General features: G+C 52.1%; 2 protein-coding genes across 4 annotated transcripts; one reads left to right on the top strand and one right to left on the bottom strand.

The window, feature by feature from the left end:
• The first annotated feature begins 6,587 nt into the window (after positions 1–6,587).
• TSPAN18 (tetraspanin 18) lies at positions 6,588–188,812 on the top strand. Its single transcript, XM_082843937.1, has 10 exons — positions 6,588–6,652; positions 40,251–40,332; positions 125,620–125,761; positions 168,346–168,418; positions 170,769–170,963; positions 176,672–176,746; positions 177,893–177,991; positions 178,528–178,710; positions 186,263–186,346; positions 188,327–188,812. Exons 4-10 carry the CDS (start codon positions 168,356–168,358, stop codon positions 188,372–188,374), a joined length of 747 nt encoding a protein of 248 aa, XP_082700063.1. The 5' UTR covers positions 6,588–6,652; positions 40,251–40,332; positions 125,620–125,761; positions 168,346–168,355; the 3' UTR covers positions 188,375–188,812.
• A 4,482-nt stretch (positions 188,813–193,294) lies between these two features.
• Positions 193,295–196,689, bottom strand: TP53I11 (tumor protein p53 inducible protein 11). Of its 3 annotated transcripts, XM_082845783.1 has the most exons (6): positions 196,538–196,689; positions 195,774–195,832; positions 195,530–195,578; positions 195,193–195,289; positions 194,088–194,189; positions 193,295–193,642 (listed from the first exon to the last, which is right to left on the bottom strand). In XM_082845783.1, exons 1-6 carry the CDS (start codon positions 196,664–196,666, stop codon positions 193,509–193,511), a joined length of 570 nt encoding a protein of 189 aa, XP_082701909.1. In that variant the 5' UTR covers positions 196,667–196,689; the 3' UTR covers positions 193,295–193,508. The 3 variants fall into 3 exon arrangements, with proteins under 3 accessions (XP_082701909.1, XP_082701910.1, XP_082701911.1); XM_082845784.1 differs by lacking the exon at positions 195,774–195,832 and having other exon boundaries at positions 196,538–196,671; XM_082845785.1 differs by lacking the exons at positions 195,193–195,289; positions 195,774–195,832.
• Between the last annotated feature and the right edge of the window lie 88,013 nt (positions 196,690–284,702).

Below are 284,702 nucleotides of genomic sequence, written 5' to 3' on the forward strand. Positions count from 1 at the left end.
GCTAGGGCATCGAGGACAGGCAACATAACCTCTCTGAGCCTCAGTTTTCGAAGTCTCTGTAAAAGGGGGCCAATCATAGACTCTTCCTCATCGGATTTTTGAGAGGAATGAATGGAGGTACAGTGTTTAGTGAGGTGCCTGGGGTTTAGTAAGAGCTCGATAACGTTCTTGGCTGTGGCCTTTGCAGCTTAGCCTCCCTCTAAGCACACAGTAGGCTCGCAATGCTTCGTGCATCAGTGAGACTTGGTCTGCAAGGAAAATAGGTAGAACAGTCTTGAATACTTAGCCTGTGCCTGCTGGAAGCACTTTACGTGTGCTATTTCAATCAACCTTCCGAAACCCCAAGAGGTACTTACTATCTTCATTTTGCAGAGGAGGAAACTGATCTTCAGGGAAGTTAAGTCACAGCCCAGGTCTACCCTGGCCTGGAGTCCAAGAGCTGCAACATGCTGACACTGCAAGAAAACTGATCGTAACCCCCATGACTTCCCTGCTGGCTTAAATGTCCCAGATGAGGTGTCCACTGCCCATGCGCGGAAGAGCCCTTGGCCAAAGACCCAGGTCTAGGGCAATTCCTGGATGTTGCCTGAGGCCCCCGATTGACCAGTCAAGTGCGTTGCCAAGTCCTTCTTCGGGAGTTGCTTGCATCAGAGTAGAAAGGGTGGACATAGGCTCTTAGTTTAGGGAGCAAAGGTGTGGGGACTAATAGTTCATAGAGGGGAGACAGTACCCACTCCGTCTGAGAGCAGAAAATGAGGCAGGTGGTTTGTTCAAAAGAATACCCAGGGCTTCCCTGGCGGCACAGTGGTTGAGAGTCCGCCAGCCAATGCAGGGGACACGGGTTCGTGCCCTGGTCCGGGAAGATCCCACATGCTGTGGAGCGGCTGGGGCCTGTGCTCCGCAATGGGAGGGGCCACAACAGTGAGAGGCCCGTGTAATGAAAAAAAAAAAAAAAAAAAAAGAATACCCATTTGGAAGCAGGACCCAAATTCCCCTAAACCCTGAAGTCAACTTGCTGGCAGATCTTAGATAAGTGGCCCCTGCCCACCCTGGACTTAACGTCAGTGTTTTCATCTGTAAACTGAGAGGGCTATTGCACAAGATGAGTCTTAAATTTAAAAATTTTCTGATTGTGTTGATTGTTCAGTCATCAAGGGAAGGTAGGGACCATACACATTCTCTGTTACTACTCAGGTTTGGATGTCCAGGTATGGAGCCAGTTCCTGATCCACAGTTGCACCTTCACGAATATTTATTGGATGACTGAATTGTACCAGGTGGGACCCTGAGTTCTAAACATGGATGATAAAGATGATTTAAAAACCCAGAACTTAGATTTGTTACTTGCTTTCTGGTTTTCAAAGCCCCTTTGCAGATATCACCTCCTTCAATGTTTACAACTGCTCTGTGGGGTAGATGCTATCATCTCCCTTTACAAAAGAAGAGGGAGGTTGAGAGAAGTTAGGCCACTTGGCCAAGGTCACACAGCCAGAAAGTTCAATGCCAGGATGGTCTCAGGTCTTCTCCTGACCTCTTTCCTGCCTAGCACTCTCTCCCTGTCTTATGAGCATAGGGTTCCAAAGGTAATGAAAAGGGAAAGGTTTGAATCCCTGTTCTTTTTTTGCTGGACAACTTATGGGAGGTCTCTGAGTTTCCCTCTCTGTAAAACAGGCTTCCTAGCCATCCCTACCTAATGGAGTTGTTTGGAGGCTTAGAGAGCTGGTGCTTTAACAGCATTATCACAATGCCTGGCATATAGTACACATTCCTCCTGTTAAAGATTAGGAGTCTAAAGCACAGAGAGGGAAAGTAACTTGCCCAAAGCCACACAGCTGGTAAACAAAAGAGCCAGGCTTTGAACCTGGGTTTATCCAACCTTATAACCTGAGCTTCTAACCAAGTGAGCACTCCATGAATGGTAGTTACTAGTATTGCATTACTTACTATCAGTTAATAAAGAAAATGAAGGTGATGATGAAGGTTCAGAAGTATCCTTATCTGGCAGGATCTATTCCAGGGAGCTGCTTTCTGGAAAGCTGGGCTACAAAGCACCCAGAGGAAGCTTGACCCTGGGCCCCTCCCAGTGCAACCATCCAGAATCCACCTCTTTTCCTGCAGAGGGCTGGGGGGAGGGAGCACATGGGCCTTCCCTTTCTTCCAGCTCCCAGCCAGCAGCATTCCTGGGGATGGAGGAGGACCTTGGCAGACAGGCCCTCGGGTCTGGTGCTGAAAACCTCAGAGGCGCTGGCCAGTGTCTGTAGGTAGCTTGCTGGAGGGAGAAAAAGAGAGAAAGAGGGGACTCTGTAACTGGTCCAGGTCTGGGAGGGTCAAAACTATATTCATCAAAGCTCCAAAGGATGTTCCTGGGATTTGCAAATTTATTTCTATGACAATCATGGCAAAGATAAACAAATTCAATCACACTCAGTTGTACGTTTAATGAACTGTCATTTTGGGAGAAATGATTGCAAATTACATATAAAAAGAGACAATTCATAAAAAAATCAGGGAGGCAGTGATTAAATATTTAAAACGCAGGCTGCCTTGCAAAAGCTAGGTTGGAAGGTCAAGATGCCTCCTGGGGAAAGGATCCCGCCCGGCCAACATTCATCCAGCCATCCGTTCACACATTAGGCTCACCTTGACTGAACATTTATTATATGCCAGGGGCTTTCCATGAGACTCTCACAGCCACCCCATGCCAGAGGTGCGTTTACAATTCCCATCTAGAAATGCATCAATTCTCTGAGGCTCAGAGAGTTTTTAAGTGGACAGTTCAAGGTGGCACAGTTAGGAAGTGGCACCCAACATCCCCTGAGCGCTGGCTCTGCCAGGTGCAAAGGCCCTGGAGATGGACAAGGCAGGGCCCCAGTACTTGAGAGGCTTACAGTCTGATTAGCCATAAATTTATAAATGTTAGAAGCAAATCTAGTGATTTTGAATTATTTTTAAGTGAAGGACACTTTCTCCTTGAAATCTTATGTGAGACACCAGCGTACAAAACAGATGAAAAGGGAACCTCCTTCTGGCTAAAGCTGGGAGGGAAGTTTCCCTCCCTCTTCCACGATCGTTAGGTACCTAGGAGTGGGAACTGCCAGCCTGACTTGAAACCCACTGATCCCGCCCAAACATCTCACTCATTTTACCGATGGGAACACTGAGGCCTGGAGAGGGAAGAGAATTGTCAAGATGGCCAGGACTGGAACTTCGGTCTGCGGACTCGTGGTTTGGAGCTCTTTGCTCTGCATTGGTGCCCCCAAGGTACCAATGTGTGGCCGCTCACCCCAGGTGTCCTGTGCCAGTGGCTGGAGCACAATACCTGGGTTGCCCACCTGGCCACACTCAGGTGAGTTTGGGGCTTTCACGCCAATTCAACATTTTTTTTTTTCCCAGATGATGGAGAAAAATGAAGTCTAAGAGCCCCCTTGGAGAAGAGGTGAATATTTTCAGAAGAACTATTTCTACTAGACCCCCAAACACAGGGGAGTAGAAAGGGCCCTGGCCTCGGAGTCAGGAGGCCTGGTTCAATGCCCAGCTCTCTGACCACGAGTAGGAGACGATAGTCTGTGGTTCTCCCTCAATTTCCCCATCTGTAAGATGAAGTGGTTGGATTACAGTGAATTCTCCACAAGATTCCTTCCAGGGTGGGCAAATGGGGAATCTAGAACCTTCTGGGCCAGGCCACTTCTGGGTTCATGACCACCTAGACTCCAATTGGTCAGCAGTGGTCTTAACACCACCTTCACTCCCTCCTGGGGACTGCTGACCCTCAGCCCTCCCCACTCCCAACATTTTCTCCCTTTTCCGGCCTCTCTCCTCAGTAAAGCCTTCTCCCTCTCTGTTTCCCAACAAGCCACAAATTTAGTTCCTTTTTTGCTTTTATCAAAGGATACCAAAAAGGATTCTAGAAGCCATTTGCCCTGGGCCCTTGTGGTGCAGGTGGCCACACTGAGGCCAGACAAGGCAGGACTTCCCCAAGGCCATCCTGTGAGCAGGAGGAAGGCCGGCTCTCTGTAACCCAAATCACCTTCTCTCATGCAGGACTAAACTCTTAGGGTTCCTGACTTTGGCCAGAAAGTACTTCTTAGCTAATATATTCAGAATTGTGTTTCCTGATTGTGGGGCAGTAGAGGTAGTGAAGGAGATATAAGGGGTCTTCAGTACCCTGACAGACCTCCTGGGAAGGAGGTTTATTGGTTTATTGTTGCTGTGTCCTTAACACCTTTCTATCCTTGTTAATCTCCCTTTTCCAGAGACAGTGGGGCCTCTGGCTTCACACCTTCCCTAAGCAGCAGTATTGTGTTGGAGTTTTTTTTTTTTTTTTTTACTGTGGTTAAATATATATTGCTAGAATTTAATAACACCATTTTATTTGCATTGTATTCATTTTTATGGTTACCTTCTATTTATAGTAACGTGATGCCCATTTTCCATTTATGGTAATGCTGTAACATTTCTTTGTAAAACACGCACATTTACTTAAAAAAAAAAATAAAACAAGCAAATAAAAAACCCAAGAGTTGATTTAAAGGAAGCGATTAAGCAAATGGTTCTACCTGGTGTGCAGATAGGGCCGGATTCTCAACGGAGGCAGAGAACTGCTGAGGTCTGGGAAACTCTGACTTGGAACTAGAGCTCTCCTCCCAGCTGGGTGTCTGACTGTCCAAATGGCCTGCCCTGTCCTCACCTCCCTGTGCTCCTTTCTCCCACTTCCTCCCGCCTGCTTCTGCCAATCCTGTGGATCCCCAGAAACTCCATCCATCCCTCCTGCTGCCCCTGGCCTCCACCTCCCGGGCCCCAGCACCCTCATGGTAGGTTCACGCTTTTTTCTTCTTTAAATTTGTGTGGTGTCTTGCACCCAAGGAGGCGCACACAGACGGCCTCTTCCAACAGCATTCCAGAAACGAAGAGCCTGTGAGGTTTCTCAGGGCAAATGGTCAGCCTCTCCCCCAACACTGTTTTGGCAGCTGAAGGGGTGAATGTGGAGCCTGAAGCCCTTTCAAGTTTTCCTTGTCCTTGTTTTACAGAAATTGCATTAGATTTTTCTTCCCTTGGGTTAAGGATTGCTCACTCTGGGTCCAGTTGAAAACTGTGGATCCAGGTTTTTTTCTTCCAGCCACACCTCTACTGTATTAGGCCCTCCTCAATTTACTCAGTGAAATAGTTGAAAGGACCTGACATCTTCCAAGTCCTTAGAAGGATGTATCCTTTTCCTGGAATGTGGGCAAGGAAAGGCAGAGACTTCCTGCCCCTGCAAATGCTGCCCTGTGGCCTGACATCACCAACATTCCTATCCAAGACTGGAGTAGGTTCAACTCCTATCAGTCACTCACCCCTTAGTGCAAATTAGTTGACAAAGGGGCCTCCTGCAGAACTTGTGTGTGTTTGAATGTCCTGGCAGGCAGGCACTGGGTGTGGAATCTTCAGAGCTGGGACTCAAAAAATTGTTGCCCAGGGACAAGGAGTGGGCAATCTGAGCCCCTCTCCTCTGGGGGGTTAGAGAGCACTTTCACTTGGGCTGTCTGCTTTGATCTGCTTGCTTGCCCATTTTGTCTGGGGCAGGCGGTGGGTAGCTACTTCACAGAAGAGGTTCAGAGGTTAAATGTCTTGGTGAAGTCATGTGTCAGTGGCTGGGGAGGGGGCCTGTGGCTCAGGCAGTGGTACAAAGATGAAAAGATAAGCCCTGAGATGGAGACACAGGTCTGGCCTCTTGCAATCAAGTCGTTTGCATCTGGTCTGGGGTGGGCACCCCCGCGTCCCCAACCTCTTGCTGCAACCCCTCCAGTCTCCTCTATTAACAGCATCGGTCCAAAGCAGCCCAGGGAGGGTGAATCACCCTGGCTTTCAACAGGTCCTTCTAGGGCAGCGGGAAGATGAGGAGCGAGGTGCGGATGGGGGATCATCCCACCCCGCAGCCCTGCGGTCCGGCCACGGAGGTCGGGGTGCAGCGTGGAAGTTTCCCTGGAATAAATACTCCGGTCTAGCGCGCCCAGCTCCCCACTCCCCCTACGGATCTCCTGAATTCAGACGAAGCGAGGGCCTGTGAGCAGAGTGGGGAGGAGGGCAGGGGTGACAGAAGGGGAGAAGGGCAGAGGGTGGCCCCAGGGGCCCCCGGAGCGAGGCCTGGATGCTGGACCAAGCCCGGGAGTGAGCAAGTGGGGCAGCTCGTCGGAGGAGACGTGCCTTCACGTCGGCCGCCGAGGCAGCGGCAGCGGCGGCGGCGGCGGCGGCGGCGGCGGCGACTGGAGACTGAAGGGGAGGAGGTTTGGGGAGGGGAGGGAGCTCGGGGGAGAGGGAGGGAGGGACGGAGCGGTGGCGGGGAGGTGGGGCCGGCGGGCGGGCGGCTGCAGCTGCCGCCGGCGTCTCGGGGGCTCCAGGCTGCGGGGCGGACGCAGCGCCTAGTGATCCACCGCGGAGCCGCGCGAGGCCGCCCGAGCCCGAGCCCGAGCCCGAGCCCCAGCCCCGAGCCCCGAGCCCCGAGCGAGCGCCGCCGCCGCCTCTCGCCAGCCGGTCCCCGGACGCGCCGCCGCCGCCACCGCCGGGAAGGCAGCCGGTGCCTAGCAAGTTGCGAGCGCGCTTCTCCGCCCGGGGAAAGTTTCCCCCGCGGCCGCCGACTGGAGTTGGCGCGGGATCCGGCCACTGCCGCTGGAAGGTAGGGGTTCCGCACCTCAGTGCCCTCCGTGCGCCCGCCGCCACGCCCCGGGGGCCTTGGGGGCCCAAGCGCGCTTCCCGCCTCCCCCCGGGCGACTGTTGGGCACGGTGGGGGTGGGGGTGGAATGGGGGGATCCCAGGATGTTCAAGTTCTACTTCGGCTAGGCTGGGGAAGGGGCGGGGGGAGACGTACTCGCCCCCATCCCTGCCCCGAGTCCGCCGAGTGCCAGAGGCTTCCCCCGGGACAGGTGCAGCGCTGCTTGGCGCTCTGGGCGGGTGATTGGGGGTGGGTGGGGGGGCAGCAGAATGGCGGGGGTGGCAGGTGTGGTTACAAGTCGGGGTCTTGGCGAGGGCTGCGTCCTGAGGGAGGCGTTGCGCGCCATGCCACTCTGTAGGGGGGCAGGTAGGGACTAAGGATTAGGAGCGAGGATCCGGGCCGTGAGGATTGCCGGGCCCAGCAGGGCCACTGAGGGCGGTCGCCTTCGGAGTCCCTGGAAGCGGGGCGGGGCGGGGGCGCCACGCTTTCCTTCGGGGCCCCCTTTATTCCGTACTCGGTGTGTGCGGTTTGGGGAAGCAGAGACTCCGTTGGGTGCTCGTTGGATCCGAGGCTCGAGCACGTCCAGATTTAGGGGGCGCAGCGGGAGTCCTCTTGGAGGGTTGGAGGGCACGGGTGGGTTCGCGCCGGCTTTGAGTCCCGGCTGGATTGAGGTGAGTTCGCTCCCGCGAGGGGGCGCCCTTCCCTGGCCGTTTCACCCACAGGAAGGCGAGTTCTGGTTCCTGCGAGACAAATGCACCGAAATCCAGGACCGACAACCGCAGACCAACCCCCAACACACGAGGGGCCAGCCCTGAGGAGCACCCCACCGCAGCCTGAATGGGGCAGAGGGTCGGAGTGTGAGGCTGGGATGCCCCCAGTTATAACTGCGCTGTGTACTGGAAAGCTTGGCTCTCAGGAGCTGGTTTTTCTTGGGGGAGCTGGCAGGATGTATGGGTGAACAAAAAATTCACCCCCAGAAAAACAAAAAGGAGGGGAACTTTACATTAACAGCGAATTGGTGTGGAGTAAGTGTATGGGAGCATCAACTTTCTGAGGTTTCTTTGGGGTCTGAAACCCAAACCGCTGAATGCACCCTTTTGGTAAAAGTTGTACCTTTGTTCCCTGGATCTGGCCAGATCCCTTTCTGGCGTGGGTGGGTTGAGGGTCTTGGGGTGAATCCCCTCTCTGGGCACAAATAAACTGGGAGGCACAGGGTGGGGTTGATGGGGGCCCTTAAAGCTTTAGCAGTCCAGTTTCAAGTGGTAAATTTCATTTCCTCTTGGGGTCTGGAGTCTACAGGCCACATTCATGTGGTCATTTCACAATTATTGGTGGAACCCTGCCACGTGTCCCCTTGTGGGACCTCAGGGCCCCTGTGTGTTGAGTCTGTGGGTCTGTGCCAAGGCCTCAGGGAGCCAGATGGCTGCTGGCATCTATGAAGAGCATCATCTTTGTCACGTGTGGGCTGTTCGACATTGGAGGGACCCTGAAGCACTGTGGCCTCATCTTTCTCTCTGATTCCCTCCCTCTTCCCTGCACCCCCAGTGAGTACAAATGAGCAAATCTAAGAACTGCATTGGTCTCATAGTGGCCGGCGGAAGTTTTCATCTTTCTCGTGGATGCCAGTGTGGGCTCATTGGGCAGCCCCCTCCCCCATCTCATGTTCCCAGAGTCCCCTGCAAAGGTGATGGAAAAGGGTGGTCCCTGAAAGAGAGTTGAGGTTCTTGCTTTCAGTGTAGCAAATGTTTTTGTTGGATGCTCTCAAATTGCTGGAGGACAAAGTTGCTGTAAAGAAAGATCAGCATGGTTTTTATTTTGAATAGAAGAGGACAGACGAGTAGGGAGGAGACAGAGGAAAGGGTGGAGAAGCCCGCTGTCTCTGGATTTGTCTTCAAGACATTCCATGGGGCCAGAAAACAAAAGGAGTTGTTTTGTTTTATTGTTTTGTTTTGTTTTTAATGACTCTAGTTTTTCTGTGGAGCGAAGCCTGCCTGGAACAGCCCTGCCCGTGGACACTGGGAGTGAGCAAGGGGCCCCCAGAGGGCTGGCGGCTCTGCGTTCTACCCCTGCTCCCTGCACCTCACTCACACCCAACCTGCCCCGAAGATGGGAGGGAACTGAGACCCCTGGGACTGCTGACGTCCCTGTTTAGATGTGGAGTATCATGTGTGGACTCAGACTGCTTCCAGGCAAACTCCAAGGTCTCTGATTCAGCAAAATTTCAGGTCTTGGGCACTGTGTCTCCTGGTCGTCTGGTCCCCAGATCCATTCAAATGGCAGACCCTTGGCGTATCTTTACCCAGCCTGAGGCTGAAATGGAGGTGTATCAGTGAAAGTTCCAGGCCACTTTCTAGAAGCATCAGTTCATCTGGAGTTGGAGTTAGGACACCTTGGGCTAATCCAGGAAGTACCCTCTCCTCCTTTAAAAACTGCCTTGTCAGCCTGGAAACAGCTCCCTGAATTAGTGACTTTTTAATGGTCTGGGGCCGGGGTGGCGGTTGAGGAGGCGGGGGCTTGAAACTTAAAGTTTTAGGGCGCTAGGCAGCCCTGCTCTGCCTTCTGTCCAGTGGGGGGCACCGCTCCTGGCCGCCTTGCCCCGCTCCGTCCTGACAGGGCAAAATGAACCAGGTGCCTGTCCTCCATCACACTGCGGTTTGGGGATGGAGAGGGTGATGTTGGTGATCAGCTCCTGCTGGGATCCCCATTTCTGTCCGCAAGCTTGCATGTTACCTTTCTCTGGAGGCCTGTGCAGTTTTTACTCCCTCCTCTTTCCTGCTACGAGCAAAGAGTGATGGCTGGACTGCCCCTCTTAGGGACCCCTCTTTCCAGAGGGCGGCTCTTCTGGTCTATTTCATCAGCCATTGAGAAGGAAAATCAGGAACATTTGTTCAAGCTCAGCTGGGACACAGCAAAGGGAGGGGGCCTTGGAAACCAGCACTTTAGTCCCCCAGAGCAGATGATCGCTTGATGGGGTATTTTTGCAATCTGATGCTGCTAAGTAACCCGCCAGCCTGGGCTCCTCCTGCCGCACGGGCTGCCACCTTGGACCCGCATCAGTGCTCTGACTGGGGGGTGGGGTTGTGTGCGGATAATGTAACACTCATTAAAAAGAGAGGGAGGGCTTCCCTGGTGGCGCAGTGGTTGAGAGTCCGCCTGCCGATGCAGGGGACACGGGTTCGTGCCCCGGTCCGGGAAGATCCCACATGCCGCGGAGCGGCTGGGCCCGTGAGCCATGGCCGCTGAGCCTGCGCGTCCGGAGCCTGTGCTCCGCAGCAGGAGAGGCCACAACAGTGAGAGGCCCGCGTACCACTAAAAAAAAAAAAAAAAAGAGAGGGAGAGGGAGAGGGAGATGGGTCCCAGTGTTTGCAGCTGGCAAAGCAGTTCTTTCATCTCAGCACCTGTTATCTTAAGGTCTAGCCCTTGCCCCTTGTTTGTACCCAAGACTGCTAGTTTAATTAGTAACTGAACAACTTGGAGCTGAGCAACAGCATGTTCACTAGTCCTATGCGTGTGTGTACATACTGATTGGCAACAGGATGGAGTGGAAAGGTCACTGGACCAGCTGGACCAGGAGTAAGGAGACTTGTGTTCTAGCCCCAATTCTGTTATACATGGAGCTGTGGGACCTCGAGTGACTCACCGCCCCTCTCTGAGCCTCAGTTTCCCTATTTCTCTAGACACAGCGTTGTGAGGCGGTTAGGCTGCCTGGGTTTGAATGTCGGCTTTCTTCTACTTAATAGCTGTGTGACCTTAGGCCATTCAACCTCTGGTGCCTCAGTTTCCTCACCTGTGAAATGGGACTAATTATACTGTATCAGAGTGTTGTGAAATGTCAACGAGATAAAACATGTGAAACACTTAGCACAGTGCACAGCAGGTAGTAAATGCTCAACAAATACTAACAGCCATCATTGTCATTATTATTATTATTACTAATACTCTTATTGTGAAGTGGGAGGGAGGGATCAACGTTGATCCTTTCCAGCTCTGATATTTTTGGGCACAGTGTGTGTGTGCATGTGTGTGTGTGTGTGTGTGTGTCTGCTTTTGAGGTGGAAGACAAGGGTGAATAAAACAAATTGCTTTTCTTTTTTTTTTTCTTCCTTTCCCTGCCTCACTGAGGGACTCCAGAGTTAAAATCTTGTGAGTATTCTCATGATAGCCCCATCCTTGTGGCAGGAAGCCCAATGTGATGTCACTGAACATATCCTGGTTACTGGCAGTTGAGGGATGATATTTCATCAGCTAGTATATGCCCATCCTTTCCCTTCCATCCTTTGTTTCCCACCCTTAACTATAGTACAAAGACCATATGTACCGATAATGAGTTTAAGCTGATAACTCCGAGATTCACCCAAATAAAAGGCCACATCCTCCTAGAAGACACTTTCGACTCTAAAATAAATAATCTGGCTCCTCTGCTGCGTCGCACTGTGTCTGGCTGGCCCCGCTCCGCTCTCTGTGTTCTGCCCCTCGGTCTCTTGCAGGGATGCGAGCTGGGCCAGGTCTGCTGTCTGGGCTGCGTCAGCCATCCTGGCGGGGCAGCCTCTGGCTGCACCTCGGCCTCAGCTCCCTCCAGCAAAGGCTGTTCTCTGAGCCGTCCCAGTGACGATCTTTACTGCGGCAGACATTTGGGGAGTGCTCACCATCGGCTGGGAGCTAGACAATGCTTCGTCTCACCTCCACCCTCAAAGTCGGTTCAGATATTGTCCCCATCTTACAGATTAGGACGTAGGGCTCAGAGAAATCAAGGGAGCAAGTGGTAGGACTGGAATTTGATCCTAGGTTGGTCTGATTCTCCCTTCTGTGCTCGAAACCACTCTGTGATGTTCCCTCTCCTATCGAACCCTCCTGTGAGCTCCAAAGCCCCAGAAAAGATTTCCCTGAGATGCGATCGGGCCCCCTCCTCCCTGCTTTTGCTCATTTTCCAGGCCCACAGTGCTTTCTGAGATTCTCTTTTCTCATCCTGCATTGACTCCTCAGCCATCCTGGGGACACGGAGGGGTAGGAGCTTTTGGGGACAAGGTTGCTTACAGGAAGGGGATGATCTTATTCAGCAACAAAAGGTTGTAATTGAAAGAGGATGTGTGTTGGAGTCACAGATGTGAACTTGCATCTTGTTTCTGGCTATGTGGCCTTGGTTTCCGTATTTGTGAAAAGCAGAATAACAACAACAATAAGAGTGTGAAGCTACGTAATACCAGCAGCCACAGCAGATGACCCCAGACTCTCAGTGGCTTAACCTTGTGGCTTTAATTCTCACTTACGTTACTTGTCTAACATGGATCTCTGCTGTACACAGTTACTCAGGGACGCAGGCGGATGGTGACTCCACCATCTTCATAGCTGCGCTTCCAGGACGATGTGGCATCCGTGGTTACCGCAGAAGGCGAAGAGAGCAATGCAAAAGGAAAAGGCACACTAACGCTCCACTGTGTCCCCTGGAGGTGACACACATCACTTCAGCTCCAGTCCATTGGTCAGAACTGTCACCTGGCCCGATGCCAGCTGCAAGGGAGGCTGGGTATTTACTGAGCACTTGTCACCTGGCCTGAAACCCACTGCAAGGGAGGCTGGGTGTTTACTGAGCACTAACTCCCTGCATTTATATTTCCTGGATAGAGTACTTCGAGGATTAATTGAGATGATGCATTTAAAGCTTCTAGTATAGACCTGGCACATAGTCCTTAAAACACGGATGCTTCCTTTCCTTAATGATCCCTGATGTGCATTGCTCTTTAGAGATTACAGACCATGTCCATGGAAATGATCTCTGGACAGATCATATATTGCCCATAATACACTGGAGGTGGGGGTGGCTCGGAGGGGCCAAGGGGCTGGCCAGTGAACACACAGCAAGGGCACTAAGCCAGACCCTTGACCTTCACCCCAGAGCTTCCATGGCCTCCTTTGCCTTATTGAAGTTTACTGCTCTTAGAACTTCTTCCAGGACCCTCCAGCACCTACTTCTGCTCCTGTCTCCTCCTCCCATGCCCTAATGGGGAAGAGCTTCTGTATTCATCTTCTGTGTGTGCATGGGGCAGGGGGAGAAGGGCCAGGGGCAGAGAAGGCGGGGGGTGGGGAGGCTGCAGGAACTATCTGGAAGCTGACGGAGTAGTGTAGGGGCATGAGAAGCCTTAGTTTTAAATATTCATCGTGAAAGCCGTAGGAATTTCGGCTCCATATACACTACTTTGGGAACTGCTGTGCATTCAAGCTTTGGGGTGTCCCCCAAATGACACAGAAGGCTACCTGTGCTTCCTGTCTCATCTGTGCGGCCTCCTGCTGGCCCCTTTCACTCCTTGTGGAGTTGGGCAGGTAAAGAGAGGGGGCCTGATGAGGGTTTCTAGCCCTGTTTTCCTGAGAACAGCAAGGTGGTCAGACCTAGCTTCAAATCCTGACTCCTCTACTTTAACCCTTGTTTCTCTCTCTGAGCCTCAGTTTTTTCCTCTGCAAAATGGGAAGAATGTAGAAAGCTATAAATCTGATCAAGTGCCTGGCACCTAGTAGGTGTCAATAGGTTTACACATTGCTCCTCGCCCAGTTGAGTAAGAAAGGAGAGATGCCTTTGGCAAGGGGCCAGCACCCGAGGAGAGGCTCCAAGCGCCGCCCCCCCCCCCCCCGCCCCTGCGCACACGCCTGTCACTCCCATCTCTTGGATGGAGAGGCTCTGGGCTCCCATCCTGGGTGGCCTGGGGATAGGCTCTCTAGTTCATAATAGTTGAACTACTATGGCTTCCACTGGAAATGGGAGAAGAATTTGGAGCCCCGGTCCTTGGATTTAGGCCCGTCTTTTCACGGCTAATTACCAATGTGGGCGCGGGGCCTGAGGGTGCTCCGTCTCCGGCTGGGACAGATTGCAGCACTCTTGCTAGCCAAGTGCGCCTCAGCCTCCTGGGGGGCAGCCCGCCACCACCTGCTGCCTGACATTTAGGGCTCTCTCCAGCAGGGCCAGCTCAGGGTACTCATCTTGTCTGAGTTTTTAGCCCCCAGGGGAATGAGGTGCTTCTCCAGCCAAAATACAAGCACGCCTTGAATAATGGGGATTTACTGTCCCCTGCAAAAGGCCTCACAGGGATAACTGGCGAGCTGGACACCAGGGTGGAGGGGTCTTTGAGAGAGTATGGCTCCCCAAGACGGGATTCGGACGTGGCTCGTGGCCCCCTGGCATAGTGGATGCTTGTTCCTGGGGGCACTGAGAGAGGGGCCTCCCACTGTAGCTGCACCAGGATGCTCCTGGCTTCTTTGAAAAGTGCTGGTGGGAGGCAGGCCGGTTAGGCAGTGAGTCAGGCACGTGGGGTCCCTGAAACACATCTCTTTCACTCTGCCCCCAGACCTCAGCTTCTGCAGTCCCTCACCCCGAAACACTGGGGCAGAGCTGTGGACCAGCTCAAGAGTGCGGTGAGGTGATGCGTTGGTTTCCTAGGGCTGCAGTAACAAGTGCCGTAAACTGAGGGCTTCTAACCACAGACATTCATCCTCACACAGTTCTGGAGGCTAAAAGTCCAAAATCAGGTGTCAGCAGGGCTCTAGAGGAGGGTTCTACTTCCTTGCTTCTGGTGGCTATTGGCAGTCCTTGGTGTTCTTGACTTGTGGGCACATCACTCCAGCCTCTTCCTCTGTCATCACACGGTGTTCTCCCTGTAGCTGCACCAGGTCAGCTTTCCTCTTCTTATGAGGACACCCGTCACATTGGATTAGAGCCTAATGACCTCATCTGAACTTGATGACATCTGCAAAGACCCTGTTTTCAAATAAGGTCACATTCATACATACCGGGGGTTAGGATACGTGGGGCACACCATTCAATCCACAACAGGTGGGTACTGTTATCGCTCCATTTAACAGCCAAGAAAACCAACCCAAGAGGCTAAGTGTTGTCATTTGCCCAAGGTCACACAGCTCTACAACTAGTAAGTAACAAGAAAATTAATCTCTGTACATTTCAGTTTTCTTATCAATAAAGTGGGGATTTATACCCACCTCGTGGCCTAGTTCTAAGCATCAAAAGAGTAAATGTCTGCATCAGACATACTTTGTCCACTGCTAACATTTGTCAGATGCTGTTTTCCATATTTTTTCCCTCCCAACAGGTCTGGAAGGGTGCTGGGTGTTAGTGTGGGCTTAAGAAACATGGGTGCATGTGAATTATAACCAATTGCAGATAGGATGTTTTCTAGAAGTAATAATATGAAAGGACTTCGTGAAAGGCACCATTTACGTTTTTCTCAACTCGTCTTTCTGGAGTTGCCTGCCATCTCCATCTCCTCTCGGGCTGAAAATATCTGGTCCAGATGAATTGTTCTCGCTCTTTACCCTGGGTTCACCTTGAGCACCGGAAGTCACTGTGATGTCGGCAAGTTGGGTTCCTCTTCCCTGGCAGGTCGTCTGGACTTCTCTGCAAGAGAAGGGGGCCTAGGAGGAAAGAGCCAAGGCTCCCAGCTCTGGCGCCCATCTCACAGGGGCCCAGGAGGGTTTGGAGGCTCAGCTGTGGAGGCCGAGGGTTCAGATACACCACCTCATCCCCATGCATTGAAAGCGTGAGAGGCAACACACCATCGGGGTTAGGAGTTCTGAACATAAGGGCCCGGGTTCAAGTCCCAGTTCAGCCACAGTCCATGACCTCTGTTTGGCCTTTGACAAGATACTTAACTTCTCTGTACCACCGTTTTATTTATTTATTTTAAAAAAATATTTCTTTATTTATTTGGCTGTGTCGCATCTTTGTTGCAGCACGCGGGATCTTCGTTGTGGCCTGCAGGGTCTTTTTGTTGCAGCACACGGGCTTAGCTGCCCTGCGGCATGCGGGATTTTAGTTCCCCGACCAGGGATTGAACCTGTGTCTGCTGCACTGGAAGGTGGATTCTTAACCACTGGACCAGCAGGGAAGTCCCTGTACCACCATTTCATGTCATAGGTTTTTTTTTTTAATTGAGGTGTAATTGACATAAAACATTATATTAGTTTCACGTGTACAACATAATTATCCAATATTTGTATATTTTGCGAAATGATCACCCTCATAAGGTTTTATGAAGATAAAATAAGATCAAAATGCATAAATGTATCTTTTAGGATTCAAGGTGGCACTTTAAAAGTATTCAGTGAATGTTGGAATTATTCTAATTATTTTATTTCTGATCTGTTTCCCTCAACGGAATGAGGGCAGAGACCTGTCTGTCTGTCTCCACGGAGGCTGCAGTGTGTAGCTCAGTGCCTGGGACTGAATAGATGTTCGTAGACGTTCATACACGCAGAATGAATGAGTGAGGGAATGAATGATGAATTCTTAGTCATAGCTTCTTAGGGATCGCATCCTTCCTTGCTATGCACTGTAACGCCCCTTAGGTGGGGGCACTGCGGACAGCATGGGGACAAATCCAGTGGGGAGCCAGGGGTGCCAGTGGGGAGTCATGAAAGGCACTTACATCTGGGGGCGGGGGCAGCGAAGGCCTCCCCGTGGAAGTAAGCACAAGTTAAAGCTTGGAGGATGAGGGGGAGATGGGGAAGGGCGGCCTGGAAAGTCGTGGTCACCAGGAAACAGGCTGTGAGGTGGCTCCACGGGGAAAGCCACGTTTGCAGTGTCAGGCGCCCCTGCGACTTGTGGGGGAACAGACAGCCTCGACCAGCAGAGATGCCCGCCCACACTCTGACACATGGAAGGCCAGTCCTCCTCCGGTATTACTACCTAACAGGTGTACCTCACTCGAGGCGGCCGGATCTGTGAAAATGCCAGCTGGATCAGAGGATCCTCATCCAATTTACAGACAGATTAACGCTCAGATTCCCATTCCTCCCTACTGCCTTAAAAATAAAATTCAGTTTACTGAAGTTCGACTTACACACTTTGTTAGGGAAAACATCTGTTGTGTAATGTGATCGTGCTAGCCGCCTCGCGCCCTCTCGGAGGCGCTTCAATAGATTCTCACCTGTGTTCAGAAGGCTTTCTTGCAGCCTCTGCCCCTCCCCCACCCAGGCCTGCCTCCCTCTGCTCCAGCCCACCAGCCACCTTGCCCCAACCCAAACAGGTCTGCTCTGCATGCTCTTCCCTCATCCCTGCAATGCTTTCCCTCCCTCTTTAACTACCCAACTCCTCTTCATCCTTTGGATCCCATCACCTCCTCCAAGAAGCCCTCCTGGACTCCCAAGTGGGCCAAATTTCCCACCTATTGGCTCTGATTGCTCCACCATCCCCTCCCTAACAGGAGTTAGTCACGATTGCGCAATTGTTGACTTGTCTGTGTGATTATTTAACTTCCATCTCCCCATCTCTAGCATAACCGCTGGAGGGCAGGGACCCTGTCTGTCTTTGCTCATCTATCCCAGGCACCTGGCAGGTGCTCACAAAATGCCTCCCTCCATTTTTCCCTTTGTAGACCAGTCTTTTTCAGGCTGTCTTTGGTAATGAGCGCAGCTGACATATTGATCACTTTCAGTGTGCCAGGCACTTAACGAGTCTAATCTCATCCAATAGAATGGTTTACGGTCCCAGCTCTACCACTCAACAGCTCCGTAGCCTTGGGCAAGTTACTCAACCTCTCTGTTCATCATTTTCTTGTCCATAAAATGGGACTAAAAATAATACCTAATTTATTGGGTTGTTGTGAGGACTAAATAAGTTAATTCTTATCAATTTTATTTTCTCACAGTTTTGGAGGCTAGAAGCTCATGATCAAGGTGTTGGCAGACTTGGTTTCTTCTGAGGTCTCTTCCTGGCTTGCAGAAGGCTGCCTTCTCACTGTTCTCACAGGGTCTTTCCTCTGTGCACGTGAACCTCTGGTGTCCCCTGGGGGTCCAAATCTCTTCTTATAAGGGCATTAGTCAGATTGCCCTAAAAGCCTCATTTTAATTTAATCATCTCTTTAAAGACTCAGGAGGTCTGAACCCCAAGCCTGCTCTCCAGCATTACATGGTCTGTTCCCTGGCTCTGCTCCTCTGTGGGACACCAGGGTCTTCCCTGTTGGAGCCAGTCCATGTCTTAACAGCCAGAGTGGGAGAAAATCAGAATCTGGGGTCTCGGAGGCCTCTCACCTGGCCCTTTGCTCCCCTCCAGTCCTTAATCCCCTGTTCAATGGCAGCTGTCAAACCCCTAAGGGGACTGGGACCTATTGTCCTGCATGTGGGCTGAGAGGGAGGCTGGGGGCGGGGAGGGGGTACGAGGAGGTGAGAAGGAAGTGGGAGGGTTCTAGGAAGTGAGGAGGATTATCGATTCTGGGATTTTCTCCCTCTCCGTAGTTCATTTATTTGATTTTCCAGGAGTTACCACAAGCTCTTTGAAATGAATCACTTTTTACTCGTGAAAGACCTAAGGAAAAAATAATCAGAGTAAACATAGTAAGAGAATACGGAAATAGATCAAAAGCGTATTCAATGGAAACTGAGTCTTAAGCCAGTCTCCTCACTGGGAGACCACCAGTGTGAGCAGCCCGGTCTCTGCTGGGTTGTTCTCCCAGTAAATGAGCACAGCTGTGTACATGGTGCCTGCCATTCCTATATACCCTGCGGTGTTCCATCCCTTCAACTCTGCATCTTTTCAATTGTTCCGTCTTAGCACGTACACCTCTGCCTTGGTTTAGTTGGGGGTCTCCAAAAACAGACCCTGAGCATGGATCTGGGTACGCAGAGTTTATATATGATGAGGTTGGTTCCAGAGAGGTGAGTGAGCAGGGAGGGGAGGGGAGCCAACGAAAGATGCCCTATTGAGCAGCCTCCCTCTCTGGGCACCTGGGGTCCTGTCCCACTGGGGACCCTCCCAGGGACTGTGTGAAGCACACCTCAGAATCGACCCAGCGAGTGGTCACTGACTTCCGTCTCTCATTGGTTGAGGGTTGCTCCTGGGAACATCAACTTCTGGAAGCTTCCAGGCTGCCTTCAAGCCAAGAGACTGAAGGAGGTGCTTGTGTAGGGGCTACCAGATTGAGCGGAACTGTCCCCTGAAGCTGTAGGGGGTCTCCAGGGTGGACCACGGTGTAGGGGAGAGGCACAGCTCACGTGTCATTTACTTACCACGTCCTCTTGTGATGGATGACTAGCATATCCCTGCGTGGACAGCCATGATGTTTTTGCCTGATTCCCTACGGGCGAACTGAATTGCTTTTGTGGAACACACCTCTTTCTTGCTGCTCCACCCAGCAGGCAATCTGTGGAGACCACCTACTGTGGAGTGGCCAGCTGGGTCAACGGCCATCTTCTCTCTCCCATAGTTGCTTGGTCCTCTCTGACCTCTTCCTGCCCCCTGCCCATCCCCACTTGGTCCCCACAGATGTCGTTTTGACCCTTTCATCTCATGGGGTCCAGGAGCCTGGGCTAGGTGGGGTCTCTGAAAGACCCTGGGGGCCTTTGGAGAACACTTGTGAGAGGGAGGCCAGCAAGTCACTACAGAGGGTAGTTTCCACCTTCCTACAGGGTTGGATGGGGATGTCCGTTGGCAGATCAAAAGGCTTTTTGTTGTTGTTTTATTTTCCTTTCTAGCGGCTTCTTGCTGGGGAAGCAGGCTGTGGAGCCAAGGCAAACAGAGCGACCTCTGAGGGCACTGCCTGCAGGTTCTGTGAGGCTGAGGAGATGAAGTTTTGGCACTGCAGAGGGGATAGCGCTGGGGCCACAGGTGGCGGCTGTCCCTGGGGACCCTTCCCTCCTCTGAGCCCAGAGACCAAATGGGGACAACGGGGGCCGAGCTCAGAGCCTAATGGGCTCAAGGAGGCCTGGGATTTGGGGGAGCAGGGAGGGGTCACCAAGAGGGCTGGACCACAGACTAGGCTCAACCCCTGAGTTGCCGTCCTTAGCGTCCCCAGCTGAAGAGATGGGGAGAGCCCTGGACTGGGAGTCCAGAGAGTCAGAAACTGGAGCCGAACCCCGTTTGGGCTCCAACTAGTGCTCGTGTCTGCGGAGGACCGCTGACATCGCGCCCACACGCTGGGAGTGGGGCTGCTTGTCCCATGACTCTAGAACCTCCCTTTAGAGTCTGCAGTGGGGACTGCAACCGGAAAGCCTCGAACCCTCTGGAGACAAGCGCTCAGGAAGCCGAGGCGTGGTTGTTCATGGAAGCGGGGGTATTAAGTAAATTAAAAGTGCGAGAGGAAAATCCATCAGCATTATTCTCAGTAGCTGGGATGATATGCATAACATTTCTTCCCTTTCACTTGATCATCTTCTCTTCCCAAAAGAGTTTGAAGAAAGAAAATGTCTGATGATTCACCGCACACTAAGCTCAAATAAATATGCTCTTAAAAAAGTGGTTGCTATGTAATTGAACTGATATAATGGGCAAATTTTGTTTCTAAGTAGCCCTACCGCTCACAAAGATCTATTCAAACCTGCTGGAGAGGTACGTGTGTGTGTTTGTGTGCAAAGAGAAAAAGATCTCACCGATAAGGAATCTTTTTGGCCAAACAATGATAATGATAATATATTTAAATAAAGTTGTGTGCATGTCTGCTGGGGAGGAATGTACGGATTAAAGTTAAATGTTCTTCGAGAAGCAGTTCCGAAGGCAGCTGTAGAGTCCAGGTGGCATTCGAGTAGGGCCGTAAGCAAGTGGGAATTCCGACTTCTGAATCCCACGGTTCAAATCCTGGCTCTGCCCCTCACAAGCTGCATGACCTTGGCAAGTTTTTTATCCTAATCGAACCTCAGTTTCCTCATCTGGAAGAAAAAGGGACAGCACAAGCGGCATCCACTGGGTCCTGGGCTTGGAGTGACCTGCCACGTCGGCTCTCTTTCATTCCCTTTCCTCTCCAGAAGCACAGCAGAATTGTTCCACATACCCAGCAGACCCATATATATGATCTCATTTGATGCCCCACAGTCTGATTGTGATGAGATTTTTAATCCCTGTTTTATGGAAGGGAGACCTGAGGTGCTGAGATTATGGAATTCCATAGATCACCCAGTTGGTTGGAGGGATGTGGGAAACTGGGAGGGTTTTTCTGAAACGTTGCAAGGCCCCACCTTTTCCACTGTAAGGGGACCTTTGCCTGGGAGGCCTGTTGAATGCAGCAAAGGAGCTCCTGGTGTTGCTTGGTGTAGGCGTTCGTTCATTCTTTCTTTCTTCCATCGTGTGTCCGGACAGCCCTCAGCATCCGCAGATTTTGCATTGGTGGATTCAACCACTTGCGGATTGAAAATATTCAAAAATAAAAATTTCAGAGAGTTCCAAAAAAGCAAAACTTGAATTTGCCACACTCCAGCAACTATTTCCATAGCATTTACATTGTAGTAGGTATTATAAGTAATCTAGAGATGCCAAGGATACGGGAGGATGGGTGTAAGTTATGTGCAAATACTACACCATTTTTTAAAAATAAATTTATTTATTTTTTGTCTATTTTTGGCTGCGTTGGGTCTTCACTGCGGCGCGCGGGCTTTCTCTAGTTGCGGTGAGCGGGGGCTACTCTTCGTTGCGGTGCGTGGGCTTCTCATCGCGGTGGCTTCTCTTGTTGCAGAGCACGGGCTCTAGGCACGCAGGCTCAGTAGTTGTGGCTCACGGGCTTAGTTGCTCCGTGGCATGTGAGATCTTCCAGGACCAGGGCTCGAACCTGTGTCCCCTGCATTGGCAGGCGGATGCTTAACCACTGCGCCACCGGGGAAGCCCCGGGGAAGCCCCTACTATACCATTTTTATATGAGGGACTTGAGCATCAGTGGATTTTGCTAGCCATGGAGGCCCTGTAACTAGTCTCGAGGGACGACTGTACTAGACTTTTACTGAAGACTTGAGGTGGAGGATGGTACATCCAGAGGGTGTGTAACCACCCAGTCCAGTACTGCACAGCAGTCTTTTCTGGTCTTGAAGCCCCTGAGCCATACCCACCAGGAGGAGTTCTCTCCTGGGTCCCTGACTCAGGCTGGGCCCTCTCGCTTACTCTTCTCACCTCCCAAGCTTCTCCCACGTCTCAGGCCCCCTCGGCCCCTCCCTCTGAGGACGCAGAGCTTCTGCTCTCTTGGTCTCACCTGGAGGATCCCCTGCCCCTTATGTGGGTGACTCAGGCTTGGTACTGCTGCCACACAGAGACTGATGGGGACACAGCCTCTCCAGTACCCACCTTGTCCCCCTTCCCTGCCATACAAAGTTGCCCTTTGCCAGAGATGCTTTCTTGCCGGGTCCTGGCGGGGCTCCCGGCCCTCACACTCCTGATGCCGCCTGATTCTCTGAGACTGTCTTTGCCTCGGTACCTAGAGGTTCTTGAGAGAACCTTGTCCTTAAGAGCCCCGCCATGGGGAGTGGCGGGCCATCTTCCTAGCTCACATCTGTAGTCTTGTCTTTCCTGCCAGTTAACAGGAGGCTGTGAACAGAAGCAGCACTTCTTCCCCCCAACAAGGAATTCAGGAGTTGATGTCGCACGTGCGCGTACACATGTGTGCACTTGGTTGGGTTTTGCTGGGCCCTGAACCTGGGCCTTGAGGTGTCACCCAGAGCCTTGTTGGAAATAAGTGTGTTGTTGAAGGCAGCAGATGACTGTATCTTTGGAAGGAGGAGGGACGGGATTAGGGCAAAGTGCATGCTGGTCAGTTCAGTAGGTAATGGGAAGAGAGCCTCGTGGGGCAGTGGTTAGAGCCCGGGCCTGGGGTCAGGCCGTCACGGGTGGGTTCTGGCCCTGCCACTTTCTGGCGTGTGTGACCTTGGGCTGGTAAAGCCTTGATACTTCTTTCCGTTCCACGTGAAACTAGGTAACAGCAGTGCAGGTTGGTGGGAGGCTGAGTCACCGAGTCGGACCCCCGCCATGCACACGAGTCCCCAGGAGTTTGGAGAGAAGTGTGTGCAGGAATAGGAACTCCTCACATTTCGAGCTGCCCTTGGGTCCTTTTTCCCGTCGCGTTAGTCCTGCGCCCTCTGGGAGTCGCCAGAAATCTCCCAAACGCTGCAGCCGTTTCTGGTCTTGCCTTCACTTCCTGATGTGGATGTGGACATGGACGTGGATGTGGACGGGCAGGCTGGGTGCCTTCCTCTGCAGCCCCCGGAAGCCCCAAATCCCCATCGAAGGCAAAGACTTGGAGGTGCAGATACAGCTGTTCCCGAGGGAGGAGATGCCGTTGTAACACAACCCGATGAACTCAGTTTCGGGCACCTTTGGCTAAAAATGACCTTGAAAGGCAGATTTGCAGATGTCAGGGAACTTTTAGTATTTTTGAGCTTAAGAAGAAAATTCTAGTGTGAGTGAGGAGAGAAGGGCAAGGAGGAGCCCTGTGGCCTGGTTGAGGGAAGAAAATGACATTGCTTGGTTTTCATTTGCCTCAAAACACACTGTGAGTTTTTCTGCAAATGTTAATAAAGACAGAAAGTGGTGGGACCACAGAGGCCCCCCCTGGGCTGCTGCTGGAAGCACCTCCGCGTTGGAGCCCCTCCCTGGGTTTGTGTGGATAATCGCTTTGGAAAAGGGCAATTTTTAGTGGTGTCGGATCACCAATCTCAACCTCATTAAGGAAAATCTCTTTCTTAGAGCCCAGGGATCAGCGCGAGAATGACTCCTCACCAGCTCTTGGCCGCAGCCTTGTCTCTGAGCTGAGATCCCAGCCTGCAGCCAGCCTGGGTGCTGTCTCCACTGTTTACTGCTTAGCAGGGAGAAGTGAACCAGATGTGATTGGTTTGAGATGAATGAGGTTCCCATCGTGTTTCTGGCTTTTCTAGTAGTTCCTAACTGGTTGTGAGAGGCCCCCGGAGTAGTGAAAGAGCCCTGAATTAGAAATGGGGAGATGGTTCAGGTTCCCCTGGGGCAAGGCACTAGCCCTCTCTGGGCTTGTTTGCCACCCATAAAACCTGTAGACAAAACCCCAAACCAACAAAAACACCCCAGGGCAGACATACATTATCGTCAAGGCAAGCGTCGTAGGGTTGGCGTGGGAATCAGAGTCAAATAAGCTAAAGAATGGGGCCAGGCTTGGGTCTGGTTCTTTCTCTGTTTCTTACCCATCCTGGGAATAAGAAGGCTGAGCCACTTGAGAAAATGGCAAGGGTTTCCGGGGGCCAACACTGAATAGCAGGTGTGGCAAATGCATGTCATCTCAAATGCCAACCCTGATCGATTGGTAGGGCCTGCTGAAGGGTAGATGAGGCTGGGTTATTCGGGCTCAGCAGGAAGGAGTGCCAAGATCAATTATTGATGTCTGTTACAGTTGCAGGAGGGTGGAGTGCTAGCCCACAGGGTAGATTTGGGGAACCCTGGCGTGCTAGGTAGAGCCTAGCCACTGGGAACCTGGGTGCTCTGCAGTCACTGGCTTTGTGCTCTATGACCTCAGGCCGTGGTTCTTAATTGGGCTACATTTCAAAATAATCATGCTTGGCTATCCACATCCTCAGGAAGTCTGATTGGTACTAGTGCAGTGCTGGGCATGTGTACTTTGAAGAGACTGCTCAAGTGATTTCAATGTAATTTCATCCTCGTAGAGCAGGGGTCCCCAACCCCCGGGCGGTGGACCAGTACCGGCCCGTAGCCTGTTAGGAATCGGGCCGCACGGCAGGAGGTGAGCGACGGGCGAGCGAGCGAAGCCGCACCTGCCGCTGCCCACCGCTCCCCGTCGCTCGCATTACTGCCTGAACCATCCCCCCCCACACTATCTGTGGAAAAAATTGTCTTCCACGAAACCGGTCCCTGGTGCCAAAAAGGTTGGGGACCGCTGTCATAGAGAAGCACTCACGGAAGGACAGCCATTGATAGCTTACTGAGGCCTCATTCACTCAGCGGTTTGGTGGAGGGGATTCTGAGAATTTTCCCCACTGTATCATATGAATTTGTGAGGCACCAAGCAAGGTGGTCTGGCCAGTGGCTAAAATGAAAGAAGCACACAGGCCAGAGGTGCAACGTGGTGGCCTGCAGGCCAGATCCAAGCTACACATGTATTTTGTTTAATGTGCGCAATGTTGAAAACGTGAAACTGACCGAACATTAAAATGTTGGGAAATGTAACTAAAACGTACACATACCGTATGACCCAACAATTCCACTCTTTCCAACAGAAAAGCGTACATGTGCTCCCCAAGAGGCATGTGTAAGAATGTCGGTAGCTTCATTCTCTGTGAGAGGCCTGGAAGCAACCCAAATGTCTATGCATGGCAGAATGGATACGGGAGTACTACATAGCAGAGAATGAATGAACTCCAGCTGCTGATGGCGATCTGGGGGGCATCTCAGAATCCTGATGTTCAGCAGAAGACAGCAGAGGTGAAGGCGAATGATTCTATTTATACAGAATTCTATCTACACGGAACGATTCTATTTATATAAAGTTCAGAGTCGGCGAAGTGAAGCTATGGTGTTAAAAGTCACGATAGTGATTCCGTTTGGGCAGAGGTTGGGGAGGGCCCGGAAGGAAGCATGAGGGGCTTCTGGGTGCTGGTCTCTGTCTTTTCTTATTCTGCTTGGTGGTTTCACAGGTGTGTCCAGTTTGTGACTATTCATGGAGTTGTACATTTCAGACCTATGTACTTTTGTGTATCTATATTTCAAAATTTTAAATTCTGTTAACAAAACAGAGGATTCTAACCAGTTGAAAAAGAGATGTAGCATAAAACTCTAGATTTCTTCCTTCCTTGACAAATAGGCCCCTACGTGGCAACAGCAGGCAGGGGGTGAGCAGGGGCTGCCCCCTTGGGAGGGTGCACACCTCTCTCCCCTTCTGTTTCAGGTTGTTTGTTGGGATTTGCCTTTGAAACTCGTAACGAAACGCTGCGCTCTGGGACTCCCAACCTCCGTCAGAGAGAAGGGCTTTGCGGGTGAGTGATGGATGAGGTAGAAGGGGCAAGGTCTCCTTGTCAGGCTGGGTTCAGTCCGGACCCTTGCAGTTTTGGAGACCTTGGGCGAGTGATTTAGTCTCTCTGAGCCTCGGTTTACTCATTTGTAAAGCGAGGAGGTAACAGCACGTCATAGGGTTGTTTGGGGGTTGGGACTAGTTTACGAGGAGAAAACGCACGGCGCGCCTGGTGGCCGTGGCTGCTTTGGCAGAGCTACATTTCCCTCCTCCCCACAGCAGGCCTGGTGCTTCCCCTCAGGCCCACTGGGAGCGGAGACTCGGCGCTTACTGAGACGTGGCCGCCTGGACCCAAGTTCCCTTTGCTGAGGTTGAGGTGGGAGATGGGAGACCTGTTTTCTGGGGCCCTGGAGGTGCCCTCCTCTCTGGCCCAGTCCTGTGCATCGGGCCCCAGCTTGCATGGAAGGGCAGGGCCTTCCTCTGGCTGGTCAGGGCCAGGCGTCCAGGTGAAGCGATGAGCACAGTTCCTTAGTAGCTAGTAGTGACCATCATGGCGCCAGGCACTCCTGCACAGACGGGCATCTGCTTTGCCCCGTGGGGCAGCTAGGAACATTCCGTCTTCACTCCCTGCTTGCTCCTCGGTGCCTTGCTTCTCCATCCTGCTTGCAGCAGCCACAGTGGCCCTGCCTCAAGGGGACAGTTCTCAGGAACATCTGGCGCCTCCAGGTGACACTTGCTGGTTGCATCTCCGCTGCGCGCCAGGCTTCCTGATTCCGGGAATCACCCGGGCAGGGAGGTGTAGGGACCACGTGACTTACCCTCTCCAAGCTTCAGTGGCCTGATCTGGAAAGTGGGCATTGATCACACCTGCTCATCATGGCCGCTCAAGAATCCTAACTATGACCGTGAACATTGCTGTCGCCGTTATTACTGGTTGTGAGAAAGCGTCACGTGGGCCACTGAGGGTCTATTGTGGAGTAAAGGATGTGGTTTGAAATGGCCTCTTTGTCTCAGAACAATCTGTTTTGACTTATTTGACTGTGGGAATTTGAAAACGGCCCAAATGTTTTTCCTCCTCTTGTTCTCTCTCCAGCACTCGGATTTCCTCTCACTCATTCACTCACTCCCCGCTCACAGCCCTCTTGCTTACACCTGTTCACACTGATCCGCTCGCAGCCCAAGGGCAGGTGGCACGTCAGATGCCCCACAGCTTTTTCCCTCTCCCTCAGAGGCTCATGCTCTCACAACTACTTACACTCAGAGTTATGAATAGTCATTTTCACACTCAAAGGCCCCTCCCGTCTCTTGCTCCCCCCCGGCCCCTCCAAGTGCCAGCAGAGCCATGAGGTCAGGAGATCTGGTTCTCACTCTGTCTCTTTTATCAAAAGCCTCTATGGCTGTGTGACATGGGCCAAATCACTCAACCTCTCTGGGCCTTGGTTCCTCCCTCACAACAGAGGCAGAGCTGCCAGTTTTACCTTTAAAGAGATCATCACTTTCTTCTGCAGTATCTCAGATGGTCTGAGACGAGGTTCTTCCCGCATCTTGATTTCCCCGACTCCGCAAATGAGTGGATCCGATCTCATCAGGCAGACCGTGTGCCAACCTGAAATTACTCTTTAGCCTTTTCTGATACTGAAGATACATCATTTTATTTGGAGCTAGAAATTAACATGGGGTCAGGAGAAACTAGAAAGTTCAAGAGGATAATTCGTTCTTGACTTTGGAGAGACACAATGTGATAGCGTCTCACTGGGTCCCATTCCTCTTCCTCTCTGTGTCCCCAGTAGAGGTGACCAGGGAAACAGGGGTGGTGGTCAGTTTGCTGCTGCTGATGGAGGAGGGGCTGTGGACACTAGGACCTTATGTTTCCTGCGCCAAGCCCATCAGAAGGATCCCCTTTATTCTGTGTGCCTGTCCCCGCCCCAGGTTCTGGCCCTAAGAGAGCTAGAACTTATTGAGAATACATGACATGTACTGTCCTGCTGAATCCTTGCGACAGCCGTACAGGTTATGTATGAAAATCATTCCTGTTTTAAGGATGGTGAGACAGGAGCCTGGGAGGCTGAGTGTCACACAGTCGATCAGTGGCACAGCTGGGTCTGTAACTGGGCAGTGACCTGCCCTTGCACTAAGCTTTGACCATCAAAGCATGCCGTCCTACGTGGCCCAGTGGTGCCAAGGTGGAGTGGAAAGACATAGGAGTTCAAGACGGGAGTCTGAGTTTTAATCCTGTTCTACTTACAAACTCATTACGAACCTTGGGTAAGTCCCTTACCCTCTCCGGGCCTCAGTCACTCATTGTAAAATGAAGGAGAGGACCAGCTGATCCCCAAGTCCCCTTCCGGCGTGATATCTTGTGGCTGTCTGGGGCAGTATACGCAGTGATTTCAGGCAGTGATTAAGAGACAGCGTGCTGGGATCAATCTGAAATGGACAATCTGATCACGTGGATAATCTGTGTAATGTAGATGCTGAGTGGCTCTTCTGCCTTTGCAATGGCAGGAGGCAAAGGTAATTATTTAGGATTTAGGTAATTATTTCCACTATTCAACCTCACCTTTCCTGGGACAGTGTGTAAGATGGTCACCTCCTCTTTAAAAAATAAATTCCAAATGTTAATAACTCTGATCTGTGTGACTAATCTAAAGATGTTTAAAAAGGAAATTCATTGACTGGTACTGTCAAGGGTCCTGATACAAGGTGATCGTTTCCCTATTCATAGCAGAGATTAACACCCTGAATTTTTTTTAACCCTGAGGTTTCTTTTTTAATACAACAACTTTATTGATATATATTTTAAATACCATACAGTTCACCCACTTTAAGTATAACATTCAATGGCTTTTAGTATACTTGCATAGTTGTGGAACCATCACCACCATAGATTTTAGAACGTTTTCATCATCCTGAAAAGTCACCCTCTATCTGGTAGCAGTTACTCCCCATTTGCCCCATTCCACCACCTGCCCCGGCCCCTGGCAACACTAATCTACTTTCTATCTCTATGGATTTGCTATTCTGGACATTTTTAATAAATGGAATCATAAAAGAAAAGAGACAGGGTGCTGGGGTTAAATCTGGGCTGAAGAGCTGTGCGTCCATAGGTAGGTTACTCAACTTCTCTGACGGGCAGGTTCTCCGTCTGCAAAATGGATCAAGGCCTGTTGCATAAAGTGGCCACGAGCGCTGAGAGGGATGAAGTATATGGGACAGTGTAAGTGTTCCCACGTGTGCCAGCTCTTACTGTGGTTTTATGATCTGTCTTGGCAGACTCTTTTGCTAGGGATGTGGGCTTGCTACCTGACATAGACAGCCCATCCCAGAGTCAGAGGCGTTCCATCCCCAAGTGATATTATGCATGGAGCACCATGATGCCTTTGAGTAAAAACCATTTGCCTATCAGAATGCCTGGGAGTTTCCTAACCAAGGTACATTCAAGATGCTAAAGTGAGAAGAAGCTGTGATGACTTAGCCCAGTGACATTCAACTTACTTGTAGTCACAGACCTCAAAGAAAGTTCACCATGGAGCCTCGGAGCCTCCGGAATAACTCAAAAGGGAGCTGCCCTGTTGAAGCAGGCATAGGGGGCTGGTCCCCCCTCCGCCCCTCCGCCTCCATTTGGGTGTCTCCTGAGGAACCCCTGGGAAACCCATTCTGAGAATCACAGGCCATTAGGTGATAGAGAATGAAACTGAGACCCCGAAAGGGGCAGTAACTCACCCAGGAATCACAAGCAGTCACGTCTGCTAGAATCATTTTTATTAGCAGTATCCTTTCCCGTCTTTATAAGAGGGCTGTCCTGTGTTTCTTTTGGCCACCGATCCTAGTTAATCACCTAGAGATGCGTCTTTCAACATGGACGCTCACCTCGTGGCTGACGGCTATTCTGTCTCCTACCTTCCTCACAGTCATAGGTAGAGGCTGGATGGATACTTATTGTTAAATCAAGGAAGATGAAGCTTTCTATTTGGAATCCTTTGAAACAGTGTTTACCCAAACAATCGTGCCTGCCTCTGCAAGCGGATATGACCCCCAAATAAAAATAAATACATTGCGACCAGAATGAACCCATAGATGGGGTGATGTGTGGGGGCTCTCAAGAGCCCTATTGAGATGAAGCATCTCTCTCTCCCCACTCCCCCTTTTGCAGCCCTCCACCCCAATTTGGTTTTCCAGATCACAAGGCATTCCTCCCTCAAAACCTATTTTCCGCACAGATTTAACCAGCAGTGACCTGCCATGTGAAGAGCTTTAGCGAGAATCAATAGGTGTGGGTCTGTGGTGCGGGCTCCACGCCTGCTGCATATAAAACACCCCGGCAGCGAAAGTGATGCTGGCAAAACGTCTGGGGCATCATAGCACAGTGGGTCCCCCTGCCCATTTTAAAGGTGAGGTGATGGCCCAGAGACGCTTGGTGACTTGCCCAAGGTCACACAGTGATTTAAAGGGAGGGCCCATGTCCTCCGGGTTCCTAGGTCGGGGTCCTTTCCAACACACCGAAACCCCTCTTTGCTGAAGCCAGGCTGCGCTTTGCTTTATGATCTAGGTAATAAACCGGTCTGTAGTGCCTGTGTGGGCAAAGAGAGAGATGGAGTGAACTATTCATTAGAGGCTGGCTTTTAGAGTCCCTGAACGGAGTATGCTATCAGAGCCGGGAGAGAGGTGCTCTGAGACATTTGCTGCGCATCCACTGGGGTCCAATCCCAGCCTGATGGGAGGTTCAAGAATGGAGAAGAGCAGGTCCCTGCCTGCAAGTGCGGGAGAGGAGAGACACATGTGAATTCAATTCAAGGCTGGCGAGGCTCGCGCTTGGCTTCCCGGCACACTGTACTCTGGGAGGGGGTGGGAACACGGCCTTCTCCAAGCCTGACCCTGGCAGCCCGGCAGATGTGTTTATTTCTTCCTTTTCCACTTGGGAGGCAGGCGTCTGGCAGGGTGGTTAAGCAGGCAGCCTGTAGGGCCAGGCTGCCTGGGGTTCAGATCGTAGCTCTTACTGTTGAGATCTGTGATCGGAGGCTAACTACGTGATACGATTTCCTCATCTGTAAAATGGGTAGAGTAACGGTGCCTTTCGCGTGGCGTGGTATGATGGCGAGGCCTTGACGAGGTGGCGTTCTTAAGTGCTTAGAGCCCCGCCCACTCTGACAGATGGATAAGCAAACAACTGGTATTAACTGTTAGTCTGGGGAACCTTACATGGGTGTGTGTTTCTTCATTTAAAAACTAATGTCTATCACTTTTTTTCTGATTATAAAAGTCACTTGTATACAAATGCCAGCTACCTAAAGATACCCATTGGTAACATTTTGCTGTAGTTTTTTCCATTTTTATCCCTGTGCAGTGTGTGTGTGTGTGTGTGTGTGTGTGTGTGTGTGTGTGTAATTGGGCATGTGCTGTCAAAGTATAAGTTTCAAAAAATTATAAATCCTATAGAATCACATGGACATCTAGAATGAACGTGGGTCAGAGACTGATTTGACTCGTGAATGAGGAAGCCAACAGGAGATGCTCATTGGCTAAGCTGGAGATGAGAGAAACAGCGGTTACGTAGGCATGGGAGGAAGAGAACCGGAAGATGGCTGGATTGTATACACACAGGTTAATCCTAATCGTTGGGTTATCTTTCCTACCGGGCCAAAACAAATCTACAAATTCACCTGTCACCTCCCATGAGTCAAAGTTACATTTCTCTAGAATCCCCTAGATAATAACCCCTTGGGTGAGTCTGCTAAACAGCGCTCCAGTATGATGTTGAAAGTTTGCTTATCATTTACCTTAGTGGTATCTATATATTCTTTCTGATCATACACTAGAAAACTACACACCTTGCCTTCTACACTTAATATTCCATCACATTCATTTTCAAAAGAAAGTTTTGAGGAAGGACCAGGATCCCCAAGGGTGTGACCAGCTCTTCAGCCCAGCTTGATTGAGGTGCCCCATCCCCTGCCATCTAGAGGTCCCAGGGCAACTGCGTTGATCTCAGTCGCCTGCTGCATTTTATTGTGTTCGTCCATTTCCCTCTCTCTCTCTCTCTCTCTCTCTCTCTCTCTCCCCATCTAGACTGAGTTTCTTTTTTCTTTTTTTAAATTTATTTATTTGTTTTTATTTTTTGGCTGCGTTGGGTCTTCGTTGCTGCGCACGGGCTTTCTCTAGTTGCGGCGAGCGGGGGCTACTCTTCATTGCTGTGCACTGGCTTCTCATTGTCGTGGCTTCTCTTGTTGCAGAGCACGGGCTCTAGGCACACAAGCTTCAGTAGTTGTGGCACGTGGGCCCAGTATTTGTGGCTTGCAGGCGCTAGAGCACAGGCTCAGTAGTTGTGGCGCACGGGCTCTGTTGCTCCGTGGCATGTGGGATCTTCCCGGACCTGGGCTCGAACCCGCGTCCCTTGCATTGGCAGGCTGATTCTTAACCACTGTGCCACCAGGGAAGCCCCTAGACTGAGTTTCTTGAGGTCAGGGATTTGTTGAGCTGAACTATCTTCCTGATCCTTCTCTCTCAAGCACCTAATAGTGGCACATGGTGATTCTTCCAAGATGCTTGTCGAGTGAGCGAACAGGGATGTTAAGAAGCCTGGCCTTTGTCAGTTACAAAAGGCGAACCTTGCTGTTGGAACAAGCAGGGCTCCTCTCCGGAACTGGCCGTGTTCTTCTGTTGAGTCAGAGAAGCTCCCAACCCCCGCACAGTGTCACGGCCTTCCACCTCCTCCATCCCTGATTCTGCCGTTTAATTGTGTTTGGAGGGCTCTATACACTTGGTCTAGAAAACCCAGCTGTCTCTTCTCTGTAGGACTCTGAAGACTGAGCTCTCTGAGTTCCTAACTTTCTATCCTAATCAAGGTCTGAAAGGGGTAAAAAGTTCTTGGCCACTTCCAGCTGTGGAGGGAGAGATGTGATGGAAGGATTAATCTCTGGGCTGTGAATTTTAAAGCTCTCTTGTTCCATGTGTTGGGAAAACCCATCAAAATGCTAATAGATCTGCCGTCTTCCCTCCCGCAGACGCTTTTCTGCATCGGAATATATTTACAGGGGCTTGAGCAGGGAAGAATTACAAGGAGTTGGGGTGCCCTTTGCCCAGATTCCACTGCAGCCCTGTGGGTTATAAAGTCTGAATTAATAGCCCCGCGTTGCGGAGGAGAGCTGTGGTTGGCTGTGGGGTTGGCCCTTTAGTGATGAGGTCTCAGCTTTTGGTTTCCTTGCTAGCGGCAGGGCAGCCAGTTTGGAAACATCTCTATTACTGTCGTGTGGCTTTTTAATACTGCTTCTCTCAGAGTCAGAATATCCTCTCACAGGCGTTCCCGTAGGTGTATGACTGACTGCACAGCGGATCCCCGTTGAGTTCAAGGTCTGCAGTGTGTTGAGACACATTTTGTGCCAAAGTCAGCTTCAGCACTGAGACAGACTTAGCTCTTCTTGAACCCTGTGCTAGAAGTGCTGGATTGTTCTCGAAGCCTTTGAAACACCAGGTATCTTTGTTTGAACAGCCCAATGGCCTGAGAACCTCTCAGATGCACTGTTGGAAGGACAGACACTATGGGGTTAGCCTAATGCAGGCTGACCTCAGGCAAAGTGACTCCAAGACTTTGGCTGCAGACAAAATGGTGGGTTCTGGTCCTCCCTCTGCCTGGTCCAGCTCCGTCACTGCAGACAAGATGCTTGACCTCTCTGAGCATCCCTTCCTTCCTTTGCTAGTAAAGAGGAGAATGCTGGCCACTTGGTACAAGAGTTGGGGGGCTCACATCTTTCATTTCTTTGTTCACACAGATGAACAAAGGCCAGGCAAGCCAGGCTACATCTTCAGAGATAAGTCCCTTAAACGATTAGGGCTGCCGGGTCCCTCTGGGACCAAATGCTGGGCACTTGCCTGACAGGTCTGCTGGAGCCCCATCTCCTTGTGAGAATGAGTGAGACTTCCTTAGCAGACACTGCTGTTGATTCTGTTTCCCTTTCCCCATGAACTGAACCGATGTTTAATTACATAAAAATGCTGTGGCTTAGGCTCACTTTCCTCATCTGTAAAATGGGAAGACGGGTAATATTGTTCTTGCAGTGTGGGAGGGAGAGGAGTGAAGATCAGAAGTAAAGTCAGCTCCAGCGTATGCATAGCCCTTGTCCTTACCCTCCTCGGGTACCAAAAACGTGCTTCCAGACAGGAAAGAGGGTGGGCAGATGCAGGGCAACGCCCACTGGTGACAGGGGGCCTCCCCAGTTCTCCTTCCTGCTCCGTAGAGCATCTTGGCGGTGGCGTCTGTTGTATGCATCCTACGGGGGAGGGCAATGGAGACCCTGGCTGGCATGTGCAGAAAAGCTCCAGACCTGCCGGCAGGTGCAGAGATGATCACTAATGACAGTTGCATTGAGAATAAACAGCTTCACATGTTAATTTATGGGGTTGGTACATCCCTCTTCTGGGCCCTTTCACCCTCCCCAAGCCACCAAGAGCCAATGGGCTCAGATTGGGAGTCCCTCGCCCATCGGGCAGACCCTCCGGGGCCCTTGCTAGCAGTGTCAGCACCCACTGCGCTGTGCCCAATGACAGGTAGGGAGTGGCCCTCCACTCCCAGAGCAAAAGTAAATCATACATCCCAGTCTTTCTGAGGCTGTCATGGCTCCCCCTTCAGCCCCATTGTGACCCTGGGGCACAGTTAACAGGCTCATTCAGGGACTCATTATGGGAACAGAGGGTGATGGGGCTGAGTGACAGGGCGGGCGGCACTGGGAAGCGCTCTGACTCCCCCAGCCAGACAAGTGCAGGTGGAGAGCCAAGGCAGAGGCACTACGCGCTCAGGCGGCTTCATTAAGGGCTGCCCAGGGGATCGCTGAGATGCAGGACGCAGCAGGAGCTCGTCCTGAATAAGCCTTGGCTCCTCTCCCTCTCCCCGCCACCACCCCCTGCTTTGCTAATTTAAAACAAAGCAAAACAAAGCCCCAGCTTTGCTTTGGAGCCATAAACTGCGAGCTTTTATCCGTCAACAAGCGATGCATCAGGCTGGCAGTGGCCCAGCCTGGATCCTGTGGCCTGGCATCAGTGTGGGGAGAGGGGCCCGAGGCTGAGCCGGCTTCTGGGACTCGCTGAGGACGCTGCTGCCGCTTCTTGTGGCACAAGACCAAGAGTCTTTGTGGTCACAGAACTCAGAAGGATGGCTGGTCCACTTTGGGTGGCTAGAGTGGAGGAGGGTTGGGGAGAGATTTCTAGCAGGAGCTAGCCAGGAAGAGGCTCATCATTGAGCTGATCACCTTCCTCCCTCTCTCCTTTCCTTGCTGCCTCTTCCAGGAAGCCTTCCCAGCTCTCCACCTCCTCTGAAATCCTACTGACTTGGGATTCTAGGATATCAAGAGGCTCTAAATCAGTCACCTTCAACATCATGTGGAAACTTCATATATAAACGATCAGAAAGACCAGCTGTTGTGAATTAAGTGGTAGGATGTATACATGGGGTGTAGACTCCATCTGTTCTGAACGTAGACCCCGAAGGGAGAGAGGGAAGGGTCCTGAGGAGTATGGACCCTATGGAACCAGTGATCATGGCCACTACCCTTTCTACAGAGAGTATCAGCAGGTTCTACTTTACATAACTCCTGTGGCCTCCAAGGGCCAATTCTGTGCTGAGCACCGTGGGAATCATTCATAATCCGTTAGCTCATCTAATCCGCAGCTCAGGCCAGTGAGGTAGGACTGTGATGGCCCATACTTCGCAGGTGAATAACCTGAGGTTTAGTGGGATAAGGAACTTTCCCAAGGCTCCACGGGCGGCAGCTGGCCTAGCCGAGACTCAAACCCAGGCCTGTGGAATAGGAAAGCCTGGTCTCTTGACCACAGCCGAGATTCAAACCCAGGCCTGTGGAATAGGCCACAGTGCTTCCCGCCATTTGACGCGGAGGGCTCCCACCTACCACCTACCCTGCTGCACATTGCAGAGAGGCAGCAGGCTCTAGTGGGGGAGTCGTCCCCACCAAAGCCCACTAACAGGTGACCATCCAAATGCTGCTACACTGTCTACCTACCCTGACCCTTCAGCCATTTTCGGGTTCTTCCAAATGGCATCTTTTCAGGGGAGCATGGAACTTCCATCAGCAGTTGGCCTGTCCCAGGCCTATTGCACACAGCTGGCAAACCAACTGCCCCTCAGACCGGGGCTTGACTCAGACACAGGGAAACTTTGGTCTCCTTGTGGCGCTGTGCTTCACCGCCTGCGTCAGCCAAGGACAAGGCAAGAGGTAACTCTGACCCCTCCTTCCTGAGGCCTCAACTTGTAGCTCCACAGCTAGAGCGAGTGTTGAAATGGGGTGGAGCTGGGGGCTGACAGTGTTTGACTGAGTGGTCTCTGCTGGGATCCATAAAGGACTAAAGCAAAGTACATTCATAGATGCAAGAGGCTCAGCTTCTCGGGGTCCAGAGAAAATTATACAAGTAGCTGAGAGTCATTCGTTCCCTCTCTTATCTCTATTAACCTGGTTTTGCCTTCCCACTCTTCATTTAACCCATTCTTTTACAGATATATTCACCTTCCAACTGTCCTGTTCATTTCTCCATTTCTCCATCCATCCATCCATCCATCCGTCCATCCATTTCTGCTTCCATGCCCCCATGCATGCTTGCATTCATTTATCCATCCATTTCTGCATGCGTCCATGCACGTATCCATTCATTCATCTTTCTATCCCTTCAATTATTCATCCATCCCTGAAACCAACTACAGCCTAGCTCCTCTTTTTCTCTCCTACCATTCCGTTCTTGTATAGATCCATTCTCTACCCATCCATCTATCTATCATAGCAACTATCCATTCATCCCACTATTATTATCTGAGTCAGGAATTGAGACATCATCGCCATCTTTCAGGAACTCATAGAGCCCAGAGAACAGTGATTAATCATGCCTGTGGAAGTCTGGGAAGGTTTCTCAGAGGAGATATCGAAGGAAGGTTTTACAGGATGGGTAGGAGTTTGCCAGGTGATTCGGGGAGTGTGTGGGGGGCTGCAGTTCAGGGTTAGGAAAGGAAGAACGGACTTGCAGGCAGAGTGAACAGCAGCGAGTTTGGGCTGAGTGTGTTGGTGGGGCGTGTGAGTCCAGGTGAGTTCAGCTTAACTGTTGGGTCTGTGCATACTGCGAGGACCTGAAGATGGGCCTGCAAAGGCAACTGCGGATCAGATGACAAAAGGCCCTGTGTATAGGCAAAGGGAGGCCAGGGAACCCACTGAAGCAGAAGAGAAAGACATTTATGGACTCAGTCTGACAGCAAAGGAGAGGGCAGGTTGGAAGGGACAGCTACAGGCTGGCGGTCCAGCAGGAGCTCGTTTGCAGCAAGCAGATAGGCAACGATCAGGCTGAGCCCAGGCGGGGCTGGCAGGGGCAGCGAGGATGGAGAGGCAGGGATGATTTGGGAGACATGGGATGGTAGAGAAACATTGACTGGGAGAAGAGTGAAGAGTCTTTGATCTGGGTGTCCCGTTACACAGGGTGCTCTGTTCTAGAGTAGGAATCATCAGGGTAGATATTTAAGTCTCTCATCCGGGTCCTATCCAGGATACTGAAGTGGCTATCAGAATTTTTCTTATACATTGAGGGCTGGTATCCCCACCCAGTGCAGATTTGCTTTGATTGGAAGAAAGAAGGGGAGGAAGACGGTCTAAGCTTTGAACTAGACCTTGCAAAATGGGCGCACCTGGCCAATATCACTAAGTACCACGGATTAAGCTCTTACTATATATTTCATGGATTGTAAGGCACACTTTTTGAAAATATATATATTTTAAGGTCTCTAAAACCAGGATGCATCATACAAAAAGTGACATGTCATAATTAGTTTAACAGGCAGTGTTTTCTTTTTCTTAGAAGTCCGTATAATAATGGTACGATTATAACCCACGGAGTCTTACATTCAAGAAATAGGGTATCGTGTGCCAGGCTCTCGGCTAAGTCCTGTGTATACATTCCTCACGTAATCCTCACAGCCTCTTAGGAGGCATCAGCTGTTGTTAACCCTGTTTCCCAGATGAGGAGTTGAGCACAGAATAGGAAGGTCATTTGCTCAAGGTCACAAAGCTAGTTAGAGTTGGACTCAGGATCCCAACCTGTGCCACTTCAAACCTGGGGGCGGCGGGGATCTTTGTACAAAAGCAAAAGCAGGTCTGGGGCCAGAACAATGGGGGCCTCTCCCTTCCACGGCACAAGACAGCCGGGTCAACGGCGACCACCATCACCCAGCCCACCACCTTTCAACGCTGCCTCTTGTCACCCAGCCCCAGTTCCCGTCTTGGCCCTAAACCTCGGGATTCTTTTCCCCCCTCCTGGGAGGGCTCCGGGCCTAACATCCGTAGTGACCTCCCTCCCCCACGGAGAGGAGGGGGCTGGAATGAGATCTCAGGGGAAAGGGGGAAGAAATTCCGAGAGCGCAGCTGGTTTTCCTCACACAACGCAGATCTGCTTAAATGGGAATTAGGATTAGTGCTGGATTTTGCCCCTCCTGGCAGGCTGGTAATAAGCCAATCTCCTCTCAGTCTGCAGGAAGGCAGAATTCCACTGAAGATGGGAGACGGCTTCAGGCTCGGGAGTGCGAAACCTGAAAAGTAATTTTGTTATTGGCGGGTCTTGCCCACACTGCCAGATGTGCAGCCTTCGGCTCCTTCCCCGGCGTGGCTGCAGCCTTTAATTTTGTTAATGGGTAACATTCTCCCAGGCTGCGTGGCTGACAGGCACACTTGACATTAATACGTGTTCTTCGCGGTCCCCAGAGCTCATAAAAGCTCATTATCAGTTCTGAGCCCGTACATGTAGTTCCCGGCTCAGGTGGGCCGGGAACTGGGAGATGCTCTGGGGGAAGTGGAGGGGTGGACCTCTGCGTGAGCCAAGAAATAAACTCCTCCCTCATCCAGGGGATGCGACCTCCCAGGCCACCGGGAGGGGAGCAGAAAAGCAACTCTGTAGGCTGAACCCTGGGTTCAAATTTGCATTCAAGCAAAGGGGCTCCTGCCCTGCTATTTGAGGGGAGTTGATCCAGTGTTTTGGGAAGGCAGTTTGCCAAATTGTGATGTGTGCAGAGCCTCTGGCCGGCGGTCCCACTTCGGGGCATCCGGGCTTTGGAACTGCATGAACTTTTCCACACATAAATGTGGGCACCGAGGGGACCGTTGCCGCCAAGTGGTAATGGCCAGAGATGGAAATATCCACGTATCCATGGTGGGAGAGGTGAGTGCATTGTGGTCCACACTGCCCATGGGATACTGTGCAGCTGTGAAAAAGACTCCAGAAGATGCATGTGTGCTCACCCGCAGAGGTAGACATGGTATCACTGATAACTGGGGTCGTAGAACATGCGAGGTAAGATCCCATTTGTGTAAAAAATTGCCACCGTCTGCTTGTGGGCCCCCATGGGCCCATGCTTATGCACACATGTACACACATGTGTGATTACATATAATGTAGCCTACAACGTCATATTACAAAGATTTTGCAGTGGGTTTATCCGTTAAATAGAATGAACGAGTATGGACAAACTTTCAATTTTATAGTTAAGAATGAAAATTATATTATATTATATTATATTATATCCATCCATATCCGTATGTATATGCGTGTGTGTGGATACGGATATGGCTCTATATGTATACGGATGTGTATATGCATCATGAATTCCTCTGACTAGCCTTAGTCTGGCCCATGACACTTGAGGTCCCTTGGGCTGACACTGCCTGGGTGGACGTCTGAGGCAGAGATAGCTAAATAAAACGAGATCACGTCCTCTGGCCAAGCCCTGTTCCCCATCAGTTAGCAGGGAGTTCTGAGAACTTCTCACGTGCCCAGGGGGCACTGCTGTTGGGATCTACAGGGTCGACCTTGAACTCATTGCTCTCCTGATTGCTCCTCTCCCACCATGGAGATGCACTTGCCAGGGACTTGGCTTCCCACGGACCTGAGTGTAGCCCTGGCCCTGCCCCTTTTCAGTGGTAAGACCTTGGGTGAGTTAATGCCTCTGAATTCACCATGGTCCTTTTCTCTAAAGTGGCCATACTTTCTCATGGGATTGTTGAGGGTGTCGGGATTAGTGTCATTGTCACTTGAGACAATATGAAAGTTGGTCAGGGCTTCTTCTGTGCCGCCGGGTTGTTGAGAAGGGGAGGACGGGGGTGCTCAGCCCTCCCCGCTCCCACTCCGCTGTGAAGTTTTGCCCTTTTGTCACTCAGCTGGGTTTGTGAACAAGCTGGTCCCCTGGGACCGGCCTAAGCCTTGGCTGACAGGTACGTGGCCTGGACATGGTGAATTTGATCCTTCTCCCGTGACCTGGGGACTCTTTGTCAAACTGACGGAGAGGAGGCAGGGGTCGAGGGAGAGGCTGGACTTCTCGCCCCTGCACTCTGGGACTGAGCTGCTTTTCTCACCACCAAAGATTTCTCCACTTATTACTTATCTCTTCACGGATACCAGATCTTGAAAATCTCTGTCTGCCCCAAAGCCTGCATTCATTAGGCAATGATTAATTCGCTTTTGCATTTTCAAAATGACTCGGAAAGCCTTTCTTCTGCCTGAGGAAAATGGAGTTCCCACACCAAGATGATACTATTCTAGCTAGAAGCAAAATGATACAATGTGTCGCTGTGGTTACGGCACGCTCCGTCTCATCACAGGGACGTTGTGCAGGCTTCCTGATTTTGGAAGACTGAAAATATGCCCCAGTCCCTAGGCTCTGGGGATGCCATCCTGGGACCCTCCGTGGGGCTGGGTGCTTGCTTCTGTCTTTCTGGCCACGGGGCCTGTGGCTTCTGCACCTTCAGAGATGGGAGGAGGGAGCGGGTGCACATCTGGACGAAGTGGCCCCCAGAAGCCACATGCCCCCCCACACTTGCTTTTTTAAAATGTATTTCTCCCTCTTTTCCTTCTAGAGTTTATCCTGAAGCTACCATCAGAAAGAGACTTCAAGAGAATCTTGACACCCCTGAAAGGAAAAGACACCAGTTGAAAGAGGTATGATTGGCGACATGGGAGTGTGGATCTTAACGTATTCGAATAAGAGGGTCTAATCTCCTCTCTGCTCCCTGCCCCTCCAGACTCTCCATTTCTGAGTGAGAAAGCTCTCAGCTCGTGCTGGAGGGCAGGGCAGGCAAAGGGCGACTTTTCTCTTGTCCTCACCCCCAGATGTTTGCTCGGGGCTGGGGAGCGAAGGTGAGGGGTGAGGAGACAGAGGCCGATGGGGTCTCACCAGACTGGGTGCCACCCCACTGACGGGGCCGAAGGTCATGCTGGGTCCTGAGTCGATCCAGGAAGTGAGGGTTGAAGGGCTGGAGGGAGTGAGCCCTCCAAGGGAAAGCAGAGCTCCTGGGGGGATCACGGAGGGTCCCGCCTCTGTCCAGGACCCCGCCACGCCTCCCCTTCCTCCGCACCCACCATGGTCTTGGGATTGTGGGAAGGAAATACCTTCCTGGGGTGATTTCCAGCCCTTCCCTCACCCCATCCCCTCCCCCATTCCAGGACTGTCTTTTTGGATAAAGTTCAAATCCACAAGGACTAGGACCAATCACCAAATTCCATGACGGAACTGGGAACGGAGAAGCCTTGGTCTGCTTCTTGGGCAGCCCACAATCCCAGGACTGGTGACGGGCTGGGTCGCCTCAGGGAAGGTTCCTGAATGAGGAGCCAGGATATCTGTCCTCTGGCCCAGTCTGTGGCACCATTGTGCCTCAAGAGCCCTTACAAGCCATTTCCCTCATTGGGGCTCATTTTCGCATCTGTGAAGTGGGGCAGCAGTGACTTGAATCTCTGTTCCAGCCCGCAGGTCCTCAGTTGCTGAGGTCCCAAGACCAGGGCTGAGCTGGGGGAAGGGCAGATTTGGGGGCGGCGGGGAGGCAGAGATGGAGGTGGGGCTTGGGCATGGCTGTGGAGAGGAGAGGGGATTTGAAAGCTCTGAGGAGATTCGATTGCCAGGCTCGAGCAAAGGATGACTCAGAGCCTCAGAGGAAAGACCACAGGGTCTGAGGTGCAGATGCGACTGTGTTTGAGTCGCAACTAATCAGAAGAGCCAGATTAACCAACACTGACTGAGGGCTTCTCCGTGCCAAGTGGAGGGCTATGTGCAATCCCTCTACCAGCAGCCCTGTTATCACCTCCATCTCAGGGAAGAGAAAACCAGGCCTCAGAGAAGTTAAGCGACTTGCTAAAGGTCACACAGCAGTAAGCAATGTGGCTTACTTGAAGCCCCTCCCTGAGCTACCCGAGCATTCTTGTGCATTTTGGTTACCAGCTCTATGACTTGAATCTTAAGGTTAAAAAATCCTTGAAGCCGAATCACCTCTCCGAAATTCATTTCCTGAAAAAGACACGGAAGTGAGTTCTCTCCTAGAATTTTTTTCTTAAACTTTGGGCTCTTCGTAAAATCTCTGTGAGTCTTGATTTTCTGATCTCTGAAATGGGAACATCGCACTTATTCATGGGGTTGTTTTGGGGAGAAGATGAGACGAGGGGGCTGAAGAAATCTCCCCATACCATCCCTCCCTACAGACCCCCTCCACCGGCCTTCCGCCTCCTGGGGCTGCTGTGAGGGTGGATGGCGTGTACCCACGTTAAAGTGCTGCGCCCAGCCGCCTGATGGTGTTTGCGATTTCAGCTGCCTCTGGTGCCCATGGTTGGGAAGCACCGGCCACCTTCTGACTCACTGATCTGATATTCACCTGGTCTCCAAGCTCATCCTCTTAACTTTGGATGTGCCCCCTGGCCGGCCGGGATTATTTTAGGCTGGAATCCAAGGCAGGGTGGCCAGGTCCTAGCAGCAGATGAAACAGGGCCACGTCAAGGCCCACCCAAGAGGTCAGTGGCAGAGGAGCAGCGAGGCCAGGGCCTGGGGGGCTTCTCTCACTCCCTCGACAGCGTCTGTGTCCCACAGCTCACCCTGCTCTGCCAGCCTCCTGGGCCATAATCTACATTGTAAGCCTCCTGGCAGCAGCCGCCCTGGTCCCTGCAGGAAGCTCTCACCTTATCACAGAGCCTGGATCCCACCAGGTTTTCTTAATCAGGAGAAGGCACTGAAGCGAGTCAGAAAAAGCTTAACTTCCTCGGGATGTTTCTCCATCTGGGGAAGCCGTGGGCCTCAGACGAGAGGAAAGAATCTCTTTAAGTACAGAAAAAAGCAGCAAGGGGGCCGTCGTTCTTGTTTTACCTTCAGCAGGGCTGCTGAGGGAGCAGAGTAATTTTGCCTGGCCCCTGTTGTTAGTCAGGAAACAGAAATTATAGAGTCACAGGGAGAATCCAAAGATGAGTGTCAGCGACGGGCAGACAGGCGTGAGCTGTTGTGGGAAATGTTTGCTGGGGGCTGGTGGAGGCTGAGTCGAAGCTCTGCCCTTCAGTAGTTGTTTGACTCCGGGTGAGTGCTTTGATTGCCCAGAGTCTCAGTTTTCTTATCTATAAAATGGGCAAACAGCTTGCACACCCCACCCCACCCCCAGGTGGTTATGAGGGCCAGGAAATCACCGGCTAGATGATCCTGTGTGCTTTGAACAAGGGCAGCCCCCTGGAATAATGTGGGGAGCCTCCCAAGGTGACCTCCTTGGAAAGGCTCAGGCTCTTGGGATGTGAAAGCTGGGTGTTTGTGACCACACAGTGGGGTTACCCTGGAGACACATACCTCACTCTGTGCGTGGTCTAAAAAAGGACTGAGATGAAGGGCCTGGGATGTGTCAGCTCTCTGTTCTGACACCGCTGGGGCATGGGGCCATCTCGGGTGTGAACAGCTCTCCCTGAGCCTTTATCCCATGGTTTACACTTCACTCCTGGTGATCTTTCCTGGGCCCTTTCTGTAGGTAATCCCTGATCCCCCCCACACCCCAAGAGGCAGGGATTAATAAGCTCTTTTTAAGTGAGGACAACTGGAGTTCAGAAAAGTGGTAAATTATTCCAGGGTTCACCTCTAAAAAGCAACAAGGTTAGGACCCAAACATGGGGCTCCTGCCCTAAGGATAGTGTGTTTACCATAGCCACCCATGGCACCCACAGTGCCCGCAAAGGCACCCCTCCACACCTACAGAGGTGCCCTGTGCGTGTCCATAGGGACTCCCCACAGCACTACAGTGGCTCCCCATGGTGCCCATAGAGCAACCTAAGTCACTCGTGAAGCACCCCCCAGGAACTCACAGCATCACCCCATGGCATTCATGGTGGTCCCCATGTGTCCCCAGAGCACCCCACATGCCTGCAGTGACAGCCCACAGCTCCCATGGTTGCACTGCTCCTGCGTTCTCCACCCAGCCTTGCCTGGAGTTTGGAGGTCGGGCAGAAAGGGGAATCCCTTGATGTTTTTGTCTCCCCAGCCAGCCCTCTATAGCAGGCTGAGCAAATGAGTGAAGGTAATTTTTAGGAGGCCTCTAGATGGTCCTCCTGCTGAGATCTGACAGTGGGAAGCAGGTGGCTGGTGGGGGTGGGTGGTGGTGAAGGAGGCCTGGCTGCCGCCACAGCAGAGCCTGTACCTACTTACCTGTTTTTCCTTTTGTTGCTTGTACTTTTGGTGGCATAGCTAAGAATGCATTGCCAAGTCCAAGGTCATAAAGGTTTACCTCTGTGTTTTCTTCTAAGAGTTTTAAGGCTTTAGCTCTTATATTTAGGTCATTGATTCATTTTGAGTTAATTTTTGTACATGGTGTGAGGTAGGGGTCCAACTTCATTCTTTGGCCCGTGGGTATCCAGTTACTCCAGGACCACCATTGAAGAGACTGTTTTTCCCCATTGAATAATCTTGGCACCCTTGTTGAAAATCCATTGGCCATAGATGTGTAGGTTTATTTCTGGATTCTCAGTTCTCTTCCACTGGTCCATATATCTATCCTTATGCCAGTACCATGCTGTTTTGATTACTGTTGCTTTATGTGTAACTTACGGAGAAGTATTAGTATATTTTAAAGCTCCCCAGGTGATTCCAATGTGCAACCAAAGTTTTTGCACTACTGGTGTTTAGAGGAAGATGAGGCACAGTTAGGGAGGCTGGTTGAGAGGCTGCTGGAATGATCCAGGGCAGTGCAGGGTGGAGAGGATGTGGCCCTGAACTAAAGCTTCAATCGTGGGGGTGAAGAGGCCATGATAGAGTTGAAAGAGGTTAGTGAGGGAGACATCCTGATTCTCCTTGATTCCGGGAAGGCTTTAGAGATGCCAAAGGTGAGAACGGAAGCCAGTGGTCCAGGGAGCTTGATTAACCTCTTACCCACCCCAGTGTGATTTGGAGGAAGACCTGAGTCCCAGTCCAGCTCTGCTCCACCGTGTGACCTTGGGCAAGTTGCTCAACCTCTCTGAGCACCTCCATTGCCTCTGTAAGGTGAATTGATATTCTCTGCCTGCTCATTCAGAGGGTTGGGTGTGGGTCAAGCGGGTCAGCTCTGCAAAGGCTGGAAGAGACTTAAAGGCCTTGGCAGATCCTTGGCAGAGAATGCGTGGCAGATCCTCCACCCCAAAGTTCCTGCCAGGTGGTTGTCAGTATCCGCCCAACCAGGGACTTGAGGCTCATAGCCTCCAATGCAGCCTATGCTGCCTTGGGCCGCCTTGGGCTGTCTCCGACAGGTCAACATGCCTCCTTGTGCTGCACTGAGATCTATTTCCTTGTGCCTTCCATCTTCTTGCCCCAAACCTGCTTTGTGGGGCTGAAGGGAGCAAGTGTCACCCCTTTCCCCCCCGGCCATTCTCCTGTGTCCCCACCCCACAGCTTCTCATCGTCTGCGTGCAGGGTCGTGGTTCCCTCTGCCTCCCTCTGAGGATGCAGGTCGAGGTGCTCTCTGCACTTCTTGCTCTCTTGACCCTCTTCTGGGTGGACTCTGGCCTGAACTTGGCACTATCATAGTTCAGCCCTCAGAGCTGAGGCCAGAGCTCCAGCTGTGTTCTGAGTCCAGCCAAGGTGGGTGAGACCATCATCTCCCTCAGTCCAGAACTTTGATGTCTGTTCATGGAGCTGACGTGGCGTTGGGATCCAGGGATTCCCGCATCCTGTTTGGACTCAAGCTCCCATCTTTTCGTTGACCAAGTAGAAAAGGGATTCACTCTTGCTGCTTACATCACATTTCCATGCATTATTTGTAAACCATAAGGCAGGTTAATCCAGGAGGGAGAGCACAGCTTTGGTATTAGATGAATTTCAGGGCTATTTCTCAGCTGGGGCAGATGAACTCAGTGTACTCTCCTGTTAGATGAAGATAGTCATTACAACTGCAGGCTTCATGGTCAAGATTAAATGAGGTGATGGATATCAAGTGTGTAGCCCACTGCCCAGGAAGGAGACAACATTCCAGGAAGTGGTGGATCTCATTACCTGTGTCGTCCCAGTACCACCCTTCCTTTTTGTCCAATTCTGACTGATGGGGCACAAGCCCTGAGTTTAAGGGCAGGAAGGGGTAGCAGCCCCAGGCCTCGTCTCCCTCCTGGCTTCCCCCTCGCTCTCTGGGACACGTGTGTGAGGGGACAGGGTGACAGGTTCTCACCACCCCAGTTTCCTGCTTACTCAGCTCAAAGTCTGCCAGAACTTGCTGGCCTGGGGCCAGCCCTGTGTCCATATGTGACTCATGACAGCAACCTGGTCCTTCTCTGCCTTCTAGGATATTGTCCATCCCAAACCTTTTCCTTCTTTTGTTTTGCAAGTTGTTTTAAATTTGCACAAGAAGGTTCATCCCAGGACCACACACCCATTGTCCCCGATGGGAAGCCCAGCCAGTGGAGCTTATTCCCTCCGAGCTGCCCCCTCTCCCTCACCTGGTCGGCTGTGAGAGCAAGGCCAGACCACCCCCTCACTCTGTGGGGTGACCACTACTTAACATCATGGAGCGATAAGAAGAAGTCTAAACTTCCTCTTCTAAAGAATGAGCAAATCATTGTTTTTCTGTTCATGCAGCAAAAATTAGCAAAACATGCCCTTAAATGGCTTTTTTTTTTTTTTAAGTAATGACCTATATCCACATTGTGAATCACAGCTGAAGAACTTTCAAACAGCCAGATGTGGCAAAGAGGGAGGGAAAAGAAACCCCATTTTCAGATGCATGTCAGCATCAGAGAGGGGAAGTGACTTGCCCGAGGTCACACAGCTATGGAGTGGTAGAGATGGGCTCAGTCTGTGAGTCTTCTGACCTGGACTGGTGATCATTCTGCTGCACCCAGCTGCGTCTTTTATTAGTTAAAAGTGTAAAATAATGTATTTTAATTTATAGCCTACAAATAAAGGAAGAAGTCCAAACTGGCTGACAGTGATGTTTGGTGGCTGTGGTAGTATATTATCTGAGAAGAAATGAATGGGGCCGTTCCCTGTGCTTTGGGGTTTGCCGAGCTGTCTTCCCTTTCTGGGCTATGGTCAGGGCTAAGTTATGAAAGAAAGGCACTGTGGGATGGAGGAAGGAGATCGGGCTGTGGATTCTGAAGCTGTTTTTTTTTTTTTTTTTTTAATAGACTTTATTTTCTAGAGCAGTTTTAGATTCACAGCAAAATTGAGGGGAAAGTGCAGGGAATTCTCACATTCTCTGTCTCTAGATACATCCCTACGCACACGTACAGCCTCCCGCACTACTGACATCCCGCACCCAGTGGCACATGCATTACAATTGATGAACCTGCATTGACACATCGTTATCACCCAAAGCCCATAGTTTATACTGTGGTTCTCTGTTGGTGTTGTACATTCATTCTATAGGTTTTGACAAAAGGATAATGACATGTATCCACCATTATAGTGGATACTACTATAGTGGAAACTACTCATACAGAGTATACTATATACTATATACATACTACTATGTACTACTGCACTACTGTACATAGTACTACATACTACTACTACTGTACTACTCATACAGAGTATACTATATACATACTACTACTATATATATACTACTATGTATATACTATATACAGATTACTATAGTGGAAACTACTCATACAGAGTAGTTTCACTGCTTCACCAATTCATCCTTCCCTCCCTACTAAGCCCTGGCAATCACTGATCTTTTTACTGTCTCCATCGTTTTGCCTTTTTCTTCATGTCATAGTGTTGGAATCATACAGCACAGAGCCTTTTTTCACTTAGTAATATACATTTAAGGTTCTTCCATGTCTTTCCATGTTTTGATAACTTCTTTTTTTCCCCTATTTTTTTTGTTTGTGGTAAAATACACATAACAGAATTTAATGTTTTAACCGTTTTAAGTGTACAGTTTGGTGGTATTAAGTGCATTCAGATTGTTGTGCAACCGTCACCACCATCCATCTCCAGAACTCTTTTCATCTTGTGAAACTGAAACTATACCCATCAAACAATAACTCCCTATTCCCTTCTCCCAGCCCCCGGCACCCCCCATTCTACTTTCTGTCCCTGTGATTTTAACTACTCTAAGTACCTACGTAAGTGGAATCGTACATTATTATTTTTTTTTACTGCTTACTTCACTTAGTGTAATATCCCCAAGGTTTATCCATGTTGTAGCGTATGTCAGAATTTTCTTCCTTTTTAAAGCGGAATAATATTTCTCAGTATGTGTAAACCACATTTTGCTCATTCATTCAGTTGTTGATGGACACTTGGATTGCATCCACATTTTAGCTATTGTGAATAATGCTAAGGTCATTTCTTTTTAGCACTGAATAGTATTCCATTGTCTGGTTGTACTACAGTTTATTTATGCATTACCTACTGAAGGACATCTTATTTGCTTTCAATTATGAATAAAGCTACTATAAAACTTCTGCAGGTTTTGGTGTGGACATAAGTTTTCAACTCATTTGAGTAAACACAGAGAAGCACAACTGCTGGATCGTACAGTAAAAGTATGTTTAAATTTGTGAGAAACTGCCAGACTGTCTTGCAAAGTGGCTATACTGTTTTGCATTCCCACTATAACAATGAATGAGAGTTCCTGTTGTTCCACATCTTCGCCAGCATTTGATGTTGTCAGAGTTTTGGATTTTGGCCATTTTTATAGGTGTATAGTGGTATCCAATGTATGCAATTCCCTGATCACATATGGTGTAAAGCATCTTTTTATATGCTATTTTCCATCTGTGTATCTTTGGTGAGTTGTCTGTTCAGGTCTTTTGTCATTTTTAAATTGGGTTATTTGCTTACTTATTGTTGAGTTTTACAATGCAAGCTTACAAATTTACAAGTTCTTTGCATATTTTGTATAATAGTCCTTTACATATATCTTTTCCAAACATTTACTCCCAGTCTGTGGCTTCTTATTCTCTTGACAATGTCTTTCACAGAGCAGAATTTAAAATTTTAATCAAGTCTAGCTTATCAATTATTTCTTTCATGGATTATGATGTTGTATCTAAAAAGTCATTGCCATACCCAAAGTCATCTAGATCTTTCTCCTGTGTTATCTTTTAGGAGTTTCATAGTTTTGTGTTTTACTTTCAGGTCTGTGATCCATTTGGAGTTAATTTTTTTGTTGGTTATAGTATCTGTGTCTAGATTAGTTTTTTTTGCATGTGAATGTCCAGTTGTTCCAGCACCATTTGTTGAAAAGACTACTTCTTCTACAGTGTATTACCTTTGCTCCTTTGTCAGAGATCAGTTGACTGTATCTATGTGGGTCTATTTCTGTGCTCTCTATTCTCTTCCGTTGATCTAGTTGTCTATTCTTTTGCCAATACCACACTGTCTTGATTACTATAGCTTTATAGTAAGTCTTTTTTTTTCTGTGGTAAGCGGGCCTCTCACTGTTGTGGCCTCTCCCGTTGCGGAGCACAGGCTCATATAGATCTCGTACATATTTTGTTAAATTTCTACCTTGTTTCATTTCTTTTGGTGCCAATGGAAATGTATTATTATTTTGTTAAATTTCAAATTCCACTTGTTCATTGCTTGTGTATAGGGGAGCAATGGACTCTTGTATACTAAACTTGTATCCTGCAACCTCACTTTGCTGTAAATACTTATTAGTTCCAAGAGGGTTTTTTTTGTCATTTCTTTTTTTTTGGTGGGGGGGGGTGGTTACGCAGGCCTCTCACTGTTGTGGCCTCTCCCGTTGCGGAGCACAGGCTCCGGACGCGCAGGCTCAGCGGCCATGGCTCACGGGCCCAGCCGCTCCGTGGCATGTGGGATCTTCCCGGACCGGGGCACAAACCCGTGTCCCCTGCATCAGCAGGCGGACTCTCAACCACTGCGCCACCAGGGAAGCCCCTTTTTTTGTCATTTCTTACAGATTTTATATGTAGACAATCATGTCATATGTGAACAAAGGCAGTTTTATTTCTTCCTTCCCAATCTGTAAAATTAAAACACCTGTAAAAATTTAAAAAGCTTCCTTCCCAATCTGTGAAAGTAAAAAAACCCTATGTCTTATTGCATTAACTAGGACTTCCAGTACAGAACTAAAAAGCAGTGGGGAGAGTTGTCGCATTGTTCCTTAATGCGAGAGTTTCTAGTTTCTCACCGTTAAGGATGATGTTAGCTGTAGGGTTTTTGTAGACATTCTTTATCAAGTTGAGGAAATTTCCCTCTACTTCTGGTTTTCTGAGAGTCTTATCATACACGAGTATTGGATTTTGTCACATGCCTTTTCTGTATCTATTAATGTGACCATGTGCTTTTTCTTCCTTAGCCTTTTGATATAATGGATTACATTAACTGATTTTTGAATGCTGAACCAGTCTTGCATACCTGGGATAAATCCCACTTGGCCGTAGGATATAATTCTTTTTATACTTTTTTCATTTCTGTTTGCTAATATTTTATATTTTGTTGATGATCTTTGCCTCTATGTTCATAAGAGGTATGGTCTGTAGTTTTTTTTTCTCAGAATGTCTTTTTTGGTTTTGGTATTAGGTTAATGCTGGCCTCATGGGATGAGTTAGGAAGTATTTTCTCTGCTAATATTTTCTGGAAGAGATTGTTGCAAATCGGTACACTTTCCTCCTTAAATGTTTGACAGAATTCACCAGTGAACCCATTTGGGCCTGATGTTTTCTCTTTTGAAAGGTCATTAATTAGTGATTCAGCTTGTTTAATAGATACAGGCCTATGATTGTTTATTTCTTCTTGTATGAGTTTTGGCCAGTTGTGTCAAGGAATTGGCCTATTTCATCTAGGTTATCAAATTTATGGGCATAGAATTATTCATAGTGTTCTTTTATTTCTCTTTTCATGTTTGTGGGAACTATAGTGATGTCCTCTCTTTCATTCCTGATATTAATAATTTGTATCTTCTTTTTTTCTTAGTCTGTTTAGAGGCTTTTTTATTTTTATCAATTTTCTCAAAGAACCAGCTTTTGATTTTATTGATTTTCTCTATTGAGTTCCTCTCCTTTGAAGCATATGTCTTAATCTGTCACTATCTGAGGGATCTTGAGGGTATACCCCTTCTATTCTCTCAGTTTCCACATCTGCAGAATGGGTATTGTGGCAACAATACTTAGCCCAGTGTTCTTTGAGGGCAGATATCAAATGTGAGTCCACATTCATTGATTCAATAAGTATTTGTTGAGCCCCTCCTATGTACCAGGTTTTGCTCTACATTCTAGGAATATCATAGTGAACAAAAGAGCGAAGTCCCTGCCCTCATGGAGCTTGGCTTCTAGTTGCAGGAGACAGAGGTCAAACAAGCTGAATGTCAGGCAGTATTAGAGGCAGGAAGGGACAGGGAGTGGCCAGGGCTGTGCTATTTTGCATAGCGGGTGCTTGGAAGGCCTTCCTGATCAGATGTCATTTGAGCAGAGACCTGCAGGCAGTGAGGAATGAGTCTTGACTTCATGTGGGGGAAGAGCCTTCCTGGCAGGCAGGCAGCTGGCATGTTGGAGGACCAGCAAGGAAGCCAGGGTGCTAGAGGGAAGGAGGTAAGGAAGGAGAGGTCAGGAGGGAGCTGCCAGCTAGGTGAGGACTTTGGATTTTGACTCTAAATGTGATGGGAAGCCAGTAAACAAGGAAGAGACAGGATCGAATTTACATTTTACCAAGATCACTCTGGCTGCAGGGTGGAGGACAGACCACAGGGGACAAGGAGACAGGGGTGGAGACTGATGTTAGAATCCAGGCAAGAGATGAGGTGATTTGGAAGAACAAAATGGTGGTGGAGGTGCTTTGAAGCCCAAACATTCACCGTCTGTTTTGAACGTAGTGCTGAAAGACTCACTTATGGGATGGAAGAGAAAGAGAGGTGTCAAGGGTGACCGTAGAGTTTTGTAAACAGAGGAACCCCGGGTGGCTAGGCTTTGGAGGAGTCTAAGGAGAAGTACTGAGTTCTCTTTTGAGGCATTTTAAGCTGAGACATTTATCCATCCAAATGGACGTGGCAAGAACATGGATGGAGATACAAACCTGGAGTTCAGGGGTGAGGTCCGGGCTGGAGAGACAAATTTGGGAGCCATCAGCTTATAGAGTATTTCAAGCCTTAGTGCTTAATGAGATCCCCTGGGGGTGAGTGTGGATGGAGAAGATGATTGGGGAGTGCACGGTCTTGGAGGACCTGTAGAAGGTGCCCACTGGCTGCTACCTGGAGCTGCCCTGAGGGTGGCCCATCCAGGACACCAGGGTGAACAGATATTTTTGCATTGTCCTGGGAACTGTTCCAGAAGAGAAGTCAGCTGCAAGAGCAAGCCCGGGCTTAGCCTGCCCTGAAGGCGGGCGTTGTTCAGCTGTCAGTGACCGACATAAAATAGAACAGGAGCAGCAGGACATACCTAGGATATTCAACACCTGGGGAAGATGGCTTTTAAACACCTGTCATCTCTATACAACAAAATTATTTTCAGTAACAGTGGTGAAATAAAACCAATTCTAATAATGGCCAGAAAAGAAACAGTGAACCTTTCCCTTTAGTGGACTTCATATATAGAACCAGGCCAGTCAACAAACAAACAGACATTACAGTGCAAAAAATGGGGGAAAAAGTAACGGGTTCATACTTGTTAATTACATTAATGTATATTTTGAAAAAAGAGAAAAATACACAAAGTTCCAAAAGAGTGAACCCCACAAGGTTGGGAGAATGAACAGAGGTGGCGGCCTTGGCGATAATCCGTTTCTGTTTCCTCATCCTTAAATCACTGCGCTGTCATTACCTGGTTAAAATCTGCTATTTAACTGTGAGAATATCTGGTGGCATAGGGACTGGAACTATGTTCAAAGAGGACTCCAGCATTCTGAATCCTTATTCTCACAATGAACGTGTGTAGCAGAATTGGCTTGTGTTGGGGAATAAGTGGGTGTTCTCTGAACTAATGTCCATGTAAACACAATGTTTATTAAAGGTCAAGTAATAAAAATGTGCTCATTTGAAGCTTCCACACGTATTATTAAAACTCAGCTGTGATTACAGCAATTGTTTAGAGCCTGGAGCAACAGGGTTTTTTTTAAGGCAGTATGTTTTATCATTGACATTGTTTAGAATTGTCAGCTTTCAGTCGGTTTTATGTTTGTTTTTAAATTCCCTACAGGCAATTCATCCCCTATGGACCCTGCGCAGACCGCTCCCACTACCCCGCCCTTGGGAGATGTTTCCACGAGGGTTGCTGGGCGATGGAGGGGAGGGGGCGGGGGACCCTGAGGGGGAGACCCTGTGGGCTGGTCCTGCAGTATGGCCAGCTAGTTTGCAGGTGGGCATAGGTGCAGAAAGGCCTTCCAGGTGTCCAGTACACACTGAAGAGGGAGGCAGGATGGAGCCTGGTGTCCTGGGGGACCCTGAGTAGGTTGGCATTAGGCTCTAGTTCCTAAAGGCCACCCTGGTTCTGAGTACCATCTGTGCACAGAGTTTAGTATTACAGAGGGTCGGGCACCGAAAGCTTCATCCGTGGGTGACAGTTTGCCCTGGTGGATGTGAGGCTACCTCCCTCCTGGGGACACATCCAGGCCTGCCCAGTGGGATCCCTACCCTCTCTCCCTCCCTTTCTCTCCTTCCCTTTCCCTTTCGGCAGAGCCGTCCATGAAGACAGCCGTTCTAATGAAAAATCTCATAAATACCAGGAGAAAAGCATCCAGGACTTTGGGTTTTTATCTCTTCCAAGGCTCCCTGGAGAGCCTTCTTGGTAGGAAACCTCCCTTCGGAGCTGAGATTTTCTCCCGGGCTTCAAAGACGGGGCTCGCTCCTTAGGAACACAACATCTGTTTAAACTGAACTTGAACCGAGAGGCAGGCGCATCCCACCGCAGGGGAACAGGGCAAAGCAGGAGGGTGCAGAATCTGCTGTCTGTCTCTGGGGGAAGCTCCGCAGGCCCGTTCCTCCTTCTGGTGGTGCATCACCCTGATGGGCAGTGGCTCTGGGTACATGCAGAGCACTGCGGGGCAGGGGGTCTCAGACCTGCGGCTGTGTACTGCCTGCGCTCCAAATAGCACCCAGGCCCATGATGGTGGACCTCCTCAGCCAGGAGAGGGAGCAAGGAGGCCCAGGGCGATAGAGTGGCTCCTCCAGCCTGGGAGGTCCCCTTGGGCCCCAGGAGCCCCTTTCCAAGTGCTGATTTCCCAGCTCTTGGCATTTGTGCCGACACATCCTCCCTCTCTCCCTCTCTTTCTTCCTTTCTTTTTCCCTCCATCATTCACTGAGCATCCACTGGGATACAGGGATTAAAAATTCCCAGTCCTCGACTTCAATGAGCTCAAAATCTGATGGAACAACCTGATTCCTCTCAAAGATAAGAAACGTCGAGCCCTTTGTGTGCTTGGGCGTGTGTGCCAGCGCACGCTGTTATTGTTAAGGCTGCAAAACAACATTGCAGAGAGCTCGGAAAGCGAAGGGAAGAGAAATCGCTCAGTGCCCCTCTCAGGACAAGAGGCCCATTCCTTTCCTGCTTTTGTTCCCACCCAGGAGCATGTTCGGCAGAGATGCCTCCAGAAAGTCCGCCGAGTTCGGCTTCCTGCTTTTCTTTGCGCACCAGCTCCCGCTGCAAAACAATCGCGTAGTACTCCTTCCTGGACAGCACTGGGTTAGGGGCCCCCTCTGTGGGCATGCAGCTCGCTTCCAACGTCCACCAATGTTAGATGCTAGATGCGTGCCTCCTGGAAACGGTCGCTAGGTTAGCAAATAAAACTACAGGACGCCCAGGTAAATTTGAACTTTGTATAGCCAGTGGATCATTTTTTAGTGCGAGTAGATCCCATCAGTATTAGTCCCATGGACGATTTGGAACATAAGCTAAAACGTTATTTAGTGTTTATCTGAAATTCAAGCTCTTCACTGAGCATCCTGGATTTTATCTGGCAGCTGTGTGCCTGGAGTGTCTTGTGGCGTGTGGGTATTCAATGCTGCTTTATTTAACGATACAGAAAACTAGCTGCTGCTGTGTTTTCTTTCCTATTTCATGGGGGGAACACTCTCCCTAACTTGAATCTATCCTTTTTTGCTCTTGGTCAATCGTGCCTCCCCGACAACTCTGATCACCACGGCTCTGTGGCTTAACACGCTTGGAGGTCAAGGAATCCAGCCCCTGTAGTCCCTCCGAGCACATCCTTTCCCCAGCCTTTTTCTGGAAGCTTCCAAGGACTGCAGATGTTTGGTTTGCTTTGTGAAGGGAGGAGGAGGGGCTGGTGGGAGGTGTGAATTAGCACTCCTCCTTGGGCCCGAGGAACTGCTTCCTCCAGAGCCCGCCAGCTCCTCTGGCAGCCACGGATATAGGCAGTGTACTCGCCTTTGCCCTGTTAGAGAGAGCAAAGGTTTGAGGATGTTGATACAGGGCTGCAGACCCATAGAGGTTTATGACATCTTTCTCTCCATCAATGAACTTATTTTTCATTCTGAGGCAGCTTCAGGGAATAAAAATATAAATCGAAGTGGCAGACAGTAAAGAAAAAAAATGATTGGAGAGTGGGAAGACAGAGTGATGCCTTGTGGTTAAATGGATTTTCTGTTTAACTGAGGGTTAAGTAGAAAACTCATTTTGATTCATCCTCTGCTCTTGCAAATCTTTCTGAAATGTATCAGGCTACTCCCTGGTTTTCCTAAGTGCACCATAATGACCATAATTGAATCTCTTTGCTGGCAGAGTATCCTGTGGGCGTCGGGGTGCGCTGTTGTAAATGTCAATCCTCTAGGTGTGGCCAGGACTTGGGCTTTAGAGCCTGCGGCGTAGGCTGTGTTCTGTGCAGTGGCCCTTCCTTCACTTTCGCTACTGTCTCACACTGTCTTCCCAGCCACCCTGGGCTGGGGCTCAGGAAAGGACCATTTTATAGATGTGGAAACTGAGGCCCACCAGGTGAAGGACTTGCTCCAAGTCACTCTGGCTGGTGGAGGAGCTGGGCCTGAAGCCAGTAGAGGTGGCAGTGGTGAGTTTGTCTGGATTCAAATACTGGCTCTCACTTCCTGGCTGGAAGAAGACCATTAAACTTCATGAGCCTTGGTTTCTCCATCTGTGAATTGGGCATAATAGCCTTTCCTTACAAAGCTACTGATGAGATTAAGTGAGGTAATCATGTGGGTGGGCTGCATACCTGGGCCTTTATATATTTAAAAGAAAAACAGCACACACACTCCCTTACCCCCAAAAGTCCCACAAACCCTGGTCCTGGGACCCTGCGTCCAGCTTCTTTCCACTTTGCTGTCCTTCCTCCTCTGTGCGCTAGTCATTTTGCGAGACTCCAGGGCCAGAATGTCTGGGTTTGGATCCTGACTCCATCTCCCACTCCCTGTGTGGCTGTATTTCTGGGCCTCAGTTTTACCATCTATAAAATGGGGATAATAGTAACCTGCCTCCTAGGGCTGCCATGAGGATTAAAAGCAAGAGAGCTTGTTCAGGCCAGTGCTGTGCAAGGATTTGCCATTGTCCTTCTAGGACTTGCTTAAGTAAGTCCAGGTTCACCAGTCTTTCAGGATTTGGTCCATATCCTGAACACGTTAACAGGAGTGGGCTTTGGGCCCAAGCTCCCTCTTGGTGCCCTGGGAGCTTGCACGGTCAGTCTGGGGAGAAGGAAAGAGCCCCACTTTCTTCCTGCCATTGTCTGGCTTACGTTTACCCCTCCCCAGGTGCTCAGAGATGGACACCAAGAGGGAGCCGTGGTAACTTATGAGGGGCCTGGTCACTGGATGGAAGACTTCTGCCCTGACAGGGCCCCCTAACCAGAGGTCATTGCCCTCCAATAGCCTGTCTGTCTGAGACCTTCGTGCTCCCTCTCTGTATGTCATGGATTTCTAGCATTTCAGGAAGGCATTTGTTTTTCTCCTTATCAAGGGATCCACTGGGAGCACAGAGGCCTGTGTGTGACCTCCGGACCCTCCCTGGGGTCAGGGTTGAGGGGTGGGGAGTACTCTTCTCCAAGCCAAACCCCGGCCAATGAGGCCACCTGTTCTGGCCTCTGGGCTGCTGGGTCCACAACTCCATGGGCCTTGTAGGCAAATCTGCTCCAGCCCCAGAGTCATCAGCGCTGACCCCTACCTCTGCTGAGCCCCCTCCCACTCTGGGACTCTTGCACGAGGGTTGTGGCTAACAAAATAGTCACTCTGGTATTTTAGGACAGGAACAGCAGCCTGGGTGCAAAGCCCTGGGGAGGCTGGTTTATTTATGCATTTATCTTTAACAGGAAGGCTGAGAGAAAGTGCGTGTTTTGTGAATATTTACAGGCAAATTACTACGGGGAGGAAATGAATTCATTCTCTCTCCTTTCCCACTGTTAACAGATCACACTGTTGTTCCCCACCGCCTGCCTCTTGAAGCCCTCCCTTTCCTTTCTTGCAATTCCTTGTAGGCGGCCGAGGAGATGTGTCAGTATAATTCCCCATGTACTTATCGAGCACCTACTGTATTCCAGCCCCAGTTCGGGTGCTGCGGGTACTGAGGCGAGCAGCTCACCCGCCGTCCCGGGCCTCTCTCTCAAGGGGGCACGTGAACAAAGAACAGCAGTGTCTGTTGGAGGAAACAGTTGCTTCGGGACCTGAGGGGGCAGGGGGATGGGCAAGATGGGCTCTGTCCGTATGACTCTGGGGAAAGCTGGGCAGAGGGGCTGCCTCTTGTCCTGGGCCTGGAAGGATTTGTTTTCTCAGCAGAAGGGGTAACTGGGGCAGCGGGAAGAGCACAGGGCCTTGGAGGTGTGAAGGACAGCACTTCCTGGGGGGCAGGGACATAGCACCTGTGGAAGGAAGCAGGAGGGGGAGCTGCCGAAATGCGGGTTCGGCCGGATTATTTCTGGTTTTGAGCTGGGGAAGGTACTGACAAGGGAAGAGGCAGCCCAGGGTTGCCCAGTTTCCAGAACTAGCTGGGCTGAGCCCGCCTCCCGCCTCCTGTGGTAAAGGACTAAGTTGGCAAATAAAGGCCTCTATTGAGAGATGGGAATTTTCGCCTCCCCTCCCCCCTCCCCTTGAGGCCAGGAGGAGCAAATATGAGGCAGATGTGCTGTCACTCCTCCCTCCCTTTCAGAGACATCACTGATTGATTGTGGCACTTTCGCTGGACACAGAATCCTCAGTAAAGCAAGGGAGGCGGGTACTTGTAACAAGTGTAAACCAGCCCTCCTGGAGGAAGGTGGAGGCCTTACAGTGGACGGCTGGACCTTAGGGTAGCCTTGGCAATGGATTGGTGATGAGAAAATTGCTTCTTTTCTCCAGGCCTCAGTCTTCTCACCTGTGAAATGGGGACAGGAATGGCCCACTTGATTTCTGAGGAACTTCCCAGTGGCTAGTCAATATTTGTTCATCCACTCATTCATTCATTCTCTCCACACTGTGCACGTACCATGTCTGGCACTGGGGAGGGGGTTCCTAGGAACATACTGGTGAGTCAGGCAGCCAAGACCTGGCTTCAGTCCTGGTCTGGGCTGACGGTCCTGTGGTCTGTGGTTTTCAGAATCTTAAGTGTGAGGTCAGCTGTGACCAAGGACAGGGCTGGGGGCCTTGATTGTTCCAGACAGATGGCAATCTATGTGGCCACGTGTCCAGTGGCCAGAGGGCATGGGGTTCTCTTGGGACATCGGGCTTGGTCCCTGGGCCCACACACCAGGCATCCCCACACCGGTTGGTCAGGTGCCCATCAGGTCTAACCTGTGCACTGAGAACCTCGGCCCAGGCTCCGGGCCCTGCTGAGCCGAGGGAGGAGCTAGTCTGGTCACTGTGGGCCTTGTGAGGGCTGCAGGCTGGGCCCAGCGTGTATTTCCTGGGAGCCTGCCCTGGGATTGACCCCTGGACTCTCCTCAGCAGGGAGAACCTTCTATCGTGCTCACTTTCCTTCCAGCTTTATGTGTTCCTCCTCAACACCCCTCCCCAGGTTCCCTGCTGGCTGCGTCCTTAGTTTATCCCAGGTCAGGTGAAGGAAGACCAGCCCTTTATCCTCAGTATTCTGAAATGGGGCCAGGGAGGGAGCAGAGATTTCAGAACTGTCTAGGACCTCCTCTGGCCTGGCGCCCTCAGATGCTAAGAAAAGCACCACGTGCGCCTTTTCGCTTTTTGCATTCAGGGAGGGCCTTCCTTGACCTGCCATAGGCAGGAGGGAGTGGGGCAGGCCAGCTGGGGCAGATCCCAGGGAGGGTTAGTGGGGGGCAGCAAACTTCCTAGGCTGGGAGCCTTTGGGATCAGGGCTGTGGTTGAAATGTGTTACCCCGGGAGCTGATGGAGCCCGCCACCGTGGTCTTGTTAAGACACAGATCCATTGCTTTCAACTGCTTCTCATGGGCACACACACCTGCCACACCCATGCCTTTGTGCTCACCGTCCCGCGCACAGGCTGACCACATACCTGTGCACCTACGACACGCCTGTGCCTACCTACGCACTCCTGCACGTGCCTCTCCTCCACACCCACCCCAGCTGCCACTTCCCACCCACGGCCTTCCTATGCACACTCTGTCCTTCCCACAGAGTTCCTGTCTCCAAACACAGGTCCTCCCTGCCCTGCCCCACTATTCACATGTGCATGTGTGTGTGTGTGCGCACACACACGCACACGCACGCGCACACACGCACGCACACGCACGCACGCTCATGCACGCACAGGCGGCAACCAGACTTTTGGATGATCTTGCTTGTCTCTCAGCTCTTGGCCTGCAGAAATCTGGGTTATCTGGGACCCTTTTACCCGGGCACTAAGCCCAGCAAGAGCTCCGGGGAGAGTGGGAAAGTTGAACTGGGGACTAACCCTGGGCCCAGCGTAAGTGCCCTGTGAGGCTGGTGCGTTTCTTGACTCCTGTTTCACACACCCATCCATCTATCTGTCTATCCATCCCTCCATCCATTCATTCTTTCACATTTTCATCCACCCAGTGATTCATTCCAGCACATATGATAGCAGTGAACCAGGCATTCACTTCCGGGTTCTCAGGTTTGTAAAGGAGAAAATGACATGGGGACTTGATACTTGTATTTTGACCCGGAAACTCTAGAGTCAAATTTCTGCCACTTGCTAGCTGTGTGGCCTTGGTCTTGTCCTGTCATCCCCGAGCCTCAGTTTCCCCACCTGGAAAATGGGGATCATGGTGCCTCATCCCAGGAAGAGCGCTGGGCCCTGTGGATGGCAGCCGTGAACACCAACTTGGGGACTTCTGTATCCATCATTAAAACCCTCCTTGAGGGCTTCCCTGGTGGCGCAGTGGTTGAGAGTCCGCCTGCCGATGCAGGGGACACGGGTTCGTGCCCCGGTCCGGGAAGATCCCACATGCCGCGGAGCGGCTGGGCCCGTGAGCCATGGCCGCTGAGCCTGTGCGTCTGGAGCCTGTGCTCCGCAACGGGAGAGGCCACAACAGTGAGAGGCCCGCGTACCGCAAAAAAAAAAAAAAAAAAAAAAAAAACACCTCCTTGAAAACTCTAATTTAGAAAGATACATGCACCCAATGTTTATAGCGGCACTATTTACAGTAGCCAAGACATGGAAACAACCTAAAAGTCCATCGATAGATGAATGGATAAAGAAGATGTGGTATATATACATACAATAGAACACTACTCAGTCAAAAACAAGAATGAAATAATGCCATTTGTAGCAACATGGATGGACCTAGAGGTTATCATACTAAGTGAAGTAAGTCAGAGAAAGACAAATATCATACGATATCACTTATAGGTGGAATCTAAAATACGACACGAACTTATTTACGAAATAGAAACAGACTCACAGACATAGAAAACAAACATGGTTACCAGAGGGGAAAGTGGGGGAGGGATAAATTAGGAGTTTGGGATTAGCAGATACAAACTACTATATATTAAATAGATAAACAACAAGGTCTTACTGTAGAGCACAGGGAACTATATTCCATATGCTGTCGTAAACCATAATGGAAAAGAATATGAAAAAGAATATGTATAACTGAACCATTTTGCTGTACACCAGAAACTAACACAGCATTGTAAACCAATTATGCAACAATTAAAAAAATAAATCAAAACCCTCCTTAAAACAGGGATGAAATGAGGTGAAATAAACTCCCTGCAACCTGCAAGCTTCCTGGGGCTGGAATGAGAAGTCCTGGCGTGTCTTTGGGCCTGCATGTGGAATGCCTACTTTTCAGCCATGGTTGGTCAGTTTCTATTTTTCTGTCTCCTTAAGAGAAAGCGATTGAGAAAGGACTGGCTTATCACACACATTAAGGAAATGTGAGGCTCTAGAGGTTTCTGCCAAGGGCTGGAGGACCAGCCAGAAACCGGTGGCTTCGTCCTCTTGCGGCTGCACCGGCAGGCCCCCAGCCAGTTGTGCTGTCTGTAGAGACGAGATAGTGAAGCCTTGTTGGCGGCTTGGAAAACCTTGCAGCTTGTTGGGCCTTGTTGAAGGGCCGCCCACAGTCACCAGATCCCACTGAGAGACCCGCCCCCTCCTCACCTGCCTCCCCCCTCCCTCCGCTACTCCGGGGCCTCCTTGATGAAGGTCCAGCTGTTGGAGCTGCCGAGGGGGGGATGAAGAGGTGGCTGAGTGGCTGGGTTTTTTTTTTTTTAATATTATTACACTTTTATTGGTTATTGGAAACTATGATGGCTAACTTCTTGAGAAGTGAGACACACACACTCACACACGCAGGAGGACTGTTAGCTCATTGATGGATGGGACGTCGCCTTATTGGCCTTAGTTGCTGCAGAGGCCATAATAGCACACAGTAGGGGTAGCAGATCTTTGTTGGTTGAGGAATGAATGGAATGTTCCAGCAGCTTGCCTGTGCTTGCCTCTGTCTTTTCTCCCTGTCCCTGGCATGTTTGGTGACAGTGCCAGACTGTGGAGCCTCTAAACCATGGGGGAACAGGAGAGGTGTCCTTTAAGGGTACAGTCTTGTAACTAGGAGACAAGTAAGTCCTGGAGAGCTAATGCACTGTCTAGTGAGTATGGACACTATTGTGTTAAAATCACTAACCTTGCTAAGAGACTAGATCTTAGTTATTCCCACCTCAAAAAAGAAATGACAATTATGCAACATGACAGAGGTGCTATCGCTATAATGGCCATCCTATTACAGTGTATATGTGTATCAAATCAACAAGTTGGGCACCTTGAATTTACACGATGTTATATGTCAAATATATTTAAATAAATAAATAAATACACTTGTTAAAAAAATAAATAAAATAGTTGAAGGACTTATGTATATTTTCATCCAGCAACTTTTTCCTTTTTCCCACAAAGAATTTGAAACTTTATTGAGGTACAATTTGTATACAGATCTAAAGTGTTCATTCCATTTTGACCTTGTTTACACCCATGTAATCCACATTCCCAGCAAGACAGGAAACTCTTCCGTCAGCACAGTTTCCTCATGCCCCTTCCCCGCTAACCATTGATCTGCTTTCTATCATTGTAGGTTAGCTTTGCCTGTTCCAGAACTTCCTGTAAATGGAATCCTACAGTTTGCCCTCCTGTGTCTGGCTTCCTCCCCTCAGCTTGATATTTCTGAGATTCATCCATGTTGTTGCCTGTATGGGGAGCTCATTACTTTCATTTCTGCACAGTATTCCATCTTCTGTATACACAAGCTTTATTTATCCATTCATCCTTTGATGGACATTTGGATGTTCCCAATTTGGGGCTACTATGTAATCAAGCTCCTATGAACATTTGAGTGCAAGTCTTTTTGTGGACACGTGCTTTCTTTTCTCTCATGTAACTACCTAGGAGTAGAATGATTGCATTATAGGGCAGGTGTGTGTTTAGCTTACAGGAAATTGCCAAGCTGGTTTCTAATGTGGTTGTACCATTTCACACTTCCACCAGCTGTGTCTGAGCATTCCAGTTCCTCCACAGCCTCATCAACATTTGGTATGGTCAACACAGCTTTTTGATTTTAGACGTTCTGTAGTTGTGTAACGCTATCTCATTGTGGTGTTAATGTACCCTGTTTGGCTAGTGAAGTTTAGCATCTTGTCATGCATGGGCTTATTGTCATCTGTATCTTCTTTTGTGGAACATCCATTCAATTCTTTTGGCCATTTTTTTTGCAGTGTGTGGGCCTCTCACTGTTGTGGCCTCTCCCGCTGCGGAGCACAGGCTCCAGACGCGCAGGCTCAGCGGCCATGGCTCACGGGCCCAGCCGCTCCATGGCATGTGGGATCTTCCCGGACCGGGGCACGAACCCGTGTCCCCTGCATGGGCAGGTGGACTTTCAACCACTGCACCACCAGGGAAGCCCCTGGCCATTTTTTAAAATTGGATTGTTTGTCTTTTTATTACTGAGTTAAAGGAATTCTTTAATTTCTGGAAGAAAACATGGGAGAATAGCTTCACGACCTAGTGGTGGGCAGAGGTTTTTTAGACGGGACAGTAAAAATAGGAACCTTTAAAGCAGAAACTGATGAATTGGACTTCACCAAAATTTAAAACTTCTGCTCACTTCTGTCAAGAAAATGAATCAGAAAGCCACGGAGTAGAAGAAAATCATAACACACGTGCCCAGGATGTACCACAACCATGTGTGAGGACTAGCTTATAGCCGGTACTTTCTGAAACCTATGAGGTCCTACAGATCCCACTCCCCCAGCAGCCAGGGTGCTCTTTGTTGAAACACTGGTCTGTTCGGGCTCGCCCCCTGTTGAACTTCCAGCACTCAAAGGGTAGATCCCAACATCCTCGACGTGGCCTCAAGGCTCTGCCCCATCCCTCTCACTATCTGTGCCACTGGCTTTCTCTCAGTCTCTCAAGGTTTTAAAACCTTTCCCTCGGGGAGCTGCCTTCACAAAGGCTGTTCTTCGAGAATACACTTTTCCTGGCTGTTCACACTACCTCTCCTCCCCCTTCAGAACTCACCTCCAGTGTGGCTTCCTGAGGGGAACTTCCCTGGACCCCAGAGGCAGAGCCTGGCTCATTTCCGGGGCTTGGAAGGGAGGGGCGGAGTCATGGTACAGCCTGCGTTGCTGGCTTGCGCGGAGAGATTGAGGTACGATTTAGAACCCCATCCTTTGACTCAGGGGCAAAATGCCAGCTATTTAATGACAGGTGGGTACTGGCACTGACCAGCCAAGGTAGACACACTGGTCATAGTGCTGGGTCCCAGAGGTCTCTAGGGCAGGGGCAGACGTCCCCTCCTTTAGCTGCGGGGGAGGGGCTGGGGAAGCTGTGGGGAGGCTGGGGAAGCTGTGGGGAGACTTCGGAGCCCAGAGCAACAGCTAATTACCAAGCAGCGCCAGCATACGGCAGGACTGTGCTCTTGGGCTCTTGGCACTGCCGAGTCGGCCTTCTGTCCCTGGCCCGTGGTCTTGCCTTTACCCTGATTTCTCTAAAGCCTTTTTATTCATATCAACCCATTACCTTTCCAACAAGCCTTCAGATTATGAGAATGTGTTCAGGCATTAATGCCCCCACTGCTGCCCCTCAGACCTGTTGAACCCTTTGCCAAAGGCTCTCTGGGGACCCTGCGCTATCACTTCTCATATCTCTCTCGTTGTAACTAGGTATTATTATAATATCCTTTGTCCACTGTCTCCATTCCTGGACTGCAGCCTCTGAGAAGTCTTCTGCTGCATCCCCTGCCCTGTCCCCAGCACTCAGGGCTGAGCTCAGCACACAGGGATTGCTCAGTGAATATGTTACCAATTAGTGAAGGTTAACCCACAACCACCCGACAAGACAGACAACTAAGTACATCCTCCCATTTTCCCGATTGGGAAACCGAGGCTCCAGGAGGTTCAGTGGCTTGTTCAAGGTCTCACCGCTGACGAGAGGTAGTCACAAGTGAAAGGCAGATCTGGGTTCTAGCAGTTCTGTCCTACGACGGCTGCGTTCCTTCCTTCTAAGTTTAAACCCAATAAGGCAAGTGGTGAATGCTGTAAAAATGTGGAGTGTTATATATAAATAAAAGGTATCATTAAAAATGTCTTTGGTGGGGCTTCCCTGGTGGCGCAGTGGTTGAGAGTCCGCCTGCCGATGCAGGGGACACGGGTTCGTGCCCCGGTCCGGGAAGATCCCACATGCCGCGGAGCGGCTGGGCCCGTGAGCCATGGCCGCTGGGCCCGCGCGTCCAGAGCCTGTGCTCCGCAACGGGAGAGGCCATAGCAGTGAGAGGCCCGCGTACCGCCAAAAAAAAAAAAAAAAAATGTCTTTGGTGATTTTAATCATCCCTAACCACGATAAAGACAAAACATGATTCTAAATACGGGCAGGGTTAGTGCTAAGATCCAGATGTTTCTTAGGGGTTTGATATGTCTCATGTGTGAATGCTTCTGTTGAACGTTGATCAGGTGCGAAAGAATATTTATCAAATAAGTGTAGGAAATCAATTATAACAATACACTGAACACGTGAGTACCCGCCGCCCCGACCTAGAAACACCAAAGACCTCACCCAGCCTGAGCCAGCGTCTTCCCATCCTGGAGTTTGCATTTATCCCCCCCCCTTGCTTTTTTATTTTTATTTTTTTATGGCTTTTCCACATCCGTTACTTTAATATTTTCTCTTCATTGAAATATTTATCCAGCAAATGCCTGTAGGGGTCTACTCTCATGGGAAGTGTTACAGAATCTCCTGGTCCCACCCCTGCAGTTGTTAAAAGGGAAGAAAGATAGGTGATTGTTTTTCCACTGACAAAAACAAATTCTCCCGGTGGTATGTGTGCCCCACGGCCCACCACACCCCGAAGCCAGCTTTTCCCCTCAAATGCCTCATTTTCATTTTGGCCCACGCTGCAGCCCACCGTGAGTGTTTTCCGCAAAATATCTGTGGCTTTGGCACGGTGGCTTATACCATTAATAGTGTTCCCCTTGTCCAGAGGTTCCCCCCTCTCTGTTCTACTCTGTGTGCATCGGGTCATTGACTGGACCTGGCAAAGCAGAACTTCGCTCCCAGGCCCTTTAATTCTATTTACGTTTTATTGATTGAAATTTAATAGCCACATGGGGCTAGCAGCTGCCGTAGTGGAGAGTGCAGGTTGGAGGAGGGATTTCCTGCAAAGGGACGTGTTTGACAAGAACTGGTGGCGCCTCGCTTTTAGCTTTGCTTCTCCTGTGCCCGGAGAAGCTGGCCAGGACTGAGAAGGCCACGTGCCAGAGGTGATTTTACACTAATTCCCTCCCCACTACTCCAAGGAGAGGAGAGAGCAAGAGAAAGGAAGAACCCAGGCGTGTGGCCGCCCTTGCCTTTCTGCAGACGAGACTGTGCAGGGTGCCTGGGCATGCAGAGAGGAACGGGAACGGCAAAGGAAGAGAAACGGGCAGCAGCCTTGAAATACCACCCTCGTGTCAGTGGCTGGATTTCCTTCACCCAGGGAGAAGGGAGTGTTGGATGAATTCATCAATGAATTCTTTTCACAGCTTAAGAATGTTTACGCAAGGCAGGGCTGGGATGGTCAGAAAAGCTGAGGTTCTCACTTCCCAACAAAAATAAGTCATGGGCCGGGGAATGAAACAATCACCCAGTGGTAGATCCTATAGGGTTTTTCCCATCTTTAGCCGACGCCGGGATGAAATTGTCCAACTTGGAACCTTGGAAAGGAAAATAGCTCTATTGGCTTTCATATCTGCTAAGAAAAACAGCTTTCCATGATCTGACTGTTCCTTTGTGAACTTGCTGTATGCCTAAGATAAGTTACTTCACCTCTCCGAACCTCAGTCTCCGGTGGGCAATGATATCTTGCAGGGGGAGGAATTTGCCGAGACAGAAAGCAGGGCTGTGATATGGCGGAGAGAGAGGTGTGTTCACAAGGAGACTTCAAGATTAGTGACGGTGATTCAGGAGCAAGCCAGGGGTGGGTTGTGTGCCAGAAACCCAGAATTATGGTATTTGTGGAATGAAAAGAAAAAATATCCCACATCAGTGGGAAATGAGTCTTTATTTTCATAGTCTGTCAGCAGGACACCGCAAGCATCAGAAAAGGAAAAACAATAATTGTCCATGTTCAAAAGGCAGCCCTGGCCCCCTCCTCCCAATCTTTATCTGTGGGACTGTGTAGGGTACACGGACCAGAAGGACCCCTTCTGGAGCCCTCGCCCCATGCCAGAGCCCCTTTTGAGTGCTTTGGGGGCCTGGGGGATGCCGGCTGGTATTCCAGGGAGCAGGGTCTCTTGGGATATCATGGGCTGTGAGAAGGACACCCATCATGAGAATGTCCTCATCCTGTCCCTGTCTCGAAGACCTCAGGCATCATGGACTCACCGCCCTTGGTTAGTTACCTGGGCAGCAACTTCACTGCTGGGCTATCAGGGGCCGGGAAGGTGCCTGGCTGCTGTGTGTGTGCATATGTGTGTGTGCACGTGAGTGTATGTGTGTGTGCCTGTATGCATGCTTGCTCTGGGCTCTCGGAGAACAGAAAAGAAGATGGGATGGCGGATGTCTAAGAACCCCTGGAACCTGGTCAGGCAGAGTGAGGTACCTCAAACGGGGACACCACGAGGTTTAGAATCCCGCATTTCCCCTAGGAGCCTCAGCTTCCTCATCTGTAAAGTGGGACTGTGGAAAGCTAATTCACAGGTGTAGAGAACAGGTGGGTGCAGGGCCAGGTGCACAGTGGTAGCCAGAACAGGCTGCTCTGGTGACAGTGGCTTCTTCCTGTGGACCCCTTTAGGAAAGGGCATTTTTGTGTCAGAGGTGGGAATTTCCTAGCGCATCTAGGGCAGGGTCTCTCCTGAGAGCCTTCTCCAGGCCCTCAGAAAATGAAGGCTACACTGGACCCTTCATTTTCAGCCCTCTGCAGCTCCAGCCAAGCCCAAGTGTGAGTGGCAGCCTTCTGGAGGGTTCCATTCCCTGTGAGCTTTTGGAAACTGGACCTAGGGGGCCTATCCCATCCCCCGTCTCCTCTCTCACTGCTGAAACATACAGCAGGGATGGAAGGCAAGGTCAGCGGGGATGCCCCTGGCAACTCTCTGCCATTGATTGACTCCAGCCCGGGCCTCCAGGCCTAGTGAGTGAGCAAAAGGACCCATGTCATTGGGCCCCTGCTCCTCCTGCTTTGGGGGGGGGGGAGATAGAGGTATGCCTGAAACACATCCATAATAATATGCAAACTTTTGAGCTAATGGGCTCATATGTTCAATTAATAATGGACATATTGGGTCCCGTGAAGAGGCTGGAGAGCTTTCATCTGGACCCCCAATGTGGGGAGGCTGAAAGACTTGGCAGTGGTTAAGGAGCTGGTGGGGACATCTTTCCGTTCTGAAGAATAACTACCCCTGCCTCCACCAGCCCCACATCCTCCTGGGCACCGAGAGATGCTCAGAGGCAGCCCAGTCACCTCTTCTGTGGACCGTCTCCTCCTCCAGGTCGCCACTGTGTCCCCTGCCATGGAGGAGCCGTCACCAAGATCTGGGCATATGCTCTGGAAAGAGGGGACAGGCTCCAGGGCAGCACGCTGGGTGTGGTGTTGCTGGTGAGGGTTCATGGTCAAGTCTGGTGGTCAAACCCCAGGACTGTGGAGCCAGGACGTCCTTGGTCTCTGTAGCCTTGGGCAAGTCATTCCACCCAGTGAGCTTCAGTGTATAATAGCGCGTACATCAAAGGACTGTTTCTCACCAGTCGATTAGGGGCTTGGACTCCATTCATTCATTCAAAAATATTTATTGAGCATTTATAATGTGCTGCAGCCACTATTCTGGGTACTGGGGTTACAGCAGTGAACAAAGGTCCCTCCTTTCTGGACCTTGTACTCTAGTGGGAGAGACAGACAACTAAGTATATGGTCAGCATGAATTGATCTATGTTATATAAATATTATATATTTAATTGTATGCCTATCATTAAATATATATTTATTGTAGGCTCTTATATATAAACAAATATATATTGAAGGTAGTGAGAAAGTCAGTGAGCGATGATGGGGAAAGCTGTTTGCAATAGAGGGGTCAGGGAGAGCCCTCTGAGGGGGACATTAAGTGAAGACCAGAGGAAGTGAGGGAACAAGCCCAGGGCTTCTGTGGCACAGAAGACTGCAGACAGAGGAACCGCAGGCATAAAAGACTTAGGGTGTGATGGGCTGCCGTGTCCCAGGACTGGTGTGGTGAGTGGGGGGACGAGTGCAAGGAGGTGGGGGGCAGCCGGGGCCATCATATAGGGCCTTGCAGATGTGGTGAAAACCGTGGGGCTTGTCTTAGCCACCACTCAGCACAGACTAGGTACTACCTAAGTGCGCTTTCGTTCCCTCATTCGGTGTTTGTTAGCACTTCCTCAGTGATGTACCCTGAGAGGGGCCGTGAGGATGCGGAGACGAAGGCACACCCTGCCCTGGGGGCTCAAAGCTGTCTCCGGGACACCAAGTACATCTTCTTCAAGATGGGGCTTTGGTGGAAGTGTTGTAGAAACAAGGAGGTCCCGTGCCCCTCTGAGCCCCTTCAGCGGTGGCTGAGGTCCAGGGAAGGCCTCCCGGGCAAGGGGATGCCTCAGCCAGCCCTTGCAGGGCACGTGGACCTCAGCCCCAGGAAGCAGCCTGAGAAGGAGGCGCCGCACAGAGTGCACAGGCCAATGGCACGTGCCAAGGCCCTGAGGTTCGGGAGAGCGCGGCTGTGGGGAAAGGCAGTCTTTCAGTGTGGCTGGAAGTCCAGGGTGTGCGGGGGATGGGGAAGTGCTGCAGGCCAAGGTCTGGGTACAGGACCAGCTCCAGCATGACCTACTGTGTGACCGAGGTCAGGCTGTCCCAGGAGCAGAGCCCGAGAAGAGGGTTCTGTGCAAGTGATTTGTTAAGGATCTGCTCGCAGGGGAATTGCCAAGGGAGGGGAGGGGAGGACATCAAGTCAGGGGATCCCAGGCAATGTCCCCCCAAGAGGGTGGCTTCCACTGGACCCCACAGGGGATCTCAGAGCTTGTCCTCGCCAAGACCAGAGAACTGGGCTTTCCTGTCGGCCGTCGGCTCAGGGCCCCCCAGCATGGAGGTGGGTGGCTTAGAGCACTTCTGACTCTGCCTGGGGGCAGAGCAGCTCCAGGGCCCAAGGGCCATGTGAAGAAGAGTCACGGGTGTAGGTGTTAGAAACAAATACACAGGAGGTGGACCCACCATCCATTTGCCAGGGACCAAGGGGTTTCCTGGGATGCGGGACTTCGAGTACTAAAACCAGGATGGTCAGTCACCCAGAGCACCACCACAGCAGCCACTACCATGACCTCACCTCCTAGAGCCTCAGTTTCCTCTTCTGTAAAACGGGGATCGTAATACTACTGCCAGCTTCATGAGGGTGCTGGTGAGATTCATCACGAATAACCCAAGCAGAGCCCGTTGCTCAGACTAGAATCCGCTTGAAGAATGTCTGTTCCCTGAACCCTCCCCTCCACTTGCCGGGCACCAGGTGACCCCAAGCCTCAGAAGGATGAGAGCCGACATTTCCAAAACCAGGGGTCCTCCTAATTCTTGGCTTCGCACTACACTCGCCTCCTACCCGCTCCCCAACCACTTGACAACTGCCCGTGGACTGAGGCCCCGAAGAGCAGGAGGCTGTGTCTTTAAGCGTTCCGAACAGCACTGAAATGTTATGACAGTGAAGCTCACAAGGGATGCAGTTTCCACGGCAACCCCACACTAAGATAAGCAAGCCGCCTGTATTTTTTTCTGAAAGGTTCAGGAACAGGGAGGGAATTAGGCGATCTGTCAGCGGGTGGGACTTGAAAGCAAGAGCCACGTCCATTAATCCTTGAGCTCTGATTGCGTTATCCAGAAATGAACGTGAGCCATTAGAGGAGGGAGAAGCGGGGCCCCTTCCCCTGGCGCCCCATCTCACGGGCCAGAGCAGGAGCTGCCTCTGAACGCACAGCAAGAGGAAGAAAGAGAAAGAGCCATGGTCAAGTTTTGTTTGAGAAATTGTAGCCCTCCGGATTCTACTGGCTCCACCCCCACCAAGTGTTTCCTAGCGCCCAGAGAGTTAAACCCCAAAGTGTGTGTGTGTGTGCGTGTGTGTGTGTGTAGAGCTCAGGGGGGTTAGTTTGTTGGTTGGTTTTTTTTTTTTTTTTTTGGCTGTGCAGTGCAGCTGGCAGGATCTTAGTTCTCCAACCAGCAGGGATTGAACCCGGACCCTCGACAGTGAGAGCTTGGAGTCCTAAACACTGGACTGCCAGGGAATTCCCGGGGGGTTAGTATTAAGGACAAAGACATAGTTTCAAGTTCTGGCTCTGCCAGTGGCTGGGGTACTGGACAAGTTCCTTAACCAGTGGAGCCTCAGTTTCTTCATCTGTAAAATGAGATAATAACAAAAATAACCTGTGTATTATTGTAAAGTAAATCACGTCATAAGGAAAACTGTGTCATGGGTTAGGCGTGAGGATTTAATGAGAGAACGAATGTATGTCACAGCGCTCAGGATACTGCCTGGCACACAGTAGGAGCTTAGTAAATGCTAGTTATGAACATTTATATTTATTAGCTGAATCAGTGGAGGTAAACGGTGCCACTTCGGTTGATGCATGAAAGACGGGTCATAACTGGCTTTGGGCAGAAATCAACGTTATTCAGGCCTGTCCCTAAGAGCTGCTGCTGCTGTATCTGCTGTTGGAACCCTGCCCCCCAGTGTCTTCCCATCACACTTAAAGTCACCCCAAAACCCCTCACGCGGGCCGGCTCCTGCCAACCTATCTTCCCCCCCTCCCCCTCCCTCCCTCTACTCCAGCCGTATTGGCCTCCCTGGGTTCCTTCAACACACCAGGCCAGTTCCCGTCTTCATACCACCTGCTTCTATGCTGGGACCGCTCTTTCCTCAGTGAGTGAGATGTTTGACATCCTACAGAGGATGCCACTGTCCAGTCCCCGGAGCCTGAGTTCAAATCCGCTGTCCCACATCACCTACCCCAGTAAACGTGAGCCAGATCATTTCTCTAAACCTTAGCTTCCTCATCTGTAAAATGGGCATAATGATAGCCTTACCTCCACCCATTCATTCATTCTGCCAAATAATAGGGCAGAGGCTCAGGAGACCCGGTAGGAGGCATTAGTCCAAGCAGATGAGGGTGGTGGCCACCTGCGGCACACAGGAGTAAGGATCACACGGGCACCAAACTTCCAGCGAGTTCACACCCAGGAAACGCCAGCTTCTTAGTCCTGTCACTTCTGGTGGTCTAGACCCCATTTCCTGCTCTAGGAGCAGGGAGAAAGGGGGACTCTCTTACCAGACACCCTGGAGGCATCGGTCCTGGAATCTGATTAGTCCTCAGGTCTAGATCCCATTTCCTGCTCTAGGAGCAGGGAGAAAGGTGGACTCTCTTACCAGACACCCTGGAGGCATCAGTCTTGGAATCTGATTAGTCCTCAGGTGATGGGAGCCTTAGGCTGGGTAGCTGCGGGATGCACCTGTTTCCTTAGTGGAGGCACGTGGGACCACCTCCAGGCCCTGAGCCCACAGCAGAACTGCTCCAAGGGTCTTCTGTGACTCTGGAGTGAACGGGGGCTGGCCAGAGCCCTTGCCCTTAGGCCTGCTGAATGTGGACTCATAGCCCACAGACTTGACCTGTCACCAGCACTGCCCACCCCAGACTGCAAGGGCGTGCCACGGCTGCATACACACCTGCCAGTCTTTCTCTGTGCCCCCGCCAGCACCCTTGGGCCCTTCCCGCCTCGCAGCTGTCTCTCACTCACTGTCTCAGCGTCCAGAGACCCTTCGCCCCCGATCGCCAGCTCTTACAGAACAGCCGGCTGAGGACTCACACGATGGCAGGAGGAGGAGAAACGAGGCTCCTGGCTCGTTGCTAATTTATTTTGACAACTGTAATTTCCTTTTAGTTATTTGTGCTCATGTTTCGGAGTTTATTGGCAAATGGCTGGAGGTGTGTGTTTCGTGTGATGGAGAAGGCATGGAGTAAGAAATCTGTTTTTTCGATTTTTTTGCTGATTCATGGGAAAGGAATGTCAGGGTCCTCTGCCTCCACCTTCACCCCATGGGTTCCTCCACCATCACTGGAGAAGTATTCTGTCTTCACACCACGGACATATAAACCAAGGGCCCAGTGCTCAGGGTCGCGTGGGCGGGCTGGGCCTCCGTCCCCGTTTTAGGCTGGGCTGCTCCTCCTTGGATTTTATTGTTGGCTCCCTGGCAGGCTTGGGGGTGGGGTGGGAGTGGCTTGTTCACGGTGGCCACAGTGGAACCCGGAATATCAGGGTGGGCAGAATGTCCACCCTGGTCTTGCCCTCTTGTTTCGTGCACGAGGGAAATAATGACCAGAGAGGGACAGGCATATCCTCAGTCATACAGCAACAAAAGAACCCCAGACCTGCTGACCCCAGGCCAACTCAAGCCCACCCACCCCTCCGCTGTCTGCCCCTGTGCTCCTGCCCTGGCTGCAAATTAAAGCAACCGCAGCACAGTTCATTGAACATGCGTATTCCTGGGTCCCAGGCCTGAGTCTGCAGGGCTTTCTCAAGCAAATGGTTCCCCTTGAGACACTGGCTTGGTGTGGTCCCGACTGGGGTTTCATCGGAGCCGTGGCTGGTGGGTTTCTCCTGTTATCAGCTTTGAGGGTGTTGAGGATACTCCCTTGGCCCCAAGTAACACATCTCATTCCAGGTGTCACCAGACCTGACATTCTAGCACGGGAGGGTCTTTCTTTGGGGATAAGCATTGCCCTCGGTATTTTTTCTAACGCAGATGCCCCTGGGAGGCGTTGCTCATTAAGGCCATGAGGGAACTTCTAATAATGACCATGTGTGTCTTTTGAGCACGTTGCACCGATGGCTCATCTGATTTCCCACAACTACCCAGGAAAGCAGACAAGGCAAGGCTCACTCTGCCCATTTTATAGATGAGAACCCAGAGGCTCCAGGAAGCTGACTCCTCCCAAGGCACAAGGCCAGTGAGTTCACAAGCCAGATTCTGGACATTTGAGCCCCTGTTGTACCCTGATGGGGGGTGGGTGTTAGGGAACAAGGGAGGATGGGCTGAGGGGCTGCTGAAGGGGGGAGAAGTGAGAAGAGGAAAGGCTTTGGTGGGGGCCACCACGGCCACCATTGTTTCCCTCCCCATTTTGGCAGTTAGAAGGTCCATTCATTCATTCATTCATTCATCCCTCGCAGCCGCCGATGGTGGACTGTTTTGGAGTGAAAGATCTGTTACTGATCTACTGTTTTACGGACTGGCTGTGTGGCCTTAGCTATAATTAGAGGGGTGAAACCTACCTCTCAGTGTTGACCTGAAGGGTTTAAACTTACCTCCTGTGTGTACAAGTGCCTGGCACAGCGCTTGGCACAGCACCTGGCTATAGCTCTCCCAGTGGGGCGGTCTCCTGGCTGTTTGCTCCGCACCTGGAGCCTCTGGCTGACGGCGCACAGGAGCATTTTCCCAGTTGGACCAGGACCAGGGATCATCCTTGGCGATGCTACAACCCGGTGACTGTCCCCACCGCTGTCTACTGAGCATTCTTCCTCACTCATCCTACCAGTAAATATTGCTGGGACACCTTCTACGGCTAGGCAGTATGCTAGATACCAAGACTAGAACAATGCATGAGGGAATCCCGTGCCCTCATGGAGCGTCCTACCTTACAGTGAAGGAAGAGAGAAAAGAAACATGGAAACAAGTTAAGTACAAAACTTTCAAATGGAGGTAGTCCTATGAAGGAGAGAGGGAAATGTGATAGCGACTGTGACCACTGGGATGGGAGGAGCTACTTTGGATGGGGTGGTCAGGGAGGGTCTCCTAGAGAAGATGGATAATTAAACAGACTCCTGACGTCTATGTGAAGCTCCAGAGGATGAGCATAGCAGGAAGAGGGACCAGCAAGTGCAAAGGCCCTGGGGTGAGATCCGAAAGGAAACTGGCAGAGCTGGAGGACAGTGAACAGCAGGGTGAATTGTGTGCAAGTTGGTGGGTAAGGTGGGATCATGGCAGGCTTTGGTTTAGTGTGAGAGAAAGCCATTAGACAGTTTTAAGCAGGGGAGTGGCATGATCTGATTCTATTTAACTCTGTGGAGAAAAGACTGGTGAGGCAAGAGGGAAGCTGGGAGATCAGTGAGGAGGCAACTGCAATATCCAGGCAAGAGATGACAGGCGCTGGGACTAGTGCAGTAGTAGTTAGGAACGGTGAGCCGTGATTAGATTTGGGACATAGGGCTTTGCTGGTGGATGTGAAGGATGATGAGCAGGAGGGATAGAGAGTGGCTGAGAGTTTGGGCCTGAGCATCTGGGAGAAGAGTCCTGCCATTATCAAAAATGGGGGAGGGGATAGACACAGTTGCAATGTCTCCCTGATGAGACAAAAAGATTCTTCAGGACTGTTTCTGTGCCAGATGCATCATTTGATCAACCTTGTGCCTGGTGCAGGGCCTGGTGGGATGAGGTTCTCATGAAGGGTTTGTGGAGTGCAGATGTGAATGAGGGAGGGGAAAGGCCTCATGAAGACAGGAAAGTGTGAATAAATGAAACAGGAATTAATAACACTCCCAGGCGCAAGGTGGAGCGACATCCGGCCTTTCCCAGAGTGGGTGACGTAGAACACTAACCCCTGGCTCTAAGCTGTTGTGCAGCAGAGAGATTTGGGAACCAGCGTGTATTCTGCCTCCCTTTCTGGAGATTCAAGATGCAGATTGGGTCAAACAAAGGCGCTGATGAGGCCCGCACAAAAGATCCTATTTAACTTGGGTTAAGCCAGCATCTCCCAGACTTCACTGATCCCGGGGCCTTTTTCTGCTGGTGCACTTAACATCTGAACACACTTCAAGAAAGGCTCTTCAGGCCAGCCTCCCTCATATCTGCTTAATCGCTGGCTGTCATTGAAGAGGGTCAAGGGGCACAGTGCCCTCCCACACTTGGCTCTTGGGAAATCACTCTCTGTGACTGAGGATTATTCTGAAACGGTGCCGTCATTAGCATCACAATAATAGTCACTCTTTACTCAGTCACACCCTGGACCAGGCGCTGCTGTGAGCAGTTCCCAGGCATCTTTCATTGAAAGCGCTGGGACATGGATACTGTCACCTCCATCCTCATTTTACAGATGGGGAAAGCGGGAGTTGGGAGGATTCAGTGGCTTCCCCAAGGTCGCCCAGCTGGAAAGTAGCCGAACCAGGACGTAGTCACAGGAAGGTCCCAGAGCATGCCCCTCCCCGAGCCGAAACACTACCCTATCCTGCTAGGGGCCGGTACCCTCACCCAGCCATCCCAGTGCCCCCCATCTGGTGTCTGCATTGCTAGCTTGCTGGGAAGCCCACCACACGACCTACCCCCAGCCATCCCCGGGGCTGTTGCTGAGCATCTCAGAAGCCCATGGAATTGGAGAGTTTTAAACAGGAAACTGGTATAATTTTGGTCAGGAGCTAAGGCAAGAGGGAGAATTCTGCCAGGCACAGCCACGTCCAAAAGAAATAGAGAGGGAGGGTTTAGGGTTTCAAGTTTGTGCATTTAAGGGATATTAAGACAAATAAAGGACTTTTATTCAGCCTCGTCCAGGCTTGGCCGTCTCCTGCTTTTCTAGTCTCTCCCATCCCTCACTGAATTGAGGGGGACTGGGGTCGACCAGGGGAGCCCAGCGCGGGGAAGTCACCTCCCACCCTGGCCTCTGTGACTTGGCCTATGGTCCCCCCCCCCCCGCCCCCTCTCCCAGGCTCTGTGCTGCCCCCTCCTCACCCTTCCCCTCCCTCAGTTCTTTGTTCTTCTGGGAGCTCTCCAGAGACCCGGCCACTGTTGGGCCTGCCGGTGTGGAGAGGACACAATGGAACCCTTGTGAGTCTGTAGACCCCTCCTGCCCCCTCCCCAAGGGGCCTGTGGAACATTCCTCAGCCTTGCCCAAGACCTCCCTGAACCTTGTCCCCTTGGAAAACCAGACTAAACCGGTCTGGGGGGAGAGGGATGTTCTTGGCCCCAGGAGCCTGTCCCCCACCCCACTGCCCTTGCACAGCCCACACCCATGGTGCAAACAGCACAACCACAGCCCAACGTCAGCCTTGGGTTTAGCGGTTTTACTAGGTCAGCCAGTTCGATCTTCCCTTAGGTTTCCCCAGCCCACATTCAATTGCATTTCAATTCCAGAAACATCTATTAGCCCCTCACAGTGTGGGAAAACAACCATGAGCGAGCAATGGCTCGTAAGTGGGGAGGAGACACAGTGGTGGGGAAAGGGCAGCTGACCAGGGCCAGGATGTTTTCAGGAGGAGCGTTGGTTGAGCGTTGATGATGTGCCGGCTATGATCTCTGTGGTCACAACAACCCCGTGAGGTAGCCGCTACTATTATTCCCTTCCTGCAGGCGAGGAAACAGAGGCAGGGGGAGTGATGCTCCTTGCCCAGGGTTACGGTCAGCAAGTGGCAGAGTCAGGATTCGAACCCAGGCAGGCCGCTTTCAGAGCTGCTCTTCGACATCCCCTGCGTTGATCAGGGGACTTAGCAAGCATCTGTGAGCCACGCATTGTCTCTGCCACCCAAACAGCCTCTCTCGAGGGCACGCGCCTCAAGATTCGTGATGCCCTTTCCCATCCTGGTCTTCAGGATGACCATATGGGAATTACAACACCCATTTTGATGACGGAGAAACTGAGGTTCAAAAGGAATTGCCAGTGGCGCCAGAGCCAGGATCGGAACCTCTTCTGGCTCAGCTGATTTTCATCTGAGCCCTTGGGTCAGGGTCAACACAACCCATGTGCTGTGAGTGAAAGCCAGGTTATTGCAGGAGACCAGCGCTCGGGTCTGGACAAGCCCCTCTGTCTGTGAGAGAACCAACCACCCAGTCCGGGGCTTCTCCTGACTGACCAACGGGCTTGTGTTTGCCTGGTGTCGGGAAGCTTTGCGCACAACGGATTTGTGACCGATCTCCCCGGGGAGCCTCTTCCTGGGCTTCCTGGAAGGACTCTGGGTGACACCTGCCTGTGGAAGTTTCTGGTTTCCCCACTGGGACCAGATATCCCCCAGGCCCTCTGTGGTCCCCTCCCTGAGAGAGTGGCTTCCCAGGACGGGGGGTGGGTGTGGGTCGGGACCTCTTAGGCCGTCTGTCAGATCCTAAATGAAGGCCAATCGCAGAGCTTTCCCCCCCAGAGGCGCAGTGTTTTCAGGGAAGGCTGTCTCCTGGGAAAGGAGATTTCCAGAAGGCCACAATGGCTCTCTACCATGCAGGGACCCCACCGGGTCTTCGGGGATTGCAGGGGGCTTGACCTACAGCCCCGGGCCACACAGCTGGTTAAGGGTGGCGCCAGGACCTAACCTCAGATCTTCTGACCCCGAGTCTGATGCTTTGTCAACTACACATCAGAATAAGAATGGCGGGATTGTTGAGGCTGAGTGATGATTGGTCCATGGGGGTTCACTGCCGTATTCTCTCTGGGTGTATGTTTGAAAATTTCCACAATCGTTAGTTAAAATCATAAACTAAATATTACCTCCTCAGAAAAGCCTTCTCTGAATGAAAATGTTAGGTTACCATTCTCTGCAGCCATTCTCTGCCTCCTCCACAGAACGTAGGATAACTCACGGTTCTTTTAATCTTTGTTTACGCCCGTCTCTCCGTGGAGCGTGTGTTCCTGCGTTGGCTTGTTGACTGGTGCATCCCTTTCTGCTAGCTTGGAGCCGGGCGAATAGAAGGCACCCAATAAATACCTGTGCAATAAAATAGCATGCATACAGCATCTGGAGAAGCCACCCTAGCTCCGGGACTTGGTGGGGGATAGTGGAGACGATAATAAATATCTCCCTGGGCCGAGTACCTCAGGGCAGTGGCTGAGTCTGCAGAAGACAGAGGAAGCCCAGCTCCAGTTTTCCCTGTAACCTTGGGGGAGTCTCTGCCCTGTTCAAGCCCCCATTTCTTCACCTGTGGAATGACCACCCTTATGGTTCTAGGCACCTGGCACATACCGAGTGCTGCCTCCAAGCAGTGGCTACTCTCCTAGCTCCAGGTCCCCCGACTGTCCACTAAGTGACCGTGGGAGCATCATTTAACCTCCCTGGACCTTCTAGGCCACCTTCACGAAGCAGGGCTGTTAATGCCTTATTTATCTAGAGAGGAGCTGGACCAGGCTTTGGGGAAGCACCGCTTTCCTCCTCACAGAAGCTTTTCATTTCTGGCTTGCCTCTGGCTGCAGAGGACCTCCAGTATGTTTCCCAAAGTCCTGGGCCCACCATCTCCACGAACAAGGGAGAAACTCAGCTGCAGTGGTCCTTCGGAAGGAGGTCTGCGGAGCGCTGAGCTTGGGTTCTGAGCAGGTGGAACCTGTCAAAGACGCGTTCCAAGAGCACCAGTGCCAGGGGTCACCTGCTTTGTCCACCCCCCCAGGCACTGGATGCCAGGTTGGAGCCTGGCTTGGTCTCTTGCTGCCACGTGACTTGGGGCCTATTTCCTCCACCTCATACTCCAGTCCCCACTCCAGTTCTGAGAGCTGTTTGTCCCTCTGCAGACCTGAGGGGTCCACCCAGACTCTAATGTGGATGGGAGGGAAGGAAGTTTCAGTTTCAGAGCTGGGTGAAGGAGCCAGCTCTGTGCCAGAGGGATGAGGTCTGTGGGACGAGCCGGGTGCCCTTGAGACCCATGGTCTTTCTAAGCCAGGCCCAGGGCAGGGCAGTGTCTCGTTGATGAGGTCATCTTGATGTCCATCTGATGATGAGCTCCCATCTTTGTTCCAGTTTAATACATGAGGAAACTGGGGCACAGAAAGATGGAGTAACTTGCCCAGGCTATACAGCTAGTAGCGGGTAAAACTAGGATTTGAACGCAGGTCCTGGTAGCCAGCACTGGACTTGAAAACTTTAATATAATCATTCTTAGCACCCAGGAAAGTATTGGACAAAGACAGAGCCCCTGCTCTCTCCCTTTTCCACTTAAACTACCCTGTAGGTCTTGGAGTTGCCTCATTAGGAAGTGGGGGAAGGTCCCTCAGCGGGTGGGGAAGGCAGTAGAATGGGGGACACTGCGCTGATCCCCGGGGTCTTTGATGCGTCAGGAACCCTCCTGGAGAGGGCAGCGCAAACACAGGGGCTCTGAGGTGTGTTCAGGGACTCAGAGAAGCAAAGCTCCATGTGGCTGGGTGGGTGGGGGGTGAGACTGGAGGAAAAGAGACAGGTTCGTGGGCCACAGGCAATGAAGAGTCTGGGTTTTATTCTAAGTGCAATAAGAAACCTTCAAAGTGTTTAAAGCAGAGGAGCTCCAGGTTCTAATTTGCATTTTAAATAAATCTCTGGCTGCTGCATGGAGAATGGATTACAGCAGGGCCCAAAGTAGGAGCCAAGGATCTGGAGGAACAGAGACACAGACAGGACTCCCCCCCGCCGCCCCCGCAGGAAAGACCTGCTGGCAGGTGAGCATTGCTCACACACACACACACACACACACACACACACACACACACCCTTCTGCCAGGTGGGCTCAAGAACCTGGGGGAGAGGCAGCTGGGGGTCTACAGGTGGGAGCTAATTAGGGAGAACCCTAGCATCTAGCTGGGAGGTAGGGGCCCTCAGTTTGTCTAGACTGGTCCCCAAAATAGTGGGAGGAAAGATGAAATGGTGAGAGAAAATTATACTGAGGACTTTACGAGGGAAGCTCCCCCTGAGTGTGCACGAAGCTATTGATTTAATTATTGTTGTTTGTACTTTTCAAGTTATTATTTAAACATTAATTAATAACAAATAAACATTTTTAGTGTTATTTTGTATAACATTTTTAAAATATTATTTTGACATTGAGCTGCTATGGTCAACTGGTATACCAACCTCTTGACGGTAGGGGAGAGTGGTGGGGATAGTGTATGGGGAGAGGAACAGTGGCGGTGATTTCATTAACCGCCCATTAACTGAGAACCTGATGTTTTCTGGGCCCTATCAGGTATTAAAAGGTATTCACTGCTTTCTGCCCCTAGGAATTCAACCTTGTAACTATATATGTATATATATGTATATATATAACTGAATTACTTTGCTGTACACCTGGAACTAACACAACATTGTAAATCAACTATTCTTCAATAAAAACATGAAATCTGTGCAATAAAATAACAGAAAAGAAAAGAAAGGGAGTAATTACAGGCTATAACACTAAAGTACGGTATGAATGGTGGCAGAAGCAAACTCCACAAGGATAGTTAAGACATTTTAGGGGACAAAAGTGCGAGACGGGTGAACAAAGTCTTTCTTGAGGTGGCCTTAGAGGACTGGGGTTGGGAGGACGGCATTTCAGGTGGTGGGGCAGCATTTGACAACACTTGGACATGGGAAAGCATGGGGTGTATACTTTCAGCACAGAAGGAACAATCTCTTTTGATGATAATTCTGGGAACATATAGAGGAGTAGTGAGATATTAGATTTGAAAGGTAAGTTTGAGCCCGATTATAGGCCTTGAATTGCTGAGTTTGGATTTAATTGTTCAGCCATTCGGGGCATGGTGGGAGTTTTGAAGGTTTCAGATCAAGCCAGTGGTGTAAGGGGTCTTGCTCTGACAGGGGTGTAGAGGATGGACCGAAGAAGTGAGAGACTGGAACAACTTGCCTACTGCAGGGATCCAAGCAATAGAGGATGCAGGTGTCAGGTAGAGCAGGGCAGCTGGGGCAGAGATAAAGCGGCAGACGCGGGAAGCCATGGGAAGACTCTGTAGGACTTTGGTACAAATTGGGAGAAGCAAGAGCAGAAATGACCATGTCTGTGAGTCTTTGACCTGAGGTGCCTAGGAGATTGCTGGGGCTGCTAAGAAAAACAATGGGAATTCAGAGGATGGGGAAAGAGCTAGTTGGAGGAGCCAGGGAGATGATGAACTCAGCTTCGAGCAAAGAGTTATAATTCTTACTCCATCACTGTTCCTACATCAGAATTCCATTCTAGCAGTATTCTCTCAGCAGTGAGATAGAAGTTAGACCAGCATTTATTAAGGCTTGAAAAGAAAGATAGAATGTTGCCAGCCCAGAGCCCGTCTGTACGGTCTTTATCAGATTACATTGCTACTCATCTTTACTCTGTCTCTTTGACTCTTTCTGCTTTGGATGTTGAATTCATTTGGGGCCATGGCTCTTCTTTTTGACTCCTGTGGACCCAGAATACATTCCTGTGTCTGGTAATAGAAGAGTCCAACAAGTATTTGTGGATGGAAGGGAGAGAGGAAGGGAGGGAAGGAAGGAGGGTTGCCTTATTCATCTCAGTTCAGCACTGAGCCTAGCCCTCCCTCAGAAGCCTCTTAACTAATATTCATGGACCGGTGTGCAGTGGAGGAGTGATTCTTTGCAGGCTGCGGTTTCAGAGCTCCCCTCTGGTAGCTGCCATGCTTACAGTCAATGGTGTGTTTATCTTTAAGGTTTGGATCTAAATTTTCCTTTCAAGTCCAAAGGCATTTACAAACCCCAGCCTAAAACAACAAGTGGACTGCATTTCTGAGGAGGAGGGGTGGTGGGGGGAGGGAGGAAGCAAGGGGAGAAAACAAGAAAACTTCTCCACTCCCCACCCCCTGCTGATTTCTGGGGTGGAGGTTAGAGCTATAAAAACAGCCAGGGGTGTTTAAATGGGGTGAGCACAGCCCAGCCCCCGAGGGGGTGTGGGGGTGGGGAGCCTGGGAAAGATTCAGGGGGAGGAAATCAGTTTATGGAGAAGTAATAGACCTTCTCCTGGCTGGCTGCATTTAGCGGGGAAAACCTCAGCCAACCTGGGGGAGGCATGGGGAGTGCCTGTCTGGCGTGTTGGTGGGAGTGGCTGAAGCAGCCTGGTGTTGTCCACTCAGAAGGAACTGCTCTGGTTATCGCTCTGCATAAAAGTTGGGTCTGATCGATGCCTGGGTGGGGCTTCTTGGCAGAGGAAAAAACCAGCTCTAAGTGGGAGCTGTGGATGTGCACATCTGTCCAGACAGCCAGGGAGAACACGTGGAGAGACTTGGCTAATGACAGGTGGCATTTCTGGCCAATTTTCACAGCTCTTTGTGATGTAGAAGTGAAAAAAAAAAGCTGCTTCCACTGAGGCAAATACGGTCTCAGGTATTTTCCCATTGTTCAAATGAAAATAGGGAATATGCTTACCTCGTGTGCTAGCTGCTGGTTTCTAAGACGCTTCTGTTCCTCTCAACGTGAGATCAAGATCCAGCCGGGAAGGCTTGAGTTTCAGTCCCAGATCTCAGATTAAGTAATTGTGGGACCTCAGCTCAGTCCTTTGCTCTCTCTGGGTCTCTGTACTCACCTTCTGTGTTAGTCCTAGAACTGCTATAACAAATTACTGCAAACCGAGTGCCTTAAAAAAAGTGCAGTCTTTCACACTTCTAGAGGATGAAAGTCTGAAATCAAGGGGCCATCTAGGGCTCTAGGGAAGAATCCTTCCTGCCTCTTCAAGCTTCTGGTGGTTGCTGGCAACTTTTGGCATTCTTTGGCTTTGTAGCTGCATCTCTCCCATCTCTGCCTCTGTCTTCCTTCTGTGTGTCTATTTTTCTGTGCTTCCTCTCCTGTTACAAGGACACATTGGATTTAGGACCCTCCCTAAGCCAGGATGACCTCATCCTAACTAATTACATCTACAAAGACCCATTTTCCAAATAAGGCCACATCCTAAGGTTCCCATGGTCATGCGTTTGGGGGGAACACTGTTCAACCCAATACATCTTCCTCCTTTAAAGAGTCATTGTATTTTATGAAGTTCCACATATGTAGTTCATAAACAATTATTGAGTGCCTTTTGGGTGCAGAGTGTGGGGGAAGGGCCTCCAAAGAGGAGTAAGACATTGTTTTCGATTTGTCAGCTCCTTTCTTTTTTTTTTTTTTTTTGCGGTACGCGGGCCTCTCACTGTTGTGGCCTCTCCTGTTGCAGAGCACAGGCTCCAGACGCGCAGGCTCAGCGGCCATGGCTCACGGGCCCAGCCGCTCCACGGCATGTGGGATCTTCCCTGACCGGGGCACGAACCTGTGTCCCCTGCATCGGCAGGCGGACTCTCAACCACCGCGCCACCAGGGAAGCCCAGCTTCTTTCTTAACAAGCCCGCATCAGCTGAACTTGAGCTAGGCCTGCTGGGGGCTGGACGGGTTCCAAGAAGCCAGTGCTTTTTCCCAAGAAATGTAGCTGCTTAACTACAACACCAGTGGTGTTTGCATTATACAACCCCAAACTTCCTTGGACCTCTAAAGAAAATTGTCAGAGCTAGCCTTTTTATGTCACTTGTTCCGCTATAAGACTCTGTCTCACTTGTCTTGGGGCTGGAAGAACATTTTCTGATTCTGCAGACTCTCAATCCGACAACTGTTGGAATATTGGCTGTATAATTTAAGAAGTCTTCGGCAGATCTAAGTCAAACAGAACTTTGGGAGGCCAGTTCCTTCACCACTTCCAGAGCGGGGAGGAAGTACATTAGCAGTCAGCGGCCTGTGATGTGTTAGATGATTTTAGGTGGAACTCACATGAATTAGAGCACTTTTCATTTTAATGGTTATATAGCTATTTGAATGATTATTTGGTAAAATATATTTCACATCTGCAACCCATGGTTTCCTGGATAGTATTGCTTAAGACAAGGTTAGGTTTAAAAAAATGGGTTAGTTTTAAGTCATTGGAAAGAACAAGATGCAGTAAAGAATAGTATAGGTGGGATATCAATAAGGTAAAATGAGTGAAGGAAGGGAGTATACAGCGGGTGCGGAGATTGCAAATATTGTGATGGGGTTATGGGAGCGACTCAAGTTTGGGGGACGCTAGCTGAGTGGATTAGAGAGGTTGGCATTCATACCTGGGTTTGGGTCTCTGCTGCACCGCTTACTGGCCTGGTAACCTCAGACCAGTCACCTGACGCATCAGTTTCCCCATCCGATGGCACAGAGGGGATCATCCCTGTGGAGCTCTGGGCATGGAGGGAGAGCTGATATGGACTGGAAGTGGCTATCCAGTCAGAGTTGCCTCCAGTGGCATCCAGATTGGAAGACGAATCCAAACTCCAGTTGCCCAAGAGAGGGGGCAGTGTGGGCGGGCTGAGTTCCAGGGCTCTGAGCAGGAGGGGTCCCGTAGGATGTTTGAGTCTAGGGAGCGATCCTGAGAGGCAGCGTCCTGCAGTTCTGAGGCTGGAATGGGGCCAGGAGAAGAAACTGAGTAATTCAGGAAGCTTTGGTTTGATTTTTTAAAGCTCCTACTATGTGCCAGGTGCCTCCCTTGGATTTTTAACACTCCTGAAGCAACCCCATGGGAAAAGTGATATTATTCCCATTTTACACATGAGGGTTCTGAGGCTCAGAGAGGTGAAGTAACTTGACCAAGATCTTATAGCTAGAAGAGGTGGAGGGAGGGTTGGAAACCTTCACTGTCTTGCTCCAAAACCCTGCTCCTACCGCCCTCGGGATGGGTGTTTCTGAATCTGGGTCCAGGGAGCAGCTGTGGTGATGGACAGACCTGGTGCAGGAGAAGAGACAGGAAATTGAACAGAAAATCCTACACCTCTTTATACATAAGGATCCCCTAAGTAAAGGCATCCCACAGGCTTATGCTCTTCACTTCACCTGTCTTTCTAGAAACGAGACACCAGGGATCATCATCTGATCTGGGGCTTTCACATTTCTCTGCAGCATAGGAGCCAGTAAAATTGTCCAAATGCATCCTCTAGAGACCACGGGGTGGGGTGGGGTGGGTTGGGGGATGCAATCACATGGAATTAAAAAGCAGTTTGAACATGAAATTACCCCCCAGGGCCTGGAAGCTACACAAGGAAGAAGATATAATTTGACATTCCTTGGAAATTGATATTCTCACTTCCCAGTAGATCTGAATTTGTGGGACAGTCTCCTGGGCTACGTCTCTCTCACCACGGTTGTGATAACTGCCGATTGCCCTTATTCACACAAGGCTCACATTGGCACATGGACTTTCCCTTGAAAACAGGCCTGAGTTAGTTTGGCATTTGGATCTATCGTGTTTCACTGGGTGTCTGTCTGAACTTTGTGCCTTAACTCCTTCCCAGGCCTACACTCTGCACAGGCAGAGACCAGGGTGATAATAAGAGTTAACACTAATCGTATAGCAGTTACCACGTGTCAGGTCTTGTTCTAAGCACTTCACATGTCTTCAATTATTTAATCCTCAGCACAACCCTTTGAGGCAGGTACAATTAGCCTCGTTTTAGATGGAAAGCACAGAGAGGTTAGGTGACTTGCCCAAAGACACACAGCTCAGCTGTGAGAGAAGCAGGGTCAGGACAAGTCTGCCTTCTTAACACTTCGCCACACTGAGTTTCCCATGCGTTCCTTGGACACACACCCGGTATCTCCTGAGTAGACATCTATCACTGAGTTGATGACACTTGAGAGTACTCATTTATTTTCCTATTTTTCTCCACTGCAAGGTCTTTGAAGCTGGGGCCTGGGCTTACTCAGCTCTGCATCCCCAGGACCCAGCATGGCACTTGGCACATAGAGAGTGTTCGATAATGTTTTTTTTTGTTTGTTTGTTTTTTTGATAATGTTGTTTTTGCAAAAAAAGGATTTGAAATTGAAGTTCACTTTCAGGGAAATTCATAGCAGTGGGTGGCAAGAGGTCAGGAAGAAGCCATCTGAAGAGCGAAGAGCCCACAGAGGCAGCTGGTCGGTGAAACGCGGGGCAGAATGCTCCAGCTCCTTGGTCAGCGCTGAACATTAGTGCTTAGCTGAGGCGGACTGGTGAGTCTGGAGGGAGGGATGCTTGGTGTTTACCTCGAGGTGCTCCGAGCACAGCGTTAGCCAGCTCTCCTGAACAATGGTAGGGAGTATGATGTGAGTGAGGCGGTGTGGCGTCATGGTAGAGCAGCCTGGGCTTGAACTCTGGCTCCAGCTCTGATTTTCTTTAAACCTCATAATCCTCATCTGTAAAATGGGTTTGTTATGAGGAATAAATGAGAAAAAAGAAACGCGATAAATGCTGAGCACAGTAACTGGCCCATGAGTCTTCGATAAATGTTTGCTTGATACATCTTAATTTTCAAAATCACTCCCCGCGCTAGCACCTGCTGGACCCTCCTACAGCCCGGCAAGCCCCTGTTTTATAGAGGGGGAAACTGAGGCGAGGGAGCACAAAAATGATTGCCTTAGGTTCCAGCGTTAGAAAAGGTTGAGCAAGAGTAGCCCCAGGGGGCTTCCCTGGTGGCGCAGTGGTTGAGAGTCCACCTGCCGATGCAGGGGACGCGGGTTCGTGTCCCGGTCCGCGAAGATCCCGCATGCCGCGGAGCGGCTGGGCCCGTGAGCCATGGCCGCTGAGCCTGCGTGTCCGGAGCCTGCGTGTCCGGAGCCTGCGCGGTGAGAGGCCATCGTACCGCAAAAAAAAAAAAAAAAAAAAAAAAAAAAAAAGTAGCCCCAGGGCTCCTGACTCGTAACCCAGTGCCCTGCATCACCCGCCGCCTTCTTATCACTGGGAAAGCTCAGGCTTTTCTTACAAATTTTTAAATTAAAAAAAAAAAAATTATTGAAGTGAAATTCACGTTCCATGAAAGTGACCATTTTAAGCCGAACGATTCAGTGGCATTCAGTTCATTGAAAATCTTGTGCAATCCCTATCCCGTTCTAAAATGTTTCCGGCGCTCCATAGTAAAACCCTCAGCCATTAAGCCGTTTCTCTGCATCCTCCTCTTCCTCCTCCCTCTGCCTTCTCTCTCAATAGACTTACATATTCTGAATGTTTCATACCAATGGAATCCTACAGTATGTAACTTTTGTGGCTGGGACCTTTCTTTCACGTAGCATGATGTTTTAGAGGTTCATCCATGTTGTCACATGTGTCGGTACCTCATTCCTTTTTGCGGCTGAGTAGTATTCCATGGGGTGGATATACACAGTTTGTCATCCATTCATCTGTTGACGGGCATTGGGTTGTTTCCACCCTTCGGTTGTTGGGACTAGTGCTGCCATGAGCACGCATGTACATAGACTTGTTTGACTGTATTTTCACATCTTTTGGGTTTATACCACTTTCTTTAAATTGTAAAGGAATAAGCAGATGCGTGTTGCACAGTCATTTCTTAATGTTACTAAACCAGAAGGCATTTATAATTCAAGAATTTGGTTAATATCTGTCTCATCGCCCAAAAGAACAGACTTCCTGCTCTACAAATGTGGTTTAAATACCTCCACTTCCCTGGTTCGCGTCTTAAACGCATGTGCGCGTGCACACACACACACACACACACACACACACCCCTGAGCCTTCTCACGCTGTAGTCACCACTTTTGCGCTGGTTGCTGTCCGGCTGGGAGATTGAGTTTCTGTTGATGTTATTGACATAATCTGATGTTTGGGTTCATAACTGTCTCTATTAGGTACTCAGCACGACTCCAAGGATGTGAGAAAAGAGAGGCGGGGAGAATAGCCTTGGAGATGGACTCAGAAATACAAGCACAATTGATCTTCCAGTGACAGACTCCTTGATGGCATGTACCATATTTTATGCTTTTTGAAAAAACATTTTCTTTAGCTTTAGGTGGAAAGTTGGGGCTCTGCAACTATTTGTTCAGTGAGTGAACCAGAGCATTATTTTGATGTGCTGACAAGCTCCTTAATGAAGAGAGCTGTGGGTGAAGTGAGGAACCCCCAGAAGGAGAATAGAAGGGTCAGCTCCCTTCCTGGGGTGACAGCGGTCATGGTTAACCCCGTGCTCGGCCTGTTTCTCCTGCTGCACCTGGTGGAAACGCCCCTCTCAGTGATTCATCCGAACAAGCCTCCCGGATCGCCACCAGATGGGCCTCCAGGCTGGGCATGTCCTGTCCTCCATGGCAAGGCGGGCCTAACCAGGGCAAAGAGCATGTACTTTGCAGATCTGTAGGTCCAGGTTCAAATTCCCAAAGTGACCACTTCCTGGCTGTGTGACCTTGGACAAATGGCTCTACCTCTCTGAGGTTACAGTAACCATGAAATGAGTTTGAGCTCGTAATGAACTTAGCAAGGTGCCTGGTGCACAGTAGGGACTCAGGTCTGTGCTTGTCACTACTGTGCCCTTTCCTTCCTTCCTCCAGGCTCCAGACATTTTCTGTTTCTGGTGTATGATAGAAGCTATGACTCCTCTGGTCTCCTGGAGGGCAGTCCAGGGGGATGATAAACAAGCAGACAGAATCATGGAGGGTGTACCGTGTGCTTCCAGAACCCAGGGTGGGAGCAGCGAATTCTGCTGCGGGGCCTGGACCCATCTTTCCAGGAGTGACTCCCTTTCTGACTAATAGATGGTGAACAGCAGTCTGCCTGGTGGGGAAGGCGGGGTGGCATTCATTCCAGCGAGGGCCCAGCCTGGCCAGAGGCAGGGAGGTATTTCAGAACAAGGCGAGCAGCGTGCTCTGAGGTTAGGCCGCTCAAGGTCTCCAGGTGCATGGGTGTGTTTAAGGTGAGATCTGATAATGCCTTTTTTCTTTTTTAAAAAATCTTTATTGGAGTATAATTGCTTTCCATTGTTGTTGTGTTAGTTTCTGCTGTATAACAAAGTGAATCAGCTATACCTATGCTTATATCCCCATATCCCCTCCCCCTTGCGTCTCCCTCCCACCCCCCCATCCCACCCCTCTCGGTGGTTGATAAAACCTTTTTACATGAAGCCTAAGGTGGGTTGGAAGTTAGGGTTGGAATTTAGGGTCTATCTTTGGTGTGGGAGGAGCAGTTACTGTGGTTGTTCCCTACAGAACTAGCCAACCCCAGCTCAAAGAGGGAACTCAAAAAGGGAGCCCAAGCGGAAATGGGGGCTCAGCAGATGACAGGATGACCTCTCCAGCTGCCCGCCCACCCCACCCCTGAAGGATGCGGGGCATCACGATCATTAAGGCAACGTGCCAGGCTCACGAAATAGCTTCACTGGGCTGGATGAGGGGCTGGTAGATTCTTTGCCAAAGCGGGTACCCGAGGAAGGTGAGGGGATGCCTCCAGCGGCCCCCAGCCCAGTGATGCTGTTGCTTTTGGCACCAGTGGGCCTCTTGGGTTCCCAGGAATGCCAGGACCTAGCAGTGCGCACGCGCGCACACACACACGCACCATGCACAAAAGGGCACAAATTACTTGTTTTGCTCTGTGACAGAGATAAATGCTCTGTGTGTAATTAGTGAAAGGACAGAGCACAGCCGTGTCTCTCTGTGACGCTCCCCAGCACTAGGCCTGCCCTTGCAGACGCTCCCATACTCTTCACCTGGCGGGAGCCTTCTGTCGCTCGGTGCTCAGCTCCCGGTCTCGCTCAGAGCGGCCCTGAAGCTTTGACGTCTCCGAGTCCCAGATTTTTTCCAGCCGCTCCTGGTCTCAGCAGCCTGGCTCTTCCTGCTTCTGCAAGACAGGGGCTCAGCCAGGCTGCTTCTAGAGAAATGACCCTATGCAGAGAAAGGCCAGCTTGAATGCCCTGTGGACAAGGACCTGCAGCCACGACTTGGGGACAGACACAAAGAGGGTGGAGCAGATTCAGGCCCGATCCTGGTTCCGCCACCTCGGACTCCTCGTGGGATCATGGGCAATTTCTGAAACCTCCCAAACCTCAGTGTCCACAGGGGAGAGTGGAGCTCCTGACACAGGCTTGCGTCTGTGGTGGGGATGATGCCCTGCAGGGCCTGGCACAGCCCAAGCACTCCACGCCCAGGGGTATGAGCACAGGGTGAGTAAATTGGAGACAGGCTTAACGTTTCTCACGTCTGGGACAGGCTGCCAGAGGGCTCTCGAAGTTCCTGCTCATCGGGTGCTGCTGGGAGGGAGACCTCTAAGAACTGGCTTTGCACCTTTCCTTGCTGTGTGACCTGGAACAAGACAGTGGGTCTCTCTGAACGCAGCTAAAAAAGAAGGACTCCCAGTGCCAAGGGCCCCAGATGCATCCGCCGCAAATGTACGTCAAGTGCGGTTATCTTGTCTTATTTTGAAAGAGGCACAAAGCCTGATGCCGAGAAGCCCAGAAAGTAGTGTGTGGGCCAGAGGGCAGTCGGCACTGCCAGACCGGCATGAAGGACCGAGATGGACTGGGCAGACCCCTTCTGGGTCCTCCAGATCCATCAGCCTGGCTCTGCACACCTGGACAAGCACACCCAGACTTGGAGGAAAGTCTGAGCAGCACAGGGACCAAGATGTGACAAGAATCAAGGGTACAGAGACCATGGGGACGGGTCCTTGGCGGTAGATCCTTCAGAGATCCTCGAGCTCTATAAAGCAGTAAAACTACTTTTTCAAAGGGAGCCCAAAATAGGAAACAGACAAAAGCAAACGAGTCCTGGGGAGGTTTAATTCTTCTTTGTTGGTGGAAAATGCCTCATTGTTTGGGGCATGTCCGCAGAGCACCAGGGTGGGGAACCCAGACTTCATTTCCTTTACCAATAAAATTACCAAAAAAAAAAAAAAAAGTCAGGACTGACATCTGCATCTGGTTGACAACCTCTTCCTGTTGCAGAATAAGGATGTTGAAAGAAGACAGCTACCACCTCCCAGCACGGTTATTTCACAGAAGAAAGATTTGCTCCCTCTTCACCCCAATTAGGAAGGACAGGACTTTATCTTCCTGAAAGCTCACTGCCCCGTCTGGAGTTTGCTCGTTGGCTGATTTGAAACCTGCAGCGGCAAAGCAGCCGGTCGGAACCGTTTCCGGAGGGTTTCCAGCCACATGGTTTGAAGAGTGTTGACCTGTCCGTATGCCTCACTTTACAGATGTGGAAACTGAGGCCCTAAAAACAAGACAGCTCCTTCACTGGATGACTTCACTGGATTTCCTAAGTGTCTGTTCCAAGCAATGCACCACGCCCGGGTTAGTGCTGGGGCTTCGGAGACCAGTTCCAGGAGGAATGGATCCCACAGGAAGGCTCCATCCTTCATTCACTCATTCATCAGTAGCTTTTCGAGCCACTGCAATAGACCAGCTAACACAGAGCCATTAGGTACCACCTAATGGGGTTTAAAGTCAGACGGAAGAGACAGATGAAAGGAAAACTAAAGCAAGCAAAGAAATAAGATGATTCTAGGGAGTGAAAGTGATACACAGATAAAGGAACGGGATAATGGGAGAGAGTGACGGTGGGGGGTCTGGTGTTTCCCTCTGATGAGGGGATATATGCGTGAAGACCTGAAGCCTGAGAAGAACCTGGCAGAGGAATATTCCAGACAGAGGAAATGGCAAGAGCCATAGTTCTGAGGTGGGAATGGGCTTGGTGCCATTTCCGTGGGGGAACAGCAGCACGAAGGTTCCAGAGTGGCAGCTGGAGGTGGTGAGTAAGGAGCGGAGAGGAGAGAGGGAGTGAGAGCAGGTGCAGAGGCTCCGGGGACGTGGGGAAAGCGCGAGACCTGAGTTGCTGTTGTGCCTTCCTGTGTGACCTGGGGCAAGTCCGTTGCTCACTCTGGGCCTCTGCTCTGTAAAACAAGACTGCTGGACTAGACCAAGCATGAGAAATAGGTTTTACTCTTAGTGCCAATTCAGACCAGTGATAGCAGCTGCCAGTGCAGTGGGCTGAAAGGATTCTGAGGACTCTTCTGGGCTGATCAGCAAAAAGTACTGTAATTGATTAGTGATGTCTACCATGGGTGAGCATTAGAAGGTGGTTGCATGCGTGCCACACTTTGGCCGTTCCTGCCTCACCTGTGACTGAATTGGCAGGAAACTGCTTTGGATATGTTTGTGCACATACCCGTCTTCAGCATCTGTTCATTTTCCCCTCTGGTCCACCGGAGTATTGAGTACTTGTGCAACCACCTTGGCACAGACTCACATCAGAGAATAGTATTAGCTAATGTGTTACACTGCCTTAGAGCTTACATGGGGCCCTGGTGCTCATAACCCATGAAGTCTTCATAGCAACCCTGGGGGTAGGTCTTAGGTCTTTTCTCCTTATGCCGGGTTTTGAGGCCCAGAGAACTGATTTCTGGTCATGCAGCTGGGACGAGGCCTGGAACGGAACCCATCTCACTGCAAACACCATGCTCTTTCTGCTGTAACAGCTGCCTTCTCAGAGAAGAGGAGGGCCCTGCACACATTTGGAGACTGTGTCCCGACAGAGAATCACACGGGGAGTGAGTCCACGGGAATAGACGCTGACTGCCTGCTCCTCCTGTCCCCTCCTGCTCTCCGCAAGCCTGCTGCCTCCCAGTCAAGGTGAATGTAGACTTACTCAAAGGAGCTGGCTCCCCGGCTGCCTGCTGTCTGGGTACAGGAGGTAGGGTGGCCCAGCAAGAACCTGGCAACTTTCTCTTCTGACCGCTGTCTGCTCTCCCTCTTCCTCCATTTCACCTGGGTCTGTCCCTGCCAAGGAAGTGTGAGGGGATGATAAAGCAGAATGCCCGGCCCTGGGTGAGGGTAACCTTTAGGGCAGGGGATCCTGTGGCCAGCTGGGCTCTGGTCCCAGAGCTGTGGTTAGCAGCCAGATGCAGTCTGATGGGGCTACTCTAACTAAGGCCTCCTCTCAGGAAAGTGTGAGGCTGGAGGGGTGGACGTTGGGGTCTGCTTGGTGACACCCCCTTGGGGGGCACCTTGTGGGCATCGCTGCCTCACCTTGCTGGAGGGTGTGCCCCAGAGGGCCGTCCTGGGTTTCAGCCCTGACTGAGCACCGTGAGCTTGAATGAGTCACTTAACCTCTCTTTCTCATAGTAAAATGGGAGTTACATTCGTTATCACCAAAATAACGCCGCGTAACAAAAGACCCCAAAGCTCAGTGGCATCATGTATTCTCATGTTCAAGGACCGTGGGTTGACTGCACCTTGGCTGGGCTGGCCTGGACTCCAGGCGCTGGCTGCAGATTGGGTTTGAGTCTGTGGCACGTGTCTCTCATCCTCCTTGGACCAGCAGCTGCAGGGGCCTGTGGTCTGCTCTATGCATGTTTATTCTGCAGGCCAGGCTGGAGGCGCAGTGGCTACTGTGACATGTTCTTTTCATAGCATTTGACCAGCACCCAAGAGGGCCCTCCCAGCCAGGCAGGGACAGCCGTGCCTCTGCTCTGACATCCTGTTGGTCAAAGCAAGTCACCCATTCAGGCCCAAAGTCAAGGGGTGGGAGATCACTGCCCACGTGAGGCCGTGGCAAGGGTGTGGATGAGTCATTCTTTTACGGGGGAGGCAAGACTTGGGAACTCTAACTCCAGCCACCACCAAGGTACAGAAGGACTGAGGTACCACCGCCTGCTCACCTTGCACCCGCTGTGGTCCAGGTACCATGCAAAGTGCCTCAGGTGCATCCCCTGTGTGGCGGCTATGCTCCAGCCTGTCTCCTTCACAGATGGGGAAATGAGGCCCTAGGAGCTGACGTCTCACCAGGCCACCCTTCCCTGTGTCCAAACCCTCAGTCACTGTGGTCCAGGCACTTCCCCCAGTGTGGATTCGCTTTACGTCTACCCTGACAAGCGTCCCCAGAGGTACCTGTGGTTATTCCTGCTTTGTAGATGGGCTGTCTGAGGCCAGAGAAGGGAGTCCCATAGCTGAGATCACCCATCCATCCAGGAAGCCGGAGAGTCTGTCCGCAGACCTCTGATTCTTTCCACGCTGAGTGCTAGTATCTGTTCCTTTTAGCCTTAAATATTTATTAGGCTAGGAGGGCAGGGAGCACTAACCTGCAAGTCAGGATATCCAGATTTTGGCTCTGGTGAGGTGTGAGATGCAGGCAAGTCTCTGTTGTTTGACTTGGCCGCTGCAGAACAGACGGTGAATGACAGGAAAGCCCATTTCCCTCCACGAGCCCTGCCCCTGGAGAGGACGCTATTCCCATACATCCTCCAGGACGCAGCTCTCCTGGGCCCTGACCCTGACCTTCCTCTGCCCTGGGCTCTGAGGCCAGGGAGAGCCTGGGGCCCGAGGGCCGGAGGATTTCCTGGCTCGGCCGCACCAGCTGGCCAGAGAGCACGCAGCAGGCCCCCCACCCGGGGTCCTCGCCAGGGTTCTCTGTTTCCAACTCATCAGTGTGGGCGGGGAGGGTGGCACGGGGTTTTGAGGGGTGACTGGTCCAGTGTGCTGCATTTGTCCGAGAGCCAGCTGGGACTCAAGAGGCCTAGGCCTGAGTCCTGGCCCTGCCACTAAAAAGCACATGGCCTGATTTTCCTGAGCCTCAGTTTCCTCGTCTGCAAAGTGGCCGACCATCTGTCACAGCACCCCTGACCCTGATATTCTAGAGACGGGCCTGATAGGCCCCTCGTGAGCACACGCTGCAGGCCTTTGCCTGTCTGAACAGGGAGGTTCATCTCAGACCCAGGTTTTACGGATCGTGTAGCACACCCACTGGTATGTAAGCTTCTGGTTTCTAGATGTGAATCTGGCTCTGAGGATGGAATCAACTTGTTCTGAATGTCCTTCCTTCAAAGTTGCCTGAAGACTGGCCCTATCCTGGGTGGTTTGGGCTGGTCTTGCCATAGGCAGGGCTCTGGACAAGATAACCCTGCCGCTTCCTTTAGGCTTCTGGTCTGTGCACCTGTGTGGGACTTTGCACCCTGACCAGCATCTTAGTGCTAATTAGAGAGCTGGGAGGAGCTGGTAGTTACAAGGAGTGGGGTTGGGGTATCTTGATTGCTGGAGTTGGAGGCTGGGGCTGCATTTCATGCTAATCACAGGGGCCCAGGGAACCCAGCTGTGTGTGTGTGTGTGTGTGTGTGTGTGTGTGTGTGTGTGTGTGAGGTTCTTTAAAACTGCTAATTGTCAGGGTGAAAATATTTTCACACATTTGCTCTCCAGGAGAACGTTATTACTGAGCCCACTGGCAGCCTCGCTGAAGTCAAACGGCGGCCACAGTCAACATGGAAATCCTAATTAATAGATGCTCAGACGCTGCTCTCGGGCACCGCAGCGGAAGTAATTATCATGATTTAATTGACTTTTCTCCCCTCTGTTATGCACTCTGCTTGTTTTTTCCATTTTCTTGAGCTGGGAAGGATTTTTTTTTTTTTTTTTGAAAAAACCTTCTCTCTCTCTTTTTTTCCCTTTTATACAAACTGTCTCCACACCAGTACTCTATTTGTCAAATCCTATTACAGTAAATATTGTGACAGCGCAAATCTCTATATTACAGAAAAGTCCAGTGCCTGAGCCAATGGCTTACTTATTAGGAGCGTGTTGGTTTTGTAAAGGTGCAGTCAGACCCAGTGAAGGCGTCTGGCAAGCAGAAGCGGAGTCAGTTTTCTCAGAGCTGCTGGTTTCAGCAAGCTCCTTGGGACGGCAGGGGACAGACGGACACGTGCCCTAGAGCCACTCAAGGCAGGTTGCTGTCAGGACACATCCAGAGTTCAAAGCAATCCAAGGGACAAAAATGGGCCACTTCCAAGCTCCGAGAGCTAGTAAAACATCTGAAGAATTCTAAGTTGTGGTCAGGCCCTTCAGGGCAACTGTATGCTCTCTCAGCTTTGACTAGCAGGGTCTGCTAATTTGGACTCTGACCCTGGTGAGTGGACCCTGCGTTCTCATGGGTTTCACTCTAATGGCCAGTGCCCTCAGAGCCTCCCTGGGCAAGCCTGAACGCCTTCCCCATCAGGCCATGCCTCAGGCTGCCAAAGGTCAAAGGGTGGGCCACCCTGGCACAGGTGTCCTCCCTGGTCCCATCATCTGTGGCAAGTGGGTGGGGGTCTGTGGTCTGCTGTCCACTCCTCAGGAGCTAGGGGCAGAACCTTTTGTGAATAGATGGGATTGTGGGAGCTGCCAAGGTAGCCCTCGAGAGCTTGACTGCTTGGGTTCGAACCCTGGTTCAGCCACTTACTTGCTGTGCATCCTTGGGCAAAGTACTTAAACTTTCTGCATCTTGGTATCCTCATCTATAAAATGATAGCCCTTACTTCACAGGGTTGTTATGAAAGATAAATGACTTCAATCTGTGGAGCACTGGATAAGCGCTCAATAAAACGTTCACTTAACAGTAGGGACAGGTGGACAGGGGTGGCAACTCCCAATGTCTAACAAGCAAGTGAGAAAATCCTAGAGTCACAGAACTTGAGGATGGCAGGGAGCCCGAGTATCCCTCTAGGTTAGCTCTCTCATCATTACACAAGGGGAAACTGAAGCACAGAGAGGAGATGTAACCTTTTTTTTTTTTTTTTGAGATGTAACCTTTTAATAATTTCATAATTAGTTAAATAATTTTAACTGATATGATATTGGGCTATTTGGCATGGAGCTAAAATTAAGACCAAGACATTTCCTTAGGTCTCATTGGGGGTGCTTAAGAGTGCTTGACTTTTATTAGACCATTACAGATAATAAAATAAAAGAGAAGAGAAGATGAACCTGGGATTGTTTAATTTCTTCACTTTGTCTCCATTTGGGAATTCTGAGTTAGGCTCATAATAAGGTTTTAATTTTTTGAAGGAGGTGCATCATCTTCATTGATCTTCTTTTTCAGATGATTCCTGTGTGGTGGGTCAATGGGCAAGATGTCACCAATCAGCTATGTTGTTTTAGACACTTAGCTTTTCTGAGCCTCTGTTTCCTCATCTGAAAAATGTGGACACGTTACCCTACCTGGACTGAAAGCTTCTCAAGGACAAGGATGGTTTCTTATTGACCGCTTCTTCTACTTCTAGGATATTGTCTAACACACACTAGGTGTCTACAGGAATTTCTAGAAATGAGCTGAATGATCTCTTGAGGTGTAGTGAGGGTCAGAAGGAGTCAGCTTTGTAGGTTGTGTGGGCAGCTGTGCTCCTGAAAGTGAGGCCATTTGACGCAGGTTCCAAGGTTCCAAGAAGTCAAGATACTCCAGACCTTGGTGGGCATAGAGAAAGGATGACCTTTACTGGTCTGTTTCTTAGGATGGTTGGGGATGGAGGCCAGACTGGAGGGGGTTGAGAAGTGAGTGGAAGATGTAGAAATGGCGATGAGAGGTGTAGACAACTCCTGTGAGAAGTATGACTGTGAAAGGCAGAAAAGAGAGGGTCATCGCTGTGCATGGGGGGGAGGTAAAGTAATGGGTTCACCAGAGGACTTTCACCTGTTGGTGAGATGGGGCCAGGTATAGGAAGCTCCGTAAATGTCTCCTGAATTAAATGAACTCTTAGCTGAGCCTTTGGGGTTGCCAGGGTCTTTCCCAGCATCTCAATAGTGGTTGTGGAGGAGATGGTTGTAATAAATGAGAACCCAAGGCTAGCGTATTGGTTAAGGCAGTGCTGAGTGCTGTAAGAAGTAAAAAGCTTGAATCTCAGTGCTTAACACAATGCAAATTTATTTCTCACTCAGCAACAGTTCATTGAAAGTGGAGGGCAGCTTTCCATACAGAATTTAGGGCCCCTATTTCCTTCTGTCTTCAACATGTGGCTTCCAAGGTCACCATGGAAGGAGGAAGAAAAGGTAAAGAGTGTTCATCTGCTTCCTCATCACATTGGCCTAGGAGAGCTCACATTACTCCCACTCCCATTGGTGGAAATGAGTCACATGGCCACATAGGTGCAAAGGAGGCTGGGAAATGTAGTTCCTGGTTGAGCAGCCCTTTTCCAGCCATAGTTCTTCACTCTGGAAGGAAAGCATGAGTGTTTGGAGCACAATCTCTCTGCCCAGGAATTACACCCCCTTTCAGCTATCTGAGGAGCACTTTCCCGCAGCCTGAGTAGACACAATCTATCTAACTGAGAAAATGTTAGACCCCAAATGAAGACCAGGCCCTGCTCCTGAGGGCGAAAGAGAGATAAGTCGTTGATCTGGGCCTCAGTTTGCCCACTTGTATAATATTAAGTCCTGCCAGACCAAGTTAAGGGGATTAAAGGAGTTAAGGGTTGGCAGGGGCTGAGTTTGAGCACTTGGTCTTTCACCCACTAGCTGGATGGCATTGGGCAGGTTTCTACACGTTCTGAGTCGTTGTAAAATCCTCCCTGAGCTGCCATGAGGATTAGCAAGACACTCCCGGCATATAGTTGCCCTCAGTAAACGTGAGCTGCTACTATTCACGTCATCTCTCCTTCATTACATCACCAGAAATGAAAGGTCTTGACTCAGGTTTAAGGGCAAAATGAATAGAATTGCTATTGCCGGGAGAGATTTTTGCCTTCATCATGTTCCATCCCTCTCTGTGACAATAAGAGGAGCTCTTTGAAGTCAAGTAGCTGGAGCGGGGGAAGACGGGGAGAAGGAGAAAGGAGTCAGCCACTGGGAGCTGGGCCTCTCCGTCCCGCTCACTGGAAGACCAGGATCGGCGAGGCTTATTTCTCGCTCGTCTCTAACAGCTGCTGGAGTCCTGCTCTCCGGCAGCTGCTGTAAATCAGTTAGAAGACAAGGCTTGGTCCTGAATCCCACCCATCAGCCCCTACCTCCTGTTTTCTGGATCTTCCCTCAGTGAAAAACCTGCCTCCCCACCACAGTCGAAGGCTTGGAGTTAAGGCCTTTGAGTTTCTTTGAGCTAAGTGGCGTTCTAAGGAATCCAGAGGCTCCTGGTGCGTTCGCATGCCCTCCTGCATGGATTTTCCCCTCTGCTAGGGAGAGATGGATTGGTGCACTTCCCCACCCCTGCCATTCCATGCCCCTCCTGGCGGTCATTATTTAGCGTACTATTGGATACTTATTTGGCATGGTATCTTTTGTTTTGCATATTCCCTGCTTTAGCTAATCGTTTGGCTTCTTGGGGGCCTCCATCCACCAGCCAGCTAGGGATGCGGGCAGGAACAGGAGATGTGGAGGCCTCCTTGTTTCTGAGGAAACCAAGCTGTGAGGGGGAGGGTCCCTGGGAAAGATCCGAAAGGAATGTGTCTCCAGGAGGGGAATGGGCCATTCTGCTTTACCTTGTACCTCGCCCGTCAGGGCCACTCAGTGACCTCCAAACAAAGCCAGGCCCTTGGCCTGGGGCTGTGGGAAGCCAAGCAGGGACAATGGGAGGAAGGAGAAAGCAGGGAGATAAAGCCCAGGGCCCTGGGGTCTATGCCTGAGATTCCGGAGGCTGGCTTCTCTCACCCCAGTGAGAGGAGGCTGCAGTGTAAACACGGCTGGGCTTCCTGTGGTTACAGGGCCAGTACCCTTTTTACTGTGCTGTGATTGTTGAAATTATTATTCCATTTCAGGAGAAGCCTGAGCAAGGACAGACTGCCTGTCTGATGCTTCCATAGGGACACTGCCATCATTCATTCATTCATTCATGCCACAGACATTTATTGGTACCAAATGCTTTGCTTGGTACTGGGAATAGGAAAATCAACATCCACCCACCCCTGTCCTCAGTAAACTCTTCTCTGGTCCTGGAGACAGACACCAAACAGATCCTCATGGGTCAGTGTGGCCAGTTGAACAGTAGGAGTGCACCCAGGGTTCAGAATGAACCTGAGAATGAAGCAATGCACTGCCTTTTGGGGAGCGCTCACTGGTCAGGGCTCTGCTGGGAGGCCAGGGGTGTTCTCACCCAGGCAGCCTTAATGCTTCCTGAGTGCCACAGGTGGTCAGAGAGTTCCCTTTTTTGATCTCTGTCTGACTCCAAACCAAAGGACTCTTAGAAGGCAATCAGTTAGGAGGCTGACATTTAGCCAGCGCCTTCCACGTGTCAGAAACTGTTGTGGGAACTTTTACAGATTATTCCCCCAGTGACGCTTTAATCCTCAGGACACCCTATGAGATAGGGCTGACTTTTATCCCATTTCACAGATAAGGGGACTGAGGCCCAGCCAGGTTGAGTCACTGGCCCAGTTCACATCACTGAGGAGGAGGGCAGCTGGGTGGGAGCCCAGGTCTGTGGGACTCCAGGGCCCTCACACTTCTCACTGGGTCTCGCCGCCTTTTGTAAACCTAGTCCCCTCGGGCTCCTGCAGAGGCTGAGCCCTGCCTAGGACAAGGCTAGTCTTGCCTGACTTGTTGCACCCCAGAGGAGTCCCCTTCTGTGGGGGACCTCCTGACGGACCTGAGCTGGGAACAGGAGTCAGGGTCTGGCTATCCTTAAAGGTTTCTGGCATGTCTCTGGACCAGCCCTCGAGCCTGATAGAAATGTGTCGAGGTGGGTTGTCTGTGGGTTTCTGTATCACCTGGGGCCTATATTCTTTTACAGGGCCATTTCTTGGATTCTCAGCTCCCCCACTTTATACACAGAGACCCTGGGGGGCTTGTTTTTCCATCAGGATGTTTAGAGGCGGGTGATTTCTCAGCATGTCTCACAACACACGCAGGGCGTGGTGGCCTCGGAAATCAGGCTGTTTGTCCTCACTCTGCTCCTCCCCTGACTGTGGGGCCTTGACCCGGGAGCTTCTGGCCTCCGTTTCCCATCATTAAAATGGAACAATGATAAAATCTCCCTTAAAGGGCTGGAGGAAAGACGGTGGGAGCTAGGGGATATAAAATACTCTTTACAGCCCAAAGTTAGAGGGGTACAGTAGAAAGAAGGGCTTTCCTGGAACAGGGGAAGCGAAAAAAAGCTTGTGTCCACCAGTCCATGAACTGCAGGCATTTTTCAATTGTCCCTGTGTCTTCTGCCTGCAAATGTCACCAATATTAGCACCTCAGCTTCTGGGTGCCAGACACTGTGCACAGGGCTTTACCTGCCTCATCTCCTCTCACTAGGTTGAGAGATGAGGAAACTGATACACAGAGTGGTTATGTAACTTGCCCAAGGTCACACAGCTGACAAGTAGTAGAGCCAGGATTGAAATCAGAAATCTGACTCCGAAGCCAGAGCCCCTCAACCCGTGGGTCTGCCTCTCAACATCTGGGTGGCCTGTGGCTGGACACACACAGGTGCTTGTGTTCTGACCAGGGCATGAGTCAGCCGTGGTGTGGGGAGTTGCACTGGGAGTCCAGGGGAAGGGCATGGCTTTACTCTCTGCATAATGTCATTTCTCTTGTCTGCCTTCTTGAAAAAGGCAGTTGGGATACACCATGCCTCTGCCAGCATTCTGTGCTCCCGCCGCACTTAGAATAAAATCCCTGCTCCCGTGATGGTCCACCCCCGTCCTCCTCCCAGGTCATCTCCCCACGCCCTTCCCCTCACCCACCCCACCCCATCCCCACCAGCCTCATCTCAGTTCTTAGAAGAGTGCGAGCCCGTTCTTGCCTCAGGGGCTCCACAGAGGCTGTTCCCTCTGTTTAGAGCACTTGTCCAGCCCCTCTCATTCTTCAGTGTTCAGCCTCCGTGGGGAGCCCTCCTTCCTCTTCTCTCTCATTGCACTCTATTTATTGCCTTTGTGGCACACATATCTCTAACTGGATTTACAGATTGATTTGAATTTAATGATAGTGATTTGACTTAATAATAGTGTGCAGGTGCCATGGAGGCAGTGACATGTCCATTTGTTGTTCAAACGCATCCCAGGGTCACGCCTGCCGCTTGGCATAAATGTGTTGCTCAGTTTTTACTTGCTGATTGGAGAAGGAAGGGCTGGGCCAGTTTAGCCAGACAGGAAAGGGATGGGAAAATATTTATGGAGCATCAATTAGGTACCAGCCATAGTCTGGCCACATTCATTCATCTTCTTTGACTTTAGGAGGAAAAATCATTTGTACTTTACAAGTGAGGAAACTGAGACAAAGGGCGCTTAGGCCAGGGATCACTCAAATTTTTACATGGGCCAAACAGCAAACACAAATAAGTGAGTTGGTTCAGTGACAAACGAACAAACAAGCCAGGTGCCCAGGCTCAATGATAATGGGCATTTAAACCATGACTTGATTGTCTGGGAGACACTAGGGAGCGGTGGGGACTGCGGTAAACCTCAACACGCACTCCGTCTGAGGAAAGAAGCTACTTTATGACGCATCAGTTAGGTACCAGCCATAGTACTGGAGCTGATGAATGGTGTTACACTTTTTTGTTCATTGCTTTCAAGGTCCTTCACCTAGGCCTTTACCAGCCCCAAGAACCCCAGAACTTGGCTTTGGAACAAGCAAGCCCACATACCCACACCTGGCCATCACTGTGCTTATTCACAAGCCTGTTCACCGCTCCCTGGTCCTGCTGGAGAAGTTTGGGTCACCAGAGTGTCTGGGTCGTTCATTACTCACCCATTGATTCATTCACAAATGTATGTTTTTTTAAAATTTAACTAGAGTTGATTTACAATATTGTGTTAGTTTCAGGTGTACAGCCTCAGATTCTTTTCCATTATAGGTTATTACAAGATATTGAATATGGTTCCCTGTGCTCTACAGTAAATCCCTGTTGTTTATCTATTTTATCTATTGTATATATAATGTGTATTTGTTAATTCCCATATTCCTAATTTATCCCTCCTCCCCTTTTCCCATTGATAACCATAAGTTTCTTTCCTATGTCTGTGAGCCTGTTTCTGTTTTGTAAATAAGTTGATTTGTATTTTTTTTTTTAGATTCCACCTGTACGTCCGTCCTATCACATATTTGTCTTTCTCTGTCTGACTTACTTCACTTAGTGTGATAGTCTCTAGGTCCATCCGTGTTGCTGCATATGACATTACTCTTTTTTATGGCTGAGTAATAGTCCATTGTATACATATACGACATCTTTATCCATTCCTCTGTTGATGGACACTTAGGTTGCTTCCATGTCTTGGCTATTACACAAACGTATGTTGACGTCCACTCTGTGCCGGGCAATATTCTCCATGCTAAGGAAACGGTGAACAAAGTCTCCATCCCCCTGGAACTCTCCTTCAGGGAGTCACTGGTGGGGTAGGGAGGTGCCCAAGACAGAGTGGTCCAGGAAGCCCTCTTGGACGAGGTGACATTTGAGCAAAGACCTAAATGAAATAAGGGAGCAAACTGAGCAGGACCAGAGATTCTGAGCAGAGGGAGGACCAGTGACCAGATGCCCAGATGCCCTGAGTGGAGCAGCCTGGGGTGTTCAAGGAATAGTGAGGGGCCATTGATCAAAGGGGCTGGGGAGGCGACGAGGGGAGGAATCCCTCACTCCCTTTACTGCGCTGGGTGGACGCCGGCTCCTGTCCGGGCTCTTGACTAGTGTCATGTGTCACTCATTTGATTCCCCACCTTATGAAATAGGCATTATGAGACTCACTTCTTCACATGAGGGATGTGAGCACACAGAGGTTAAGTAACTTACCCCAAGTTGACATCCATCCTGAGTGGCCAGCGTGTGGGATTCAAATCCACTGCCTCTGAGTCTCTTCCTTTTCACAAGCGCGTTTTCCGCATCTTGCCAGTGTCTGTACATCTAGCAGCCAGCACAAGTCCTAGCAGAGTCCATGTTGTGAGGGAACGAGTGAATGACTCTTTTTTTTGTTTGGGGTACGCGGGCCTCTCACTGTTGTGGCCTCTCCCGTTGCGGAGCACAGGCTCCGGATGCGCAGGCTCAGCGGCCATGGCTCACGGGCCCAGCCGCTCCGCGGCATGTGGGATCCTCCCGGACTGGGGCACGAACCCGCGTCCCCTGCATCGGCAGGCGGACTCTCAACCACTGCGCCACCAGGGAAGCCCCGAGTGAGAGATTCTTGTTGTACGTTTTCCTCTCAGTGGAGAGGAAACTTCATTTTTCTCCTCAGCTCCCCTCTCTTCTTTTTTCCTCCAGCTCCCTTCTGCTCCTTCTGTCCCTCCCCAGCCCAGCTTCCGTTTCCACTTCTCAACCCAGGGCCCTCAACTTCCACGTCTGGAGTCAGATCCTCCCCCAGTCTGGAAAGAATCTTCCCCACTCTGGGCTGCTTTTCTCCACGTTGACAGCTGAAACGTAAGCCCGGAACAAGCCTACCATCTCCCCCTCAAACCACCACTGTCCCCAGAGAGCTGTTTCTCTGTGGCATCCTCGTTCTCCCAAGGACCGCAGGGAGGAGCCTCCCATCCCCCCAGCCTCCTCCTCTGGCCCCACAGCCCAGGGCTGTTGGTCTGCCGTGGCCAGGCCTCCCAGAGCTGCCCCTCCTCGCCACCCCGGTGCCCTGGAGCCCGGCGCGCCTGCTCTCCCCAGTCCTGCAACAGCGTGTCTGTTCATTCAGTGGACAGTCCCCTCACCAGCTTCCCCGCTCACTCACTCGTCCAAAGAAACCTCCCAGTGCCAGTCTTCACTGCCATTTTCAAGGCCTTCTACAGAGGATGGGCCTGGATGTCCTGGATAGCTGTGGGACTTCATTTGCCAACAATGCCCCTTTGACATCTACTAATACCTCTCTGCACTCCCACTCTGTGCCTGTGCCCGCACAGTCCCCTCCACCAGGAAAGCCCTTCCTCCCTTCTCTGCCTGCCTAAAGCTTCCGCATCTGGAAGACACTTCCTCCAGGGGGCCTGCCGCTACTGCTCCAGCAGAAGCACTTCCTCCCAACTTGGAGCTCCGCAGCACACTGTCTGCCCCTTACCGTCCACTTCTGTGCCTGGCTGTTCATGACTCAGGGCAAAGGGCGGGGACCTGGGTGCAAATCCTAGCTTTCCTTCCTGTTGGCTGAGTGACCTTGGGCAAGTAGCCTAACCTCTCTGATCCTATTCTGTCATCTGTAAAGTGGAATAATAAGATTACCTTGGTGGATTCATTTAATGATTAGAGACTAAGTGAGGCCCCCAGCTCCATGCCGGCATGCCGCACATGGTGGCTGTGAGAAAATTACTTCTCCTTTGCCTCTAGCTGCCCTGATGCCAAGGGTGTTACCTTCCACCTCCTCCAGGAAGCCCTCCCTGGCCTCCCAGGCTTAGTCCTTCCTTCCTTTTATACCCCTAGCACTTCATTAATGACCACTTTTCCCCCTTAGAGCAGTTATTGAATGATTTTGTCGTTTATGCTAGATTCAGCTTATGAGGGTGAACGACATAATCTTACGTCGAGGAGCTCCTGGCTGAGTCCACCACGGACCCTCGTAAAGCCAGGAGGGTGGCCAGCAGGGAAGAGGAGCCAGGAGCAGGCAGGCCACCCTGCCGGACAGAGAAGGTGCTGTGTGCACCTAATCCACACTTTACCTCCGCCTTGACTTTTCCTTCTTAAAAGTCACCTGGGTCTCTGGGATCTGGGGACTTGCAGGGGAATAAAGACACCCCCGCATTCCTGATCGTCTGCAATTAAGTGCTCGCTCCAATCTAGAAGAGGAAGATGCTTTGCCCGTAACCTGCCCAGATGGAGCCTGCTGGGCAGGTAAATAACACCCAGAAAAGGAATGTATGACGACAGCTGGGAGATCATTAATTACTGCCCCCCTCTGCCCGGCCACAGGGAGCCCAGGGATCAGCCTTTTGTTTCCAAGGTTTAAACCCAGGCAGGAACTGTGAGGTCTCCGAGACGAGGAGCAAAAAGGGACCTATCTATCATTTTCTTTTCTTTCTTTCAAAAAGACTCATGGGGAGATGAGGTGGAGGGGGGGCACTGAGGCACTGAACAGTCAGTCATTAGCTTCTTTCAAGCCTTGTACCTCGGCCCCTCTGGCACAAGGACCTGCCAGCTCCCATGGACCCCTAGAGCCTCCCCGCTCTGCTGAAGAAACAAATCCCTGCCTTAGCTGGGCTTTGCGTCGGCTCGGAGGGAGAGAGCCTCAAGGGTTCCTTCTCTGGCAGGGGGGAAGCAGCCCCAGGGAAAGGCCCGACAGATTGGGCTTCAGATCACACTGTGTGCCTGAGTTGGCAAATGCTGAATCTATTTTGTTTTTATTATTGTTTTACTTTGATGAAACCCAAGACCCCACAAGGGGTTCTCACCCGTTGTCCTTTACTAGATGCATCTCCCTGGCACCCGTTCCTCCATTTTCTTACGTCTTCAAGGAGTTGGGGAAGTCATCACACAGAGAGGAGGTGAGGCAAGCAGACTTGGTGTCAGGCTGACGTGGGTTCAAATCCCACTCGGCTACTTAACTCTGTAACTTGGGCATATTGCTAAATTTCTCTGGCCTCAGTTTCCTCATCTGAAAAAATGGGAATCATCACAGCACTCACCTCAAAGCGTTGCTGTTAAACGAGATGACATATGTATCATAGTCTGGATGCTGCAGAAGTAGACTCCAAGATGAACATTTGTGGATAAGGGATTTATTAAGGAAGAAACCAGAAAAAACCAGTAAGAAGTTGGGGGAGCAGAGCGGGGAAGGAGAGGAAGCCAAGAAAAGGAGAGATGTCGGGCGCCGTCCTGTAGAGGCTGTTCCAGCCTGACCCTGCCAGGAATTCTGGGGTGTAAGTTACATCTCTGGGTTTGTCTCAGCTTGCGACAAGAGAGCTGGGCTCTCATCCTCCCACGCCCTCAGACATTGGCTGAGGGCCACCCCAAGCATGGGGGAGGGATGTAAGCTCCCAGACACTTCTGGCTGCCTGTACACGGGGACAGAGGGTTCCAGCAGCCCAAGGGCAACCTTCTCATGAGAGTGGCAGGTGCAGGCCTTCAGAGGAAGAAGCACACAAAAGGGGAGCCTCGGAGGATCCCCGACAGCTGCTGTATATGAAGCTGTTACCTAGCACGTAGTGGGTGTGCAGCTTGTGGTATCTGGGATCAGAGTCACTGGGCAATTCATGAAGATGAGGGTCACAGAGAGGTTAGGACCTTGACCTATAGACGAACAGCCCATCCATGCAGGGGCTGGAGTCAGTAAATCCTTTGGCAGATGTCATAGTCCTTTGGAGTGCTAAGCTGAGATCTTATTCTCATCACCTAAGAGTCCTTCTGTGCCTTCCCTGGGGGTTTGGACTACTCCCAGGGGCCGATTCTGCTGGGAAAGTGATCTGTAGCCCAGCTCTGATCCTGTCTCACTGGGTGGGTGGGGGCACCAAGATGTGTCCACTCCACTGGTGATGAGCTTTTGGGAGGAGTGGTAGGCAGAATAATGGCCCCCCAAAGATGTCCAAGTCCTAATGCCTGGAACCCATGAATATATTTTCTCACATGGCTAAAGGGCCTTTGTAGACATGATTAAGTGAAGGGTCTTGAGTTGGGGAAATCATCCTGGGAGATCTGGGTGGGTCCTTGAAAGAGGCAAAGGGAGGTTTGACTCCAGAAAGGGAGTGTCAGGGTGACGCAGCCCGAGAAAGATGAGGCTGGTCTTGGCTGACCTTGAAGACAGATGGGACCATGAGGCAAGGAACACAGGCAGCGTCTAGAATCTGGAAAAGGCAAAGAGAAGGCTTCTCGCTAGTGTTTCTGGAAGGAACACAGTCCTGCTAACACCTTGATTTTTGCCCAGTGCGTCCCATTTAAAAGGACTTCTGGCTTCCAGAACTGCAGGATAATCATTGTGTGTTGCTTTAAGCCCCTGCATCTGTGATAATTCATTACAGCAGCCGGAGGAGACCGTATTAGGTGGTGTGATGTGTCAGCCAGGCGTAGTACCCAGTTACAGAAGCAAACACCAATCGAGGCGCTGCCCTGAAGGTGTTTTGTAACTGTGGCTACCGTCTGCAATCTGTTGGCTTTAGGTATGTAGGAGGGCCCTATCCAATCAGTTGAAAGGCTGTATGAGCAAACACTGAGGTTTCCCAGGAAAGAAAGAATTCTGCCTCAAGACCTCATTGACTCCTGTCTGAGTTTCCAGCTCAGACTCCTACTGGTTCTGTTTCTCTGGAGAACTGACGGGTACAGACGGCTTCCAGTGTTTTAGGCTATCATGGACAGTGCTGCTATGAGCACTGTGGTGGACACACACAGACGTTTCTGCTCATTCACCTCCATGGGGGAGCTGCCCTGTGGTTCAGAGCATTAGCGCCTTGGACCCCGGTCTCCCAGCTCCCATCCTGCCCCCCCTCCGTGACGGCTGCTTCCTGGCCTCCTGCAAGGGGAAGCCACTTCCCAGACACCCTCTGGGACAAGGCCAAATAAATGAGCCTGTGTCCGCCTATTTCCCTCTCCTGAGTTTCTCTCTCAGGCTCTTCGTTCCCTTTTCCTGGGGCCTCTGGTCCATCTCTCTCCCTCCCACGGGGCCTCCGGCGTGTCCTTGCATCTCTGTCCCCCCTGCACATCCTCTCTCGAATCCAAATCCCCCTGCCACTCTTCCCCTCTCATCCAGCCTGCCTCCTCTCTCCTCCCTCTCTCCTCACCCCCCGGAGTCTCTCTACCCCAGGGGTCTCTTTCTGCCAACTCCTCCCCCCACCACCTGTCTTCTCTCTGCTTCACTAATCTCGTCTAATTGCTTTCTGGAGCCAAGATTGGCACCATCAGAGCCGAGCCTGCAATGGGGAATAGGAGGCGACAGAGGGATGCTCCCAGACGCTCAAGGACCATTTAGGGGTTAGGAGGGCCTTCGGCCAATGGGGAGTAGCCGGAGGGCAGGGTGGGCCAGTGGCTCTCCATCTAAGGAGGTGGAGGTGAGCTCGATTTGTTGATTCCCCAGGGCTCCCCAGGCAGGGAGGCCTTCCTGGGGCCCAGAGCTGGGCTCTTAACAGCCCGGGTGGGGGGTGGAGAGGAGAAGATGCAAGTTCCAAGGCATGAGGTAGCATGCATGCCTGAGGGCACCCAGCTCTGAGCTGGGTTGGAGCAGGATTCCAATCCAGGACAGGCTGGCTCCGGAAGGTCCTCTTTCCCCGTGTTGGCCGCCTCCTGGCGGGGCAGGCACAGACTCTGATGGGCAAAGCAAACCTCAGGCTCTTTCTGTTTCAACATCAGTGCAGCTGCACGCTGCTTGCCGGTGTGCAAAGCATCCCACCTTAATTATCCTGCTTGATCGTGACACAGCTTGCAGTGCAGGCAGGAGATCTTAGCTCCACTTTACAGACAAGGAAAGCACGGCCTGGAGAGATGGAATCGCATGGTCGCAAGTGGCACAGAGCCATCTGTCTCCAAGCTCAGGGCTTCTGGTATGTGACCGTGGGCACAGCTCTTCACTGCTCTGAGCCTGTCACCCAACTAATCCTATCTCTGAGGGTTGTAGTGAGAATTAAATGACACGAGGATGCAGAGAGCCTGGCATCGTCACAGTACCTGCTGGGTTCTCTATACATGAGCATTTTCTTTCTTTGGGAAATTCTTACATGAGCTTCTGAGGGCGGCTAGAGCTCTGTAGTGCTGCCTGAGAGGATGAAAAAATGCACAGATATTTATTGAGTGTCTACTGTGTATATGTCAGAGGGTTCAATGGTGACAGACAGAGTGGCTGCCCACATGGAACTTACACTCCAGCGCAGAGGACAGAAAATAAGGAAGCCACGAATTCATCTAATGAGCGCATGTTGTCATCATTGGTATGAAAGTGAAAAAGAAAATACAAGAAGGAGGACTGCTTATCTGGTCAGGGAAGGCCTTTGAGAAGGGGACCTCTGAGCCGGTGCCCTAAAGCAGGCAAAGGCTGGCCATGCACAAGTGGGGAGAGGGTTCCAGGTTAAGAGGGCAAGGGGCGCAAAGGCCCTGGAGCAGGAATGGATTTGAGTGTTGCAGGATGGAGGGAAGAGCATTATGGCTGAGACCCAGTGAGAGGTGAGGGAGCGGTTCCAGCCAAGGCCGGGGAGGTTGGCAGGGACCTGACCATGAGGATCTGGTCATGGGTCTGGACTTTATTCTAAGTTGAATAAGAAGCCGTATATAAGGTTTTAAGCGGGGAGGGACATGATGTAATTTTGACCTTAAGAAGTAAGCAATTTATAAGCTCATAAACAGTTCTAGTTGAAAGGATTTCTAAATATGATCTAGTCCACCCTTGTAAGGTGCAGTGAGGAAACTGAGGTCCCAAAGGCGAGAAGAGGTATCCAATGTCACACAGCACATCAGGACAGAAGCAGCCCTTGAACCCAGGACCCCAGACTCCAGCTTCAGTGCTCCTTCCTTCAAAAGGCCAGCAGAAGCCCCAGGCCAGGCACCGCCTCTGTCTCCTTCAAGGATCATCCCTGCACTGCTCTGGCCGATAGCCTGAGGGACCACACCAGAATCTGTGCCTTCCCAGGTCAAACCAGTGGCCATCCCTTTCCCATGATGACTTTTGTTCCATGGCCACCATCTTAGATCCCTTGACACCAAAAAAATACATGTGGGCCAGGTTTGAGTTTTAAACCACACCCTTGCCATAGTAATTGCAATTCTGCCTGGATATACTTGACCCCATGCAAAGAGACATCTGCTAGCAATTCTGGGAATGCAGTTAGCATTTTTACTCTGTGATGCACAGAGCATTTCCCGTGCATGACCATGTTTCTCCCTCTTGGAGGGGAGTCCTGGCAGCACGACCCTCTTTTTGCAGATGGGGTGATGAGGCCAGGAGTGGCTGACTGACTTACACAAAGTCAGGGAGGGAGAGGGAGCAAGAGAAGGGGCCTCTCTTGGCAAGTGAAAGGGAAGAGAAAGAATAAAACGAGCACAGCATCTCCGAATTCCAGCATTAGAACCTAAGAATCATTCTCCAGGCTCTGAGAATCATAAACTGATAGGGCTCATAGGCCTTAGAGATGGCTTGGTCCAATTGATCCTCTGGTCATTTATTTAAAAATCCTATTTGGGAATAATATATATATACAGTAAAATACATACGTCTCCAATATATAGTTTAATGATTTTTTTTGTATACCAAGTAACCACCATGCAGATGTAAATATAGGTGAAGCCTGGCCATGCAGAACTGGGGAGAGGAGGGTTCCAGATTGAGAAGGCAAGATGTGCAAAGGCCCTGGGGTAGGAATGGATTCAAGTGTTGCAGGATGGAGGGAAGAGCATTATGGCTGGGGCCTAGTGAGAGATGAGGGAGTGGTTCTAGCCAAGGCCGGGGAGGCTGGCAGGGACCCATGCCATCAGCTCAGAAGGCTCTCCTGTGTCCCATCCCAGTTGATACTCTCCTTTCCTCACCCCCTTCAACCCCCAGGTAACTACTGTTCTGGCTTCAATCACCATCAGGCTGTTGTTCTTGTTCTAGAATTTTATATAAATGGAATCGTATAGCATGAACTCCTCCAGACCTGGCTTCTTTCACTCAACATGATGATTTTATGGTCCTTCCATGCCTGTTGTTGCACATGACAGCAGTTCTTTTTTTTTTTAGTTGCTGTGTAATATTCCATCGTGTGAATATATATATATATATATATGAACTGATTTATCCATTTTTCTGTGGATGGACATCGAGTTGTTTCCCATTTGGAGTACTTATAAATAAAGCTGCAACAAACATTGTGGTCCAGGCCATTTTGTGGGCATATGCAGGCATTTCTCTTGGGCGTGTAACTGGGAGTGGAAATACTGAATGGTCATGGGTTTGACTTTAATAGACAGTGCCAAAGAGGATGGTTGTACCATTTGATGGTCCTAGCAGTGCATGAATGTTCTAGTCTGTCCATCTCCTCACCCACGCTTGGTGTCAGCCCTCTGTTCAGTCTTAGTCAACTGGTGATTCTGTATCTCATTATGGTTTTTATTTGCATTTCCCTGGTGAGTAACGATGCTGAGCACCTTTTCATATACTTGTCAGCTACTTGGATATCTTCTTTTGGGAAGTATCTTTTCAAAACTTTTGCCCAATTTCGACCGGGTTGTTTTCTTACTTTCTTATTGATCTGTAGGCATTCTTTACATATTCTGGATACGAGTGCTTTGTAATACGTATGTGTTGCAAATACGTCCTTCAGTCTGAGGTTTGTTTTTCACTCTCTAAACGGTCTGAGGATAGTTTGAGAAGGAAGAGAATAAATACTTATTGAGAGCTTCCTTTGTGCCAATCCAGGTGCTCTGCAAGTCTGTCTCACCTTAGCTGACACTCATCACCGCTCAGGGAGGGAAGCATCATCACCCTCCACCTCTCCATGCCCCCACACCACCTGACAGTAAGGGATTTAAAGAGCTGGCCCATGATCCCAGGGTTGGCAAGTGGCTGGGCTGGATTTCTCTGGTCCCGAAGCTCCCTCTCTCTGCTTTGGGTGTCAGTTGAAGAGGTAGTGGTCCCCCCCACAACCCCCCACCCCTGTTCTTAGCCTGTCTTACCATCAACGGCCAAGTAGAGAGCAAGATCTGGGAAGTGCATGTCTCTTTGCCTTCCCTGGAGTGAGGGCTTCCTAATTTAGCTGCCTTGTTTTGTTTGAAGTGAATTTCCTGGCATCTTTAACTAATTCACATTCCATTGCAGATTCGAAAGAGCTTCCAAAAGCGTCTTGAAAAGATTGGCACTGTCTGGTGTTTGGGATTATTCTTAATGCCAATACCTTAAATGTATATAATTCCTTTAGTTTAGAAAGTGCTTCCATGATGAATGTCTTATTGCATACTCGTTAGATAAGCATGACAACAATTATTAGAGAGATCGTGTTCAGTAGGCTTTTACGGAGGCCAGAACTTCTGATTTGTCCTGATCTGCAGAACCTGGGGCTGGAGGTGCCTCGTGGAGCAAAACGTCGGGACTCAGTCAGGGCCTGGCTGGTCCCAGGAGCCTCAGACATTTAACAGAAACAGCAGACTTTGGGTGTGTGCGTGCTGGGGGCCAGCAGGGCCAAGAGGAAACAGAGTTGCATTTATTATAAACTGTGAACCAAGACAGGCTTCCTGCCCAGCAGGAGAACAGGTAGGAAAGTGGCTGCTTGTCCGGGAGTTTGTCTCTCCCCTCGCATTCCGCAGTCGTTTGAGGAGTGCCACTGGGAGCAGGGCCTGGGCCAGGGAAGCAGAGATAAGCCCGCGGGTCTCAGCGCTTCAGGAGTGAACGTGGCCGTTCACAAGCACGAGTGATTGAGCGCTCACTGCCTGCCAAGCGCAGAGTGGAGAGCCCCGCGGGCATTCGTGTTATTTAACCCTCACCAGGACCTGTGAGTGTGATGACCCCCTCAGGCTTGGTGGGGAGCGAGGGAGAGCCCTGTGCACTGCTAACTCTGGCAGGAGGCGTGGGGCAAAGCTGACCGGGCAGGGCACGGGGCCGGGGGTCTCCAAGTGGAGAGGACTCCGAGGAGATCGGGAAGGCTTTGGGGAGGGGGGTGGCTTTTAACCAAGGCCCCTGAAGAATGCGTAGGGTTTCGAGAGCAGAAATGAGGAGAGGGGGTCTTGCTGGCCAACGCATCAACAGAGGCAGAGGCCAGAGATGGGAAAGCACAGGACAGGCAGCGGAGGATGGTGGCCAAGGGCATGCCCTGCCGTCAGCAAGACCCAAGTGTGAACCTGGGCTGCCCCACTTACCTGCTCTTTGACCTTCCGTGCGTGACATCACCTCCCCCTCACCAGCCTCCCCAAGATGTTTTAAAAAATTGAGGTGACATTCACATGACAGAAAATTAACCGTTTTAAAGTAACAATTCAGTGGCATTCAATACAGAGTGTTGTGCAACCATCACTTCTATCTAGTTCCAGAACCTTTTCTTTACCCCAAAAGGAAATCCCGCACACGTCAAGGCCCCTCTCCACGGCGCCTGGCAACCACTAATTTGCTTTCTGTCTATATCGGTTTACCTATTCCAGACATTTTATATGATTAGAATTATACTCTATGTGGCCTTCTGTGCCTGGCTTCTTTCCCTTAGCATAATGTTTTGGAGGTTTATCCATATTGTAGCATGCATCAGTACTTCATTCCTTTTTCTGAGTGAATAATATCTCATTGAAAGCCTATATTACGTTCATCTGTGTACTCATGTACATATTGACGGACATTTGGGCTGTTTCCACCTTTTGGCTACCGTGAATAGTGCTGCTATGAGCAGTCGGATACAGGTGTCTGTTTGGACCTGGCTTCGGTTATTTGGGGCATAGACCCAGGAGTGGAATTTCTGGGTCATATGGTCATTCTATGTTGGACTTGTTGGGGAAGCATCCCCTTCTTGAACCTCAGTTTCTACATCTGTAGAATGGGGATGATAATGATAGCTTTCTCATACAAGGTAGATGAGACAAGGTTTTTGAGGATTAAATGAAGTCCAACGCCCAAGGTAGCGAGGGCTCAAGGTACCTTGGGAGAGGCCCTGTTACAGAGGGCTGAAGGTTTTGGGCGGGAAGGATGAGGGGTCAGGGGTCCTTGTGCCTGGCTGGGCTCGGCTCTGCCCTGAGCAGTGGGCTGTTGGAGGCCTTCTGCCTTTTACTCACCAAGGATGGGGCAGAGGGAGCAGATGGCTGGTGCTCTGGGAACCAGGCCCCCTTCCTGCCTTTGGATCCAGGGAGGCTAGCCTTCCCTGGCCCCGCTGTGCCGCCCTCACCCAGGGGGCTGGCTGTCGGATTCACCCCTGGAGCACGGGCCACTGCCTGCCCTTCCCCCTCCCCTCCTTCTTTCAGAGCCTGCCATGGAGCTGTTCAGGCTTGGCAAGCAGCAGGGGTTCAGAAACTAAATTAACAGGTAAAAATTCCCATTCTCTGCCTGTTACCCGCCTGGTTGAGCTGCGTGATCTGTGACATACAGGAACTGGGGGGAGGGGGACCGGGGAGGAACCAGGTCCGGGAGAATCACTTAAGAGCGAGAGACCCCCGGGCCTGTGATGTGGAAGGATGGCGCCAGGGAAGCAGTCTCCGGTGAGACTCCGCACTCCCTCTCCACTTTCAGAACTGCCTCCCCCAGGCTGTGGGCCCTGAGTCACAGGGCCCAGGAGGTGGCAGAGGGGGACAGCGAGCTTGCCCTGGGCATGACCCTAACCACGGGGCCTCCCTGCTCTCCATCTCTGCAGATGTATCCAGGTCCCCTTTGTTAGTGGGAGGCAGGCCCTGGGGCCCAGCAGTCAGGCAGAACTGCGGTCTAACCCAAGTGCAGCCACATAGGAGTTGCAAGTGATCTTGGGCAAGCTATAGCCCCTCTGAGCCTCGGCTCCATCTGTACGATTGGAGCCAACAAACCCTCTTGGCTGGGTTGTCGCTGGTGTTCAGTGATATCAGGAGGGGAAGGGGGTTGCGCAGCATGTCATGAGATTGGGGGGGCGGGCGGTGGTCATGGTTGAAGGGACCGTGTCATGGTCAGTCGGTGTCTCAGATTTGACTCCTGCCAGGCGTTGACTCGAGAAGGCAGGAACCGCGTCGGTCTCCTTTGTGTCCGAGGTCCGGCTCTCTGAAAGCAGAACCTGAGCGGGATGGTTGTGCAAGTGAATTATTGAGGAAGGCTTCTCGGGACCAGAGAAAGGAGCTGGATGAGGCAGAGGAAGAAGCTAAGCAAGGATGGGGTTCAGGAGCGCTCTAGCCTCAGCCGGATCCCAGGGGAGCTCTGGAGAGCGAATGACATTGCAGAGTTTGTGCCCAGCACCCTCTGTCGGGGGCTATGGGCTATGCCTGGGGGTGGGGCAGGGGTGCAGCCTCCCAGGCATCTCTGGGTGATGTGAATCCAAACAGCCAGGGCCAGCAATCCCCCCCCAGAGAGGGGGCAGGTGGAGACTTCTGCGTCCAGCGCGGCTGCGGTCGAGGGAGGGGTGCGCCCTTCAGGCGCGGACGCACACAGCCTAATCCCTTACTTTGGAATTAGGAGGAAAACTCCTCCGGCTGTGGCACCTGACGGACTTAGGTGTGAAGCCCCTTTCTACCGCTTACTAGAATCATCCACCTCCCTGGGTCTCCATTTAGAGACCCCCCCCCCCCACACATAGGATCCAGAGGAGGACACACCAGGTGCCATGGAGACAGCGGCTCCACCGTAGCCCCTGAGCACCTTTCGGGTGGGTGGAGTCAGGCTTTCTGCTCTCACCGTCTGCATGGAAACCATCCCAGGACGGGTCTCTCCTGCCTGGCCTGGCCTGGCCTGGCCCGTGAGAGCTCCTTCCCTCCTACAGACAGGAGGTGGACTAGTGATCTCTAATAACCCCTGTCCCCAGGGCCAGGAATGAGAAACACAGCCGGATCCTTCAGCGTCGGGGTCAGCCAAGGCCTGGGATTTCCCCAGAGGTGTTTGTCCCCAAACGATTGATTTATTCTCATTGTTATTTAGCGCGTGATACATGGATACATTCCCCTTATTTTAAAAAAAGGACACATTTCAGGAAAGGTTAGAAGCCCTAATGCCAGGTACCTTTCCCCACGTCTCTGAGGAGTCGCCACGGTTTGTCCAGAAAACTGATGTTAAGTCCACAGCCATGTTTGCATGTGGCCGAGGTGTGGTCAGGAAAGCTCCCCTTCTTGCCGGGGCTGCCAGGGGTCTGGGAGGGACCCACAGAGCAGTGAGGGAGCTGCGGCTGGGGTTTCCCCCAGATGTAGATGGAGCTGTAATTGTAATACTAATAAAAGCTTCCACTTACTGAGGCCTACTCCACCCAGACACCATGCTGGGCAATCTCCTTGTGTCTTCTTGTTTAACTTTATGAGTGAGAAGTGTCATGTCCCCATTTTACAGGTGAGGAAACTGAGGCTTAGAGGGGTTCACATGAGGTGTCCAATAGCATGATGAATGGTGGGCCCAGCATTTGAATTCAGCCTCAGTCACCGATGAGGCTGCAGGAGCCCCTGATTCTTGTTTCCGTCGGTCCCGGCCTGGCTTTCTACCAGGTACAGGGCATGTCATCCCGGGGACTCAGGCCCTTCAGATTCTTCCTCACCTCACTTTTGCCCATCTGCGGGGACTTAGCCCCCTTCCTTTCACTTGAGCATTGAAAATCATTGAATACCTCACCTCATTTTGTAGAGGAGAAAGTAGAAGCCCAGAGAGGGCACATGACCTGAACGGGGCACACAGCAAAGCTGTCCCAGAGCTGTGACTCAGCGTTCTTGATCTTTTGGCCTTATTGCTTTAAGCCAACACCAGACTTTGCTGTGAGTGTGGGTGTGTGTGGGTGTGTGTGGGTGTGTGTGGGGTTGGGTGTGTGTGTGAAGAGCCACAATGTGTCGGGAAGGGGGCACAGGAGGCCCATGGGGAGAGGAAGGAAACATCTCTGCTCGGCCGCTTTCATCATATACAGCTGAGCAGGGGCCAGCAGAGCCTGGCTGGCTCTGAGTAAAAGCAACTGCATCCTGGCTTTGTGCGCCCCTCTCCACGTCTACCTGGAGAGTCACGCTTCCTGTTTGTCATCTGGGTTAGTGCTGCATCCGCGGAGGCTGGTGGCCGGAGCACTTGCCCTGTGGCCTTGCCCTGCGGCTGCGCAGGGAACCTTATGTAAATTCTTATTTCTCAGGCGAGAGAAACAGATCCAATGTCCCCTGGAAAAGTTTCCATCAGCCTCCCGGGAGGGGGCTTCGGAGCTCCAAAGACCAAGGCTTGAACTTCAGACGAAGAAGGAAAACCCCGGACCCGAAGTGGCCCCCATCAGCCCCTCCATGAATTTCCTTTGACTCCCCACTAGCCCAAGCTCCGTCTCAGCACCCGTGACCCACCTCTCCTCTCCCGTTTCACGCCTCCGCCAGGGCACAGCCTGCTTGCTCTTGCCTCCACCTGTCGTGCAAGTTGAGGCCCTTGAGCCACTGCCTTGGCCGTGCCCTCTGCTTGGAAAGCCTTTCCTCCCCTTTGCCTTCTCCTTGGACTTGAGTCTGCTCATCTAGGAGCTCTCCCGCATCTTCAGCGGTGCTGCTATCCATTCATCTAGTGTCCAGTGGCCGGCAAGTTGAGGCTTTGGGAGTACAGCAGTGAGTGGTTTAGAACATTCCCCAGCCTCTGCCCGCTTCCAGCTACTTGTGAACAGCACCTGCCACTTGGCCTCACTGCAAAGACAGGGAGTCCCTCCACCCTCCCGCGGCACCTAACACAGAGATTTATACAGTAGGCACTCAATGAGTGTTTGCTGAATGAATAAGTGAATGACAAAAGTCACTTTCCTACCTTCCATTTTAATGTTCTGCAGGGCCTCCTCCACCTGTTGGTCCAGTACTACATGCCATGTTCTGCTTCAGTCATTGAGTTTCTATGTTCCCAGCGTTTATTAATTCTTCTTATTATTAATAATAAAAGAGCTAACTTTGGTCTGGCTCTTCCTGTGTGCCAGATGCTGATCAAAGTGTGCGTTACCTCCTCACGAGAACGCTATCGTTAGGAGCTACGATTAGCCCCATTTTACAACTAAGAACCAAGGCTCAGAGAAGTTCAGGAATTTTCCCAAAGTCACACAGCAAGTCAGAGGTGAGAGGATTCTATCACCAGCGGTCTGACTCCAGAGCCCAATGTTTTACGTTTATCAAGTAAATGAATGACTCATACTACTTGATATTTTTGTAACTGAAGGAGTTAAGTCACACAAGTAACTACATAGGCCCTACTTGTACAAATGAAAGTGTGCACACCACGTACACGTGCACACACAAGCACCCTCCCCCTTGGCTCTCGCCGTGTGCCATCTGTGCTGGAGTTTGTCACCGTGTCCCTTACACTCATCTCTCGAGCAGACCACACACTGGCCCCTGCATCTGAGGGTCCTTATATAGTCTCTTTGCTCAGCTGGACCTGTGGTTTCTGGGCCCTAAAAGGTGGATTGTTCTTAAATGCAGCTGGTTTGGGAAAGATTTTTGTCGGGGGGAGAGGGGAGGGAAAAAGTGGAGGGGAAATGAACAGTGAGGGATAAACCCCAACTTCCGGGATAAACCTCAAGGCCAGGTTCATAAAAGGCACTGGGACATCCCAGCTCGGGGGGTGTGGTTCTCAAGTCTAGCAAGACATTCATTCATTCCTTCATTCATCATCAAAAGCTTAGGGCTCATGAACTTAAGAAATGAAGGTGGAATTTGGGGCATTAGTGATCTTCCAGCGGAGGCAGGTGGACCTTGCTGCATAGACAATGGTGAGCTACAGAAGGTTGTTGAGCGGGAGAGTGGCATCGTCCAAGCTCTGCTCCGTGAGGATCTGTCTCTCCGCCCAGTGGAGGATGGAACGGGGTGTGGGGAGCATCGGGGAGATTGTGTGGAGGCTAATGGCTGCGGGCCAGGTGAGAGAGGATGAAGGCTTCCTGGATTAGGGAAGTGGAGCCCATGGAGGTGGCAGGTAGAGGGGAGGGGACAATGTAAGGAGGTGTTTCCAGGTAGATGGGACCGAGCTCTCTATCTGAGGGGTAGAGAGTGGAATCCAAAAACCTGAACATTTGGGAGACTCTATGATTAGGAGGATTCCTGGAGGGGCCATTTCTGCGTAAATAATAACAGTGATAGTTATAATAGGTATTACTGGAGTCTGACTGTGTGCAAGGCAGTGGCTAAGTGTTTTACGCATTCTGTCATATTAAATACTCACAAGAAACCCCTGAGGTAATTACTGTTCTCGTCTCCATCTTGCACCTGGGGAAACTGAGGCACAGTTAACTTGACAGAGATGACACAGCCAGGAACTGGTAGAGCTGGGATCCAACTCCAGGCAGCTGCCTGCAGACCGTCCCCAGGTAACCCCTGCCTGCCGCTGCCTCTCCATCCGCAGGCCAGTAGGAGGCTGGCTTCATTTCTGGAAAGGACATGCATTTCCAAGCTGGAGAGCTGAGAGGAGAGGACTGGGGGCGATTTAGAGTCACATGAAAGCGGTGAGAGGGCAGAAGTGGCACCTCGGGGAGGAGGCCGGCAGCCCGCCTGGGCTCGCCGTTCTGTGTGGTGGGGACATCAGCCCAGAAGATTAATGAGAGGACAGGGGAGGGAGAAAAGGAAGAAAAGGAAAGAAGAAAAATTGCTGCCCATCATACCTGTCCTTCGGCAAGGCCGGGTAATTAGCAAACCCTCGGCACTAAAATATTTCTTTTAGGTGTAATTGCAAAGTAATTATGTGGTATGGGTTGTGTATTAATCGTGTTGATTAATAACACTCAGGTAGTAATTAAACATCTGCTTCATAATCGAGTATAGGCTGAAGCTTAACATACACGCATGCGTGCCTGTGCCACGTGCAAAGCTCCTTCGTCCGTGTGTGTGTGTGTGTGTGTGTGTGTGTGTGTGTGTGTGTGTGTGTGTGTGAGAGAGAGAGAGAGAGAGAGAGAGAGAGAGGGAGGGAGAGGGAGAGAGAGAGAGAGAGAGAGAGAGAGAGAGGGAGAGAGAGAGAGGGAGAGAGATAGGGAGCACGGGCCTGGCTGAGTTGAGACCCCTCCCTTCCCCACTGTACAATGAGGCCTTTGTGCCTCCAGCCCCACCTGGAACACAGGGAGGAGCTGACATGGGCCTGGGCTGTGCCAGCCTGCAGCCCCTCTTAGAACAGAACCCAACGCTCCCAGTGTGTCTCTCTCCTGGTTGAGCCGCCTGGCAAGCAGGTTGCGAACAGGGGCTCAAGGGTTCCATAGGCAGCGATGTGCTGGAGTGTCTTAGAACTTTGCTATCAGTGTTAGACCGCTGGGCTTTGAGGGTCCTTTCTTGGGCAGATTACTTTTCCCCAGAGCGAGGAGAAAGTTCTTATTATAGGAATCACCTGGGCTAAGGCCCGGGGAACATCCCTGCACATCCCTTAGGGCTGGATTTATTGATCTGATCACAGATGCTGCAGGGACCCGAGCAGGATGCCAACCCGGGTGCCTGGAGGTCAGGTTCTAGCTCGGATCCTACCCTTACTTGCTGTGTGATCTTGGGCAAGTAGCTCTCCTTCTCTGTGCCTTGGGTTCCAGGTCTATAAAACGAAGAAAACTGAGCTTAAGGTCTTAGTCTCCAAGGGCTCTTTCCAGATCTGCTGTACTCAGATTCTAATCTGGTTTGTACTAATTAGGAATCAGAGACAATTTAAATTCAATACATATGATCCTTAGTGAGTAAACAATTGGAAATAATTCCTTTCTTTATGACTTCTCAAAGGCTCATTCAGGAGCCATGAGAACCCAAGCTAAAATCAGTCTTTTATTTGCAGACAGAGAAATTGCAGATTCTTGGAGCTGCTGGGCATTGCAATTCATTCTTGTATTTTAAAATTTCATGTTTATATTTATGGACTGCCGTTAGGTAATATGGAGCCATCCTGAAGGTTGATTTTTTTAATTAACTCATTTTACTTATTAGTTCACATATATAGCTTGGGTTTAATAAGCATACGGCACAAAAGTCATAAAACAGCCCTTCTCTTTAGCAATATTTTAAAATCAAGACTCTTTTCTGAGTCATCCCACGTTTATTTGCTCATAATTTGCTTCTCTTACGATTTGAGGCCCAGTGACTGCCAATTCCAGCCACTTGTTTGACTTTGAACTTCAGCGTCCTCACTTGTAATAGGGGAAGGTCACCACTAATTAATAAAAGCAACAAATGCTTACATTGTAGGAAGGAAGCATCCAACAGTCACTTACCATGTTGAGCGCTTCTCGTATATTATCTGGTTGAATCTCACATCTCTTTGAAGCGGTTTTATTTTTTTCCCTTTATAGGGGAGGAAACTGAGGCCCAGAGAGGTAAACTGGCATGCCTGAGAGCACACGGTGACAGTGGCAGAGCCGGGATGCAAATCCACCATGTCTAAATCCAGTCATCACCCCACATCTGCGTCCCCTGCCCACAACCTGCCGCTTTCATATCCCCCCACCTTCCCCACCCCTCCAGCATCCCTTTATCCAGCCCCACCATCAGGACCTGCCCATCCTCCTTCCATCCTCTCATCGTCTGTTTCCACTCGCCTGGGCTCCTTGCTGCTTTTCAACCACCTGAAGCACACCTCTGCTCTGTGACCTTCAGTGGCTCCCCTTTTTCTGTGGATAGAGTTCATCATCCTCGGCCCAGGATTCAAGGACCTTAATCATCCAGCCCCTTCCGATTTCATTTCCCATTCTATCCCTACAGGCAGCCTTGCCTCCTGGTCCTGAATACTCACCTCACACTTGGACACCTCTGTGCCTTTGCTCACCCTGGTCCCTTTGTTCACAGTGCCCTCCTCTCATCCCCATACATTCAAATCTGCCTCCTCCTCCAGGAAGCCTTCCCTGGGGCCCAAGCAGGAAGGGATCCTTCCCTCCTCTGAACTGAAAGCAATGTGATGAGTCCTCCTAAGCCACCTTGAACTATGGAGACAAGGGCATTGTCACTCTTCCCCATAACAGGAGCTCCTTTGAAGGCAGAGTTGGTGCCTCTCTCATCCCTGGCACCCCCGGAGGCCCCAGTACACAGCAGGTATTCAGTTAATGCTCACCAAATGAGTGAATGCTCCCATTCCTTGAGGTCTCCAGGAAACAGAACTCCTTGTGTCTTCTCTGTGGCATTCAGGGCCAGCCCAATGCAAACCTGGGGAGAGAGTTTGTCCAAGTTCTGTCGACTTCCAACAGCTCTGCCCCGCTCTGTTCCTGCATGCTTCCTTCTGTCTTCCTAGAATGATCACATTCCTTCTTAGTCAGCGACTCGAATGTGAAACCATGAAACCTCTCTCCTCCCATCAAAACTTACCTGTCTTGGGCCCTATTTACTCAGCTTACTGCTACATGAATGGCCTTCTGGTTTCTGGTAAATGAAATCCAGCTGTGATGTTAATAGCGAATCATGGTGAAGAAAAGTAGACACGCAGGGGCCGAGCACACTCCGTATCTGAGCCTGAGGACCCTTTGCTTTATAGATGGGAGACTGAGGCCCAGGGGAGGGGCAAGGGGGACTTACGTAAAGGCGTTGGCTGGATTCCCAGTCATGGCTCTCTAGGGAACTCTACTAATTCCTGGGTTATCTTGGCCACTGGGATTCGAACTACAGCCCTGTCTGTGGGCACGGCGCTTTATAGAATGCATGCCTTTTCCCTTAGGTAGTCATCTTAGCAGCTCTGTGAGGGTTCACTGCGGCTCAGAGAGGCCAATCGCATGCCCTGATCACACAGCCAGTGGCTAGTGGCTGGAGTACAGGTCTGGCTGGTCCCCAGCGGGTGCAAGGTGCACTCGCTTGCTGGCTTCCCTGCCCGCTGACAGCAGCCCCGGGTGTATACCAGGCTCAGTCTACAGGATCTGTTCCCGGCTGGGACAGGCATCCCGAGGGACCACGCAGGGGACTAAGTCAAGGAAGAGGCCGAGGGCAGGATGTGCTGCTCTCCTGGGCAGCAGTCAGGGGAGTATGGGATCTGCAGACAAACGATGCAGGCCAGGCCCACACAGCAGGACCATGAGCACAGGCCCAGCTCACAGCCCACAGAGCAGGGCTGCCTGGGCCACCATGGGATGGCCAGGGCCTTCTGCCTGCCCACTCCCCTGCCCCACTGGCCACTCGGCCATATCCTCCCCATTCGGCATTTCTGGGCCCGGACTCAGGGCAGCAGCTTCACTCAGCAGTGAGCCACCCACATTTACAGCGTACACACGTTCACATGCTAAACTCTCCCACCCGTCCCCCGCAGACGTGGGCGTTGCCCACCCTTGCATATCACGTGAGCTCGTTTGCATGCCTTTATGACATGCCATGTTCTGAATTTCTCTCCTGAATTTCTCTCCTGCTCCTTCTATCTTAAACAGTCTAGACAGTGGCGCCCCACAGCATCAAGAACTTCTGCTCTTAAATCAACCACGGGGTTCAAATCCAATCGGTGCTATTCAACAACAACGTGTCTGCTCAATACTTAACCTTTCTGAGCCTCAGTTTCTCATCCATAAAATGGGAATGCTAGCAGTGTTAGGATTAAATGGGAAAATGCGTGGAAAGCACTGACCACAGGCCTCTTCCATCTCATTTCCCAGCTGCCTGTCGGGCAGCCTTGGCTCCAGGTGCCCCCAGCAACTGGGTATCTCCATGCCTCTGCTCACCCAGGCCCCCTGCCCGGAGCGCCCTGCTCTTGTCTCCACACACACACGTCTGCCCCCTCCTCCAGGAAGCCTTAACGTGCCTGCGGGTGTCATCGGTGCTGGTGGCATAAGGACACTGGAAGAGAAGAAGCTTTACATTGGCATCTCTGCCTGTGAGTTGGGGGATTCAGAGCTGACTCGGAGACGCTGTCGGGACTGATGCTGTATCCGGCGCCCCCTTTCACAGAGGGAGAAACTAAGGCCCCACGAAGGGGAGGTTGAGCCTGAGCGCTCACAGAGAGTTAGTGCCGTGTTGGGGCTGGAACCCAGAATGCCTGCCTGCGGATCCGTGGGGTTCAATGCTGCCACCTCCTCCTAGGAGACGAAGCACCCCCCCACTGCCATGTTAATTGAGGGGGTGGTCTGCTTCTCTCAGCAGGTTTGAGGGAGCGTGGGCTGGGGTGGAAATGAAAGGTGGAAGCTGGGGGTCCCCCTGGTGAGCTTCTTCATCAGCTGTATGTGTGAAGAGGAGGCCCAGAGAGGCTGAGACACATCTATCATCTGGACAGGGGCCGAAGCAGGGACCACAGGCAGCCATGGCGAGCCCAGGAGAAAGGCACGGCCCCACAGCGTGCTGCTAGAAGAACGGTCTCCATCGTCACCTCTTTCCTGCAGCCATTTATTTATTTCTTCTTCATACCCTTATTGGGAAAAGCTGAGAACACCACGCCTCCCGGGGAATCCGCCCCCCACCTTCCGCCCTCCCCAGTTCTCACGCACTGGCTGCCGTCTGGTGACATTAGCTCACCAGCGTGCAGAGTGCTAATGACATTTTCATTCTGCTGGCTGGTGAAATGTGGGCTGGGGTGTGGGGAGCCCACGGGCAGGTGGGGAGTTGCAGCTGCGGGGAGAGGTAGGTATGCTGGGTTGGGGACCCACCCTGGTGCATGAAGGCAGAGACGGGGATGGACAGCGGGAGCAGCGGGCATGAGTCCCTGGTGGCCTTGAGAGAGTTTTGTCTAAAGACTTGCCGAGGGCACAAAGGGGCTCCCCCTGCAGCGCTCACGATACCCTCCCTTGTGTCGCCTCCCTAACATTTATTGAGTGATGGCTGTGAGCCAAATGCTCTGCTGGGGCTTCACAGACTTAGGAGTGTCATTTCCACTCCCTGCAATCCTCAACGAGAGATGCTGTTACTATCCCTGTTTTACAGAGGAGGAGACTGATGCTCTGAGAGGACACCTGACTTCCCCAGGGTCTCTCTCTCCTGGAAAGAGTTTGCCCCAACAAGTGACCGAGGCCCACCTGCCTCCAAGCCCAGGCTCCCGGCCACCGCGGGCACCGCCTCCCATACCTTGTCTGGGCTTGGACGAAGTCAGGAAACAATTCTCCATTCTGGCCTGTGACCAGCATTCACCTGTCAGGCAGGCAGTAGACCCTGTGCCCAGGCTGCTCCAGGGGTGCAAGTCTGTCAACAACAAAGGAGGGTGTGGCCCGGGAGAGAGCACCTGGCCATGATGAGTCAGGAGGGACCTGGGGTTTAGGCCTCACTCTGACACCAACTTGCTCTGTGACTTGGAGCGAGTCACTGCCCCTCTCTGGGTGTCGGTCTCCTCACTGATAAAATGAGGCCATTGGTCTGGCTGGCTGGAGCATCTCAGGAATGCATTTTCACACGAGGAAGAATCTCTCCACCAATGCGCGTGAACTCTCAGAGTTTCCTCCCACTCAGACATATAAAATTTTGTTTCACATCAAAGCAAATCGGGAAACATTTGTCAAGCCTCCCGCTCTGCAAAGGGCACCATGCTAGACACAGTGGGTGTGACACTTGCGTATTTTTATTCAGAACATACACACACAGGCACATACGTATCTCTGTGTCTTGGAATTTTTTGCAAGTTCAGCTGGGACCTAGATGATGCCTCCCCAGTCCTGATGCCCAAGCCCAGGCTCCTTCCGGCTGCCCCTTCACACTCTCTCCTCAGGGCCCGGAGCACATTTCACACTCCTCGGGCAGTGTGAGCGATGGCGTCCCCCCCACGAGGCAGTCACAGCTGATTCTGCTTGTCTTGACAGGTGGGCATCTCCCGGACAGCCCCGAGGTTGCAGGGACCAGACCTTCCGACCCCATCATCCAAGCTACGTGAACCCTTTGAATTTGAACTTCTAAAAACGTGGGCACAACCTTTTTCCAGACTTCTCGACGCAGGCTACCCAGGTAAGGGAGCTCAGGTGTTCAGCACGGGGTTTTATGCTGCTTTTGCTGTTTTTTGTTGTTGCTGATAGCAGCCATCAGAGGACGCCCTATCATTCTTTATCGCCCTGTCCTGTTTTATTTCCTTCATTAGCAGGAGAACCCAGTGGTTAAGGCTTTAAAGTCCAACAGACCTGGGTTCAAATCCTGAACCTCCAGTTACTAGCTGTGTGACCTTGGGCAGGTTTCTCAACCTTTCAGTGACGCTGCTTCCTCCCTGGTCAAATAAGGAAGCAACAGCACCCACCTCTTGGGTTTGTGGTGAAGATAAAATGAGGTAATATATGATGGGCGCTTAGAACAGGACACGTAGTAAGCTCAGGGTGCAGTGAGCATTAGCTGTTCCTAATAGTACTCATGCCAATCCGTAGTTAATTCATCCTCACGTTGATAGGCTGCCTCCTGCACCAGAGTGTGGACTCCAGAGGACAGGAGTTTGTCTGTTTTGTTCTTAATTGAACCCCCAGATCCCAGCAGAGTGAACTGGTTATTATTTGCTGAATGAATGAATGAGTGAGTGAATCTGTTTTGCCTACATTATGCAGAATCCTCAGGACAGTCCTTGAAAGGCCTTGCATTTGTTAGGATAATCATTTGGTTGCATGTGAGCAAAAATGCAAAATAAAGAAGAGACAGGTTGATTTTTCTCTAAGGAAAATTCTGAGCTAAGGGGATTCTTTGATACAAAAACATTAGGGGACTAAGTTCCTTTTGTCCGGAGGCTCTAGCCATCGTTTGTCTACATGACCCACAATGGCCCATGCCATTCTCTCCATGCTGGTCAGCAAGAAGGGGGAAATCAGAAAAGGACAGGGTGCTCCTTCCTTTAAGAGGGTGCATACATCACTTCCTGTCAGGTCCCATTGGCCAGAATGTAGTCATGTGGCACGCCTAGCTGCAAGGGAGGCTGGGAGATAGAGTCTTTATTCTGGGGGACCATCTGCCCAATTATAATTCTCTTACGAAGAAAGGAGGGGCAGTGGATACTGGGCCACCCTCTGCCTTGTCAGATAAGATGATACCGCCACACGTTTTTCATCCTCCCTCCCTTCTTCCTCACCCCCAGTCACCAGTGATCTTTTTACTGCCTCCTTTTTTTTTGCCTTTTCCATAATGTCATATAATTGGAATCGTACAGTAGGTAGCCTTTTCAGACTGGCTTCTTTCACTTAGTAATATGCATTTAAAGTTCCTCCAGGTCTTTTCATGGCTTGAAAGCTCATTCCTTTTTATTGCTAAATAATGTCCCATTGGATGTCTCACAGTTTTTTTGTCCATTCATCTATTGAAGGAAATCTCGGTTATTTCCAGTTTTGGGTGATTATGAATAAAACTGCTATAAACATTTATGTGCAGGTTTTTGTGTGGACGTAAGTTTTCAATCAGTTGGGTAAATATTTAGGAGCATGATTGCTGAATTGTACGGTGAGGGTATATTTAGCTGTTTAAGGAACTGCCAAGCTGTCTTCCAAAGTGGCTGCACCATTTTGCATCCGCACCAGCAACAAGTGAGAGTTCCTTTTGTGCCATCTCCTCACCACCAGCTGGTGCTGTAAGTTTTGTAGATTTTTGTCCTTCTGTCAGGTATGTCGTGATATGATCCCCACTTTAAAGTTGAGGATCCTGGGCTTCCCTGGTGGCGCAGTGGTTGAGAGTCCGCCTGCCGATGCAAGGGACACGGGTTCGTGCTCCGGTCCGGGAAGATCCCACATGCTGCAGAGCGGCTGGGCCCGTGAGCCATGGCCGCTGAGCCTGCGCGTCCGGAGCCTGTGCTCCACAACGGGAGAGGGCACAGCAGTGAGAGGCCCGTGTACCGCAAAAACAAACAAACAAACAAAAAGATATTACAAATGGCCAAACTGCTTAAAAACCCTTTGATAATGACTAGCGTAGTCCAGTGTCCTCATTTGACAAACTGGGAAGGGAGGTCCAGCAAGGGGAAGTGACTTGCCCAGGACCACACAGTTAGCAGGTATCAGAGCCAGGACCAAACTCAGACTCTGCCCAGCAGGCACTGGTACGGCATTCCTGGATCACTGCAATCAGGCACGTTCTCTATTGTGATCTTAAATCTGTGCTATGGGGAATTCCCTTGTGGTCCAGTGGTTAGAACTCTGCACTTTCACTTCTGAGGGCCCAGGTTTGATCCCTGGTCAGGGAAGTAAGATCCCACAAGCCACTTGGTGCAGCTCCCCAAAACCCAAAACAAAAAAACCCCCCAAACAACAAACACACACACACACACACACACACACAAACCCAAAAAAACAAAGCAAAACTGTGCTGTGGAGAGAATGTGGCTGATTCCAATCCTGATGGAAGACAGCTTCATGGTTCCTAGGCATTACATGCTCAGGCTGTCACTCCACCTTTTACTTCCATCCTCCATGTTAACCTCAGCCAGGGTCCTGTGGACCTGGGCAGGGAGACAGCTGCCTCTTGGCTTTTGTTAGCAGGTCTTAAACTTTGTTCTGCTTAAGAATCATCTAGGGGGCTTCCCTGGTGGAGCAGTGGTTGAGAGTCCGCCTGCCGATGCGGGGGACACAGGTTCGTGCCCCAGTCCGGGAAGATCCCACATGCCGCAGAGCGGCTGGGCCCGTGTGCCATGGCCGCTGAGCCTACGCGTCCGGAGCCTGTGCTCCGCAGCGGGAGAGGGCACAACAGTGAGAGACCCGCGTACCGCAAAAAAAAAAGAAAAAAAAAGTTGAGGATCCTGAGACTTAGAAAGGGCAGCTTGCCCAAGGTGATACAGCAGGTAAGAGATCCAGGAACTTTCCCCACCTGCTTGACAACTGAGCCCAGTCACACCCCACAGCCTCTGCCCATAGCAGGTCTCTCTGAGGCCATGGACCAAAGCCATGGGGTAACTCTTCCCACTGCAAGCTCAGGAGTGACTGGATTCCAGGCCCCTGTTCACTATGTAGTGTCTGTTTCTCCCAGCAGAACTGAAGTCCAGTGAGCAGGACAAGGAGGGGTGGGGGCAGAGTGAGTGAATTTGAGCCCAGATTGGAGGGGTCTCACTAGATCAGCCAAAACAGAGCCCTAGGCGGGGCCAGACGGCTGGGAAGGCTAGGGTATAGGCTGCTGGCCTGTGCCCAGTCCTTGGGTCTGAGGGGAAGGCTAGAGCTGCTGCCCAGGTCAGAGGAACCAAAGACGGGCCAGATGTGAAGGTTGGCTGCCGGGGGAGACAGGGTGAGGGTGGTGGGGTGCGATGGGGTTATGAGAGGCCAGCCAAAGGCTGAACTGAGGTCAGATGCTGCATTGTTTGGAAGCCAGCACTCAACTCAAACCTGATTAAGCAAGAAGACAGGCAATTTATTCGTTTTTTTATTGGTTTCCAATATAGTGGCAACTGGGGGCCTGTTTATTGGTGTCCAAGGTTCAGATAATGCCCAGGTCTGTGCCCTCTGCTTCTCTCCTCGTGGGTTTCAGTCCCCAGTGGGGCAGTGGCCAGCAGCTCCAGACTGACATCCTGCTCATTGCAAATCCAGTGAAAGGAGAGCTGCTTTTTCCCAGGAGTTCCTACAAAAGTCCCAGAGTTGAAGCTTATTTGCTGGCCTTGGGTCACATGACCATCTCTGACCAATCATTGAAACCAGAAGGAGAGACTATGCTGATTGACCAGACTTGGTCAGCGTTGAGGGGTCTGTGTTTGGGGCTGTGTGTATGGGTGGGAGGATTCAGCCTGAAAGTGTCAGAGGGCTGGTACCCCAAAGGGAAAACCAGGTGCTATTTTCAGAAGAAGGAGGAAGGAATGTTGAGCAGATAAAACAACAGCTGCTCCATATTGGAGCCCTGGCAGGGGGTAGGGGGCTGATTTGTCCTGAACGGGTCCTTCCTGTGGCTTGCACCTCGGTTTCAGTGGATCTGGTATCTGAAAGCCTGGTTTACACACACACACACACACACACACACACACACACACACACACACACACACACACACACACACACGATGTATCTGCAGGCGATGCTTCACTTTCCAAAAGCATTGCCCCAGGAAGTCCTTCCCATAGTGCGTCCTCGTGTTCCCTAGTGGCCACGCCACTATTTCAGTCACTGCTTATCTGGCCGCTTTGGGTTGTCCTTCACTTGCTGAGAGGGCCTTTTGCTTTCTTTACACCCCACCCTCACCCCCACTCCCTCATCGCTGGGGAAAGTTCCTTGAGCCACTTTAGCACTTATTTGCCCTAAATGGCCTCCCCTCAGCCACCGCCTTCCTGGGGCCTCTCCGAGGGAAGGGGAAGGAGAGGAGGCCATCACTGGTCAAGCAGGAGCGGCCCCAAGAGTCCGCTGGTTTGCAGGCCAGCCTCATAGCCCCAGCTGACATCCACTGGGAAAGCTCTGTTATGCATTTAGGGTACGGTGTATGATTTCATTTGAAAAAAGATTACTTTGCAGGAAAAAAATGGAAAACCGCAGAGTATGATGCTGCCTCCCAGGCAACTGTGGCCAAGTGCTTTTTAAGATCTGTCCTTTGTTGATTTCGGTCAACCACAAACCTCTTGGCCCTGCACCCATGTCTCTCTCTCTCTCTCTCTCTCCCCGTCTCTCTAGCCTGCGAATTCTGCAGCTCTGACTCAGCATGTAGACCAACTCAGCGTTCAGCACCACCCTGCCTTATATGGGATGCTCACTGCTCTTGGGTCAATACGTATTAATTTATTTCTTCAGCCGTTGGCTATTGAGCTTGTACTGTGTGCCAGGCACTGTTTATTTGCTGGGGATCGGGAGTGGGCAAAGCCGAATGGTCGCTGCCCTCTGGGATCCCTGCTGTCTCCTCTGAGATCCACTGAGGGCAGGACCCTTCCTCTGGGTGTCTTGCCCCCCACCCCTCATCCAATGCCAAACCATAGCCGGACTTGCTGGATGTTCACCACTTAATTATTTTCCACACTATTTTTTAAAGCCCCCACTTATGACTGATGCTACAGAGATACTAGAATGATTTGGTCCTCACCCTCTAGGACTTAGAGTTTAAGATGCAGCTGGTGATGGGTCCTGGAGAGGGAGGGAAGGCCACAGTTTGAGATCTGTATGCAAACCCAGTCAGGGGTGTGCACGAGCCAACAAAAAGAATAGGCCAACCTCTCCACTCCCAGCCCCTCTCCGTTCATTCAGCAGCTCCTCCGAGACCACCGCTGAGAGCCCCTCAAGGAGCCAGCCTGTTATAAGGGAGACAGGCATGAAAGTAAATTCTGTCATTCAAGGTAGAGAATGGGAGGGTTCGGAGCAGAAATATAAAGGAAGGCTTGGAGGTTCCAAGACCAGATCAAGAGGTCACTTTGGGGTGGTGACAGTGGTGGGAAATCAGGGAAAGCAGTGCATTTGAGCTGGGCTTTGAAAAGTGAGTAGGACATGGGACAGGCGAGGATGCTGGGGGAGGGCATCCCAGGAGGAAGAAACAGTGAGAGCAAAGGCCTGGAGATGGGAGCCCTGGAGCTTGGAAGACTGTGCCGGGCAGGAAGTGAGATGAAGGCAGTCAGCTTCTTCCATGCAGTCCTCCAGGCTTGGCCACACAGGCCTGTGGCCATCTTCAAGGCTGCCTTAAATCACAGGCTAGGTTTGGAGCTGAGTGGCTCTTCTGTTTTCCCTTTAAGCCCAGGAGAGGGAGTTTTGGAGGGGCCCTTTAGAAAAGACGGTGCTGCACAGGGACCAAGAATAATTAATCCTCCCATCTCGAGGTTCTTTACAGAACTTAGAAATCGTTTTCATTTACAGTGTTGCAAGCAGGAGGCCTAGTGGCAGACCCTGGGCTGGAAGCAGGGGCACTCAAATTCTTGTCCCAGCTGTGTTACTGGTGACCTCAGCCCCCCTGAGCTGTAGTTTTTCCTTTGTAAAATGAGGGGTGAGGCCCCTTCCAGCTTTAAACTTTTATTCCAAGTTAGACCTGGGTGCCAATCCCAACTCTGCTGGTACTACGGCCTTGGCCCTCTGAGCCTCAGTTTTCTCATCTGTAAGTTGGGGGTAATAGTACTCTGTGTCTCACAGGACTTACGTGAAGATTAAATGAAATAACTAAGTGAGATAATGTGCTTGACAGCACGCCTGCCCAGAGGGTCAGTACTTTGTGATAGCACTGATGCTATTGGTGTTATTATTATTTATATTTTCATTTTCATAACTCTGTGGGAGGAGTCCTCAACAGAGTCTTTGTATAGGTGCCTGCAAGGCAGCCTAAGTCCATGTCCCCCAAAATTTGGTGGTGGGGCAGAGAGTCACACCCCTCCCATCTCCAAATGGGGGCAGAGCTGCCTTCCTCAAAACCACATTTCTTCATTCATTCATCAAACGTTTATTGAGCACTTGCCACGTGCCGGGACCTCTGAAATGCACGTGGGATCCTATTGAATGGGGCACCCAAGCTGCCTGCGCTCAGAGCAGCGTCCGCCTTCTGGCTGGCGCTATGGACACCGTTGGCCAAAGGAGCTCAGGGCCAGCAGGAGTGCACTGAAATCTGCAGACTGGAGCCCTGGGGAGAAGTCACACCCTGCCTCCCATCGCTCCTGGGCCTTTGTATAACCCCTTCCTTTCCGTCTTGGGGCTAAGGGATGAAATGCCAGAGATCCCACCATATTTAGCTGGTCTCGCGTTGTCCCTGGACCAGCGAGATGGACTGGACTGCCAAGACCAGGCTCGGCGTTATGCAAACGAAGGCATTCGACAGAGGAAGCCCACCAGTGAGCATGGACTGCAGGGCTGTGTTTTATTCTCACCGCCTGTAATGTTTGTTTGGATCCGGAATTGTAAAGGGTTTGGGGGTCTTTCTGGAGGATGCAAAGCTGGCAGATTGGAAGGTGCTGAGGGGTCCAATCTGCCTTGTGCTCACCTGGTCCTTTCCTGGTGGCCAAGGGCATCTCACCCGTTCTGGTCTTCCAGCGTCCAGCACAGAGCTGAGCATGCCAGGGTCTGTAGTCAGGGATTGGTGAAGGGTTAGACAGGTGGGCGGATTACAGTGGATTCACTGTCATACACTCTTTCCTAGCCTTGGTCCAAATTTCCAAGGTGGTTGGTGGCGCCAGGCCCTGGGTTTGTTTTTCTGTGACAATTTGATTTGGACCTCCTGTGCGAAACCAGTGGTTCTCAAGCGGTGGAGTAGATGCGAAACAAATGGCTTTGGGGCTTGTCAGTGTCTCCGTTTCAGTTTCAGGAGGCAGCATAGTGTGTGTCCTGATCTAAGGACGAGACCTTGCCAGCTGTCAGACTCACGAGAGATCAGACCCCCGCTCCAAGGCTGGGTGACCTTGGGCGCGTTATTTAGTCTCGATCAAATTCTGTTTTCTCATCTAGAAAATGATGGCACTAATAGCTTCCAACCCATAGGGCTGTGATGAGCATTAGATTAGATAATGGGTGTTAAACCGTGGAGCAGCGCTCTGGGAACATGGTAAATGCTCAAAAAAAGATGATGATGATGTAGTTAATGACCCCTTAAGCTAATGGGCCATAAACTTCTCTCTTCCAAACAGATTTTTGCAGACTGCTTTGCATTTTTAAGACAAAAATTATTTTTGAAAGTTATTATTACAGAAGTAATGTGCTCCTTAAAAATTTCAATAATCAGAAAGGATTTAAATTTAAAAGCAAATGTCCCCCAACCCACCCTCTGCCATCTTCCAGCTCTTTCCCTCCACTTCCCCAGCAACATTCTCTTTGAATGCGGAGCTTCCCAAGTCTGGAACTTTTCTCCTTTTTTTTTCTCCTTAAAGAGCAGAAGACAGGTACACAGTCAGGAGGGGACAGTGGTCCTATTGGAGCCATGGCAGCCTGTGTGTCCTTGGCTCCGGTTTGCTCTGAGCCTCGAGGGTCTCCAGTGTTCTGTGTCCTGGAGGCCTGGGGCGGTGGCCTGAGGTGCCACATTCAGGCTAAGCTTGGAGTGAGAGGCTCGTGGACACCATGTCTGGCCATGTGCCCAGGCCCTCTCTTCTGTCACGGTGCCCCAGGGCTCAGTCCAGCCCAAGCTTCCGTGTTCCTGGTGAGACAACTGCTCGTCCCTAGCCACCTTCTGACAGCCTGCACTTCCCTGCCTGTGTCCTCTGCTGCCTTCCAGAGGATTCTGATGCAAGCTCAAGTTTGAGAACAACAGGCAGGTGGCTGGGGTCTAACACTGTGATGCAGCCACACGTAGAAGGAGTGAAGGAACCCACACTGGAAGGGGGAGGTGCTGGGGAAGGCTTGGATTATGAATGACTTAAAGGTGGACAAAGAAATCTGTGTGTAACTTGGGGGAGGGGAGTGGATTCCTGGCAGAAGGATCAGCCCGTGCAAAGTCCCTGGGGCGTGGTAGAGCCAAAGCATTCAGGGAGCTACAAGTGGGGCTGCTGGAGCGGAGTGAGAAGAGGGCGTGGGGGGAGGGAGGGCATCATCAATAGGCTTCTTGTGCTCTGAGTTTGGGCTTTTCCCCAGGAGCGCTGGGGAGCCATGGAAGGGTTTATGCAGAGGAAAGATAGTGGGGAGGATGATGGTTGTGTGGGGCCCCTGGACCACAGCAAGTGACAGGCTGTCTTCTGGAGGGCAGGGCTGAGCCTGCAGTGGATGGAGAGAAGACCCTGGAATACCCTGAGTCATGGAGGAACCCTGCGCTGTTGCTAGAACATTAGGACCTTGAAAGGATGCTGTAACTGTCTTGTACTGCATTGAGTCTCTGCGTTCATGCCTTCCACCCCCAGAGACTCCAGTTACTGTTTCTGGGGTAGAGGAGGCTAAGGTGCCCCCTGCATGTCTGGGATCTAGGTCTGAAGTGGAGGCACCAACATAGGTAAGAGCAAACCGAGATTCCTTCTGAGGGTGGAGCAGGATGAAGGCTGGGAGGGGCCGGGAGGGGCCCTAAGGTGGATGACAATGGGGGTCAGGAGGGCCCCTGGCCTCCCCACCTCAGGGCTGGCTTGGGGAGCCCCCTGGAGAGGAGGTGACAGGGGAAGCCCCCAGACCAGCCCCCGCCTCAGAGGCCCCAGCCTCTCTCAGTCTTCCCAGGGCCAGGCAGGAACAAGAAAGGGAGCTGGGGCCTCTCGCAGGCCTGGGGCTCTTGTTTGGGAAGGGGCCTCTGATGAGCTCATCCTGTGGTGAATCAGAGCGGAGAGGATGCTGAGTCCTCGGGGAGGCCAGAACCAGGGAGAGGGAGGGTGGGGTCCCCCCGCGGGGCAGGGGGGGGGCAGGTGTGAATAGGGCAGGTGTGAATAGGCCGCTGGCTAGAGGGCCGGACAGGGTCCCGTTCGCCCAGCTGAGCAGCGGCTCTGGGGTGGCAGCTCCTGCCTCCTGTGCCCCCAATCCCGGGGCTACTTCAGGCTGAAGTGCAGTTGCCTGGAGCCCGGTGGTGCTTGCCATGGCCTGGCCTGTGTGTATTCAAGTATCACGTCAGCCCCAAGCAGCAATCCGTGGTGGTGTGTGGCAAGCGCTCAGAGGAGCTGTGGTTCCAGCGGAGGAGGTGCCAGCCAGGCCCTGCCCACTAGGTCCCCTCCCTCCGGGGCTCAGAAATGGCTCAGGCTTTTCTACTTTCCCTCAGTCCAGATTGAACTCTTAAGGAAAATGACCGGCAAGGATGTGTGACCTCACAAACTAACTGGACTTGGGAGGGCTTTCAAGGTCATCTGTCTGGACTTCCTGAGAGTATTCATTAAGCCTCTGCTTACATACCTCTAGCAATGGGGAGCTCACTACTAAGCAAGAGATCAACATTCATTCCGATGGCTCTGTTTTTCTCCTCCTTTACATAGGCCCTGGGTTCAAATCTTCTGCTACTTCCTGTGTGGCCTCAGGCAAGTGATGTAGCTTCCAGAGCTCTGGTTTCCTTTCATGTTAAATGGGTTTGATAAATGCCCACCTCTCATTTACAAAGAAGTTTAAACCAGACAGCTTTACCGCCATGAGCAAGTCAGATCTTTCCACAGTGCATAGGCCTGGTGCCCAGACAGGGTTTCTCTGCTGGTCTCCCGGCCCCATGGCCAGTCACATCACCAGGGTGAATGTCCACCCCTCCCTGGCTCGTAGTAGGCGCTCAGCAGATGATTGGCTGCATGCCCTCCTCCCTCGAGTGGACCCACCGGTGCCTTACAAACAAGGTCAGGCCAAGTCCTTGGCTTTTATCTTAACTCAGAGACCCCGAACCACGAGGTGCCCTGAGCTGCCACCCAGTGCTGGTCACCAAAGGCTTCCAGGAGGCCGGTCTCCTGCAGGCCTCCTCCCTCATGCTCCCTCCCTCGGCCCCTCAGGCTTCTGCAGAATCCCACCTCCTCACATCGCCTGGGGTTCACTGCAGCTTTTAATGAGGTCGGCTGGTGGGTCTGTTCCATTTCCTCACATCTTACAGAGCAAAAGCTGACGAGGAAGTGCCAATGTGAAGCCGCAGGTGGAGGAGACTGGAGGCGACCTCAGGCCTCATGACCTCTGACTTCAACCTACTACTGCCATGCTTCCCACGGGGTGTGGGCATCACCCTCAACCACGCCATTGGTTCCTCTGGAATCCTGCTTTATTGGCGGGTGTTTTGTTTTTGTTTTTAACAGCTTTAGAGAGGCAAAATTTATGCACCATAAAATTCTCTAACTTTAAGGGTATGATTCAATGATTTGTAGTAAATTTTCAAAGTTGTGCGGCCATCACTACAATCTAGCTTTAGGCTAGTCCCATCACCCCCAAAAGAAACCTGGTTCCTATTTGCTATCAGTTCCCATTCCCACTCCCTGCCCCAGGCAACAACTAATCTACTCTTCTTGGTCTCTATAAATTTTGCCTTTTCTGGACATTTCATATAAAGGGACTCATGCACCATGTGTGGACTCCTGTTTTTATAGCCTGGTGAAGGTGGGTGGAGACTATGTCCACTCAGTGATGTGCCCATCTTCCCATAGCCAGCCAAGGCCAAGTTGCAAGTGTGTTTTTTTAGAGTTGGAAGAACTCATACGGACACTGAGTGCAGTTTTTACTTCAGTGCAAGAAAGAAATCCTCTGTACCCAATCCCACACTATGACTCTCTGACATCTGCTTGAATATACCCAGTGTCGGGCAGCTCACTACTCCCCCAGAGACTGAAGGAAACTTGCATATCTTGATCATATGCTAAGTGCCAAGCTTGTTGATGTCTTTTGATCTTTGGTTCCATCCTCTGAGAGGAAATCATTTTACAGCTGAGGAAATTGCACCTCAGAGGGGTAGAGGCACTCACCCAAAGGTAGGAAGTAGGGGAAACCAGGATTTAAACCTTGGGCCTCTCAGATTTCAGAGAGATATGAGATACTTATCTTTGTATCAGGGTGAATCCTCTCCCTCTAACTGCCACCCATTGTTTCTAGTTTTGCCAGTAAGACTCACACAGACCACCAACCTGGACATGGGGAGGTGGGAGAGAGAGTTAAGGAAGACTTCTTGGAGGAGGTGATGTCTGAGCTGGGACTTGAAAAATGAGCAGGAATTAACAGGCAGAGCTGGGCGGGAAGAGTTTTTTTCCAGGGACTGTTTTAACTGCCAGCCCTTCTAATATTTCACAGCTGCTTGAGGCTGGGGAGAACTGTTGAAAATATCTACTCTTGCTGTTCATTCTTTCCCAAACATCACCAGTAAGTGGTCGTCCAACAAGAGTACTTGAATACCTTCAGGGCCGGGGAGCTTACCACCTGACCTGGGAACCTTTTCCATTGCGGAGTTGCTCTGGCTCTAGGCCAGGCTGAAGATGGCCTCCCAGTAGCCACAATCGCTTGCAGCCACACAGGATGTGGTCAGTCCGTCTTCTCACCACCAGCCTACAGGATGCTGAGCATAGCAGGCAGGTCTTGGAAGCAGCCTAAGCGTCTTGACTGAGATGTGCCAAGTTCCTCCATCTGTTCTCCTTGATGTAGACTGTCCGCTGCTCAGGCCTGGCCACTTACCTCTGGGATGCCCAGCGCATGCCTTTGAACTTGGAGGCAGTTTCAAGTAGTGGTTGAGTGTGGACTCAGTAGCCAACACCTGGTTCACATCCCAGCTCTGCCACTCCCCCAGGTGTGACCTTGGGACAAGTGCCTTAAGTTCACCATGCCTCACTGTTCATGTGTCAAATAGGATTAAGAATGATACTACACCTTCTTAGTCAGCTAGAGCTGCCATAACAAAATAGCACAGGCCAGGGGCTTAAACAGCAGACATTTATCTTCTCACAGTTCTAGAGTCCAGGCGTCCAAGATCAAGGTGCCAGTGAATTTGATTTCTGGTGAGGCCTCTCTTCCTGGTTTGCAGACAACCACCTTCTCACTGTGTCCTCACATGGCCTTTGCTCTGTGTGTGCACACGGCGGGGGGGCGGGGGGGAGAGAGAGAGAGAGAGATCTCGTGCTCTACCTCTTCTTATAGAGACACCAATCCTATTGGATGAGAGGCCCACCCATATGACCTCATTTAACCTTATTCACCTCCCTAAAGGCCATATCTCCAAATACAGTCACACTGAGTCACAACTTCAACATATGAATTTGTGGGGACGCAATTCAGTGCAGAGCAAGCACCAACCTCAGAGGGTTGCTGTGAGGTTGAGTAAATGTGTGTAAAGCATTAAGAGCAGTGCCTGGAATGCGGTAAGAGCTACACTAGTGGATGCTATTATTGCCGCATTTAGCATTAAATTCAGGGGCGGAAGAAACCCCTGTCCATCCTTGCTGCAAGACTAGACACTGTGAAAACCTAACGAGGGACTTCCCTGGTGGCAGTGTTAAGAATCCGCCTGCCAATGCAGGGGACACGGGTTTGAGCCCTGGTCCGGGAAGATCCCACATGCCGCAGAGCAACTAAGCCTGTGCGCCACAACTACTGAGCCTGCGAGCCACAACTACTGAGCCCGCATGCCACAACTACTGAAGCCCGCGTGCCTAGAGCCAGTGCTCCACAACAAGAGAAGCCCACACACCACAACGAAGAGTAGCCCCTGCTCGCCGCAACTGGAGAAAGCCTGCACGCAGCAACGAAGACCCAATGCAGCCAAAAATAAATAAATTAATTAATTAAAAAAAAAAAAACCCTAATGAGTACACACATATAGTAATAGCAGATATTTATGTTCAAACATAAAAAAGAAGGAAATCTCACCATTGCAACAGCATGGAGGAACCTTGAAAGCATTATGCTAAGTGAAATAAATCAGACAGAAAGACAAATACTGTATGATCTCAGTTATTTGGGGAATCTAGTGGAGCTGAACTCATGAAGTAGAGATCAGATTGGTGCTGGCGGGTCGAGGAAATGAGGAGATGTTGGTCAAGGATACAAACTTCCAGCTAAAAGATTAATGAATTCAGCAGATGTAATGCACAGCACGGTGACAATAGTTAAACACACTGTATTGTATACTTGAAAGTTGCTAAGAGAGTAGATCTTAAATGTTCTCACCTTAAAAAAGGGAAAAAAAACCCAGCATCTATTTATATCATGCTTACTATACGAGGCTTTCTATGTAAGTGCTTTACATAGCTGATTTAACCCTCACACCAGCCGTATGAGATAGATATTCTTGGTATCCCAGTTGTGCCGTTGAAGGGGTGAAGTGACTTGCCCCAGGTCAAACAGCTGTCAGGCGCCTAGTAAATTAATAGCATACAGTTATTTACTCAAGTAATATTCATTAAGGGTCATCTGACTGTGCTGGGGGCTCAACCCCTGCCCTCCAGGAGTTCACAGGCTGGTGGAAGAGACAGACCCATGGGCAGGTAGTGGCAGTACCGAGTGCTGAGTGCTCTCATGGGGCGAACCCAGGGGGCTGTCATGGAGCTCAAGACATGACATCCGTGCTGTGGCATCTAGCAAGGCCCAGGGAGACACCAGGGAGGGCTTCCTGGAGAAAGAAACATTTAAGCTGAGATCAGGAAGAAGGTAGGAGAACAGCCTGAATGAGGAGCTGAGAGTGAGAGTGTGCGGTTGTGGGTTGCTGGAAGCTTCATAAGCTGATAATGTCCATTCTAAGATTTTCCAGCAGTCCTGTGACAGCACAGGGGTTCTTTGGTGGCCCAGGGTCTCTGATATCACAGGGTTTCTACATGGCCTAGACTTCCTGGAGCAGCCCAGCCCCCTGTGGCAACCTAGGGGTTCCACGCCAGTTCCGGGAATCATATGGTGGCCCAGAATTTTTTCTGGCATGCAAGGGACCTGCGTGATCTTGGTGCACAACGACAGCCCAGGGATCTGGAAACTCCCAGGGGCACTGTGGCAGCTTCTGAGGGTCCCAGACATTTTCTGGGGTTTTGTGACAATCCCGGGGATCGCGTGGCAGCTCCAGGGTCCTGTAGCCTTGTTCTTTACGGCTTCAGAAAGAAGAATATGCAGACTCATAGTAGGCAAGTCCTTTGGGGAAAAGGAAACAGCCTGGAAGGGTCTATACCTGGAGGCGCATTTGCAAGGCTTAACCAGGCAGCAAGGAGATGTGGCTGGAAGTCCTCTCCCTCCGGAAGCCTGGGGGAGCCAAGGAGTCTGGATTCCTTATGGTTTATTTCCTTCTGGAAAGCTGAAAATTAGCCACTCAGGGAGGTCTGCGGGGAGCACTGTCCTTACTTGCAGGCCTGTGACTTGGAGAGGACCAAGGATGCACCTGTTGCCTGGATACGGAGGTACCGCTCCTCAGAGCCCTCCGAGCAGGTGCATCGTGCAGGGGCCGGAGGTTGCGGCTGCCCACGAGGGGGCTGGCACACCTCCACTTACAGACACCAGCATTAGCCCCTCAATGGGCTCCTGTGAGCTGAGCCTTCCCAGACCAGCATCGCTGGGTTAATCCCAGCCCCGCTCACTGCTCCAGGTCAGCTGGGGGACCTGTCTGGGCCTCAGAGCCGTGCCTGCAGAATAGGGATGACGCTCCCGCCTGTTTCCCCGGGGGGTGCAGCATCGAGTGGGATGGGGGAGAGCCTTGTATGAAAGCATGAGAACACGTTCCTGCTTCACCACGGGCGCTGTGCGCTCCTGGGCGAACTCCTTCATACCACAGGGCCCTCAGTTTCCTCATCTGTAAAACGGGGGTGGGCCTAGCACAGTGTAGGAAACGCAATAGTTTCTCAACCAATGCTAGGTCTACCCCAACTCCTTCACCTCCAACCAGAGACTGCAGCCAGGTACCTGGGTGTGGGGAAGAGGGTGGTTCTCAAGCAGAAGAGACCATCTGGCCCCAGGAAAGTCAATGGTCTTTGTGCCTTTGCCTCTGAGCAAAACCTCCTTTCTTTTTAACCCTGGGCAGAGCCAACACGAGAGCTACCTTTGTCAGACACTGGGCTGAGAGTTGGACACTCATGATCTCATGTAGTCCACCCTACAATACTATGAGATAGTCTTAGTGATCCCATTTTACAGACAAGCAAATTGAGGCACAGAGAAGGCAGCTAAGCTGCCCCAGGTCACCTGACAAGAACAGAGCAAAAGCATTCGTACCCAGGTTTGTCTTGATCGCAAAGCCGGGACACTAATCACCTCTCTTCCCAGGTATCCTAGAAACAGCCAGGGGAGAAAGAGAAAAATGATGAGATGGGAACCAACTGGAGAATTAGTTGAACACTTGGTGCCTGGGTGGGTACATTGTTTGTCCTTCAGGTCTAGGGCTGGCCTGGCTGGGTTTGACCCGGGCTGGCTCCGTGAACCATTTGAGGATCCCCAGCCCTCAACAGACTGGACCTCTCTCCTCTAGTGGCCCATTTTTAGAGAAACTGATGGTGGAGGATGTCAGAGACTCTGGTCTGAACAAGAACCAGTTCTGCCTGCACTTCAAAGGTCTTCTTCTTGGCAGGAGGGAAACAGACATCTCGTAACTGGGAGAGAAGGAGGGGTCTGGCGACCCAATGACCCATTTTGCTTTTCCAGCCAAGTGGGACTTGGCATCACACAGGAGGGCAGGATTCATTTCCCCCACCCCCACTGTAGCTAGATCTGCCCAGGGGCTGGGGTCTCAGGCCCCATGCAGAAGGGGGAACCCCTCGGGAACCAGCCCCTGTGCCCTAGCCTACATTCTCCCCCCGCGGGGCCCCCCAGCCAACAGCCAGCCTCTCTGATGCCACTACCAAATACCAGACCACTTATCAGGCTTTTCCAGGGGACCGGTGTCCCCAAGCAGAGCTCCAAGCCTGCAATTAGGAAAGCAGCAACGGGCTTAACTTTCTCTGGACCGTGGGCTTTTCAGTGGGGAGATAAGCTTGGTCTGGATGAAGCTGGAGGGTAAAAAATATTTACTCTGAAACAATACTCTGTCTAGGAGCGAATCTGGACCCTGGGGCTTCCGGGGGGTCGGGGTGGCCAGGGGGTCTGCCCTCTCCTGCCAGGTCCCCAGACGTCTCGCCTCCCTACCCACCGTCAGCCGAGCTGGTTCCACAGCCCAGTTCCCCCCAGCGCTCGCTCTCATTATGGAAGGAAAATGAGAAGAAGCTATAATGTTCAGTGCGTTATTATCTGCAGAGCAGCTGACCTGTGCAATTATCTCCTCCAATCCATATGACTACCTTGGGAGTCGGGCTTACTGACCTCTAAATAGATCTAGACTCAAGTCCCAGCTCAGTCACTTTCTAGTTCTTGACCTTGGGGAAGTGGTTTCATTCCCTGTGAGCCTCAATTTTTCACCTGTAAAATGGGAGGGACAATAGGCGCCTCAGAGTGTGGTCATGATGAGCCATGGTGTTTATAAAATACCTAACCAGGCCCCTGTTCCCAGCAGTGCTTAATAAATGGTAGTTTTAGGAAATAGTAGTATTTCTGGTAATGTAAGCCTCAAATAGGTGAAATCAGAGCTTTTGTTCAGTGGCAAAGCTGAGATTCAGACTCAAGGCAACAAAGTCCTGGCCCCGTGTGAGCCCGGCCTTCAACCAACCAGCCAGGGAGGGGCCCAGGGCAGGAGCCGGGTGGGCAGGGAGGCCCTGATCGGGGTGGCCTTTTCGATGCAGCCTCAGGGTCCAGAGAGGGAGGAAAGGCCCCAGTGCTTCCTGTCCCCCGTCCCCTCGGTGGAAAAACAACTGGACCATTCTCCGCTTCTACTCCCCGTGTTTTACTGCTTTGTGCCCCTGGAGGCTGGGAGAAGAGCACCCTGGCTCATTCCTGAGAACAAAGACGAGGTCAAGGCCATCTCTCCTACAGGGCAGGCTCTGGCTCCAGGGAAGGAAGGGGGAACTGAGAATCAACTAGTGCCTGCGCCGACCTCCCCTTCCCCCACTGCCCGTGCTGTAAAAGGAGCCCTTCTGGGTTCTAGTGCAAACTTTACTACCGGTGACCTAGCTGTGAGGCCTGTGGAGGCGCCTGCCCCTCTCTGAGCCTCATCCTCTCATCTCCAAAATGAGGGTCTCAGAAATAAACAGAACGTTAGCAGATGCAAACACATATATATAGGATGGATAAGCAATAAGGTCCTACGTATAGCACAGGGAACTATATTCAATATCCTGTGATAAGCCATAATGGGAAAGTATATGAAATAGAATATATATATATAGGTGTATAAATAACTGAGTCACTTTGCTGTGCAGCAGAAATTAACACAACATTGTAAGTTAACTATACTTCAATAAAATTAAAAAAAAAAGAGAAAGAAACAGAAGGGACCACTGCCTATGCTGGAGAAATCGGCGAAGGCTTCACGGCTGAGGCGACATCAAGCGGGGCATTGAAGGGTGAGAAGAAGTTCTCCAGGCAGAGAAGAAAAGAAAAGTTATTCCAGGCCCAGGTTGCAATACTCACAAAGACCCAGCAGCTTCAGAGTGTGAGGTTTAAATGGCCCTTTTGCAATGATTTGTTTTAATTATATGAATAATACATGTTCCTAGTAAGAAAAAAAAAACACCTGAATATAAGGAATAAAAGAAAAAAAATCACCAGTAGGCAGTTAATATTTGATACCGTTTTTAGCCCTTTTTAATACGATTAAGAAAGGGGCCTTTAAGCTCCCTAACATATGGAGAATCTCAGATTCTAGGCAGACAGGGAAGAACAAAGAACTGTCTTCTGGAAGCGGAGCCAGGCCCCGAGCGCTGGACAGACGGACAGCGTTTCCTGGGAGTGGGGACTGGGGAGATCACACCAGTGGAGACAGACGCACAGGCAGACACTCGGGGAAGCGGGACAGCGCCGCGGCCCCGCACAGCTCAGCGCCTGCAGCGGGACTGCCAGGGCCGAGGAGGGGAGGCCAGGGCAGGGTCTTTCTGAGCATGAATGAGGCTTGTGGGAAGGGCCAGCACTGCTGCTTCTGGGAAGCCCCTGCGCCTGTCAGCTGGCAAAAGTGGCCGTCCGCCGCCAAGCAGCTGAGGGGCTCCCCGTAATGGTTTAACTGGTTTCCTAAGCTGTCTGGCTGCAGGCTATGGCAGGCGGGGGAGGGGCCCAATGACGCTGTGAAGTCACTGCTGTGATCTTGCCAACTCTTTGGCGCCACCTTTAAAATATGGTTCATCTTAATGGACAGGGGCTACGAGGGGAGTGGGCAGGGGCAGGGTGGGCGCCCAGGACAGCCAGCCTGAGCTGGCAGCAGTGGGTCAGCATCGGCGTGGGGTGGTCTGTCCACTCCTCGGCCTCCAGGTCCAAGGCCAAACTTGAGGTCCCTTCCTGCGTAGCTCCACATCTTCGTGGACTCCTGCCTTATTTCTCCCAGCCCCCAACACCAGCAAATTTTCCCCAGACGCCTTACTCAGGCCCCCCTCACCTACGTGATGTAGTTAAAACAGCCCACGATGGAGGCCCTGCCCGCCTGCCTCTGTCATCCTGGGCAGTCTGGGCATCTGGGGTCCCTGGGGGAATCCCAGAGCCTTGTGGATGGAGCAGGGGGACACAGTGACCACCGGAACCATCGTCACCTTGGCTGTGAAAACAGGACAGGGTGTTCCATTTCCTTCATGGCCCCTGTGAAGTCTGTTAACAGTAATTATGAAGTTATGGAGAATTCCCAGTCCTCCTAATTAGCGTTAATACGGGCTGGGTGAGCTAGTCATGGGAAAATAGACATCTTTGTTTGCGCTCTCGAAATTAGACCACTGCTCCTGCCTTTAGGTGTGATTCAGCTGTGTTCTATCCTCTCCCCCCATCTCTTAGTCCTATACCCGGCATCGTGAACGTACGCACGGTGTACACGTCCGCTGACCATCATATTCACTGTGTGCACACACATATACACGTACACATACGCACACACACAGCAGCGCAACAGACTACAAGTCTTTGGATGCTGGATTAAGACATCATTTTGCAAAGCAAACACCAAAAACCAAAGAGCATTTCAGCCATGTTCCTGGCCCTCTTTGGCGATACCATTGGAAGCCCCCTCTCCCATGCCGTACCCTGACCCCAGAGACCCCCCTTGCGTGGGCCTCCCCAGATTAGACCGTATTAACAAACCATTTCGTGTTCCAGTTAGCATGGCAAGTGAACCTGGCTGGCTGAGCAGGGAATAATGCTCTCCTCTTGCTGTTAACAGGCCAAGGCCCATTTCCCTAGGAGGGAGGCTCCCCCACCCCGTCTGTTGGAATAATGAGATCTGTGCAAGGCTCTCTGCCATCTGAGTCTGAGGCCATCCTGGAGGAGGTTCCCTTTGGACCAAGCAGGAGGGAGGCAATGAGTGAGGTGATGAAACTAATATTTATTGTGCAGTATTGGCTGTTGAGCCTATGCTAGGATCTTCTGCCTAGGATGGTGCTTTTTCAACTGAGTTGTGGATACTCACAGGGCCTGGGGTACTCCTCCCCAAGCCAGGGGATACACAGAATCTCAGGATTAGCCCTGCGTGTCCTAATAGAAAATCAATACACTCAAAGATTTGGAAGATTAATACCTTATTTTTATATTAAAACAACTGTGGATATACTTTGCAATCAAATGAAAAAATATATATATAGATGGCATGAATAAGTGAGGTGAAACAGGAGATTTCCAGGCAATTATGCTCTCCCACTTTCTTCTCTGGGCTGGGCCCCCAGATTTCCAGATGAGTGAGGATAACAGAAATCCTTCCATAGCCACTGCAGGAACTGAGGAGGGAGGTTTGTGAGGTTCTAAGCCATAGCATAATGCTGTGTGACGTTGGGCAAGCCACTACACCTCTCTGATCCTCCCATCCCTGAGCAGCACAGTGGAAATGGTAATAACACCTCCTCAGGGCCAGCTTCACAGGTGTGCAACCTGGGCAGTGGCACAGAGCCTTGCATTTGGTTTAATGCTCTGCCGCTGCCATCTTGAAAGTCTTAATAACTTTTGAATAAGAGACGCCTCATTTTTACTGGGCCCCACAAATTCTGTAGCTGGTCCTTCATCTTCTGACAGCGTTTTAGCAAGAGTTAAATCAGAAATGTGTGAAAGAGGCCCGTGCAGAGATTGATTCCTCCCTCCCTCTCTTCCTTCTTTCCTTCCTTCCCCAAACGTCCACTGAGCACTCACTCTGTGGCAGGTACTGTACGAGATGCTGGGATTCAGCAATGAACCAGGCATTCAAGGGAAGGAGGCAGAAGAAAAATAACCGGAAGAGAACTTTGTTGGAGATAAGTGTCAACAAGGGGATAGACGTGACTGGGGAGAGGGACTATATTAGGTTGTTGGGGAGCAGGGCTGGGGGTGGTCAGGGAATATCTCCCTGAGGAATTTGATCAGAGACCTGAATGAAGTGAAGGAATATGCTGTGTGGAATATCAGAAGGGAGAGGCAGAAGGACCAGCAGGTGCAAAGGCCCTGAGGTAGACGTGCTCTTACCATGTGGAAGAGATCAGTGTGGCTAGAGCTGGCTGGAGTGGGGTGAGGGAGGAGGCGGGTGGTCAGAGGTGAGCTCAGCAAAGTGTGGGGGGCCCCGTAAGCTGTTGTGAGGATGCGATGGGGGTAAGTAAATGGCTGGGGGGTAGACGATTCCTTCAACCAGAGCTGGTTGTTTCTGGTCCCCCATGGTTAGTTAGTACCTGGAGGCCAGAATGACAGGGGGAAGGATGAAGGTGTCCCATTATCCTCTGGAAACCCAGAGACAAGTTGTCTCTGGGCAGGAATGAGTGGCAGCCCCTCTGCTGTTGGTGAGGGATGACTCTTAGCTCTCTTCTTCCTCTGACTGGACAAGAGCTGTCCTGGTCCCAGGGCTGGGAGGCTCCATCTCCGGCAAGCTGTGTGCGATCAAAAGGCCAACCCAGGGCTTCCCTGGTGGCGCAGTGGTTGAGAGTCCGCCTGCCGAGGCAGGGCACGCGGGTTCGTGCCCCGGTCCGGGAAGATCCCACATGCCGCGGAGCGGCTGCGCCCGTGAGCCATGGCCGCTGAGCCTGCGCGTCCGGAGCCTGTGCTCCGCAACAGGAGGGGCCACAACGGTGAGAGGCCCGCGTACCGCAAAAAAAAAAGGCCAATCCAAAGGCACCCCGACGGTATCTGTGCCAGAAGAGCCCCCAAGGCGGCCACCGCAATTCATCTTCATAAGCTTTGTCCCCTTCCTCCAAATGAACTCCAAGATATGAAGCATGAATACCAGGGAGTGGGGCAGCCAGGCAGCCTCAGTCTCAGGTCCGGAGGACAGAGCTGGAAGCTGTCCTGTGCTGGCTAGCGGTTATGCAGAGACCCCTGCTCCCTGCCAGTGGCCTCAAGTCAGAGGACCACAGCTTCCCTTCCTCCAAGCTTTGTGACCCTGGGGAAGGGGTGTCCCCTCTCTGGGACCCCATCTTATCTGTAAATAGGGATACTAATAGTGACATGAGGATTAAATGAGAGGGCAGCCGAAGCACATAGAACATGGGAAGTGTTCCCTCCCTGGGACTTTTTGGGAGTTGGGGCCCAGCCCGAGTGTCACCTCTGAGACTCTGCAGCTGGCCACAGCCCCCCTGAGAAGTGAACAGAAGAGGGCGAAACCATCTGAAGCCAGCACATAACGCTGAAGCCCCTCAGAATATGCTGTGACTGGGGGCAGGTCCTCAGAGCTCTCATCTTTAACATGAAAGAGACGGACTCTAGGACCTCGGGGGCCCCTCAAGCCTTGACATTCTCTAAGATGGGAAAGTGATGGAGCCCTCCGTGACAGCCCATCCACCAGGACACCACTCCACTCTGGTTGGGGGCAGCAGACTGCAGGCCCCACATACACCTGGTGGCCCTAGAGGGACGGGCCTGCAGGCTGGAGGCTCTGGCCATCAGTCCTTCTGCAACAGGCCTAGGGCTCCTGCTACCGCAGATGGGAGAGGGGGAAGTGTCAGGCTGTTGTTACAAGCCTAGACCCTGGAGCAGCCCTGCTGCTTTCTAGCTGTGTGGCCTTGAGCAAGTGACTTAACCTCTCTGAGCCTCAGTGGTCACAGCTGAAAAGTGGGGGTAATAAAAGCATCTACCACATAGGGTTGCAAGAGCCAGTGAGAACCGTGTGTGGCCCATGCAGCTCTGTAGACGTGCAACACATTCTTATTGTTCGTTCTCTCCTGGTGAACTGGTTCCACAGATGAGGGCGGGGTCCCTCCTTCCCAGGTCCTGGCTTCTCAGACCCCTGCCACCCCCTGAACCTCTGCCACTGCCCCTGAGGGCCAGTCCCCTCCAGGAACAGCTGGGCAGGTATAACCTCGTGACAAGGACAAGACATCCCGGGAAGAAAGGGTTTCTCTGATCATCACTGATGAAGTCGGGCAAAGGATCCCTAAGTCCATATTTTGGAGGGAAAGGGGACCTGAAAATGGCGTGAGGTAACTGAAACGTAGCAGAGAGAAGGGCACGGCCCTGGGCTTTGGAATGCACACAGGTCAGCCCTAATCCTAAATCCTTCAGGGTCTTCATCCTAGTTTTCTCCTCCATGAGCCAAGGATATTATACCTTGCAAAGTTGTCAGAAACCTTCAGTGGCATGTATGTGAAAATATATATTCTCCACCCAGGGCCCAGCAATGTGAGTGGGCCTTCACAGAGGCCCCGCTGTATGCCAGGCCCTGTTCTAAGCCTACTCCATATTTCATTCATCCCAGTTGACTGGGAGGCACTGGTTGCCCCAGGGCACAGCTAGGAGGTGGCTTATCCCCACCCCCATTGCCTCACTCGGGTAATGGATCCAGGATTTTCTTTGGGCTTATCTCTTACTGGAACATTTACCTTGGAAAGTCCAATATGAGGCCTCTACAGAAAATGTTTCCCACAGGATCTGCTCTCCAATAACATTTACTGTTCAGAATTACACCCAGGAAGAGACAATTGCTGGAGTAATGGCCTGAAGCAAAATTCAGAACTATCTGGCCAGCACTCACCTCAGCTCCGGGTGCAGCCCTGCTGCCTAGGCCTGCCTGGATGCGACCCAGGTCTGCACAGCGGGCAGGGACCTGGTGGCTCTGGAGTCACCTTCGAGGAGCTCAGAGGCGCTTGCTCAAGGTCACATGAGCGCCCGGGGATAGGCTCAGACTGGAGCCCAGGATGGCCTCATCCTAAAGCCTGCTCTGTACACCCACCCCCCTCCCCATCCCCGTGGGGTCCCTGGGAAACCCCAACCTTGCCCCTTGAACTTGCTGAGTGTTCCTCTTTCTTAATTATTGGGCAGCCAGGGGGAAATGAAACACCTGCTACGTTCTTCCTTTTCTCAGCAAGGAGGCTCCCCCAAGATCCCTCTGCCCCAGCAGGGCACCGGCAGTCCTGAGGCTGCCTTGGGCAAGCAGGCTTTGTACAATGGTTCACACGTGCAGATCCTCTAAAGTAAACGTGGCCACTGCCCGCTGGGGGTCACACTCCCAGGGTAGGGCTAGGGGATCTACGTCCAGGCCCCCGAAGAGGTGGGCTTTAAGAGAAAATGTTTCCAGCCTCCATAAGCTGGTAGCCTTCCACCCCTGCAGGAAGTGGTCACAGTAGTGTGTGTGTATGTCTGTGTGTGTGTGTCTGTGTGTGTGCACACATGTGCATGTGCACTCAGAGAGGGAAGAGAGTGCAGACAGGGTTGAGACTCGGAGATGGAGAGGCAGAGGGGAAGCCCGCCACTCAGGACCCGAGACAGAGAGAGGGGGCTTAGTCCAGCCACAGAGCCAGCTGGTAGCCGTGAGGTCCAAAACTGAATCCAGATCCCTGGACCTTTTATCCTTATATCCTCTGGGGTTGCAGAAAAAGTACCAATTTGCCTGATTGGAGCCTGGCCTGAAGTCCCCTCTGAGCACCCCGTCCCTGACAAAATAGGGGACACACAGGCAAGTGGCACCACTGATCTGTGTGGTCTGCAGGGCAGCTGAAGCGCGTGTGAGTGGCTGTGTGGCCTCCTTCACCGCCACGCTCAGACACACCCCACGCACCCTGAGATCGGCGTTCACAAGGGGCGAGACCACCTGCCCTCTGCCCCCAGTGTCCTTGTCTCATCGGGGCCTTCTTAAGCCCCTACCCCTTTATTTTGCTGACGTTTAGCTCTGGAGGCTACAGACCGGGCTGTATTTACATTTTTAAATGAGGAGGTCTGCTCATCAAATATTCAGGCCACCATTTCCATTTCTAAAAGGACGGTAAGGAGTACTCTCGACCCGAAGCCGAGCCAACGACACCCAGGTGTTTGCTCAGCGTTGGTGCTGGGAGCCACAAAACTGTGGATGAGCAAAAGGCGTGGCTTCTGAATGAACAACAAAAGCTTCCACTTCTAGAGCTTTCCGTGGCAGCACAGTCCCATCCACGTTCACAGGACCTGCAAGATCGCACGTTTGTTGAGGCTCAGAGGGGCCGAGGCCACAGAGGTAGCGAGTCGGGGAGACAGTTCCACCCAGCCGTTCTGATGCCTTTGGCCACTCTGCAAGCTGCCTCTGCAGAGAAGCCCCAGAGGCCGGCGGGTGGCAAGTAACTTGCTCGACGTCACACGGTTAGTTAGCAGCAGAGCAAGTTCCAGACCCTGAGCCCCCAGTTCCCACTGCAACACTCTTTTCTAGTGGGTTTCCTAATTCTGGAGAGCTCCGTGGTTTGCCCCACAAACTTAGGGACATCTTGGACACCCTCTAAGCCCAGATGCTGGAACTACCTGCCTGGGTTCAAATGCTAGTCTAATAGCTGTATGACTCAGGGCAAGTTAATTTACTTCTCTGGGCCTCGGTTTCCTCATCTGTAAAATGAGCATACTAATCGTACCCACTTCATAGATTATTGTGAATCAGAGGTTAATAGATACGAAGCATTTAGAATGGTGCCTGACACACAGGAAGCAGTCTGTAAGTGTTAACTCTGATCATCACCACCATAGCCACCCTGCGCCCCTCCCCAGGGATGCAGAAGCCATGACTGGCTCAGATCCACCCAAACTGCACACCAGACTCCCTGCCCCTTCTAACTGCTATTGGGCCTCAGCAGAGAAGAGAAGAGGCCTTCCAGGCACAGCAGACTAACCCAAGGGCACATCCTCGGCTTGTAATGTGCTCTGCATGGGTCATCTGTCATCTACTAGAGCCTCAGAGAGGGGCCAAGCCTGCAGCAGGCAGGCTGCCAGGGCTGCCCAGACACTACCGGCCCATTAGATGAACAAGGTGGGGCTTTCTGCCCCATTCTACAGATGGAGAAACCAAGGCCTGGAGAAGTTTTATTTTTTATTATTAGTTATTATTTTGTCAGAAGGAAATAGAAGTTCTCTCCTGGGGCCCTGTAAGGTCCAAATACTTGCTTATCCCTGCGGCTTCCTGGTGGGATTGCCAGCATCCTTCCTGGCCTGTAAATCAGCGATGTTTGGTGGCGCTGGTGAACAGCCTTCTGTGGAAGGATGAAGCACTCCCTTTGTCTGAGCCCGGTTCCTGTGTCTGTCTAAGCCCAGCCCTTTCCCTACCCCCACCCCTGCCCGCACCTTTCTTGAGGGCTCCTAGGAGCAGCTGGGATGATATTTTATGGGGAGGAAAGAAAACAGGTCTCTCTGACCCCTGCCTGTTCGTCTGCTCAGGCCCCGGCCCCGGATCTTCCTTTTGATTCATTTCCTCTCGGGATCTTCGCACGCCAGGCGGGACTCTCAGTCATGGTCTCTCTGCTTTCCCATTGTTTTTCCTCCTCAACCTGTCGTCATTCCGTTTATGGCAAGGGGCTGTGGCCTCCCTAATTCGGCCCAGGTGACTAGAATGAATTGCAGTTGCTCTGGGAAGACCCAGTGCCTCTAATATTTACTACCAAGCAAATGCAAGTGGGGCAGTGCGCCCTGTGGGCGTAAGGCTCGGGGCGTGGCTTGGTTCTGCTCTGGGGACAGTTTCTGGTCCCTGGGGAGTCGAGGGAGCCTGCCATGGGGTGGAGGATGCCCTGAGAAGGAGAGGACAGCCTCGCCAGTCTGCTCTCAGCACGGGAAAACTCCTTTCTGGGGAGGGAGGATGCGGTTGCCTCTGCGTGGCGCAACTCCGGGATCACCCAACTCTGAGACGCCCCCATCCCCCATGCTGCACCAGGGCATCACTCAGGCAGGAGGGATGTGAGCCAGGGCCAGTGCTGTCCCCTCGCTGAACACTGACAGGCTGAGATCCAAGGAGGCTCACTGCAGACAGGAGAAGACAAAGTGAAATCCATGGGACATTGATAGCACCTGGTGTAGTTCAAGGAGCCGTGAAATCAGCAGCATATACCTGGGGTGAAGCCCAGCTCCAATGGGAGCTGTGTCATCTCAGGCAAGCTCCTTAACTTCTCTGGCCCTACTCCCCGTAAAATACTATATAGTCATCTCTGCTCTGCTTGCCTTGCTGGATGGCTATGAGAGTCAAGCAAGAGCATAGAAACAGGAGGGCTCTGGGAGCTGTAAAGCAGAGTACCGATGTCAGGAGTTGCATTGTGATTAATGTAAAGCAGGAGGGAATTTGGTTAGATGCCAGGAAGAACTTCCCTACTTCAGGAGGAGACATCAGAATGAGGCTATGGGGATCGTCCTCCTTCCTGAAGATCTTTAAGAATAAGATCAGATCAGTTCAGCCGTTTCAAATAGTCTTGAGGTTGGCAGAGGCATTGGCCAAATGACTTTGGATGTCTTTTCTATCTCTCTCCTGACACTGTAGTCAGTTCCATCAGGCAGAAAGCGACCGGAGGCCACATCTGCATGTGTGTGTGTGTGTGTGTGTGCGTGTGCCTGTGTAAGTACCTATGTGTGTACTTATATCTGCCTGGATGTCTGTACGAGTGTCTGTGTATTATATGTTTGTCTATGCATGTGTCTGTGTGTCTGCAAGGCTGTGTCTACATTGTTGTCCATGTGCCCATGTCTTGTGTGTAGAGCAAGTGGCTGAAGCCAAGAAAGCTCAAGGCGACTCATCTTTATTCCTAAGCAGTTGGAAGGATTTCCTTTTGCCGCCCTATCCATCTTGGGAGGATGTGGACAAAGCACCAGGGTGAAAAAGGATTTTAAATTGGATCTTTATTTATTTGTTGTTGTTTTTGTTATACAACTTTCTAAATTTGGGCTAAGAACTAGATGAAGAATACCCGCTCTGGAGTGTCCTGCTGAGGCTGGAATACAGGCTTCCCCACTTCCCTGTGATCTTGGTGTCTGACTTCCCTTCTCGAGGCCTCAGTTTCCACATCTGTAAAATGGGGGCGCCTCCCTCACAGGGTAGTGGTGAAGATTAAGTGAATTAGAGCCTGTAAAGCCCTTAGCACAGTGCCTGGCCCTTAGAAAGGACTTCATACATGCCCGCTGTTACAGGTATTAGCTAGCAGTGATGTTTCTGGCCTGGCTCCTGATAGATGTAGCTAAAAGAGCACTGGCTGTGGAGCCACCCGGCCTTGGGTTCAAGTTTGCCGCTCAGCAGCTGTGTGGCCTTGGGCAAGTCGCTTCACCTCTCTGATCCCGGTTCTCAGCTGTACATTGGGAACAATAGTATGCCTGCCTCACAGGATTATAGTGAGGCTCAAAGGAGAGAATGTAACACCTTAGCATAGTGTCCGCCGCACTGTAGGCACTTAAGAAAAATAGTCCACCTGCAACAGAGATTCCCCTGGACCCTCTCCCCTCCCAATACCCCCGCAGTGGAATTCCGTGTCTCACCCACTGCCTGGGCTCCTGTTTTTATCCTTTCAGACACTAAGCACAGCAACAGAAGCCGGGAGCCCTAGGCACCCTTCTCTGATGGGGCTCATGGGGGAGGGGCTGCTCTGGCAGGAGCTGCCCGGGCTCCCCGCCCCCTTACCCCGGTTCAAACCTGTGCCCTTTCCCGCCCAGTTCCCAGGGCCCCTTAATACCCGTGAAGCCATTAAATATTTAAATTGGGCTGTGTGGCAGCCAGGTTGCCCCAGCAACAGCCCTGCATATTTTGGGATGGATTACCAAGTCTTTCAAAGGGTCTCCTGCTGCTCCAGCCCTAAGAAGGATGAACCGTGGGAAGCAAGAGCGAGTGGGAGGGAGGGCTGGGGGCGTCTGCTTCCCAACCGGGGCTTATAGATGCAGTCACCGTGGGAAACAGCCAGAGGTCTCGAGGGTCAGAGAAAGGGCAGGCTTCTCCCCAGTTTTCAGGAGTCTGGACCTGAATCCGGGACTCGTGCCCGCCAGCCTGTTCTCTTCACCGGCTTCCGTCTTGTGGGCCTGTTGTCTGGTTTGGGGTCTGACCCCAGTTCTGCTCTCACCAGCTGGGCCACGGTGGGAAAATTGCTCACCTTCCCTGGGCCCCCGTGTACTCCCGGGTAACTTGGGATAATTCACCCATTTCAGGTGACGTTGGAACAGTGCTCAGCACGGCTCCTGGCCCACGCAAAGCAGTAGCAGTTATTATATTGATAATATTCCCTCCAGTACCCCCTGTGTGCCCTGAGGGGACTCAGAGGAAGTGGGAGACACAGCCCTGGCCACCAAAGGCCTATGTCTGGTGGAGAAGGTCTGCCAGCAATGGTAAGTGCTGAGGATACATCCAGGGTTCCCTGGCCCTGTCCCCTCCAATCCCGGTGTGAGTATACAGTGGCTGCGGCCGCTGGCTCCACACTCACCTTTCCCAGGGGCCTGGCGTCGCCTGGGATGCGTTTTGAGGCCGGCCCTCAGGTGTGGCAGGGGGCACCCAGGCTAGGAGTCTGGACTGTGCCGTCCAGCCCTGACCCTGCTGTGTGTCCTTGACTCTGCTGCAAGTCCCTTCCCCTCTGGACGCCAGTCTCCTTGGCTGCAGGATGAGGGTGACTCTGAGTCACTTTCTCGGGCAGCCTCCCTTTCCGGCCAGCACAGATGCACCAGCAAACCGTAAGGCTGGCCTGTTCCCCCCTCCACTTCATCCTGTGAGTGCCCCTTAGGAAGTAAGCCTGAGGGGATGAGGCCAGTCCTGCAAGTTTCTTCTGATCTCCACCTGGACTCTGCTCTTCAGTTCGCAAAGCACCTCCTCTCCTATATTTTATTCCATCTCAAACCCCTGGGGGAAACAGAAAAGACTGCTGCCTCTCTCCCCAGCCCCAGGCTCTCTCCAGAGGCAGGAGGATTTCCAGGGAATTAAAATCTCCACTGCAGACAATCCAGACACGTGCTGGCTGGTCCCAGCAGGAGGCCAGTGGCGTGGAATCATCGTTCAGTTTTCTTCCCTTGGAGGGAAGGCAGAAGATGGGGAGGCTGGGAGGAGGCCCTGAGCCACGCGCTGGAGGCTGGGTCACGTCGGAGAACCTGGGCTCTGGCTGCCCGGGGTGATGGGGCAGGGACGCTGGGCATCTGACTGGCAGACAGCCATTGGCTGGTTCCATGGTTACCCTCCTAGATTTGGGGAGCATGATATTTTCAGCCTGCTTGGAGCCCTGGCCTTCCAGATAGACCTCAGGGGGGTTCTCACCTTGAGGTCTTTGAACCTGACAGTGTAGACTCCCCCCCACCCCCCAGGGATGGATCAGAAGGAAAGACCGACCGGTAGGCCTCTCCTTGAGCCCACAGAATCCAAATCTCAGGGCTGGAACCTGGAAGTTCGAGGGCTGAACAAACTCCCCAGGGGCTTCTCAGACTGGCTGGCTCCCTGGCCTCCACTTCCACCCAAGCTGCCTATTCCTGCCCTGGGCAGGAAGGTGGCCACGTGTGGCTATGGTCAGTTTAGGGTTCTGACACCCCTCCTCTTCCCTGCCCCTATGGTCCCCTTTGCTCCTGCTGTAAACTTTCTGCCCCTCTGCTGGGGGTGGGGGCTGAGGGGAAAGGGCATCCTCTTTCCCTTTCAGGGAGGGAGGGATGGAGATTGTGAGTGACAAACTGGATTGATGAGCCGCAAGTGGGGTGGGGCGTTACTGTCAGGGATGAGCTATGTCTAAGGCAGGAGTGCCTGTCCCAGGGTCCGCGGATGACATGGAACTTGAGGAATTGGTGAACTTGGGGGAGGAGATTATATCTTTGCTTTCACTAACATCTAACTGAAATTGAGCATTTCCTCCAACTATGATCACAGGCAACAAGCCATAGCTCCATTAGCTGTACTTGTAATGTTGCCATCAATATATAGAAGCAGATACTTTCATATCACCCCAAAACTGTTGCAGATTTCAATAGTTATCGAACCTATCACTGGATCTTAAATTTAATAGGTTGATAAAGAAGTATTTGCATTTTACAAATGTTTTTTAAATATTCTTGTAACCATATTTTAATATAATTGGTTTAATCCTATGTCTTTTATTTTATGTAGGGTTGGGGGAAAAGTGAGAGACCCTTGCTAAGAGCTGAGCTCTGGGATCAGGCCAGGGGACCCCTGCAGCCTGGTTGAGTGACCTGAGGCAGGCCGCTCATCGTCTCTGAGCCTGATTCAATCACAGGTCAGCGGGGAGCAGACCCACCTCCTGGGATTCTTGTGAGGATCTGTATGCCGTTAGTTCAAGGCCAGGTATACAGTAAGAGATAACTAGCTGCAGGCTCTGGTTAGCATAAAGACTAACAAAAGCTTCCAGGAGGCCCCCTGGAGAATAATGAGACAGACTCAGCCAGGTGAAGCGGAGGTGTTGCTGGAAGTCACCGCTTCCTGTGCCAGGCTGGGCGGAGAACCCACGTCGGGGAGAGGGCTGCCTGGAGGCTGGGGACACGGTGACACTTCCTAGCACAGGAGGAGCTGCAGAGACAGTCTACTGGCAGATCCCCCAGACCCAGGTCCCCCGGGGCTGTGGGTTCCCCCCAAAGGCCAAGGGTGCTCACTAAATGGGGAATGAATGAAAGAACATAAAAAGGAAGTGTTTTCTGATATAAATTGCCACAGAATAACGGTTGGTTGGGAGGGAGCTTGTTCTTTGCTGATCCAGAGAGGCCGTGGGGTGGACACTCTCTGGATCCCATGGAAGCAGCCAGGTTGCCCACCAGCTTTTGGTGGAAGGTGCAGAGCCTTCCCAGAGGCCTTTGCAAATGGGCCATCTCAGTGCAAAGGCAGGAGGATGGAGCCATGGACCCATCCCAGGAAGTGTCAGGGATGAGCGCCTTCTGTGGCTTGAGTCCAGTCCAGGTCCATGGGGCAGGGGGCAAGGATTGTGGCAAGGGTCACTCTGGGGACCAGCAGCCCAGAGTCCCCGGGCCACACCTCTGGAGGACAGCCAGGGCAGAAGGATGGGAACCCTGCTTTGTCCCAGCAATTTCTCCAACCTTGGGCCAGGGATTTCATCTCTCTGAGCCTCAGTTTCCTCATGTATAAAACAAGAGTGCCTGTCTCCTGGGGTGGTTGGGAGGATTCGATAAAATAATGTGTGTAAAATGCTTTCAGAAGTCAAAATAAATTAAGATGTTTGTCTTAGTGGGCTGCCTTGAGTGGTGGGAAGAGCAGTGGGCTTAAAATCAGGAGTTCCTGGTTCTGGCGCTGCTGTGTGACTTTGGGCCAGACCCTTCCACTCTCTGGCCCTCAGCATCCCCCAGTGTGGAAAAAAGAGAGCTGGAGTCAGCCCTCACTAAGGCTTCCTTCTTTGAAGATTCTCTGATGGCAGAGGAGAGGGCTTGCAGCAGGAACATGCAGTGCCCAGACCTGGTTCTGCTCACAGACTACAGACTGTGCTTTCCCAGACGCTGCAGCCACTCTGCTTCCAGTGTGGAGGCCGGGGAAGGCTGTCATTTAGGTCCGCTACATCCACCACAGGCTCTGCCCCCAGGAGCCTAATTAGATGTTATCCCCCATCAGCTGTGTCCATGTCCCCGTGTCCGTGCTATCACCAGGCATGCCAGGATTTCGGGCCAATTGCCTGTTTATGAGACCGTGTATCTTGGGATGAGGCCCAGCAGGCACCGCCAGCTAGCAAATAAGTACCCCCCCCCCCCGCTCAGCTTGGAACCTGATGACAAGAATCATCGTTCTTCTGACACGCCTCAGTCCCAAGTCCTGATGAAGGAACACTTGCGTCTTCGAGTCAGGCAAACCTGGGTCAGTTCTGGCTCTGGGGCCTTTCTAGCCCCTTGGAGACTTAGTTTCCTCTTCTGGAAAAGGGAACGATGGGTATTTACCTACTGATAATTTGCAGATCTCTTTGGAGGATCATTATAGGTAAATGCCCATAACACAATGGCTTGCAGTATTCACTGAGGCTCAGTAAATGTCGGTCCCTGCCCTGTCCTCCACACACAGGCCCCCCAGCTTCTAGGCTCCCCGTGCAGCCCCACCAGGCAGTCGGCACTTGTTTCCCTTCCTGCCCGGCACGCCCTTGGTTGAGGTGTCTGCTCCCACTCCTCTTTGAGCACCAGGTTATTAATTCTCAGTAGGCTCTAGTGAGTCCTTGAGGGAGGGAAGCCGCTGGTCTCCGTGCCTTGGACCCAGCCCAGTGCTGGCACTAGCAGGTGCCTGGCATGCACAGGAAGGAAGGAACTGGACGTACAGCCGCTCAAGTGCTTTTTCCTACACCATCTCTCCATCCACGCAGTGACCCTGGGAGTTAGAGCTGAGAATGCCCATCTCACAGATGGAGAGATGGAGGCTCAGGTGGTGAGGAAGCTGGCCCACGTCTCACAGCTTGTTGGGGGAGGAGCCGGTACTGGTTGGGACCCAGGTGAGGCCGCTCCCCTGGGACCCCCTGAGGCTCTTCCCTGCACCACAGCGCCCTCACCTGGCCAGAGTGCAGACAAGACGTTTCTCGGCTCCCTCCAGCCCAGATCTACATTTGCTTCCTCCGATGGGGGCTTCTCCATCGCCCCTGTCCACCTGCCTTCTTTTCTCTCTCTCCAGAAAGCATGCCCGGGGCCTGGGGGCGGTGAAAGTAAAAGGAGTGATTTATGAACTGAGCTGTTCTTCTTAATCAGAGAACCCCTCCTGGGCCTGCTCTATGCAGATGGGACTGAGCCGCCATCTGGGGCAGTGGGATTGACAAGATTAATAAAGCTGTCTGGCCCAGGCAGGGGCCTGCAGAGGAGAATGCAGCAGTGCTGCGTGACCCCACACCGTCTCTGCCCCTCTCTGGGCCTCAGGACTCCCATCTGTCAAGGGATGGCAGGATGGGGTCATCCCCCAAAGGCCTCCAGCTGGCATGGGGGAGGATGCTAGCCAGCTCGCTGGGACACTGCCTGGTCGCCTGATTCAGGGCAGAGCAGCACTGGGTTGGAAACTTTGGAGACTGGGGCATAGCACCCCCTCTTTCTGGCGTCCTCTCTCTTGTGCCACGTCCATGGATCAATGTCTTATCAGGTGCTCTGGTTTGGAGTCTAGCAGACTTAGGCCTGATTCATGGCCAGGTGGTCTTACTAACCATATGAATGAATCCAGGCCAGTTAATTATATTCACTGAGCCTCAGTTTCCTCATCTGTAAAATGGGATAATAATGATACCTACCTCCTAGGTGAAGATTTAATAAGAGGATGCAGGAGAAATGCTTAGCAGAGTCTGGTACATGGTAAATGCTCAATACTACTAGTTATGATTAGGCTCAATTATCACAAAATTGGAGCAACTAATTTGACTTTGGGGCCATTTAAAGGAAAGATATTTATATCCATCCTGACCAAGCCAGATGTCCATGGTCTGCCCCATGCCCACCTCCACTGATAAGCAGTGAACACGGTTTGGGCATCCACCTATTTTCAATATATGAGGATGCGGATAATAATAGCTCCCCACGGGAACAGTGTTTCCAAGAGTTTTCACATCATATCGCTTCATTGCATGAATTCTTACAACCACCTTTGGCTTCAGAACTGAGAATCACAGTTTTCATAGGAGCACCTAGCGTCTCAGGGAGAGTAGGGATTTTCTGAAGGTCTCCAGGATGCTGGCCAAGGCAGGTGCCGTCCCAGACTGTGCAGAAGCAGTGGCGATGGCTGAGCAGGCAGGCGTCTCCCAGGCCATCCTTTCCCAGCTTCCCCTTAGTGTAGATCTTCACTGGGTGAGAAGACAATCAGGGAGGGGGCATCCTGGTGAAGAGGAGGTGAAGAGACGCTGGAGATTCACGCGGAGCTCAGCACCTCCTCCCCGCCCCCGGGTGAGCCTTCTGCATCACCCAGGCCTCTCATCCCAGCCTCAGTGTCCAGAGGAAGGTGGTTTGTGTCACACTCAAGATGACCACCAGCCTGAGATGCTGGGCAGAGGATGGTGCTTTGGGGGCACCAGGGCTGGGACGGGGCAGGGGAAGAACGGGGGTAAGAGAAAACTATGACCCCCTCCCTGCTTCCCTGAGCCCTGGGGCTGGGTGTGGGGTGCATCTCCTGAACTAGACATTGGGGCTTCCATTCCTTAGGCCACAGAAACCCGAGCTCTAGGAAGGACCCTGAGTTGGCTTCATCTTGCCCTGTGAGCCATCCCTGGATAGAGTTCCAGCCCAGAGCTCCTTGGGCCTTGCCTAGACCCCGGGGGCTTCTCCCCCCAGATGTCCACCCAGGTGGCAGTGTCCTGCCTGGTAGTGACAGTGTCCTCCCTTCTCCACACCCCGGGGTCAATTTCAGGGGATCTGTCACTGTTCAGATGCAGCTGGGCTTCTGCCCTCTTCCCCACTCCTGGCCCCCAGCACAGTTTTTCTAACGTCTCGCCTGGAGTTTTAGAAAGAGCCTCGGATCTCAAGAGGGTGCAGCAGCTTTGCCACAGTTAAGCCTCAGTTTCCTTCCATAAAATGGGGCAATAGTCCACCCTGCAGATCTGTCTTGAGGATTCACCATAATCATGTGAGTGAATGCAGCCCTTTCCATGAAAGCTGGCTTTGATTCTGACTGCTGGGTGTGGCTTCTTGGTCCATCACTTACTAGCTGTGTGATGATGGACAAGTCACTTCCTTCTCCAGGTCTCGGTTTCCCCATTGTAAAATGGAGGTGATGGTATGATATCTACTTCCTAGGGTTGTTCTTGGCATTTAATGAGCTCATGCATGTAAGCATATAGCCCAAAGCCATACAGCAGATACCGAGGCAGGCAGCTGAAGAACTTGCCACGTGTGTCTGTTTAGGCTAAACAGCAGTGGGGTACCAGTTCCTGGAGCCTCAGAGAGCTCTCAGGAGGGCCCCTTCTCCTGCCTTTCCCCACCTCTGCCCATCCCCACATCTACACTCCCTCAAAACTTACTCCCCTGCACTGTCCCCTTCCCGGTGAAAACTCCCTAACTGCCCCCAGTGGAGTTACACCAGTGGAGTTACACCAGTGGAGAGTTTGTCCTCCTTCCTGTGGGCCCCCAGCCCTATTATCATCCCTTCCCTTGCCTCCCCCAATCTCCTACCCCCACTGCCACCCAAGTGTTGAGTTCGTGCTTGTTTGTATCTCCATTTCCTAACACAGCACCCAGCGCAAAGTGGAGTTGCTGAGCAGATGGGTGGATGGATGGATGGAGGGATGGAGGGAAGGATGGAGGGATGGAGGGAGGGAGGGAGAGGAATCTTTCACCTACCGTCCCTCATCCACACCACTGATGATAATGGGAAGAAATCTGAACAGGTACCCAAGACGCAGAAATTCCCCCTTCCTGCTCATGGGAAGGCCCACTGCAGCCCAAGCTCCCCCAGACCTCAGGTTTTCCCTGGAAATGTCCTCTAGCCCAGTGTTTGAGCAGCAGCCGGCTATGGAATTCCCCACACATGTGACAGAACAGGCGTCTCCATCTGGGCCCGTTTGACTGCTGAAATCACACCCCCATTCCCACTGCTGGGAGCTGGCAGTGGAAAGGAGGAAAGGAGCCTTCTGGCAAATCCTTATGCAAAGCCTAAGGCACACTTTCCAGCATCAAATTTCTCTCCCCTGGGAGTCAGAGTTTCTGGGGAGGGTGTTTGATTTACGGCGCTCTGCCAGCACTCTCTCTGCTGAGGCATCAGCGCAGATGCCCAGGTGGCATCCAGGGGGCATCGAGTTGTATGGGCCACCACACCCACCCTCTTCTCCCCGTTCATCAGCCACGTGCAGTAGTGTGTCAGCAGAGCTGAAGCCCATGCCAGAAACCCCAAGTCTCTTGAAGATGTGGTTCCCCATGCGGCCCCAGCAAGGGCACCCGGGAGCTGCCATCTGGGCAGAAGGCGGGCATGGAGTGCGGGCCTCCCCAGCTGGAGTGCCCCAGGTGCTGAGAGCTTTTCATTAGCGCTAACGGGCCCAGATCAGCAAGGCACTGGCCCAGAACGTGCGTGTCCGAAGGGGGATCGGGTGTTCATAAGCAGCTTCTGTTTTTTTTTAGCGGTACGCGGGCCTCTCACCGTTGCAGCCTCTCCCACCGCGGAGCACAGGCTCCGGACGCGCAGGCTCAGCGGCCATGGCTCACGGGCCCAGCCGCTCCGCTGCATGAGGGATCTTCCCTGACCGGGACACGAACCCGCGTCCCCTGCATCGGCAGGCGGACTCTCAACCACTGCGCCACCAGGGAAGCTCCATAAGCAGCTTCTTGAATGGGGCTGCTCCTTATAGCCTTACTAGAATAATTGAATATTCTCTCTTACAGAACAAGCTGGGCCAATAACGGAAATATACAGGAAACCCTCTGAACAAGAGACTGTCCCGCTGACATCAGAACTGCCCAGGTGACAAGTCAGCAATTGCTCCCCCCTTCCCCGTCCCTGTGCACCCCTGTGCCATCCCCTGATACCATCCTGTCTCCCCAGCAGACCTTTCTCAGTCTGTCTGTCTGTCCCTTCCCGTATCTCTTCTTCTGTCTCTTTCCCTGTCTCTCTCCTTCAGTCTTTCTCCATCTTTCCGACTTTGTCTGTTTCTCTGATTTGCTGAGTCTCTACTGTTCTGTGTCTGTTTTCTCTTTTCCCACTCTTCCTGCATTTATTCATTCATTCAGACATAGGAATTGAGGACCCACATGTGCCAGGCACTGCTCTAGACACTAAGAATACGGCAGTGAACAAAGCAAGTCCATGCCTTTCTTTTTTTTTCTTTTTTTTTTTTTGGTACGTGGGCCTCTCACTGTTGCGGCCTCTCCCGTTGCGGAGCACAGGCTCCGGACGCGCAGGCTCAGCGGCCACGGCTTATGGGCCCAGCCGCTCCGCGGCATGTGGGGTCTTCCCGGACCAGGGCATGAACCCGTGTCCCCTGCATCGGCAGGCGGACTCTCAACCACTGCGCCACCAGGGAAGCCCAAGTCCATGCCTTTCTAAGCATACATTCTAACAAGGGAAGGTGTGTGCTACCAAAATAAATAAGTAAAATATTGAGTGTGGAGAGTAGCTACCGGGCAATGGCCTGGGCTTCAAGAAACAGGGCTCCAGGGCTTCCCTGGTGGCGCAGTGGTTGAGAGTCCGCCTGCTGATGCAGGGGACGCGGGTTTGCGCCCCGGTCCGGGAAGATCCCACATGCCGCGGAGCGGCTGGGCCCGTGAGCCATGGCCGCTGAGCCTGCGCGTCCGGAGCCTGTGCTCCGCAACGGGAGAGGCCACAACAGTGAGAGGCCTGCATACCACAAAAAAAAAAAAAAAAAAAAAAAAAAAGAAACACGTCTCCAGGCCCAGATCCCTAATTGGTTTTGTAACTTGGCCACTCTCCCCTTCCCTTTCACAGCCTTGGTTTTCCCATTTCCATGGTGAGGGTGTTGGGCCAGATCAGTGCTGCTCTACCTTTTCATGGCCAAGAACTTCTTTTATTGAAATGCTGGTGACATAAGTTATACAAGGGCTGGATTCTAAATCAGTGCTTACACAAACAGTAGTGTCACGTAAAAGTTCCCCTTAAAGCCCTTAAACACCTGGCTTTGTTATACATGAAACAGTCAGTGGCATCCGGGGGTCACGTTGAATGATAAAGCAGCCATCTGTAAGCACCAACCCTCAGAGGCCAGGGGCGGGGGTGGGGGGGTTGCTGTGAAGGGCACAGGTGTCTCGAGACCATGAGAGCCATGGCAGCAAGTCCACGGCTCCCACCCAGCATCACCCTGGGGCAGGCGCCCACATGGAAGGGCAGCTGGACCCACAGCACCTGAACTGCTTTCCCAGCACGCTTTCCCTGCGCCTGTGGGATTTGAATTCACATGAGGGCAAGTTTGCCTGTGATGCTGACTCCTCCATTTCCTCTCTCTGGGCCTCAAGATTTAAAGGATTGGGGCTTCCCTGGTGGCGCAGTGGTTGGGAGTCCGCCTGCCGATGCAGGGGACATGGGTTCGTGCCCCAGTCCGGGAAGATCCCACATGCCGCGGAGCGGCTGGGCCCGTGAGCCATGGCCGCTGAGCCTGCGCGTCCGGAGCCTGTGCTCCGCAACAGGAGAGGCCACAACAGTGAGAGGCCCGCGTACTGCAGAAAAAAAAAAAAAAGATTTAAAGGATTTTATCGGTCAAACAGCACTGCCTTTACCAAGTCATCATTTACGAAGTATACCTTTCTCCCTAGTTCATTTACTGCCGAGTCATACATACCTAGCAGTTAGAGCTTCTGAACAACATGACAAATAGGGTCCCACCCTGGAGTGGTTTAATGGCTCCAAAACCCAAGACACTTGCCCCTTGAGCCAGGCGGTGCGGAGGGGATGATTTGTGAGGTGTTACTTGAAATCCTGAAAATGGCTTTAGGAGATTGCTAGCCTTGGGGAACCCAGTATGAAAACCACTGACCACACTCCTCCTCCCTGAGCAGAAATCCTCCGGATCAGAGTCCTTCTCTCTCAGGGTCTGAGAAAGCAGGGCAAGGAGGGGAGGGGAGGAACCGCCGCGTGTCAGGCCTGGCGTGAGAAGCCCTACATACGTTATTTATCATTTAATCCTCAGTCCTCTGATTTCCTGAGCAGGTCAGCATTCCTGGCCCCATTCTGCAGACACGAAAGCAAAGGCCCAGAGAGCTTATGTGATTTGTCCACTGGCCCCGGGGCTAGAAGGAGGTGGAGCCAGGACCCGCGTGACCCTGCAGCCCCACTGTCACTGCCACCCTCCGCCCCGGGACCCTGTGGGCTCCGTGGAATGGGGAAACCTCAGTGGGCCTTTCACCCCTGGCCCCAGGGAGGGCATGGCCTTTCCATTTAGCAGAGATCCGCCCCCTCCGTCTCCTTCCTAAGTGCCTTTCGAACATCTTTTTGGAGGAACAGCCAAGCCTTTGTACCTCCATGGTCTGCAGTTTCTTCTCAATCCGCCTTGCAGAGACTATGTTCTACTCTCCTTAGAAGTAAATTAGGGCACTGCGTGGTGATGGGCTTAGCGTCCAAAAGGCTCCATGGGTGGGTGGAGCCAACATCCAGATCCAGGCAGCGATTGGAGGAACCATGTGTCTGTCACTTTTGTCTGGCCAATTGGCCGTGGAGGTGTGTCCCCACATTCAGGAGCCCCTGTGGCTGGTGGAGCTGGCAATAGTTGGTCTTTTGATTTTAGCCGGGCCGTGGGCGATGACGCAGGAGGCCGTCTCTCTGGCCACTGGGAAATAAAATGGCATAAGAGGTGTGAAGACGAGCCTGAATTTTGGAGGAAAATGGATGAATGGGGCGAGGGAATTAGCATTCATTGAAAATGATGATGTGGCTCCGGATTAAGACAGACATGGGTTCAAATCCTGGTTCAGGCACTTCTATGCTGTGTGACCTAAGACGAGTGATTCCATCTCTCTGAAGCTCAGTTCCCTCGCCTGAACAAAGGGAAATGACATTACCTAAATCCAGGAGCCTTACGAGGATTCAGTGAGATTGTGCATGTTCCTCCGCACATAGTAAGAACTCAAGGACAGCCAGCTGCTACTCGCTGTTGCTGTTACCAGCTACCACACACCAAGCTCTGTTCTCAGTGTTTTCCATACATTATGAGAAAGGCATTATTTTTTATACTAATTTTAAAGAAAAGAAACTCGGATGTATGCAGTTCAAGAACGTGCCCCAGGCCACCACCTAAGCAACTGGGATGTGATCCTCTGTCAGGCTGCAAAGCCCTCTGTCCGCTCTGCACCCTGCCCTGGAGCTGACGCCTGGGCTTCCCTATCTCCATCCACCCTCCAGCTCACATCATCTCTTTTTCTACTGCTTCACCTTTGAGGTTGTCAGAGGCTCTTCCCAGGAGACACGTCCCCTTTTATTGCACTCGTCTGGGAGCCCAGCACTCCATAAGCCACCCATTAGATGTAATCTCTAATGAATGTGGTACATAATAAATACAGGTAGCCCGTTTATGAGCTGCCATATTTATTATGCCCCTTAAATGCCAGAGAGCCAGAGCCAGCTGAAGCCGGATCAGACCCTGGAGAACAGCTTTGCCTGGGTAGGCAGAGGAGGGGGCCCCAGAGCCTGGCCCCCCTGCAGACTTCTCAGCATCTCACTGGGGCTGCCCCTCCTGCCCTCTAAAAGCCCACCCAAGTCAGAGCCTGATGGCAGGAGCTGACAGCCCATCAAACTCCATCTCCATCCATTGCAGATGAAGACACTGAGGCCAGAGAGGAAGTGACTCGCAGAGCTGGAGCCTGGGGCTCCAGACTCCCAGTCCAGTGCTCCTTCTGCCCTGCTGTCTGCCTGAACAGTGGTCCCTGGACCAGGTGGAGCACAGGATCTGAAGTGAGCTGAGGGGCATGCTTACAAGCTCCAGGATGTTGGGCACCTTAACCTCCCTGAGGCTCAGTGTCCTCATCTGTAAAATGGGCACAGTGCTTCCTGCCTCATGCGGTTGTTGAAAGATTCAGGACAGTCACTTCATGGAGCTGGAGCGTGGCTGGCAAAGAGTCGGTACTCAACGAATGTTCTTTCCTGTCCTCTTCCCCCTTTCCAAGGACGACAGGGTCTCAGCAGATGTGTGGAGTTTCATCAGCCAAGTGCCCAAGGGAGAGGGGGCCAGCACGCCGTGCCTAGGGTGCACGTGTTTGTCCTGGGGTCCTGACCTCATGGGCAATGATAGCCCAGTGAGTCACCTATGACTGTAAAGTTAGGTGTGTTCCTAGTAAGAGCTGTTCACTCCACTCTGAGCCAGGTGCCGTGGAGAGCCCTGCCATAGGACGTCTCATTTAATCCTCACAACACGCCAGGATGCAGGTCCTAAATGCCCACTTTCAGATGAAGAAACTGCGGCCCAAGATGTTAAGTCACTTACCAAAGACACAGAGGTAGAGAGGTGTGACGAGCCAGGATTGGAGCCCAGGTATGTCTGGCTTCAGAGCCCATGCTTGGAACTGCCATGTTTAGATGCAGGTTAGTTGCTGCTTCTAGAAGGTCAGCGATGGAGGAGATGGCGGAGGGCTGGTGGCTTGGTGTGGGGACCTGTTCTGGAGGAAGAGAGCCTGGGCTTGGGCATGATGCAAGAGACAAGGATGACCCACCATCAAGGATAATGGTTTACAACCTGGTGGGCGTGGCATGGACCAAGAGATGCTAGCTAAACAGGCCCGCCATACCCATGGGTCCCCACTGAATCTCAGCCCTCCACTGGCTGCTGGGAGGATGGGCCCTGGAACAAGGGAAGGAGTAGGTCCTCCTGGGTCTGTCCCTCCTCTCCCCAGGGCTGTCAGGAAGAAAGCGTAGCAATATTGAACATTGTATATTGAATATGACCGTGACGGTGCGCCTTGAGGGATGACGTGCGATGGCAGGTGCCGTCTGCTTCCGCCGGGCATGGGGAGGGCTACATCTTGTTTTCAAGCCCCAGTGCCTGGCATCCAGTCGTCGCACAATAATGTTTGTTGAATAGAATTGTATTCAGTGACCTGCTACCATGGGCATACTCTTAGGTAGGGACGGGGAGACTCCAGGGGGAGGTGGGATGCTCTAAGTCTCACGATAGAGGTAGTCAGGGCGGGGGAGCATCTGGGGGCTTGGGGCCCCAGGAGGTGCCTGCAGCTCTTTCCCTGCAACACCCCTCCTCACTGGACAGGTCCTTCGAGTCGGAGGGTATGTGGGGTAGTAGGTAGTTTGTCGGACCTGGGTTCTAATCCCGCTCTAGGACCTTAACAAGTCCCTCAAGGCCCTGAGCCTTAGTGTCTCATCTACCAAATAGGAGGCTCATGTCTGCAGTCAAGTAACATCATGATGTCACACCTCTGAGCACCTGCCACACTGGGTACCTGCTAAGTAACATCATGATGTCACACCTCTGAGCACCTGCCACACTGAGTACCTGCTAAGCATATTTCTGCGTTATTTCGGTTAATCCTCCCAACACTGCTGGGGAGGAAGCTTCTGTTTTTAATCTCCATTTTCAAGTTGGAGAGAGCAACAGTCAGAGAGGTGGAGTAATTTGCCCAAGACCACACAGCAAATGAATGGCAGAGACAGGGCTTGAACCCGGGCAGGCTAGCTCTCGAGTTCTCACTCCTAACTCTGGCCTCACAGGGCAAAGCACCGGCCCTGTGATAAGGAGGTTGTTATCAGCTGCCCTCTTCCCCCCGTCGGCTACAAGGGCAGGCTGGTGTCCACTGGGACACCCCAAGGAGGAGGAGAGGAGGGAGGGGCAGGAGATCTTTTCGGATGGGGTCCCCCAGTGGGAAGGCTGAGAGGGCCTTGCTGTTTTGTAGGGGGAGCACCATGGAAGGCGACTGTCTGAGCTGCATGAAGTATCTGATGTTTGTGTTCAATTTCTTCATATTTGTAAGTATTCCTGGAACATTCCCGGGGTCTCCCCAGGCCTCTGCGGGGTGGGCAGGACTGACTGCGGCTTGAAAGTCACATGGGGCTGAGTCCCAGGAACAGGAACAGGGGCCAGTGCTAGAAGCAGCTCTACCTGCCCAGCTGGGGGCTCACGGCGGGGAGGCCCCCAGCAGCGCCCACCCCACTCCTAGCGCCCACCATCACAGGAGAGATGTTTTGCACAGCCCCTGGGATGATGCTTCAGCGACTCTGAAAAAGAAAAGATAGGGGCCTCAGTCCTGGCTACTATCTTGAAATCTGACCCCTGGTAGGGAGTTGCGGGGGGAGGATGGGGGTGATCAGAGGGCAGCGGGGAGCCCCACCCAGCCCTGACCCCGCAGAGCAGTTTTGCACAGCGGAGCTGGATGGGCGGAGCTGACAGAGCCACCTGATGAAATCTGAAACCTCTCTGGGACCAAGAGACCTGGCTTCAAAGCCCAGCTCTGCATCTCTCCAGCTGTGATCTGAAACACATTTCACCCCTCTGAACCTCAGTATCTTCATCCTTTAATCTCCTCCCTCAACAGGTTTTTTGCAAATGAAGCAAGATTAGTTTAGGAAGTGCCTGGAATGTGTCAGCTCCATCCCCATCCAACCTATGGATTCTACGCGTGAAAGAACAGAGGCCCTGGGGGCTCAGGTGGCCAGCCCAGCGCCCTGTAGCACAGCCCACCTGCTCTGCTCAGACCCATGGCCTCTCCCAGGAGCAGAGCCACGCTCATCGTGTGACCCCACCTCAACCTTTGACCTTAGTGCAGCCAAGACCTCGATGAGTAAACATCTACTGATGTCCCCCAGGGCAGGGTCACTAGGAAAGAGAGGCCTCTTCTGGTCAAGACTGACTCTTGTCGGTCTGTCTGTCACCATCTATTTTTTGTACATTTCAGCAACTCTCCTGGATTCCCTCCCCTGCCCCTAATCCTGAAGAGCAGGGAGCCCCACAGACTTGAATTCTAGACCCAACTTCCAAGCTGGGTGGCCCTGGGCAGCCCCAGTGTCCCTAGGTGAAATGGGGCTGAGTCATCCCAGGCCGCCCAGTTCATGCCTGAGCCCCGCCCTTGAAGCAGAACTCAGCACACAATTATTAAACCCCCAAACCTCCAACAGCTATGAGGAGGTTTCCCTGGAGGTTTGTGGGGAGACCAAGGAGAAAGGCGTTGCGCAGCAGATGGCGACAATGTAGATTCTGTCGTTCGCTGTCCCGGGGTCCCTCAGGCCTCTCTGCCTCCCCCGTCCCACCACCGCACCTGAAAATATCGCCTCTTGCCCCAAACCATCCAGCTCTTCCCCCAGCTTACAGACCCCCCAGCCAAGCCAAAGCTCAGCAGTTTTCTGTCGTTCCTCAGGTTCTCCCACGACACGGGGATTTCAAACACTTCCCAGCCTTTAAAATCTGATGATGCCAAAGGGTTTCTCCTGCACCAGGTCTGTTTCCAATACTGGTCTGTGCCCAAGACCAATGGAACGGATGTTTATTGAACCCTGCTAGGCACCTTCACCTCCGTTCTGTCCTTTCTTCTTATTCAGGGCCACCTTGGGAGGTGGGAAACAGTATCTTCTTTTAACCACGGGGAAGCCAAGGTTCAGAGAGGTTAAGCCACTTATCCAAGGTCACACAGCTAATAAGTGGCACAGCCCTTTCTCTGGACTAAGCTGCCTCTCTCCAAAGATAAGTAGGGCATGGAGACGAGGGCCATGGAGATGAAGACATAAAAAGAATGTGATGTGAGAGTGGTGACCCCAACCCAACTGAGAGCTCCTGTTGAGGACAGAGAGGGTGGCTTTTGTCTGTGTTTTCCCAGCATAGGTGTCAGAGCATGTTCATGGATTTGGCGAGGGTCCTTGGGGCTGGAGTCAGGGAGGCCTGGGGTTCAGCCCTGGCTCTGCCGTGAACTTGCTGTGTGACCTTCAGTAAGTTCGTTGGTCCCCTCTGGGGCTCAGTGTGGAATCAGAAGTTTGGACTGAATGACCTCATTACCCAGCAGCTCTAACATTTAAGGAGAATATAAAAGTGGTGGATAAACTCCACATGACATGGTTCTCAGCAGCCCGAGGTGGGGTGTGGGTCAGAGACTGGATCTGGAGGTTGCGTGACACACCGCAGGTCAGGGTAAGTAGGGAAATCCAGAGCAGAGGAAAACGCTGCCAGCACATTGACTCGAGCAGCAAGTGGAGTTTGTGCCCAGTCCACCGGGCACTCAGCGCCTCCGCCCCAGGGCCTCGCTCAGGGAAATGGCGTGTGTGTGTGGAGTGTCTAACCTCGGTGTCTGCCTGTTTCTTCTCCCCTCTCCTGACTGGCCCCGGGGAGCAGCTGGGTGGGGCCTGCCTGCTGGGCATCGGCATCTGGGTCATGGTGGACCCCACCGGCTTCCGGGAGATCGTGGCCGCCAACCCCCTACTCATCACGGGCGCCTACATCCTCTTGGCCATGGGGGGCCTGCTTTTTCTGCTCGGCTTCCTGGGCTGCTGCGGGGCCGTCCGGGAGAACAAGTGTCTGCTGCTGTTGGTGAGTACCCCATCCTCCACCCCACCCATGGGTGCCCCGGGCTGGGTGTTGGGGGCCCTGTGTCCACACTACGGGGGACTCACACTGAGGTCTGAGCCAAGTAGGCCATCCTCTAGGAGCGGGAGGACCACCAGCCCTTCCTACATGCATCTGAGCTTGGACCCGTGCCTGCCGTGTGGGTGAGCTGCTCCCCCGTGGACAGCAGCCTTGGACTCCGGGTCTGAACAGCCAGGCTTCTCCAAGGCAGGGTCAGCTGAGAACGCTGACTCGTGACGCTTTCTACTTGCTTGTAAGACCTCGAATATATAACTCTGTGGTAAGAGAGCTAAGATAGCTATCAGATAAATCATTCAGCTTTCGCATTTCCACTTCTAGAATAGAAATGATATGACCTCTGAAGGGCCTTTATTCATTAAATAAACAGTCCTTGACCCACTATTACAGGCCACATAGGTCACTAGGTGCCATAGATGCGTCAGGGGCCGAGTGGCCGTCCCCTCCCCGGTGGACAGGCTGGTGAGAGGCAGGCGAGCCCACGAGGATGAGCTGGGCGGGCCTGGGCTTGTGTGTGCGCTCTGCTCCGTCTCGTAACTGATGATGTGACTCCGGTCTAGTTTCTTACCCTCTCTGTGCTTTACTGTCTTCTCGTTAAGTGAGGGGCGAACCAGCTCAGCTACAGGTTGGAGCCGAACAAGACAAGCGGTGGATGTCCTGTTTCTCTGGTCTTCTGGGTTCACGTGGGCTGTGGCCCTTTGGGCCTCTGCCTACTGCCCTGGCCTTGGTGATGGGGCTTCCTCTCCTATGAGGTCCTGTGCCCCCGCGGGCTAGGAAAACCGGGTAGAGCGCAGTCCTGCTGGAGGGTAGGTTAAAAATGGCCCAGCTTAGAAGCGTGTGCGTGGAAGGGCCAGCTTGCAGACGCTCCTCATGGGTGAGCAGCTGCGTGGGTCGGGGGTTAAGTGATAGGGAGACATGGGCTGGTCAGTGACGTGGGCTTGCAAGGCGTCTGTCCGCTCCTGCCGGTGAGCCGGCACCAGCGGCTTTGGGAGGCAGAGATCGGGCACAAATGCATCCTCCCCACATTAGAACAGACTGTACACTCTCCATTCATGTCACAGATAGAAAGTGAAATCGGCTGTGATATGTGTGACTCAGGCGCCCTGGGTCCCTCTGGCCTTGGGCAGCAGGGTAAGCAATGCAAACTTGCCTTCTGGAGAGAAACAAAGAAACCCGAGGGCGCCCCCTGGTGGAGAGCTCTGTACAGTGTCCGACGGTGCAGGGAGAAGTCTGGGCTTGGGGAGCTGGGGACTTTGAAAGGAGCTGAGTATGGGTCCCAGGACACACCAGAGCTCCCTTCCTACATCACTCCTCTGCCCACCCTGCATCTCAGCCCCCAGGGCTCATCCAACGTTAATGGGCTCATTCCTGAAGCCAAGACAGGAAGCCGGGCTGGGGCTCTGGAGGCCTCGCACGCCCTCTCGAGCTGAGTGGCTCGCGCAGAGCCTGCCAGCTGGACAACACATCGCTCTCCGCAGTGCCTAGGGGAGAAGGCTGAGACCCCGGGGTAGGAGGGGGTTTGCCCCAAGCCCCCTGAGAGAGTTAAGCCCCGGCTGTGGCCGGTGTGCCCACCAAACCTTGAAGTCACCCCTTCCCATCCCTTCTTCTGCCTCCTTCCTCCCGTCTCTCTTCAGTCTCATTATGTGTGTTTCTCCCTTTCTTTTCTCGCTCTTTCTCGGCCTCTGTCTTCCTCTTGGTTTCTGTGCCTAATGCCTTTCCTTCCCCTTCTCCTGGACCACTCCCCCTCCCCCGCCCGCCTCTGCCCCCTCTCCCTGCCTCTTTCTTTACTTCCCCTGCTCCCTTTCCCCCTTCTCCTCTCCTCCCCGCTCTCCCCTTCCCCTCCCCTCCCCTGTCTCTCTCAGAACCCTAACACACATAACCCTGAGGTCACGGTGCAGGTCAAAGCCAGGGGAGTCTCGGACTCAGGTCTGCTGTCTCAGACCAGGGCTGCTCCAGAGGTCCTAACCTGGAATGGACTCAAGTGATCCAAACTCACCGCAAATTATGTGCAAAATATGTCAGGTTCTCCATGTGTGTGCCTGTACCTAGTGTATGTGTGTGTGGTGTGCATGCTTGCGTGTTTCTAGGGCCACCACGGCTTCTGGAAGGTTTTCAGAAAGATTCATGAAACATAGGAAGATCTGCTTTCTCTTCCAACCTGGACTCAGCTGTGTGGTGGTTCCAGCCGAAGAGGGGCCCCAGGTCTCACCCCTCCCAGCCACTGCATCCTTTTAAGATGTCTGAGCCGCCTCCTTGCCCTTCAGGGAAGGAGGGAAGACTTACCTTGAGAGAAGCCAAGAGAGAGTGACTTTAGTCACCTCTGGAACTGTGGCTTAAAGGCTTGCAGAGAGAGGAGGCCTGGGGATAGGAGTTAGCTGGGCACCCCTCTGCCTCGCTCTGAGGCTAAACCCCAAGGGGTGTCAGTGACCCTTAGCCCTGGAGACAGTGAGTCTAATGTCAGCTAACGATCAACTCTTCTAAAAACACATTTTCCAAACACTCCTGTTGATCAGTTTTACAGCATTTTCACGTACAATGGAACAATTTCAGCCTATCGGTGAGATTGTGTGGCATCCCCTTTTTCCTAGTTGCTTACCTATAACTAGTTCGAGGAATGTTTTTAACCCATTTTTTGAAAGATTCACATTTTAAAAATATTTTATAACCAAGACCTGTTACATTGGAAAAGAGAACAGCAAAAAGAGATGAGTGTAATTTAAAAGTGATAAGTGAGCTGAATTGTTCATGAAGTAGGTAAATTTGCTAAATATTATCAGAAACGAGAACTAAAAGCTGACATGCTGTAGGCAGATGGCTTAGAAAAGTCTGGAAATGCTCACAAGTAGGCAAAAGAGCAGTTTTTACCCCTTGATTAATTTTCTGAGCCTAAAAGTGTGATAAGTGTAAGTCCAAGAATTACTGGCAAATGTGTCCAGTAAGTTCAGGAATTACTGGCAAATGTGTCCTTAGGCAAATGGGATGAGGTCAGATTAACTCAAGGCAAACAAACCCTGGGAAAGGCCCTGGTTAGGCGAAGCCCCAGGAAGCATCAGCCCTGTGGCCAGGTCCAGGACGAACGCCTCCAAATAACCAGTAGTAACCCTGTCAAGCAGGAGAAAACTATTTCACGCCGGAGAAGTTAGCAGAAGTGACGTTGTTACCGATGTTGGCCCCAAAGCCCTGCACTTTCCTTCAGGTGACTTAAACTCACACACTCATATTATCCCTCAGTCCCCATGCTTGGGGAGACCTGCTCCAGGCAGGAGCAATGGCCAGGAGATCTGCAGACCCCCTTCCTCTGGGGAGGCCCGCTTTCCCCATCAATGAGTGAGTTACCAGGTTCATTCTTTAATTTCATCTCATGAATCTTATGTTTTTCATCTCATGAATTTCATTTCATGAATCATGAACCTTGGCTCAGTGGAAACTCCATGAGGATGGGGACCACATCTGCCTTATGTGTATTGGTTTACCAGTACCTAGCACAGTACCTGGCACAGCGTAAGTGCTCAATAAACAGCCCTAGAATGAAGGAACAGAGAGGAGGTGGTCTCAGAGGTGTGGGTAAAAACATGGGCTTTGGAGTCAGAAAAACCTTGTTCTAATCCCTGCTCTGCCACTTCCTGGCTGTGTGACCTGGGGTCAGTTATTTAACCTCTCTGAACTTCAGGTTCCTCGTATGTAAAATGAAGATAATAATACCTCCTTCCCAGACATAGTGTTGTGATCAGAGTTCAGTAAGAAAATATGCATCTTGTTTAACTCTGTTCCTGGCACATATAAGCATTTGATAAATGTGAAAGCAAAAGGAATGGTGTCGATCCCCAAGAGATCCTGCAGGCCATCTGAAAGTCTTAAGATTTGGAGGCTCTTCTGGGTTCCAGGATAACATGGTGTTAGGAGGCTGTGTTCTGGAATCAGAGTTCCTGTGTTTATCCCATCTGAGCCAGCTTGGTCAAGTTCTACCCTCTCAGGGTTCCAGTTTCCCCATCAGTAAAACAGAGGTGTTGTTGATAACAGCAGCTGCTACTCCAGGCTGCCCAGAGGGTTCAATGAAATCACCCATGTAAGAGCCACAGTGCTTAGGTGTTAAGCACCCCATAGATTGTAGCTATTGTTATTTTCCCGGAGATCGCCCACGCCAGCCCTTTTCAGGAAGGCCATGCTTCCTCTTGGCTCTGAGCCACCATCTGAGCTGTGCTCACATCGTGCCAGCCTCGTGCACAGCGCTGCACCTGCATCATCTCGCTGACACGGTGCTAAGTCCCCTGGAAAGCACACGCAGGCTCCCAGAGTTACGAGCACGTGGAGTTCCCAAGTTCTGTCTCATCCATAGTTTATAACTGTCTAAGGCCGAGGTTGATAGGCAGAGACAGCTCAGTCACGTCGCTGGGGTGGAAACCATTTCCGAGGCCGCTCTTTGCCAGCCTGAGGACAGCCAGCAACTCCACCGCAAGGGCAGAGGGTGGGGTGGGGCTCCATGGAGGCCATGTGAAAGAGAACTGGATGACCGTCTGTCACCAGCCAAATGGAGATGCCAGGAGCCCTGCCAGGGCCCTCCATCACTGTCACAGGGGTAAGTGGCTGCAGAGGTGGGGAACATACCTCTCAGCCCAAGGACGAGCTTGTGGAAGTGGAGGGGGATGGGATGGGCATCGTGGCCAGGGGCAGCCTGCCCGGGGATACAGGTGTCCCTCTGTCACTCTCCTTTCTGGTTAGGGAGCTCTGACTCCCAACCTCAGTCCAAGGTCACCCCACACAGCTGACTACAGCAAGCCTGCCCCTGACCTGCTGGAACCAGAGCCCCAGGGTTCAGAAGAGCCACTTCCAGGCCAGCCCTGAACTGTGCTCTTCAGCAGAGAGAGAGAAGGGGTAGCGTGGTGCTCTGAAAGGCGCTGGATTAAGAGGACAGGATGTGGTCTCAAATTTTTGAGCTGCACACCTTTGGAAAGGAAAGTTTTTCTCCTTCTCTGGCTTGTTTCCTCCCCTGTGGAAATGGGGGCTAAACAGAAAAGAGACCGTGGGACAGGTGTCGGGTTCTGATGCCAGGCAAGCCTCTATGAGACCAGAGACCATGAGCTTGAACCTAGCGAGACCTCCCCCCCACCCCCGGCCCCCGTGGGTAAGGAGTGAACAACGCACGCCTTGTGCTGGCTGATCGGTTTAAGCCAGGGGCTCTCCTTGGGTTTGGACATTGAAAAAAACAAAACAATGCCCTTGGCAGGTCTAGGAGATGTTTCATGTCTGCATCCTGGACGGATCATCTCACTCTCCGTCCCAAGCTCTCCCCGAAAGCAGTCCTCAGACCAAGGAGTTTGGAGAAACCTCGGGACCTCTATGGGGCAGCTGCTGTCAGCGCTGAAAAGTCAGGGAGGGTATATGACCTGGGGTCTTCCTGGGATGAGGATAAAGTGACTGGAAGAGACAGGATCCGGGAGAGAGACAACCCTGTTGGCTCCAAAGATGGACTGTTGGTGTGTTTATTATGAAAAATGTCTGGCTTACGGCAGTTAAGTTCCTCAGTCTCTCAGAATCAGTACATTGTGTCAATCGTGTGACCTATGGAAGGGTGCCTCGGCAAGCGGTCACCTGCCCCCTTCCCCCCCCCCCCCCCCGCCCTCGGGGCTCACGGGCCTGCCGCCTTCTCTCTGCAGTTCTTCCTGTTCATCCTGATCATCTTCTTGGCGGAGCTCTCGGCGGCCATCTTGGCCTTCATCTTCAGGGAGAACGTACGTACTGGGCCCCGTGTGCTCCGGCCCCATTCATGGCCAGCCCCTCCCTCCCCAGAGGGCCTCACAGAGTCAGTGCCCTCTCATCCAGTAGTTCCAGCCCAAATCACAACCCACCGGCCCAGCAAGGCCCCACAGCCCAAAGAGAGACCCCAGTGAGCCTCTCTCTGCAAGGGCTTTTCCAGAAGGTCAGAGTCAGAGGGCCCTTAAGGGTCTCTGCTCTTCCCAAGCATCTGGTGCAACCCCGCACCTAGTTCTAGAATCTTCCATTCCACACCTTGCCCAGCTGTGGCCCAGCAGTAGTCATCTGACAGTCTGAGGATAGTCAAAGAGGCTGTCCCTTGGGGCTTCCCTGGTGGCGCAGTGGTTGAGAGTCCGCCTGCCGATGCAGGGGACAGGGTTCGTATCCCGGTCCGGGAAGATCCCACATGCCGCTGAGCGGCTGGGCCCGTGAGCCACGGCCGCTGAGCCTGCGCATCTGGAGCCTGTGCTCCGCAGCGGGAGAGGCCACAGCAGTGAGAGGCCCGCGTACTGCAAAAAAAAAAAGTCTGTCCCCCCAGCACAGAATGTGTTCCATGCGGGAGAACAGGACAGAGCCCTCTTGGACGAGGCCCTGGCAAGTATGAAATCTGGGCAACTTGCCCCTATAGACCATCTTATCAGAGGCTCCAACCACCCGGGTCCCCGCCCTTCCCTGCAGTAGGGAGCAGGGTCCTACCTCTCACACGGTGGCTTCTTCAGGGCCTGGGACGCAGCGCATCCACTTGGCTCTGTCTGAGGAACAGCTCAGGGCGGCGGGTGGCGGCGGCATGAGGGGGCGAGCGCCCCACTGTGGACCAGACCTCCCTCTGGGAGGAGCTGCAGGGACGGTGGAGGTTCCCAGGTGGCCCAGGCGTCAGGCTTGCCGAGGCCCGTGTGGGTAGACTGCGTTTTCATGTCGGGGATCTGATGATGCAGGGAGGCCACAGGTCCTGGGGTTGGAGGTGAGGGCCTGCCCCAAGTTAGCTGCTTGGGAGGAGGGTCACTGGCACCAGGACGCTGAGGCCTTCCCCCTCCGTCCCCCGGAGCAGGTCACTGGAGAGGCCAGGGAGGGGAGCTGTATCAAGCTGCTGTAGATCTCAGCCTGCCCCCTCCCTTTGCTTCCAGCTCACCCGCGAATTCTTCACCAAGGAGCTCACCAAGCACTACCAGGGCAACAACGACACAGACGTCTTCTCTGCCACCTGGAACTCGGTCATGATCACAGTGAGTGGCCCCAGGGATGCTGGGAGCATTCAGAGCCCTGATGCCCAGTGCAGCCAGTGTCTGGCCGCCAGAGCCCGCCTTGTTCACGTGTCTGCACAGACATCAGTAATCAATCAGGCACTGATCCACCCAGCCCGGACCGGGCCTCAGAACCCTCATTCGCACAGCTGGCAGCCGCTGCCCATGCCTCACAGTCCAGACTCGGAAGGAAACCTGTTTGCTCTCCCTGTCTTGAGTCCTCGAGCAATTGTAACGGTCATCGATGATAGTAATCATAGCAACTATTTATTGAGTGCTAAGTGCCGGTGAGGTAGGAATGGTTACCACCACCCTCACTTTACAGATGAGGACGCTGGAGGCTCAGAGAAGCTGAGTGACCTTCCCACGGTTGCACAGGAGGAGCAGCCAACCCACACCTGGGTCTTGACTCTGCTCCCACCCGCTGCTTCACGGTGGCCTTTGAAGTGACTGTGTGTCTCTGCACCCTCATACCTGGGTCCAGCTCCCATCCCCCCTTCTCTTTGCTCTCCTCCTAGTTTGGTTGCTGTGGGGTCAACGGGCCTGAAGACTTCAAGTTTGCATCAGTTTTCCGACTCCTGACTTTGGACAGTGACGAGGTGCCGGAGGCCTGCTGCCGGAGAGAACCCCAGAGTCGGGACGGGGTCTTGCTGAGCAGGGAGGAATGCCTCCTGGGAAGGGACCTGTTCCTGAACAAGCAGGTACCAGGCCCCGCTCCCCCAGGCAGGGGAAGCCTGTCCATCGGGGCTTGGGTGGCCAGAGCTGGGTGGGTGACAGTTTGGGCCCTGAAGGTCTGAAGGCACTGAGGGAATCCCATGGAAATGTTGGCTGTGATATGGGACTCCTGAACGGGGGCTGAGGAAGGCTCCATGCGTGCTCCTGAGATCCAACCAAAAGGGGGAAAGGATGAGAATGTCAGACAGTCCATCAATGGCCGTGAGCATTCAGAGCCCTGATGCCCGGTGCAGCCAGTGTCTGACCTCCAGAGCCCGCCTTGTTCGCATGTCTGCACAGACATCAGTAATCAATCAGGCACTGATTGAGGAGTGGGCCTTTTGGTTGGGGTTCAGGGGTGACTAGGAGTTTTCCAGTGTTCCAGGTAGAACACTCCCTGAGCTTCTGGTAATGCAGGTGTCAGGAGCCAGAAACAGAATGACACAGTGGGGGCCCCTCCTCTGCTGTGCATTTTATTTGGAGGGAAGCTCACCTTTGCCATGTGGGAGCACCTCCGGATCCCACAGGAGCAGGGTTTCCCTGACCTTCGTCTCCAGAGTCTGGGAAGCTCCTAGACTTCTTGGCTTCTTTTACAACCCAAGGACTTCATCTCGGTCTCAGAAGAAGCCCTTTCCCTTCCTGTGTGCGCCACCTCTGGGGGCTGCAAGGGCACCTGCTTTGCCCCCTCTGTGAGGCAGACAGTGCCCTAGACCTTGATCCCCTTCCCACTGACCAGTCCCCATACGCCTCAGGGGTGTGTGTGAGACCAGGCTAGGCAGAGCAGTGGGGGGAGAATGAGGGTGACCTGAGCCCCACACCTCTCGCTTGTTCGGCCTTTGATGAGGCTCTCATGGCAGAGTGCCAGGTGCAGGGGACACAGCAGGGGACAGCAGACAAGACCCCTGCTCCTGCCGGGCTTACAGTCTGGTTAAAGGAAGCAGACGGTAAGCAAGCAGCCAACACATAGCAAGTCATAATTTCACATGAAATAATAATTTTACTCTAAAGAAAATAGAACTGGATGATGGGCTAGAAGGGACTGGGGTGGGACGGGGGCGAGGCTCAAGCCTGGCCTCTTAGAGTCCCGGGGGGCAGAGGGGGTGGGAGTTGGGCTGCGGCCTGACCCTGACTGTCTGATGAGACTCTTTCCAGCCTCAGCTTCGCCTCGTGAACTCAGCACCCTCCTCCCCTGCACCTGCTCATGTCATGTCCAAGGACACATCAGGCCCCAAAGCCACATTCCTCTACCCCTTATGGTCCGGCCTCCCTGCACTGGGGGAAAGAGACCTAAATAAAGAAACAAAGGCCCTGGAATCAGGCTGCTGTGAGCTGGGGGCAGGGGCAGCGCCCCAGGAGTTAGGTCTCAGCCGTGAGGAGAGGCTGCAGGGCGTGGGGGGATGTTTCAGGCTGTGATGTCAGGCAGACCTGGGCTGTGAGCAGCTGTGTCACCTTGGCCAAGACACACGCTCCAGACCTCAGATTCCCGACACAGTGGCAGAGACTGCTGGCTGCCATGCTCGGTTCATTTCTCCTCCTTGGAAAGAGGAGGTGTAGAGACCCCATGACCACCAGGTAAAGCCCCCCTTTCCAGCCTCCCTTGCAGCTAAGCCACATCACCCAGTTCTAGCTGAAGGGAGGTGAGCAGAGGTGATTTGTGCCACGGAGTCATGTCCTTAAGAGGAAGCACTGTGCCTGCCCCTCCTTCTCCCCCCCGCCCAACCCCTGGCTGGTGGTGACAGCCATCTTGGTGACAGCCATGGTGACAGCCACCTCAAACCTTGCAGAGGAGGGTGGCCCCCTAGAATGTCAGAGCATCAAGGCGCCTGGGACACTGACAGCTCCATGGAGCAGAGCAGCCAGCACAGCTGGGGGTTGACAAAGACAAACAAACTTCTACGTTAGGACTGCCTGCTGCCCACTGCCGAGCTTCTATCCTAAGGCCACTTGTGAAGTGTTCAGGGAGGCTTCCCATGGGCCCTGTTCTGTTAGGGCTTCATCCTGACATGCTTCCCATTTCTGGATTCATCCGCCATTATGATGCCTCCTTCCATCTCCTGGGTATGGCTTTGAAATTGAAGTTCATCAGAGAGGTCCCTGTGCGGCTACATTAGTTCTTTACGATGACTCTTCCCCTGTTTCTCATGAGGATTCCCAGAGATTGACTCCTGGGATTCCTTTTCTGAGACACTAGCATCCCTCCTGAGCATTCTTCCCTTTTAAAAGCCTCTGCGGAGGGACTATTTCTATTTGATTTTTCTCCAAAGCCCACTTCCCTGAAGCCCAGGATGCATTTCTGAATTTGCCTCACATCCTCATCACAGTTCTGAGTCAGTGAACAACATGGTTGATTCCAAGTAACTGAAAATCTAAACTAAAAGGGTTGGAGCAAATGGCAAGAATTCTGGAAGACAGTGGCTTCTCCTATTTATCAGTGGCTCCATCATGTCAATCAAGGCCTAGTCTCTGTGATCCTTGTGGCCTTTCTTTGCGCTTAGTACTTCATGGTGGCAAAATGGCTGCCACGGCTCCAGACATCCCACCCATGTTGAAGACAGGAAGAAGGTGGCACCAGCTTCTTTCCCAGAAACCCCCATCAGACTTCTGCTTCGGTCTCACTGGCCAGGACTCAGTCATATGGCTGTCAGGAGCTAAGGCAGTGTGCACTCATCTATGGGTGTTGAGTTAGTCCACCAGCCCTGTTTATCACTGAGTGCCAAAGAAGAGAAATAAGGAAATCCCCAAAGGTGATCCATGATGAATAACCAGGCTCCTCCATTGGTATGAGTTGAATCCACCATGGCAGCTTCTCCTGCTCATTCCTCAGCCTTCCCTGGGTCAAAATAGTCACCCAGGCAAGTCAAGAATGTATTCCCCTGCTGGAAAAAAAAAAAAAAAATATCAGGGAGTGTGCCAGGAGATGGTGATCTTGCTAGACGTTGACTCCAGGCCAGTATGGTGACCACCAAGAGGAAAGCATCCATCTTTCCCACTTGTCAGGGTGGTCTTAAGTGTTCTCTCCCCACAGCATCGCTGTTTCTCTGCTTTATCCTCAGTGCTCCCCACCCGCTTCCTGGTGGGTTGTGACTACGGGTGCTGCTGTGTCTCCTCTAGACATAGAGTACTACACGCTCATCCTCCTGACGAGGGAAGAGCACTCCAGCCAGAGAGTGAGCGCAGCCTGTTCAAAGGCCCTGGGGTAGGAAGGAGCATGGTGTGTTCCAGGGACCAAGAGAAAGCCAGTATGTCTGGAGCACAGTGAATGAGGCAAGACTAGCTCAAAGCGAGGGTGTCAGCAAGGGCCAGACCATGCAGTGCTGACGGGCCCATGGCAAAGATGCTAGAAGAGCAAAGAAGCCCACGTCGAGTTCTATGTGGGGTTGTGGCCATGTTGGCGCCCTGGCTGCTCAGCGACCAGGGGTTAGAGGTGGACCTGAGTGAACAGGATGGATTTTTACACTGGTCCCAGTGAGAAACAATGCTGGGTTAGACCAGGATGGTGGCAGTGGAGACGCAGAGAGGTGTACGGATCTGAGAAATGAATCAGGAGGTAACATGGTGGTAGGCCGACTTTGGGGAAGGCAGGATGAGGCAGTGGTGAGGGGGACTCCACAGGTCCTGGTTTGGGGGAAGATCTCAGATCTGGTCTGAGGCAAGCTAAGTGTGAGGTGCCTTTGGGGCCTCCAAGCAGTGGTAGCCAGTGGACAGTTGGACTTAGAGGGCTGGGGGGAAGGTCCATGCTGGACGTATAAATGTGGGTGGCCTTCGTGCCGGCACCTCTGGCCTAGATGCCCTCTGTCAGATTAGGTTGGGAGGGGGGCGACTGGTCGGGAGCCAGGGGTGGGAGGATGTTCTCTCTCTGCAGAGATGGAGGATGGGTGCTGGCGACAGCGGCACAGCTAGGGGACTCACAGTCTGTGGTGGTAGCCTGGGGAGAGATGGTCCCCTGCAGTGTCTCGCTGGGCAGGGTCAGGATAAGGGGTGGGCATCCATCCTGAGGGTGAGGAAGAGGTGATACCCCGGGCTGCAGGCAGCTCCGGGCCCTGAGCCAGGGACCCCGCCTGGGTGAGCGAGAACCGAGGCTTCCTGATGCAGCTCCCGGGAGCTTGGACCTCCCTCAGTGTAAATAGGCTTCGCTGCCTCCTTGGGTGTGACCTTGAGCACGTAGTCAGCTGCTCCCTCCCTTCTTTCCTCTTCCCTGAGGGGCTGGAACAAGCACGCGAGGCCACAGCAGAGCTCCGGCCAGGGCGGACACTCGCTGAGTGTTGGCGGCATCTTCCGTTCACCCCCTGCCCTCACTGCTCCCTCCGAGGGCGTCTCAGTACCAGGGCCTCCATCAGCCAACTGGTCTGCTCGATTCAGCCCGGGGACCCAAAGGGTCTTTGGTGCCACAGCCCAACAGAAGGCAGATGAGCAGTTAAGGCCCGAGGTACCTCATCCGCAGCAGATGAGGGGAGCAGGGACATCTTCCCTCTGGGGACAGCTCCCACCCACCGGCCCGGGTGAGGCACATAAAATCAACTTCAAGTTCAGGAAGGGATTCACTGCTCCTCCTGTCCCCTTGTAGTATAGGGGTGTGTGTGTGTGTGTGTGTGTGTGTGTGTGTGTGTGTGTGTCTCGTGCACGGATCCCCAGGGTGTGTGTGTGTATGTGTGTGTGTGTGTGTGTGTCTCTCGTTCATGGATCCCCAGGGCGTGTGTGTATGTGTGTGTGTCTTGTGCACGGATCCCCAGGGTGTGTGTGTGTGTGTGTGTGTCTCGTGCACGGATCCCCAGGGCCATGGCGGGTAAACCCACACACCCAACTCTGCACTCAGACATTTCCCACCACCCAGGGGCACAGAGAGAGACAGCACGGTCCTAACGGGACCGAGGGCTGGCTCCCTGCCAACCCTGTTCAACGGGCTTTGTCTGCAGCATCTCATTTTATCCTCACACAATCCTATGAAGTAGTCAGCCTGCATAGCCCCAGTTTCTGGATGGGGCAAGCGAGGCCTAGAAAAAGTAAGTACAGGCCCCCCTCAGAGATTCTGCGGGTTCCATTGCAGACCACCGTGATAAAGAGAGGGACACGAACTTTTTGGTTTCCCAGTGCCTATAAAAGTTATGTTTACACTACACTTTATTAAGCGTGCAATAGCCTTCTGTCTAAAAAGACAGTGTGCATACCGTAATTTTAAAATGCTTTATTGCTAAAAAATAATGCTCACCATCATCTGAGCCATCAGTGAGAGGTAGTAGTAACGTCAAAAATCACTGATCACAGATTCCTGTAACACATCTAATAATAATGAAAAAGTTTGAAATACTGCGAGAATTACCAAAAGGTGACACAGAGACACGAAGTGAGCAAATGCTGTTGGAAAAATGGCGCCAACAACGTGCTTAACGCAGGGTTGCCACAAGCCTTCAATTTCTAAAAAAACACGATATCCATGAAATGCAGTAAAACGAGGGACGCCTATCAGTTTGCCCAGTAAGCAAGCGGCTGGTGTAACCACCACTTCTCCCCGGGTCATTGGTGCTTCTCGTCTGGAAGGCCCCCAGACTGCACGACAAAGCCAGTGTCGGGGTAGAGGAGTGGTGTGCAGCAGTGGGTGCTGTCGTCGGCCCCGGGAGGCAGGTGGCAGCCAGAGGGGATGACGGGAGGCCGGAAGCATCCCTCCCACGCTCCTCCCTGTCTCCCTTCCCTTCCCTCCAGAGCAGGCCAGCTTTCTGCTGCCATGGCTCTACGTGTTGGGGTTCTGATGCTTTAAAAAGAGTTAAACAGACCAAGGGGGTTGGCAGTTTGAGTCCTGCCCTGATACGGCTCTGCAGGCGGATCCAGGATGGCCCTGGCCTGGCCAGGCGGATGGGGCTTCCCTGCCAGCTCTGAAGTTGCCTCCAGCCACTCTGGGCTCCTGACCAGCTGGCCTGTGGGAGGGCGCCCTTAGGGCTCCGATCACACAGCCCTTAGCTGGGCTCCCAGTGGCACTGCTGAGACAAGGCCCGAGTTCAGCTAAGACCTTCTTTCCTTGCTGTCCTTGCCGGGACTGTGGTGTCTCAAAGCCCGGCCGTGGCAAAGGCATTAGAAATCACCTGGGGCATCTGCTCACGACGTAGGTTCCTGGGCTCCACACCAGACCCCCTGATCCAGAGTCTTGGGGGTGAGGCCTTGGCATCTGCATTGTTAACCACCTCCCAGATGATTCTGACCCACCGTCAGCCCCAAGAGTACTGTGGATCCAGGACATCGTGCTGGAGGGGTCTGTTTATCTGGGTACATCTATTTGCTGCTGAGTGTTCAAAGGGGGGGCCTGTGGGAGCCTTCCCTGCCTAGCCCCCATCAGCCTCCAGCAGGAGGGTCTCATGCTATCCACCGGGGCACTCTGCCCAGATCATGTCCTGCCATCCACCCGCCTGGGCACAGCCTCATGGCGTGTCATTTCCACTTCCGGCCAATGAGGCGGGGCTTCTGGGTGATTGACAATGGGCGTGAACACCCAAGAATCACCCAAGAATCTCAACAGAGCTCAGAAACAGCCAGAGTCACCCAGCAGGGACCAGGCATGATCCCCACCCACACCCGGGGGCTCTTCCCCGTGCAGGTCCTCTGGCTGGGCCCAAAGAATATACAGCTTCTCATAAATGAAAGAAAATTCTCCCCCTTTAAAAATACATTTCATTCAAGGCAACTACCGTGCATCAATCTCTGGTCAGCACGGTGCCGGGGGAAGGAGCATGGACACGAAGATGACCAAGATGTGAGGCACCCAGGGTCGGATGGGGCTGAGGTCACGTGCTGGCAGCTCCTGGCTTTGCTCGCATGCCATCCCTCTCTTTCTTTCTGTCTTACTGGGTCCATCTCTATCTCAGTCTGTACCTCCTGAGGACTGCTTGAGAAAGCAGTAATAGCACAGGAATTCAATCCGTTTAGAAGGGATCCTGTGAGAGCTGGGCTGGTCCTGGAAGGCTGCCTGGAGGAGGTGAGATATGTGCTGGGTCTTGAAGAATGGGCTGTGTTTCCTTAGGGCAGAGGCTACAAACCAAAATCCAGCTGCCAGGCTGGTAATGGGAAGGAGTAGAGAGGGTGGGTGTGGGACAATAGGGGATGGTGGCGACTGTGGTTCCCCAGGGAGCACCTGTTCCCAGGTACTGCCACGTAGAAATGATGGCTTACCTCGCTGGATCTTCTGATTTTATGAGAGAAGCAAGGAGCCCAGATATTTATGGGAAATTTCCCAATATTCCAACCAAAACAGAACGGGTCTGTGGCTGATTCGGCAGCAGGCAGGCTGGCAGTTTTCAGCCCCGCCTTAGGGGCTGGAGGGCAGGAGGGTCTCTGGTGTATTGCTGCTGAGTGGCTGAGCTTATGGGCCTCCTGCCTCCCCCGCTCCTCCCCTCCAAACTGTCCCAGCAGCGGTGTGACAGGGTCGGCCTGCTGCTGCCTGAGCTTTGGGGCCACATGCCAGTTCCCAGGCTTCACACCCCTGTCCTGAGGCTGGCCCTTGACCTCTGTCCCTCCTTCCTGGCTATGGCTTTACCTCTGGTCCTTCCCTCCCAGGGCTGTTACACGGTGATCCTCAACGCCTTCGAAACTTACGTGTACCTGGCCGGAGCCCTCGCCATAGGGGTGCTGGCCATCGAGGTAAGTAAAGGCCCCCGCTTCTGAGGCTCCTCAGAAGCAAGACAGACACCTACACAGGGTCTCAGGCAGATGCCCCATGGCCGGCACCCCCAGCCTGCCTCCGTCTCCAGGTCCTTAACCCAGGGCCCAGTGGGTCCCCACTGCAGGGACGATGGGCAGGTAAGCCCAGCCGTGCCTGTCTGCTGCCTGCGAGTCACCCTGGGACTCTGGACACATCTGAGCGAGTCTGCGGGCGGTGGGCATGGACAGGCCCTGAGAGTCGCTGCCCTCACCCCTACCCACGGTCCAGAGTGAACTCTGACTGAAGGCTCAACGCAGCTGATTTCAGGGAGGGCCTACAGCCTGTGCTTCTAGATCAGGCCCATTCTCTGTGGGGTGTTCAGGGCCTGCGGGGCCTTGAGGACCTCACAAGCGCACGTTGAGCCCCAGAGGTGAAGACAGAAGGGCCCTGAGCCCCCTCAAACGGAAGGCAGCCACAGACTCTTGGAGCCACCACTAGGTGGCGCTTTGGCCAAAGGGCAGAGCTGCCCCCTTCCCTTCCTTCTACCACCCTCTCCCGGATCTCAAACCCGCTGCCCTGGGAGGTTGGACAGAGGGCTTTGCCCAGGCCCGCCCATCTCAAGAAAGGGGCTGCCAGTCTTCGGCCAGCCAGGAAATGAAGTCAGACCACCCTATCCTCAGCCTTCCCCCTCCCACCTGGCACCATAAACATGGCCTTGCTTAGCTTCTTACTGTGTCCTACAGCCCTGCTTAGAGCAGTTTTGTGGAGACTACTGAGGATGGGGAGAGGGAGGGGTCATTCATTCATTCGTTCGTCAAGCAACGATTGAGCCCCTACTGTGTGCCAACGCTGTTCTAGGTGAACAAGTCCTCTCCTAGGAAGAAACAATGAACAAGAAACACAAATCAGTACCAGACCCCCTGGGAAAACGCAGGCGTGGGTCCCCTGCAGGAAGAACATGGGCTTCTAGAGTTCACCTTCCAGCTCTGCCTCGCCCCACGCACAGGATGCCCGAGCCACAGTTTCCTTATCTGCAGCATGGTGCTATAAGCCTGCTCCTAGGGCACGGTGGGGCTTGCAGGTGCCGGGGACTACGTGCCTGGCGTGTAATAGGGGCTCGCTAAGCAATGCCTGTGTTCCTGACCTACTGCCCTCACACCCAGCCCGCAAGCCCAGCTGTGGCCTCTGTGCCAGGCAGAATGATTCGGGGACCTTTTGCAAGAGCTCTGGCACAGGGGCATCAGCCAGTCTGAAGAAATGGGCATCTCTGAGTCAGGGTCTCTACACACCCCATTACCCCAGGGCCCTTAGACAGGTGTTCAGTGATTGTGCTCCTAGCTTGGAGAAGGGCTGCATCTTCCTTGTCTATTAGTAACAATCCTGGTAACTTCTAATTAAGCATCTACTATATAACAGGCCTCATTACATCGTTAATTGCCTTAGACTTCAATCTCACCTCCTTCCTGTGAGTTGGAAGGAGGCGAGTGCAGGGGCTAGGAGCATGGTCTCTGGAGTCAGAATACCTAGACTTCAATCCTGGATCCTCCATTTGTAGCTGTGTGACCTTAGGTGGGTTACCTGACCTCCCTGTGTCTCACTTCCTGGTCTGTGAAAATGCTTCTGAGACAGCACTTAGAACCGTGCCTGGCACATGGTAGACTCTTGATACATACTCAGGCCCAGAGAAGGGAACTGAGTATTGGCCCAAGTTTGCTGCTGGCAAATAAGGGAGCTGGATTTGAACCCATGTCCAAGGCCCCCTTCTTTTCATGACTACACGGCATGAAGGGGACCAGTGACTGGCAAGTGGGGCTTGCCCCCAGGGCAGTGTCAGGAGTACCAGCAGCAGGAGTGTTCTAAGAGTGATGGGGGACCCCCCTTCCTGTCCCAGAGCAGACAGCCCCTTCTCGTTGGGGAGGGTCAGCCCCCTGGAGGGCTGCAAGCCCAGCCTGACAAGCAAACTCCTACTTTCTTTGCAGCTTTTTGCCATGGTCTTTGCCATGTGCCTCTTCCGGGGCATCCAGTAGAGGGTGTGGCCTGAAGATTGAAGACTCACCCCACCCACCACTGCCCAGCACCCAATGCCCTCCCTTCCCCCTCGCCCCTGCCCTCTTGGCCCCGGGGGAGGAGGTGAGGCCATGATGAGTGGCTAGGAAATGGGGCAGAGGAAAATAACTATTTTTTTAACAAAAAAAATGAACGCAAGAATATGGACTGATGTAGCCCATCTGGACTCCGGAACGGGCGCCATGGGGTTCTCCACGGGGGCCCGGGCACCTGAACCCAGGATGCAGCCTGCACTAGAGACCAAAGCAACACCAGGGCCAGGCCCCCTCCTTGCTGCAGCCAGATGTGGCGGCCCGGGGCCTGCGCCCTCAACTCACAGCTTCAGGATCTGGTGCCAAGGAAGTAATAAGGATTTAGGCAAGATGGAGGCAAAAGAAAATTGTGGAGAAGTTGGCAAGGCCCAGGGGCGCCAAGGGGATCTGGCCACCATGCCCTTGAGGACTTGGAACCTACGTGGAGTCCCCGGTCCTCCGAGGATGGACGTGCCCCTGCCTCAGGCTGGGGCCAAGAGTGGGCTGCAGATGCTGGATCCAAGGATGGCCCAGCCGGTAGGGTCCGTGCTTCCCCGTCTGTTGGAGCAAATAATCTGGAAAGCCCAGAGAGGAGCAGTTTCTCATCCACAGTCACACAGCACGTGCGTGACAGTTCTGAACAAGAACCCCGACACCCCCAGGGTGCCTGTCACTCCTTCCAAGGCTCTGTTGGTCCCAGCAGACCTACTGCTCACACCCCTCCCTGGCCTCTGCATCCTGGTTTCCCCAGAAGAGAGCGGGCAAGCTGGTCAGGAATTGCTTCTTCCCGCCTCCACAGCTAAGAAAATTCTGGACTCTGCCCTCCCTGCTCTCCCTGACACCTCCCCACACTTTTCTCTAAGTCCCAGGAACACACACACATGCACACACACCACAGCCCGTTTTCTACACTGCTCTCCTTTCCTCCACCAACTCCACCAATTCCCTGGCCCCCAGGGCTGGAAGGAACCCCCAAGATCATCTGGTTCTCCTCTCCTCACTCAGAACTGCCACTCGGATGTCTTCCACAAGATCCCTGCCAAGACTTCTCCACCTTCTTCTTGCACACCTCCAAGGACGGGGAGCTTACTACCTCCCAAGACAGGCTTCTCTTTGGACTGCTCTGACTTTAACATCAGCTCAATACACGGAAGAGGTTCCTGTTTTTCTGTGGTTCTGTCCATGGCATCCCACTTGCTCTCCTTCCCGAAGCGATAAGGCCACACGCTGTCCCCCCAAGCCCCGTTATTTCCAGGCTAAAGAACCCCAGGGCACCTCATCATTTCTGCTGTGACACGGTTTTCCTGTCCCTTCGCTGTCCATAGCACATTTCTGAGTGTTTCCTCCAGGATCTGGCAGGGAGAGGTTTCCCCACAGACTTACTCACACCCGCACAGCACCCACAAATCAGCCCCTCATGTGCAGGTCTCAAATTCTAGACCAGTGTTAGCAACTCTATTGCAAGATGCCTCGACCCTGACCAGTCAGGAGTGGCTGCCAGAGGCTGTGTGGAAAATCGGAGGCTTGGCCTGGGCTCAGTGGGGGAGGACAGTGTAATCTTGATTAGTGATGTCTGCCAAACAACTCAAGCTTGTTGAGGGATGGGTGTGGAAGGGACAGTATGGTGCCTGCTCTCCTCTCTTCATTGTCCCTCTTCAGGGTCTGGGAAGAGCCCATTCTATCTCAAAGGCCCTGTGCCAGCTTCCAGCCTCCCCTCCAGCTTTCCAGCCACTGGGAGACAGAGCAGTGGCCTAGAGCCCAGCGCTCCCCTGCTCTGCCACCTACCCCCTTCTGAGATGCGGGCCGGAGCTCTGTGCCTGCTGTAAAGATTTGGTTTGCCCCTCCCCCCATTTCTCCCCTTCCCCCTTGCACTCACCCTGCTGTCCTCACCAGTCCTGGCCCATTGTGGGCTGGGTCTTTCCAGATTGTCCCTGTATCAGTCTGCCCTGGCAACTCCATAAATGATGTTATGAACTCCCTAGCGACTGGGCAACCCCAGGACCCAGGGGGCCGTGCAGCTTGCACCCCAGCGCAGGTCTCTAGACCACCCACAAATTGGCTTCAACTTCCTGGCAGAGGCAAAGGGCTGGTGTGTGGTTGACAAAAAAAAAAAATCAGGCTGGCTAGGCAGGGCTTAGGGTCAAATTGGGCAGCTGTGTGACTTCGGTCCAGGGGCGCCCCAGGCATCAGGGCCCCATCTGGTCCCCACTGCCCAGGAGAATCTGGGGCCTTCAAGGTAAGAAGAGCCGGGCATCGGGCACCACCCCCTCCGGGCCCCCGAGAAGAAAGGCTGGTCGTGGAGGAACACCTGGGGGAGGCGGGTTTGAGGGCAGATGTAAGACCCTCATCCCCAAGGGCTCTCCAGAAAGGGGCCAAGGAGCCCTGATCTGCCCCCGCTGACCACGTTCTGGGGCCGGAAAGGGGAAGCAGGCGTCTCTGCTCTGTAGCATGAACGCAGGCTGGGAGCTGTTTGCAAGGCTCCCAGCGGCCGTTCTCGGGGGCACGAGAAGGCAAAGGCCAGCGGCCACAGCCCCTAATAGGTGCAGATGGCAATTTGGGGGCTGCTGGGAGGCGGGAGGGTAGGAAGTCTCTGTGCTGAGACTTCCTGAGCCTGCTAACAGGCCAGGTGCCAGGGGAGACCTTGCACTTGGTCACATACCCCGCCCAGCACCGAAGGCCACCTTCCCTGCTTAGTGGCTGGGCACTGGGGCCCCTCCCCAGCCTCCCTTGTCCCCTCTCTCCTCTCCACGCCTAAGGGGCCCAGACAGGATCCCCCAAACCGGCCGAGGCCCAGCACCCCCATCTCCCTAGAAGCCCCCCCTTCCCCTCCCCGGTGGGTCCTATGTCGAAAGTCTATTTTGAAAACTCTAAGTGTTCCTTGCGGTAGGTAGCAGAGCTAATTTATCAAGTTTATTTCCTGTGAGCCTCCCTTTTTTATATTCTATATCAAGAGGAGTTTTTGTAATATAAAGCAGGACGCCCACACTGATGGTTTTGCACTGGTTTTTGTGACTGTTTCTTACAAAAAGAGAAAGGAACGAAGAATAAATAGTGACCGTGAGGAAAGGTGGTCTTGGTTTGGGGGCGGGGTGGGGAAGCTGGGCCGAGGCAGGAGGCTGGCAAGTGAACCGGGGAAGGGGCATTCTGGGTTCTCCCAAACCTTTAGGAGGGACAGAGCCAGGACAGCATCGTCCCAGCAGGCCCGCATTACCACCCCCGGGGGAAAAGGTCCTGCCACCCTCCCTCAGCTTGGCTGGCTCAGCCCCCGCGAACGCCCGGCACAAAGCCCGGCTCCAGCGCCCGGACTTCCCCCTGCCCTGCTAGCCTCCCGGGGGAAATCTATCCGCCACGCCCAGCGGTCATTAGGACAGACCGTCCACCGCTTGGCGGCGTGCTAGCCAGGCCTCAGAAAGCATGGGTCAGCTCAGAGGACATGCCTTGGCTTGGGGGCACTGCCCACCAGCCAGTACCACTTCCCAAAGGCTGCCGTGGCTCTGGGCCTGCCTGGGGCTCGGCGGTTGGGGGCAGAATTCTGCAAAGAGGCACGAACTTCAGCCTCGAGAGACGGAGGCCAGGGGAGGACGGCCCCTCCTTAGTGTCCAGCCTCCCTTCCGCTCGGCCGCGGTTACCAGCAGCACAGCCTTGGGCGCCCAACCCGCTGGGCCTCTCTCCTCGGCTGTGTTAACAGCGGCGGTGCTGTGCTCCGCTGGGCACAGGCCGTGTCCCTGGACGTGTGGCTGCAGGCCACAGGGAGGGCAGCGAGGCCCAGCGCGGGCAGGGCCCGGACCCAGGACGCAGCAGCCAGAGCTGGGCTGCACCTAAGGACCAACCATCTCGCCCCCTAAACACTCTCTTCCAAGACGGGAAGCAAGTCTGGGGCTGGGGCTGCTTCTCTCCACATCTGTCCCCAGGACACGGGGGCTGCCACTCCCGGGGTGCCGGAGGGAAGGGGGGTGTCGGGTAAAGGACTCACGGGGGCACACAGGCTGTGGGCCTGCAGGGGTCTTCATCTCTGAGGGAGCCGGCTGCCGGCCTCTTCCAGGGCATCTGATGGGGGCTGGGCACGAGAGGAGGCGGCTTGCTGAAATATTTCTATTTTTTGCCCTGCTGAGCTTGAAGGGCACCCAGTCCTACCCAGCCGGCCCCAGAGGCACCCCAGGCCAGAGGGCAGCACCCTGGGGAGGGGGGGAGGGGGGATAAGGGGGCTGAGCCAGGTGCACCTCGGACCCTGGAGGACATGCCGAGTGATGGAGACATGCTTCTCTTCCTCAACCACAAACCCCGTCACTTACAGGTGGCCGCCATCTGGGGTTACTCGGGTGTCCATCTGTCAGGGCCGGCCTGAGGCTGAGGCCCTTGGCAGCCTCTGGACCCAGGCCAGTTGGGAGAGGGGGCACCTAGGGGCCTTCAGGAGCTGCGTGGAGGCAGAGCAGCCAAGAGCGAGGCCCGAGGAGAGGCCGTGGCTGAGGACAAGGCCCTGCCACCTGCAGCCCACCTCACAGAAGGCGGAAGGGGAGGCGCCAGGGGTCAAAGGCGGACCCCTGCCTGCCAGCCTGCAGCTGCGCTGTGTGTTTAGGGGGCAGAGGGTCCCCTACATGTGGAGAGCGCCCGCATGGAAGGGAAGGGGCCCGGGGTCAAATTCTAAGGTTTTCCAGGCATGGGCAGAAGCCAAGTTCAGCTGCTTGGGCACTAGACTGGCTGGGGGCCTGGGGGAGAGCAAGGAGGCGGGCCACAGCCTCTCAAGAAAGAAGGGTCTTGTGACAGAGGGGGGCAGGAGCCTGGCCTTGGCCGGATGCCTGTTACTCAGGCTTTGTCCTCGTGCATCTGTCCAGGGGATCCAGAGGCCGAGACACCCATGAACAGGAGGCGTCACCGTGTGGGGGGAAGGATGGGGTGCAGAGGCTCCATCCCTCCCCAAACCTGAGGGCCCAGGAGATCACAGCGTTCGGGGAGTGCCCAGGAGGAGAGGAAGGCGGCCGCTCCTGCCTGCCTGGGGCAGGGTCCTTCCTGCCTTCTGGAACCAAAGGGAAACCGAGGTCCCCAGGCCTCCCTGCCCCAGAGGGGGCCCTGGCCCGGCGGGCGGCTACACTTTCTTGGGTTTTCGGCCGACTTGGTAATAGTAGTAAACGCTGATGGCGACAAAAAGGAGGCGGCTGGCCAGGAGCAGCAGGATCCCCAGGGACACGAGGCCTGTCTCGGCGAGCGTGGCAGTGACCACTGTGGGAGAGAGGCCGGGGGGGACACAGGTCAGAGGTGGGGATAGCCCTTACCCCAGCACGGGATGCCGTGGGCCCCAGGGTGGCTGCCTGACTGACCCCCGCCCTGAGCTGGGGCATCCTATCAGCTGGCCAACCGCAGCAGGTATGGGGGGCGATCATGTGGGCAGAACTGGTTGTGTGTCATCACACCTGTGCTGGGTCCACAAGTGAGCAGTGGACTGTGGGTGCACGGGCGTGTATGCAGGAGGACACAGGCACCTATCAGCTGCGTGAGCACAGGTGTGCAGGTGTACAGGTCAACCCAGCCACACAAGTCCCTCCCCCTCGCACAGGTTTTCATCGCTTCCCAGAAAACAAGTGGCACGAGTTGGGAGGCCAGGGGCCAAGCTGCCCGCACCCTGTACCCCATCAGCTTCCCCATCACTGCCCACCTCAGGACTCACCCAAGAACTGGACCGAGAAGTAGCAGGCTTCGGTGAGCAGGGTCCATCGGATGATGACCTTCTCAGCCGTGTAGAGAGCATTCCACATGATCAGGGAGATGCCTGGGGTGGGGGACAAAGAGGGGAGTGGGGGGCAGAGTAGCCTGATCCCCCCGCCCCCTTGGGGGACGGGCAGGGGGCCTGGTCCTCCACCCTTTGACAAAGTAGCCAGGATCCCGGACATGCCCTGCCCCCACTCCCACTGCTCAAATTAAAGCTCCTCCGTCATCCACCCTGACCCATAACCCGTAACACTAGCTCTCCCATTGCGAGGCTGAAGGGCCTGAAGCTGCCCCAGTCCCCGCTCCCCAACCCACCCCAGAGCTACTGGCGCTGGCCCTTGAAGGTCAAGTGGAAGTGCAGTTGGCACAAGGCTGGGGAAACTGTGTTGCAAAGTCGTGGAGGCCTTCGGAAACGGGGGCCTCAGGAGGTGTGGCTGGGGTCCGGGGCCCACCGTGGGATGTGGGGGAGGGAGGTTTGGAAGGCAGGCGGGATGCACCCCACAGGTGACCCTGAATATCAGAGACCGGAAGGAGCTGGGACTTCAGTCTGCGGGTAATAGGGAGCCATAGAATCTTTTGGAGAAGAGGAGGGACACCCCCAGCGCTGGGTTTTAAATGCTGTCATTTAGCTTCCGAACAGGCACTGCTGCGTGTGACTCAGGCTGGAGAGGAAACAGAAGTGGTTCAAGTGGGCGGTCCAAGGGCGAGGGCTTTACAGACACTGTGTTGAGTTTGCCTCCTCCTCCGGGCTGTGAGGCCCTGGAGGGCGGAGCCCGGGCCTCTTTCATTTCTCTACCCCAATGCCTAGGTGGTGCACTACACACAGCAGGCACTCAATAAGTGCTTTGTCCCAGATGATGCTGAGGACAGTCCCAATCCCCTGGGGACAGTCTACCAGTGGCCACAAGATGGCAGCACACACCCAGCAGAGACAGACTTGTTGGCTGAAGCGTGGGTTCTGAGAAGGGGAGCCCCTGCACAAAGAAGGCTCCCCATGTCCCCTCGGCCCCTACTGGTCCCCCGGCTGCCTATCACCTCCCCAGAGCCTGCCCAGCAATACTCACTGAGGAGGGCGCCGCCATAGAGGCGGATGGGGGTCTTGCTGGCCACCTGCACTCCATCAAAGACTGCATCATAGAGCTGGTCAGGAAAGGTGAGGGCCTGCAGACAGCGGGCGGGAGGCTCAGGGTGAGGGGCTCACTGTGGAAACTTCCCCTGGACATCTCCTTCCTGTCCCCAGTAGCAGTCCAGGATCAGGACACTGACTGCCCCCGACCCCTCCCTACCAGGACAGAAGATCTGAGGTTCCAGTGACAAGGAGTTGGGACCATGGACCATGGGAGCTAGGATGCTCCAGGGCAGGGGAGGGGGCCAGGTCCCAGGGGCGGGGCAGGGACTCACCATGATGGCGATGCCAGAGAAGAGCACAGCAGAGACAAGCTGCCAGACCCTGGGGAGGCGTGGAGAGCAAGGTCAGAGCCACCCCAGGCCCCACAGAACCCTTCCCTCTCCAGCCAAGATGCCCAACGATGGCTGGTCTGGGGGAGGGAATTTGACGGGATGGAACCAAAGACAAGACTACACAGGGACAAGCTGATGAGCCCCTCCCCCTAGCCCTGTCCCCCACCAAACTCGTGATGCTCACCTGAGGCCCAAAGGCTCCCGAACAGCAAACTTCATCTCATTGCCCAAGACCTGGCTGATCTGTGGACACAGAGGGGTCAGAGGCAACCAGGCTGAAGGCAGCTCTGCCTGCCCAGTCTACTCACCCCCTCCCAGAGGCCCCTGGATGCCCAGGTGGCTCTGCTTAGCCAAAGGGTCACCCAGGCGGGGAGGGTCACACTGAGGCACACCCTCTCTTCCTCCTCTTGACACCGGGGCTTATGGGAAGCTGAAAATACAGTGGCTGAGGATGAAAGCTCAGAGGTCCGCCAGATGGGGGCTTGAAGGCTGGCTCTGCCACTTATTGGTGTGGCCCTGGGGAAGTCCTTAACCTCTCTGAGTCTCAATTTCCTCATCTGTAAAATGGGTTAATAACTGACCCTACATCTCCCAGGGTAAATAATGCTTATAAAGTAGCTGGTGCCATAAGAAGCAAATAATAAGCACTCAGCTAATTCTAAGGATCCATTTTCATTACTGCTACTATTCCTCTGACATATCCATTGGACTTCTAGAAAATATGAGCTACATCTGGGGGCTCCCTGCAGCTGCAATGGGTCTCAGCTATTCTCCCCAAACAGTGGGCCAGATCTGCCTCCCCAAATTGGTGCTCGGAGGCAGACCCCCATGTGGCCAGTTCAAGGCCCCTCCTCCGAGCTCCGCCCACCTTGGAGCGGTGGACCGCCCCTCCTCCGAGCTCCGCCCACCTTGGAGCGGTGGACCGCCCCTCCGCCGAGCTCCACCCACCTTGGAGCGGTGGACCTCCCCGTCGTCATCCTCCCCGCCCACGCCGAGGATCTTCCGGGTCTTCAGGCGGCTCACGAGGTCCGTCTGGCTGTGCTTCTTCATGAGGGGTGGGGGCTGCTTGGCTGCCATCTTGTCCTGGAGCCCGGCCTCTGTAGGAGGGCTGCAGGGAGACACCAGCCTCAGCCACGGGTCCTGCCCAGCTTCCAGATCTCAGAGGGCAGCCAGACCCCAGCCCAGGGCCTGGGGAGGCCTCCCCGTCAACCTGGGGCAGCAGGTGGACACTGGAGGAGGAATCTGAGGGTCCAGGTGCAGTACTGGGCTCCCTAACCACCCGACTGTGTGATTAAAAGGGTCAAGTCACTGCCCTCTCCTGGCCTCAGCTTCCTCACCTGTAAAATGCGTTAGGGCAGATGGTCCTAAGGCCTTCCAGCTCCGCCAGCCCGTCTGGCCTAAGTGGATGTGGCACACCCCAGACAACCAGGCCGGAGGGAGCCTTACAGACAGCCCTGGAGGAGGTATAGGCCCAGGACAAGGCATTCAGGCCTGGATAGACTGTACCCAAAGGTTCCTGGGGGCAGGGGGTAAACCGGGGCCTGGGTCAGCCTTGCCAGAGGGGGGAAGGGTCTACCCGAGCCTGGGTAGGGCTCCTGAGCTCTGGAGTCCAGGCCCCCACTGAACTTTCGCCCAGACAATTCCTCTGCCCAGCAAGCCCTCCCACCCACCCTCCCAGACAACCTCCCTCTAACCTGCCAGCTCTGAGAACAAGGGGAGGGGGTGACCCCAGGACCCAGCTGAGCCAGAGGAGGGATGGCCAGGAGAGTTGGCAGGGCTCTGTGGCAGCAGTTCGGGCCTTGCCCCTCCCTGCTCTCCCCTCACCCCCCCAGGTCTGCCCACGATCCTTGATGGCCCCCAACCTCCGGCCTCCCCCCAGCTCCACCTCAGACCAGCTCTTGAGCACCTGCTGTGTGCCGGGCAGTGGAGACGCTGATGTGAGTTGAGTGGCCGTCCTCACCTTCAGTCAGCACAAAACCTATGTGGAGGAGACAACAGCGTAAACCACAGTGAGGTAGAGGTTTCCAGAAGCTGGCCCTGAGTGGGCTCCTGTGATCTTGCCGCCCTGCAAGATGGGTACTACTTACACCCATTCTACAGATGAGAAAACCAAGTTCAATGAGGCTCGATAGAAGACCGGGTTGAAAAATGGTAGTACCCCCACCCTATCACGTGCTGCACCAGTGCTGGGTGCCTCCCATATCCCTGCACCTCTTTCCCACCCACAGCTACTCTCCAGAAAGGCAGGAAAACCACCCCCGACAACAGACAAGGCTCAGAAGTTGCCTGTCCCTCAACCAGGGACCTGAGGTGGGCTTGCTGGACCCCGCCGACCAGGCATCAGACTCAGGTCTTTGTGTGGCCCCCGGCAAGTCTCACCCTCTCAGCCCCAGCCAGAGGCAGGGCACAGGAATGTCCCCAGGTCACCTCCAGTTTTCCAGCCTCTAAGACACTAAGACCCAGTGTCTTAGAACAAAATAAAGCACCCAGCAAATAAACATCAGAACAAAGAATCAAACGGTGGGGTGTTTGGATAACATGGCTTTACACTGGATGAACTCTGCAGGGAGCATACCAGCTCGAGTTTGGAAATAATGGCCAAGGTCATTACTGGAGGTCTTTAGTGAGTAACGTCCAGGTCCCACTGCCCTCCTAAGCCCCCTGGCCTAGCTCCTCACCTGTAAAACAGGGGCAGCTATGCTTTCCTCTCCCACGTGTATACATCCCGGGGAATGGGAGGCGGCGGCTGGTGGTGACCAGGAAGGCAGCTCAATGAATGGCTGACGCTGGTCAGCGGGGGCAGCCGCCTGGGGCAGCGAGGGTTTAACCAGGCTCCTGGGGGTGGGGGTGGGGGGGCCCGGGCACTGTCACAACACCTCAGCCGCTTGCTACCACCTTCTGGTGGATCCAGGTAGAAGCTATAATCAGCCTGGCGTCCCTCCCAATTGCCAGGTGGACCTGCGGGAGGCTGCCCCCAGGGAGCCAGCAAGCCATTGGCCCCTCACCCATCCCTCCATGAAGGAAGCCCCAGGCGGGCTGGCCGCCACCCTTCCTCTTCCGGCCTCCGCTCTGGCCTTCTATTTGTTAATTTGCATACAGTGAAATGAACCTTCTTTGGGGTCTGTAGTTATATGAATCTTAGCACATGTATAGATCCAGGCAACCACCACCTCCAAATCAGGACCCAGGGCAGCTGCATCACCAGTCAGACCCTCCCCTCACCGCTAACCCCAGGCAACCGCCGATCTGTTGTCTGTCACTGTAGTTTTGTTTCTGTTTTTTCAAATGTGTTACATAAATGGAATCATGTAGTATATAACCGTGGATACTGGCTTCTTTCACTCAGCATCATGTCTTTGAGACTTATCCAGGCTGCTGTGTATATGGACGTTCCCTTCCTCTCGGCAGGAGAGTGGGAATCAATGTACTGGTACCTGGCGTCAATGTACCAGTTCGTTTACCCTGTCACTCACTGAAGGACGTCTGAGTTGTTTCAGAGTTTGACAATTATGAATAGAGCTGCTATAAACATTCATGTGCAGGTTTGGGTGTGACCATGAGTTTTCATTTCTCGAAGGTAAGTACCTGGGCGTGGAATTATATTGAGTTATATGGTAAATCTACGTTTAACTCTAGAAGAAAGTGCCAGACTGCATTCCAGAGCGGTGAACCATTTCCGCTTCCCCACAATGCATGAGTGTTCCCTTACCCCCCATCCTCGCCAGCACCAGGTATGCTCAGACTTGACTTAACCCTTCATATAGGTCTCCATAGTGTTTTAACCCTTCTCACCCAGGCCGGCCAGACTGCCTGACTCAGTCCTGCTGTGTCCCTTACTGCCTATGTTTAGTGGACAAGTCACACTGCTCTGAGCCTCGGTTTTCCCCATCTGTGAAATGGAGCTGTAATTCCCAGCTCCTCGAGATCCAGGGGCAAAAGGAGAAGCTTGGTCAAGAGCACGCAGCACAGCACCTACACATTTAAATGAAAGGACTGCATTTAGTGAGGACGTGCTGTGAGCCATGTAGAGGTGGTAGGATTGGGTCCCTGCCCTTAAGTAGCTTGCAGCCTGAGTGGGGACAGGGAAGCTGATCTGTCAGGCACGAATCAGGGCCAGTTGCTTCTCTGAGCCCGTCTTCTCATCTGTGAAATGGAAACAACAATCCTTACATCTTCCCTAGGCCTGGTCAAAGCAGAAACAAAATAACAGACAGCAAGTATTTTATAAAGTACCAGCTAACTGCTAAAGCCAGAAGAGCTTAGCTGCAGAAGCCACACTCTCTGAGTTCAAATCCCAGGGCTACCACTTCTTAGCTGTGTGCCTGTGGGCAGGTCACTTACACTCTCTGTGCCTCAGTCACCCCATCCATAGTTGGGGAAGCAAAGGGTCTTCCCTCACAGGGATGCTGTGAGAATATAAGATGTGACCTCCGTGAAGGGCGTAAGGTAGTGCCTGGCCCGTACCAAGTGCTTGGTTGAGATGGGCACTTAGACACAGACACCCCCTCCTCCCCACGTCCCCCATGTAGCAGGGGCTCTGGGGTGGAGGCCAGGAAGCATCAGGAGAGGGGCCTAACTAGCATTTCCTAACGTCTCCACCCCTTGGGCAGAGCCCCCAGACCTCAATCCCATGGCGTAAGGCTGACACTCGGGCCACAGCACCGCAGGCCTGGGCTGTGTCAGCGACCCCTGCTCAGAGGGTCGGCTGCCTTCCTCTGCCTGATGGTCCCTCCCCACCAACACAGACACAGGGCTCCCCTCGGCACCACAGGCCCAGGGCTGGTACAGAAGGGGGGCTACAGGGCAGGGTCCTGGGCTCCATTTGACTTCCGGTATCACTCCGGCACAGCCATCAGGTACCTGGGCTGGTGGGACCCACTGCGGCCGTACACAGAGCCCAGAGCCCAGCCGCAAGCTCGCCACCAACAAAGGGCCCTACAGCCTCCCAGGGAAAGTGGGATCTTAAACGTCACGTCCAGGGAGCAGGGTCCCCAGCACCTGGCCCTACAGAGTTAAGTGCTCTGAGCCCTGAGTCCCATTGCTCCTTCATCCGCAGGACTGGACCCCACCTGGAGAGGGCAGGCGGGCAGCTGCCACACTCACACACTCACATACACACACACACGCACGTGTGCGCACAGCAGCCCCTAAGTACCCCACCGCCGAGACACACCACACACCCCCTCTGATCTGCCCATGAACTTTCCTCCCTTTCAAGGTCACTCCAGGTAGGACTGGCCCCATTGTAACCTAAGAGAGGACAGAGGACAGTTCCCCCACTCCCTCCTTGTACCCCAGCTGAACTGGCTTTGGGACAGCCAGACCTGGGTTCAAATCCTGGTTCTGTAGGACAATGCAGCTCTCCCAGCCTCAGTTGCTGCCCCAGTGCAATGGGGCTGATAAGAAGGCTCACTCTGCGGAAGGGCTGGAGGAGATATAACAGGCGATACCTTGTGGCAGAGTGCCCTTCCCGGACCCAGGCAGGGCCCCACTCCTTCTCCTTCCCTCTCCTCACTCAGCCATGCACAGTGGAAAAAGCCTGCCTGTTACAGCCGTCATGCTTCCTTTCCCAGGCCCCTGTGCGTCCTGAAGGGCCCCCGGGGCTCCCCGGGGGCCAGGCTGGTGCCAGGCTGCCCAAGGCTAGGGGAAGGGCTGGGAGGAGGGCTGCCCTTGCTCCTAGATGCTCACTTGGGAGGCCCTGCCAGGTAAGGAGAAGGGAAAATGTGGATGGCAGCCCCCAGACCCCGTGTTCGCGATCCTCTGCATTCTGCCCCTGGCCAGCCTCTCTGACCTCAATTCCCAATGAACTGGGAAATCACTGTCCTTCGAACAGGTGTTCTCCCTTCTGAACCACTGCCTTCCACTCCCTCCATCCCGATGGCCCCCGTTCCTCAGGGTCTTTGCATGCCCCCTCCTCCAGGGAGCCTTCCCAGGGAACAGTGCCCCTCCCCTCTCTGGACCCTCAGTGGCAGCCAGGGCCACTTCCGGACCATCCTCATCATCATTTCAGGGCCAGGCATTTCAGGGCTCCCGGAGACCCAGTGATCTGAAGGCAGGGCTGGTATCGTGCCCACCTGAGAACATCCCCGCTGGCCCCGCTGGGACACAGAGGCACTTTGGCAGCAGAGGCGAATGAGGGACGGTCAGGCCAAGGCAAGCAGGTCTCCCTAACTCTACCCACAACACTCAGGATCACACTCAGTTAGACCTGGCAGGGCCCAAGGGGAGGCTCTGCTCCACACACACGCTGGACACGCTGGACAGGCCAGAGAGCTGAGGCCCAGAGCGGACAAGCTCTGCCCCAGGCCACACGTGAGCTGGTGACACAGGAGAGCCGGGAAGGAGTTTTGTGGTCAGGCAGAGCTGGGTTCCAATTTGGTACCTCCTCTGGCCAGGTGACCGTGTGCAAGCAGGTCAGGGGGTGCTGAAGACTCCAGGAGAGTAGATGGGGTTTTCCCTGGCATCTGGGGTGCCCAGGAAATGACTGGAGGTTGAGTGAGAATGTTGGGCGAGACCCCACTACCACCTCAGAGAGCTGCAGCCATCCCTAGGTGAATGCCACGGGGCAGGGGTCACTGATGGTTTTGTTCACCCGGCCTGGACAGCTCCAGGCATGGGAGGAGCTCAACAAAAATTTGGGACAAAGTAAAGTTGGGGGAAGGGTTTCGAGGCCCCCTGCTAGCCGAGATCTGACCCCATGTAGCCCCTTCCTCCTTCCTCATCTGAGGCCAGAAAAGAACATCCCCAAAGAGCTCCTAGCGGTGGCGGCAAGACAGAAGGGGCCGTGATGGCACAGAGGCCAAGCAGAGCCTCGAGATCGGACCAGGAAGGGAAGGGCTCATGGGGGGACGGGAGGGGTGTTACAAGTGTCAGGGGAGGGGCGGGGGCGGGCATATACTTAATGATGAGGCAAACTTGGACTCAAACCCCCAACTCTTACTCTTAATTGCTCTGTGACCTCAGGAAAGTTACTTAACCTCTCTGAGCCTCCATTTCCTCATTTGTGAAACCACACGACGACTTCTTAGCTCACAGGGTTGTGATCAGACGCACTGAGAAAAGGCAGTGGAGGGGCCTGGTCCCTGGTATGCACTCCCCAAAGGACAGTAATTAACAGTATTAAAGGGGTGGCTGTCCAGGCGCTGCCCTGGCAGCAGATCCGATGGGGCTGAGACATCTTTCCCATGCCAGTCCTGTAGGACCTCTCCCAACCCCCCTGTAGCCTTCCCAGAAAGCCTGGTTTCCATAGAAACAGATGGACTGCAGAGCTGTCCCCTTCACGGAGAATGTGCCACCACGAGGGCTGGCTTAAGAGGCGCTGGGGGAGAGAAAGCGGCCTGGGGCCCAGAGCACCCACCAGCCTCCGGTGATTCAGGGGGGAGTCATTGCTGTTGACTGTCAGAGCCAAGAACCACTACCTTTGCAAACAAGACCCTCTGCTGGAGGGGCAGCATACCTGTCCCTCTCCATCTGGTAAGGAGAAATGCCCCCAAAACATCCTCCCAAGCAAAGGAGGCAGGGGACCAGTATTTCTAGACCAGGAATTCCATGTAAGCCCCACAGCCCTATGAGAACAGCTGTACTATGACTCCCATTTTAGAGATGAGGAAACTAAGGCCCAAGGGACTTACGTATGTGTCTCTTGGGGGTAAGTGGCAGAGCTGAAATTCAAACTAAGTTAACTGTGCCTAACTGGATATTCAGATAGAAGCTGGTGTACGTGCACGCGTGTGCATGAGCACACACGTACATGTGCGTGTGGCAGGGGTGTGGTGTGGTGAACACGACATCCAAAAAGAACTCAGCTCTAAGCCATCTTCCCCATCACATCTCCCCGTGAAAGTCCCTGGCAGGTTGCCAGCATCTGAACCCCTCCCTGGGGTCCAGCCTCCTTTGGATTAAGGCCCTGTGACTCCAGCAGGACCTGGGAAGGGCTACAAAGGAGACCCATTGTTCGGTTATCACGTTGGTGTAAAATAGCTGGAAATGGGGTCTGGGACAGGCAGCACAGGAGTGGGGGCAGTGAGAGACAGAGCCTCCCAGCCCTGGGCAGAGGGAAGGGGAGGTAGGGAGAGACCCAGCAAGAGGACCATGGGGGCTGGAGGGTCCACAGCCTGCCATCATCCTTCCTGTGGTCCCTTCCTGGGGCAGCCCATCAGCCCCCTGGGCGAGATGGGATCTAAAGAACCCAGCCCAGAACCCTCCACCTCAGGCGGAGTGAATCTCAAACCTCAAGGACCCAGATCTCTGGGTTATGCAACATTAGTCCTGTGTCTTTGGGCAGATTAACTTCCTGGAGCCTCCGTTTCTTCACTGTAAATGGGGTGACAATGCCTGACTTACTAGGTTGTCAGCAGGGTTGGACTAAACTAGGAAGTCACACAGCTGCTTCACCGACATTATTATCACAGTGGCCTCTGGGGTGCAGGTTTTGCTGGTGGGCGTTTCCTCAGGGTACACGGGCTAAGGGAAGAAGCTGAGGAGAGGCTGCCGCGTGGCAGGGCTTCCTTGCAGTGTATCCCTCGAGAGCAGAGTGCAATTATTCTAAAGGCCAGCCTGCCTTAGGCAGCCTTGTCTCTCAAGTAGCCGGTGAGCCAGTGGAAGGCGGGGCTGCATCACCCATCTCTCTCTGTACCAGCATCACCACCGGGCTCAGGGCTCTGTGTCAAGGGCAAGGATGACAGAGTAGAACTGGCGGGGGAGAAGAACACGATGCGAATCCTGCTGGCGTACAAACCAGTCCCCGTGACAAAGCTCTGTAGTCAAGATAGGGATTCCACACCCCATTTCCAAGAACTCCAGGAACACAGGAGCTGGCAATGGAGGGTTTGACTGAAGCTGGAAGGCTGAGCCCTGAGTCACTGGGCTGGGAGACAAGACAGCTGAGGTCACCAACAGATTCTGCCATCACAGGTAAGCCAGGGCCGGGCTCTGGGACTCAGCTTCCTCGCCTGAAAAATGGAAGTGTGGTCTCCAGGACCCCTCCTGGCTGTGATATTCCGGATCTGGCTTCCAAACCTTGTCACTCACCAGCCGCACTCCAGCTCCAGCAAAGACCCCAGCACAAGCTGCCCCGGCCCCAAGTCCTACCACCTCTCTCACCCGCTCTGGAAACACACGTTTTGCTATTTCTCTACCAGTTCTCTTTCTTTCGAAGCTGCCTAATTTCCAGAAGGACAGAGGAAAGCCCACATTTTCATCACAAATATCTCCAAGCCCTCAGGGACAGAAAAAATAAACATTCCTTGCTGTGCTGGAGAGGGTGAGAGGGCAGGGCAGGACAAGGGGTAAGAAGGAGGGGACATCCCTGGGGGCCTCACCCTCTGAAACTGCTGTGTGGGCAAGGGGGTGTCCAGGCCTCGGATGGCCATCCACTGCCACACAGAAGTCACCGAGAGGGGCTTCTCTGTCCCTACTGCCACTCACAAAGGGCAGAACACATGGAGAATTCCTGTCCTTTCCAACCCAGGAGTGGGCCAGCCTCCCCCTCAGCCCAATGACCACATCAGGGCCCTCAAAGGCAGCTGGTGCTTCCAGATCCCATGGGGCCAGAGCTCTTGTGAAAAGGCAGTGGCCATAACCCTCTCCCCTCCCACTCCTTCCACCTCCCCCACCCCGTAGATGCTCAGAAACTTGGAGAGGAGGAGAGAAGGGCGGGAAGGGAGTTTCCGTGAAGAGATGTCCCACTATTTTGAGCCAACTTTTTCATAAGCAAGTAGTTATTTGCCCTTTGGGTGGGTTGGGGGAGGCAAGCAGAAGGATCCCTGTACTTTTCCCGTACCCTGATGGGCCAGAACCACAGTCCAGAACTAACCATGTCCCCCAGGGTTTGGGGGGCTCTGGCATGACTCAAAAGGCCTGTGCTGATATCCTGGCTCCACCACTTATTAGCTGCATGGCCTTGGGCCAGTGATACTACCTCTCTGGGCCTCAGTTTCCTCATCTGTTAAATGGGTGTAATAATAACACCCATCTCCCACTGATGAGAAGATGCACAAAAAACTCCTAAAACAGTTCCTGTTTATAGTGAACGCTCAAAAATAATGTTGCTCTTATTTTCAGACAAGGAAATTCAACTTCTTTGCCTCAGTTTCCCCCTTGACCATACCAACTTCAGAACAGGTCCCCTTGTAGAAGCCACATGTGGATACAGAGTGGGGTGCTTACAAGGCAGTGGCCACAGGAAGGAAATGGGAAGAGAGAGAACTAGGGTCACTCTGGCTCAGGAGGAAGATGCTGCCCTGAGTGTACTGACAACAGGTGGGCAAGGGGAACCTGGGAAGGGGGCTGGCAACAGCCTGAAGAATATGGAGCCCCTTGGGGTACTAAGCCTGGGTGCTCCCCTCCATATCCCCAGCACTTGGCCAGGCCTGGCCTTCAGAGGGGCACAACCATTGTTGTGAATTAATGGTTGAGATGCAGGGTGAAGGGAAAATTATTACGGGCTAGGAGTCAGAACATTAGGCACCCCACCCTGCGGCTGCCACTCCTGGGCAGCTTGCCCTGGGCTTACTTATGCTATCTCTGAGCATCACTGCCCTCATCTGTGAAATGGGGAGGCTTATCCCCTCTCAGCCAGCCTTGTCTCCTATCTCTTCCCCACCCGCTCACTCTACCCTAGCTACACTGGCTCCTTACAGTTCCTCAAATACAGCGGGCACATTCCAGCCTCAGGGCCTTTGCACAGGCTGTTCTCTGCCAGATCTTTAGTCCCCGAAGCTATCCCCACAGCTCACTCCCTCAAAACTTTAGCTCATAAGTCACCTCCTCAGGGAGACCTCCCTGACCACCCTACTTAAAATGGCGACCTCACCCCTGGCCTCAACACCCCCCCACACTCAACTTTTCCCCCTCACCTCCCAATATACTATATAATTTGCTTATTTACTTTATTAGTTATTTGCCCCTCCCCTACTGTGTCAGCTCCAGAAGGGCAAGAATCTTTTAATTTTGTTCACAGCTGTCTCTCAGGGCCTAGAACTGTATCTGGCACTCTGTTCATTAAGTCATTTTTGGCCCAGCTCTCACAAACATTTTGTCCAATAAATGAAAGAAAGTAAAGAGCAGTTCAGCGCTGTGTGAATATCACAGGTCACTGTCAATTCCACTGTTCCTCCCACCCCCAACCCCTGGACTGGCAGGCCCTTCCTCCAGCAGACACAGAGGGGGGGCTACCATAAGATCCTGGGGGAGGGGAGGCAGTTGAGTGTGGGGTTGGAGAACTTGGGGTGCGGGTGGCGGGCCTGAGCTGTGGATCCAGGAGGTACTGACGGCCAAACATGGGTGGAGGGCTTTGGGCCTCAGCCCTCCACTCCAAATTTAGGGCAGATTAAGCTGACAGCATGTGGGCAGAAAAGTAGAAGTCAGGTCGGCTGGTTCCCAAGACAATGGGGCCGGGAGGGCACCTTGGGGGACAGAGGGCCCCTTTTACAGATGGGATAACAGAGGCCTGGAGAATACGTAGTCTTATTTACTAACAACCTAAGGAGAAAAATCTTGGCTCCCCCTGGGCTAAGTGTGAGGCCCGGCTAAAAAAATGGACTCTGCCTCCCCCTGGCTCTCCAACAACCCTCTCACCTCCCTCCCCACCCCCTCCCCCATCCCTATGTCCCTGGCACTACGAGCCGGAGGAAGAGAGGGCGTCGGCTCCCTCTCCACAGACCACCAAGACTGGAGGTCCAAGAGGCCTCTCAGTTGGGGTGGGCATCCCTGCAGCCCCGGTGCCTTCTCCCCGCAGGGCAGCCCCACCGGGAAAAGTTTGTCTGAAGGAAATCAACCAGGAAGTGCGGGGCGGTGGGGCGGCGAGGCGGCCTCGGCCGTCGACGCTGGGCTCTGGGCTACAGAGACGCCTCGGGGTTCAAGGCCTCCACCCTCCACCCGGACCCCGCCCCCGCCGCCTTCGCTCCCGCGTAGAAATCCGCTCCCTCCGGGGCCTCGAGGAGGCAGCGGGAGCCCGGGACGGGGTAGGGGCGGGGGAGGGCGGAGCGAGAGGACGCCGAGCTAGTGCCCAACCGTGATAGGGGCGTCGCGGGTGGGCGAGGCGGCCTGGCGGTTCCCCTACGGACCCCCGGAGTGGGTACGAGCATACCGCCCAAGGCGGGCAGTCCCAGGCTATTCAGCGCCAGGACAGTGGGACCACGCTGCCCCCGTCCGCTGAGCCCGTCCGCCGAGCGCGCGACTTGGGAGAGAGTGGGGAGCGTCGGTCTCCACCTGTCCTTCCCCTAACCTCCTCCCAACAACGGGGGCTTAGGCTCGGCTTCCGATTCTGCCCCCCCACCCCTGGAGACTGGGGTCTCCCGGTCTTGCTCCTCCCCCCTCCAATGTGTCCTTTATCTCCCAGCTCCAGATACCCACCCACTTTCATAGAGGGCTGGGGGCTCCAGGCGGGAGCTCCTGGCTGTCGGACGCCTCCGGTGCTCTGGCCCAGCACTCCAGCCCCCAGGGTCCCCCGAACCAAAAGGTCGGGCCAGACTTACGGGCAGCGGGAACCCCGCCACCTCCAACCTCGACCCAGCAGGGGGCGAGGAAGGGGACTCGCAAGTTTGTGCTGCACACACCCCAGACCCGGGAACAATGGAGGGAGGACGGAGACAGGGATGGAGGGGGGAGGGGACAGAGAACCGAACGCGGGGACCGAGTCAGACCCCAGGGAGGGAGAAAATGCTTTCCGCTCGGTTTCTCCCTCGCTCCGAAGCGGAGAGCGCGAGCCCAAGAGGCGGAGGCGGAGGGCGGAATAAACCGTCGTAGAGGGAGGAGACGGCCGAGGGAGGAAGCCGAGGGAGAGAGGGAAACCGAGTCAGAGGAAAGGGAGCAAGCGGAGAGCGCGAAGGAGAGGACCTGAAGGGACTGCGGGACGGCGCCTGGGAGAACCGCGGAGGGGGGAATCCCTGGAGTCCCGGCAGAACCCTCCGGCGCCAAGAGGTGCTGGGGCGCCCGGATCGCGCGCACGGGGTCCTCTCTGTCCTCGGCGGTCCCTGCGACCGCAGGAGCCCCAATGGGCTGCGCTGCGCAGGCACCGGCCAGCTGGCGGCGGGAAGGGAAAGTGCTAGGCTCCGAAGCGGCGGCGGGGAGCAGAACTTACGTTCCTAGCAGGCGCTGCGCGGAGCTGGCGTGCCAGGGGGACTCTCGGGCCCTCGGTCGACTCACATCGCGCCGCCCGCGCCGGGCAGGGCAGGGCCGGCTGGACTACGCGCGGCGCCCAGCGCGGCGGGGCTTTGCCCGAGTCTGGCGGCCCGAGCTGGTCCCTCCTCTCAGTTCCGGGCACAAGCCAATGGCGCGCCGTCCCCTCCCACGCGCCGCGCTGCCTAGCCCCCGAGGGTGGCCGCCGGGGCGGGCGGGAGAGAAGGGTTGGGGGAACTGGGCTCCCGGGCTCCCCAGCCGAGGCTTTCCCGGAGATATCCTGCTGGGGGCGCGCTCACGCCCGGGGGGAAGGCGGTTGGGAATCCGAACAGAGGGCCCGCACCGCCCAGGGAGACTTTCGTGGCAAATTCTCCAGACTGCGCCCCTTTCGTGAGACTATCAACACCCTCGTAGGTTGGCAAGCCACCTTGTCTTAAATATCCCTGGGGTATCGCCTGGGGCCTAGGCCAGTGTCTAAAACGGAAAGGAATGCTTTGGCTGGTAGATACCCAAGTGTGTAATAACACAGTTACACAGCAATGGTCCCCGTCTGCTGAGAGCCCGCTCCGTGCCAGGCACCGTGTGCTGAAGGAATTACAAGTGTTAACTCGTGATTCTCACAACTACCTATATGAGGCCGGGATGATTGATCCCATTTTACAGACGGTGGTAGTTAATGTTTGCTTTCATTTAGTCTTCTGGCTTCCAGCCTAGGCTCACCGTTTCTAGTCCTCCCTTGCTTGGTGTGACTTTGTCAAGTAACATGACACCATCAACACCCCCCCCCCCGCACACACACACACACACACACACACACACACGCACACACACGCACACCTTCATCCTCCATCCTAAAATCCAGCCTCAGCTAAGTTGCTACAAATTTGCACTGTCAAGGCACAAAGATCTTAGCTGGGGCTCATTGGCACGTGGGGGAGGGAGGAGGCACAGTGGCAAGACCTTTTGTGTCCGCACATCCTGTGGAGGGCAAGGGGGGTAAGAATGAAGTTTGGGGGTCCTGGAGGCTCTCTGGGAGCCTTTCAGCCTAAAACAACTAGATTCCTACAGCAATTCCCCCCCCCACAAGATTCTGAGCTCATTTCAATCCTTTGTGACTAGTAATGTGTTTCCTCACCCCAACTCCCACCAACCTCCTTGCTAGAAAAGAACACCTGCATCTCTTTATCTTGGCGGATGGTCACAATGGGAGGGGGCTGGAAGAAAGAGGAAGGCGAGGTTGACGACAAGCTCCATTTCACAAGATAAGCGAAGGGGGCAGAGAAAGGTGAGTGGTTCCCCAGGCTTCTACCCGTACCTTAAGAGTTGATCAAGCAGGCTCTGGAAGCAGACTGCCCAGGTCCAAATCCTGGCTCAGCCTTTTGGAAACTCTGTGACCATGGGCAACTAACAACCTCTAGGTGTCTGGTTTTCTCGGTGTACAAACTGGGGGCAACCAATAGTAGGAGCACCTATGGTTGTGGAGATTTAAACGGCAGCAGTTCACGCTTATTGGGTGCTGACTGTACCAGGTGCTCAGGGCTGGCGTGCCAAGCAGGCTCCCATTGCCCTCCCCGAAGCTGTGACTGGGCAGGGAGGCTATGCCCTTTACACAGAAGTAAACAGGAAGTGCCTGGCTCATAGTAAGCACCCGGTGACGGTTAGCTGTCTGATTACCAAGGTAACAACTCTGATCCTGAGGCAGTGCTGTGGCCCACAGTGCCACCATCCCTGCTCCCAGCCAGTGACAGCCAACAATGAATGAACAAGTGAATGAATATGACTGCAGATCAGGATTGTTCCTAGCTTTGCTGGGTGAAGCACAGACCCCAAATCCACCTGACTGAAGTCTCAGGGCTTGATAGTCTTTGTGACAATTTAGAGTCTCAACCCACTGCCTCAACAGAGCTGGCTCAAGCAGGGATGATGAATTCATTTGTTACTCCTTCTGCCTCCCCAGCATTCTGGGCTCTGGGTTGCTGAGGGGCAGGCACCAGCCTCACTTGTGTGCAGTGTTACCCCTGATTGCCCCCCTGACTAGGAGACACAACTAATGCTCCCCTAGGTGTGACTATTGGATATACCTGAGAGCCTGACTTTTATCAATAGACGGAGGGACTTTATAACCATCGCTCCGAGATCTCCAACACAGAAGGGGCTACTTTAGTAGTAGTGAGCACCCTGTCACTAGCAGCATGCAAGCAGAAGCCAAGGAAGAGTTGATGAGGGTGCTACAGGAGGAGTTCGTGCCTTAGGTGGTGTTTGATGTGGATAAACCTTGAGCGCTGGGTGACTTGATCCTGTGTTCTTGTCTCCCAAGCCCATCAGATGGGAGGGTGTGAGCACAAGCCGTCCCATCATCCTTCATGAAGGAGGCAATGTTGACTGGGCCCCTCCCGTGCGCCAGGCGAGGTGCTGGCTGTTGGGGCCCCAGTCCCTGTCCTTGAAGAGCTTATAGCTCCTGGGAGACAGATGCACATGCAAATAGTTAAGCCCAGCAACGGAAACAACTCGCAGTAACAGCCAAAGTGCTTGGGGGCCGGAGGAGAAGGAAGAGACATTCTCCATTACCCCTGGCGTCCACTTTCCCTAAGGAGCCCATTAAAAGCTCTGTTCTCTTCCTTCCTATATGATTTTCTAAAGTGATGTGCCTCTACTTCAGAACATTCCTTAGACTGCCATTCTGCCGTTAACATCTCTGAGTCACCTCATCTTTACATTGGACATAAGTGTAAAGAGGATAAAAACTGCCATTTGTAAAGTGCTCCCCAAATCTCGGCAAGAATAGGGGCTTGACACGTGGTGGCCATGAGGTGTCATCATTATTTACAGTGCAGGACAGGGAACATTAACTGAGAGGGCGAGAGAAGGGGGTTAGGACCCTGGCTCTGCTCCTAACCAGCTGTGGCACCCTCTGCTGCTCCTGAAAAACGGGCCTGTGAGAGTCACGTGAGGTGATGAGATGCAAAGCGTTTGCAGACTGGCAATGCTGATTCCTATTATTATCATGATTATTGTGATTCTCATTATTGTGAAATGTTTCCCTCAAAGCCCCAGGAGGGTGGGGGTGGGGTGGAGGTGGAGCCCAGACCCGTGGCTGGGCGAGGGTCACTCCCCTCCTGCCTCCCACAGGAGCCTGGGAGCAGCTGGGCCTCCATCTGCCCAGGTTCCAGCCAGCAGGGGCAGCAGCACCTCCTTTGCGGCTGTGTGTCTGTGTGTGTGCCCGTGCAGGTGGGTGTTGGAAGGTGGAGTGGGCACAGGGAATGCCCGTGTCTGTGGCTAGAAACCACTTGTGGATTGTGACTCCCTGGAGAAGAATGCAGAGGCAATTAGATTTCAAAGATGCCAGCAGTGGGACTAGTGTTGGCACCCAAGAGATAAGGAGAGAGGCTGGGGGGAGTGAGGGTTTGGCCTAGTCTTTGGGGCTAGGGACAGGGGATAGGTCTTACCAGGGACCCCTCCCTGGGGCTGGCGGTGCGTGTAGAGGAAAAAGATGTTGTCAGAAGCCTGTGGTGGTTGAGCCCAGGGGTTTTGGAGCTGACAGACTTGGGTTCAAATCCTAGGGATGGGCCAGTGATTTCATTTCTCTAAGCCTCAGTTTCCTGGTCTGTAAAATGGGAATAATAGGAGAGCCTATCTCCTAGAGGTTATTGGGAGTTTAAGAGAGAGGATGCATGTTAAGCTGTTAGCAAAGAGAAGGCACATAGTAGACAACTGTTGCTGACATTATTCGTAGGAAGCCCAGAAGAAGGAGGGAGGGAGAGGGCCTCGCAGGTGCCAGTGCTTGGTAAACTGGGAAAGCAGCTCTGGGGTGAAATCTGTCAAGCCAGGAGGTGGTGGAAACTGCCATAAGGAGCATCCTTTTGGCCCAGGCCGAAAGAGCCACTGTCCCAGCACACAGCGTGAAGCAGAGGAGCTGGGCTTTCATAACTCCTGCCACTTCCCTTTGCTGGTTCCCCTCACTTCCTCTAGAGCATCTTCCTTCCCTGTGAGCCTGTCTGGTAAGAAGACCTCTGGGTCTTTCTGATCCAATTCCAGTGGGCCCAGGCTGAGCACAGCTTTGGGGACTGGGAGAAGCTGCTGGGAGCTCAGGGACCCTGAGACAGGCCTCCCCCACACTGCCCGGCCCCTGCCTCCACGCCAGGGACACTGTCCAGGCCTCCTTCCCTCCGCCACCCCCCTCCCACCTATGAATCATCCCCACCACTGCTGTTGCTGCTCCAGGACCGCAGAATGTCAAGCAGCTCCTCACCTGTGGGACAGACAACCCATTAGGATGCGGGTGGAAGCAGGGAGGCTCAGCCCTTCTAAGGAAAGATGTGACAACTCAGCTCTGGGACCAGAGGACCACAGCCAGCCCTTTTCTGCTTCCACGGGGGAGAGCTCAAGGGGGCAGGTGAGAGCAGAACTTGGGAGTTAGACCAACCTGGATCTAGGGTCAAGGCCCTAATTCTGCTTATTAGATCTGTGGCCTTAGTCGGGTTACTCAGCCTCTCTGAGTCTCAGTTTCTTCATCTGTCAAATGGAGAGAGGAAAATCATGCCGAGGCACAGGGGACTTGGAGGATTAAGTGAGGCACAACCTGTAAGTCCTGAGCTCAGAGCCTGGCTCACAGTAAGTGCTCAATTAATGTTCACTGACCCAATGAATGAATGAACAGGCGACAGTGGCGGTGAGTGGCGGTACAGGGAGGTGCATGTGACTGCCTTTGGGAAAGGCAGCCTCCACCAGCTGGCTTGGGGCGGTGGGGTCACTGTCTGGGGGCCCAGGACACCTGTTGCTCGGTGCTGGTGTGAGAGAGGCAGCTTCCAAAACTCAGAACAGAGTGTGGACTTTCCCTTGTGGGCACAGCTCACACTGCTGCAAGTCAGATAAGAGCCTCAGGCTCTCTGAAAGAGCTGAGCCCTGCCTGACCAAAAAGAATTGCTATGGGGGGGGGGGAACAGCAGATAGTGGATCCTCAGCTTGGGAGGCCCCCCCAAACCCCTTTACAGTGATAGTATAGAGCAGCCACTCTGGGCTGCGAGGTCAGGACCTTGGGCCTTGGGTAGCCAGCTAGGGCCGTGAGCAGCACCTCACCTGCCTCCTGCCCAAGGGGATGCTAGGCCCCTTGGGTACCACACCCTAGAGAGCGCTATCATCTTCTCAATAGATAGCTTTCTGAGCCTTTACCAGGTGCCAGGCCCTGGTCTACGTGCCTTACATGTATTAACCTTAACAAATCTCATGATGTTGGTACCATTATTAGCTCCATTCTATAGATGAGGAAACTGAGGCCCACTGAGTTACATAACTTGCTCAAGGCCACAGCCCAGAGATCAGTGAGCTCAGGATTGGAACCCCAGGCCCAGTGCCCCAGACGGCTCTGGCTGTGCTGCCCACCTGGGCAGGGATGGCTGGTCCTCCTTGGCCTGCCCTGTCCCCAGTGTAGTCATCCAAGTTTGGGGCAAGGGTATCACCTTTACATTTATAAAGGTAATTTATAAATGGCTTTTGAGCAGTGGTTCTCAAAGCAGGTTTGCAGGCAATAGACAGCTAGTGGGAAGCAGCGCATAGCACAGGGAGGTCAGCTCGGTGCTTTGTGACCGCCTGGAGGGGTGGGATAGGGAGGGTGGGAGGGAGACGCAAGAGGGAAGAGATATGGGAACATATGTATATGCGTAACTGATTCACTTTGTCATAAAGCAGAAAGTAACACACCATTGTAAAGCAATTATACTCCAATAAAGATGTAAAAAAAAAAAAAAAAAGAAATGCAAATACCTGGTCCCGCCTCAGACAACACAGAATCAGAAACTCTGAAGGGATAGAGTTGCCGGGGCCGCAATCTGCATTTCAACCAGACCTCCCGGTGATTCTGAGTCGAGCTAGAGTGTTTGAGAACCACTGCTTTAGAGTCTGCAAAGCAAACTAAATTCCTAGATTTTCTCATTTAAACTGACACTTTGGTATCATTCGGCCCATTTTTCAGGTAAGAGTAACGAGTCTCTCTTTGCCAGATGTCACCTACCAGGGAAGTGGAAGAGGTGGGCCTGGAACCCCAAGGTTTTCGTTCTGAATTTTTTTTTCTTCTTTTTTCCTTCTTGAGACCAGACTGCTGACCAAGGGGAGGAGGGGAAGGGACTCTGACTAGAGGGGCTGGGACTGGGGTGGGAGAGGTGGGGAGCCCGCTGCCCTGTTTCCCACGGGAGGCGGCGGGCCGTGTTTATTATTCTTTCGGAGGTGTCCCTACCCAAATCAACACAAATAAAGCCCAGCCTGGCGTGTTGAGTGATCGGTTTATTAATACTCGCGGGGCGCGGCCGAGGCGGATCGCAGAAACAAAGGCGCACCGCACGGGAGGCATCATTATGTAATTGCTCCGAGGAGGAGCGGAGGGTTGCGCGTGCCCGAGGCTCAGGGCGCCCGCGGCCGCCGCCCGTACTTGGAGGGCGGGGGGCTCTGCCGGCGGGGAGGCTACGCTCCGGGGCGCCAGGGCTCTGGGCGGGGCGCGGGTGGAAGGAGCGCCTGCAGCGGAGTCCTCACCCGGCGCTCGTCTCCTCCCACGCCCGAGCCTGCGGCTGGGAGGCAGGTTAACCCCTGCGTGGCTGGGTACAGCCCTACGCTCCGGAGGAGGGGTCCCGCAGAGGCAGATCCCCCCAGTCCCCCTGGTCCCCGGAGGCTGAGCCAGGGCCTCCCCAGCCCCACTCACCGCCGCCCGTCCGTCCTTCCCCACCCTCACTCGGAGTTGGGGTAGAGAGAGAAAAAACAACAGGCTGGGCAACCTGTGGGTGCAAGACCCGTGCTTGCATATCAAACATCTGCGACGTGGCCCATTTTATAGATGGGGATCTGAGGGCCAGAGAGGGCTGGCTTCATGCACCAGGAATTCCAGCCCGCAAATCTGTCAGCTCCAAAACCCACTGTTTTCCCCTGGTACCCCACAAGGGGTCTTTATAACCACCGCGGATCAGTTGTGGCCTCTGTTACCCCATTTAGGGTTCAAGTGCGGAGATGCTGGGGATAGGGTGGATCTCCCCATCAGGGGCCTGAGGAAGGGGTTCGACACAAGCAGCGCTGCAGCTGGGAGGCTGGTGTTCCTTAAGCAGTTGGCGCCAAGGGCACACGGTGGCTGTTTGGGTGAGTGGGGATCAGCACGCCAGGCCCTGCCCCACACTCCTGACCACGCCCAGACCCCCAAGAACCGACCTTGCCTTACTCCCAAACACTCCAGTGCTTCAGCCCTCCTGGCCTTTGGCTGGGGCTGGGCCTTCTGCCAGGAATGCCCTCCTTCCATCCTCCAGGCAGTCTCACTTTTGAGAGGTCCTTCCCAGCACACCGCCCCCTGCATCACTCATGTACCAGGAAGCCCTCAAGGCTGTCTCTTCCAGCCCTGGGAGCACCTGGTGACTGCACCTGACACACTGCTCTGTAATCTGTCTGCCCCCATTAAGCCACATCCCTGGGATGGCGGCTCTGTTGCTGACATCTTCACACAGCCACCCTCAGGCTGGCACACAGCCGGCCTCTCCCAGAACTGGGTGAATTTGAGGTGGAGGGTGCAACCCTGAGATGGATTGAATGCTTGGTGACAGTCTTCAGACCCTGGCTTCAGAAGTCTACAGCCCTGGCTCTGGCACTGCCAACTCCCAGCCGTGTGACCCTGGACAAATTTGTAGCATCCCTGCACCTCTGTTTTCCCATTAGCAAAGCGGGACAATGGCAACCTTAGTCTCATGAGGCTAGTTAGTGCTTATTGAGCACTTACTATATGCTGGGCAACTTCACGGACTCTATCCATGTTATCATCTCCACTGTGTAGATAAGTAATGCTCCTAGTCTCTAAGTCTCCTGTTTTCTAATCTCCCTTTTACAGGATTATTTTGACAATTGGATGAGAAATAGGACCAGCATACAGTAGGTGCTCAGTAAAGTGTGCCCCTCCACTCTAACTCCCAGGACAGAGCTCCCTTTGCCCACTGCTTGCCCGGGCCATTCTGGGAGGCCCTCTGTGGGTGCGGGGCTGAAGGAAGGGGGTTGCAGGAGGACCTTGGCAGAAGGAAGTGTTCTGGTTTCTGAGTATGAATAAATTATTGTTTTATATCCTTATATTAAGAGAAGGGCACAGTGTGCATTTACCAATCTAAGCATGTTGAGCTGCAGCTTTCCTGTGTTTTGCCAATTGCTAAAATGTATTTTCAGCCCAAGGCAGTAAACAGAAGACCACTCCGCCTGGCTGCTCCCACAGTCCTGGGGCAGGGAAGGACATCTGACCCCAGCCAGGCCTACAGGGAGAGTAGGTGTCAGTGGGGATCTTGAGGCAATGAGAGAGTTCCTGTGGGTCCCCTCCAGGTCATGAGAACTTCAACAGGACTCTTCACCTCTCTGAGCCCTCAGTTTACATAGCTGAAAATGGGCCTATTACTAGTGCCCTGTCCATGACACAAGGTGAGAAAAGTGGCTGTAAAAGTGCTTTGCTCATGAATCATCTTATTATTGTTGTTATTCATACTGAGAGCAGTACGACTGCCCTCTCTATTTGGCCTCTTCAACTCAGCTACCAGCACCTACCCTAACGTGCTACCCAACCCTAACCCAAGCCGAGATCAGCTCTCACTGGGACTGCTCCTAACTGGTCCCCCAGCTCTTAGCTTTGCATCCTCCAACTCTCTCTCCACTCAGCAGTCCAAGAGAGCTTTGAAAAAGTTGACCAGAGATTAGGAAACGTGGTTTTCCCTGCTGCGTCAAGTAAAATCCGGACTCATCACTGTAGTCAGCGTGGCCCTGCATCCTCTGCCCTCCTCTCATTCCCTTTGCTCCACCCACACTGCTTCCGCCTGCCTAGTTCTTTTTCTTTTGGCCACACTGTGCAGCTTACGAGATCTTAGTTCCCTGACTAGGGATTGAACCTGGGCCCGCAGCAGGCCCAGTGAAAGCGCTGAGTCCTAACCACTGGACTGCCAGGGAATTCCCCCCCCACCTTCCTAGTTCTTGTATCCACTGAACTTGTTTCCACTTTGGGCCCTTGGCACATGCCATTCCCTCTACATGGAATGCTGTTCCCATCAAGCCTTCCCATGGCTGCCTCTCTCTCTGTTACCACTGGTGTCATCTGACAGGTCACCTCGGAGAGTCTTCCCAGCCACCAAATCACAGCTGACCCCTATCACCTAACTGCTTCCCCTGTTCACTACACTTACAGCATGTGTCACTGTCTAAGATTATCTTTCCATTTAAAAATGTATCTGTTTCTTTTATCTGCCTCCTCTAGAATATACCCTCTTTGAGGATAGAAACGTCGTTTGTCTCACTCACCATTGTATTCCCAGCACCTTATTCTATAAGAGAGAGAGAGAGGGAAACTAATAAGGGTATTGAGAATATTTACTAATAAATGACAATGCAGAGCAGAACCAATGGGTATTAATCCTACTGCGGAGGGAGTGTTGCAGTGCACAGCCTGTGCAGCAGTACCCCGCAGCCCAAGGGTAAAGACCGTCATAGACCTACCACTTCATTTTGCAAGATTTTAAATGAACTTATATTGTTCCAGCTAAAATGAATATACATACGTAAAATGAGTGATTTTTGCATTAGAGAAGCTTGTAATTTGATGGAGGAGATAGACATCTGAGTAGATACTACTCTCAGTTGCCCTCCTGTGCTTTGCTGTGTCCTGTGTCTGGATCCGTCTCATGTGCTGTTCTCTCTGCTGGGATGCTCTTCCCCCACCACGCCCCAGTCTTCATCTGCTGGCTCTTGCTCATGCTTCTCTTAGAATTTCCTCTGGAAATTCCTTCCTGACCTCTCACCTGCACCTCCCATACTCTAGCCCAAGTTTGGGTTCCCAAAGACCCCCAAGCCAACCACAGCAGCTCTCTTAAGGCACTGGTGGATTTGAGACCTAGGTTCTGAGTGCCTGTGGCCGGCTGAGAGCTACTTCCAGGCCGGACTGTGTCTGTTTACTGCTGTACCTGTGCGCCTAGCACAGTGCCAGCACGTGGTGGGTGTCTGAGGAGTGCAGGGAGTGTGTGTGGGGGGTATGAGGGGAGACTGTGAGAGCAGGGGTGGTCTCGGCTGCCCCTCTCCTATACACACCCAGCTGCCCCGGCCCAGGCTTTAATCCCTGGAGTGCAAGGAGCCAGATGAGAACCTCCAGTGGGTGCAGCTACCCTCTGAATTACACCCCATACCGGCTATCGCCACCCCGCAGCCCCTCTCCTGCTTCCGCTCACCCTCACCAGGGGTCCAGGGCAGCCCACAGTCACCCTGGCCTCTCTGCTCTGTCCAGCTTTCCCACCCCATCTCTTTTTCTTTCTCCTTCTGCTTTGCTTCACACTCAACCCTCCTCCCCCGCCTGGTGAATGCAAACTGAAAAGAAAAAAAAAAAGAAGTCCCCCTTGGCAGCAGTGGCGTCAACAGTGAAAAGTACCCAATTTAAGGAGTAATTGCTGCTGTAATGATTGCCAAAGCCCTGAGTCACTACAGAAAAGCAGGCTGAGGCTCTGGGACTCCCAGGCTCCCTGAGTTGCGCCGCTTGGGTTGTTTAATACCCAGGACTCAGTGTCTTCACCTATAAAGTGGAAGGACTAATACCGGCCCAGGGGAAATAACGATCCCATGACTCTCCCTGGGACTGCAAATCAGAGGTCAAGGTGGCACACACAGCTGCTGTGGGAATCATCACGGGAGGGACATAGTCTCCCTACACAGGGCCAGTGAGAGGAATGCAGTGCTGGGGGGCAGGGCCTGGAAAGGCACATAGCTTAGGGCTCTTGGGAAAGGCTTCCTAGAAATGGTGACATTTAACTAAGCTGGGAAGGACAAATGGGAGCTATGGAAAGTGGTGGAGTGAGGGAGAGTCGGCCCTGGAAGGGACTAGAGACCTTTTCTGGCCCCACACTCTCATTTTACAGATGGGCAAACTGAGGCCCTGGGAGGCTGTGGGAATTGCTAAAAACCACCTACCCATTAGTGGCATAGCCCCAGTTAGAAAGCAGGTTCCTTGACTCCTGTTACAGTGTTCTTTCTTCTGATGTCACTCTAGTTCATAGCGACAATAAGGACAGTGTGTTGAATACTTACCGCGAGTCAGGCTCTGTGCTACATGCCTTCTGTGCATCTGTGTGTGTCTGTGTGTGGGTCTGTGTGTACTATTTCCTTTCATCTTTGGATAATCCTATAAGGTAAGATTAGAATATAGGTCCTGTTTTAGTTTAGTAAGGTTCATAGAGCCTGAGGTCCCTCCTGGCTTCTCCACACTCCGGTACCAGCTAACGCCAGTGGTCCCAAGAGGAGAGAGGGCAGCTTCTGGGCCTCATCCCTGGCAGGACTGCCCTTCTCTCCCCTCTCTAAAGGGAAGAGCCCTTTCCACAGAGGGGTGAGGAGGGAGCCTGGCCTTTCTCTCAAAGCCCCACAGGAAGAGAAGGCTGATGGTCAAGGATATGAGAGGCATACATTTCAAGTCCTCATCAATGAGACTCTGCCTTGCCAGGGCCCATCTGAGATAGATGCCAGGCTTCCCTGGTGAGTTCATTCCAGCTCTGGGGGGAGGAGATTGGGTGGAACTGGGGGAGGTGGGGAGGTGGGGAGGGACCAGGCTCAGGGATGAGAGGGCAGCTCTCAGTGGCTGACTGGCCCCTCGCCCAGACTCCCACATTGGAAAGGGCACCTGGGACAGTGAGTCATCTCTTAGGAAGGGAGGATATTGCTCTGGGCACCACAGAAGTGGGCCATCAAATGAGGGGAGGTGTTTTTAAAGAATTTAAATTTTTAAAAAATGCAAAGTACTCTTGTCATCATGGGATTTCCTTACAGCTATTTTAGAGTTTAGTGTTGTTTTTATTTAGGGTTGCACTGGGGATAGAGGGAGACACCATCATCTTTCCAGGACTTCGGGCTTTAAGTGTTATAAGTGGGTAGAGGGAAGAAGTGGTGGGAGTATCTCAGGGCCATTCCTACTCTCCCCTGGGGAGATGGCAGGGGACTGTTGTCCAAAACCCATTAACTAAGGAGGCAGAAGTATTCAGTACCAGGCCTGGCTCTGGAAGGACCTTACTGTGTGAAATTTACTTTGTGAAATTGTGTGCCTTTTTGGGGCCTCAATTTCTTCACCTGTGAAATGGGAATAACGACTTGCCTACATCACAGAACTTTAACTGCCCTTCAGGCTAGAAATAAACAGGGGAGACAACCAGGATGGCAGCACCTGTGAGGCCTTCTGGGAATTGCCTGGAAAGTTTATCAAGAATGCAGATTCACAGGGCCCTCCCTAGAACTTCTGAGTCAGAATCTAACCACCACCCCCCACCCCAAGTCAACCTGAGGCCCAGGCAGACTGAGGACCACAGCTGCGAGGCGGTGAGGCTCACCCGGGTTCGGTCTTGGCTTAAATTTTGAGGAACTTGTGGCCTCAGGCAGGTGGCTGGTGCCTTCTTTGTGGCCCCAGGGGACGGGCCTGGGTGGTGTCTGAGGGTGTGGCCTCACCCTCATGGTGCTTCTCTGAATGCTTAGAGGTGGGGCTGGCTGGGCAGGGGGTGGTGAGGAGGGCGCCAGGCCTGGCAACAGAGGCCCAGTGAGGTAGGGGCCCAGGACCTGGCATCGGGCGACGACCACTTCTGTAAGAGGAGGGCAGACCTCACCGCCCCCGGCTTCCAGCTGGGCCTCAAGGCTCCCCAGCCTCCAGGGTGGGGTGGCAGCCGGCCATCTGCTCAGGCCTGGGCCCGGGGAGGTGGAGAGACACAGGCCGAGAGCGCTGAATGGCCTCTGTGTTGGGACCCAGCCTGAAGAACAGATGGCCTGGAGGCCTCTGGCCTGCCCCCCTCAGCCCTGCCAAGTCACAGAGTCCTCTCTTCCAGGGAGCGGAGGCTCCCGAAGGCCACTCATGGCGACAGCAGCCAGGAAGATGTGGGTTTAAGGGGGATTAGTGGGGCCCGACAGCAAGCCGCCGCGCCGCCGGGAGAGACCTGCGAAGTCGTGTGACACCTGCAGCCTCAGCTAAAGATAGGCAGGAGGGCGCCCAGTGGAGAGGGGGCGTGGCTATCAGAGCCACACCTGGCCCAGGCCAGCTTGGGGTTCACTCAGTCTAAACCTCTCCCACCGGTTTTGCTGACTGGGAAACTGAGGCCTGGGAAGGGGCAGAGACCCCACTCCACATCACCCAGCAAGTCAGCGGCAGAGCTGGGAGTGGAACCCAGGTGTCCTGATTCCCGGTTTGAGGATCTTCCTATCATACCTCCCCCTTCCCTTCCGACAGCCTCCCCCTCCCCCCTCCCCTCCCCTCCCTCCCCTCCCCCTCCCTCCTCCCCCCTCCCTCCTCCCTACCCTGCAGTCAGACCCAGGCTGCCTCCCCAGACCTGGCCCTGGCCTGCCCACCTGTGTGACCACTCGAACATTTTTTCTGCTGCAAATCCTTCAAGACCCAAATCAAGTCCCCACTTTTGGGGAACCTTCCAGCCCATCCTCTGAGCCTAAACTTCTGAAATGGGAGGCCCGTGCTGTTGGCTTTGGGTGATGAAGGCTGACCCCTTCATGGTAAAGAAGTAGCTGAGACCCCAAAAGGGGAAGATGTTTAGAAATGGTCCCCACCACGTCCCACCCCAGTCATTCTCCTGGGCTTCAGTTTTCTTTAAAAATATATTAAAGAGCTTCACTTCACCAGAGACTGTCAAGGAAACTGGTGAAACAGGGTCCCTTTGGGTCTGTTTCTTGAAAAGAGAGATGTTTTTCCTGCTTTCTCTCTAAGCTTTCCCATAGGGTCAGATTTCATTTCTTTTCAGAGGCAAGCGCTGAGCGGGAGAAGCTGGGGTCGGTGCCCAGGGAGGAGCTGCGCCTGCCAACACCCAGGTGAGGCCCACAACTGTCCCTCCCTGTGTGCTGAGGACAAGCGAATCACAGGGCGATCCAGCTCTGCTAAAGCCTCCTAACGCGGGCTCACAAAGAGGGGCTGCGGTCGGGGAGGGAGAGGGGCGTCACCTCGGGCATGGACAGACCCAGGTGTGGTCCAGACTCCACTATGTGCCGCCTGTGTGAGCTTAGGCCCGTCTCTGAGCCTCATCTGTGCTTCTCTGACCAGGCTGCGGGCACGCCCCACGAGGGCCTCAGGAGGGTCCTGTGAGCACAAACTCCAGCACCCAGAGAGGGCGAAGCCAGGCCTCAGCCCCTGCCCCACGCAGGGGCCCAGCCCAGGCGATGGCACCCCTGCCCTCAACAGCTACACGCCTCCCGGTTGCCTTGGTCCCCGGAGCCAAGAAAACTCCTACTAGCTCTTCACCTGAGCTCCTGGCGGTGCTCTCTGTTCTGCCCTTGCTGTGTGTCTTTAGGTTCAACCCTACCCCTCTCTGATACTCTGGCTTCTCGGCCCTCAAAGGAGGGGAGTGGACACCTCACTCTTCATAGCCTCTTCTGGCCCTGGAACACCACTCCAGGCTTTCTTTGAGCACCTTGGATGGGTACAGGTACATCTGGCCTCCCCGGTGTAAGGGAGGCTGGAGAGGCCTGAGGCCGGGGAGGGGGAAGCCGGTTCCCCATGTCGCGGAGCTTCTAGTGGTGGCCAGGAGACAAGCCCGATCGAAGAAAACACTTGTAGTTTCACCCAGACATATTCATTCATTTCATTACTCATTTGCTTAGCGAGCACCTACCATACACCAGGGACCATGCGGGGCTCTGAGCTCATAGTAGTGAAAAAGGTGGACATGGGGGCTCCCCGGTGGCCCCCAAGCTTGTCACCTGGTAGAAGAGACAGCAGAGTCCACAAACAGATTGACATAGTGACAATGTGTGATTGATGCTTTAAAGGTTATGAAGGAACACGGAGACAGAGAATAATGGTGGAAGGGAGGGGAGATGAATCATCTTTAGATGAGGGGCTGACCCTGGCCTCTTCGAGGGGTGACCTTAGAACTGAGACCTGAAGGGTGAGAGGGAGCCAGCCACATGTCATCTTAGGTGGAGATGGGTGACTGTGCCAAGGGGCCCCAGGAAGCCTTCGTGGCAGAGGCAGAATGAGACAGGATGGGGGAGGCGGTAATGCAGGGGAAATGGGAGAAGCAGCCAGATCTTATAAGAAGTTTTACTTTGTCCCCAAGACCCATGGAAGGCCCATAAGGTGCAAGGAAGGGGCAGTGACTTGATCAAACCCACGTTTTCCACATATTCGTAAGCTCCGCCAGCTCCTGTGTGCAACAGAGATGGTTAGGGAGTGAGGGGGGCGGTGCGGAGCCTGACGCAGAGGTCTCCAAAGTGGGGGTGCAAACACCCCAGGAGGTGTGCAAGGTAATTCTCTGAGGCGAAAGGAATATTAAAAATTGTTATTTCTATTTCCATTTCATCCAAGAAAAAAGGAAAAGAATTCAGTTTTCCCGGTATTTATAGATTGACACTGATGTCCATATTTGGTCTTTATGTCAAACATTACTGCATGGAAGATTGGGCTGTCAGCCGGCCTTTTCCTTTGCTGTCAGCATTTTGAAGAACTTTTCTCTTCAGGTGAGACCAGTTCAGCAGATTTCTAGATAAGAATACCCTTCAAGTGATTTTTCACCAAGTGGACAGAAGACTTAAAAAGAAAGCAGGAAAAAGAGGGACGAAAAAGGAAGAAACTCTGAACATAATGCACGCACTCGAATTCACTCCCTGGCATCTGCTCCGACAGCCACCAGAGGAGCAAACACTGTGATAATCCAACTGGGTCTAAAGAGAAAGTGGTCCCCAAAGTTCATATATGAGTGAGAAGACAATTTGCAATAAGAATTTATATCCACTATTATTACTAATGAGCTTAACTCTAAGTATAGATTTTTGGTTTGCGATCTTAGCGAATGATGGCATAAAACCATTCACACTTACTAAAACATTTAAAAATATTATTTTAATCTGACTTAATTGAACTTAACTTTATATTTTTGTGCCTGTTTGATAATATTCATAATACATTAGTACAGTAATGCATGATTATTATTTATAAATGAATAAATATATTCAGTAGGTGTGATCAGAACTTTTTGCTGTGTCAAGGGCATGAGCAAGCTTGACGGAGACCCCTGGGCTGTGATGTGAGGGCTTTTGTCTGGGAAGGCTTTTTTTGTTTTTTGCGGTACGCAGGCCTCTCACTGCTGCGGCCTCTCCCGTCGCAGAGCACGGGCTCCGGATGCGCAGGCTCAGCGGCCATGGCTCACAGGCCCAGCCGCTCCGCGGCATGTGGGATCTTCCCGGACCGGGGCACGAACCCGTGTCCCCTGCATCGGCAGGCGGACTCTCAACCACTGCGCCACCCGGGAAGCCCGGAAAGCTTTTTTTTAAAACTCCCCACATGAAACAGAAGTTCATTCCCTTAAAGGGTAAACGGCAGCTCCTGGCAAGGCTTTCTGATTGTTTATACACTGGCCAGTAATAGAAGCGAACACATATCCTGGCTGGAGGAGAGGGTGCTTCCAGGGGCTGCACATGGGGCTGGAGCTCTGGAGGCCAGGAGCTTGCCCACTGCGAGGTTTGCCTGCCGGCCACTTCTACACCAAGGCCCTGCATTTCACACGTGTGATTACTGTTTCCCTCCTTCGGAGCCCAGCATCAGGCTGGCAGCCCCTCTGGGGGAAGATGCCTCCTTGGCTTTCCTATTGCTTTTGGGTTTAAGATCCTCCACAAGTACAGCACTGCTGCCATCTCCCCTGCCCCTCATCATACACTCAGGGTCCAGCAGACCCAGGGGAAGATGTGTCCCGCTGCCTGCAGCTGGGCTAAGCCAGCCTTCAAGCCCCAAGCATTTCCAAGCGCTCCGACTGGAGGGTCAGGGCACCAAGTTCCTTCCTCTCCACATCCTCCCAACTCTCCTTTTCCCAAAAAGGTCTTCACAAACTCCAGAGGTCCTGGGATGCCCCCAGAAGCCCTAAATTGGGCCATCTGGCTGCCTGCCTCCCTTCTCCCCCTAGATCACTGTTTCTCCTGTCGCCACAATCCAGCCAGTAAACTCCCCAGAGCATGCTCCCACTCCTGTTCCCAGACAGCAGTTTCCATGTTGTTGGCATCAGTACACATTTATTAATAAAATGAGCAAAGTAACCAAACACTCTGGCAGCTCCTGAAGTTGCCAGAGGCTCTCCACATGCACAGTGGCACCAGAGGGCGGAGACGGGCCCTGGAGAAGAAGTCTGTGGGGACCCAAAGGGGGACAGGTCCCTGATCGTTGGTGAGACCTTCCAGAAGGTACAAGAGCTGACGGGCCCGCGTGCCGCGGCTTGGGTGGCTTTGGGGGAAGGAAGCCATGTTGGGGGCAGGGTGGCCTGAATGTGGCTGCTTGGAGGACCTTGCTCCAGAGAGCCCCACGCAGCCCCACTCCTCGGAGAGAGGGCCGGGCCAGAACTACACCACCACCCCACGCACTGCCAGAGCCCCAGGGAGCGGTGGAGGGTAGGTTAGAGCCCACCCACCAGTGGAAGTGCTCTTCGCGTAAATGACGCTACTTCCGCAGTCAAATCCTGCCTCTGGGCGGCTTTGCCAGATCGCCTAGTGCAGCTCCCTACTTCCAGATCACCTGGGATGCTACTACAAACATATTACCGCACCCTCGGGCCCATCCTAGACTCACAGAATCACCCTCTACAGATTCAGGCCCAGGAACTTGGTTTATCACATGTTTTCCACGTGCATTTTTTTTTTTTTTTTTTTTTTTTTTGCGGTACGCAGGCCTCTCACTGTTGTTGCCTCTCCCGTTGCAGAGCACAGGCTCCGGACGCGCAGGCTCCGCACGCGCAGGCTCAGCGGCCATGGCTCACGGGCCCAGCCGCACCGCGGCATGTGGGATCTTCCCAGACCGGGGCACGAACCCGCGTCCCCTGCATCGGCAGGCGGACTCTCAACCACTACGCAACCAGGGAATCCCTCCACGTGCATTTTTGTGCCGTCAGGTCAACACTCAGGAGCCACAAATTTAACCTCTCAATATTCATCCCCCCAAAAAAAAACAAAACAAAACAAAAAACTGGGGGTAAGGGGAAGAAGAGGACAATTGTTCTAACCTTTCAGGATCATTATGAAGATTAAATTGACGAATGTATACCAAAAAAACCCCCCAAATCTAATCATTCACTAAGACCACTGTGTCCCTAGGAGGTAGGCACCATATTAAGCCATTTCTCAGATGGGGAGACTGAAGCTCAGAGATGTTAAGTAATTTGCCTGAGGCTACACAGATGGTAGCGGCCGTTATCCATGTAAACTGCTTGGCACAGTGCCTGGAACTTAGTAAGTACTCATTAACTGGTTTATTTAAAAGAAAAATAAAAGGGACCTCAGGTCTGTTGCTTAGTCGTTTGGAGATGATGTTGTCCCTGCCTTGCACCCCGAACATTCCTCCCTACCCCTGGTCAACCTAACCCTGACCAAAAGGATCTCCTTGCAGAAGCGCCCCAACTGCCCAGGTCTGCAGCCAGAGCCGGCTGCCTTGGCCCCAATCCCTGCATCTCCCCAGGCTCCGAGGAGAATCTTGGGAGCTGCATCCAGCGTGATCCCTCCAGTACCCAGTGTACCCACTCAGCACCCGGCCGGTTTACCCTGAAGTCCGTGGAGGCTTTCTCACCAGGTGGGAGAGGGAGCACGCATTATGCTTCCTGAGCTCACGCCTGTGCATTCAAGTTCACAAGCGGTGCTTTTCTTAGAGCAGCGCGTCATTTATGCTATCAGAGTAAACCTGACATGAGGGAGGACTGCGGGGGAGGGAAGGAATGTGCGCTAAACCAGGCGCTGAGGTGGGACCTGGGTGTGTTGTCTCGTTTTGTCTTCCCAACTGCCCTCTTCAGGATACCTTCTGAATGCTCACCCTCATTTCACAGCCGAGAAAACCGAGGCTCAAAGGTTAAGCAACTTGTGATGGTAATTTATCGAATGCGCCCCATGTATCGATTGACCTCTTTAATTCTCACAAGTACCCTTGGAGGCACTGCCATTGTCCTCACAGAGAAGACAAGTGACTTGCCCAAGATCACCTAGGACGTGACAAAGCCAGAATTCGAACCCAAGTTGGTGTGGGTCCAAAACACTTCCCTCTGTCTCTAAATGTCCGTGTTTTAGCATTTCATGGTTTCTTTTAGACACTGGAAGCCTGTCCCCAGGTTCACTCAAACCCCCTCCCACTAGGAACCCTAAATTTGTAATAAGGAGCATTGAGTTTGAGCCTCCACTTGCTGGGCGACCTTGGACAACTAGCTCCACCTCTCTGTGCTTTGGTTTCTTCATCTGGAAAAGAGGAAGAGTGATCCTTGTCGACATTACTGACTTGTGGGGATCTACCTGGAGAGACACTGCATGTATAAGACACAAATAAAGGGCCTGTAAGAGGACTTGGTCTCATTCAGCCACAGCTTAAACCACCTTCCTCCTGCTCCGGGTCGCCTTTACTTACTATATTTCCAGTCAATTCAATTCAGCAAATGCTAGTGGCAGCCACGTGTGCTCAGCAGCGCTCGGCTCCAGGGGTGCAGCGGGAAGTAGGGCCTGCTGGAGTCTGGTGCCTGCCCACCTGCCCCAAAGCCTGCCCTTGAGTTGGCTCTGCAGCCAGCCTGGGCCACCCCACAGCTGTCTTCACACAGGCCCTCCCGATGCAGGTCTCTCTCTCTCAAATGTCTCTTCTCCACCGTCCAAATCTCGCCTGTCCTCTGAAGCTCAACTTCCACCTTCCAGGAAACCCTTCCTCGTCGATCAGGACCTCTCGGAGCTCGTCTTGTAACCTCCTCCAGCCAGGCCACAGCCGTGTGCTCGTTCAGTCCTGGCCGTGACTTTGTTGTGTGCGGCGTGGCCTCGTTAACTAAGCAGAACCCCACAGCTCCGTGCCCGGCAGCCTCCAGCGCAGAGCTGAACCCGCCCGTTTGGAGGGCTTCAGTACCAGCCCTGCCAATCCACAGGGGTGTCGGCGGGTTGCTTCACCTTTCTGCGCCTTAGCTTCTCATTCCATAAAGTGAGGATAATTACAGTATCTGCTTCATGGTGTTGACACGAAGGTTAAATGAAGTACAATAATTCGTGTAAAGGGCTATGCCCAGTGCCTGGAATATAGGAAGACCTCGATCAGTGATAGACAATAATAAGGATAACGATGAAAATATTAATTCCATTGATGGGATAGAGCTTCAGCTGATGAATTACAGATTGCTTGAGACCTAGGGCCAGTGGAACATTTTTAAAAAAGGTCCTTTGTGGGCATCTGGCCAGGGTGGGGATAGGGAGAGGGGAGAACGTAGGAGGTGGGTGCGGAGGTAGATCTCTGGCCGCAGCCCCTCCTGGGGAGGTCTGCACAGCCTATGAGCGGAAGGCCCCCCATCTTTATAGCAACTCCTCCCTCCCCATCCCCCAGGGAGGGTGCCAGATTGTACTGCATGACCCCACCTTAGCTAGGGGTAATTAGACTTGAGCTGGACCTGTGACTCCATCTGGGCCAGTCAGTTTCCTCTCTTGAACACTGGGATTTGGGAAGGGAAAGAGAGGGAGGGACACAGCGGCTGGTCTCTCCACGGGGCTAGGCTGGAGCCAAAGGAGTGACCCCAGGGGCTCGGGGCAGCCAGGGCCTCTGAGGAAGGGAAACCGAAGGAGAGGAACAAAGCCAGCTGGCAGAGGGGAGCCGAGTGGAGGAGGGAGAGGTTGTCGCGATGGCTCCCCGCCTGGCTCTAGTCTCCCCGGACCTGGCCCTTCCTGCCTGTCCAGCGTGGGCGATCTGGAAGACACCGCCAGGGTTTCATAAAGAAGTCCCCCATTTTGCTGAACCCAGCTTCAGTTGGTTTCTCTGACTCAGAACTCCAGAGCCCAACCAGTACAGGCCAGAACACACCCAATGGGGGAGCCCCCATCTCCAGGGTTCGTTCATCACATACCTGGGAGAGAAGACCTGAGGACGGCAGTGCTGGCTCTCCTCGGGTTCTGGGGGCAGAACTGGGGCTCTGTAACCCCAGAAGCTGCCAACGTCCAGGGGCTGCCCTCTAACGTCTGAGTATGGGGCAGTGGCTAGAGCGCATGCTTGTACTGGTCTGTGTGGTGTTGAGCCATTTCTGAAAACTTGATCCCAAGACAGAGGCCTCACTACAGATGCTCAGTAATAACCTAACCACGGTTCCCACTTATTCAGCCCTTTAGATGTGCCGGTTGCCATGTCACCCTCTGGGAAGCGTTCCTGGACCACCCATCAGACCAGCATGGTCTTTCTCCTCTGCATCTTGGACATCCTTCTGCTGTGGCTGTCACACTCTCCGAAAGAAGCAGACTGCGGATGCGGGCAGAGCACATGCTTCGAGGGAGGTAAGGTGGGTTCGAATCCCAACCCTACCACCTGTTTGCATTTGTGAAATGGGGATAGAAATCTCCGCATGGAGTACTTTTAAGGATCTTATAATACCACGTACCTGAAGGGCTGAGTACAAAGCCTGACGTTTAGTGAAATTTCAAAAAGCCGATTTGTTGCTGTTATTTAGTTTGCTTATGCGTGTCTGTGTTCCCCACTGGACTGTGAGTGCTTTGAAAAGGCAGACAGGCTACTTATGGCAGCAGCCTCCCATCTCAAAGTGCCTGGCACACCGTAAATACCTGTCCGGCCACCAATACTGAGTTTTGGATCCACAAGCTTCCCTAAGAGTCCCCGGGCAGCATTCTGCCTGTGCCCCGAGTAGGATTCGAACCCAGGTCCTGCTGAGCTCAAGCCCAGGTCTAGTCCCCACTTTGCCAGGCTGTGTTTCCGCTCAAGGCCAGATGAATCCCAAGCTCATTTGGAACGAGACAAGCTGGGGAGCCTGGTGTTCCGCTCGAGGAGGTACGCTACCCGTCCCAGACTGGGGTTTCTCCATCAGACCTGAGCCTGAGAAGGGGACAGGGTGGGGGGACATGGCAGCCTTCCCTGGAGGCAGCCCAGCCGTGGCCCCCTGCCCCAACTGGCCAAGGAGTGCTTTGTTGAGTTGTAGGGGTTCAGTGCTCAAAGTTTCAGAGGAATCTGGGTCTCTAAGATTCTCAGAATCACCCACCCAATGGTCCCCATCTCAGGTCTCAGGGTCCCACTCTTTCCCCAGTAGGGCTCTGACTTTGCTTCAGAGATCTGTCTAGACTGTGCACTAGTCTCCTTTGCAGCCCTACGCGCCCCCTCCAATTTCACCCTGTACAGGCTGTACAGGGCGTAGCCTCCCTTGGGCTACAGGAGGAGAGAGTCTTTAAACAGTACCGTGGAGGGTTTGGGTCTTCATGACATGCCGTGAATTGACACATGATTGACATGAGCCTGCTATTTTCTTTCTTTAAGGCTTCCAAAGCAGTTAACAGAGCTAGTCAGCCCCACGATCCTTATCATTGCCAACAATCTCAATGCCTGTGACTCTCAGTACGGCAGCCTGTCATACCCGCCCATCACACTGCAATGGGGTCCTCACCATATCTCACCAAGCGATCCGGGTCCAGAATGCCACCCTGTGCTGTTGCTCTTAGGGCCACTCTAGTGTCAAATGTCTTGACCTAGAGTCCCCTCAAAATAGGACCCAGTGCACGGACATGGGTACAGGGACGTTATTTTGGAGGTGATCCCAGAGAGCAGAAATGAGGGACCAATCCGAGTGAAAAAAGAAAAGCCGAAAATCCAAGGTAGCAGCACTGCATCACAGGGTCCCTGCGGTGGGTGACTGGGGCTCAGTGCTGCCGGGACCTTCTAAAAGCAGCATACGGAAGGACGCTCCAACTTGTCGGCCAGATGGCGAGCTGGCCGGGGCATTCATCCCGCAGCTCCCGGGCCGCACTGGTTGAGGTTGGCAAGGAGGAAGCCAGCTTCTCTCCACACATCCTCACGCTGAGCGTACTCCTGCCAGCAGCCTGTGTTGGGCACCGCACAAGCCCCAGGGCAGAGAAAGAAAAATGCCTCGTGCTCACATAAGGCGAGATGCTGTCAGTACAAAGTGAATTGAAGCCCGCGTGGAACTGTTTGCCACAGCATGGCTGAAAATAGAGGTGCCGCTGAGCGCCTGGGAGGCTGTGAATATGCGCTCTCGAGCCAGACTGTCTGAGTTCAAATCCTTTTACTGTGCTTCGTTTTCCTCTACTTGTAAGAGGGGGAGTACTAAGAGGAAAATACTAGACTACGTTGTCATGAGATTAAGGAGAAAATTCACACAAGGTGCTTCAAAACAGTGGCTGGCACATAATAAGCCCTTAATAAAGAAGGATGTCTGTTATCCCCATTTTAAAGTTGAGGAAACTGAGATGTAATTTCTAAGGGATGGACAGAGAGAAGAGGAAGAAAGGGAGGGAGCGACTTCATTTAGACTCCACTCAACCTCCAGAGAAGCCTCGGTTTGCAACTCACAGAAAAACCTGGTTTTTCCAAGAAGAGTCCCTTGCCCTTTCCGTGTTTCTACGCCCACCTTCTCTATCACATGAGGGGCTGCTGGAGGGGAAGCAGACACGCTTTCTTGCCCCGAACACGCATTCATGCTTCCTCCTCCAGCTAAAGCGTCTGTAGTGTCCTTGTGATGTCACAGCTGGTTGCTATGGAGACCAGGTTGCTGTGAATGTCAGTCTGGATCCAGGAGGAGCACAGCGGTCAGCACGCTAGCTGGGTCCAGGGGGAGAGGAAAATGAAGCACCCCGGGAGGTCTCATAAACACCTCTCCCCCATGCCCCAAACACACAGACACACACAACGGAGCCAGCAGGCCCCCCACACGTTCCCTGCCCAACGTGCTTGGTTGAGATCTGACAACATATGTTTGGGGGCAAACAATCCCAGCAGTCAGGAGCTGGGTGACACACAGTCAACATCAGACAGCATCCCCTCCCGCTTGCCCTCCCTGCCACCGCTCGCAGGTGGTGGTGGCAGCCTAAGGGTTCCCATGGCAACACTGAGGTCAGACTTCGGTGTGGTGACCTCACTCTGGGGCCACTGGGCTCAGGCTGGGCTGTCATTGCCACCAGAGGAAATGGATAAGCTGTGAAGATGCTCTCCCGAAAATATGCATCTGCCCTCCTAGGGCAATGGCTCTGGGTAAATCCCTCCCAGGCCTCCTCTGGTTTATAGTGAGGACAGAGGCTGCTGGGCCGGGGACTGGTTTCTCACGGGGCACAGCTGGGCCTACAGGAAGTGGCTTTCCTGTCTCTGAGGACAACAGACAGCCTCCTTAGAAAGGAATCCCATCACCCCCTAGCTGTTTGGGTCCCCGGGTGGCAGCTGCTCTGAGATGGGGATCCCCCCACACTCTAGCTGGGCCCTGTGTCCTCCCTGGCCCGAGCCACCCCTGCTGCTGGCTCACCCCATCCCCCTGCCCTGTCCTAGCTGGACCCCTCCTCCTGCCCAGCCCAGTGCCCCACGGCAGCACCTGCCTGTTTAAGACACTTCTTCAGGAGGAACTCTCACCTTTCTTGTGCTGGACCCTCAGAGGAAACAGGTCCGCCTGACCTGGACCGTGACTCTGTAGCTGGGGCCCTTCATTCTGCTGAAAGCGGGAAAGAAACCACAAAGTTGTATTAAGATGCAAAGCTCATCGCCACCCCTTCTAGAAGTGTGTCACGTCCCCTCTCTCAGGGTTGTTGAGAGGATTAGACGGCCCCATCAGTGTTCACATCCTTCTCCCCGATTCCCCCTGTCTGGACCCCCAGATGCCACCTCCCTAGAGGCCCTGTACCTACCTATGCTCTGCACATCTGTTGTGCTACCTGTTGCTTCACCTGCCGTTTCACCTGCCCTCCCCCACACCAAGGCCTGTGGTTTTTTCTACACCTTGCTCTTGCTGGCTCAGTGGGTGTGTCTAACTACACTCAGCCCTGGGCCCTCTCCCCCTGTCCCTTCCGGAGAGGAAGACCACCGAGAGCCCGTGGCCGGCTCTGCGTTAGGATCTGTGATGGACATTCCACACCCAGTACTCCCACAAGCCTGTCAGAGAAGTATCCCTAGTCCCATTTTAGAGATTAAAAAAATGGAGACTTACTGAAGTAAAATGACCTGCCCAAGGTCACACAGCCACCACAGCTACCACTTATTTAAGTAAGCATTTCCCTTTGGTTGAGTTTAATACTAAAATGCTTTATACACATTATCTCAGTACAGAGTAGGAAGTTAAAAGCCTGAACTCTAGGGCCGACCTGTCTGGCTTTGAGTCCTGCCTCTGCCTCTTAAAAGCTGTGTGTAATGTTATATGTCAATTACATTTCCCCCCCAAAGCTCTGTGACCTTGGGCAAGTTACTTAACCTCTCTGTGCCTCAGAGTCCTCATCTGTAAAATAAGATAGTAACAGTGCTTCCCTCATAGGGTTGGGATGATGATTAAGTTAGGATGCAAATGCTTACAATAGTGTCTGGCACAAAGTACATGCTATATAAATAGTGTTCGCTGAAAATGAAAAAAAAAAAAAGAAGGGGTGGAGGTGATGAAAGCTTTGCATCATCTTTTGGGGTAGAGTACTACTGTTAATTGTAACTTGGGGGTAAGCAGGCTCAGAGAGGTGAGTTAATATATCTGAGGTCACACAGGCCTGGGATTGGAGCCCAGGGGTCCTAGTGCTGGAAGCTGTGCTGGCCCTACCTTTCCAGGTCACACTGCTGGAGGAGACAGCAGACATCCTGCCAGAGGGCTAGAATGGAGGGAGGGCTGCCCGGAGACCCAGGAGGTGGCCCAGGCTGGGGTAGGAGGACTCAGGGGAGGGCAGAGGTGAGAAGGGGAGGGGGAAGGAGGCCTGCAGAGGCTTACAAATTCCTTTGGGCTACACCCCAAAGTCCCCCACTTCTTGCCTAGACTGAGCTTGAGCCCTTGTGAATATTTGAATTGACTATAGGAAACGTGAAGCTGAAGCCCTTAGAAAGTCGGGAGCTGCCGCATTTGCCCATTTCCTGCTCAAGAAGCCTGGGAGGATAAAGGGAAGTGGCTTCTCTCACCCACTCCCAGACCACGGTCCCAGAACTACCTCTGGCCAGCTGGCAGGTCTTGAACAGATCACTTCCCCTCCCTGAGCTTCAGTTTCCTCATCTGTAAAATGGGGACAAGAATAGCACCTAACCTTTTACTGCCGGTTTGGGAGGGTCCAGTGCTATCACATTTATGATACGAATTAGCTTTCCACTCAGAGGACATTCCATAGCTGGAGCTATTCTTTCCAGTTCTGTGCCCTTAGACAAGGGCCTTGTTCTATCTGGACTTTGTGTCACAATGTTGTTATGGGGAATGGGTGAGTTCACAACATGAAGCTCCTAGCACGGTGGCTGGGCAGCGTGGGAATTCAGTGTGTGGAAGTCGCCTTCCCCCTGCTTGTTGCCCATGGACCACAGTTGACCCTTCTTAGTAGAGAGTGTCCAGAGGAGGCCTGCAGGCCCGGGATGGGCACTCAATGTGCCTTTGTGGTTATCCTAAGTGGAAAATCGGAGGCCCGCAGATGTCTTTGCCGATTCCTTGGGGGCTCTTGGAACCAGAAACCTGGCCTTAAGAAATAACTATTGGGCGTGCAGCCAGCAGAAACGTAACTGGGTGCTCACCTTCTTCTTCCTACAGAATCACTTTGGAAATGACAGCAGGTCTTGGCTCAGTTGAGGGGAACGAAGAGAAAGGGGCTCAGGCCAAGCCGGAGGGGACTGTGCCGACCACAGTGACCTCCTGAGGCCAGCATGGTGGTGGTGGCAAGACAGCAGCTGAGTGAGACCCCAAGGGAGACCTGAGGCTCAGCAGGACATGGTGGGATCGCTCCCACATCATTCCCTCCTATTCTCCTCTCCTCTAGGTCACAGGCACACACGCCCCTTTACACACTCGTGCCTGAAGATTGCCGTATGACCCTGCTTCCCTGTCTCCTGCGTTCCCCAGCAACACGTACCCTGCGAGGCTCTGCAAGCTTCCCCTCCAAAGGGCCCTGACAGCAAAGGAGAGCAAGGCCCCAGGTGGTGGTGGCCCGAGGGCTCAGTCCAAAGCAGCCTCTGTCAGCACAGAAAGTGTGCTGAGCTCCACACATTATCTCATTTAATCTCATTAGCAGGAAATGTCTTTGAAGTCTTGTGTTTAAGCTTAAAAACTCCTAAGCAGTTTAGCCTTTGATAAAGCTAAGCTTCTTTTGATTTAAAATCAGGCTGAGAAATCTGTAGTCATTGGAATTCCCTTCTGGAATTCTCTTGGCTCGGGAGGGAGGAGGGTGATGATGGTGGTGGCAGTGGGAGGATCAGAGGGGACATGCAAGTAACAGAAGGTGATGCAGGGGGGATGTAGAGCATGCGAGGAGGGAGGCAGGGGATGCGTGGTGGGAGGAGGGTCTAGGAGAGAGCAGACGGAAGCCAGTGATGCTGGGACTGCTTCCGGGAGGAGAAGAGGAAAAGAAAGAGAAGGCCCTGACTGATAGCAGAGGAGCCAGCGAAAGCAACGATGGCGGAGAGGCTCGTGTTGGGGACAGGAGATGCGCTGCGCGGTGTGCTGCTGTCAGCGGCGACCTTGGCCTCTTCAGCCAGACCTCGCTGTGTGTCTGTGTACCCTGGGCGTTGTTTGGCTTCCTCGACACTGGAGCCCCTTCAGTCTCTCTTCCCCACTAGGCTGTGACAGTCCCAGGGGTGGGAATGTGTGGCCTCATCCCTAAGCCTGGGCACCGCCCGGAGCCAGGACCACCAGCACGGTCAGCATCGCTGGAACCAGCCGCCCGTGCGTGAGGCCCCTGCAGGTGGGTCTGGAGGTTTTCACTCTGTCTGTTTTCTAGGTTGGTCTCCTTTAACAAAGGAGGTGGTTCACGTTCAGGCCCAATCCTCCCCTGCCCGGGTTCGGTTTTGCCTAGAAAATCGATTGGCCGAGCCCCCTCAGGCTGGCCCAGTGGCCAGCTGAGTTCCTAGATGGGATGGGAAGCAATGCGGGGCTTCTGGCCTGGCCACTGGATTGCCTGATGGGAGAGAGGGTGAAGCTCGTGTGCCGCTGAGAGGGCAGAGGGACGAAGGGAACCCCTTGTCCTGGCAGCTGGTCCAATTCTGGCCTGCCCTGTCTGTCCTGGGCTTCTGAGCCCCAAGAAGGGAGAAAGATGGATCCCTCATTCCAGGCCTGTTAATCCAGAAAAAGAAAGGTAACAGCCCCACAGCTGCTGGAAGTGTCTTTTTTCCATTTGGGCAGGAATGTACCAGCACAAACACACGGAGTCATGAGAGCAGCAGGGGTGTTCACAGGACCTCACGGGGCCAGGCTCTGTCCTAGCCACGTTCCCATCTTTTACTCCTTTCATCCTGAACTATGATGAAAGTCACAGGACTACTATCCTCATCTCACAGGGGAGAAAATGAGGGGAGAGAAGGGTAAACCATCCAACAGGATTTGGATTTGGCCCGAGAATCTATGTGAAGCCAGTGTGACTTTCAGCTAATGGCTTCACGGAGCCTTGGCTTTTGTTTTTGTTTTTGGTTTTGTTTTTGCGGTACGTGGGCCTCTCACTGTTGTGGGCTCTCCCGTTGCGGAGCACGGGCTCCGGACGCGCAGGCTCAGCGGCCATGGCTCACGGGCCCAGCCGCCCCGCGGCATGTGGGATCTTCCCAGACCGGGGCACGAACCCGTGTCGCCTGCATCGGCAGGCGGACTCTCAACCACTGCGCCACCAGGGAAGCCCGGAGCCTTGGCTTTGACACCCCGTTCCAGGGTCTGACGGTGTTTCTAGACCTTCCCCTCCCCCACTGTCCTATTGCGGGGACCCAGGATGGGGCCAAAATGGTGAGATGGGCAGGGACCCACAGACATCCCTCTCCTACAGAACCCAGCTCTTTGCTCCCAACCACTTCTGTCCCCAGGAAATGCAGATGATTTTCCCCAAGGGCAAAGTCCCTCCCTCCCTCCCGGGGGAAGGAGATGTTTGCAGGGTGGTAGGGTCCATGGATTAAAGCATCGTCTCCTGTGTCTGGATTCAGCTTCTGGCTTAACCCCTGCGGTCGAGAGCTGGTCAGAGCCTCAGTTTTCCTCGTTTGTGAAATGAGAATCATCCTCCTCCCAGCCTGGGCACATAACTGTGATGAGCAGATAGAAAAGGCTCCTGGTACAGGGCCCCTCAGGCTGGCCCCACCGGAAGCAGAGCCCGAGAGGAGGGCTCCTGTGTAATGAGTCCATTAGGGATGTGCTCCAGGGGAGCCAGGGGAACAGGTGGGAGTGAGGGTCAGGGTCAGGGGGAGGGGACCCAAGGTGCAGAGTCAGGGCGCTCTCTAGTGTAGATTACCCTTCAGAGTTGGTCAGACGCGAGGCAAAGCCATCAGTCACTGGCCCAAGGTCACCCTAGCTTCCCTATCTCTGCACCAAGGTCAAAGCGTCTCCAGGCCTGAGGGCTGTTAGAGGACAAAGTGCACAGAAGCCAGGGGGAGGGGGGGTGAGGTAGGGCACTTGAAATTGGCAAGAGGATCCGAGGGGATCGGGGCCACCTCCTCATTAAGTGGGAGCATGCCAGCTCTTGCACAGAGCTGGACCAGGACCCTTGAGCCTGGGGCAAGTTGTGTGGCCACCGTGTCTTGGCAGGTGTATTAGTCTCCTATCGCTGCTTTAACAAAGTGGCTTGAAACCATACTGTTCTAGAGGTTAGAAGTCGAAAATCAAGGTGTCATCGGGGCTGAGCTCCTCCTGGCGACATTTGGGGAGAATCCATTTCCTTGCCTTTTCCAGCTTCTGGAGGCTGTGTGCATTCCTTGGCTTGTGGCCCCTTCCTCACATCACTGCAGCCTCTTGCTCCCACTGTCACCTCTCCCACTACTGACTCTGGCCCTCTTGCTTGCTCCCCTTATAAGGACCCTGTGATAACACTGGGCCCGCTCAGATAACCCAGAATAGTCTCCCTGTCTCAATGCCCTTAATTGCAAAGTTCCCCCTTTTACCTAGAAGGTAACATATTCACAGGTTCTGAAGATAAGGATGTGGACGTCTCTGGGGGTTATTATTCAGTCCACTGTAGTGGGAGAAGGGTGGGGGCATGTGACTCCCCCAAGATGGGTACAAAAGCCCTACCTTTGTCTCAAGGGGAACAACTCTGTGGTGCCAGTCGCACTTCTATGGGATCAGACTGAGCCCAGACTTCAGCTGAACCCACAGCTGTGCCTGGCTTCTTCCCCAGCCCATCCCATTTCCTTTACTCCCCTCCAGGTTTCCCCCAATAAATCACTTGCACAAGAATCCTTGTCTCAGTCTCTGTTTCTAGAGAACCTGACCTAAGTCACCGGGTCCCATTATCCCCATTTTACAGATGAGAAAACCGAGGTGCACAGGGGATCACATGTTCAAGGTCACATAGCGACTCAAGGGCATAGCTGGTCTGGATCCCAGTCCCCAGATTCCCAGTTCTGGGCTCCCTGCCCCTCACTGCTCAGCCTCCGGCTCGCTGGAGGGATTTGTTTAAGGGACTGTGAGGGGTTCTGCAGAAGATCAGAGAGCCTTTGTGGTTCTAATTGCTCCTCAGGCTGGCAATTGCTCCTCTGGCTGGCCCCCCGCAAGCCTGCACCTTTTTCTTCTCTCAGTCCTTTGTTCCAGAGATGGGCTTTGAAGAGCCTGCTGGCTGTTTTGCTTTGAATTTCCCCAGCAGCTCTTTTGCCCCAAATCCTAACAGTGCAGCTTGGGGAGAACAGACTCTGTACCCAGTGCCCTGGGATGATGTAGGAGGTTTTGCTTTCCCCGGAAGGTAGGACAGACAGAGGCAGGCAGCCTGAGGCCCTGGGTCGTAAAAAGGCCTTCAAAAGGCCTTTCACGCCTTCAAAAGGCCAGGCCTCAAGCACAGTCATAGCTAAGACAACTCAAGTACTGTGCTGCTTGTTTTCCATCTCCTCACCCCCATCCCTTCCCTGCCCTGCCCTGTGCCTCTGCCTCTGGTTGGGCTTCAGCCAATGAGAGGTACTGGCAGGAGGAGAGAAGGCCAGTTGTCATTTCTCCCTCTTCCACTCCAGGCTTAAGGATGGTGACAGCTCCCCACAGATGCTAATCCCCAGCTGCCTCTCCATCCACTTCCACATGTGATGGACTGAATAATGACCCCAAGATGTCCATGCCTTAAACCCCGGACCCTGTGAATATGTTACCTTATATGGCAAAAGGGGCTTTGCAGGTATGATTAAATTAAGGGTTTTGAGTTGGGGAGATTATCCTGGATTATCAGGTGGGCCCGAGGACGTAATCATTAGGGTCCTCGTGAGAGGGAGACAGAGGGTCAAGGTGATTTGATGATGGCAGCGGAGACTGGAGGGATGTGGGCGGGAGCTAGGAAAAGCCCTCAGCCTCACACATGTGGCTGTTATCATTCTGTCTGCGTCCCCCTGCTCCCTTACAATTTATCTGTTGTCTTCTACCCTACCTTTCTTTTCCATTCCAACTCTGCTCCGTCCTATAGCTTTAGAAAGCAGGAGCGCCTGGGGCTGAGGTCAGGAGTAGAAGTACCTGCCTTAGGTGCTATTCCTTATACAACAAAAATATTAAATATCTTTTTTCCTCCTCAGTAAAAGGATTAAAAAAAAAAAAGCCCTCAGCCTCTAGAAGCTGGGAGAGACAAGAAACAGATTCCCCCTTGGGGCCTCTAGAAGGAACCAGCGTTTTGGACTTTGTGTCATTTTAAGGTATAAACGTGTGATCATTTGCATAGCACCCTTCTGTAAAGAGCCTCTTCCTTCAATTCTCTTCAGTTAAACCCTTGAGTGTGCCTCTACTTCTGGTGAGGTCCTGACTAATACAACTACTGCATGTGTCAGAAACTGTACTCAATTATTTTATTTACCTCTCATGACCCATTTTCCACTTGCGGGGAAAGTGGGGCTGAGGTCACACGGCCAACAGTACGAAGTGGCATCCAATGCCCTGGCTCCAGAGCCCGTGTGACCACCCAGTGCACAGCTGCCTCCAGCTACGGAAGGAGGGGCTGAGGCCAAGGGAAGGGGTCCTTGGTGGGAGTGATTAACCCCTGCAGGCCCGCAGGCCGGCCAGTTGCAGGCTTCCGTGCCCAGCTTGGGTGGGGTGATGGAAGCCTGGCTGTCCCCTCCCTGCTTCTGAGGGGCCCGAAACACGCCCAGAGGTTTTCCAAGGTGTGGCTGAACCCAAAGAGGAGGATTCAAATCGTGGTGACTTACTGGATCCCTCTTGACCCTCTGTTTCCTCTTCTGTAAAATGGGATTCAAAATACCCACCTCCCAGGGTGGGATTGTGATAATTAGTAAAATAAAGTATGCATGAGAATTGATTAGCATATAATTGTCCAATCATGGTAAATGTTATTTGAGCATCTACTGTGTCCAAGGCACAGTTCTAGGTCCTGGGGATCAACAGGAGAACAAAACAGACCCACACCCTCATGGAGTGTTCATTTTGGTGCAGACAGACAATAAACAAATAAGTAAATTATCAGAAGGATGGAAGATGATGGATGACGCGGAGGGCGGGACGGTGGAGGAGGGCTGCTGTGGTTTACACAGGGTGTTCGGCACGGCCCCGCGGAGGAAACGACATTGGCTTCTGAGCTTCATCTTGCTTCATCTATCCACGTGTCGATGTCCTCGAATTCGCTTCAATAAAACTGGTGCCAAATTGTGACTGTCTCGTGCACCCCAGACGAGGGAAGCATGAAGGCTGAGTGTGCTTCTGTGCACGTACGAGTATGTGTGTGTGTGTGTGTGTGTGTGTGTGTGTGTGTGTGTGTGTGTGTATCTGTAAAGGGAAACGCCTACTCATCCATCAGATGGATGGAAGATGAAGGCAGAGGAGACTGGAGATGAGAGAAAATGTTATTCTTGTCTTCCTACTCTGGCTCAGCCTCCCCTCCCATTGACTTCATGCTGGTCTCCTGTTCCTGTTTGCTTCCTCCTGTCCTACTTCTTTGTGCTAATTTGCCACCTCCCCAGTCATCTCTCTTTTTTGCTGTTTCCTTTCACACTCAGCTTCTCCACTTTCCCTTCACATGCCGCTGATCAGGGCCTCTGAGGCTTCGCACATGCTGTGCCTTCCACCTGGCACGCCTACCCATCCACCCAGTCCATAGCAACGCCCCTCATTTTCCCGGGGAAGAATCAATGGCCCCGTCTCTTCATTTGCATAGCCCTTTGTACTGGTCTCTGTCACTACTTACTGCATTGGGTACAGCTGTCCTCACGGTCTGTGTGTGTCCCCACCTCACCCTCCAACACGGGAAGGGACGGTTTCTCATCGGGTCTCACGTCCAGAACAAGCTCCCGACAGTGTGGCCTCGGCCAGGTCACTTAACTTTTCTGAGACTCCGTTTCCTCATCAGAAACCTCCCTGGATGGAAATGGTTCTGCTAACCAATCGTTACCATAGTAGCTCAGCATCATCACCGGCTTCCTGTGTGCCGGACACCACTGTGCTGCGCTTTCTCGTGAATTCTCACAACAACCTCTGAGCCAGGTGCTGCTAACGTCGCATCTTCGCAGAAAAGGACACTGAGGCACAGAGAGGCTAAGTAACGTGCTCAAGCCTTCACCTTTGACCCCAGAGAGTCTGACTGCAGAACGGTACTCTACGATTTGTTTAATTTTGAATAGCAATTCGTGCTACGGTACAAAATTCAAGAGATACAAAAAATAAATATAATGAGAGACCAGACTCTCTCCTCACCCTGTCCTCCAGCCACCCAGTTTCCCTCCGAGGAAATATCTACCACGAGTATCTGGTTTTTGAATACCCTTCCAGAGATTGTCTGTGGATAAACGTACATGTATTTTAAATTCATAATGAGGTATCACCTCACACCGATCCGAATGGCCATCAACAAAAAATCTACAAATAAATGCTGGACAGGGTGTGGAGAAAAGGGAACCCTCCTGCACCTGTTGGTAGGAATGTAAATTGGTGAAACCATTATGGAGAACAGTATGGAGGTTCCTTAAGAAACTAAAAATAGAACTACCATATGACCCAGCAAGCCCACTGCTGGGCATGTATCTGGAGAAAACCATAATTTGAAAAGATACATGCACCCCAATGTTCATTGCAGCACTATTTACAAAAGCCAAGACATGGAAGTAACCTAAATGTCCGTCAACAGAGGAGTGGATAAAGAAGATGTGGTACGGGCTTCCCTGGTGGCACAGTGTTTGAGAGTCCGCCTGCCGATGCAGGGGACACGGGTTCATGCCCCGGTCTGGGAAGATCCCACATGCCGCGGAGCGGCTGGGCCCGTGAGCCATAGCCGCTGAGCCTGCACGTCTGGAGCCTGTGCTCCACAACAGGAGAGGCCACAACAGTGAGAGGCCCGCATACTGCAAAAAAAAAAAAAAAAAAAAAAGAAGATGTGGTACATATATAAAATGGAATATTACTCAGCCTTAAAAAAGAATGAAATAATGCCATTGGCAGCAGCATAGATGGACCTAGAGATTGTCATACTGAGTGAAGTACGTCAGACAGAGACAAATATCATATGATTTCACTTATATGTGGAATCTAAAAAAAACGGTACAAATGAACTTATTTACAAAACAGAAACAGAATCAGAAATGTAGAAAACAAACTTATGGTTACCAGGGGGAAAGGGAAGGGGGAGGATTAAATTGGGAGATTGGGATTGACATATACACTCTACCATATATAAAATGGATAACTAATAAGGACCTAGTGTCTAGCACAGGGACCTCTTCTCAGTACTCTGTAATGACCTATATGGGAAAAGAATCTAAAAAAGGTGGATATATGTATATATATATAACAGATTCACTTGCTGTACACCTGAAACTAACACAGCATTATAAATCAAATATAGTCCAATAAAAATTTTTTTTAAAATGTTTATGTGACAAAATTTTAAAAATTAATAAAAGTGCCAAGTAAAATCTTTTTCAAGATTAATTAATTAATTAATTAATTTATGTTTTACACAAAAGGGAGAACTCGTTGTGTGCAGCTGTGTCTGTCTTGAGGCGGCTCTGTGTCCATGTTGCCTCTTAGCGGCTGCTCTGTATGGTCCCAGGGAATGCAGAGCAGAGGCAACATCGTGGGGCTGGAGGCTGAGCCTGTGGTTCAAAACGTGCGCAGAGCATCGCTTGGTGACGCTTGTTCCGTTGCCTTGGGCGCCCCAAGTCCATAGTGGGAAGGATGGGCCTGGAAGTTCACTGTGCCCCGTCAGCGATTCCTCTCCCCTGCAAACAGGGCTGGTCAGAGCAGAGCTGGCCATTCCAGGCTGTGTTTGTTGGCACAGCAGAGGAGAGAGAGGACACATATCTACAAGCCCAGGGAGCCTCCAGGGAGACCAGCCCAGGCCTCAAATAGCTCCAAGGCCAAATCTGGCACAGAGGAAGGAAACTCAGAGAGGCCATTTGCTCACCATTGGCTCCTGTGCCTGGGCTGGGCGGGTGAACCCGACGTGCAGTCAACATTCTTTATTTTAGGCTCTGGGCTCCATGTGCCTCCTCCTCTCTCACCCTTCTCTTTCTGGGTCCTAAGCTCTGCTCTCCGGGCCTCTCAGGCACAGACCCAGCCCTCTGCAGTCCTTGCTCTTGCCTCCAGGAACAAGTCACTTTTCAGTCTCCTGGTCAGCTGATGGCTGTTATCACTGAATCACCATGTTGGCATCCCCCCAGGAGGTCCTCTTGACCAACCTTGTTTGATATGTGGGTCTCTCTGCAGTCCAGTCCATTGGTCCTCTAGCTTTTTCCTTGAATGCCTCCAGGGACGAGGATTTCACAACCTCTCAAAGGCATTTTGGGAAATTCCTCTCTACTGAATATCAGAACTAGAAGGGATCTTGGGAATCTCTAAGCTCATCCCTCCATTTTTCCTGACCACACCTTTTCCTGCCTTGTAATTTATCCAGTTCAGACCCACCTCCCTTCCCCTGGCTGGCTTCTTCATGGCCAAGATGTGGGGAAGGTCCTCTTACTTGAAGCAACTTCTGGGAAGGTACCGCAGAAGAGAAGTAAAAACCAATCCCTACTCTCTACCCTAGCGGCTCCCTGCAGCCCCACCTGGCCAGGCTAGTAAGTGCCTGGCATATGTGCTGCCATGATGGCTACCACACCATTGGCCGCCAAAGTTTTGTTGTTGTCGTTGTTGTTTTGGGTTTTTTTAAATCGATCTTTATTCTTTTTGGCTGCACCGAGAGGCTTGTGGGATCTTAGTTCCCCGACCAGGGATCAAACCCGTGCCCTCTGAAGTGGAAGTGCAGAGTCCTAACCACTGGACTGCCAGGGAAGTCCTTGGCCACCACTGTTAATCAATTACCACACTCAGATGCAGGCTCAGAATCTCTCTCAACACAGGGCTCTAAACAGCTACTCCAATCGGTGGGAACAATGGCACCCGACATTCCCAGTCCAACCTGACCAAAGGCCTCTCTTAGCCCTCAAGCCTCCTCGGCAGCGGACTCAGTTCTGTGTCCAACCGCCTGGCTGTGTGAGCCTCCTCCCCAGCCAGTGCATTCCCCTTCATTTATTTCATTTCCCAGGGACTTCCCTGGCAGTCCAGTGGTTGGGACTCTGCGCTTCCACTGCAGGGGGCGCAGGTTCGATCCCTGGTTGCACGGCAAGGCCGGAAAAAAAAAAAAAAGAAAGACCTCATTTCCCAAATGCCATGGTCCACCCCAATCTCCAAGATTTTGTTCAGCCTCTTTTCAAAGTCTAAAATTCCTTCCCTGGTCTTTTCTGTGTATCTAAATCTTCTCTGTTCTTGGAGAGCTCCTCGATCACCAACTTCCCTGGAACCCGTCCCCAGCTGCTGCAGACAGTAATGAAACCTCCCTACCAGACAGTGGCTTTTGGTCCTGGCTGGACGTTGGGATCAGGGGGGAGCTTTAAATGCTACAGGTGATGGACGCACCCTCAGAGACCCTAGTTATTTAATCGATACGCGGTGTGCCCTGGGCACCCGGATGACTCTAACATGCGGCCGAGTTTGAAGCACTGCTAGGCGATCCAGTAGAACTTTCCACACACTCCTTCAGTTTACACTGTGGGCAGACCTCCCTTTGAAGTGCTTTTATGGATTCGTTTTTTTGTGTCCACACTCCCTAAAAGCTTAAGGGCTGAATCAGAACATTTACCAGGGGCCAGGCACCACGTTGAGAGTTTTATTCACTTCACCCCATTAAATCGTCATGACCCTCCTGTGAAGTAGGTATGCTTATTATAATCCTGATTTTCAGGAAATCAAGGCTCAAAGTTTAAAGACTTATCACATTTACACAGCTGGTCAGTGATACCCCCAGGATCTGAATCCAGCCCGACCCCAGAGCCTGCACACTTCACCCCTTCTCTACACAGCTGACCCCACCCTCCCACCAGGTGGTACCCTTCACCTGGCTGTCTCCTGTTCATCCTTTGGATCTCAGCTCTGGGAGGCCCTCCCTGACCTCCTGCTAAAGCCAGCGGACATTCTCTGCTAAAGCCCAGCGGACATTCTCCTGGCCACACACCTCTGCCTCAGAGCACTTGGCACTGTTGCCGCTTCTATTTATTTGCGTCGTTTTCCCCAGACCGTAAGCTCCACACAGCCAGACTGTCAGATGTATGTATGTATGGATGGATGAATAGTTGGATGGATGAGTGAATGACTGAATGAAAGAAGCCAGATACAAAATAGAAATTCCAGCTTCCCAGCCAGCCAGCCACAGCCATAGAAACAGAAGACCCGCCTTCTACTCTGAGCAGCAGGAATCCCAAGCAAAGGACGGTAGCCCCAGAGGCAACTTACGCTTCCTGCCTGTGTGACCTTGGGCAAATTCTCCACCTCTCTGAGCCTCGCCTGTAGAATGAAGATGGCAGTGCTCGCTCACAGGAAGGCGCTGGCGACGAAATGAGACCACGAGCAAGAAAATGCTGTAAACAGCAAGGACTTGTTACCAAGGGTGGACTTGGTCAGCAGTGCAGCAACTGCTCTCCCTCCCCCACCCACTTCTCCCTCCAGGGGCCGTTGGCCTTGGTTGTGGCGAGGAGACATCCTTTGCAAATCCAGGGGAGGTGGACTCTGGGAATGGGCTGGGGAGGGAACTTTCCCCATAAGCCCATTCTCCCCAAAGGGACCTTTGCAAAGGCAGCTCAGACTATGCTGAGAAGCCAGGGGACAAAGCAGTGTGAAATACAGGATGTGAGCATCTGTGGCCAGACCGGGAGGTGCAGAGAGGGGATGGTCAAAGGCAAAGGGCCCTGGTGATGTTCTGTCTCCCTCCGCCCAAAGCCGCAGCCCCCTCAGTCATCACCCCACGGGGCTCTACCCCTGGGCTCCAGCCTCCTTTTTTTTCTTTTTTTTTTTTTTTTTTTTGCGGTACGCGGGCCTCGCACTGCTGTGGCCTCTCCCGTTGCAGAGCACAGGCTCCTGACGCGCAGGCTCAGCGGCCATGGCTCACGGGCCCAGCCGCTCCGCGGCATGTGGGGTCTTCCCGGACCGGGGCACGAACCTGTGTCCCCTGCCTCGGCAGGCAGACTCTCAACCACTGCGCCACCAGGGAAGCCCCAGCCTCCTTTAAAGAGCGTCTGACTGAGGTCCATGGATCTGAATGGAGAAAACAATCCCATCTTTATTCTTTGAAAGTTACCATTTCCTTCAAGTGTGTGTAGGAAACAAACCACAGTGATTAACAGCACCTGCGACTTTGTTGCTGTGAGAAATCCCAGGTGTTTCCATGTTACATGCTAGGTGTGCAGGCACCTTGAAATATCATTTGTGCTCATCATTTATTATCACTACTTTGAAATTATGTTAGTTATTAAACCTGCCACTGGGGCTTCCCTACTGGTGCAGTGGTTGGGAGTCCGCCTGCCGATGCAGGGGACACGGGTTCGTGCCCCGGTCCGGGAAGATCCCACATGCCGCGGAGCGGCTGGGCCCGTGAGCCATGGCCGCTGAGCCTGCGCGTCCGGAGCCTGCGCGTCCGCAGCGGGAGGGGCCGCAGCAGTGAGAGGCCCGCGTACTGCCGCTGGATCTCGCTATTTAACGAATCAATGACAAAGCCCATATATTACTATTTTGCAATTTTTTGTTTACTTTGATAATCCTATTTTAACATAATTGGTTTCCTGTGTAATTCTATGTATTTTGTTTCATGAGTTTTAAAAACATTTCTCTGGGAAAGGGTCTAGGCTTCACCAGGCAGCCAGTGGGGTCCATGACAGAGACAAGGTCACAACCTCCTATAAGAGTCTGGCTCACCTTCTGCCCCAGTGGGCATAACACTGTCTGATTCTTTTTGGCTCTCAGTCGGCTGTCGGGGCCAGGCCTGTGGCCCTGTGCTAAGTTACAAGGCAGGTTTTGGGACCCTGAGCTTGTTTGGGGGGCCGCCCTCAGCCTGCAGAGGTCGGTGGATGAAGGATGGTGATGCCTAGGGGAGGGGTTCTGGACCTACATTCCTCTGGGTCAGGACCAGCCCTTCTAGCCTCCCCATCAACCAGGGACAGGTAGCTTGGTTTGTGGATCCTTCCAGGAGTTCTCCTGAGCCTCGGTTTCCTTGTCTGTAAAATGGGGATAATGAGGCCCAGTTCACAGACTGACACACACTCTAATGAGGTCACCTGGGAAAGAGCACAATAAACAGTGACATGTCACTCATCTGGGCTGATGACAGAGCCACCTCTCCTCCTCCGTGGTACCCAGGCAACCCCCAGGCCAGCGTCCCCGGAACAAGACCAGGTGAAGGATCACTGCCGGCAACCCAGGGCCTCTCCTTTCCTGTGTGGCCAACTCTCCAGCAAATGCCGCAGAGTACGTGTGGTTTGGTGCTTAGGTCAACCCTGTAATCTTGCTGGAGCACAGGAGCCAGTGCAACAGGAATCCTCATCAGCCAGGGAGGCAGGTGGGCCAGAAAGTCCTGCCCAGCCTGGCACAGCCTTCAGTTCCGACTCCCATCACCTCCGGTTGACAGTTTCTGGCTGACGCCCAATCACTCGTTGGACAAACGGCCAGAGTGGTGACAGTGAACACGTGTTAACTCACTCCATCTGTAAACAGTCCTATGAGGAAGGGACTGTTATCCTCCCCATTACACAGCCGGAAAAACAGAGGCGCAGGGAAGTAGAGTCACCTTAGGATTTGAACCGAGGCAGCCCTGGCTCGGGGCTGGTTCCCTCAGCACAGCTCCGGATCAGAGGTTTGCACAGTCGAGCGTGCTTCACAATCACCTGTTAAAACTCACACCTCTGGGCCCCACCCCGGAGCTTCTGATTCCATAGGGCTGAGAACCGCAGCACTGGGACCTGGCTGCTCAGAGTGTGGGGCACGGCTACTCCAGCATCACCTGAGCTTGTCAGACAGGCAGACTCTCAGGTCCAGCCCTGGTCCTACTCCACTGGAATCTGCATTTCAGCAAGATCCCCAGGTGATTTGCCTGCACACCATAAGGTAAAAAGCTCTGCTCTAAACCCCTCCACGGACAGGGACCCTTTACTCACAGAGCTTAGATCCCAGTGGGAGGGAGACAGAAACAGACAAATAAATAGATATCATGAGATCGTCTCAGATGGCAATGTGTTCTACAAAGCAAGTAAAACAGGGCGATGAGAAGCAGACCATTCTAGAAAGAGTGGCCAGGGAGCGCCTCCCTGAGAGGGTGACACAGGAGTTGAGACTTAAATGAGAGGAGCAGCCCTCCCTTTTAAGAGTCAGAGGAAGAGCACGTGCAGCAGGGGCCCTCCTGCATCCAGGGCCGTGGGATGCCTTTGCCAAGCAAGGCTCTCTCTGGCAAACCAGCAAGATGTGTGCACTTCAGACAGATGGAAAAGACAATCTAAGTGGGGGAGGGTGTCAGGGCTCCTGGGTTAAGTCCTGGAGATTCAGCCCTCCCCACCCCACCACCCAGGAGCTGAAGCTTGAGTATGGAGATAAGCTATGAGCACAAGAATTATAAAATGAAGTAGAAGGGGCCAAGTCAGAGAGGCAGAGATAAGGAACGATGAAAGTAAATGTTACCCATGGGCACACATATATAACACATACACACATAGACACACATACAGGCACACACAGATACACACACACATATATACATGCACACATGCCTACACACATGCATATACACAGATGCACACACGCACACTTATTGCTTATCACACGGTGATTCAGAGCAGAGAGCTGGAGCCAGGCTGCCCTCGCACAGTCTCACCTTAGCTGTGGATTGGGCCTTGAACCTGTCCTTTCACTTCCCTGAACCTTGGTTCTCTCTTCATAGACCAGGAGAAAGGAGAGCACCAACTTTTGTAAAGCTACTGTTATTTTAGCCTCTGAGTCTATGATTCTCTGAGGTAGCCGGACTAGCATCCCCATTTTGCAGATAGAGAAGCTGAGGCTCAGAGAGGTCCACCAGCTCCCCCAGTCAGAATACCTGGCTGTCTGACCTGGTGTTCAGAGGAAGCAAGAGCACTCCCAGCAGGGGTGGGTGCGTGAGGCCTGATGGAGGAGACATCCGGCCTCGGGTGTGGGGCGTGGAGCGGGTTTGGTCATGTAGACAAAGGACTGGGGGTGTTGGGATGAGAGGGAGACAAAGTTAGTGGTGGAGGGAAGAGAGTGAGCAAACACACAGAGGGTGTAAGTTAGGAAAGCAAATGGAGAACAGGAAACAGCGCCATTTGGCCTTGAACATGAAGGCTGTGAAGGAAGAAATGTGGCTGGACCAGATGGAGGAGAGTCGAAGGGTGGGAGCTTTAGGATTGCTCTTGCAAGAGGAGTCATAGAAAGTTCTTTCCCAACCCCCGTGTTCTGAGCCCCTGTGGAGCCACTGGGAACATACGGACGAGTGTAACCTTGTTTCCGATGGCCACACTCATTCCCACTTTAGAAGGCCTGGCACTGGCCTCAGTTCTCAGCTGGGCCTGAAGCCACATGTCCTGGAACCAGGTCACAACCCACAGCCAGACCTCACTTCCTAGGGCAGAGCCTTCTAGGGAGGGAAGTGGGACTCAGCAGCAGGGCAAACCCTGAGGGTTTGGCGAGCGGCAACAGCTGGGGTGTTCAAGGTTTTCCACAGAAGCTCTGCCAATGGCAACGTTCATCTCCCTGGCTGGCTGGTGAGGAAATCCCGAGAGCTCTCTCCTCGGCCCTCAGCCAAAGACACTGGCGCTGCCTGGAAGATAGCTGGCCCTCTGGGCCCAGGAAGGACCACGTGCACAGACTGGAGAAAGCTGGGAGGTCGCCCCCAGCTTCAAGGGGCAAGAAAGCGTTTGCACCTCAGCCCAGCCACCAATTTGCCATGTGACGTTGTGCAAGTCACATCCCCATCCTGGGTCTTGATTCCTCATCTGTAAAATGGAGGTGATGATGCTTTATGGTTTTTTCTGGCCTGTGTTTTGTTTACTTGTGATTGTTTAGTTAATGTGTGCACTTGTTTACTTCCTGGGTTCACGCTGGACCGTGCACTCCATGGAGACAAGAAACACATGTCTCGGGCCACCTGGCACATAGGAGGTGCTTGGCACGCGGTTTTTGATTGACTAAGTGACCGTTGTGAAGATCAAATAAGTTAGTGTATGTGAAGGTGCAAAATATGAAATGTAAATGATATGTACAAGGGTGTTAGGCTCTTAACTCACTAGGATGTGGCTCTGCTCTCAGCACGTGAGAGAATGGCTCCAGGGGGTCCCAAGAACAAGAAAACACAAAGAGAAATTATAAACATGGACGAGAAAGGCAAAAATGGTAACAATTTGCTGATGATGTGATTTCTAAGTTGAAAAGTCCAGACAACTCTGCCTGGGTAGCAATGATTAGCACTAGTAAAAATCTTTAGTAAAAAACACAGATATGAGAATTAAGTAAACATTCATTGTTTTCCCAGCTAGTTGCTATACTTAATTTAAAAGTGTTATTTGAAAAAGGATCTCACTCATAATGGCAAGAAAATGCTGAAAACCGTATCAGGAATTTGCTTCACAAGAAGCATTGCAAGGGCTGTGGAGGGAGATCTATTAACACTTTACTACAGGAAAAGAAAAAAAACGAATATCTGAATAAACAGAGACGTAATGGTGTTTCTAGAAAGGAAGTCCCAAATGTAAAGATGTCAATTCTCTCTCATATAATTAACAAACATAAGGTAGTTCCAGGGAAAAGAGCAGTGGGGATGTAAACTTCATGCGGAAGAGTAATTGCTTGAGGATAGCCAAGAAAATTTTGGACAAGAATAATGATGAAATGATAAGGAGATTTTACCGAATTGATACCAAAGCACACTATCGAGTGACAATAATTAAAACAGGGTGGGTTTTGCATGGGAAAACTTGGTTCAGTTCCCACCTCCCCCTTCCTAGCCAGGACTTCGGGTTATGAACTTACCTTCTCTAAGATCATTTCAGTAATATGAGGATAAGAACGGCCCCAGAGTTGATGAGGGAATCCAATGAGCTGAAGCATAAGTGGATTTAGCCTGGTGTCTGGAGCAAACTCTCAATAGATGACATTATTTTATTCACTAAAAACAATACTAAATAAATACATCGTTAACTGGCTTATGGGCCAAGGAAGAGTCAGTTGCATTTTTCAGTTCCTGGTTGCTGGGATCGTGGTACAGTTTCCTAATTTGAGCCCGTGCGGCAAACCCCGAGCAGCTGGGAGGTGGAACCACCTGCGAACTGAACTCAGATTTGTTTCCCTCTGCCCTCAGCTCACCTTCCAGGTGGTTCTCTGGTTTCCTTGTGGTTGTTTTTCCCGATCGTGACTCGCAAAGCCATCCTCCCTGCCACCTTCGCAGGTCAGCCTGGCTGAAGCCGGGATCAGGCAGCCGAGAGCTGCCCAGACTTCATGCTACGCAGGCAGGGCCTCTGCCCTTGGTCGTTAGTGCCTGGGATGCACCCCTGCCCCACAGCGCTGAGTTCACACACCCTCCCCACCCACCCCAGCCGTCAACGCTTGCTGGGCTCCCTGCGGGGAGAGAACAATATTTTCCTGAACACAATCTGTATGTGACTTGGGGTAACGCTCCTGGGAGTGACCTTGGGACAGTTTGTAAGGAATGAAGGAGGCAGAGAGCACGGGGGAATCCTCAGTATCCTATGAGCACAGACAGCATCACACAGGTGCCCACAGGACAATCGTGTCATTACAATTGTCCCCTCTGATGGGGGAGAGGGCAGCCCCTGGGGAACGGTGTCCTGGGCAGAAAGGGGATTGTCCTGAATGGGAGGTGGATGGAGCAGGAAAAGCACTGGGTGGGGGTCATAGGGCTTGAGTCTGGGCCACTCAGCCTCTTAAAAGATGCTGTAACCTCAGCGTGGGTGGGCCTCTCCCACCAGGCTGTCCCCTCCTGAAGGGCAAGACCAGAGTCCTATTTATCTGTGGTCCCCAGGGCCCGCTAGAGGGCCTGGTGCACCGTCAGTCCTTGAGGTGCCCCTTGCATTGAGAATGTGGGAGCCTGGGCAGAGGGATGCCTAGTGACAGCTGACCTTTTGGAGAGGCACTAAATGGTGCTCCCAGGGTCCCACCCTCTCTAGCTCACACTCGTCCATGGACCTTTTGGACACCAAAGGCACACGTTTGGGGACATCAGTAGGGAGAGGACTTAGAGAGTGACCAGGCTTAAGGGTCCATCTAATTGGGGTCAGTACCCAGCTGTGGCCCATCACTCAGTCTGGGGCTGAGTTGGTTCCCTCCCTTCCAGGTAACCTGTCCCAATCCCCATTTTCCCATCTCTGTAAATGGTACCACCTCCCAGCAATTCCCCAGGCTACAAACGTAAGAGCCATCCTGGTTTCCGTCCTTTCCCACACCACCCACATCCAATCAATCAGCAGTCCTTGTCAGCAGCTCCGCCTCCACGTAAGATCTCAGAATCACCCACTTCTCTCCATCTCAGCACTGACGCCGCAGCCCAAGCCATCCCAGGGCAGATGGGTGGTGTACAGAGCTCCTTGGCGGGGGGTGGGTTTCCGGTGGGGCTGGGGGTAGAGCTGTCTAATTCCAGCGTTCAGCGTTAGGCATCTCATTTCTCCAGGATGATAAGTTACAATCGCCATTATCAGCTTAGTCAGTAATAATGATAATATTTTTCTCTTATTTCTTAATTGGTTCAGAACTCAGGGAAGAGAGGAGACATCTATCAGGCCCCCTCAAAAACATCAACACTAACACCTTGTTAGCACTTTAGAGGTCAAAGAATATTCTTATTTAACTTCCTGGATTCCTCACTTCAGCTCTACAACATAAAGGGTTATTTTTATTATCCCTATTTTACTAATAAAGAAAAATTACTCAATATTGTGAGGTGACTTGCCCCAAATCACACAGCCTCAAGCCTAGAACCCAGGCTTCACAAAATTTCACTATCAGAGCTTCTCACTTTTGCCTTAAGATTTGAATTCCTATTAAAATGCAGTTCTTTTGCTCTATAGCTATAGTAATCGAGACAGTGTGATACTGGCAGAAGGAGAGACACAGAGATGAATGGAAGATCCACTTATGGGACAGGGAGAGGGAGATGTGACTATCCAGGGGGAGTGCAGGGGAGTTCCTTTGCCTATACATGTGATAACGTTTCGTAGGACTCTACACCTCCTCACCAAATGAACATACAAAAAACTGGTGCAATCCGAATAAGATCTGTAGTATAGTTAACAGTATTATACCAATGTCAGTCTCCTGATTTTAATAATCGACTATGGCTATGTAAGATGTTATCATTGGGAAGCTGGAGGAAAGGTATATGGGAACTCTCTGTACCAATTTCACAACTTCTTGCAAGGCTTACCTTATTTCAAAATAAAGAGTTTTTAAAAATGCAGCTCCCTCCAGGAGACAGGGATCAACTTTAATCCTGAGCTGGCAAACGAATTTCAACTCCTGTGCCAATTGCAACCAAGTGATAGGGGTTCTCTGGATGACAACCCACAAAAGGAAGGATTCAGAGGCTGTATCTGGGCCCGGTGGGAATGAGTGCATTAATCGATTAGTGATGTCTGCTGTGGCCTCTGGGAATGACATGGGGGAGCATGCATCAGGTGCATGGCTCTCTGTGTGCCCAATTCCTGATAGCTCAGTGTGAAGCAAGGCCCCGAGAGTAGGAAGACACTGACCTGAGAGAGGGAGGGAGGGTGGGGAAGGGCAAAAGCGGGCAGCGGGTGCACAGTATGATTCCATTTACATCCAGTTCCAGGACAGGCAACATGAAATAGTAGTGGCTTCTGGTGGTGGGGGATTGATCAGGAGGTGATGAAAAATGTTCTATTATCTTGATTGCAGTGTGATTACACCGGTGTGTATGTTTGTTAGAAATTATTGACCTATACTTTAAGATCTTTGCATTTTATTACATATAAATTATACCTCTATTAAAAAAAGAAGGAGATGGGGGGAAAACTCTGAAAGGAAAACCATTTGCATTAATACAACATAACTAGAAACTTCCAATGCTCTCACTGGCAGGAATCCCTCCTGGTGGGGGAGGGGTGGTAGGACCAAATACTCAGACAGGCGTGAGTTTCACCAGCCCCATGGTGATGGGACTCTCTGGGGTAAAGTCCTAACCCTGCTATCTACTGGCTGGTTGCCCTTGGACAAGTTGTCAGATCTTTCTGCCTCAGTTTCCTCAGCTGTAAAATGAGGACGGCAATAGTGCCTGCCTGAGAATTAAGTGAGTTAAGTGAAGCGCTTAGAATAGTATTGCCTGGTGCGCAGTACGCACTCAGTAGATCTTAGCTGCTGTGACGGCTGTGGTTCTTCTCCTTCTCCTTTTGGTTCCCGTGGCTCACAGCTGCTGTCCGTCCCCCTTTAGCACTCTGGTGTCAGGGTGGGCAGACTTCCTGCAGCGTACCTGAGACTCACTGGATACTCAAAAAGGGAAGATGACAGGGAAGTAAACACCATGTGGCTTCCCCAAGGTAGTCTGGATCTCACAGAGTGAGCTCTATCCCAGGCCCCATCCTCCTACACCTGTCTCCACCTGCATGCCCACTGTTAGACTCTCTGCTCCCTAGCCCTGGGATGATCTCCTTGTAAAGGGATGCCATCTTTACACGCACCATCTAGATATTTCACTATCTTGGACAAGATAAGAGAGCTCTCAAGCCCTCTGTCCTCCATCGACGTCCCTTCCTCCCAGTTCCTTGTCGGAGAGCCATGTGTTTATACTGGTCACTGCCCCCAGGAATGATCTCGCCCTTCAGGTGCAGTCCTGCCCCCTACCTGCTGGGGGTGTTTAGTTCCCCATGGAGGGTCCATGAACAGAGCAACGCTGCAAAGAAGCCATGCCATTTCTGTCTAAAATGAGTCTGTGACAGCACTGGGGAGGTCTGGCTGGACCAGAAGGGAAAGCGGAAGTTGTCCAGGGGATGAAGGAAGAAGGATTTGGCGGGGTTCGTGGAGCCCTTCTCCTGGAAAGAGAAGGAGGGGCTCTTCACTTTAGAGTTTTCACAGCGCTGTCATGAGAAGGTATAGCCAGGAGCTATCCAGTCCACTGCCAGTTTCCAGAGAAAAAAGAAGCAGCTGAGGCATGGGCAAGCTTGAAGGCTTGTGTGAGGAAGATGTGTGTGTCCTTCCTTTTATACATCTGTCTACCTGTCCATCCATCCAGCCATCCAATAATATATTGTGCCCATTGTGTGCCAGGCATCAGGCTGGATCCCGGGGATTCACAGTTAAACACAGAATTTAACCGTAAAGTGTTTATATTATCTTTCTAGATACAAACAAGAAAACAGTACAATATGATACAGGGGAGGACAGGGTGCTGGACGCACGTAGGAGAAACACCTAATTCCCCGTACCTGGAGACTCAGGGCAGGCTTTCTGGAGGAAACAACGTTTAACTTGACACCTGAAGGATAAGGGGAAGTTAGCCAGGTATGGTGGAGACAACCAGCCATGTTTGTCTCTTCAAGTTCATTCTCCCCTTCCATGGTGTAGGACTGTCGCTGGAAGGGGGCTACATCTCGCAGCCCTCTCCTTGCCGGTGTGAGCCAGTGACGAGATCTCGCGGGTAGAACATGAGTGGAAGTTACATGTGCCATTGCTGGGCTAAGGCTTTTAAGAAGTAGGTGTGTCTTTTTCAGTATCTCTTTCCCAGAACTGGACACAGATGCTGTTGGGATGGCAGAATCACAGACGGAAGGAGGCTGGATCCCCAAGACTGCATGGAGGAGAGCTGCCCACGGACAGGAACACCCACTGTCTATTCCTCTTACCTTACCCCATGGATGCTTGAAATTAATTTGCTATAGTAGCTAATGTTCTTTAAAGGGAATGAAGAATACACCCCATGAAGAGAGAAGGAGAGGAAAGGGAGAGGAAAAGGGAGAGGAAACCTCGAGTATAAAAGCCCTAAGGAGCGGGAGAGAGAGAGAGAGAGAGAGAGAGAGAGAGAGAGAGAGAGAGAGAGAGAGGAGAGTGATACCAGGGAAGGCTGGTAGGTAGACTGAGGCCAGGTCAGCCGTGCCAAGCAATTGGGACTCCATCCTAAGTTAATAGGGTTTAGCCAGGCCAGACAGCCCTAGGCATGCTGGTCTCCGCCCTCAGTCTCAGAGAAGATGGGTAACTTCCTGGGGGTCATCTGAACAGTAGACAACAGAGCTGGACTCAAGCCCAGGTCTTGCTGACTCCATATACCTAAGCACTCAGCACCTTGCTTTCAACAGAAAGTTGTACAAGAGAGAAACTATGACATCATATCCCAAGAACTTTATGGGAATCCTGCCTACACGGATTCCTTCTCCAGTGTTCTGGGACTGGACCTCACCCAACTAAGAGTGCTATCTCCTAACCTCCAGCCCAGGCCAGCACACAGAATGGTCCCCCCCACCCAGCTACAGTGGCCACCTGCAACTCCCGCCCTGGTTGGTGCTCTATAGCCCCAGTCAAAGCGAGTGAAAGTTATGCCTGGTCCAGGCCCACGTTTGGAGAGAGCCCATCACCCGGTCATGTTGATCAGCTCCCACTCTGTGGTCTGATCCTCAAACGGGACACAGTAGGCGGCAGAGGTTGCTCGGAGTTACTCACTCCTCTCTGTGGCTCCCTGGGCTGAATGAATGACTTGGCAGGGTTTAGATGACACCCAGTACCCCCATTTGTACACCCTCAGAACCAGAAGCAGACATTGCTGTGCTCCATTAGGCTGGTCTTAGCTAGGTGGACCCTTGCTGACCCAATAGGCAGTGACAGTCGATGTGGGCAGGAAAGGCTAAAGGTTTGGCTACGGTCCTCATCCCTCTGCCATCCTTCCCCAGTATGTCTGTCTTTGTTTCTGAAAACAGAATGTTCTGTATCACCTTTGTCCTAGGCCTTCCTTGGTTTTGCAAAGGTGTCTCTGGTGCTCCTACAGAGAGTAAGGGTGAGGTCCATGAGTACAGAGCTTCTGGTGCTCTGCCCACCTCTTTGCCCGTCCTCTTTTTCTCTGTTATCATGCCCAACTTTGCTCATTACATAGCCTCTGAAGACAGGATTTCACTACTAAAACCAAAGTTTGAAAACAACTACTTAAGTTCTGCAGTCTAATTTTCTGGAAGGAGACATGAAACTCAGAAAGGGGAAGTATCTTTTTTGAAAATATGTGCACATAAGTTATAGAAAAGTGTCGGCTTGCCTATTTGTATCTGTGTCATCATCCATCCGTCCATCTCTCCATTCATCCATCCACTTGCCCGTCAATCTCTTTGTCTATCATCCTCCCATCCATTCATCCACCCATCCACTCATCCACCCACCCACTCATCCATCCATCCATCCATCCATCCATCCATCCATCCATCCATCCATCCATCCAGTCAACAGGAACTGAAGGCGCAGGATGTTATGAGCTTCTCATCTTGCAGCCTGGGTAATTGCCTCTAACGCTCTTGATCTTTGCACCACGGAATAGAAAGAACCTGGATTCTGCATGGATTTGTGCTCAAGCCCCTTTTCTGCACCTTTCAACAATGAGCTTAATTCCAGTTTCCTCAGTTGTAAAATGCAATCACTATCTCCTACCTCTGGATTTCTGTGGGGACTTAGTGAGGCAGCGTGTACAACCCCTGATGGAGTTCCTACAACATGGCAGAACCTCATTACCTGCTCGATGGCAGAAAGTTCTCCAAGTGCTCTGTGCTTGGGGGAGAGCAGTGGGGCTCTGGGCCTGCTCTCATGCAGAAGTGCTCAAGGCCACCAGGGAAGGAAGTCTCTCTGCTCTCCTTGTAGAAAGCCAGGCCCTAGTCCTTCCTCAGCTGTCACCTAATTTTGGTCTGGCCGGAGCTGGTGACTTCCTTTTCTCCTCATTGTCTTGGAAACCTCAAGTGAACTTGGCCAGGACCATTTCCTTGGGAATGACTTATATTCACTCAGCCAGTCATATTGCGCTCACCCCCTGCCCCCCCCTCTCTTACACACTTTCTCCCCTGCAGTCCTGAGGTCCCTCTCCCCTGCCCCCATAGAACCAAAGCTTACTCCCTGGCTTCCTGCAGGTCACCCCTTCAATTATCACCTCCTGCGAGAGGCCATCCCTAACCCCTCTCCGCCACTCTCTCTCCCCTTCCCCTAATTTATTTTTCATCACACCATCAGGCGTTATATAGCATATATTTCATGTGCTTGAATGTCTGTTTCATACCAGCGGACATAAGCCCCGTTATTTTGTTCCTGTTGGATCCCCAGCCCTGTCACATGGTCGGGGCTCACACAAATTTGTTGAATGAGTGAACTGGTGAGAAATCGAGAAAGCTTGAATTCCTCTTCCTTAAAATTCACCATATTCATTGAAGTCACCCACCCCCATGCCACAGAGTGTCTGTGGCCATCTGGGTCGAGGTGGAGATGATACAGGGTGAGTTCCTGCACAGAGCATGAGAACATCTCCTAAAGGGCAGGTGTAAAGGTCAAACCCACCTGGTTGTGTGGGAGGGGCTGCACCTGGATCATACTTGCCCCCCAAGAGTGGGCACGGGGGTGACTCAACAGAGGAAGTTTGAGAGGCCTTGGAAGTCACACAGACCTGGGTTCAAATCCTGACTCTACCACCTTCTAGGAGAAGTCACTTAGCCTCTCTGAGCCTCATTTTCTTTCAGGCAACGGGGCTAATGATTCTTGCCTCAAAGCGCTGTTAATAACACATCTACCCTCTATTGTTGTTTGCGCATTGGGTACAATGGTGGGCACGCCAGACACAAAACTTGCGTTTGGGTGGTGCCATGAGTGAGTTGTGTGACCTTGAGCAAGTGACACTACTTTTGGGTGTCTCAGTTTCCCCATTTGTAAGATTTGTGAAGCTTTTGTGAGTTAATGCATGTGAACAATTTGGGTCTGTGACTGGTATTCGTAACATTCAAGAGTTTTATTTTTATTTGTATTCTTTACAAATCAAGGTATAGTTGATGTCCAGTGAAATGCACATATCTTAAATGTTTAGTGAGAAGAATTTTGACAAATTATGTATACAATCTCCATCCAGGTAACCCACACCCAAATCACGGTATGGAACGTTCTCACCATTCGGACAGATCCCTGTGCCCCTTCCCAGTCAATTCCCGCCATCTCCCTCCCCAAGATAGTGTTAGATCTGTAGTGATAGATACTAGAATAGTAACTATTTATCACTAGAAAATGTTCATGAAATTCATATGAATGGACTCATACAGTGTGTACTTTTTTGCGGTCTGGTTGCTTTTGCTCAGCCTAATGTTTCTGAGGTTTATCCGTTTCGTTGTATGTACCAGTGGTCTGTCCTTTGTTATTGTTAAGCAGCATTCCATCATATAAACATTCCACAGTTTGTTTATCCGTTTTTCTGTTGATAAACTGTTGGGCTGTTCACACATGAGGGTAATTGGAAATAAAGTTGCGATGAACATTCTTGCATCCGACTCTTTGTGGACATGTTTTCATTTCTCTTGGGTATCTAGAAAACAAACTCCTGGGTCATAAGGTAATGGATGTTTAATCTTATAAAAAATGATTACAATCATTTGACGTTTCTTGAGAGATCTTTTTTGCCTGAGCACATCATCTGTAACTTTCCACACTTGAAAAAAAAATGCATATTCTGTAGTTTTGGGGTATAATTTCTACAAATGTCAACTCGTTTACATCTCCTATAATCTTACTAATATGTTGCCTCTCAATTATTAAGAGTGTTAAATTCCCAACTAACATTCTGGTTTTTTTCTATTTCTTCCTCTAATTCTGTCAACTTCTGCTTCACATAGTTTGACGCTCTATTACGACGTACATAGCCATTTCCGGGTATTAGGTCTTTTCGATAATTGGCCACTTTATCATTAAGAAGTGCCCTGATAGTATTTCCCATCTTATATTCTACTCTATCAGGTCTTAATACGGCCACATCAGCTTTCTTATGCTTAGTGTTTGCATGGTTTATCATTCCTCAGTCTTTTACTGGGAAAAGTGTATTTACATGTAAAATTGGTTTCTTATGGAGGACACAGAGGGGGTTTTGCTCTTTAACACATTCTGAAAACCTCTGCTTTAATTGGATTGTTGAGCTCATTTATTTAATTCAATTGTAATTTTTGATACCCTGAGTTTGAGTCTATCATCCTACTATTTATCTTCTGTTTGTAATCGTCTCTTCTTTGTCCCTTGGTTTTGCCTTTCCTACTTTGTTTTAAATTACTCAAGTATTATTAAGGTTTTAGTATTCCATTTTATCTCTTCTATTGGCCTATTTTTGTGTGTGTGGTACGCGGGCCTCTCACTGCTGTGGCCTCTCCCGTTGCGGAGCACAGGCTCCGGACGCGCAGGCTCAGCGGCCATGGCTCATGGGCTTAGCCGCTCTGTGGCATGTGGGATCTTCCCGGACCGGGGCGCGAACCCGTGTCCCCTGCATCGGCAGGCAGACTCTCAACCACTGCGCCACCAGGGAAGCCCTAAGCTATATATTTTTGTTTTATTTATTTTTAGGGACATCTCCAGGGGTTAAAATATGCATCCTTAATTATCATAGTCTACCTTGAATTAATATTATACACTTTCCTTATAATGTAAGATTTTAAAACATCATATACTTCCACCTTACCCTCTTTTGACCTATTGTGCTCTTGTCAAGTGTTTCACTTCCGTATGTGATATAAAATCCTACAGCACACAGCTATTATTTTTGCTCTTGAGTCAATTTTTTTTTTTTTTAGTTTTCATGTTTTTTATTTTTTTTAAATATCTTTATTGGAGCATAATTGCTTATAATAGTCAATTTTTAACAGCTTAATTGAGGTTTGCTTTACATAGCATAAAATCCAGCCACTTTAAGTGTACAACTCAATGATTTTTAGTAAATCTACAGAGTTGTGCAACCATTGTCACAAAGCAATTTTAGAAAATTTCCATCACCCCAAAAAGATCCCTTGTGCTCATTTCAGTAACTTACCATCGCCCTCCCCCGCTCAGCCTCAGGCAACCACTAATATACTCCATGTGTCGGTAGTTTTGCCTTTTCTGGACATTTTATCTAAATGGGATCATACAATATGTTGTCTTTTGTATCTGATTTATTCCACGTAGCATAATGTTCTTGAGGTTCATCCATGTTGTAGCTTGTATCATGAGTTTGCTGCTCTCTATTGCTAAATAATATTCCAGTGTATGATTATATCACATGTTTTGTTTATCCATTCACCAGTTGATGGGCATTTGGATTGTTTCCACTTTGAGGACATGATGAATAATGCTGTTATGACCATTCCAGTCAAAATCGTTGCATGGATAATTTTCATTTCTCCTGGATAATATCTCAGGAGTGGAATTGTTGGGTTGTATAGTAAGTTTAACTTTTAAAGACACTGCCAAACTGTTTTACAAAGTGGCTGGAACACTGTATATTTAGCCACACTGCAATCAAGATAATAGAACATTTTTCATCACCTCCTAATCAATCCCCCACCACCAGAAGCCACTACTATTTCATGTTGCCTGTCCTGGAACTGGATGTAAATGGAATCATACTGTGCACCTGCTGCCCGCTTTTGCCCTTCCCCACCCTCCCTCCCTCTCTCAGGTCAGTGTCTTCCTATTCTCGGGGCCTTGCTTCACACTGAGCTGTCAGGAATTGGGCACACAGAGAGCCATGCACCTGATGCAAGCTCCCCCATGTCATTCCCACAGGCCACAGCAGACATCACTAATCGATTAATGCACTCATTCCCACCGGGCCCAGATACAGCCTCTGAATCCTTCATTTTGTGGGTTGTAATCCGGAGAACCCCTATCAATTGGTTGCAATTGGCACAGGAGTTGAAATTCGTTTGCCAGCTCAGGATTAAAGTTGATCCCTGTCTCCTGGAGGGAGCTGCATTTTTAAAAACTCTTTATTTTGAAATAAGGTAAGCCTTGCAAGAAGTTGTGAAAGCCTAGAACCCAGTAATGCATTACTCAGTAATGCATTACTCAGTAATGCATTACCGAGTAACGCATTACTCCCTCCAAGTAATGCATCTTTTTTGTTTTTTCTGGATGATTGTAAGATATTTCTCTTTGTCACTGGTTTTTATCAACATTACTATAATATGCCTAGTTATGGTTTTCTTTGTGTTGATACTGCATTCTCCTCTCCTTCTGGGATTCCAATTATATGTCTGCAAACTGCTTGATATTATATTGTAGCTTACTGATGCTCTCTTCATTATTTTTCAATCTTTTTTCCTCTATGCTTAAGTTTAAATTTACTTTGACCACTCTTCAAATTTACTGCTTTTCTCTTCTACTGTGTCAAATCTACCATCTATACAATAAGCTTTTCAGTTCTCATGTTTTAACTGTTATTTCCCGAATTGCCATTTGGTTATTTTTTTAGATTTTCCACTGATATCCTGAAAAATCCCATCTCCTCACCATTCTATCTATTTCTTTCCCTACAAATGTCTTCATATGTTTATATATGTACTTAAGGTCTTTTTGTTGTTGTTGTTAACTGGTACCTGTCTGCTTCTATTACTTCTGCTTTCTCTTAGTTATGGGTCACGTTTTTCTATGTATTCTCTTGTCTAGTGTTTAATTGTATTATATTCTTAAAAGTGTGTATAAAAGAACAATTGAGATTGAAGTGTCATTTTAGTGTTTTGTTTTATTTATTTCCTGGAAAGTCTAAACCTTTCTGCTGTCTAATGGCTGGACTGAGAGGCTGCTCATCCAGATTTTGCTTAGAGTATAATTGAGCTGGGGCTGAGAAATGGCTTCAATTATTCTTAGTTGCCTGTAATTAGCCCAACCACCAACATCCTCTGCCTTTTTTATCTTGTCAGTATGTGAGCTAGGAGGGAGTTGGGTGCAGTTTCAGGTATTTTTGGTTTACCTGCATTCCAATCACTGTGAGAACGCACAAGACTATGCAATTTTTCTCTACTTACGTACTTTTCCTCCGCAGCTGCCTTTCAGAAAATCTTAGGTAGGGCAGGTTGGGAGGATGAATTGCTGGACCAAACGATCTCTTCTTTCACTGAGAAAATGGCTTGTCCATCTTGATGGGCTGAGTGATGTCTTGTTTCATTCAGGATGCATCCAAGACGCCAACTTGACCTGTCATCCCACACCCTGGTCCAAAGCTGGAATGGTTTTCCTTTGTCCCTGCAAAGTCTCTCTATCTATGGCTGATGTTCCTCTGTCTACATACACAGACCAGAACCTCCTCCAAGTGTGGAAGCTGTCACAACTCTTGCTCCCCCATCGAGAGCTTGTTTCTTTCTGGAATTCAGTTCTTTGAGAGTCCACTAGTCTTCCCTAGTAACACAGAAAGCTATACTTTTCATTTTTTCTGGGTTTTTCTTGTTGCTACCACAGGAACAAAGGTCTTTACATCTCTCTATATCCTTACTGGAAGTAGAAATTTCCATAAGTGTTATTATTAGTGGACACAATCATGAATAAAATAAGCACACAAAAAAGAATATAATTGCGATGAAGATTCGTGCTATGATGCAGAAGTACATGGTTCTGTGAGAGTATTTTCTGGCAGGATACCCAATGTGCAGAAGAGGTAAAGAGAAACTGAGTACATTGGCCAAGATCACATCACTAGCAGAAAACAGGAGCAGGATTTTAAGTCATCTAATTCCAGAATCCACAATTTTACCCATTCTGCTGTAAAATAAGTATTTATATTTAATTTACTTGAAGTAAATTAGTAAATACTCAATGAATGGTGCTATATAAAATGGCCTGTCCCTAACTGGGTCATAGCACATACACAAATATTTATGGAATGAGTGAATAAATCTCTACCCACAACACACACATGCATGTACACACACACACACACACACACACACACACACACACACACACACACACACCCTCTCTTGACCTAGAAGAAGAGCCTCATGACTAAAAGGATCTGAGAATGTTATGTCATAAACATTAAACCTATTTTCATGTCTTTTTTGAGCTGCCTCCTCCTTCTCTTCTGACAGCCAGTGACGCTGGGGAATTAAGCAAGGGGACAGAGAGGAGAAATCTCAGTTTCCGAATAATCTCATGTTCTCAGATATCATCCCTGGATCTTACAAGGTTCCTGGCTCCAAGGTGACCCAGTGGCATCTTCACTAGGGACTGGAGACTGTGGGGCTCGGTATCTTGCCCAAGGTCCGTCTACCCTGGGGCTACTACAAAACCCACCGCTCAGGGAGTGGTGGTCCCTACCAAGTCATCCCTGTGGTCTCCTCCTGGGTGGGGGCAAAGAACACTGCTAAACCCTGTGCTCAGCTCTTTAGACTCATACAATTGTGAAGGGTCCTGCATTGGAACATTCAGTTCAAATCCCAGCTTTACTTACTTCCAAGTGCGCGAACTTGAGCAAGGTACTTAACCTCCCTGAGCTTTAGTTTCCCATTTAAACTATGGAGGTTAAAACTAGAACCTACCACACAGAGTGATGGACCAACTGGGCCAATGCACAGTCAATTTTGGCACAGTGCTTAGTACATAATAAACACTAAATAAATATTAGCCATTCTTAGTCATATCAACTATTTGGATTGTATATTACCAAGAAGAAGGACCAGGACTTGAATCAAGATCAACGTCTGTGTTTTACCCATTGAACTAGTTTTCACCTAGAGAGCTGGTTAACAAGGAAGATTCCAGATCCTACGCCCAAAATGCTGATTCAGAAGCTCTGGGGTGGGGTCCAGGAACCTGCATGCTGACAGGCACCCGAGGTGATCTAGATGCAGATCTGGGGTCAGACTTTAAAGATCACCCTTAGGCTATCCCACCTCCCTGCTTGGAGCCAGGCACTGTCCAGAGACAGAGGTCTGGAGGGGGACCCTGATCACCTCTGGTCACCAGCACATCTTCTCTCCATACTCTGCAGACAAGACAAAGAACACCTTAGTCTGCATCCCTGGTACATTTAGGTGGTCTGGGAGCCCTGGGGGATCAATTCCACGGCTGTCAGCATGAGACTTAACACAGCAGGACTGGGACCCTCAAGTCCAACCCTGCTCTCTGTCTATTCTCAAGTAGTGGCAGGTTGGGGCTGCTCTTACCCTCAAATAGAAGGCTCTTAAGTTGGGTCACAGAATTGCCAAGTCAGGCTGTTGACCTACTAGGCTCTGGCCCTATGTGAAGTGTCAGCTCTGCTCGCCAAACAGGTTCCATTCCATGGTCCAACAGTGGCTGCTTGGAGTGCTGTGTCCACAAGGATGCTGAGGCTGAGTCTGGGTCAGTGGCTCTTAACCAGTGGCAATTTTATTCCCTAGGGGATATCTGAAATTTTCTGGAGACATTTTTGGTTGTCACAAATGGGGTGCATGGGGTAATGACATCTAATGAGTAGAACCCAGGGATGCTGCTAAATTCCTACAATGCATTGGGCAGTGCCCCACAACCGAGAATTACACTGCACCAAGGGGAGAAATTCTTCTCTAGGCTCAGTGGGAAACGGTGTCATGATTGATTAGCCACGTCTAGCATGGTGGGGGGGGGAGGGTAGTGAAAGCACATGTGGTCTCTATTTGCAGATTCTAATCTTTCAGCTTTGAGTTCAGTCTGTACTTTAAGAGTCCCATTAAATGAGAGCTGAGACACTGTAACTCCTGTTGGCCAGAGGGGGAAATAGAGACTCAGGAAAGTAACCGGAAACCCTGTGCTTGATCTTAGTGCTCCTGAGGGCTGGGGACACGTGGATGGGGCTCAAGGAGGCCTGTCTCCATTGAGGTTGGAGCTCCCTTTCTGGCCTGATTCACTCTAAAAAGCCACTTCTCTTCCTTGGGGACCAAACCCAGGCCAGTCCTGGGGACATAGTGAAAGAGGAAATGGTCATATCGTCCTGGGCTCCTGGGGGTGGGGGGGACCAGGAAGCAGTGGGATGCCCTGGGAGAGGAAAGCGCTATCAGGGAAAGCTGCTGAAGAAGCTCTCCCCAGTTCTGTGCTGCAGGGTGACGGCTTCTCCCCACCCGACAGAGGACTCCATGTTTGTTCTCTGATGATTATGAAGCAGGAGTCTCTGTCCTGGAGAGCTCCAGGCACAGGGGAAGATGGAGCACCATACTGAAAACAGGGGGTTAAGTGAATGTATCATAAGGAACACTGTCAGCCAGACGTCAAATTTCCAGACAAGAGAATGGAAGCGTCTTCCCTGGGGAGCTGACAGATCAGGAGGAAAGATCTAAGGACCCTGACATCCAGCATTCCCCACAGATGCTCAACACGCCCACCCTCTGTTACGGCTGGCTCTTTATCAAAAGCAGACAATGAAGGATCACTGGGCATGTCTGAAAGCTGCTAGTGCAAACTTAGAGACCTAAACAGACACACAGACCAAAGGCACCAGAACGGGCAGTAGACATGGAAGACAGTAGGCATGGAAAAAATCATAAAAAATATAATCATGGGCTTCCCTGGTGGCGCAGTGGTTGAGAATCTGCCTGCTAATGCAGGAGACATGGGTTCGAGCCCTGGTCTGGGAGGATCCCACATGCCATGGAGTGGCTGGGCCCGTGAGCCACAACTGCTGAGCCTGCGTGTCTGGAGCCTGTGCTCTGCAACAAGAGAGGCCGTGATAGTGAGAGGCCCGCGCACCGCGATGAAGAGTGGCCCCGGCTTGCCGCAACTAGAGAAAGCCCTCGTACAGAAACGAAGACCCAACACAGCAAAAATAAATAAGTAAATTAATAAACTCCTACCCCCAACATCTTCTTTAAAAAAAAAATAATCATCATAATTAAATCAAAAACCTCTAGATCCAGAGAGAGATAGACGATAATGCATCCATGAAAAAAGAACACGATGCCATAAAAAAGAAACACAGCGAACAAGAAGAGCTCTTGGTAAACAAAATACGATAGCAGAAACAGAACGCTCAGTCGAAGGTTTGGGAGACAAAGTTGAGAAAATTTCTCAAGAATATATAGCAAAAGAAATCGTTGAGAATAGGAGATAAATGATGAGACAATTAGAGGACTGGTACAAGGACTCGAATATTCAAATCGTAGGAGTTCTAGAAAGACAAGGAAAATGATAGGAAAGAAATATTGAGAAAATAGTTGAGGAAAATTTCCCCAAAGTGAAGGATGTGAACCCCAAGATCAGAAGGACCCCACAAGTGCTGAGCACAGCGCACAAGCCAGACTTCCATCAGGGAAGGTCAAGGGGAAAATCTCAGGACATCTGCAGCACAGGGAAGAGTTGGCTGACTTCCACAGAAGTAAAACTGGAGTCAGGATAACTTAAAGCTTCTCGAGAGTAACTCTGGAAGGAAGATAAAGAAACGAAACCTTCACATTCTGAAAGAAAAGTGTTTCTAACTTAGAGTTCTAGGCCACACCAAAAGTGTAAAGATATCCTTAGACAAACAAGCACTCGAGAAAGGTACCTCCCACCTACTCTTTCTCAGGAAACTGAGAGAGGATGCTCTCCACTGAAATGAGGAGCAAAGCAAGAAACAGGGAGACGTGGAATCCAGGAAGCAGGAATTCCAGCTCAAAAGAGAGGTGAAGGGATCCTCAAGCTGATGGGGGCTGGGCAGCAGGGGTGGGGAGTGGAGGGAGGGGAGATCCCAGAGTGCCAGCTGCAGAGGGCAGCACGTCCAGTTTGGAAATGCCAGAAGGTTCCAGGAAAGACTTCTTTCAAGATGATGAAATTAATAGAAAGTCGGATGTGAATGAAAGTATTGAGAAAGCCTGGGACAATTGGCAAAGTTTGAGGTTGAAAAAAATGAGTGATCAGGGCACAGAAAACTAAGCAAATGAAGAAATCATAACAGTTGTAACACGGAGTACCAATGTCACCAAAGTTATGGCATAGCCATTTGGGGAGGATAGGAGGGATGGAAGTGTGGGGTTGGAGCAGGAGAGGACAGAGATTTAATACTGCATGTTCTAGAGCAGGGAAGCAATGGAGAATGCCTAACACTGAAAAAATACTTATAGCAATAAAAATCGGTTATGGAGCCATTGGGAGCTAAACACAGAATGATCAGCGGAAGGAAGTGAAGTGGCCGTTTCTGGAGAAGAGGAAGCGCAGGGGAGAAGGGCTGGAAACGGCCGCTTGTCTTAACTAACTTCCTAAACCAGCTCACTCCCTTAACTAGGAGCCTGGGTAACAGACAAAAATTGGAAATTAAAAACAATACCATTGGCACGCATGCAAAAACTCCTGACATCTGAGTAAGGTCTGCATCTGAGTTAATAATATCGTGCCAGCATCCATTGCCCAACTTTGACGATGTACTTTGGTTACTTGAGATATTATCATGAGGGGAAGCTAGGTGAAGGGTATGTGGGAACTCTGAACTATTTCTGTAACTTTTTGTGAGTCTTAAATGCTTTCAGATTAAAAAGTTATGTAAATGACAACAACCAACAGCAGTTACAATAGGCAACTATGCTGTCCCCAAAGTTATCCTTTGTAGAGGAAGGAAAATGACCCATCATCACGCGGCCGGGCAGCTTCTGGAAAGAGCAGCCGTCGTTCAGTTGGCGCCCTCCCCCGAAGGCTGTGGCTGTATGGCTGGAGGCGATGGGAGAGCTGGGTCACTCCAGGGCCAAGGACCCAAGTGATGCCTGCCTGCCAAATCTTATCATCCAATCTTTGTGGGACCAATGAACACGTGGGGGAGGGAGGCAGGAAGAATTGAATTTGGAGTCAGAGTGATCTGAGTTTACATACGAGGACTGCCTGATCCTACGTATCTGTAGCCTAATATCCTTGGGCAAAAGCCCTGCACTTCCCAATCATCAGTTTCTTCACCTGAATATGGATATTCAGTGTGAAGTTTGAAAATCAATGTCTGCCAGGCCCCAGAACTTTTTTACATATGAAGAACTGTGGCCCAGAGACGGCAAGCAGCTTGCCGAAGACCACACAGCAGATAAGGGGCCCAGCCAGGATGGGCACCCTGTTGGTGTGGGTTTAAAGTGCGGCTCCACCAAAGAAGCGAACCCTTCCCAGTCTTTGCCATGGTACCTTGCTGTGCAATCAGGTGTTCCCAAATCTTCATGAAACACCTGCTACGTGCCAGGAGGCGCTCTAAGAGCTGAAGTTGCTGCTGCGAATGAATCGGCCCATGCCCTCAAGAAGCTGGCCTTCCAGTGGGGGAGCTGATAAACATAAACTCGAGAGGCGTCACATGTGAGAAGAGACAGCTGACAGGCATGCTGAGCACTTTGTGAGCCTGTGCCGCCAGACGGAAGCACCATCACCAGGTTCCAGTCAGGAACCTGAGCAAGTTCCTCTTCAGCGGAGAGGATCACGGGGTCTGGATTCCAGCATCCTGCCTCCTGGAATGACGGAGAGGCAAGGCCGGCCTTGGGGATTAGCTCAAGGATGGTCTGCCTGAGTAAACCTGAAGCTATTTCTATAGATTAAATGTTCGTGTCCCCCTAAAATCTGTAACATTGAACACCTAAGTTGAGGGCTTCCCTCGTGTCACAGTGGTTAAGAATCCTCCCGCCAATGCAGAGGACACGGGTTCGAGCCCGGATCCCGGAAGATCCCACATGCCGCAGAGCAACTAAGCCCGTGTGCCGCAACTACTGAAGCCCGCGCACCTAGAGCCCGTGCTCTGCAACAAGAGAAGCCACTGCACTGAGAAGCCCGCGCACCACAACGGAGAGTAGCCCCTGCTCACCGCAACTAGAGAAGGCCTGTGCGCAGCAACGAAGATCTGATGCAGCCAAAAGCAAATAAATAAATTTACTTAAAAAAAAGAAAACCTAAGTTGATGGTATTAGGAGGTGGGGCCTTTCTGAGCTCTGCTTACTAAGTTCGTAAAACATGGCTGATGGTATTTGCTTCACGGGCTGGTTGGAGCAATGAAATGAGATGATACATCAGAATCGTCTGCACACACGTGTTCAATAAGTAGCAGCTGCTATGAATGAGCCTAACTTCAGTTCATACCTTCTTCCAATCTCTTCTTCACAGTGTAAGGAGAATGAACTTTTAATTTTAAATACACGGACCTATCACGCCTCTCCCGCGTTCAAAAGCTTGCCACTGTAGCTAGGATAAAGTCTAGTCTCCTCACCATGGCCTACACAGCCTCACTGGCTGCTGTACTGTTTCTTGAATACGTCAAGCAGATTCCAACCTCAGGGCCTTTGCACCTGCTTTCCCCTCCGCCTACAATCTGTATCTGGTAAATTCTTCCCTCTGTCTATATCCGGAAAACTCCTTAAAGCCTCAGCTTAAACAACACTTCATAATGGAAGCTTCTCCCAGGCTGGGTCAGCCCCCATTAGCAGCTCTTATGGCATTCTGTATGTTTCCTTCAAATCACGTATTTATTCTTGTGTTGTGTGTTTAATGTGTGTCCGTGCCACCAGACTGTAAATTCTAAGAGGACAGGGACCCTCTGCTTTGTTCACAATTATACCAGTGCCTAGTATCATCCTGGTACATCCTGACTCAATAATGTTCAGTGAATAGTTTGTGATTGAAGGATAATAGGAATGAATGAACAAATAAATATCAACGTATCATCCCACTTCAAGTTTTCCCTGGCCCAGGGCTTTGGGTTGCTCTCAGGAACAATTTGGCATTACCCAAATTTTGAAGTAGAAACCTGGATGAAGTCTTTGGCACCCCTGGCCTCTATTCCCATATCTGTAGGACTCTTGTAGTGAACTTGGGGAAGTCACTCCACCTCTGTTGTTCTCAAGTCCCCATCTATAAAATGAGGAAACAAGGCCCCTCCTCTGGTTTCCTGAGAGAGCTGGGGCAGCAGTGGCTGCGTTTCTGCAAAGGTCTCTGGAGGAAGTGCTGGCCTTGGTCTCCAGCACTGGCTGCACGCTGAGACCAGGATGCCTAATGCTGAAACTCAGATGCCAAGGGAATGTCTGCTGTTAGCCCCCACTGGGTCCTCTGTAGAGGGGGAGGATTTGGAGAAGGGGACCTATCCCAGAAATGTACCCAATGAGGTCATGTAGTGAGGTGAGACTTAGAGGTGAGACTTGGGAGAAGGTGAGTGTATTTTGCCTGTGGAATAATAATTATGGTCAAAAAGGAGTACTGTGGTGGATGAAAAGACATATTCTTTGTAGCATCTTGCTTTAAGGGATAGAGTCTATTTCACCACCTCTTGAATCTGGTCTGGCCTTGTGACTCGTCTTGATCGATAGAATGTGGCAAAAGTGACACCATATGACTTCTTAAGAGGCTTTGTAGCTTCCGCTCTTGCTGTCTTAGGACCTAGCTCACGAGAGGAAGCCTGAGCTAACCTACTGCAGGGGCTACAGGGAGGTGACCTTAGGTGCCGGGCTGACACCCAGCCCATTGCCAGACTGAGTGAGCAGACCGTCTGGGACCAGCCAGCCCCCAGCCAACCTGCCAAGTGACCTTTCTTCTTGCCTATAGTCCAGCCAACACCACCTGGAGCAGAGAGGAGCCATCCCACCTGAACCTTGCCCAAATTACCAAATCCTCAACCACGAGCATCAATGGTGGTTGTTTTAAGCCACCATTTTGTGGCAGTGTGTTTCATAGCAATAGGTAACTGATTCAGCTGTCTGTCTGTCTGCTGTGTCCTGATCACAGCAGAGTGTTAAGAGCATGCAGCAGCATCAGACAGACCTGGATAAAAATCCTGATTCTCCCACTTACTAGCTGTGTGACCTTAGACAGGTTTCTTAACCTCTGCGAAGTTTCTTTTCCTTCTTCAGTTAGATGGGGGATGCTAATAGCACACAGCTTTGGCTTAGGGGTTATTGTGAGGTTGAAACGAAATAATATTCAGTGTCTGGCACATAAGTGTTCCATAAATTTATTAAACTGCCAATGAATATTTATTGAACACCTACTACATATACACTGATCCTGGAATTATGGGGCTGAATAAGACAGACAAGGGCTCTGACCTCGGAGAGTTTATATCCATGCAGGGGAAGACAGAGTAAACACATAAAAACGGAGACAATGGCAGATGGTTATACAATCTCTGAAGTATGATGTGACAGAAAGTGACTGAGGCATAATATGAAGGGAAATCAGGGCAGGCTTCCCTGGGGAGGTGATATCTCTGGTGGATGAAGAGGAGGCTACACCCACAGGAAGATCAGGAGAAGGGGTGTTCTAGCAAGAAGGAACAGCACATGCAAAGGCCCTGAGGAGAGACAGAGGTGGGTGAGACCCAGGAACCCAGGGGGTCTGCAAAGTGCTGGGAGGAGTAAAGTGGAGGAGCCGATGCTGGTGGTAGAAGCAGACGGGGGCTGCTTTACTGTTGTTGTTGTTTCTATTGCCGTCAGCCCAGGTTCAGGACCTGACCCACAGCAAAAGCTCAGTTCATGTCAGACATGAGGTCCAGGCATAAGCTGTGTAGTATTTCCATGGAAACCCATCATGCTCCCTGCTGATAACTAGAGAGTCTCCCCAAGGTCTCATATCCTCTGGACCCGGCTGGCCCTTGGGCTGATTATGCTTCCCCTTCCTCTGCGTCTCTCTGAGCCCCAGCTGTGAGGGAGGCCGCAGACTGAAAACAGGAAGGCTCTCCCTCGGGAGGGCAGTCCGCACACACAGACACCACACAGGGCCCAGGTGGCCCCGGGCCGGGCCCCGCCGCCATCCGAGCCCACATCAGCAACCCAGCCCGGATGCAGCTGGGCCCCACCTGGGCCTGCGGCAGGAAGTGCTCACGCCGATGGGGCCTGGGGAGTGGCCATCCACTGCCCAGACAAAGGAGCTGCACGGAGACCCCTTCCTCACAAGACGAGACTCAGCCTCCCAGGCGGAACGTCAACACAAGTGCTTGTGTGACCCCAGGATGGAGACCAGCCGCCCCACCCGACAGCTGAGGAAATGGGCCATCGTGGTGGGACTAGCCTGCCCTCGGAGAGGGGTGCTTCCAGAGCCAGACTGCACCCTCCATCTGGGCATATGTGTGTAGTCACATGGTCACACACAGGCAGACTCACACAGCCACACACTGCGAAGACAGATCCAGGTATAACATGTTCTGATGCAGTAAGACAGGAAACACAGGGGCGCCATGACACACAGCAGATGTGAGGAGCACACACACACACACACCATTCAGTAGGACGCGCTCCTGTGAAGATGAGACACACACGTGCAATTCTACACGACAAGGCATATACACACATCCAGACACTCCTCGCAGCACACACGCAAAGCTGCAGACACATCCATTGGTGCCCCTGCCCTCACTTTCCAGATAATTATGACAGAAAATAGAAACACCTGCTCCCCACCGAGCCGTCACCCGGCAGCGGTGGCAGCGGAATGATTAAGCCTTCACAGAAGCCTGGCATTTTCCTGGCTGCCGGAGCAGACACCAGCCTGAGTGGCCTTTGTGATGGGCCCCAGGGGACATTCCGCCCAGCCTCTCTCCCCCTCCTTCCTCTCTGGTCACTGGAATAACTCCCCACCTTCCTGTCCCGAAGGATCCTTCTGGGGCAGATGGCCCACGTATGAGGGTGCCAGGATGAAACTTGCCCAGGGAGATTGAGGCCTGGACCAACAGATTCCCAAGGAATTCTCATTCCCGGACTCGAGGATACTTGAGAGACTTAAACCAGCCGTGGACATGTCTGGTGGATGCCCTCAGCTTAGTCCAAGTGCTAACCTCAGTCCCTCTGGCCAGAGGGCGACTCCGTTTTCCTTATTTGCCATCCTGGACCGGGATCTTCATCTGTTCCCTCTCACATATGGTTGTCTCTGCCACCCTGGCCTTCCTGCTCCTTTTCCAACACACCTGAGGCTCATGCCTGCCTTAGGGCCTTTGCACCTGCTCTGTTCCCTGTATGAACCCCACCCCCACCCCTGCCCCAGGTCTTTGCCTGGCTGTCTCCTTCTCACCACTCAGACCTCAGGTCACATGACTCCTCCTCCAAGAGGCCTGCCTTGACCTACCCAGTTAAAATGTCTCCTCCAAGTGGGCCCCTCAGTTATTTCTCAACTCAGTGGTTCTCAATCCTGGCTGCTTGGTAGAATCTCCTGGACAGCTTTTAAAAAATCATTCGATGCTAGGTCCTGTGTAGGCTAATTGAGTAAGAATCTCTGGGGTTTGGGTCCTGAGTGCTAGCATTTAAAAAAAAAATCCCCCCATGTTGTTCTAATGTGCAGTCAGGACTGAGAATTCTTGGCCCAGAGGCTTTTCAGTTAGTAAGAGGAAAGGCTGAATTTTGCAGCTTCCTCACCCCCTCCTCATCATTGCTGCTGTTTATTGAGCACCTACTCTGTGCTGGGCCTGTGTTGCCTTATGTGAATTATGATCTCAGTACACACTTGGGTAGCACTTGCTGTGCATGCAGCATGGTTCAAAGGGCTCTGCATGGGACAGTTCATATCATCCCCCTAACAGCTCTGTGATGTAAGACCTAGTATCATCCCCATTTCACAGATGAGGAAACTGAGGCCCAAAGAGAGAAAGTGATTCACCCCAAGTCCTGCAGCTGGAAAATGGTAGAACTGGGGATGTAACCGAAGCAGTGTGTTTCCAGAGCCTGGCTGTTAACCCTGATGACACGACTTTGTAAAGATGTAGAAAATCTGGCTCAGAGAGTCAGAAGACTTGAGGATTCAAACCATGTCACTCTGACTCTGTAAAGTATAGGGTGCAGGCACCTTCATGATCCCTTATGTCCTTATCTTCCCCCCATCCCAGAAACCAGCCTTAGGGGCAGCAGGGCAGACAGGAGATTGGAACCAGTATGGGTTAGGCCACTTGCTGTCCGTGAATTAACTTAATAAAAGTAATAACTGACATATATATGGTATTCAACATACATTGACTTATATCAAAGGGACCCTCATTTTATGGAGAGGAAGCAGATGCACAGAGAGTTAAGTCACTTGCCCAAGGTTACACAGCTGGTCAGTGCTGAGCTGAGACCTGAACTCAGGCAGGTTGGTTCCAGAGTCTGTGCTCTTAATCCCTACACCATACTCCCCCTCACCCGCCTTGGTTACTTAAGCTGCTTGAAATTCACTTTTCTCCTCTATGAAATGGGTACATTAGCGCCTACCTCTTGCAGAAAAGTAGAGGACAAAACAAGAGCACGAATGTATGGACAGGCCCTCACACAGGGCCTGCGTGTAGCAGGCATTTGATAGGAGAGGTCACCGCACAGAGCAGGCAGAGTCACAACCTCGCCCTGCGGCAACTTGCCTCGAGTCTCACACACGGTAGGGGCTGAACTAACGTGGGCCGTGGATGCAGGTGGTGACATTTGAAGGCCTCCAGCCTGCTGATCCCCCAGAGAGGTGCAGGGGCCCGGTAGGCCCCTGGGACCCTGAGCTCCACCTGGGCACCTTCAAATGCCTAGAAACCTCCTGTGTGCGCCACTGCTAACCCTCCATTAACGTGTAATTGCTATTGCAGGCGAGTAGTTGTGTTCTCTTGTGTGAGATTTACAGCAGAGCAGGAAACAGCCTGGCAACAGGCATGACGGAAACAGGAAGAGAGAAGGGGCTGGGAGACCAGAGGGAGAGGAGCTTTCCAAAGAGGAAAGCTGAATCCTTGGGTGAACTTGCAACCTGGGTGTTCAGATCCAGACCTCATTTTATATGGTCTGCCCTGCTGCTCCCACCAGGCACGCCCTGGAAATCCAATGTTTGAGCCTCCAAGCTACATCTCCCATGAAGATGTGAAAATACGTCCACGGAATGGGCATACTGGGATTAAAGACTTTTCTGAGTCTCTGTAACTTTATCCCTGTGTGCGAGATATCACTGAAATCTGCGAGAATCATCGAAGATGCCCCATCCGGTGGGTATGAAAGCAGCCTTTCGGTTTCAAGGCTCCAGCTGTCCATCCCGGGAATGGATCCTCACATGCCTTCCTAGGTGTGCTGTTCATTGCTTCAGCCCTTCAGAAGGTCTCCAAATGTGCACACAGGCTGCTGAGTGTGTGCTGTCAGCTCCATCGTGCCCCCCAAAGATGCTGTAGGAGTTAGGAAGAGTGGGTGCAGTGCCTCAAATGTGCCGTATTTTCTCCCCCCTTCTTGCCTTTGCACCTGCTGTTCCCTCTGCTGGGGACGCTCCTTGTCTAGCCAGCTTGGAGAATTTCTCCTGGTCCTTCAAATTCAGCTCAAGAATTACTCCTTTTGTGAAACCTTCCCTAATCTCCCTTCCACCCGCCCTCCCACAAAGGCGCTGCTCCCCCAGGTGTGAGTTCTCCCATAGGAAGCTTTGTCAGAGCTCTTCCAATCCTTCCCTTTTGTGTTTGCTTCCCAAGACCAACTTTGGGTCCATCATTAAGCCACTTATGCAGTAGAGCAGTGGTCCCCGAACCAGAAGCTTCACTGTCCCTGGGACCTTGTTGGAAATGCATATTCTTGGCCCCTCTCCAGACCTGCTGGATCAGAAACTCTGGGGGTGGGCCCATCTTTCAACAGGCCCTCTAGGTGACTTCTGATACATGCTCAAGTTTGAGAATTAGTGTGGTAGGAAGATAAGGCAAGTTCATAACACTTAATCCAGCACAAATAATACAAATAATAATCACAGCAAATACCATTTAGAAGCCCACGTGCTAGATGTGTGCCAGGCACTTCACCTGCATTAATCCTCCACAGCAACATGTGAGGAAGATACTAATGTACCCATTATATGGATAAGGAAACTGAGGCTCAGACAGTCACTCCCAACCCTAGCAAACAATTGCCAAGTGGTGGATCCAATTGCAAACCAACCATGGCCAGCTGCTCTGACTGCAAAGCCTATATGTTACCGACAGACGGTGATGTCAGCATGATTTGGGTGTTTAAAAGAGGGAGAGATCACATCCAAGTCAGGTTCTTTCTCAATTTTATATTTTCAAAGTATAATTTTAAAAGATCAGTGATTTTTAAAAAAATCAAATCCTTGCTTCCTCCTATGCAGTCCTCATCCCAGCTCTCAGAAGCAACCACTTTCAACTCTTTTGGTTGTTTTGGGGGTGGTATTTACTTTCATATTTTAAAATATTTGCATCTTGTATAATCTTTTGATTTGTCCATATTAGACCCAACCCCCTGAATTATGTGAGATAAGGACTTTTGCTCAAGTATACCCTACCTTCAGGACAACCACACAACTCTAGGAAGCGTTGTTCACATCGTAAACATCATAGATCTTTATTTATTAAATCCATAGTCAGTGTTTCATAACTGTGACAAAATAAATTTCACTCACTGCTGAGCCAAGTAGTGTACTGTGGTCGCATTTTCTTTCTTGGACTTTTTGGTTTTCGTAGAGCTAATTTGAGGGCTCCTGTGCTGTCCTTTTTCTCAATCTGCTTCCTTATAGAGTGTTCTAGAATCATCATGAGTACCATCATTCCACAGTGTGCTCTCCCTGAAAATTCCAGCATCTCTCGCTAAATCCACATCAGCTCAATGCTCTGTGATGACCTAGATGGGTGGGATGGGGGGCGGTGGGAGGGAGGTCCAAGAGGGAGGGTATATAGGTATACATAGAGCTGATTCACTTCATTGTACAGCAGAAACGAACAAAATATTGTAAAGTAATCTTACTCCAATAAAAAATAACAATAAATAGTTTTCAGCTTTAATTAACTTAAATAAGAGAAGTTTTTGTTTACTTGTTTGTTTTTGTTTTTTCTCAAGTGACAAAAATCTAGAGGAAAATCCAGGACAGGCATAGAAGATGCACGATCATCAAAGACCCAAGCTCATTCTACCTTGTTGCTTCACTACCCTTAATACAGGGCTCCCAACTCATGGTTCAGGATGGCTGCTCGAGTTCCAACATGTCTGTATTCCAGCCATCAGAAAGAACGAGTCTTCCATTCCATATAAAGATGCTTTCTGAAAGTGGCACACATCGTTTCTGCTCACACTCCAATATTTACAACTTAGTCACATAGCTACACCTAGCTGGGAGGGAGGCTGGGAAATGTCATTTTTTTTTTTTTTAATATAGTCTTTATTCTGGGTGGCAAGTGCCCAGCAGAAAAACTGGAGTACCGAGGTCAGCTCTCTTAGTTGTGATTGTTTTCTGCCACGTGGCATTGACTTTGAGAAGCATGTCTCGCCTCCTCTATGACCTGGAAATCCCTGGAGGACAGGACCCAAATCTGATTCTTCTGTGGTCCACCCACACACATGCATAAGAACAGCCTAGGGGAGCCTCTGGTCCAGCAGCAGAATGGCTGAGGGGGAAGCAGGACTCTGCCTCTCGCTCACTGTGTGATGCCCAGCAATCACTTTCCCCACCCGGCCTCTCGGGACTCTTCTGGATGTGATTCTCTGATTTGCCACCTGATGCTGCAGTTCGACTCGGGGGCTGCTGACCTCTATCCACCAGGAGTCTCTCCATGGGCCATGGGCTCCGGTTTCTTGAATTTTGTTTTCCATTTAGCGATCAAAGGAATAGAAATGCTGGACGCCAGGCTCACGGGCAAAATAAAACAAAACAAAAAACCCATCAGAGGGGAGGAACTTTTATAAAATTAACAGCTGGCGCCAGGGCTCCTCATAGGAGGACATGTAACATTGTTTGGAAAAAAATATTTTGACAAGTGTTGGGGAGAAATGTAAGAACTGTAGGCCTGGTGCCCAAGCCTCAAAGTGAGGGAAGAGGCTGCCCTGTGAGGAGGGAGACTTCACAGGCTCCCAGGGCACCCAGAACGGCGCGGGTGAGGAACAATGCAAACAATGGCAAATATTTATCCATATCCTGACCCGCACTAAGGAATGTGTACGCTCTGTGCTTAGTGCATTGCAGGAACCAAGGTGCCAGATTACAAAAAAGAGCAGAAAGAGGGAGAGAGAGAGAAAAGGAAAAGCACAGAGCAGAAAAGAACAAAAAAGAAAAGACTAAAGAACCACCTCTGGCAGCTGAAGCCTTGGAGGAAATCTATTAGAAGGTGTATTAGCTGCCTGTAAGGCACGTGGCTCCAGAAAAGGGAGACCAGAAATAACATAGCTTAAATGAGAGAAAAATCCTTTCTTTTTCAATAAGTAGCTGACATGCAATGGTGTTTCTGCTCCATGAATTTTTCAGGCCCTCAGCACGTGGTCCAGGAAGGTTCACTGCTCCGCCAGCAGGAAAGGAAATAGGAGGGGAGGGCATGGCCCTTGCTCGCAAGGGCTCCCCTGCAGGGTGCACCCGTCACTTCTGCTCACACCCCATCGTCTACAGCCTGTTCAACAGCCACACCTGCAGCAAGGGAGGCTGAGGAATCTAGCTGTGCTCTGAGCAGCCATTGGACCAGTGAAATGTTCTATTACTGCATGAACAGGGGAGATGTTCCTGGGGGCAGGGGCTGGGGTGGGGTGCGGAGGTGCATGAGGAGTCTCTGCCACCGACAGAGATTGGGGAGCTTACAAAATTGGGGTAATCGGGCTTAGAAAACTGGTAGGAACGAAGGGTGGCCATGGAGCGGGACACGCAGCCACTGTCACACTAATAGACAGGCCAGCTGTTGCCAATGTTGCTACTGGGAAGGCCGTCCCATCTATTCCTGCGTCTTGGCATCGGGATCTGGGTGGGTGGGGCGGGAGGGGCATTCATTCGGTGGAGGCAAGGTCACAGGTCTGAACTTCAGCTTGTCAGGGGCTTTGGTGCAAGAAGAGGGGCTCCAGGTCTACCCACGCCACAGGGACTGAGAATTCCTCCCCAGATAGGATGGGGTTTGGATGGCCGGCAGCCTGCACCACCCCAAAAGCCCCCCCCTCCAAAAAAATCCACAATGCTTGTGATGTCATCTCATCCTCATAACCAGTATGCTGAGTCCCAGTTTTCAAGTGAAAGGGGTTAAATTTGCCAGTCACTTCTATAGCGCCTCCTGAGTTAGGCGTCGCTCTAAGCACTTTACAGTTATGAACTCTTACTAATTTGCCTGAGCCTCAGAGCAACCGTTTAGGACAGATACCGTTAGCGTCCCCATTTTGTAGAGGCACTGAGAGGTAGGGAAAGTGCCCAGGGTTGCACAGCGAGTAAGTAGTAGCAAAGCTGGGATTTGAACCCTGGCCATCTGGCTGCAAGCCCGAGCTGATAACCACTGACTGCACAACTGGCCGGAGAGGAAGGGGCAGTTAAAGGTATGAGGCTGTGCATTCTGAGATGAGGCCCTCCCCCAGGTCTTCCAGCAGAAGATATTGAATTTGTGAAGACTTTATGTAAATGTTTGTTGCTGCTCTTCTGGAAACTAAGCCAATTTCATGTCAGGATCAGGAGGCACAGTCCCAAGGCAGCACTTCTGGGGAGCAGGGGCCCAGCAGCAGGAACAGGCAGGACAGGCAAGCCGCTTCCCCTCCTGCCCCCAGCTCCTGCTGGTAATTAGCAGAAGTAGAGGAGAAGTCTTTGAACTTCACTAGGTCTTGGGACAAAGGGCATAAAGACAATCTCATGGGGACCTCAGAGGCAGGCTGCCTAAGAGCTGACATCTAAGTCACCCAGACTCTAAAGCCAGCAAACAAGGGGCTCAGCTTCCTGCCCGACATGCCAACGGCGGCCTGAGTCTTCAGTCCCCGGCTGCTGCCTGGGAGCTGAATTCATACATGTGACTTTTCCCGGATCTGGACCCCATGTTCCCACAGGGCTGCTCCAAGCTGGCTGTGGCCACAAAGCAGGAAGTGGAGAATAGGAAAAACAGGGTCTGCAAAATCCATCGAAGAGAGATCTGTCCCAGAATTCACCCAGTGTGTCCCAGGACTCACCCTGGGGTGCTGGGCCCTGGATCTCACAGGGACCTAACTGACCTCAGGAGGAAGTTAGAAAGGCCCCTGGGGAGCCCTGATTCAGAGACATGGCTGTAACCTGCTGCAGAGAAACCCTCACCACCCCCCACCCCCGCTGTGTAGGTTTAAGGGCTGGGATGTTGGGGGGTGTGGGTCCTCAGAGGCCTGCTGCCCACACACACACACGAGCATACGCACACACATGTATACACACACACACGACCGTTCCCAGGCCTCAAGAAGGCCCAAGGTGTCACTTGACCGAGTCACACCATATCCTGATACCACTTATTACGTCCCCAGGGCCAAAGGGGTCCTACTCTTCTGGAAGCAATAGGAGACTCTTTCCCTCAAAACACACAGGCCAAGGGAGTCCATTCCTTAGTAAGAGATGTTAATTATTATTATTACCATTATTGTTACTCAGCCACCATGTTTTAGTATTTCCAATACCATCAATTACAGAGTTTCCTCACTTACAACCAGATTCGGTCCTGATAAACCCATTGTAAATAGAAAATATCATATATCGACGATGCAGTTTTACACCTAAGCTACCAAATGTCATAGCTTAGCCCAGCCTACCTTAAACATGCTCAGAACATTACATCAGCCTACAGTTGGACAAAATCATCTAACACAAGCCTATTTTATAATAAAGTGTTGAGTCTCTCATGTAATTGATTGAATACTGGACTGAAAGTGAAAATCAGAATGGTTGTCTGGGTACAGAATGGCTGTAAGTGTATCGATTATTCACCCTCATGACCGCGTGGCTGACTCGGAGCTGTGGCTGCCGCTGCCCAGCATCAGAAGAGATTATGTACCGCTTATCACCAGCCTGGGAAAAGATCAAAATTAAAAATTTGAAGTATGGTTTCTACTGAGTGCTATCGCTTTCACGTCATCATAAAGTTGAAAAATCATCGTCAGTCAGGGACTGCCTGTACATTAGGAACTTGACATTTGCTAGCTTTGGTCTTCCCCCCATGTGGGAGGTAGGGACCCCACGCACATCCTGCAGCTGGAGAAACAGAAGCTCAGAAAGATGGACTGGTGGTCCCACGATTCGTAAAGTGCAGAACCAGCATCAAGCCCCTGGTCCATGCTGGAAGGAGGGCACCTCCCCAGCACAAGTAGGTAATGGCTCACCCTTCTGGGAGCAAAACAGCAATTCCTGAGGTGGCCTGGAAGAAAAGGTCCTCGTGGGCAGGGAACCAGCATCAAGCCCCTGGTCCATGCTGGAAGGAGGGCACCTCCCCAGCACAAGTAGGTAATGGCTCACCCTTCTGGGGGCAAAACAGCAATTCCTGAGGTGGCCTGGAAGAAAAGGTCCTCGTGGGAAGGGTTGCTGGGTCGACCAGCAAAACTGTAGCTCCTGAGGTCTCCTTACCGTGCCCCCTGGGAGACACACTGGAGGGTCCTCACTGGGTCCCAGCACCACAGGGAAGTCACAGTTGAATTCTGACAGCCTGCTGCTCCCCAGAACTGCACACCCATGGCCCAACGGCAGGGCTGCGTCTGGGAAGCCATTTTTGTATCATGCCTTCCTTGACATTTGCAGGTGATGAGCTAATGGGACGAGGAATGGACGGCTAACCCAGGACAGCCAGCCTACTGCAGAGCCGGGGACCCCTTTTTTTTCCCATAAAAATGTGCACTAAGAGACAAGAAGTTTCTGGCTAATGGGGGTTCTGGGTCTGTAAGGGACTGTGGAATTGGGGCCAGTTTGGACACCAGAAAATTGCAAGGTGCACTTTTGCACTCCCTCTCTCCACAGACCAGCAGGCTCTTCCTTGCATATCTTAGACCACAATTACAGGGAAGGAAAGAAGCCACAAGGATGCAGAGTAAGTCGACAAAAAAAGGAGAATCAAAGAAGCAAGATGACATAGAAAAAGAAGAGAGGGAAACAAAATAAACGAGAAAAAGATACTTTCTTGGTTCCTCCCAGCTTTGGGTTCCGTGAGGTCCAAAACCATTTCATTTCCATGAGATCTGTGCCCTCCCCAGCCTTCCTTTGAGCTATTTTGGGTCCTTTCTATTCTTTGCAACTAAACCATCTTCGACTAAAAGAAAAATTGGAACCAAGAATGGATTTTCAATAACGTCTCAGAAGAAACATGAAGCCTCCTGTAAGATTAAAGCAAAGTGAGAGACAAGGAAGATTCTGTAGTAAATGGTTTAGTGGCCATACATCCTCCCATCCCGGTATGCTGGCCCCTTTGCAACGTGACTGTGCTGAATGTCCCAGCCAGAGGTGGAGCCCGTTTCTCCATCCCTTTGATTCTAGGCTGGTCTGTGACAGTAGAATCTGACCAAAGTGAGGTTGTGTGAATTTCAGAGCCTAGGTCTCAAGAGGCCTCTCAGCTTCTGCCTTTGCCCCCTTGGACCACTGCCCCAGCATCCTAGCCACCCACAGTGGACCACACGGGCTCAGATTGTGACCTCATTGAGAGGAGGCCTTGGGGAATTCGTGGCAGCTGAAAGGAAAGATATTGGAGCGCGCTAATCACTCCTTCCGGTCTTATGTAAAAGGGAGAGAGACAAATACCAATTCCAGGTTTTCCAGCTGGAACCGGACATTTTCTTAAATGGCGCAGTTTTGTAGCTTTTTGTTTATATCCAGCCCTCTGAAACAGCTGATACCAAATCCAGAAAATAATCGTGCACCTTCACAAATTGCAACAACTGAATTTTCTGCCATTCTGGGTTTCTCTGATCAAAATTAATTCATTTAATGAAAAAGACTGGCAGAGAAGGCGGAAATTGGGCATTCTAGGCAGAGAAAAGGTTTTGAGCAAAAGCTCAGAGGGACGTATCAATGAGATTTGCACTCAGATACCAATAAACAAGTACCAGATTCATGAGGTGCTTAGACCAGAATCACCTGGAGGGCTTGTAAAAATGCAGATTGCTCAGAGTCTGCTCTAGCAGGTCTGGCTCTTGGGGGGAGGGCAAAAATTTAGTTTTCTAATAAGTTCATATGTGATGCCCATGCTGCTCTTCAAGCAGGTACCACATTTTGAGAACTACTGGCCTGAAGTTCAGCCCCTAGACAAAGAGGGGATTGTTCTTCTCACCTTATAGTAGGTGATTGGAGTGGTAGTTCAGGCCTCAGCAATGTCATCGGGAACCCAGAAG

Source organism: Leucopleurus acutus (assembly GCF_964270905.1).
Source record: "Leucopleurus acutus genome assembly, chromosome: 8".
Classification (NCBI taxonomy): domain Eukaryota; kingdom Metazoa; phylum Chordata; class Mammalia; order Artiodactyla; family Delphinidae; genus Leucopleurus; species Leucopleurus acutus.

Excerpts from the sequence above, each read along its gene's own strand:
- TP53I11 (XM_082845783.1), bottom strand. The coding sequence starts at position 196,666 with ATGGCAGCCAAGCAGCCCCCACCCCTCATGAAGAAGCACAGCCAGACG. Across the intron at positions 195,290-195,529 it reads TCTCTGGCATCGCCATCATG|GCCCTCACCTTTCCTGACCA; the intron begins GTGAGTCCCTGC and ends CGCTGTCTGCAG. Across the intron at positions 193,643-194,087 it reads CTTCTCGGTCCAGTTCTTGG|TGGTCACTGCCACGCTCGCC; the intron begins GTGAGTCCTGAG and ends TCTCTCCCACAG.
- TSPAN18 (XM_082843937.1), top strand. The coding sequence starts at position 168,356 with ATGGAAGGCGACTGTCTGAGCTGCATGAAGTATCTGATGTTTGTGTTC. Across the intron at positions 168,419-170,768 it reads TGTTCAATTTCTTCATATTT|CTGGGTGGGGCCTGCCTGCT; the intron begins GTAAGTATTCCT and ends CCCGGGGAGCAG. Across the intron at positions 176,747-177,892 it reads CCTTCATCTTCAGGGAGAAC|CTCACCCGCGAATTCTTCAC; the intron begins GTACGTACTGGG and ends CTTTGCTTCCAG.